Below are 251,996 nucleotides of genomic sequence, written 5' to 3'. Positions count from 1 at the left end.
TAGCCATGCCCTGAGTTACTTTAAACAACATTGTGAAATGGCTTTAAAAATGGCAGACATACATGAAATTATCTGAATGGGCTGTTCTTGAGTTCTTATCCATTTCAGTTTTACCTGGTAATTTCAGGGGCTTAGTCTTATCCCTGTGCTTGATTTTACTGCCTGTTAAGTCAATGGGCGTTTTGCAACTGACTTAAATTGTAGAAAAGATCTGACCCAATATTTGTATCAACACTTCCATTTCAAGCAATAATAAAATACTCTAGACATTGGATGAAATCCTGGCTCCCCTGAAGACGAATGGCAAACTCCCATTGACTTCCATAGGGACAAGATTTTACACCGTGTACATTACTTCCAAGTGGTCCTGCACTTTTTGCATTTTAGCCAACTGGCTTTAGGCACTGAGTGTTTGCTGAAACTCTATTCAAAGATGTGCAATAATCACCTAGGAATGCATTGTAATCAATTATTGCTTAATTACAATGCTGATACAGAGTAAACTAAACCTTGCAAGTTCAAAGGTAAGGCAGAACCATTCTGTCCTTGACTCATATCACTGAAAAGACAAAGGAGAGCAATCTGAACAAAGGTCAGAGGATCTGTACCTGCCTTAACTTTGAGATTTTTATCAGTCTGAATACAACATTAATATTTAATTTTTTTAATCTCCTCATTTTGTTCGGTTGAAAAGGGAACAATAATCCTTCACACAGAGTTGTTAAAGGCATATTATTTTCCTAAGGCATCAGAAGAATTCTATCAAATACATATTAAGGCATTTCTACTAATGTGCCCAGTGTATCACCACCAGTTCTTATGTAATTTCAATGCACATTATGGTACTACAAATTAAGGCTGTCAAGCGATAAAAAATATTAATCACAATTAAAAAAATTAATCGCGATTAATAGTGCGATTAATCACACTGTTAAACAATAATGGAATACCATTTATTTAAATATTTTTGGATATTTTCTATATTTTCAAATATATTGATTTCAATTAGAACAGGGAATACAAAGTGTACAGTGCTCAGTTTATATTTATTTTTATTACAAGTGTTTGCACTGTAAAAAGACAAAAGAAATAGTATTTTTCAGTTCACCTAATACAAATATTGTAATGCAATCTCTTTATCATGAAAGATGAACTTTCAAATATAGAAATATATTCAAAAATACTGCATTCAAAAATAAAACAATGTAAAATTTTAGAGCTTGCAAGACCACTCGGTCCTACTTCTTGTTCTGCCAATTGCTCAGACAAACAAGTTTGTTTACATTTGCAGGAGATAATGCTGCCCGCATCTTGTTTACAATGTCAGTTAGAAAGTTAGAACAGGTATTCTCATGGCACTGTTGTAGCCGGGATCACAAGATATTTATGTGCCAGATGTGCATGCTTCAACCACCATTCCAGGGGATATGCGTCCATGTTGATGATGGGTTTTGCTCAAAAACCATGCCAAGCATTGCGGACCAACGCATGTTCATTTTCATTATCTGAGTCAGATGCCACCAGCAGAAGGTTGATTTTCTTTTTCGGTGGTTTGGGTTATGTAATTTCCGCATCAGAGTGTTGCTCTTTTAAGACTTCTGAAAGCATGCTCCCTACCTCGTCTCTCTCAGATTTTGGAAGGCACTTCAGATTCTTAAATCTTGGGTTGAGTGCTGTAGCTATCTTTACAAATCTCACATTGGTACCTTCTTTGCATTTTGTCAAATCTGCAGTGAAAGTGTTCTTAAAACAAACAACAACATGTGCTGTGTCATCATCCGAGACTGCCATAACATGAAATATATGACAGAATGCGGTAAAACAGAGCAGGAGTTGTACAATTCTTCCCCAAGGAGTTCAGTCACAAATTTAATTAACCCATTATTTTTTTAACGAGCATCATAAGCAAGGAAGCATATCCTCTGGAATGGTGAATGAAGCATGAAGGGGCATACGACTATTTAGCATATCTGGCACATAAATACCTTGCAATGCCGGCTACAAAAGTGCCATGCAAATGCCTGTTCTTACTTTCTGGTGACATTGTAAATAAGAAGAGGGTAGCAGGAGTAGAGGGTGGGCCCACGTTCCCCCCAAACCTCCCAACTCCTGATCAGACACAGGAGGAGCTGACCTTGACTGTGGGTTCCACCAGAGGGGAAGGTCTCTGGGCTTCTTCCCCAACCCACATGGTGGATCAGCAGAGACTGCGGGAGGGATTGTTCTTCTTCCTTTTTCCCATGCTGGCCAGTGATGAGGTCAGCTGAGTGAACGGCAGGTTTGAGCCACTAGCAAAAGTGGCCAAACTGAGGGCTGCCGTGAATCTCTGAGGCAAGCAAATCCGCCAATAAGCGCAGGACCCACCAAGGTAGAGGAGGAACTTTGTCACAATATACACCTTGATTTCAATTACAACACAGAATACAAGATATATAGGAAAATGTAGAAAAACATCCAAAATATTTAATAAAGTTCAATTGGTAGTCTCTTGTTTAACAGTGGGATTAAAAGTGCAATTAATCACAATAAATTTTTTTGAGTTAATCGCATGAGTTAACTGCGATTAATCGACAGCCCTACTAAAAATACATAATTAAAAGACAGGCCTCTTGGCCTAAGATGGGTAGGCAGACACCAGAGGGGTGGGGCAGCCACAAGGACTATGGGGATCCGGGCCTACCCTATTCCACCAGGTTCCAGCCCAGGGTCCCGACAGGAGTCATTCACAGCTCTAGCTCGATAGTAAACGCGAAGCTGACAGAAGGACCTGAGCAGTCAGAGAAGTAATATTGCTTTGAAGGATCATAAACCATTCACTTTTCTTTTTTAGTCTGTAACTAAGCTGAGACTGTCTTAGCTCTTTCAGCTCTTGAGAAGTATAAATCTAGGTACATCAAGCAAACTGTTTCCTTTGCTTGAATTGCATTTTTTGTCTATTTTTGATAAATCTTGGTTTTGTTACAACTAATGTACAGATAATTCCATGCAGAAATCCTCAAAGATGAGAGACCCTCATAACCTTTAAGGAGACACGTTGAAAGGAAAAAAGTGTATCCTGAGCATATACCCCCTCTCAGGTCGGATCCAAACCCAGTGAGCAATATTGCCTGGAGGCTAAAGTGGGTGAACTCAGGAGGAAAACCCAAAAGATCAGGGCAAAGACTAGCGCTGATGGTGGGATTGGTCACAGAAGCTTTTAATGGACCCATCTAGTTGTACAGTTGCTTTAATTGAATCACCATGTGATTTTATTGTTATAATATTGTCCTTTCACCTGATCCCCACCATACTGGGTGTTGCCTTCACTCATCACATGGTGTGTAAAGTACACTCTGAACCTGCAGTCACATTTGCATAGACCTGGTGCTCACCCCGATCTGACTGAAGGATTGGTGCCTTAGATTGCAGGCTCTTTGAGGCAGGGACACGTATTTCTCTGTATAGTATCAGGCGTATTTTTGAGTGTGGTAAAATACAGCATAATAACAATCATTTTATTTGCTGTGTCTTCAGTTTCTAGAAGGAAGATGTTATTTGATGCTGTTGTCCAGCAAGTATTGAATTTGCAGTATGGATTATGAAACTTTTAAGTTCTCCCATACAAGGCTCTTGTGTTTGATACAAAATCTGAGTCCTATCCTTTTGGCTACAGAGGATGCATAGAGGTTAGGCTGCATGAGCATGTGGAGCTTGTCAGAGGATGATTCAGAAAGCCAAATGAAAAGCTCTGGCTACTGCCCCTTTTTACCACGCAAGCACCCATCCCCCATTATCTGCTGCAAACAGGAAGATAAATCTTCCCTCCCACATCATATATGGAAAATGCCCCAACACAGATGACATCATAATGACTGAAGAGCTAAACATGAGCTGTGTGAACACTTTCCCTCCCCTCCTCCTCCCCCACATCACTTCACCCCTACTAGGCTAGCTGATTACACTACTGCAGCTGATGTCCTAAAAGGAAAATACATAGGTTTTCTATATATGCCTGTCAGAGATATGCTAAAGGTTCCAGCCTCTGTCTCATAATGAGCACAAGTTTCCCTTATGTCAGTTTACTTTTGTATTTCATCCGTGACTGAGAGCCAGCCGATCTGTTAATTTTAATCAACCCCCGCACAATGGTGATCTTGCTTTCGCCAACCCACATACAGTTAGGTCACAAATGGTGGCACGAATCAGATGCAGAATTGATCTGTGCAAAGTGTTTTTTGTTTAGTTTGTTTTTTAAAGAAAAGACATTGAAAGGGCATCATTCACCAGTCAGTATGTATTATGAATCTACTGCTGGTCTTCCACTTTTCAGGGAAAATGCATAACGTGTATTTTGTGGGTCCAGCTGCTTGCCTCCTCTATGAAAAAAACTCGTCCCAGAGCCATTGCTTACCATGGTCCTGCCTTTACAGCACATGCCTCAAGGTTGTGTTTTTGTGTAACAGATGTTCTGTCATCCCATGTGTTCTGAATGAGTTCATGACCATTCTGTGGTACTACACTTTTTTTTTTTTGCCACAACCCCTTTGTCTGCCCTTCTTCCCCAGAGGAGGTAGACTCTTTAGGAACATAGGCATTGAGCAACATGATCACGTGTAAACAGGGCTGTAGTTTTCTATAAAAGGGACTTTTGGCAGAAGATTTGGCACTTGCAGCATTAGACAGGCTGCCCTACTAAATGTGTCTTTTCTTAGCACATATGTCCTATTAAAACTGGCATACCCCCTTGGGAGCTGGCACAATGCCATTTTAACACATGGCCATGAAGGTACACTATGCATAAGCTTCAAATGTGCTTGCTGAGAATAGGATCCTGAGTCAGGAATATTGCTGTGATCGTCTCAGCTTCCTTACCCGTAGATAAAAGCTTAAGCCAACATTTTCAATGTCCACTAATTTTGCGTGCCCAATTTTAGACACTTTTTGTCTAATTAACTGATGTTAAGGATCCCCAGATTCAAACTGCCTTGGAGGGACTGTTGGTGTTACTCCAATGGATGTGGGGAGGTATGCAGCAGCCTTGCTCATTGGCCCAGTGTTGGCATGGTTGGCATGGTCCCTTTCCAAACCCTCCACACTTCACCTATCTTGGCCAAAATACACAGGCTTTATGCAGGCAGAGTGGAGTTCATCTACAGAGGATACAATTAAAAATAGTTAAATGTAGCTAAATATAGTGAACTCGGGCTCTGTTGAATCAAAATTGGCCTTCAGTTGGGAAGGAAGCTGATTAGGTTGGAGAGGAGTGCAAAAATAAAGTCTCAAACATTTTGAGGATCTCTGCAGGGCAGCTCTGAATTTAGAACTCATGACAGCTGCCATGCTGGCAATCCTGGAGAAAAAGGCAAAACACACTGCTTTATCTATGTGCTTGTGACATACCCTGGGTATAATCTAGACTAGCGAGTAGGTGTGTCACTCCTGCCCTCTAACCTGGGGTGCTCTTTACACTGCTTTGCTGTTGTTGCCTCCACACCTAGACTGCTCACAAACAGTTTCTAGCTTGTAAGTCACTCCCAATTATGTCTGTGTGCACTTGTAGCTTGGCAGTCACACCCAGGCTTTTACCAGACTGAATTGTACAGCAGGGTGACCCCCACACACTCCCAGCCCCAAATCTCCCCCCACAAATGTATGTGCCCATCCCTTTCCTGGATAATACAAGCTCATATAAAGTCCGTCATTTTATTAATAGAAATGATATGCACAAATCCTGTTATCCCAAATGGAGGTTCCCAAACACTTCCGTTCAAGCACACTGGTTCAGATGAAACAAGTTTATTAATTACAAAGAGATAGATTTTAAGTGAACACAAGTAATGAGGCATAAGAGTCAGAAATGGTTACAAGAGAAATAAAGATAAAATGCAACTAATGTTCAACTTAACAAACTATGTTAAATTCAAAGCAAAGTTTTTCTCACCACATGCTCTCAATAGTGTTAGTGGCCAAACTTCTAGGCCAGGACCCCTTCTTCCATATAATGGCTGTCTTCCTTTGTTCCTGCTGGTGCAATGAATCAATGGACAGAGAGAGAGAAAGAGAGAAGAGGAGAGGTCCCTGGGCGTGTTTCCCCTGTCTTTTTTATAGTTGTCTCCCACCTTTGAGAAGCACCTTCAGGGATTATGGCTACAGGCAGACTGTGTGGATGGGAACCCCAGGCTGTGTCCTTGCTAAAATGTAGGTTTTCTGCCCATGCCCCTTTTCCTCCCAATGAATAGCCACTTAACAGATAATGGCCCATTGACCTGAGGCACTAGCTTGCCCTTTGTCTCTGAAGAACTGGCTTGGCCACTCCCCAGCCTTGGAATGTATTTTAGTAACACCATACAGTGGAATCTTATAACTTTACATACAATGTTGCCACACGTATTTTACCAGGATAATAATGACCAGCAAATTGTGAGTTTTGAAATAATACGTCACAAGGCACACTTTGTACAAGGATTACTACAGTAGTGTACACCGGTATATTCTGTCACAGTGCCCTTACCCTGTCCTAAGCAGACTTCTAGGAGAGGAAAGGTGGCTTTCTGTGCATGCTCATTCATTCCTTGGCCTCTACTGCCAGCAAGGATGCTTGCTGTGGTGGTGGTGAGGTCTGTACTGTGGATACCAGTCCTAGGTCAGGGTACACAGCTAGAGTGAAAGAGGAGTTCTGCTGATGTAAAGGGAGCTCTGCCAATTTATACTGGTTAAGAAACTGTCCCATAATCTCAGTCCTTAGCATATCTCAGGTCTCAAGAAGTTTGCTGTGGCATAGAAGCATGTCCATATAAATATCACTGTGTCATGGTTCTCCCATTACAAATGTTTTTTTCACCTCGGGCTGTGTTACATTTGCTCACAGAAGTTGCTGTGGGAGCAGTCACTACCCATTTTCACAGTTACACCACATATGCTAATATCTTCCATCTCACATTTGTTACTTACTATGTTCTAGTTGCCTGAAGTGTGCTAGGTGCTTCTCACAAGATAAAGAGAGGTGTGGACCTGCCCCATTCTAAGTTTGAGACATGATACAATAAGGGAGGGTTACCAAAAGCAAGGAGGAAATGGGATGGGGAAAAAAGAATGAGGGCTACAGCAGCACAATCACAGGATTACTCTGTTTAAACATGTGCATGTCTTTGCTGCTGCTAGTTTTCTTGTTTTGGTTTTTTAAAATAAGTAGTGAGGCAAAGAAGAGGTAAGTGAGAGAAGATTAATGGTTCAGTTATTGTATTAAGTCAGTATCACTCTCTCACTTATTTCCTTTAGTATTTAAAAGAGAAATAAATAGTTTTTAGAGGATGTTTCCCTTACAACATTTCCAGCAACAACATTCAAGTGCATGAGATTTGAACTCGCTGGAGTATTTTGCCTAACCTTGGCCATAGCAGCATAGTGAAGGTTGTATGATGATTCTTTGTTGCACAACTGGTTCAACAGATCATACCTCTCAACGGCTTTATAGAAGAAAGGACTCCCCTCATTGTAAAGCATCTCTGCCTCCATCCCACTCTCATCTTGTGGTTTCTTGTTTTCATTATTGTAAACTACTGGCATGAAAAATATGAAGCTGAAGTTGTGGGCAACATTATTTACAATAATGGTATGTCATTTAAATCTTTTTGAAGTATTATTTCTTGTGGTCTTTGTCCTTCATTGTGTCCTCTATGATTATTATCACCACAGTACAAAACTGTGGTAAGAAAAATATTACATAGTAGAATGGACAATAATACTCTGAGTTTCTCCACCCCCAAAGAGACCAGGGCTAGTGGATAATCAGCCAGGGGCCCTAACATCTTCAAGGCCTAAACACATTTGTAGTTTGTTGTACACCTTTCCTTTCATTCCTTTTATAAAATACAACCACTCTGAAAAAGAAAAAGATCCATAAAAATTAAAAGATGTCCACTCTATAATTGTAATAGTATGAAGGATAAAAATATTACTACTTTACTAAAAGGTAAGATCATAAAGCTGTAGTATAACTTCTGATGTATATAACTTGTTGAGATTCCCCTCTCCCCATCAAAAGCTGATAAAATCAGCTTTCACATTGTCTTCTTCATTCTGAAATCAATACCATTCAGCTGAAGTCCTAGATTTCAATGGCAGCCAGATTGAGCCCTGACTGCCAATTTATTCCTAATATCAGGAGGAATTGATGTTGAAAGGGAGCCATGAATTCACTCAAAAGGAAAAACGTGTTAGGCCATTTTCATCTTGTGCACATTGCAAGACTCAGACTTCTTTATGTGAAGTGCTGCTTGGTAATTATAGAGCATATGCATGCATATTTAATGCTTACGTGTTAATAAAAGGCAACAACATATGCTTTGTCAGTGAAACTACATGATTTGCATTGCAATGATGAAGACAGAGAAGAGTAGCAAACCCAGCTGTTATAATAGCAACAGAATGAGAGTTATGTTCAACAGCAACCATTGAGCAAAGGGTCTGGAGCTGAGAATAGGAGCTCTAAATGGTTTTTTAGCATCTCATCACCACCCTAACTACAACGCAAAGATAACATCGTACCACACAAACAACAAAGTGAATGTGCTGATATCATTATTAGGCTGGTTACGCAGGGACAGATTCTGATTCCCTGACTGTTGAGGGGAGCCCCACTGAAGTTAATGAGACTATTCACCAAGGACAGTGCTACCCAGCACAAAGGTATCGGAATCTAGTTCAAGGTGATTTCTAAAGTAGTCCTTGTCACTTTTACAATGGTCATCACAATGACAAATGTAACAATGCTATGAGACAGAGGATGACGAGAAATGTATGTTACTAACATTACTGAAAGGCCAGAGCTGATCTTTTTCTGAGCTGTGTATGATTGCCTGGGATGGAGAGTTCACCTCACACAAGTCCTGACCAGTTTAATGTTGGCCAGAAAGGGGCAATTAACCATATGCTGCACCTGGAGAGGAGCCGGGGGCTTTATAAGACCTAACTGCAGATGAAGCCCAACTGCGAGAGGAGCTGCAGATGAAGTCCAACTGGGAGAATTATAAAGCTGGGAAGTGATTTTTTTTTTTTGAAGCAGGAGAAAATTTTATTTACATAACACACTTACAAAAAATCACCAAAAAAGATAAAACAAAACTGCAACAAAACAAAAGCAAACGCAATGTATAACACAGCAGCCTTCAGGGGAGAGAAGTGTTCAGGCTTGCCTGGGCCTAGAGCGGAGGGGCTTCCTCGACACTCATGGTTTTCCACCCTCCTGAGATACCTGGTGGCCTAAAGCGGGGGGGCTTCCTCGAAGGCATCAAGGGAGTCGGTGGATCTCCACCCAGATACGTGAATGTACTGAGGATCGGAAAATGGCCCTACAGTCGCAGGAAGCTTCATTGGCCAACCTCCTCTCTCTGGTTTTATAGATGGCTGTTTTAGCTAGGGCTAGGAGGAGGTTAACCAGGAGATCCCGCGACTTTGTGGGGCCACGGATGGGGAGTGTGTAAATAAAAAGGTGAGGGGAAAAGTGCAGCCAAAAGTGTAATAAAATATTTGTGAGGAGCCGGAAAAGGGGCTGCAGCCTGGTACACTCTAAATATATGTGTGCCAGGGTTCCCCTCACGTTGCAAAAAGGGCAAGTATCTGGGATGGGGGTGAACCGCGTCAAAAACACGCCCGTGCTCACAGCTCCGTGAAGGAGCCGCCAACTGATGTCCCCGATGGGCCTCGGGACCAAGGTGGAATACAGGCTGGCCCACCGGGGCTGCTCACCCTCCAAAGGTGGCAGAAGGTCCCGCCACTTTGTATCCGGGCGGGACACCAGGGTGAGGGCGTGAAGGGTGTGAAGAGTGAGTGTGTATAGATGTTTCCTTGGCGTGGTTTGGAAGCTGACCGGCTGCAGTTCATGCAGCCGGCTCGCAGTGAAAGGGTGAGGGGTTTGTTGGGATCTACGGGGTAGGGGCCTAATTGAAAGGTCCAGCGGGCCTGGGGTAGAGGGTGGGCGGGGTGCGCCCTTGCGCAGGACTCGGTTGAGATAAGCCCGAGCAGCGGGCGTCAAAGCGGCCTTCACCTCCTGAAGTACGCGCCGGGGGGTACGAGGTCTGGAGAGCCCCATGCACTGAGCGAGCGTCAGGGGACCCAGCCAGTCTCCCTGGTCGTAGTCCAAGAGGTCTCCGACTCTCGTGACTTCCGCCAGGACCAAATTCTGGCGCACTGAGCGGGACTCCGCCACCTGCACACGGAGCTGGGGGTTGTGTAGCAGGGGCTCCGTGAGGAGATCTGCTCCCACGGTGGCCGCCTCTGACCTGGTCATTGAAAACAGTTTCCAGGTCCGGAGGAGGTCCTGGTAGAAGACCGGCAGCCCGGAGAGGTCTCGCGGAAATCCTCTGAGACAGAGATAAAAGAGCTGCCGGTCGCCGCAAAGTGATAGGAAGCAGCAGTGGCTGAAGGGGCCTGAAATCTGTCTCTACAGAGGAGGGGAGTTGGTGAGGGACAAGGAGAAAATCCAATGGAAGACTAAGCCCTGGGAACTTCCCCTGGACTAGAAAGTCTGGCAAGTGGCCAAGAGGAGTGAAGTAGCCATGAGGAGCAGAGGATGCTGTGGAAGTAAACCCAGTGATAGACCAGGAGGTAAGCAGGTGGGGTAGCAAGGAGCTCTGGGAAACAGCAACAGGCACTGAGACTGAACAGACCTGGAATGCTAGTCATAGGGTCCCTAGGCTAGAACTTGGAGTGGTGGGTGAGACTAGGTTCCCCTACCAGCCACTAGGAAGTGGCACAAGACCTAGAGTGGAACGGAAGGCTGTCTGAGGCAGCATCTGGACAGCTTGTTCGGTGGGACTTTGATACCCTAGAAGTGGAGGGGACCTGACTGAAAGACCAAGTCAGGAAGAGGGCGCATTGTGAGTTGCAAAGAGAGACTGACCACAGTGCAGGCAATGGGGCAGGCTCTGTCCACCTCCTCTGATGCCCCAGAAACATCTCAGACCCTGTCCAGTGAGTGGCAACTGTGTTTATATTCCCTTCACTAATACAGTCATGCGCAGGAAAGTATTTACCGTGTTTCTTGCCCTTTAGCCCTTTCGCACAGGGCCAGAGAGAAATAGAGGTCTCCCTTTCTTGAGATCTCAGCGCTTACTGGGCTCAGCTAGCCCAGGTTTTCTCTCTCGTTGCCTTCCTGTGTCTTCTTTCAAACCCCTCAGCTGATGGCTAATTGGTTAGTAAGCCCTCCCAGCCTGATCAGCTAATTAGCTACATATCCCCAATCAGCTTTCTCCAGAGGAAACTATTGGTGCCTCAGGATATGTCTACATGGCAATTAAAAAACCCACAGCACACAGTCTGACAGCCTGGGTCAACTGACTTGGGCTCATGGGGCTTGTGCTGCGGGGATAAAAATTACCATGTAAATGTTTGGGCTCGGGCTCGAGCCTGGACTCTCAGACCTTCCCCACTCAAGGGGTCTTAGAGCCTGGACTCCAGCCTGAACCCAACTGACTACATTGCAGTTTTGTAGCCCTGTGAGCCTGAGTCAGCTGGCCCAGGACAGCCGGGACCATGCTGAGAGTTATCGCAGTGTAGATGTACCCTAAGAGATCAGAGTGCTGATTCAACAGGGTAAAAGCTAATTCCCAGACCAACCAAGAAGGAGGCACACTTGCTGTGAGTGCAGCCCTTTATGATACCCTTGGCCAAAAGGGAATTCTGCACATTTGCTGGCACTTAACATTAAAAAGGTCATAGAGCAGTTTTTAAACTAAGGGCTGGGGGAAAGCCGACAGGTGCAGAGGAGCACATGGTTCAGACATCCCTTAGGGGAGGATCTATTAATAGAGAGTCTCTATGTCCTAGTGAGGATGAGAGGATGGAAAATGATAAAATATAGGTAGGGTCTGATCAGAAACAGTCAAATAAAAAAATGTCCAATTCAACTACATTGTGTGATGGCAGATAGCTAAAAGGAGACAAATTTTTAAAGTACTTATATACCAATGCTAGAAGTCTAAATAATAAAATGAGTGAACTAGAGTGCCTTGTCTTAAATGAGGATATTGACATAATAGGCATCACAGAAACATGGTGGAATGAGGGTAATCAATGGGATACACTAATACCAGGGTACAAAATATATTGGAAGGACAGAACAGGTCATGCTGGTGGGGGAGTGGCACTATATGTGAAAGAAAGCGTAGAATCAAATGAAGTAAAAATCATAAATGAATCAAACTGTACCCTAAAATCTCTATGGATAGAAATTCCATGCTCTAATAATGAGAATATAACAGAATTCCCGACCACCTGACCAGGATGGTGATAGTGACTGTGAAATGCTCAGGAAGATTAGAGAGGCTATTAAAATAAAAAACGCAATAATAATACTGGGGGATTTCAATTATCCTCATATTGACTGGGTACATGTCACCTGAGGATGGGATGCAGAAGTAAAGTTTCTTGACGTCTTAAATGACTGACTCTTGGAGCGGCTAGTTCTGGAACCCACCAGAGGAGAGGCAATTCTTGGTCCTAAGTGGAGCACAGGATCTGGTCCAAGAGGTGAATATAGCTGGACCACTTGGTGATAGTGGCAATAATATAATTAAACGTAATATTCCTGTGGCAGGAAAAACACCACAGTGGCCTAATACTGTAGCGTTTAATTTCAGAAAGGGGAACTATACAAAAATGAGGAGGTTAGTAAAACAGAAATTAAAGGTACAGCGCCAAACGTGAAATCTCTGCAAGTTGCATGGAAACTTTTTAAAGACACCATAATGGAGGCTCAACTTAAATGTATACCCCAAATTAAAAAACATAGTAAGAGAACCAAAAAAGATCCACCGTGGCTAAACAACAAAGTAAAAGAAGCAGGGAGAGGCAACAAGGTATCCTTTAAAAAATGAAAGTTAAATCCTTGTGAGGAAAATAGAAAGGAGCATAAACACTGGCAAATGAAGTGTAAAAATATAATTAGGAAGGCCAAAAAAGAATGTGAGGAACAGTTAGCCCAAGACTCAAAAAGTAATAAGCAATTTTTTTTAAAGTACATCAGAAGCAGGAAGCCTGCTAAACAACCAATGGCGCCACTGGACCATCGAGGTGCTAAAGGAGCACTCAAGGATGATAAGGCCATTGCAGAGAAACTAAATAAATTTTTTGCATCGGTCTTCACGGTTGAGGATATGCAGGAGATTCCCAAACTTGAGCCATTCTTTTTAGGTGACAGAGCTGAGGAACTGTCCCAGATTGAGGTATCATTATAGGAGGTTTTGGAACAAATTGACAAATTGAATAGCAATAAGTCACCAGGACCAGATGGTATTCACCCAAGAGTTCTGAAGGAATTCAATGTGAAATTGCAGAACTACTAATGGTAGTCTGTAACCTATCATTTAAATCAGCTTTTGTACCAAATGACTGGAGGATAGCTAATGTGACGCCAATTTTTAAAAAGGGCTCCAGAAGTGATCCCGGCAATTATAGACCTGTAAGCCTCACTTCAGTACCGGGCAAACTGGTTGAAACTATAATAACGAACAATATTGTCAGACAGGGATAGATAATAGGACAGAAAATATCATGTTGCCTCTCTGTAAATCCATGGTACGCCCACATCTTGAATACTGTGTGTAGATGTGGTCACCCCATCTCAAAAAAGATACATTGGAATTGGAAAAGGTTCAGAAAAGGGCAACAAAAATTATTAGGGGTATGGAACGGCTTCCGTATGAGGTGAGATTAATAAGATTGAGACTTTTCAGCTTGGAAAAGAGACAGCTAAGGGGAGATATGATTGAGGTCTATAAAATCATGACTGGTGTAGAGAAAGTAGATAAGGAAGTGGTGTTTACTGCTTCTCATAACACAAGAACGAGGGGTCACCAAATGAAATTAATAGGCCGCAGGTTTAAAACAAATAAAAGGAAGTATTTCTTCACACAATGCACAGTCAACCTGTGGAACTCCTTGCCAGAAGATGTTGTGAAGGCCAAGACTATAATGGGATTCAAAAAAGAACTAGATAAATTCATGGAGGATAGGGTCCATCAACGGCTATTAGCCAGGATAGGTAGGGATGGTGTCCCTAGCCTCTGTTTGCCAGAAGCTGGAGATGAGCGACAGGGGATGGATCACTTGATGATTACCTGTACTTTTCATTCCCTCTGGGGCACCTGGCACTGGCCACTGTCGGAAGACAGGATACTGGGCTAGATGGACCTTTGGTCTGACCCAGTAGGGCCATTCTTATGTTCACTTACACCCTACCATGTTAAAAAAATTATGTATGTAAACATGCAGCAAACACTGTTCTCTATTGTTCCAGTGCAGAGTGTGGAACATGTTGCTTTTCTCTTTATTAGAAAAACGGACAATGATGGGAAAAATCCTAGAAGTTAGAGCTTGGAAAGACTTATTAGATCATCTTCTCCTGGAATGTATCAACTTACGTCAGAGATGAAATACATTATTATTGCTTTTATTAATGCTTTTATTTTGTTTTGCAAGAGAATGAATGAAAGATGCCATCTGCTGCCACCCCCTCAAAGCACAGTAGGAATCCAAGAACTTTGCCACTTCTAGAATTAGAGAGAATCTAAGAGGGGATTTCTCTTGAATTCTCCTGCAGAACTACAACCACCACCAAGCAAAGGAGGTCATATTTCACACCTGAGATTTAATCAGTGACAATAGTAGCCTGCTTGATTCCTGGGTTGACCAGAGAGATCATTTATATCAGTGCTCCAAGGCCTGCACTGGCTTCCCATATGGTTCCAGTATTCTTATAGGTATTATAGTAAAGAAACCAATGCCCCTGTTTACTAGCCACTGTGCAAAGAGCTCACATTCCAACAGGATGCAACAGTGGACTGTGATCAACCATATGAAGGGAGAGAAGGAGGACGAAGGAAACAGTAACAAGGACATGTTTCACCTCAACTGGACAAGGCTCTATGCCTCAGTTTCTTTGTATGTAAAAGTGCGACAATGTTTGTGAAGCACATGAAGCTCCTCAAATGAACGGCTGAAGTGCAAAGTGCAAATGTTTTATCATATCTGTCACTGTTCAGAGCAACTGCACCTATATTCCCCCTCTGTGGTCTAAGGGCACTCAGTCAGGCTTCTGGCTTTCCTTCCTGACTGGGGTATTTCCAGGCTGCACTGTTCCTTGTCTACACTGTGAATTCCCCAGCAAGTGAGACTGCTTAAAAGGCTTACCTTGCCTTCTCCTCAGAAGCTATAAACAGGGTAATTGCTCACAGTTAAGGTACCACACAATCCTTTCAAAGCAAGCACATTTATTCTTTAAGGTAAAAGCATTACAGGGAACACATATTAAAAACAATACAAGAACCTATTGTTGTGCTAATAAGCTTACCAGAGATCACCTCAATATTTCCACAAGTGCTCTGGTTGGTATCAATCCCTCCAACACTTCCCAAGGACTGGGGCCCTCCCCTTGGGCAAAAGGTCCTGTCCATTTGCTGGATCAGAACAAAGGCTCTTAAACTTAGGCTCTTTATCCATTAGTCCTTTCTTCATCTGTTGGCCTCTGGTGAATCCATTTTGAACTAGTACATGCAATCTTCTCCAGGAAGTGGTAGCTCTCTGGACGTGTTACAATCTGAGTGAATTTGCCTAATCACCCTCCATTGTTAAAACTTTCTGGAGGGCTGTGTTCACTCTCCCCCGTGGAATTATGTACAATCCCTGGCCGACAATGATACATAAACTTAATACAAAGATATTGCAGGAAGTTGTCGTATCTGTCACAATACTGATCTTTAGAGTTCCTAACATTTGGCTTCTCACCTCAGAGAAGCCACCTTTCCCCCCTCTGTTCTGTCATAAAAAGATTGAGATCAACTGATGCACTCTTACTAATAATTCCTAGGTTTGTATGTGCAGTGCCTGGTAATAGGGAATTCTTTGGTCCAGGAAAGACTGAGTGCCTGACAAAGATCCCACACTGGCATAAACTAGGACTAAGTCTACTGAAGTCAATGGAACCAACACATTTATGCGTTATTTTAACTAAGGACTCACATAAGATCTGTTCTCCCTTGTATCCCAGCAGTGTGCGCTCCTAAAGGGGAAAAGAAAGAATTGGGGAGTCCATTAATTTGCTTTCCCATTAAAACAAAATTTTCCCTTTTTATAACTAGAGGTCAGGGGCTGAAACGAGGAGTGTGTGGGAAAGGTTCATTTTTAACTGATTTTTCATTTTGGTGAGCAAGAGCAAAACCAAAACCAAAAATCTAAGTTTAATCTGAGTTGAAAGAAATTTGTCAAACATCAATTTGAAATAACATCATTTCCAAAATTGACATTTCAAAAATGTTTGGCTTTTCATTCCCCCCCTGCCGCCCCAAATGTATTCACTGAATTCAATTCGAATGTCAGTTGGTTGAATTAACTCTGTTGTCACAATTTCATCAGGCAATGAATTAACCATCTATAAACACCATGAAATTACCTAGGCGTTACCTAGGGAGGTGGTAGAATCTCCTTCCTTAGAAGTTTTTAAGGTCAGGTTTGACAAAGTCCTGGCTGGGATGATTTAATTGGGGATTGGTCCTGCTTTGAGCAGGGGGTTGGACTAGATGACCTCCTGAGGTCCCTTCAACCCTGATATTCTATGATTCTATGATTCTATGAAATCGAATGAAGTTTAAAATAGATCCAAAAAGTTTTCCTCCTGCTTTTCCCGGTATTTGTCTAACCTAAACATGGAGCATGGAGGAGGAATTTAAATAGTGTTCAGCACAACTCATCATAAATGCAGTCTGTGTGACCGTAAGACTGTAAGAGTGACACCTGGGAGCATGCAAATAAGAATAGAGATGGGGTCAGAGCTGAGTGTAATACTCTGGGGACATAGCTTTATTATACACAAGAACTGCAACAGCAAGAAATGAAAGAAAATAATAAGTATTTCCCCTTGTGAAAGAAAAAGATATTCTGCTGGGTAGTTTAAATTAAGTATCGAAGAGGGCACAATGGCTAATTGCAATGGAAATATTGTGTGAATTTAATTCAAACGTCTTCTTGGAAAAATATCACAATGTATTAACAATATCTTAAAAAATGCCAGAATTATGGTCAGTACGGCTATGCATGTATTTCCTCAATTTGAAACTATCAGTTAGGCTACATGCCTCTTCCTTCTCACTAGTGGTTCCCTCTCAGTGTTTTCCTTATGATCACTAGCTCAGCTACTGATCTCCCTTGAGCTCTTAGTCTGATCTTCCTTAGTCTTTCCATATCAAAATATCTGTTGCGGTTAGCAAATTTTGCAGCATTGGGCCCTAAATTTGTTGCCTGCTGCTTATATTCTTCAGAATCTGGACACCACTAGACAATCATTCTCAGTGAAATGAGAGATTTCTTTCTTCAGAGATTGGAGGTTCAGACACAACAAGGCTTGTGAAAAGCAGTGCCAGTCTGTCTTCAAAACATAGATCCAATAGCTCCTATTATTCTGCCTAACAGTATTGCAATTTTCTTTTGTTTCCTTGTTCCAGATCTGCCAGAGAAAAATTCTGATTCTAAGGCATGCTAAATCTATTCACATAGCAAAACTAGGGTTTTAGTAGTTTGCTTGTTACTGCAGGAATCCACATGTTTTTGATGCTATATGCCTTTTGGCATAATTAAATTAAGCAACAATGAAACAAAACAATATATGGGGTTTGGTCTATTACTCACTTTTTTAAAAAGTTTAGGCTATAAGAGACATGCAGATTTTAATGCCCAAACCTGGCATCTTTCTAATCACCCTATCCATTTGGGAGCAGCAGTGGGGTGGTTAGTTAATTGTTACTCCTTCATCTGACATCAGTGGATGTCTGACACCAGTGGATGACTTGTCAACATTCTGAACACCTGCTGCTTGCAAAGCTCCTTTTCCAAGGGCCACAGATCAGAACCTCGCATAACAAAAACCTAAGAACAACACAGCATGTATTCCCAGGACTGAACATTTGCTCATACACTAAGAAAAAGAACTCAGAAGTGCAACAGCAACACTGGTGACATCTGCCAGAATATTATTTGCATAGTGCCAGTAGCATACATGGTTCTTTACAAAACAAATAAGACCAGGGCCATGCCCTGAAAACCTTACCATTTTAGATCAACAAAAACAAAGCAGTTCAGGTATGGGAGAATTTTATGAACAACACTGGGAAATCAAGGTTCAAGAGACTCATGCAGGATGTTTTGAAGAGGGCTTTGAAGGAGTCCAGGAAGGCATTTGGTATTCAAGAGGTAGATGAACAGCTGTTACAAAGATAAGAGGCAACAGAGAAAAGGAGCAAAGCAGAGAATGGGAGAAGGAGATGAAGGGAGCAGTAAGAGGAGGACTGGAAGGAATATAATGAGCAAGAGGGCGAGTAGGAGGAAGAGAAAGCTGAGATGTAGTGGGTGAGAGAGTATGGTGTGAAAGGCCGTGAGGGTGATGCCAACTGAGAGGCAGAAAATCGTGAGTCAAACACTGAATCATAAGAAGTTTGTGATCACAAAGGGTGCCCCAGCTACTTTTTAATTTATACCAAAACTTCTGCAAAGTAACACTCCCTGTCCTAAACACATTATATAAAAATCAATATTCATCATTGTGGGTTAAGCAATATGCAATGAGTCATTTAGCTGATGAGTATGTGAGTGTGACTGAGCAGTAATAAAAGTTCAAAATGTAATAAAGGGAAAAGAGCATGAATCAGCATAAAGGAGTACATTATAACAAAGAATACAAACATGGACACTTCTTTGAAAAGTCTCACCTGGGAGCAGGAGGAATTATGTGCCAGACAACACCATTTTTGGGAATCTGGTCAGCGTTACAAGGGATCTGATGGGAATTAACTGTTTCTGAACAATTTCTTCAAAACAATATTTTCTTGTTCATCCTTTTTGATGTCTGCCTACCAATGCAACCTTATTGCTGTGACTTTTTTCAGTGAGAGCAGCAGGTAGAACCAACCCTCTTGGGCCAACACATTAGATTTCAGGAATAAACTTACCAAATGAGAGGACCCTGAAATGAGATACTTTCATTCATATTTAGGCTCCTTTGAAAAATTAAGCCACTTATTTAAGTTTTGACCATAGATACAGGTCCCTAACTCTATCTATTCTCTCTTTTGATCTTACATACTTACATGGTACCCAGTATTGCAGTATCTGACCCCATAATCTCTCAAAAATTTGGTGCAGCAGCCTTATTCTACCTTGTACTGGGAAATCAGTGTAATCTTCCACCGCAATCAGACACAAATCTGTCAGTTAGGTACTTATTTACCCCATTACCATTGTATATCCTCACAAGACCCTGTGAGGTATGATCATCCCTATTTTACAGATGGGGAACTGAGGCATAAAAAGATTAAGTGACTTGAAAGTAAGCAACCTCAACATCTTTGAGAGCACAGAATGGAACCTGGGTTTCTCAAGTCCTAAGCTAGTGCCCTAACCACTGGACCACCCTTTCTCTCTGTAGCAGCAATTTACTATATGCATGTGTAAGCAGAGTCAGGATGAGCTCTACCCTGACATCTGGTGGCGAGTCATGGTGGGTTGTGGAAAAGAACTTCAGGGGCTGATCTCATTTGCATAGGCACACCCACCCTGCCTATATGGTCACTTTGGCTGCTGTAGGAGCCCCAGTTTCTCTGTTACTGGGGCAGGAATAAACTGTTATTATCCTGATTATGTGTATCAAGGACAGTGGAACTGTACTCGGCTTTTTGATATGATGGAGGGACTCACCATCAACTAAGCAGCGCTCGCTAGGCAAGGGTCATGGGTTCCAGAACCAGTGAATAGAGAGAGGCTGGGGATAGGTATAAATACTTGGTGGTATGGGTCCCTGGGTGATCTTACATGCTAATTGCACTTCCTCCTCTCTCCACTGTAGAATATCAGAGCTAATTTTGATTACAGGCTGCTGAGCTGAATTCACTTTGGGCTAATGGTGCACCAGTGCTGAGGCTCCCCTACTACAAGCTGAAATCACAAAAGAGCTAAACTTACTAAGAGCTGAAATCACTGAGTGTTGTGTTAAGTAGTGGGGGAGCCTGAAGATATATGGTGGAGCAGTTTGTGGGATGGTGAGTAGAGCGGCTGGTGGAGCAGAGCAGTTTGTTGGATGCCTGGAGCAGCTCGTGGGGGCGGCTGGCAGAGCGGAGCCCCATGGAGAGGTGGGGCAATCAGCTTTGGACCACGTAAGGTGCCCCTTAGCCCCCCTCCCATCTCCACCCAGGTTGGGAGGTAAAACTCTGCAGATAAACTTTTGAACTCTGGGGCTGCCCTGACCAGGGACAGAGACTTTTGGTTCGTTGAACTTTTGGGACTTTAGGTGATTTTGGGTTGCTGGACTCAAGAACCAAAGGGAAAGGACGTGCCTCAATTTGCTTGGGGTGGGTTTTTTGCTCATGGGCTGTGTTATGAATCCTGTTGGTGGTGTTTCCCCAACATAATGCCACATTGTTTCTCTCTGTTATTAAAAGGCTTTTTGCTACACTCAGACTCTGTGCTTGCGAGAGGGGAAGTATTGTCTCTTGGAGGCACCCAGCGGGGGTGGTATATATTTGTCCCAGGTCACTGGGTGGGGGCTCGAGCTGGTTTTGCATTGTGTTATTGGAATGGAACCCCTAGATACTGAACCCGGCCCTTGTTGCTGCCAACTCTGAATGGCCTGAATAAAGACCTCTTGCTATAGTCTTGTTCCATTTAGAAATAGAAATATGTTGCATGAAGGACTAAATACAGGGGCCATGGGTAGTTAGGGCCACTATACAACCCTATACACACTTGGCCTCACCCTGTTACACCCTCCAATGAGACCTGCAGAGCCACCTCTTCACAGCTTTTCAGGGAGCTAGGACTGATGAGGCCCTGCACTTTGTCAAATACCTATACCCAAATGATGAGGCCATCCACTTGTCTAATCTTCTATTCCACATAGTAGTTATAATCAGCTAGGATATTGCTGTCAGCTCCTGGAGCTGAACTTTCCAGCAGTTGCTTCTGTTTTTAATCTTCCAGAGCCCATTTCTGTGATCCTCAGGGGACAAAAGATTGTATTTATTATTTGGATTTAACAGTTGAGTTTGTATTTGGTTTGTGTTTCATCTTGCAGCAGTGCTTATGCAGTCCTTTAAGGGTAACTGTAATTTATGGCAAGATTTTAAAAATGGGAGCCTAAAATTAGGCTCCTAAATCTATAGTTGAATGTCCAAATAACCTGAATTTCAAAAGTCCTAAGCATCCAAAAGGTTAACCAGCATTTTGACAACCAGGCACTGATGGATTTAAGCCAGGGATTTAAGAGTCTAATTTTGGGTTCCTATCAGAGCTATAACTAGGCATTTTAGCGCCTGGGGTGAGCAAGCATATTTGTACCCCCTACTGTTTCTTTCCTGTATTTTTTCCGCCCCTTTGGCTCTGTGCTCTGGGAGGCTGCCCCCACTCATCCTCCCTGGGTTATGGCCCTGGTCCTTATTTTTAAAAGTCATAGACCATGTGTTTTAATTTCAGTATCAATATGCTCAAAGTCTGTAGGTCTTTTACATACGTGAAAACTTTCCATGGACTCATTCCAGCCTACATCATCGATCTTGTCTCTCTACTGCCATCCCCATTTTCTATTCCCATCTAACACTGGCCTGATATCTGTTCCTCACGCTAGCCATTATTGGTGCAAAAGTCTTCTCCATTGCAACTCGTGACATCTGGAACAGCCTTTCTTAATCATTTATCAGCTCTCAAACTCCATTCACATCTTTTCTTCCTTGCCTGTATCACTTAGCAAAATGCTATAGCCTTTGGCATGCAAGTCAGACTCAATCAGGGGTGGGCAAACTACAGCCCACAGGCTGTGTCCAGCCCATCAGACCTTTCAATCTGGCCCTCAAGCTCCTGCCGGGGAGCAGGTCAGGGGTTTGCCTCATACCATGTGTGCCATAGCTCCTGGAAGCAGCGGCATGTCCCCGCTCCGGCTCCTAAGTGTAGGGGCATCCAGGGGGCTCTGAACGCTGCCCCTGCCCCAAGCACCAGCTCTGCAGCTCCCATTGGCCGGGAACCACTGCCAATGGGAGCTGCAGGGGCGGTGCCTGTGGACGGGCACAGAGCTGCCTGGCCATGCCTCCATGTAGGAGCTGGAGGGGGGACATGCTACTGCTTCTGGGAGCTGCTTGAGGTAAGCGCCACCGAGAGCTTACACCCCTGACCTCCACCCACACCTCAACCTCCTACCCAGCCCCCCTTCCTGTCCTCCGAACCTCTCAGTCCCAGCCCAGAGCACCCTCCTGCACCCCCTCATCCCCAGCCCTACCCCAGAGCCCGCACCCCAAACCCCTGCCCCAGCTTGAGCCCCGTCCCACAATCTGAATGCCTCAGATGCAGCCAGTACCCCCTCCCACAGCCCAATCCCCTGCCTTAGCCCGGAGCCCCCTCCCATATTTTGAACCCCTCAGCTCCATCTTTAGCCTGCAGCCCCCTCCTTCACCCCAAGCCCCTCATCCCTGGCCCCACCCCAGAGCCCACACCTCCAGCCGGAGCCCTCTCCCCTCCCACATCCCAACCCTCTGCCCCATTCCGGAGCCTCCTCCCGTACCCTGACCTCCTAATTTCTGGCCCCTCCCCAGAGCCCATGCCCCCAGCCAGAGCCCTCACCCCCTCCCGCATCCCAACCCCCAATTTCATGAGCATTCACGGCCCACCATACAATTTCCATACCAAGATGTGGCCCTCAGGCCAAAAAAGTTTGCCCACCCCTGGACTAAATGAGCATAATGGTCTCTTCTAGCCTTAAAACAAAAACTATGAACCTCTTAATTCCTCTTTCCCTCTGCCATTATTTATCTCTAAGCTATAGCTACACTAGAGAGCTAATACTCTCATGTAGGTGCTCTAAGCCAACAGAAGAGAGCTCTCCTGTTTACTTAATTAATCCACCTCCAACGAGCGGGGGCAGCAATGTCAGTGGGACAAGCGCTCCCACTGACATAGTCCTGTCCACACCGGCACTTAGGTGGTGTAATTTATGTTGCTCAGGGGCATGGGTGGCATGTATCATAGGCTGGGGGAGGCTATGCCTCCCCCAACAGCCTGGCATGGTCCCACCCAAGCTCCTCCCCAAGGCCCACTGCTTCCTCTTCCCTCTTAGCCCCAGCCAAGGCAGGCTACTCGTCTTCTAGGAAGCCGGCTGGGGCTGGGGCTGGGGCTAGGGTGGCCATCGCTGGCCTGCGGTTAGGACTTGGGGTGGCTGGGGCCACCCAGTGCTGAGGGGCCCCCGGGTGCTGGGGCTGTGCCGCCCAGTGCTCGGAGCAAGGGCTGCTGGCACTGGGACTTCCTGCCCTGTGCTTGGAGGGGGGTGTGCCCTGCACACCTGGTGCTCGGGGGCTGGGTGGGGATGCGCACACCACCCACCCGCCTGGTGCTCGGGGGCTGGGTGGGGATGCGCGCACCACCCACCTGCCTGGTGCTTGGGGGTGGCCATGCGCTGTTAGGATATAGATATTCAGGCCTGTCTGTAAAGGCCTAGACTCTAAGAATTTAGGTGTATTCTTACCACTTAGCTAGTTATAGAGGTTTAAAAGAAAGAATCAAAATCACTGTCTGCAGGTGTAAGAGCCTTCTCTTTCTGAGACAGTCTGAGGCCCTGTTCTTAGGCTAAGATCTCTGGCTAAGCAGCAGAGGCAGCCATAAGCTGGGAAGGGGAACGGTCACATCCTAACATTCCAAACTAGTCACATTGAAAGAAGGCAATCTGGAGCTGTTAGAAAGGTGATCTATCACCTCCAGAGAAAGGGAAGAGCCTAGAGGATGTAAAAGGAAGTTTAGTTTGACAGTTTTCTGTTCAGTAAGAACTCACTTATCAATAGACACAGCTGGGAAACCCTTATGTCTTTATAGATGTAGTTGTGAAATCCTCAATTCTGTATTGTTTTGTCATTATAGTTCCCACTTTGCTATTGTTTGTCTGTATAATCTCTGTCTGGTTCTGTGATTGTTTGTCTGCTGTATAATTAATTTTGCTGGGTGTAAACTAATTAAGGTGGTGGGATATAATTGGTTAAATAATCATGTTACAATATGTTAGGATTGGCTAGTTACATTTCAGTAAAATGATAGGTTAAAGTATAGCTAAACAGAACTCAAGTTTTACTATATAGTCTGCAGTCAATCAGGAAGTGGGGGTGGGAATGGGAATGGGGGTGGGGAAATTGGAATCATGTTTTGCTAAGAGCAGGAATGGGAACAGGGATACAGGTAAGGCTCTGTGGTGTCAGAGCTGGGAAGGGGGACACTAAGGAAGGAAACTGGAATCATGCTTGCTGGAAGTTCACCCCAATAAACATCAAATTGTTTGCACCTTTGGACTTCGGGTATTGTTGCTCTCTGTTCATGAGAGAAGGACCAGGGAAGTAAGTGGGTGAAGGAATAAGCCCCCTAACATGAGCCTCCTGCCCAGGGCTCAGGGAGTGGTGGGGGCCATGTGCCACCTGTCTGGTGCTCAAGGGGTGGGGAGAAGGAATGGGGGGCTCTGGACTCCAGTGGGGGAAGGGAGGCGGAAGGAGCAGAGCCTTAGGTGAGCAGGGTGGGCCCGGCTGGGGGCTAGTCTCCCCGAGCTGGCAGTTTACCCACTGTCCATACTTAGTGGGGTGGCTTATTCACACTGCTGAGTGACGTAAGTTAGACCGACATAAGTGGTAGTGTAAACATAGCCTAAGTTTACACTATCGAGTGTTTCAGGATACAGGTAGTAGATAAAATAAGGCTGTATTGTACTGCACTACTCCAGCATTCCTAAACTGCTGATGGCATACATGGCAGGGTGTGCTAGCCCTTTACAGAGCAGTCTGGAACTTACATCTGAAGCAAGCCTAGTGCAATAAAGTATTCCCCCTGCCTTGCCCTGGCTGTAAGTGCCGGACAATTCCTTAAAGGGAAAGTACACCATGACAGCATTTTACCTAGCCAATGATAGGATGAGTTTTAGACCATAAGCATAGTATATGATGGTACTACACCAGTTTATATTGTAAAATATTTTACAAACTTTACAACAACACCGCAAGCTACAAATATGTGAGACATTTATTGTTTTGTGGTTGAGAAATTTTATCCTGCACCATACCATCTTGTTTGCATTTCTCAGTTTTCCTCTTAGTATATTATCAATTATGGTATTGATGTACTCCAGGATTTTATTCCATACACATCTTCTTTTACAAGGTACCTCTTCAAAACTCCAGAGCCATGGAGGACTCAGCAATAATTAGAGACAGCCTCTGATTAAAGACTTTTGGGAACTGAAATTAGTTTTGCTCATTCATAAACATTCTGTGTTGGCCGCTTGATCCATGACCTGACAATGTGAAGTGTCACCTAAGAGCAACAGTGATCCTGGCAGCACAAGTGGCAGCAGCTGTTGCATTAGCTGTGTTCAGTGACAAAGCTCTTCTGCGATATGCTGGAAGCTAAAAATGTCTTGGTTCTTATACACTGGTGGATTCTCCCCACTCCAAGATTCTGGATCCTCTGTAGGGTACCTAATCATCTACAGCTGTAGCCAAATTATGGCTGGCTCTGCAGAGACACTAAAGGGTAAAAGATTTTTCCCTCCACATACAAAAGCATAAATGTCTGCTGCCTTTGACGCTTAGGGGAGTGAACCTTCTGCCTTTCTTAATGCAGCTCTGCCTGGTGGTTGTTTGTTAATATCTGCAGTCAAGCTATGGCTCATGCGGGTGAAAATTCAAGAGTAAATTTTTCAAATTTTGTGTACTGGTGCTATTGGTCCGATGAAGTTTCAATGAAGTCACACAAATGAGGGTCATTCTTGTCAGTTGCCAGCTTGTGCAGATCAAGGAGTGACTGGTTCACATTCTTTTCCAGGTGCAAGGCACACTCCATTGCTGTCAACCCATTCTCCTAATCATCACAATATGGTTTCTTGATTAAAATCAAGAGACTAGTAGAAAGGTGTTAACAGAGCCTACTGCAGTTTCCACTATGGTTATAGTGAGGCTCTGTATAGCAAGGATAACCCTTGACAAATACCATGTAGATTTACTAAATAAGAATGAATACGGAAATGAAGCAGTGATGTACAGAATCCCAACTACATGTCTGAAAGTTGGCAACATCTGAGAACAATACAGTTTCAGTTCACTGTTGAAAGGTCACTTGTTAAGCAACAAAATTTCTTTTCTCAAACTTGTTGAAATCCTTTACAAACAAAATTTTGGCTCGAAATACTCAGCCCCTGTATGGTGGTTGGTGCCAATGTTTGACAAAGGTATTTTGTCATTCTCCCAGTAGCCTGGGAATCAGCTTGTGTTGTTTCAAAATGAATGTACACAAACTAGAATAATACAAGAAAAAAACACCTTCAGTTGTGTCCACTGACTGCTATTCCCCATAAAGAAAATATAATACACAGAACTATCAGAAGTTTCCTCCTCAGGAGAATTTTCTTTGCATCTAGTCCCCGCTATTTCACATCTGAACCATTCTTTTTTTCCTCCATCTGCCACGGGACTAAAGCTGAGAACAAAGAACACACACTGAAATGATTCTATGTACACACATTTACATTCCTGTAGTTTTAAAACCAGAATCATGTATTAAAATCTACAATTTCCAGGTGCTACACAGCAATGTTGGTAATTATAAGGCTGAGTCTGTTGGTTAAAGCAAGACCCTCGGAATCAGAATTCCTGAGACCAACATCCAGCTCACAAAACACTCACTTTAGACCAGATTCTGCAACCTTTATTCACTTTGATTAGCACTTTTTCATGTGAATAAATCCATTTAAGTCAATAAGATTACATATTGAGTAAATACTCCTCAAGGTGAGTAACAGTTGCTGAACCCGGCCCAGCATGATTTAAATTACTTGTCTTTTCCTTTCTGTTCAATTGTCCCTTATATAACATAGGCAGACTAGTAATGCATTCCTTATAGGGTGTTCTGAGGCTTACAATGCATTCCTTAAAGCCCTAGTCTACACTAGGAGTTGAAGTCGAATTTAGCAGCGTTAAATCAATTTAACCCTGCACCCATCCACATGACGAAGCCCTTTTATCAACTTAAAGGGCTCTTAAAATCGATTTCCTTACTCCACCCCCGAGAAGGGGATTAGCGCTGAAATCAGCCTTTCCGGGTCAAATTTGGGGTACTGTGGGGGCAATTAGAAGGTATTGGCCTCCGGGAGTTATCCCAGAGTGCTCCATTGTGACAGCTCTGGACAGCACTCTCAACTCAGATGCACTGGCCAGGTAGACAAGGAAAGGCCCGCGAACTTTTGAATTTCATTTCCTGTTTGGCCAGCGTGGCAAGCTGCAGGTGAGTGCAGAGCTCATCAGCAGAGGTGACCATGATGGAGTCCCAGAATCACAAAAGAGCTCCAGCATGGACCGAACGGGAGGTACGGGATCTGATCGCTGTATGGGGAGAGGAATCCGTGCTATCAGAACTCCGTTTCAGTTTTTGAAATGCCAAAACATTTGTCAAAATCTCCCAGGGCATGAAGGACAGAGGCCATAACAGGGACTCGAAGCAGTGCCATGTGAAACTTAAGGAACTGAGGCAAGCCTACCAGAAAACCAGAGAGGCAAATGGCCGCCCCGGGTCAGAGCCCAAAACATGCCGCTTCTATGATGAGCTGCATGCCATTTTAGGGGATTCAGCCACCACTACCCCAGCCGTGTTGTTTGACTCCTTCAGTGGAGATGGAGGCAACACGGAAGCAGGTTTTGGGGACGAGGAAGATAGCTCACAGCAAGCAAGCGGAGAAATCGGTTTTTCCGACAGCCAGGAACTATTTCTCACCCTGGACCTGGAGCCAGTAACCCCCGAACCCTGGTGGATGCAATTAGACGGTATTGGCCTCCGGGAGTTATCCCAGAGTGCTCCATTGTGGCATTCAAACAACATCTGTTCTTTATCTCTCTGTTTTATCCTCAGGAGAGTGATATCATTCATGATCACCTGGTTGAAATAGGGTGCTTTTCTTAAGGGGCCATTCAGAGGTGGCCGTTCCTGCTGGGCTGTTTGCCTGTGGCTGAACAGAAATGTTCCCTGCTGTTAGCCATGAGGAGGGGTGAGGGGTTAGCCACATGGTGGGGGGAGGCAAAATGTGACCTTGTAATGAAAGCACATGTGCTACGTATGTAATGTTAACAGCAAGGTTTACCGGGAAAGAGAGTGTTCCCATTGTTCTATAAAATGTGTCTTTTTAAATACCACTGTCCCCTTTTTTTTCCTCCACCAGCTGCATGTGTTTCAAGGATCACAGGATCTTCTCCTTCCCAGAGGCTAGCGAAGATTAGAAGGCAAAAAAAACACACTCGTGATGAAATGTTCTCTGAGCTCATGCTGTCCTCTCACACTGACAGAGCACGGACAAATGCATGGAGGCAGACAATGTCAGAGTGCAGGAAAGCACAAAATGACCAGGAGGAGAGGTGGAGGGCTGAAGCCGAAAGGTGGTGGCAGCGTGATGAGAGGAGGCAGGATTCAATGTTGAGGCCGCTGGAGGATCAAACTAATATGCTCCAGCATATGGTTGAGCTGCAAGAAAGGCAGCAGGAACACAGACTGCCGCTACAGCCCCTGTGTAACCAACCACCCTCCTCCCCAAGTTCCATAGCCTCCTCACCCAGACACCCAAGAACACGGTGTGGGAGCCTCCAGACACCCAGCCACTCCACCCCAGAGGGTTGTCCAAGCAACAGAAGGCTGGCATTCAATAAGTTTAAAAGTTTTAAACTTTTAAAATGCTGTGTGGCCTTGTCCTTTCCTCCTCCACCACCCCTCCCAGTGCTTCCCTCCTCCACCACCCTTCCTGGGCTACCTTGGCAGTTATTCCCCTATTTGTGTGATGAATTAATAAAGAATGCATGAATGTGAAGCAACAATGACTTTATTGCCTTTGCAAGCGGTGATTGAAGGGAGAAGGGGAAGGTGGTTAGCTTACAGGAAAGTAGAGTGAACCAAGGGGGTTCATCAAGGAGAAACAAACAGAATTTTCACACCGTAGCCTGGCCAGTCATGAAACTGGTTTTCAAAGCTTTTCTGATGCGCACTACACCCTCCTGTGCTCTTCTAACTGCCCTGGTGTCTGGCTGCGTGTAACCAGCAGCCAGGCGATTTGCCTCAACCTCCCACCCTGCAATAAACATCTCCCCCTTACTCTCACAGATATTGTGGAGCGCACAGCAAGCAGTAATAACAGTGGGAATATTGGTTTAGCTGAGGTCTAACCGAGTCAGTAAACTGCACCAGCACGCTTTTAAACATCCAAATGCACATTCTACCACCATTCTGCACTTGCGCAGCCGGTAGTTGAACAGCTCCTGACTACTGTCTAGGCTGCCTGTGTATGGCTTCATGAGCCATGGCATTAAGGGGTAGGCTGGGTCCCCAAGGATACATATAGGTATTTCAACGTCCCCAACGGTTATTTTCTGGTCATAAAGTCCCTTCCTGCAGCTTTTGAAACAGACCAGAGTTCCTGAAGATGCGAGCGTCATGTACCTTTCCCGGCCATCCCACGTTGGTGTTGGTGAAACGACCCTTGTGATCCACCAGAGCTTGCAGCACTATTGAAAAGTACCCCTTGTGGTTTATGTACTTGCCGGCTTGGTGCTCCGGTGCCAAGATAGGGATATGGGTTCCGTCTATGGCCCCACCACAGTTAGGGAATCCCATTGCAGCAAAGCCATCCACTATGACCTGCACATTTCCCAGGGTCACTACCCTTGATATTAGCAGATCTTTGATTGCGTTGACTACTTGCATCACAGCAGCCCCCACAGTAGATTTGCCCACTCCAAACTGATTCCCGACTGACCGGTAGCTGTCTGGTGTTGCAAGCTTCCACAGGGCTATTGCCACTCGCTTGTGAACTGTGAGGGCTACTCTCATCTTGGTATTCTTGCGCCTCAGGGCAGGGGAAAGCAAGTCACAAAGTTCCATGAAAGTGCCCTTATGCATGCGAAAGTTTCGCAGCCACTGGGAATCATCCCAGACCTGCAACACTATGTGGTCCCACCCATCTGTGCTTGTTTCCCGGGCCCAGAATCGGCATTCCACCGCATGAACCTGCCCCAATAGCACCATGATGCCCACATTGGCAGGGCCCATGCTTTGATAGAAGTCTGTGTCCATGTCCTCATCGCTCTCGTCACTGCGCTGACGTCGCCTACTCACCCGGTTTCGCTTTGCCAGGTTCTGGTGCTGCATATAATGCTGGATAATGCGCGTGGTGTTTAATGTGCTCCTAATTGCCAAAGTGATCTAAGCGGGCTCCATGCTTGCCGTGGTATGGTATCTGCACAGAAAAAAGGCGTGGAACAATTGTCTGCTGTTGCTCTGATGGAGGGAGGGGCGACTGACAACATGGCTTACAGGGCTGGCTTACAGGAAATTAAAATCAACAAAGGGGGTGGCTTTACATCAAGGAGAAACAAAAACAACTTTTACACAGAATGGCCCCCTCAAGGATTGAACTCAAAACCCTAGGTTTAGCAGGCCAATGCTCAACCCACTGAGCTATCCCTCCTCCTCGTATTTCAGGCAGGACTGAATCTCCATTAAACTTTTCAAGGTGCCCCTGACAGACCACACTGAAATGATTGTCAGCCGTTGATTTCACGGAGGGGGAGCAAATGAATACAAAACAAATCTGGTGTATTTCTTGTTTTGATCCACTCCATCTATCTTTTACATCTTTGGCTGGCAGCAGTCGGTGCAGTAGGAGTGCTAGCCATCCTCATCTCCTGCCTACTCGGCAGAAGACGGTACAATAGGACTGCTGGAAGGACTAAAGAGAATGACCTGGTCGAGTCACTCCTATTTTAGTCCCTGCGCCCATGTCTGCCCTTACTGAGGCGGCCAGGAGCACCTCAGACATGATGACGATGGTTATCAGGCTTATTGCACTGTTTGCTGCCACAAGGCAATGGGTTGCTGCTGTGTAGCAATGGAGTACCACGTCTGCCAGCACCCAGGAGATGTACTGTGACAGTGAGCTGAGTGGACTCCATGCTTGCCATGGTATGGCATCTGCACAGGTAACTCAGAAAAAAAGGCATGAAACGATTGTCTGCCGTTGCTTTCATGGAGGGAGGGAGGGCCTGACGACATGTACCCAGAACCACCTGCGACAATGTTTTTGCCCCATTAGGCACTGGGATCTCAACCCAGAATTCCAATGGGCGGTGGAGACTGTGGGAACTGTGGGATAGCTACCCACAGTGCAACGCTCCAGAAGGCGATGCTAGCCTCGGTACTGTGGAAGCACTCTGCCGAGTTAATGCACTTAATGCACTTAGAGCATTTTGTGTGGGGACACACACAATCAACTATATAAAAACGATTTCTAAAAAAACGACTTCTATAAATTTGAACTAATTTCATAGTGTAGACATACCCATAGGGTGTTCTGAGGCTTACTTAGTGTGACATTCCCCAGGATACTATCTGGACTGTTGGATACTTGTGGCCCTTCAATTCTCCAACCTGGGGTGCCTTTTACACTGTTTCGCTATGAGACCAACCACTCTTGGCTGGCTCTCACACAGTTTTCAGCAATCTAACCAGGAAGAAGACAACTAACAAAATCATCCAAAGCACAGGACTTTGTGGTGATGACGGACTTCAACTACCCAGAGATCTGTTGAGGAAAATAACACAGCAGGGCACAGATTATCCAACAACTTAGTGGAATGTATTGGAGACAAATTTTTAGTTCAGAAGGTGGAGAAAGCTACCAGGGGGAGGGAATTCTAGATTTAATTTTGACAAAATGGGGAGGAACTGGTTGAGAATTTGAAAATGGAAGGCAGCTCAGATGAAAGTGATCATGAAATGGTAGAGTTCATGATTCTAAGGAACGGCAGGAGGGAAAGCAGCACAATAAAGATAATGGATTTCAAGAAGGCAGACTTTAGCAAACTCAGGGAGTTGATAGGTAAGATCCCATGGGAAGCAAGTTTAAAGGGAAAACAGTTCAAGAGAGTGGCAGTTTTTCAAAGAGACATTATTAAGGGCACAGCAGCAAACCATCCCACTGTGTAGGAAAAATAGGCAGTATGGCAAGAGATCACCCTGGCTTAACCAAGAGGGCAAATATAGTGCCCATCTATAAAAAGGGAAATAAGAACAACCCAGGGAATTACAGTCCAATCAGCTTAACTTCAGTACCCAGAAAGATAATGGAGCGAATAATTAAGCAATCATTTTGCAGACACCTAGAAGATAATAAGGTGATAAGTAACAGTCAGCATGGATTTGTCAACAACAAATCATGTCAAACCAATCTAATAGCTTTCTTTGACAGGATAACAAGCCTTGTGCATAGGGGGGAAGCAGTAGATGTGGTATATCTTGACTTTAGTAAGGCTTTTAATACTGTCTCGCGCATCCTTCTCATAAACAAACTAGGGAAATAGAACCTACATGGAGCTAGGTTGAGTGTATAATTGGTTGGAAAACCATTCCCACAGATTTCAGAGTAACAGCCGTGTTAGTCTGTATTCGCAAAAAGAAAAGGAGTACTTGTGGCACTTTAGAGACTAACCAATTTATTTGAGCATAAGCTTTCGTGAGCTACAGCTCATTTCATCGGATGCATACTGTGGAAAGTGTAGAAGATCTTTTTATACACACAAAGCATGAAAAAATACCTCCCCCCACCCCACTCTCCTGCTGGTAATAGCTTATCTAAAGTGATCACTCTCCTTACAATGTGTATGATAATCAAGTTGGGCCATTTCCAACTTGATTATCATACACATTGTAAGGAGAGTGATCACTTTAGATAAGCTATTACCAGCAGGAGAGTGGGGTGGGGGGAGGTATTTTTTCATGCTTTGTGTGTATAAAAAGATCTTCTACACTTTCCACAGTATCTCATTCCCACAGAGTAATTATCAATGGTTCACACTCAAGCTGGAGGGGCATATCAAGTGGGGTCCTGCAGGGATCAGTTCTGGGTCCAGTTCTATTCAATATCTTCATCAATGATTTAGATAATGACATAGAGAGTACACTTATTAGGTTTGTGGATGATACCAAGCAGGAAGGAGTTGCAAGTGCTTTGGAGGATAGGATTAAAATTCAAAATGATCTGGACAACCTGGAGAAATGGTCTGAAGAAAATAGGATGAAATTCAACAAGGACAAATACCAAAGTACTGCACTTAGGAAAGAACAATCAGTTGCACACATACACAATGGGAAATGACTGCCTAGGAAGAAGTACTGCGGAAAGGGATCTGGGGGTCATAGTGGATCACAAGCTAAATATGAGTGAACAGTGTAACACATTTTCAAAAAAGCAAACTTCCGGGAAGTATTAGCAGGAGTGTTGTAAGCAAGATATGAGAAGTAATTCTTCTGCTCTACTCTGTGCAGATTAGACTTCAACTAGAGTACTGTGTCCAGTTCTGGGTGCTACATGTAGATAAATTGGAGAAAGTCCAGAGAAGAGCAACAAAAATGATTAAAGGTCTAAATAACATGACCTACGAGGGAAGATTGAAAAATTTGGGTTTATTTAGTCTGGAGAAGAGAAGACTGAGAGGGGACATGATAACCATTTTCAAGTACATAAAATACTCCTGGGGGAATTCTTCACCAAAATATTAAAAATTCTGCGCACAATATTTTAAAATTCTGCAAATTTTATTTGTCAAAATAACACTATATTATCATGCTAGTTTCAATTATTTTGGCAATTTATTTCAAAATACCTGTCAGCAAGTATGTCTATAACAATACAGACATGTGCACAAACATTTCCACAGGAGCAGAGAGTTAAAGAAACCCCTACGACAACTCAGTTCCTGTTTCTCTGCCCCTGCCCCCACAGAGCCCAGCCAGGGGGCCAGACACTCACACCCCCTCTTCCCCCAGCCATGGCCCTCCCAACTCAGACACTCACAACCCCTCCCCCAAGAGCCCAGCTGTGGGACTCTCCCCAGCCCAAAGACTCACACCCCTCACCCCCAAGTCCAACCATAGCCCCCCCATCCCAGACACTCATACCCCCTGCCCCCTAGAGGCCAGCTGTGGGGCCCCCCCAGCCCAGACACTCACACCCCTTTCTCTCCAGAGCCCAGGGATCCAGATTGAAAAACAGCCTGATGCTGGGTCCCAGGCTTGCATGGAGTTTGTTGTGTGCCACCTCCTCCTTCCTTCAGGGTGCGGTGGGAACTGCAGCTGCTGGGAACCCTCCAGTTCCCTCCCTCTCCCCCTCGGCCTTTTCTTCTATTTGCGAGCTGGGCTCTGCTGCATCCAGCAGCCCCTAGTGGTGGCTAGCAGCACTGCAGCCCATTTCTGTGGGGAAAAATAAATTATGTGCACAACATTAATTTCTGCAAAATTGTGCAGTGGCCCAGAATTACCCCAGGAGTAATACAAGGTTGTTACAAGAAGGAGGGAGAAAAATTGTTCTCCTTAACCTCTGAGGATAGGACAAGAAGCAATGGGCTTACATTGAAACAAGGGTGGTTTAGGTTGGACATTAGAAAAACTTCCTGTCAGGGTAGTTAAGCACTGGAATAAATTGCCCAGGGAGGTTGTGGAATCTCTGTCTCTAGAGGTTTTTAAGAACAGGTTAGACAAATGTAGGAATGGATAATACTTAGTCCTGCCATGAGTGCTGGGAACCCCTCCCCCAATTCACTGATGCTTCTTTTGTCTTTCAAATGTTGTTGATCCTGTGAGTAGAGATGAGGGGAGAGAGGTGATTCGAGGCCGCTATTCCTCATTTTTATATCCTTTTCCTCCACTTTGAGAATCATGAGGTTCAGGTGACAGCAATTCTGTTCCTTTGCCAAGACGTACATTTTTCACTTACACCCTTCTTCCTGCCAAAGAATGGGCATTTAATTAGGTGATAGTACATTTGATTATGCTGATGCCTGGCTGAGGTGTTGGCTAGCCTTTTGCCTTTGGGATACTGGTCTGAAGCTGTTTCCCCAGACTTGGAACATGCCTTAGATAGTAGAATTTCATAACTTTACATATAACGTTGCCACACATATTTTACCAGGACAATTATGTTCAGCAGATTATGAGTTTTTAAATGATGCCTCACAAGGCATACTTCGTACAAAATTTATCATAGACTAAAAGCGTGAACATAAGAATACAGACTGTCACATTAAGCACTTGGAGATACACAATATCTATCATCTGATGGAGTATCGTTATTGCAAACACAATACCTACTACCCAGAATGTCTCCTCACTATTAAGAAATTTAACTAATGCCCAACTTGGGAATGTCTACACTGTACCGCAGTGCAGACTACAAAGGTGTGAATAGTAGTGCATACCAAAATGCTGTGCTGTTACTCCCCTGTGTGGACAATGAGAGTGTGAACAAAAAGGTTCCTAATTCGTACTAATGGCATACTCTTCCAACAGTACTACATTAACGTAAAATAGGAACCTTTCAGCTCATGCCTGCAGTGTCCACATGGGGGAGTAACAGCTTACTCTTTGGTGCGCACTTCTGTTCAGACCTCTGTTGTCTGAACTGCAATGCAGCATAGACATAGGCTTAGTCATACTCTCCTCTTATTCACACCCACGCAGCTTCACTGAAGTTCTTTACTACAGTCTGCTTCTCACGGTCAAAAGGGGAGTGTTGGCTGTAGCCAGCAACCTTGAAATGCCTTGTGTGTACATCTGAGGGAGGAGAGGGATGATTTACTTTGAAATTTTATTTTTCAAGCAAAAGATGGCATGGAAAAACCACAGCCAACATTTCCTTCTACTACAGTATGGTACCTGTATTTTCCCTGTGAGATAAAGTGCTACTTAACTCTTGGAAGCTCTTTATTATTCCAATAGTGGATTTGCAATATAAAATAAATATTTGATAGAAATGATTTTGTAAAGTAAAAGGATTTTTTATTTTATCAGTAGTGATTAACATGTTACATGTGAGAGATGTAATACATTCTCACATTTACTTAATGGTGGAAAGACTATCTAATCCTTAATTTTGGTTCAGATTATTCACATAATGATACTGAAGTAAATCCATTGTGTTCTGCAGAGATTAGCATCTGACCCACTGAGACAATGGGCAGAAACAGTTTGACAAAGAATGAATAGCTGTAGATATGCTTCAGAAACCCAAGAGAGCATCAGGTATTTTGGTACCTACACATCTCCATAGCCAACATGCACAGCTATGTTTGCCATCATTCACTTCAAATCAGCACTGCTGGAGAAACAGTTATAGCATCAGCTCATTGCCTGACATGTTATTTTAGAAAGTAACATTATCCACGTAATTAACATATGGGAATGGTTATCAGTACACTCGGCATCAGAGCTCAGTGATGTATTTCATTCCCATTGCTTCTGCTGAGAAATGTGTAAAGCAGGGAGCAATTTCTATAATTGTGTAAAGCAGGGAGCAATGAGTATAATCATAAAGGGCTCCATCAATTAGCATTTACTTATTTTATGAAAAAAAAAACCCAGAGGATATCTTGACAAATCTCAAGGTAAAAGTCTCCAGGCATTTTATAGCATCTATTCGGGCTGCTCCTGAAATTTGTGCCCTTCTGCTGTCCAGTCTATAATACTTCCCAGTGGGAAAGTGATGGATGTGTCTAGAGTCCAAGAGCAATAGAAAAGTGTTTCAGGATTTTTAATGTAAGTAGTTGCTGGAAAAGTAGCACTTCTTTTTCTCCCTAGCTGACATTTATTGATAATTATAATCGACCATATTCAGATATTATAAATGGGATTATATGCCATAAAGAATGCAAAATTAGGGTTTCATTCCTATTCAGGAGGAAACTCAGGGTCTGAATGTCTGACCCTGGCTTCAGCTTCACACATACACAAATTTGTCAGCATGCACTAGTCATGCACTTAAATGTGCTGACCCATGTATATGGGTACATGCATAGCACTTTCAAATGGGGTTTGTGGGGGGAAAACACAATCACCTGTGCACAGGTAACTGTATGCCAAAGCATGTGATGGTGTCAATGCAGCAAAGCATTTATATAGGTGAGTGCATAAGAGACCCACTGAAAACCAGACACCTATTCAGTCTGTGGAAGCTGAAGTGTAATGTGCACCAGTCTTTTGTGAAGATGAAAAAAAATTGAGGTTTCATGATATTGTAAGCTACGCAGAAGGTAGGGAAAGCTTTGCACAGCTTTTATGGGCTTGGCCAGAGGCTCCCTTTGGTTTATGTGACAGAACAACTATTTAGGGTCCAGTACGATCCTAGTTTGAGGGTTGGTAGCAACAATGCAGAGCTGAATTCTCCAGTCAGTGACTGGGTTTGCTGCATGCATGTTTGTTCTGCACTTTACCAAAGTATGAAACACAGCATCTATTTCCTTCTACCACTGAGGGTGCAGGAAGCAGCAAAAGTTGAGCAGGGCCAGGAAATGATATAACTTGTCCATTTGTGAGAGATAAGGCCAAATATTAGCAGCACTGTAGCCCTACTAGGCCAATATATTCCTATTCTTGTGTAGAGCTGAGCACAGTTGTTTAGGCAAATGGTTTATTTGCTGAAAAATGCAGTTGTGCTCAAGCCCAAAACTATTCACAAATTCACAGAATAGTTTCAACTGAACTGAAAACCTCCCAAAGTGTTTTGGTAATGACAAAAATCACAGTTTGTTTTTACATTACCAAACATTTCCATTTTTCATGGGGAGTCACAAGATGGCCAAAGGAGAAGGTGCCCTGCTGTTAGCCCAGTGGTTAGAGAACTCTCCTGGGATGGGAGGTTCAATTTCCCCACCTACTGTGGAGGAGGGATTTGAACTTGGGTTTTACACACCCTAAGTTAGGTGCACACCTTACCTACTAGGCTGAAGATTCTCTCACTTTTTTCCTGGCTCAATGACTATTTATTATCATTCACTGTGGCAATGAATATTGGGCCAGGAAAAGAGTGAGTGTGAATGATTCTGTAGTCTGGTGGTTAGGGTGTAGGTGACCCAAGTTCAAATTCCTCCACCAATTACTATTTAAGTAATTTATTCAGAGTGGAACAGCTTCAAGAGAAGAGTGCAAGAACCCCTCCCCAGAATGTCTAGTAGCTTGGGCAATACAAGAGACCCAAGTTCAAATCCTCTCTCTTAAACCTCATCCCCCTTTGTTTTCTTTAAAAAGCCCAAAATGAAACAAACATTTCAGATCCGACTGAATGAAACATTTCATTCAACCTGACTCTAAATGTTTTCTGACTTTTCCATTTATCAAAAGTTGTGAAAATTTTCATTTTTGGTTTGACCAAAAACAAAATACTTTTTCAATTTCAGAATCATCAACAAACCAAGAACTCCATTAGTCACCCAGCTCTATTCTTGTGTCTGTCCCTCCAACCCCACAATACTAATCTTGATTAATCAGAACCACAAACTTACCACACATAACAGTGAAAGCCCCTTTGGGTTTTCAAAGTGAATACACTTCTCTGCTGCAGGAGAGATGGGATATTCCCCTCAATCTGAGAAGGAGAAGCTTTTCATGGTCTGCTAATCTGATATTTCTAGATAAAATTAAAATGTGGATGCTTATACTTGTGGGAATGGTTCTCCTGGCATGCCTGCACTTGTCCCTATCTGCTAGGCTTAGAAGGAGAGCCAGCAGAGCACAGCAAGTGACATTGTTTCTGCCAGATCATCCTGCTGACAATGCCAGAGTAGGGGCACATATTTCATTGTATGATCTGTTAATTCTCATGAGCCTTATATAAGCAGCAAGTGTCTTCCTCTTGTACTGAAAATAGGTGCTGTATTTAAATCTTATTAATTAGGGACAACAACGTATCTTTTTTAATCCATTTATTTCTTGAAGGGCTATGTCTTAAATGGACTAAGGTTTCACAAATTTGCATTTATCAGAGAAACCTTTATTGCTCTGCTAGTATATTTTAATTTTGAAGGCAAAGATGTGGTGTGAGATGTATCACCTTCTGACAGATTTACACACCAAAACTGGCTCTTGGCCATTTGGGCCCTCTGCCGAAAACCATTTCACTGTTCCTTTGGCATTGCTTGGACAAAGTCACCATTCATGACCTGTTCAGATCATATCTAGAATACTTATGAAACAGTTTATTGGAGTATAAATGAAGCAGTAGAGTGGAAACAGGATGATACAGGAATACTTGTTACAAGGAAAGGCTAAATTTGTTGAGTTAGTTCTCCTAAGACAAGGGCACATTCGTACATCCTAATAGACATGTACAAACTGAAGAGGTTTGATGCAGTGGACTGAGAAACCATTCTTATCTGGGAGATATTCAAAAGTTTAGAGGGCACAGTTTAAACATTAGGAAGTTAGCACTAAAATGGGAATCCAGGCAGAAGTATTTCTCTCTAATGGATGACCTAATCAACAACGGAAGGCCACTGAAGCAAACATTAAAACATAAAACCCTGTATAGGTACACCATTCATGTAACTAGTTTAAACATATAAAAGTTATTAAAACATATTAAAAAAAATTAAGGTCCACAGAGAAACTTTAACTCACTCTCATTTCCCATAAATTTAATAGGTATTCATCCCTGCCTATTCTGGCTAATAGCCATTGATGGACCTATCCTTCATGAACCTATCTAGTTCTTTTTTGAACCCTGTTATCGTCTTGGCCTTCACAACATCCTCTGGCAAAGAGTTCCACAGGTGGACTGTGTCTTGTATGAAGAAATACTTCCTTTTGTTTGTTTAAACCTGCTACCTATTAATTTCATTTGGTGACCCCTAGTTCTTGTGTTATGAGAAGGAGTAAATAACACTTCCTTATTTACTTTCTCCACACTAGTCATGATTTTATAGACCTCTGTCATATCCCCCCTTAGTCGTCTCTTTTCTAAGATGAAAAGTTCCAGTCTTATTAATCTCTCCTCATATGGAAGCTGTTCCATACTCCTAATAATTTTTGTTGCCCTTTTCTGTACTTAATGGAAATGTCTTCAGAGTGGTACTTACATCTTCTCTGCATCTTCATTATATCTTGGTTCTGCTTCCTCCTCTGATATTCTAGTATGGTGGTGGGCCAGCCTGTATTCAACTCTGGTCCCACAGCCCACCGAGGATATTAGTTGGTGGCTCCTTCATGGGGTTGTGAGCATGGGCACGTACTTGGTGTGGTTCAGCCCCCACCCCCCGCAACACCTGCCCTATCTGCAGTGTGAGGGAGACCCTGGCGCACATCTATCTTGAGTGTGCTAGGTTGCAGCCCCTCTTCCGGCTCCTCCACAACCTTCTCCTTAGGTTCTGGCTGCACATTTCCCTGCATCTCCTGATTTTTGCACATCCCATCCATGGCCCCATGAAGTTTCGAGACCTCCTCACCAACCTCCTCTTGGCACTGGCCAAGGTGGCCATCCACCATTCCAGGAAGAGGATGTTGGATGTGGAGGTGCTTTGCAACTGGGGGCCTATTTCTGCTCCTTCCTCAGATCACGTATCCGGGCAGAGTTCCTTTGGGCCATGTCCACTGTTTTCTCATTAGTTGTTCCCCGGAATTGCTTGGGATCTGGGTCTAGTAGCTCCTCTCCTTAGGCTGGAAGGACGAGCCTTTAGCTGTGGGCAGGCTTGCGCCCACCCATAACCAGATTTCAAACAGATGATCTTCTAATATGGACAAAGTTGGTAACAGGGTGGCCTTCCCCTAAGGGGGTTGGAGTAATTGCAATCAGGTGACATTCTGACACATCTGGGCCTCATAAAAGGGCTGAGAAAAGTTAGTTTGAGAGAGAAATGACAGGGAGTGAGTTGGGGTTCTGAGGAAGGAGTCTATGGAAACAACTAAGGCAGAAAGGTAGTCCATAGGGGCTGAGACTGTGTGAGGGTGCTCCAGGGAAGGAGCATCGGAGTCAGTGCTCTGTACCAGAGAGAGAGTGACTTAAAAGTAACCCAGAGGAGACTGGGACCAGAGGCTGTAGGGAGGGCTGAAGAGGAACCCAAACAAGGCACAAGAATCTTCTGTTGGTTTGGGTCTTTTGTTCCTCAGAAAGGGGTTGATCTCTGACAGTAACTGTGCCTGAGCCACAGGAATCCCTGGGAAAGACAGGATGCCTAGATGAGGGGAAATTGAGACAGGGAGTGCCTACAGTACCACAGGTGGCACGACAGGACTGACATGCCCTAAGGCACATCCATTCATAGCTATGATATGTAGAAAACACATGAAGTGCTCCTTCTATGACAATAGCAAGGCAGGCAACCATACACTTCCAGTGTCCATGACTTTTAATGGCAGCTTTGAAAGACAACTAGGAAGAACAAAATTAAAGTCTTTATGAGAGAGCACAGTGTGTATTGCCTCTATACAAGCTGCAGCAACTTTTAGAACAAAATGGCTGCTGTTCTACATTGCAGTTACGTTCTTAGAAATGTAAAGTATACTTGAGAGAGAGATGTTATTACTTCCTTGGTATGTATGTCAAAGTGCCTAATCCCAGCTCCATGGGCTGGTCCAGTAGCGCAATGGCCACAGCAATTGAGAGTCAGCAGTGCTATGACTACAAGAGGGTCTTAACTGAGAATGCCTCTTCATGAGTCACCTTGGCAGGGGCCCCTCAAGCAGCTGACTGCAGCACAGCAGGCACATCCTGCCTCAGTTTCACCTTCTGTAGTCCTCAGAGCCAACCGAGTTGCCCATCCTTCCTGCCACAGACCAGTCTCAGCCATCTCACCCACATCTCAGCTATCTCACCCACCCAGTAAAGAATAGATGTCCCTTTAAGTCAAATCAGAGCCCTGTTTTGGGGCATCACTTAATGTAAGTGCATATCCAGAGCAATAGCTCACAAATCCCAAACTAAAATAAGCTGAGAAGACAACAATTCACTAGTTACCCACCCCTCCTCTCCAGGTCACCTGCCTGAGAGGTGACAATCCCTGTTCATGTTTCCTGTGCCTGTATTCCAGGGCTTCCATCCTGCTGGCCAGTCTTAAAGCTTCTTATAAGTGTTTTGCCATAACCCTTACTTCAGGACTTCTGCAAGCAGCCTCCCTGGCCCAGGGTTCCCAAGCCTTCTTTGCCTGCGAGTCCTGCTGAGCACCTCCAGAATCACCTTCTTTTCTGGGGGGTTGGCCTGCCCTTTCCTGAGTCAGATCATCCCCTTTATCTAGGCGAACTCTCCCCCATTCTTTCTCTCTACTTGCTCTTTCACCTGCCTCCCTATAGCTACTCAGGCAAGCATCTGCTGGCAGACACTACAGCTGCTGCCTGGGTTGTCAGCTGCCAGATGCTTTCTATCAGGACCCATTGGGAGGTAACTAATTAGTCACAGGTGAATGGGCCTGTTCCCTCTTACAGTTACCAGTCACCCTGTGATAGTGGGAAAGAAAGGCTTTTTAAGAGGAGAAGATTGATCACTACTCAGAAGTGATGGTTATATGCAGTGTGAGTGAGGTAATGTTGCTCTGTGTGCTTTAACATTGCTTTCTTATTTTTCTGCATTCTTGGCCTTGAATAACATTTAGAGCCTGATTCTCTTCTCACCCAAGCGTGAGTCTGGAGTTATTCCCCAGAAATCAAAGGAGTTCTGTTAGAATTAGGCCCCACAGTAGCATTTGTGTAAGCATCCGCATTTCATTTCCTTGAGGGTAAGAGGTTCTTTGGTTTTTGTCATAAAAAAATACAGAAGAGCCAGGAAAAACAATCCTGGCACAGCAGCAGTTATGTAGCTGAGTTTCCTGCAGCTCCAGAAATCTTGGTAGGCACAGCTGTATAAGAAGTTATATATCTTTATATTTATTACAAATGTTTGCTGTATTTGTGCAAAACCCAGCTTTTAATCACCTGTACAAATTATTTTCTATTAAACTGATACTACAACTAGCCAATCGTATGTGAAGTCCAGCTGTTATTTTAATTATCAGTGTTAAAAAAGTAGGGTGTTTTTAAACAAAAGAAGGGAATATGCCATGTGTTTTTCCCTGATCTGTTTAGTTTAAAAGCAACTGAACAAAATTTCCTCCAACTGCCAGAAAAGAAAAAGGATAAGAATCAATTTTGGAGAAATTCTTCAGAGGGGTAACACTTATTTTTTTGGTGAATTAAAACAGTGGGAGGTGTGTGTGTGTGTGTGTGTGTGTGTAATGAAAGTTGCCTTTACAGTCTTGATTACAGCTTTCTCTCTTGTGAAAACTATAAACTTGGGAGCCCAGCTACATCTGTGCTAAACCCTGAAGTTCAAGGTCCTGAAATGGACAAGATGAGAATTTGAAGCAAGCCAAATTCTAAACATCACGTATCTTGCTGCATCCCTGGAGCTGGCCTCAAGGTTATGTTAAAGTAGATGGGAAGCAGAAATGGGGTGTGGATGGCTGTACACCTCAGAACCACTGAGGGCAACACAAATTTGCCAGTTGGCTGTATTTGTTCTACATGTTCCAGGCTTTTGATGACAAATGTGTGCAGAATGTGATGATGGCCTGGGATTCAAATAAGTCATAAACAGAGCAGCAGATGGTGTAACAGATGCAATGGGAGCAAAGGGAGCAGGTGTCTGGAATTGTAAGGAGAGAGCTGGTTTGCCCCATTTCTGACATCTGGAAAGGATGTCAGCACCTATCCATGCCAAGGACCAAACTCCCACCCACTTTGTGTATGTAAATGTCTTGCATTCTCCGATGCAGAAGAACAAAGTGGAGGTAAGTAAGAGAGAGATCTGATGCTCTGCTGAGGCAGTGTTTGAATTGGAAAAATAAAAGGACTGGTACAGTGCTCATAATGCACTAGGATCAATCTAGAAATCCCACACACAGAGATGCTTTCTTCTCAAATGTTAATGGCCTGAAGGTTCCCTCCCCTTTCATCTCTCCCTTTGCTCCAGAGACATATATGATGCTCTAATACTAACGCCATATCTACACTACCAATTTGTGTCAACAAAAGTGATGTAATAAAAATCACAATTTCATGTTCACACTCGCGCCCTCTGTCAGCAGATCGCATTCACAGTGGGGCACCATCATCGACAGTGTGAGCAATGCTCTGTGGGTACCTATCCCACAGTTCAGCTCGACACCTTCTGTTGCTAGCTGTTGTGGGAAGGCGGAGCAGATTGCAGCACATCTTGGGACAGGGCTAATGTCCCATAATGCATTGCTTTCTGTCCCAGAACTCCATGGGCTTCCAGCTTTCTTTCGCGGCATTTTTGCTACAGCCCTTCTTTGCTGTACACCCCGGTATCTTTGTGAGAAGGGTTGGATCCTGTCCTGCTCTCCTATACTCTGTTAACAGTTATGAAGATTTAGCGGATGGCAGTGCAGTCAATTGTGAAGTTCTTAACTGAGGAAGAGTCGCACGTGCCTGACATTCTGTGTGATATGGATAAGAGCAACTTTAGATTGCTTTTGGCTTTCACAGAGCAGGTGCATAGGGTAGATTGTCGCTTTTGGGCTTGGGAAACAAGCACTGAATGGTGGGATCATATCGTCATGCAGGTGTGGGATGACGAGCTACAGAACTTTTGAATGCGGAAAGCCACCTTCCTGGAACTATATGTGTAGCTTGCCCCAGACCTGCAACGCAAGGACACCAGAATGAGAGCTGTCCTCTCGGTAGAGAAGCGTGTGGCAATCGCTATGTGGAAGCTGGCAACTCCAGAGTGCTACCGGTTGGTCACGAATCAATTTGGAGTGAGAGAAGTCGACCGTTGGGGCTGCGTTAACGCAAGTGTGCAGAGCAATAAATTGCATCCTGCTACAAAGGACCGTGACTCTGGGAAATGTGCATGAAATAGTGGACAGCTTTGCACAATTGGATTTCCCTAACTGTGGAAGGGCAATAGATGGCACACACATTCCCATTTTGGCACCAGGCCACCTTGCAACGGAGTACGTCAATAGGAAGGGTAGTTCTCCATGGTGTTGCAGGTGCTTGTGGATCACTGTGGGCGTTTCACTGACATCAACATGGGGTGGTCTGGGAAGGTGCATGATGCATGCATCTTCAGGAACACCAGCATGTACAGAAAGCTTCAAGCAGGAACTTTCTTTCCTACCCAGAAGATTAGAGTGGGGGATGTTGAAATGCCCATAGTGATCCTGGGGGACCCTCTGTACCCCTTACAGCCGTGGCTCATGAAACCTTACACAGGACACCTGGACAGAAGTAAGGAGCGGTTCAGCAACAGGCTCAATAGGTGCCAGATGACAGTTGAATGTGCCTTTGGCAGATTAAAGGCACGCTGGCGATGTCTTTATGGCAGGTTAGACCTCACTGGGGTTAATAGTCCCATGGTCATAGCCACATGCTGTACATTGCACAGACTCTGTGAAGCTAAGGGTGAAAGGTTTGCTCAGGGGTGGAGTGCTGAGGCAAACCACTTGGCTGCTGATTTTGAGCAGCCAGATACCAGGGCTGTCAAAGGAGCCTAGAGGGGGGCTATTTGAATCAGGGAGACTTTGAGGCAGCACTTTGACAATGAGCACCAGTAACATATCTCTGTCAGAGGTGCTTCAATGTTACATTACATGTAGTTTTCCTAGGGGGCAATGGTGACAATGGGGACATTATATTCCAGTAAGGAAGTGATTAAACTGCCTGTTCATATATTGGTAGTGCCTGCTATCTCAATTTATAGGAAACAAATAAAGATAAATTACTGTTCAAAAACTTTGCTTTTATTAAACAAGAAACAACACACACACACAAAGGCACTTGGTGGGAAAGGAGGTACCAGGGAAGGACAGATTTTCAGAGCTGTGTGTAGGTCCAGCTATCATTTTGAAAGTTGTCCGAGGGGGGTGGAGTGAAGGGGAAACCGAGAAGTCCCAGAAAACAGAAAGGACAGTGGGGGTGGAGTTTAGGGGGGGCGGCATGGAAAAGAGTTCTGAATGTGCTGCAGTGGAGGTTGAGCACTGATCTGCTCAGTCTGCAGCATTATTAAGGACTTCAGCATCTATGTTTCTCCTCTATTACGTTAATCATCTGCTGAGTTGCATCCTGAACAAACGCGTGATTCTCTTTTCTGTCCTGTCGTTCAGCATCCCAGCACTCCTTGAGTTCCCTTTTTTCTGCACTGGAGCACTGCAGGACCTCCTAGAACATGTCTTCTTTGCTGCATCTTGGGCGCTTTCTTATCTTGTGGAGACACTTAGCTGGGGTGCATGGGGTGTTCTTGAAGGCCACATCTGGTGAAGCACAGGGGACAATGCACAGAAGTGGAATTGTTAAATTCACACACAGCATTGAAACATTTCAGTTAAATGCACCTTTTGCAATATTGCCATCACTTTCTCACTGACCCTAGCGAGGCACACATCTCTGCGAATACCCAAAGCGTGATGAGTGTTGGCGGTGGGGGAGGCACTTCACATGGAGAAAAGAGCACACACTCTTCAAGGGTCGTGGTGCAGCATTCTAGGGAAAAAATTCTAAAATTCTCCCACACTTTTCCACAGGTGGGGGTCATTCTAGGAGACATCTCACTGCTAAGGGTAAGTAGGGAAATGAGGGTACATCTACTCCATGCTTGTGGCTTCTCTGCTTCTTATGCTGCTTGCCTATGTGCCGCTTTGGTTCCTGCACAAATGATTGCCAAATGGCGCAGGAAAGTTTCCTGCAATGAGGGAAGGAACAAAGCAGTTCTGCCACGGAACCTTCAGCAGAGGATTATCAAGTACCTCCAGGAAACTTTCCTGGAGATCTCTCTGGAGGATTCCCGTGAGATCTCGGTGTGCATCAACACCCTGTTCCGCAGTACCGATTAGCTACATAGGGAAATGTCCAGCTCACAGAAACACAGACAGCCTCCCACATTTCTATGCCCTGACCCCACTTCCACACTACACAAGCCACAGCCACTTACCAGGAGTCTCATCTCCTGCTTCTTGCTTGCCGGAGAGCAACTGCTGAGACTGGCTAGACACCTCCAGAGTGCTGAACAACAGTTCCTGGCTGCCTGCCCCACTGGGCAACCCCGCCAGGAGCTGCACATCCTCATCTAACTCCACCTTTTCATCAATAACTTCCTCCTTTGGGTTAGGTCTTCTTTTCACTGCCTCCATGCCCTCCGAAGTATCCAAGGGGCTCTCAGCGATGGAGGTGGTGTTGCCACCGAGGATAGCCTCCAGCTCCTTATAGAACCGGCAAGTCTTAAGTGAAGCACCTGAGCGATGGTTTAACTCCCTCGCCTTATGGTACGCCCGCCTCAGCTCCTTTATCTTCGCTCTGCACTGCAGCGTGTCCTGATCATAGCACTTTTCGCACAAGCCTCGGGAAATCTTCCCATAGGTATCCCAATTCCTATAGCTCAAGTGCAGGTGGGACTACACAGCCTCTCCTCCCCATATATATAGCAGATCCAACAGCTCTGCAGTGGTCTAAGCGGGAGAGCATTTGCTGCGATAATCCTCCATAGTCACTGGTGAAGATGCAATGGGACTTCTCCATTCCAAGCCAGCAGGAAATGGAGTTTCAAAAATTCCTGGGGCTTCTAAGCAGGAAGGGTGGATGGTTGTTTACCTGGCTGCAGGGTAATGGAGCTCAAACTGCTGACCAGAGCGCTCAGGATGGGCATTGTGGGATAGCTCCTGGAGGCCAATTAAAGCGATGATATCAAGTGTGGTGTCTACACTAGCACTTTGTCAACAAAAATGTAGAGGAAAAAGACGTAAATCTCTCATGAGGGTGGATGTATTTTGTCACCAAAACTGGGCATTTTTCCTGACAAAAGTAGCCTTGCAGTGTGTACACACTCACTGTTTTGACTGACAAAGGGCAGTTTTGGTGACAAAACTTGGTAGTGTAGAGTAAGGCCCACGAGGATATGTGGATATTTTATTGCTCTTTTCCTCTCATCTTTGTCCTCTCCCCTATTTATAATGGATCCTTTCCTTTTTCTAATCTTCTGTGTAGTGTTTCCCTTTCCTCTTTTACTGTTTTCTTTCTCCATTTCTCACTACCACAACTTCTCTGAAATCTTGTACCTTTTTCCTTCCCTAGATCTTCACTTCTTTCTACTGCATTATGTTCCTCTCTCCTCCCCAATTTCTCTCTCCCACATCCTTCTCCAGTCCTTGTCCTTTCTTCCCCATCTCTCTTTACTGATATCCTTCTCCAGTTTCTCTCCTACTTCTGTTCCTTGGTTGCCTTCTCCACATACCCAGACCCTCTCTCCCGCACTGTAAAGGGCTCTGCTATTCCCTCTCAATCCCTCCTTCCTTCTCTGACCCCTTCAAAGTCTCTCTCCCCCTTATCTGTCTTTCCCTCTTCTGTGAGTCTCCCTCTCATTCCTCCTTCCTCCCACAGTCTGTCCTTTTCCTACTTCCTTACCCTCATCTTCTCTCCACCCATGCTTCTACAGCTTGCCAACTGGGAACACATCTTCAAGGTTTGAAAGCCGCAATGGTAGTTCATTGTGTGCTCAGTGTGGGCCTTAACACGTTATCCATACGATCCACCTCCCAAATGCTAGCACAAGGGGGTTAGCTTTTTATTAGACATTCCTGGGTGTACCTAAGCAGCAGTAGCTTTAAATAAAGGAAAAAATACATGCCTTTAAATTAGTATTAATCAATAGCTTCTAAGACACATGCTAACAGTTCTATGCCATCAAAACGGAAATTGTGGTAGTAAATACATCTCAGTTGCTTATCTGATGAGAGGGGCATATTTATAGTGTATAGTACTTTACAAGCCGTGTGTGTGTGTGTGTGTGTGTGTGGGCAGGCAGGCACAATCTGACTTTTTGGGGAGGGGATCCAAATAACAGTGCTTCTGGATAAGTGGCAACCATCATACAGACACAGATGTTTCCACATTAAAATTGCTGACCTTCTTTATGAGAACAGCACACAAGCATATTTTTCAGCTACCAGCAATCCAGCACTTTGACATTTCTGGCTTAGCTTTTGTATACTGTTTAATCAAATGATAAAATCATAAATCAGTCATTTTAAAAGGGGCTTAAAGAAATATGTATGAATGGACGTTGTTAGTTCATGCTTCTCTGCATGTTAATTTGAGGCCTGGAATTGTTCCAATTGATGCTTTGTCAAAAAAAAAATCATCGTAGGGTTGGGTTTTTTGTTTTATTTTTGTTGTTAACTCTGTCATTGAAACATTACATCTATGATTGTCTGTGCCTTGTATAACTCAAGCCCACTCTATTCATTCCAGCATCCTGAAATGAACATAAAAAGGAATGATCTTTGGAAGATACCACACTGTGATATTGTGGGTATAATTTCCAAGAATACCTCCAACCTATTTGAAAGGGTTGCCATGGCCAGGCTAGTAGTCTGAAAATCTGGCCCTTAATGCCTAGAATTATAATAGCTCAAAGGTCTTTAAGCACCTAAATATATGCTTAGGCACCTAGTGGGATTTTTAAAAGCACGTAAACAGGTGCCTAACCTACTCAGGCATTTTTGAAAATCTGGCCCTAAATTCATACAATATTCATGACCAGTTGAGGCCCACACTTTAGTAGATCTTAGTCATAGTCTCCATGCGAACAGATGGTATATGACATATCTTCTTCTGTAAAAAATTTATTTTCAAATGTAATATGGTTGAAAAAGATACATCAAGCAAAACTTTCAAAACGTTGCATGGGAAATGCACACACACATCCTATAATTGCTCAGCTTGTTTTATAGGCACAACACCCCCATAAAATTTTTAAAAAATCTTTCCCACAGTCTCAGGAATATGCAAGCTAGATGAACTGTGTGGTGTGCTCTCTCTTATGAAAAATCTCTTTTAGTTTCAGAATTTCAGTTATATCTACAGGGAACAGCTTTATAACTGCTTTAAAAGGTCTATATTTCAGTAGAGACTGGTACACAAAAGGGAAAAAACAAAATCATTTACTTGTGAAATTTAGCCAGCCACTTCAGTATTTCCTGTCTCACTGGTCTGTTTTATCAAAGACTGAATGGCTTTCCTGACTATAGCTAAATGGAAGCAAGCTTGCCATTATTATTTAAACTTTTTTCCTCTGACCATGTACTTTCTACTGGAGAATTACTAAGGAATAGAAAAATTACCAGCAGAAAGTACATCTATGCTAGTTCTTTTTGTGTGCATATATGTTAAAGAAGTTATGCACAAATGACTACACACATATACAAAAAAGAGCATGCAGACTGCAAATACAATCAAAAAGAGCTAAAAGATGAGAAAAGATACTGTGACAACATTGAGACAATCAATCACACAGCCATTTATAACAATACCTCCGTTTATCTATAGACATGGCTCTTGTAAATAAACTCACGCATGAAAATGTTACATAAAACTGCTCTTAAATAACTAATAAAAGCAGTAACTTCCCTTTCAACAAGATCTAATGTTAATATGGTAAAATGTGGAAGTTCGTAAGGGATGGATATATACTGTGGGACATAGAGAAGACACGTTTCATCACTAGACACCCAGGGCTAAATTGTGCTTTTAAGGTACAGCATATAGCAGCTGACATTGCATTCTCCTGCAGAGGCACCCGAAGACACTACGGGCTTGTCTACACGTACAGGGCTGCAGCAGTGCCTCCATAGTGCTTAGTGAAGATGCTGCCTATACCAATGGCAGAGCTTCCCACTGGTGCAGGTACTCCATATTCTCAAGAGGTGATAGCTATGTTGATGGGAGAGCCCCCCCCCATCGAAGTAGCACTATCTACACCAGGGGTTAGGTCAATATAACTACATCACTCAAGGGTGTTTTCCACACTGCAAAGAGATGTGGTTATACCAACATAAGTCTGTAGTATAGACCAGGACTAAAACTCTAATTTGATAGAGCAGAGGTTCCCCAGCTGTGGTCCATGGACCACTAGTCTGCAGAGCACTTGCTGGTACTCCATGAAGAGCTGTCTTGTGACATCATGTTAGCTCTCTTCCTTATTTCCAGCTTGTCAGCCACCCCTCATGTCATCTTTCAAGGGGTCTCTACTGCTCCCTGACTGGCTTTCTTTGGGTAGCTCCTGGTCAGGACAGTTCTTGCCCCCTGGCCTGTAATTATGCCTAGTGGTCTGCGTTGGTCTATTTGGGCTTTGTTCCTGGAGGCAGCTTGGTGCTGGGGTGTAGCCCCTTTGCTGTCCCAGGCCTTTCTGCCTTCCTTCAGTCTCTGAGCTCTCTCCTTTTTATAACAGGCCTTGTTTTCCTCATTGATTGCAGCTGAGTGTGACTGGCAGTTGTGATAATTGCATGGGGGTGTGGTTTGCCTGTAGGCAGGAGAGGCTGCCCTTCCCCTTCTGCCTTTGCTCAGTATGGGGTTTGTAGATCCCATTACACAGCAATTACATTGCCTTTAAAATATTATTTTCACATGTTTACAACTCTGGTAACAGGCTAAGTGATTGCTGGTGGGGTGGGGTGAGGTGGGAAGGGGAGTGGTCCCGGTGACAATCTCAATGGTTCTTTAAGAGCCTTTGGATGTAGACTTAACCATGCAAATTTACTGAGATTGATTTTAGCTAGGTATTCTTCTGACCTTATGCAATACTTGGCAGAATCCTCAGTAATATTTAACTCAATAAAATTACTTAGTAGTATTTACCCCACAGAATTGCTACGAGGATTAATTTAGTTAATGTTTGTACAGTGCCTTGAAGCTGTGAGCACTATTGCCAAATTAATAAATTTCTTTCTCCTTGGAGATTTTGTTGTTGTTGTAAAACTCATAAAAAGCTACTGCTCAAACTGTTCTGCAGTCTAATTCACACCATGTTTCTAGCAGGGCAGCAAGTCTGGAGCACAACTCTTAACAGCAGAATATACTCAATAGAACAACAACCCTAAAGAAACCCTTGCATCTGCAAGTTTGTAAATAATATCTGTTTACAAGAACACTCCCAACAGTGGCTGCAGCCTGCAGGGCAGAACTAGGATGATTCCCTCTGTAAGACATCTACAAAAAATAATACTTTGATTTTTTGGTAAACTGTCTTCATCAGAAAGCGATGCCATACCTGAAATGGAAATCTGATAGACACATTCCTGTGTGGCAACAATGCAAGTCACTAAATCAAAAACAAACATGGAAACACATGGTTAGGTCAAACCCTAAAAAGACAGTATGCTGCCTACTGGGAAGACACATGAAAAACACATAACGCTAGGTTGTTATAGAGCATACAGATACACAGATTGCTAGAGGACACAGAATCTATGAATTGTTATGGGTAAGGCTAAGATTTTGTCACGGTTATTTTTAGTAAAAGTCACAGACAGGTCATGAGCAATAAACAAAAATTATCGGAGCCCGGAAGCTGTCTGTGACTTTACTAAAAATAACCCAGGGGCAGGGCTGAGGGGGGAGGAATGGAGCCTCATGTGGGGGAAAGACAAGCCGAACCCCCCACCATGGCAGGGGGCACAGCCCTGGCTCCAGCGGCCACATTGGGGGTTGCAGCCATGGGGGCACACAGCCCCCCACTCCAGAGCTGGCCGCAGCTGTGGAACAGAGGTGTGCGGCCCCAGCTGCAGCCCCTGCCAAGCAGCAGCTGCAGCCCTGGGAAGCCACGAATGGGGCACATGGCCCCTGCTGCAGCCACCAGGCGGGGTCACGTAGAAGCCACGGGGTTGGGACGCAGTGGGGGCACAGCCACAGCATGTGCACACACCCTGCTCCAGAGTTGGCCACAGCTGCTGGACAGGAGCACACAGCCCTGCTGCAGGCTTCCCCCAGCCCAAAGCTGCAGGGCAGGGGCAGCAGTGTCCTGGTTCCAGCTATCCAGCCCCAGTTGCAGGGCAGGGGTACATAGTCCTGCCTCCAGCCCCAGCTTCAGCTGCTGACAGCTGAAGTGGAAGAAGTCATGGGAGATCTTGTAAAGTCACAGAATCCGTGACTGCCGTAACCTCCGTGACTACATTGTAGCCTTATTTATGGGTCAGAGAAGCATCACAGTAGTAAATACGAACTTACTACAGGGAAATGCACAGAACACAGGCAGACTTATCAAATGCAGACTCCTCAGTGTCACAGGCTATGTCTTCACTAGAAATGATGCAGCTGCACCACTGTAGCGCTTCAGTGTAGACACATACTGTAGCGATGGGAGGGGTTCTCCCATTGCTAGAGTTGATCCACCTCCCTGAGAGGTGGTAGCTAGGTCGATGAAAGAATTCTTCAATTCACATAGCGCCGTCTACACCAGGGGTTAGGTTGGCTTAACTGCATCACTCGGGGGGGTGGATTTTTCACAACACCCCCGCCCCCAAGCAATCTAGCTGGATCTACCTAACTTTTTAGTGTAGACCTGACCTAAGTCACTTTTTAAAACAGGTTTTATGCTCCTAAGTTACTTAGGCCCTTTTGAAAAGCTTTTGAAGTTTTGAGACATTGAAAGTTTTTACCCTTGTGATAACCACATTAAATAATTATACAATGGCACTTGGAAAAACAGAGGGAGCCTAATCATGACCCATCAGAATTTAGGAGTAAGGCATGAGCAGGTCTCATACCCCCACACATGGAGAATTCAGAAGACTACCACACCAGTGTGGCTTCTCAGTTATTCCAAGGTGTCTGACTTGTGGAGAGCCCCGGTCTTCTCCACCAGCCAAAGTGTAAGCAGAGTCAGGATGGGCTCCACCCTGACATCTGGTGGTGAGGTGTGGCAAGTAGTGGAAAAGAACTTCAGGGGCTGATCTCAATTTTCATAGGCACACCCACCCCGCCTAGAATGAGGCCATAACTGCCCAAGTGGTCACTTTGGCTGTTGTGGGATCCCCAGTGTCTTTGTTATTGGGGCGGGAAGAGTAAATTGTTATTACCCTGATTATGGGAACTGTGCTTGGAACTGTACTTGGCCTTTTGTTATGATGGAGGGACTCACCATCAACTGAGTAGCACTCGCTAGGCAAGGGACATGGGTTCCAAAACTCTGTGAAGGGAGAGAGACTTGAGACAGGTATTAGTACCTGGTGGCGTGGGCCCCTTTGTGAGGGCCTGAAGCACCAATTGCACCTCTGTCTCTCTCCACTGTGGAATGTCAGAGCTAATTTTGGGTCTATTAAGAGTCTTGCTACAGGTACTGTGCTGCATTCACTTTGGCCTTATGGTGCACCAGCACTAAGGCCCCCACTACTATGAGCTGAAATCACTGAGAGCTGAAATCACTGAGCACTGTGTCAAGTAGTGGGGAGCCGGAAGATCTAGAGTGCAGAATTGCTGTTCGTGGATAGGCTGGCAGAGCGGAGCTGTTCGTGAGACAGCGGTGTGTTTGTGAGACGGCGAGCTGAGCAGAGCCATTCGTGAGACAGCGAGCTGAGCAGAGCTGTTCGTGAGACAGCGAGCTGTGCAGAGCAGAGCCAGTCGTGGTGGAGCGGAGCCGTTCGTGAGACAGCGGTGTGTTCGTGAGACGGCGAGCTGTGCAGAGCGGAGCCGTTCGTGAGACAGCGAGCTGTGCAGAGCAGAGCCGGTCGTGGTGGAGCGGAGCCGTTCGTGAGACAGCGGTGTGTTTGTGAGACGGCGAGCTGAGCAGAGCTGTTCGTGAGACGGCGAGCTGTGCAGAGCGGAGCCGGTCGTGGTGGAGCAGAGCTGTTCGTGAGACAGCGTAGCAGAGCAGAGCCCTGTGGGGCAGTCAGCTTCAGGACACGTAAGGTGCCCCTTACCCCTTTCCCCCACACACAGGCACATTTTAGCCAGACTGGGGAGTAACACTATGCAGATGAACTTTTGAACTCTGGGGCTGGACTTTTTGGACTTTGGGTGGTTTGTGGATTGCTGGACTCAAGAGACGTTTGGGTGCTGGGACTCAAGAACCCGAGGGAAAGGGGCATGCCCCAATTTGCTTGGGGTGGGTTTTTTTTGCTCATGGGTTGTGTTATGAATCCTGTTGGTGGTGTCTCCCCAACATAATGCCACATTGTTTCTCTCTGTTATTAAAAGGCTTTTGCTACACTCAGACTCTGTGCTTGCGAGAGGGGAAGTATTGCCTCCTGAAGGCGCCCAGCGGGGGTGGTATATATTTGTCCCAGGTCACTGGGTGGGGGCTCGAGCCGGTTTGCATTGTGTTATTGGAATGGATCCCCTAGATATTGAACCCGGCCCTTGTTGCTGCCAACTCTGATGGGCAGAAGGGTTACAAAAGGAAGACCCTGCTCCTGGTTCTCTATCTTCCTTGCATATGGAATGTACAGACTACTACCTAACATTGTCACCTTGTGCACTGCAAGAGAACCAAATCTTGATCTCACTGAAGTCAACGGCAAACTCCCAAGTTCACATGGGGAACATGTGACAGAGCCAGGAATAGAACTGCTTTCACCTATTTCCCAGTTCATTGATCTAATCCTTAAACCATGCTTCCTCTCTTACTAATTCTATATATAGGAATGTATGTATATTCTGAATGTATCACTGAATATTGCAACTTTTCTGTTATTTCAAGTACCTTAAGAAGTTCTAAGGTTTGGTTTGATTAATCCCTGAAATGTCTGGATGTATTTCTGAAATGTATCCAAATCACCTGAAGTTTCCATTCTCCTTTCCCACCCTATCCTTCTGCTTCCTATATTAACATTAACATTTAAATGATGTTAATATTTTCATTACTTTTGATATTCATTATTTTAATCTCTATGGTCAAGATTTTCAAACGTGTCTAATGATTTTAGTTGCCTCCATTTTTGGGTGTCTGACTTCTTGAGACGTACATTAAAGGAGACTCATTTTTAGAAAGTCCTCAGCACCTACCATGGTGCTCAGCACCTACCACGTGCACAAGTCCATGGGGCTGGATGCGTTGCATCCGAGAGTGCTAAAGGAATAGGTGGATGTGATTGCAGAGCCATTGGCCATTATCTTTGAAAACTCATGGCGGTCGGGGGAAGTCCCAAATGACTGGAAAAAGGCTAATGTAGTGCCCATCTTTAAAAAAGGGAAGAAGGAGGATCCTGGGAACTACAGGCCAGTCAGCCTCACCTCAGTCCCTGGAAAAATCATGGAGCAGGTCCTCAAGGAATCAATTCTGAAGCACTTAGAAGAGAGGAAAGTGATCAGGAACAGTCAGCATGGATTCACCAAGGGCAAGTCATGCCTGACTAATCTAATTGCCTTCTGTGACGAGATAACTGGCTCTGTGGATGAAGGGAAAGCAGTGGACGTGTTGTTCCTTGACTTTAGCAAAGCTTTTGACACTGTCCCCATAGTATTCTTGCCAGCAAGTTAAAGAAGTATGGGCTGGATGAATGGACTATAAGGTGGATAGAAAGCTGGCTAGATTGTCGGGCTCAATGGGTAGTGATCAATGGCTCCATGTCTAGTTGGCAGCCGGTATCAAGTGGAGTGCCCCAAGGGTCGATCCTCAGGCCAGTTTTCTTCAATATCTTCATTAATGATCTGGAGGATGGTGTGGATTGCATGCTCAGCAAGTTTGCAGATGACACTAAACTGGGAGGAGAGGTAGATACTCTGGAGGGTAGGGATAGGATAGAGAGGGACCTAGACAAATTGGAGGATTGGGCCAAAAGAAATCTGATGAGGTTCAACAAGGACAAGTGCAGAGTCCTGCACTTAGGACGGAAGAATCCAATGCACCACTACAGATTAGGGACCGAATGGCTCGGCAGCAGTTCTGCAGAAAAGGACCTAGGGGTTACAGTGGACGAGAAGCTGGATATGAGTCAACAGTGTGCCCTTGTTGCCAAGAAGGCCAATGGCATTTTGGGATGTATAAGTAGGGGTACTGCCAGCAGATCAAGGGACGTGATCGTTCCCCTGTATTTGACACTGGTGAGGCCTCATCTGGAGTACTGTGTCCAGTTTTGGGCTCCACACTACAAGAAGGATGTGGAAAAATTGGAAAGAGTCCAGTGGAGGGCAACAAAAATGATTAGGGGACTGGAACACATGAGTTATGAGGAGAGGCTGAGGGAACTGGGGATGTTTAGTCTATGGAAGAGAAGAATGATAGAGTATTTGATAGCTGCTTTCAACTACCTGAAAGGGGGTTCCAAAGAGGATGACTCTAGACTGTTCTCAGTGGTAGCAGATGACAGAACAAGGAGTAATGGTCTCAAGTTGCAGTGGGGAAGATTTAGGTTGGATATTAGGAAAAACTTTTTCACTAGGAGGGTGGTGAAACACTAGAACGCGTTACCTAGGGAGGTGGTGGAATCTCCTTCCTTAGAAGATTTTAAGGTCAGGCTTGACAAAGCCCTGGCTGGGATGATTTAATTGGGGATCGGTCCTGCTTTGAGCAGGGGGTTGGACTAGATGACCTCCTGAGGTCCCTTCCAACCCTGATATTCTATAATTCTACCATCTGAAAAGTTAGCCTTCTCAAAGTTTCTCACATTGGGTGCCTAAAAATTGACACATCCAAAATTATTAGTCACTTTCCAAAATCTTACATGTGGCTATGTGCAATACTCACACAGGCCCAAATTCTGTCTTCTGTTATACCTGTATAACCCTATTAACTCAAGAAAGTATAACTGAAAGCAGAATTTGCCTCATAGCAAATATCAACTTTAGAATCTATAAACATGTCAATGCATTAATATTGTTTCTTCTGTCTAGTTTTGGCTTTTCAAGGTGAATTGCTCCCTCTACTGGCTAAGTGAAAAAATAACACAGTAGCCTGATATTTACATAAGGTTCTCCTTTATACAACATTAGACAATATTGTGAAGTTTTCTAGCACCATTTGTATTTCTCACTAATTAAGTTATACTGGTTTCTGAGATAGATTATTTTATAGTTATAATTTGCCATCCACTGATTTTTCATTTTTCTAAAACAACTTTATATGAAGGAAAGAAAATTATTTTACTGCACAATATACTGTACAGAAGCGTATAAATAAAACCTAGAAATAAAAGTGAGCACACACTCAAATAAAAGAAAGCATTTGTTCCATTGTGTAAAGAGCAAATAATATCTTCATTCTTATTCATTCCTTATCATCATTATTTTTAAGAGCCAACAATATACTAAGTGATTTACAATGCATAAATAGAGGCAGGGTCTCTCTAACAGGCACCTAAAAAGTTAGGCCCCAATTCTTCAGTTGGACCCCCAAAGGTATAGTTCTGCAACCCACGTGGAGCCCCATTAATCTCTGTGACTTTGAAGGGGTTCCACACAGCCTAAAAGACACAGGTTAGACAAGATGTACTGGGAGATTCCCCCAGTGAGATAACGTAGAACATTTTTCTTAGTGGGAGTGGTAATGACATTTTATTGACATTGGTTAGTATTTGTAAACCTGTGTCAGAAGACTATTTTCAAGAGGATGGAGCCTGGTGCACTGGGATAAAGAGGTTGTGTGAGGCAGAAGTGAGATAAGGAAAGAAAGCAAGTGGTGAGGGGGGAAGTGATGGGGGCAAGGAACCATGCGATCAGAAACAAGACCAACGACTAGGCAGCAGCCGCGTTGTGCAGCGACTTTAAGGCTTTGCGTAAGATACTGAGACTTAATTTGGAAGATGAAGGGGATCTAGCTGAACAAAGGATATGAATAGAGGAGCAACAATGTCCAAACAGCGGGAAAGCAAGATAATTTTGGCTGCTGCACTCTGGATGGGCTGGAGGGAGCAAGGTGGGAAACAGTGAGGTCAGAGAGGAAGTGGTTCAAGTAGGAGATAACTTGACCATGAACAATTGTTTTAGCTCTAGGGGCAGTGAGGAAGGGACAGGTTTTTTAGATGTTGTGGAGAAATAAATGGTGGGATTTGGTATCAGCCTGAATGTGTGGGGTGAAAGCAGGCCCTCTCAGAGGTCCAGAGAGGCCCGGGTCACCTCCAGCTTTTGAGGCCCCTAGCCATAATAAAAATAAAAAATCATGACAAATGAAAACAAAATAAGGCACCAAAAAAAGAGTGAGACGTAATCTGAATTTTTTTTATTTAACAAATGCTTTTCTAGCCTTTTTCTGTGCAAATGCACTAATTATTGAGGAACAATTTAGCTTCCATGCAATGTCACAGTTGATATTAAGTAAGGCGAGCCCATTCAAACGCTCTTGTCCCATAGTTGAACGGTGATAGTTCTTCACCTGCTTCAACATGTTGAAGATGCATTCACCTGAAACCACAGATACAGGCAAACTGACAAAAATACGCAATGCAACTGTGATATTAGGAAACACCCCAGAGAGTCCAAGTTCAAGTCTTTCTTGAAACAATTTCTTTGGCTTGCAATCCAATTTAAAGTTTGTGGAATATATTTGTTTGAGGAAGATGACCTCATCATTGAGAGCTTTTGAAATTTCTTTATTGTACTGTCGCTGAAATTGTTCAGCTGCAGAAAGTAGATCTTTATTACTCAGTCTGTTGAACTGCCAAAGAAACCCCAAAAGGGTACAAATTAGTCGCAGTGACAAATCAATGTTTAAGACCTGATTGAATAAAGTCAATGATGACAAGGAAGACATTGACCCTACAATGCTGCTCGGCATCAGATTCAGTAGGTAAGTTGCAATTGGTGGAGAACTCAGATGAAATACCAATATTCTGTGTTACTAATTTGGACTCAGTCAGGATTGCATCCCATTGTTCACGAATCTGCTGAATGTCATTGATAAGATTTTCAATGTTATCCCTCTCAACATCAAGTGTAGCATTGCATGCTTCAATTACCAGATTAGTTTGGTGGATCATTGTAAATAGCTTCATCCACAAAGATGACATCAGTCTATTCAGAAGCACATATCCAAATCTGACTGCATTCTGAAGTTCAGTTTGAGCCTGTGCAGTGAGATTGAGAGATTCAAGCTCATTTAAAGACTTTCTCACTGAATTCAAATGCTGCGCAACTGGTTGAACACCATCAATCCATGCAGACCATCTAGTTTTGGACATCTCATGCAGTGAAACAGGAAGATATTGATTCAGAATTTCCCACCTTTGTGGACTGCTACTGAAGAGATTGTACATTTGCTGAACAGTTCCAAAGTAAGTAATTGCCTCCTTGCATGATTCAGCACAGTCAACACCTACAAGGTTTAGTGTGTGGTTTCCACAGCTGGAGAAAATACAGTTTGAATTATGCTCAAGCAGAACTGCTTGTATACCTTTGTACTTTCCAACCATAGTAGATCCATTGTCATAGGCTTGACCAGTGCAGACTTGAAAATCTAACTTAAAACCTTCTACAATTGCTAATACTCGAGCAGCAATTTCTTTTCCAGTTTTTCTCATGAAATTATCAAAAAAACCCAAACCTTTCTTCAACTGAAAATTTTGAGCTGTCTACAAGCTTCACATATCGAATAACCATAGTAGTCTGTTTCTGGTGAGAACAATCTGGAGTGGCATCAACAATGATTGAAAAATACTAGGCATTTCGAATCTCATCAAGAATTGTTGTTTGTACGAATGACCCACATAGCTCAATAAACTCGTTTTGTATGCATATGGAGAGATAATGGACTTGCATGCGCTTTTGACTCGCTTGCGAGTCTCAAACACATTTAACATGCTCTGGTAAAAGTGGGTCATATTTGCTGAGGAGCTCAACTATGCCTAGAAAGTTTTCATTTGCACAATCACCAATATGTTGACTGGAACTAAAGAAAGCCAATCCCCGCTCAGAAAGAAAAAGGATGACATTCAGGATGCACTCAAGACATTTTTTCCAGTTATCAGTTTCTGTAGAGAGTTCAGTCAAGAGTAAATGCTCAACTGAACTTTCAGCTGATGCTGCCCTACTGACTGATTTCCATGCAACATAGTTTTCTTTATGTGACTTTGAACTCTCATGTGATGGTATTCGGTCTTTAAACTTCCTCCAAACTCTGTTGATACTTCATCCTGATTGATCAGAGAGAACTGATGCTGTGATAAATGAAGGGGTCGGGGGTAGCTCCCTGTTATGGACACCCACCCAGCCAGTTAGCTATATAATCCCTTTTAGTAACCGTTCTCTACTTGCTTTACCTGTAAAGGGTTAAAAGTATCACTGCTATGCATAGAGAAAAGGAAGTGAGTGGGCACCTGACCAAAAGAGCCAATGGGAAGACTAGAACTTTTTTAAATTGAGAAAAAACTTCCCCTTTGTCTGTCTGTTGTTGCTCTCGGGGAGAGGCAGACAGGGCTGCAACTATGCTGTAAGAAGCTTGGTGACAGGTATGAAAAATTATTAGTATTATACCTAGAAACTACTCATTTGAAACCCCAGATATGTAAGTAGATTAGGAAATGTCTAGGAAGACATGATCAGGTTTATCTCCTTTTATTTCTTTATGGCTTGTGGACTCCTCTGTGCTAACCCCAAATGCTCTTGTTTTGCTTGTAACCTTTAAGCTGGACTTCAAGAAAGTTATTCTTGATGCTTAATCCTTATAAGGGTTTTTTAAAAAAAATCTAGCAATAGCCTACATGTTGTTTAATTAGCTGGTGGCAACAGCTGATTTCCTTTGTTTTTCTTTCTCAGCTCTTTCCCGGAGGGGGGATGAAAGGGCTTAAGGGTACCCCACAGGAAGGAATTCCCAAGTGCCTTCCTGGGTTCTCAACGGAGTTTTGCAGTTGGGTGGTGGCAGCATCTACCCATCAAAGGTCAGAGAGAAGCTGTAACCTTGGGAGTTTAATACAAGCCTGGAGTGGCCAGTATTAATTTTTAGAATCCTTACAGGCCCCCACCTTCTGCATTCAAAGTGCCAGAGTGGGAAATCAGCCTTGACAGATGCATTTGCAACACTTCTGTTCAAAATGAAGCAGGGTGCACGGTTTTTGTTTTTCTGTACTCCAGCATAACCAGTCTCTTGTGCAGGTCTCACCATTTGGAAGAGTTTTTGTCAGCAGACGAGTAGGGAAAGCATGATTATCAGCATCTCGTAGAATATTATTGGGAATTTCAAAACAACTAATTTGAAGAAAAGATTGCATTTGGGCAGCATTGCTCTTGTCAATAATTCCAATGTCAGTCACAGTCAAACCTGTAGTACTTATGAATTGCTCTTGCTGCGTAAGGTCAACATCTTCCAGTTGCTGTTGAGTTTCTTGATTGTACACAGGGTCTTCTGCTGCATCTGTTACTGTTGGCACATCTCCTTCTTGACTACTGTCCTCATGTTCAAGTATTGGCACTGAAATATCACCTCTTGCAGTTGCGGAGTTTTCATTATCTGTAGCATTGTTTGCTGGGTAAGGTGTGTTTTCCAGTGGTTTGGGAAATTAAGTTATTGGCTTTGAGCTCTTAGCTGCTTCTTCACTCAGTTGTTTTCGCCATCTCTTGCTTGCACCACTTTCAAATCTCCTCTTCATAGTGATCTATCTGGTCAATATGTAGCCTATCCACACTTGAAATATTCTGCTGCACATAAGTAGCTTATCTACACTTGAAATCTTCTACTGTAAACATGTACACAAATGTTGAATGGTACACAAATGCTGAAAAGACTTAAAATGAAAGAATATAACTAAGAACACAAAATGAAACAGTCAGGTTATTATCCTTATCACTGAATCAAAACTCAAGCATGCAAAATATAATATAACAGGCGAAGTTGAAGACAAAGGAATGACATATATATATAGTAAACACAGACATGGATACAGACAGAGGGATAATGTCCAAAAATTTGAAACGTGTGTCCTCATGAAACTCACTGTACAAGATTGTCCTCACAAATTTTCACCTTGAATCTGGGCCTATAGACTATGAAAGCCCATGATGATGGCAAAGCTAGAGCTCAACCAACAAACCAGTCATCTTTTTTAGCTATGGTATGAAGATAATAATGAGGAATTCTCACACACAAATAATTCCTTAGTCAACTAGACGTAAAACTATAAAGACCCTAAAATATAACAATTCTCTACCTTTCAACACGCACTTGATCCAGCACCAGCCACTAGTAGTGGTTTGTTTATATAATCAGCTGATCTGAGAGGACACATTCATCACGGTCTAATCTTGTGCCATCAGGACAGATATATTTTTATTAATATTTATGAACATTTTAAATTATTTAATATGACAAAATCTATATCAGTTAACAAAAAATTATATCTTTTACCAAATCACATCTCTTATTTGCTTAAATTTGCAGCTCTAAGCTGAGAGATCATGTCACAATTTGGTCCGATAGGGATGCGCATAAAAACAAGTTGCGAAACTTATAAAATGCCAAAAAATTAACAAGTGTCTAAATTTGAGGCCCCCTTTGCGTTTGAGGCCAAGGCCAAATGGCCCTCCTGGTCCCCCTCTGATTGGCCCTGGGTAAAGAACAGTCAAAAACTACCTCATGAATGTGAGTATGGGTGACAGGCCAGGGTGGTATATTACCAACACCAATATAAAAGGGATAACCCCTCCTCTTCTTACTCAGAATCTCCACAGCTCAGAATCACTCCTTCAACATTGAACCCTCTCCCATCAGACAGTCCCAGGCCACAAATATACCATCAACCTCACCCCATTTACACACACAACCCTCCAAGCCCATATCCCATCCCAAGGCTCAGAACTATTCTCCGTCCGACCTGACACCCACCATACATCAGAAGTCCCCCCACCTACTTGTTATTTAGTCTGGAAAAGCAGGAGAAGAGATAACAGAGAGCACATTCAAATAGCTCTGTGGGGCTACCTGTCAGATACTTTTGTTCTGCATCATCCCTCTGCGGTCTACAGTCTATGTGCTACAGAGCCAAAGGTCCTCTGTTGGCAGCCAGGTGTATTGCAGCCTCCAGGGACTGGACTTCTCCCAGACCCACCAAATGTGCCCCAGTGGCAGCAGGTGGTTCTGCAATCTGAAGTAACACACTTAAACACAGTTGTGATATTACTGGTGGGACTTGGCCCCACTAACCCTTAATGAACAGCCACCACAGCCAGTGTGAAAGGGGATTTTTTAAAACATCTTTGTTAGCTGAAACCAGGCTACAGAGGGTTTCTTAGATGATGCTGTAGCCGCAAGGTGTGTTCCAGCTAGAAATGGGCTCAGACCAAACCTCCACATCTGAATGTCACCAAATCCTGGAGTAGGGAAGATCAGAATTCAGTTTCAGACTCAAATTTTGCAGCTCAAGCCCATCTCCAGCTACAGTTGTGTTAGGTTGTTTGGTTTCAAAAAAGTTACAAACCACAGTGTGCACAGGGCCTAATGGAAGGAATGTAAGTGCTGGCAGCAGTGTTTACATGGATGACACTACTCTCTGCACAAAGTTGTTTTGTGTCATTTCAAGTGTTAATTTTCCTTTTCTGTCTCTTTTTTAAATGAAACTAATATAGTTAATACCAGACTATTTAATTCAAAATGTAAACATCAGAAATGTAAATATCACTTTCTGAAGAAATATTTAAACAACACTCAACCAAGTCTCTGTACCAACGCACAAAATAAACCTGCCTCTTGGAACATCCTCCACTCCTTTGGTGTCATTCCAGTTTTTATGTTCTGCAGAGTGTGAGCACTGTGCTATGACAGATCTCTGTATACCTAGCTTAGCCACTATGGTTTGCTGTTCCCATAATTATTGTGTGCTTAGGCTAGTCTTGCTAGTCTTTTCAATAAAGTATGCAGTGCATGAATGAGATATCATAATAAGTGACCTCTTTCTTTCTGTAAGTTGTGAACTGCACTTCTCACAAACAGAGACAACTGTACAGCTTGAAGTAGAAACATCTCTTATGCTTTCTATCATGTAATGATAGAAAGATAAAATAGCAGCTATGGCAAATTATTCCAGGAACAAACATTTATTACGTTTATTATAAAACAATTTCATAGAGAAAGCAAGGAAGAGTATGTCATCTAACTGAAACTGTGAGGCATTCAGGTACTATAGGCAGAATGTAATTACCCTAACTGGAATTAGATTAGAACCTCGGGGCTAATGTGTTCTAATATCTGGACAAATCAGGTATGGAGGCCACACCCCTTTTTCAATATACAAAATAAATTATTTTTGAATCTTCATACCACAATTATTAAATCAATTTATGGCGGATGAAATTTCTCTCTCTCTAAAATGCAGGGGGCAGTTCTCTCCATATGCATGTGGAGCTCTCAAAAATATCAGTTGTAATCCTGAATGTGTATGGAGAAAAAGAATATATCCCTTAGAATAGAGAATGCACTACAAAGACAGAATCCCTCCTGAATTGCACTGCTTAAGAGCTGATTAACATTCAGAATCAAGGAAGTGCTAACACGTGTCTAGTTTAAAGCAGGGCGAGTCTAGTTTAAAGCTAGGTGTGGGAAAAGTGTGTAGCAGCAAAGGGATCCATATTTTGTAGGGTCCCATGCTATAAGAGCATTTATTCAGGGCTGTCTGTCCTGGAGACATTTCAGCTATGGAGATGCCATCCATGGGCAGAAAAATAGGGATGTCTGCTTCACTATTTGCCATATCAGTTGAGTGCTGCAAGCATTGCCAGTTGCAGCTAACCACAATCTCCTTTTCTGGTCCCACTAGTTAGGGCCGGATTTAGGGGCAGGTGACCCAGATGCCTGGGATGCTGAGCTTGGGGGGCACCAGGCTTGGGGTGCTGCTTTATGGCCAGTGATCCTAAACTCTGCTTAAACTTTATGGCCAATGATCATAAAATGGAAGGGGTGGGGCAACGAAGACGCTCCTCGCCTGGGGCGCCATTTGATCTAGGGTCGGCCCTGACACTAGTGATACTCAAAACTGTAATCTGGCTGCTTTCCAGTCCTGGTTTAGGAAGTCTTCTTGGGTCTCCACACATCTGCCTTTGAACAATGTCCCCCAAAACGTCAACTGATCCATTTTTCAAGAATTTTAAGATTGTGGCACAAAATATGACAAAAATCAGGACATATACAGTTATGTCTGACAATCTGTCCTTAACACTCACTACTGTAAAGAAGATAAAATTGTAGTGCACGATAAATTACAGAGTACTAGCCTTAGCACTCAATTTCCTGCCTTTTGATGGTTTTTTTGCACCTTCAGTTGCAAAGCTGAGACAATTACGAAAATGATATAGGCAGCTCTATAAACTGGGGCAGAGTTTTATCATAAAATTGTATGGATCTACCCTACAGTGAGTTATGAATCTTTAAATTCACATATTGGTCAAATGAGCAAAGTTCAAAGTGGTGAGGAATCAAACACATTACAATTGCCACTCCTGCCCCAGCTCCAAGAAGCAAACTGACCAAATCTCCTATTATGCTCAATCCACCAAAATGTGATCAAACCAACTTCAAGCCAGAGAAGGAAAAAAATCTCTGTAAAATTGTTGAATCTGAAAAATCACATTATAGCTAAAATCATATTTCTGCTGTGACTATATCACTCAGGAAGGTTCTTGCTCATAGCATCATCCATTGTGCCCTGTGATTCATCCTGAATCGTCATCAGAGTGGACATAAGCCATTTGCAAGACAAAAACTAAAGATGATTATTTAATCATTAAAGAGTTCAGATGGCAACCTTAGGTCTGAGTAAAAGTCTGAACATTGATAGCTGCATGGGACATTTGTGCATAGAAACAGTTGCATTTGCCTGGAGCCTTCTCCTTTTAGAATGGAACAGAATATTTATAATAAAGTATTATCAGTTGTGAGAAGAATTATGCTGTTAAGAAAGGAAGGATGGTTTTGTGTTTAAGAAGCTGGGCGGAGACTCAGGAGCTCTCGGTTCAATGACCAGCTCTGCCACAGTTTTCCTTTGTGCTCTTGTAAAAACCACTCAAATTTTTTGTGCCTCCATTCCCCATCTGTAAAATGGGGATATTAATTCTTAACCCTCAGAGAATATAGTAATTAATGTCTGTGAGGCACTAAGGACCACAAGGAGATTTAGGCATCTAACTGCCACTTTTGGTACATAAATCCAAAACACAAATCCTCCAAACCTCTGTTCAACTACTGCCTAACTTTGTAGGTGCCTAAAGCCCCAACTTAATTTCCACTGGTGAAGTCCCCATGGCACTAAAAATCTGCCACTGGGCATGTGCACAGTCACCTCTGTCTAGGCGCTCAGATGCCTAGCTCATACTTAAGCTCCAGTGGGATAGGTGTTGCCATGCCTATCTCACACATGGGGCTTGATCCAGTGGGTGTTCTCAGAAGCTGCTTACCAGATTAGGCTGAACACAAAACAGCACTGGAGAAATGACCATCCCCCTTCTAACCTTTAGTCCAGTGGTTAGACTATTCATGCAGGATCAATACCCCCTACCTGTTTGGTGTAGAGCAGGGATTTGAACCTGGGTCTTCCTCCTTGCAGAAGTGTGCCCTTATCCACTGGGTTGTGGGGCCACAGAATGTGCTCCACCTCTGCTGTTCACACTGTTCCACTGTGTCTGACTAATTAAATATACATTGAGCCAGAGAGTGAGTGAGTCTGTCTGAATGGGTAAGGTACTCATCTAAGGTGCAAGAACCCAAGTTCCAGTCATGCTACTTTTTGGACTGGGGGAGCCGAGCAGGCACTTAGGTACTTAGCTTCAGGAGAGGTTGCATGGCTGTGAATCCTGAGTGGAGAGGTCTCCCTCTGACCCAGACTTAGGCCTGGTCTACACTACAAAGTTAGGTTGACATATGCCAGATTAGGTCGAGTTAAGAATGTATGTGTCTACACTACCGAGTCCCTTCCGCCGACCTAAAGGGCTTGTAAAGTTGACTTCTGTACTACACCTCCACGAGAGGCGTATCGCTTCAGTCGACATCCATGCGTCAACATGGGGATAGTGTAGACACTGCTGTGTTATTCGAATGAATTGGCCTTCACAGTGCTCCACTGTGACAGCTCTGGAGAGCACTTTCAACTCCACTGCACTTCAGCCAGGTACACAGGAAACAGACTCCTCCCTGTTAAAGCCCCGGGAACTTCTGAATTTTCATTTCCTGTTTGATTGGCACAGAGAGCTCGTCATCACAGCTGACAACAGATGCTCAAGGCTGCAAACGCACTCCATCCTGGAGCACACAGGAGGTGGTGGATCTTATTGCTGTGTGGGGAGAAGAGTCTGTGCATGCAGAGCTCTGATCCAGCAGAAGAAACACTAACATCTATGCCAAATAGGCTTTTTGCAACCACTGCTCCGCTAGGAAGGCTGTTCCAGAACTTCGCTCCTCTGAAGGTTTGAAACCTTCATCTAATTTCAAGCCTAAATTTGTTGATGGCCAGTTTGTATCCATTTGTTCTTGTGTCCACATTGGCGCTTAATTTAAATAACTCCTCTCCCTCCCTGGTATTTATCCCTCTGATGTATTTATGAAGAGCAATCATATCTCCCCTCAGCCTTCTTTTGGTTAGGATAAACAAGCCAGGCTCTTTGAGTCTACTCTCATAAGATAGGTTTTTCTTTCCTTGGATCATCCTAGTAGCCCTTCTCTGCACCTGTTCCCGCTTGAATTCATCTTTCTTAAACATGGGAGACCAGAATTGCACATTGTACCTAGAGTATGTGCAACCTTTCCATTTCCTGCCAGTCCTGGGGAAATATCCCTTCCCTTTAGACATGTGTCTAAATGCACATTGGGAAAAGCCTTTGAAGGATGGCTATTAATCATCATTAAAAGGTCTTCATATCTGCAATAGTCCATCTGCCAGAGAAAGCAGCAAGTCCAAATGGTATTGTGTGTGCAGGTAATTGCTTTTCAAATATTTCCCACAAAGGTGGAGCCCTGGATCAGGAGCTAATTAAGATGAAACATTCTCAGGAGTTTAAGAAAACTATTTCTTGTATGTGAAGTCCATTTTCTCTGGTTTTAATTAATCTTGTTTTTATTAAGATTAATACTGTGTCGATAATTCTTGCAGCTGTCCCCAAAAAGAGGAGAAACCCATAATGTTTAAGGATAAGTGCTGAAGAGTCAAATTACTAGAATCTACTCCCCCACGCTCAGTGTTGGGCAAGGAACCTGAACAAAAGTGTCCATCCCAATAAAGCTTTTGTCTACATGGGGAAATTGACCAGCATAACTATTGTGGAATAAATTATTTTGCTATAGCTATTCCAGCCTAGCTCCCTAAGTGGTCGCTCTATTCACTTGTATTGTGGAACAGAGCGTCCACATGGGGGAGTTATTCTAGAATAAGGTAAATTAAACCAGAATAGCTAAAAGGTCAATTTCCCCCGTATTCAAGCCCTAAATTGTGTTGCCATTAGGCTGTAGTAGGTCAACACACAGGAAGAGGCCAAAGGACAAAGCAAGAGATGACCTTTTGATGGGGTATTGGTCACAGCCTGCATGACATGTGGCTCAAGTAGAGTAGAGAAAATATTAATACATAGTTTCTAGTAGGCTAAAATAGCCTGTCTTTTTCTTATGCCAAGCCAAAATAGGGTGAAGTAAACCAAGGAAGCTTTTTCACTCCTAGAATGGAATAACTCCTATTGTGTTTCTTCATGTGCATCTTGGAGTAATGATTGGTGTAATAAAGGTGTAATGTGCTGATCACACTGTTACTGGCTGGTATTTATTTTCTCGCATAGACCAGGGTTAAAAAAGACTAATATCCTTGCCACATGATGTGGGTCAGTACATATCCACTGACTCAAATGGCTCTAATACTGTTAGAATCAGTACTCCATTTGCCCATTTTTCAAATGGATTACGTGGGGTCTGTTTGAGGAGGAACAGTATACTTTTCACTGAATTTTATTTCTTTAACTACTTAATGGTTGGAAAATGAGTCTTTTGATGCATAAAATTTTCCACTGCATAAAAATGCATGCCCTCCAATGCTATTGGGAGAGAACCGCTTATCCTTGATAGCACAACAAACCGTTTATTGGCACAGATGCCAGTCCTGCTAATAGTAATATTTGCTCTTATGTAGTATTTAAACCTACAAAGCAATTTGCAAACATTTGCTAGTAAAGCTTCACAGCATCCCTAAGAGATAAGTTAAGTATTGTTACAAACTGATAAAGCAAGTTAGAGAGTTTAAGGCTCTGAGTTATAAATGAGTGAGGGAAGCAATTAGGGTGACCAGACAGCAAATGTTAAAAATCGGGACGGGGGTGGGGAGTAATAAGAGCCTATATAAGAAAAAGACTCAAAAATCAGGACTGTCCCTATAAAATCGGGACATCTGGTCACCCTAGAAGCAATTGCAGTATCAAACTGTGCATATGAATGTGAAACTACCTGGTTGCACAGTTACTGTGACAGTGTGTGCAAATAGGGTAACTATTTGCAAAATACAATTTACAAATGGCTTATAATGTGTGTTTGCACACATGCACATCTTTTGATACCCACATGCAGTTTCATGGCCTCACAGCTGGTCAGTTTCTATTGATGGAGAGAAACTGAAGTTATGCAGTCAGGAACAATGCAATCTGTTTATTTACAACATGTACATAAATCCTGTTAAATCGAGATAGACCAAATTGCACACAGCCAATTTCAGAAACCCTAGCTCAGTCACTACTGACAGCCACCAGAAAGAGCTGCCGTCCTCACTGTCCTTCCAGGTCTCAAACTATCTCTCAACAGAGACAGAACCATTCCCTCCTAGCTGAGCTATTTCCCTCAGTGAGAAAACTGAAGAGCAACAGAATATTCACCCTTAGAAAATTCATCACACTGCCCTCTGCTCACATATTATTGTTCAGCTAGTTCATTACAATATTGACCGCCAAGAATTAGACATCACAAATGTGAACTGAGATACAGTACAGGGTCTTAATGAGCCAGATTCTAAAGTCTTTTACACTGGCTTTATATTGATATAAAACCTTTGACTTCAATGTATTGCTCTGTTTGATAATTGGAGCTGGTCAATAAATGTTAATTTTTTTCAGAAAAAAATCAAAATTTTTTCTGCAGATTTAGAAAAAATAATTTTGGGGTTTTGGGGGAAATTTTGTTGTGAAAAAAGTTTTACCAAAATATTTCATGTATTTGTTTTTTTCAAAATAAAACATTCAGTGTCCATTTTAGGTTTTTCTTCCTTTCTCTCCCTTTTTCTTTTCCCTCCTTTCTTCCTTTATTTTCATTTTGCCACTGAAAAGAGGTGAAAATGAAAAAAGTGGTGAGAAATGGGGAAAAAAAGAAGAAGAAGCCTGAAATGGGTTTGTTTAGTTAAAATACAGAATATTTTTTTAAATCAATTTTTGGTGAAAATTGTCAGTTTTGAAAATGGGTCACTTTATCACTAAAAAAATGCTTAAAATTAAAAATGTCCACCAGCTCAACTGTTTATCTGAAATTGCTTAACTGATTTATTTTATTGATTAACTTATTGCATTATGGCTAATACTGGCTAATTAATTTCTCTGCCAGTCCACAACTCACTTGGCATTACTTCTCCACACCTCTTCTTTATTATTTAGGTATTTATTTATTTGTGGTAGCACCCACTGTACGCTCGGTGCTTTCTAAACACTTCTCGGTTTCTCCCTCTCTTCCTCTTTTCAACTTCACTTTACCACTTCCTTCTCCTCATCCCTTTTACCCTACTATATTTTCTGCTCTCATCATTCTGTCTCCTCCTCCATTCATCCTGTCCCTATTCCTGCACTCATGTTCACCCTCACAAATCTCTACACTCCACTACATCCTTTTCTGAATTCTTCTCCTTCTTTCTAATAACAACTCCAAGCCATGTCCTTTGATCACTGAAGAAGGTTAGTAGCTAACACCCAGACTCTAGCTGACAGATACTATATGATGACTCTCTAGCAGTCGAAACAACACAATGTTTCAGAAGGAAGTTAAGCAAATTTCGTTGAAACAACTATGAACCAACTTGGTTTAAAAAAATAATGAGTCATCAGAAACCACTGCAAACAAGCTATCAGATGATTTATCAAAACGTAATGTCAGGCAAATACTTTGACTTTTTGGGACAAAACAATGGAGCTATAAGTGCCTTTGATGCAAATGGTGCAGTAAAAGCGTGAATAAACCAGTAATGGTTTAGTATTTGTTTTATTTTATCATTGTGGTCTTTGTCTAGTTTTGATCTTGCTTTCACTTCAGTGTAAGAAGATATTGTAAGCTATCTGTTAAGCACTTTGGAACAGAGACTATATTTGTTTCTATACAGTATTGAACATACTGTAAACACAAATAATCATATAATAATAATAGTTAATACACATTCTTGGTATCCTATTTGTTATGTGTCTTAAGTAACATGTAAAATGTACACTTCCCATCATTTCGTGTGTTTGCATTACTGTGGATTTAGTTGTATTTTGTATTTTATCTGAAAATAAAAAAGTACAGTAATTATATCAGGGCTTGTCTACACTGGCACTTTACAGCACTGCAACTTTCTCGCTCAGGGGTATGAAAAAACACCCCCGTGAGCACTGCAAGTTTCAGCGCTATAAAGTGCCAGTGCACCAGCGCTGGCAGCTGTGCTCCCAGCGCTGGTAGCTATTCCCCTCGTGGAGGTGTTTTTTTTATAGCACTGGGAGAGCTCTCTCCCAGCACTATGCCGTGACGACACAGCCACATTAAAGCGCTGCCACGGCCAGCGCTTTAACGTTGCTAGTGAAGACATGCCCTCAGAGAGCGCTTATTGAGGGCCTCTAGAATCCTTAAAGGCTAAAGAAGTTGTTGGTATGTCCTAACCCAAGTGTTTTCCCAGAAGGGCTCTTACCTGAGTATTGCCTTGAAGATAGAGAAGGTGGGTGAGGTAATATCTTTCATTGGACCAATATCTGCTGGTGAAAGAGAGAAGCTTTTGAGCTCCAAGTGCTCTTCTTTAGGTCACCTTGAATGCATTTGAAACATTATTGCCTGATATGCTGACCTGCAGGTTAGACAATCTGGAAGGTTTCTTAGGCTGCCAAATTTAGGGTCAGGGACATCAGTGGCCAGGTTCTCAAAAGGTCTTAGTACCCAAGACCCTCCACTGAATTCTTATGAAAGTCTGTTGCTGTAACCTTACTCTCAGTACTTTTTTGTCTGTTTCATTTGATGAATCTCCATTCTATTTTCAAGATGTTTTATGTTTAATTTCAGAATTCATCTAAAAAGAAGAAAACCTGAAAATAGAGCAAAAGGGAGTTGCAAGTGAATAAACAAACTCTAACAACACATTCACAGTATTGCTAACCCCTCAGGGTAATGCCAGTGTAATTAAGCAATAGGCAGTACTGCCAACCCCAACTGTCCAAAAATCACGTCAGACCCCCCCCCAAAATCATGAGATTGGCTTAAACATAATACATTGTAGATTCTTTTTTTTGCCTTCCAGGTTATGAGCCTTTAGGGTGCCTGTGGTTTATTTACAAGCTTTTCTTCACAACTATGAGAGCTAGAAACTTTTTCATAATGAAATTTGAATCCCATATAATTACATGACTCCAGGAGCTGGGGCTTCAAGCAAAGCACCAAATATGGCCAGGCTCACAATAAAATTGTGAGTTGGCAACACTATATTCAGGTTTCAGAGTAACAGCTGTGTTAGTCTGTATTCGCAAAAAGAAAAGGAGTACTTGTGGCACCTTAGAGACTAACCAATTTATTTGAGCATAAGCTTTCGTGAGCTTCCAGCAATTGCTGGAAATGGCCCACCTTGATTATCATACACATTGTAAGGAGAGTGGTCACTTTAGATAAGCTATTACCAGCAGGAGAGTGGGGTGGGAGGAGGTATTTTTTCATGCTTTGTGTGTATATAAAAAGATCTTCTACACTTTCCACAGTATGCATCCGATGAAGTGAGCTGTAGCTCACGAAAGCTTATGCTCAAATAAATTGGTTAGTCTCTAAGGTGCCACAAGTACTCCTTTTCTTTTTACTATATTCAGGATCACACTTGAGCTCCATCTGGGGTTGCAAAAGACGCTTTGTTTCTGCCTTTTTTAACATCTCCAAAATGTATAAATAAACGGGTTAAAACTGTTTATTAGCCCAGTAAAGACCAGGATTTCAAAGTGAGTAGCAGAAGAAATCAAACTGTACTTGTATCCTTTTTTTTTTTTTTTTTTTGCTTCTCCATGACATGTAAAGAAGGCCTTATTGTTTATGTAGTTATTTTTTGTGCTTCCTTTGCAGTATCCACTCATTTCTCATCTACGATGGAGGACTCTGGCAACCAGAGCATCAGAACCGGTGGGATTGTGACATCATCACAAGCAATGAGAAAGTGCCATCTAATCGTGAAGGAAGCGAATTTTGTACAGATTGCTTAAAACTCTTTGGGTATCATTTTAATAGCTATTTGATATCTATCTAGATATCTGAGGTATTTATATGGCTCCCATCATACCACTATCTGAGAATCTAAAAATATTTCATGTGTTTATCCTCACTAATACCCCTTTGATGTAGGGAAGTTCTATTATTTCTGAGTCTTCAAGAAAAAGCAGGGAAGACCAGGCTTGATATTGCAGATATTTCTAAGGCAAAAAACCAAAACACACACAGAGATTGATTTTTTCCAAAGGTATTTTGTCTTTCCAGGGCTTCTGAATCCATTATAAAGAAGCAAAACACCCACAATTCTTTCTGTTTCTCCTTTGCATGCCACCTTTAACATTCAAATTTCTGACACCAGTGACAGTAGTGATCTATGTGACAACATAAACCAGGGCACAACTGTATTGTATTTTTGCCCCAGCCTACACTCTGCTTTTTTTTCCAAATAATTTTTAAATATGAGGCTTTGAAAAGGAACTACTACAATTTCCCTGTTTTATGGGATTAGGTCTAACGTCAAACAGATGTGGCCCTTAGCACAAGTTTCACTGTACTGTATCTCAAAACTGAACGAGCTTAAAAAACAAAACAAACAAAAACCCTTGCTTCTTTCCCCACAGATAATTAGATGCCAATGTACACAAACAGATGTGAAAGAGAGCCCGGGGTTTAGTTCCCCTTCTTTCAAAGGGAAACAAAATAAAAAGACAACTCCCACCCCCAGGAAAGTCCCGAATTAGGCAACGGATACAGATAGAGGGACTGGGGTTGAGATGAGTAATTGCCTCAGATGATTCTGGCATTGTTCAGATTTATTTTTAAGCAGGGCCCAAGGCAAGGCTGAGTACCACAGACAACAACAACAACAACAACGCCAACGCCAACCCCTGCAAACCCTCAGGGAGAGAGGGGAGGCCTGGGCACAGGAGGAGCGGGGATGTTCTGCCGGGGCTGCGGGTGTCTCTCTCCTGGGGGAGCGCGCTCTTGAGTGTAACCAGAGCTCAGGCCGCTCCCCTGCGGCGGGGATGGGGAAGGGGGGAAGTCTCCCGCTCCGGTGGCCGCTGTTATTACCTGGGAGTCACGTGGGCACTTCCCTGGCTAGGGGAAGGGCTACGTTAGGGCTTCAGGGGATCTGCGGCAGAGGTGGGTCGTCCCCCCCGAGAATGGGATGAGCCCACATGAGCAAACACCCCCACCTCACCCCACCCGGCTCTAACCTTCCTGCCTGCGGCCAGACACCTTGCGAAGAGTTGAGGAACTCGTTTGGCAAGTCCTGAGCCGGCTTGGGAAGGGAGCGGAGCGGAGCGCCATTGGAGGGCTGGGAGAGCCCGAGCCAACCCCAGGCGGCTGGCGCGCCTCTGCCCGGGCAGCGGGGCGAGCATGCAGGTGTAGGGCGGGAAAGCGCAGCCGAGAGCGGCCGGAGGAGCCGGCGGAGCCGCCGGAGCCCACGTTACAGCGAGAGGTGAGGGGCCGCGGAGGCAGGGCGCTGCTCTCTGGCTGTGTGCGGCTCTCGCACCTGAGCCGGGGTGGGGGGGAGCCCTGGCTGGTGGTTTGGGGAAGGTGCGGCGGCGTGTGTCCCCCCCGGGCTGCGGGGCTTGAGGACGATGAGTGTGGGTTGGCGGCTTGTGCGGGGCAGGTCCCCCTAGAGGGGCGGGACGGTTACATGGGGCCGCTGCCCAACAAGCCCAAACCGGCTGTGTCCTTACGCCGCCCCGCTTGGCAATGAGTGCCTGGCCCTGCAGGCTCCTGCCGCCCCAGCGCGGCTCTCAGCCGCTGGAGCCCAGCCCCTGCGCTGGGCAGTTCCCTCGGAAGGCTGGCTGCTGACCATGGTTAAGTGACTCTAACTTTCACGGACTCCTGATCCTCCCCTTTCCTTCTGCCGGGCTCGCTTCACAGGCGCTGGAACGAGGGGTGCTGCCGCCCGCACCCGCTGGCTTGAAGTGGCTCCCCTTGTACACAGGGCTCGGTTCCGTGGCTCTCAGCACCCCCCACTATGGCAATTGCCCCAGCGCTATTCCTGTGGGCTTGCTCAGGCCTGAGAAAGCCAGGGCACAAGCTCCGTGGAAAGGATGGAGGCTCCCCTGCCAAGCGCTGGGGGAAGGAGTGGCTCTGCCTGAACCCAAACTAAAGTTCAGAGCCGCACAGCCGATCGCCAGAGAAGGCCAAACAGGTTTTTGTAGCTCCTCCACAGAAATCCAAACAGGTCACAGCTAGATTCAGGGTGCAAGTGCTGTCACCCTTCAGCGTTTGCCTCTACAGACTTGTGTGCTAGTTACCTCAATCTCAGAGCTTTCTGTAGTTGACATACAGGATAGGAGCCTGGAGGCGCTTCATAAACTAAACTAGATATTTAACGTTAACTATTAACATAGCTTACATAGTGTAAAGCTAAAATATCTAATTTTTCCTGGGCATTCACTAGTCTCTTAATAGTGCGCTCTCAGCACTGCGTGCACCTGCCAGTTCTGATTCACTTTCAGAATGATCACTTTTTAAGGTAAACATTAACTCGGTGGAGAAGCGCCTTGCACTGATCTGTTGCTGAAGCTGGTGGAGGAAATAAAAAAGGCAAACCTACTGGTGTTTGTTTTCAAATGTCTTTTCAATCCCCGTCTGTTAGCACAATAAAGAAATGCACGTCATTCTCGTCCCTGGACTGGGTGGACAAAGGCAAATTATGGTGCACCTGCTTTGACTCCAGAATATGCTGTTTCTGTATCACTGTATATGCTGCAGTATAGTTTTTTTTTTTTTTAAAGACTCTCTACTTCTTGTGCTCATTGGTAAAGTTTCCTTTTCCTTTAATGTGAAAATGATTGCCTGATTCCATTGTGACTGTAACAATTTCAATCTGCACAACTTTCTATAAAGCTCAACAATATAACAAAGGAAGAAAAACTCTACAGTATATTAATTCCTTAGTCAACTAAGAGATGGTTTTCTTCCTTTTTATTCTCTTAAGGAAATGAGATATATTGGAATAACAATGTTTAAACTTTAATATGTTGGTCAAATGTAAAGGTTATATAATTGCTTACACATTGCATGAATTTCAGGCTGTCACATCCTCTAATAAAATGACTATAGCACATTATCACAGAAAAATAGTTTTGGGGGAGGAGGACATTTTTTGTTTGAATCCCTTTGGTTAGATTTATGTGACTTTTTCGTGAATCACAAGTATAGAGTATTTCACCTATAGTTGTAAGCAGTTTTTGTTGGTGGTGTTTTTTTTGTTTTGATTTGAGTGCAAAGGGTGTAATTTGGTGCTGTACAGACCTAGGCAGGTAATCCCGAACTGAAGGACTTTACATTCCCTAGAAGTAAGAAATGGAAGTTCAAACTCTCATGACAAAAGCAACTCCTCACTATATTTTAGGGAATGATTAGTAATTGGTTGGTGCATCTGACTTGTGGTGATGATAGGGTGACGAAGAGCAGTGAGCTCTGATAATCCTGGCTGGATCAGGCTGTGTGACCTTGGGCAAGGCCCTTAAATTTTGTTTGTTTTCCACATCTATAAAATGGTGGTAATTTATTTTGCAGGAGTGAGATTGACTAATTAATAACTATGTTTACATAGTCTTCTACAAAAGTGAAGCTGGTGCTTATTAAGGAACATTTATAATCATGTAATAAAACTTGCTAAGATTATCATCTGTGAGGTTTGTCACTATTTGGAACACCTAATGTAATAGCGAACCAAAGAAAATTAGTGTTAATTCTTCTGGGTTTTTGGTTTATTGTCTCTGTGGTTCATATTTCTTACTACTCCATGTCTGTTACCTATTAAAATTTAAAATAATGTTCCCAAAACATTAGCTTTTTTCCTCTAAAAGTTCTAATAGAATTGCTTAATTGAATGAGTTAGTTATCAAAACAATATCCTAACTTTTTTTTTTTTTTTTTAAAGAATATGCTAGAGATATTTAGGAAGTGAAGTACCTCAGATGCTACAGTTATGAGGACTGTGTAAGTAGCTGTGTAGATATAGTACCAGGAACTTCTGGGTACTGGAGGCTCTCAGATTTGTGATCACCTTTTTCTGTTGTAAATATATTGTATAAAAGATGAGAGAACAGTGAGCCAAGTACAAACCAAGTGGACTACTAGCTAACCAGTTCCTAAAATAAATCCTGCACATGCTCTTATTAAAGCCTGGAAATCTAACTCTTGGTATGAGCTTATGAGTGTCAAATTGTATGGTATCAAATCATGGTTGGTGGCTGATTTGTTTTTAAATAATAACTCAAGCTCACGGTGAACATCATGATTTGTCACTGTCTGCTTTATTTCAAACTCTGAAGATTCCAAATATGAATTCCCTTGCCAGTAAAAGATTGAATACTTTTGTAGCATTGGAGTAATTTATGCTTCATAGTCCTAAACGTATGTCCCAAAGATTTTTCTTTTCTTTTTTCTTTTAACTAGTGCTAAACATTCAGGTGGCCTTACATAGTAGCTTGATTTGTTCTCTTTGCTGCTTCTCTCTTGTGAGACTTCCTGAGAGTATTCTGGTCCCTAGTCTTGCAATTTGTAACACTAAATTGAATGAGCCACTTGCCTGCCTCTTCTATTCAAATTAGCCTGAACTCATTTGCTTTTTTTTTTCTTTTTCTTTTTTTTAAACTGTAGTTATGTAGGCCTTATTTTGACAGTATGTTAGTTCTGTTAGGCTTGATTATGCAGTCTGCCATAGGTTTAAATTCTACTTTTGGAAATTGGAATCATAAGGGTTTCCAATCTTTATCCATGGCTGTTTTCTTTAACCAACATCTATTATGATCATTTAAATTCTGACACCCTCCATAACACAGACCTAAGAAACTTGCCCAGTAAAATCTGTATACCTGTGAGGTAGGAAAGTACAATTATGTCCATTTTGTAGGGGAAGTGAGGCACAGAGAGGCTAAGTGACTTGCCCACAGTCACACAATCAGGTAATGGTGAAGTAGGGAAATAAACCTGGCTCTCCCAAGTGCTCTAATCACTGAACCATCTTTCCTGTCCAACATCCCCAGAGAATTTAAGATTATCTGAAGCATTTTTTAATTCTGTGCATTTTGCTAAACAAATCCACTTAGTGGCAGGAATACAAGCTCACAGGCTATTTTACCTCTAAAACATTAAATAAATTAAATAACTGATTCCAATGTAGGACCCTGGGGAACTATATTAACAGACAGATGCTGACTGTACCTGTTTTAAGAGCGTATCTCCACTTAAAATGCTACAGAGGTACAGCTGCGCCACTGTAAAGCTTCAGTGTAGACGCTACCTATGCTGACGGGATTGATTCTCCTGTCAACGTAGGTAATCCATCTCCCCACGAGGATGTAGTTAGGTTGGAAGAATTTCTTCTGAATTCATCTACACAGGGACCTAAGAAGTATAGTTAAGTCAACGTAGGGATGTGGATTTTTCACACCTCTGAGCAACATCGCTAGCCTGACCTAATTTTCTAGTATAGGCCAGGGCTAAGGGAGCCCCTGACATCTAGTAAACATCTTTAATTTTCCTTCTGTCACAAATATATTTAAGTGCATTTCCATATGTGCTGATAGGTCATCCTTTTCTCTTCATGTGTGTCTGTTAATAGCCTTGAAATTTTAGCACTTATAAGCTGCTCACTGTAACTTTCCCATTGCTCAACAAATGTTTAATTCTTGCCAAGACTTTGCCCCTTATTCTGTTATTTATTATCCTTAATTTTTAGGAAGGATCTCACTAAAAGTCTTGAAAAGACAAATTATCTCCTTGGGTCCACCTTTAACTACTGTCCTAAAGCATTTTTTAGGGAGGGAAGGAAACCTCTTAACAGGTTAGTATGGGATACACATTTATTTTACAGAAGTCATGCAATTAAATTGCCCTACCAAGTTAGTCTAGTGCAGCTGTTGAAAGCTGTCTTTATACTTTCAAGCATTTTCCATTGTAGTGAGGTAAGAGAGGAACTGGTTTGTAATTCCTATGGCATCGTTTTAAAAAAAGTCGCATTAGGAGCTTTCTAATTATCAGCAACTAGTGTTTTGAGGATACTATATATTGTCAGGCTCTCTATTCCACACTTCTTTTTTTTTATTTTTTTTTTTTAAGAAACTCCCTATGTAAATATATGCTGTCTGCTTCTGGTAATGTACTGCGCCTGAATTTCTAAAATTGCTTCATACTTTCATTAGACCACAGTCCATCAAGGCCATGCCCTACTCTCTTTAATTTTACCTCTTGGAATTTAAATTTCTAAATTTCTCCTATATCTCTGGCATGAACTAATGCATGATTGTTCTAAGGATGATGAAATCTCCCATAGTGCTCCTAGCTAGTTGCAGTGAAAAAGATTGCTTCCTTAATACTTCAGGCTACACCCTTAAGCGTGATTTGATCACTCTTATTTTACAGTAGCATGCCTATCCCTAAGCGTCATTACTAGCAATACAATTATCCAGCCTTGCTTAAAAATTCAGCTATGCCATTTGGCATAATGGCCTGTGGTAATGAATTCCATACTTCTGCTGACTTCACTGCACTGTGTGACAGATTCCTGCTGAGCCATATTCTGCCCCCCGTTACTTCAACCCCTGTAATATCAGTGGAGTTGCATGAATGAAACTGAGCCCAAAATTTGGCTTGTACAAAGTTTATCTAATTGTGCAATCCAATTCCTTAAAGCTTTTCTCACTGTCATATACCAAAACAACCTTGATGAATACAAGAGAACATTGTATAGTCCATGGTTAACAATACCATCATTCTTATCAACTCTCAGACTAGTACAGTTATTGACACATTTGCTGAGTGTCATATCAAACAGCATAAAAAGTACATTATAATGTTGAAATGACCTCAGACTCTAACTACTCCATAAGCTTAATTGCTCACATGTGGATCTCTGGTTTCACAAATGTATCTGTAGAGTCTAATGCTTTTAAGATCCAGAGATCCAAGGTTCAATGCCCCCTCTCCATGATCTACCCAAAGGCCCTACCAAATTCACGGTCAATTTTGGTCAATTTCACGGTCACAGGATTTTAGACATTATAAATTTCACAGTTGCAGATACTTCCATCTGAAATTTCAAGGTGTTGTAACCATGAGGGTCCCAACCCAAAAGGAGGTCATGGGGTGTCTCAAGGCTAGGGGCTTGTGGTGTTGCCATCCTTACTTTCTGTGCTGTTAGAGGTGGTGCTGCCTTGAGAGCTGTGTGGCTGGAAAGCAGCAGCTGCTGGCCAGACACCCAGCTCTGAATGCAGCACTGCTGCCGGCAGCAGCACAGAAGTGAGAGTGGTATGGTATGGAAGGGGGTCCTCACTTTTGGGGGCGGGGGGCAGGGCCAGCCTTATGGGTGGGTGACTGCCCAGAGTGCCGGGGTGGGTGACTACCCTTGGTCACTCCCCCCCACAAGCCAGCCCAAGGCCCGTTTAACTTCTGAGCGCTGGGGAACTAGACAGGGCTGAGGGCACCCTGGTAGAGGGCTCCTACTATATGCCGGGCTCCAGCTGCTGGTCCTGGTTAGGCTGGTGAGGAATGGGACATCCTCTTCCCCTGCAGGGGCCACTCCCAGGGCTGGGTCAGACCCACCTCCAGGAACCTTCTCCAGCTGCAGGAAGCTCCATGGCTGCTGGCTGGGAGCCCCGCTCTGAAGGCAGCGCCACTGCCAGCAGCAGTGCAGAAATCAGGGTGTCCTGGTATTGTCACCTTTACTTCTGTGCTGCTGTCTTCAGAGCGGGGTGGCTGGCCAACAGCCACCACTCTCCAGCTGCCCTGCTCTGAAGGCAGTGCAGAAGTAAAGATGGTAATATCACAACCCCCCTACAATAGCCTTGTGACTGCACCACAACTCCCTTTTGGGTTGGGACCCCCATTTTGAGAAACGCTCATCTCCCCTGTGAAATCTGTATAGTACAGGGTAAAAGTACACAGAATGCCAGAATTCATGGGGGACACCAGATTTCATGGTCCATGATGCATTTTTCACATTTGGTAGTGCCCTACCCATAGGCAAACATATCCCACATATTTCAGGACTAGTGTTAGTGTATTCCTACTATTTTTGCTACTTATTTCTCTCCCTGAAGATATGTTTTGATTTGAAATAATACTTAGCAATTATGTAGTGCTTTTTAGGTGTAGATGTCAAAGCCCTTTACAAGGGGATCATTATCTCCATTTTACAGATGGGGAAACTGAGGCACTGAGCGGTTGAAGTCACTCACCTGGAGCTACTAAGCAGGTCATTGGCAGAGCTGGAAATAGAATCTAGGACAGTGGTTCTCAACCTATTTACCATTGTGGGCCATATCCAATACTACCTTTATGGCCCTGAGGATGTCACATTGGCCGCAGCTTTGTGATGGTTGGGCCACAGATTGAGAACCACTGATCTAGGACTTCCGACTCCTGGTCCAGTGCCCTGTGCACTACTAGATCATGTGGTCTCTAATAATAACAATGTAATATGCATTCATGACATACCAAAACTTAAAAAGTTACCCTTAATTGAAGAACTAAAGAAGGGAACAGCAAATGCTAATCTCTTGTATATTTTTCTATATTTAATGATACATCTAGAATAAGCATCCTCCCAAGTAGCCCATTTTGGGTTTTGAGGTATTTCTGGGAATATCTGAGGTACAAAACGTCTACAGTTACCAAGGAAATATTTTCAGTGTAGTCGCTGTTAACTTTGCTCTGGTGCAGGTGACTGTAAAGCCTGATTATAATAGCATAATGTGAGTTAAACATCCTGATCTTTTTTCAGCAGTGCAGCCTTAACTTTGAGCTGAAAGCCACATATCCCCTTGCTAATCATCTGGCCCACCCTGTCTGGTTTCACAAGTTGCTAGTCTTTTGGAGAAGAGAGCATTTACACATTTTATCTTTGTGACCATCTTCTTCTCTAAAGATATGCAGCTTCTGTAATAAAACATTGTTTTGCAATGGTAGAATGTCATTTTCATATACTGTAGCATACCCAAGATATTTAATGCAATTCAGTTATCTAAAAGCATGTGAGTTTTTGGAAGATGGAGTTGATAATATGTCACTTCTGTTATTGACTAAATGTCCCACTCGCTATAGGCTTGTTCTCAGCAATACAGTTCAATAAAACTTTGTCCACAACTTCCTTGAAGAGATTTCCCCTGTACCCGACCCCCAAAAATAATTGAAAATAATTTCACTATTAGGAAAAGCTTCCTGAATTCAGCTGATGTTTTCATAGAATCATAGAATATCAGGGTTGGAAGGGACCTCAGGAGGTCATCTAGTCCAACCCCCTGCTCAAAGCAGGACCAATCCCCAACTAAATCCTTTACTTAAGAGCCGGCCAACAGCTGAACAGATCTCTAATGAGATGCAAATAGAGCAAGCTACCTGTTCAGTCCTGTCTAGTGGTGCAACACATTAAGAGTAGAAATGCCTAACCTGAAGTGCAGTCTAGGCTCAGTGAGTGTCCTCTGTCATTTTTTTGTGTGAGCGTAGCAAATTGAAAATGGTGGTTGGCAAACTCTCACTTCATCACTCATTTTACTTTTGTGTGTTCGGCTTATAAACAGAGGCTTAGTTAATTCCAATCAGTATAAACTTGCTTGGGGTAAACTCTGACACAGTAGAGTTGTATGAGCATTGACGGAGACACACCCTGGAATGCAGCGCTCTGTGCGGAAGCTGGATATTACTTTTTTTTTTATAGAGAGATTATCTAAAAATTTGCCATTTAGCTAAGATGCTTACTCTTTTTTTGAGAAAGTTGTCCCTTAATCATGTTGAACATTTTTGGGTAGATTTATAAACCAGGCAACCTTCCCTACTTTAAACTTGCTGTGGTCTACAAAATATGTTATGGGCTTACAGCAGATCCATGAGATGTGTAGAAGGATGCACCTCCAGCTGCTTCTGAATTGTTAACCCCAAAAATTGTAAATCAGGCCCCCAAAATCATGATATCTCAAAAGTGGATTCACTTTCTTTGTTTTCTGTCTGAGCTGTCAGTGGTTTGTTTTCAAGCTTTTTCTCCGTTACCAGGAGGATTAGAAACTTTTTTTTTCTTTTTTTTAACAAGGAAAGCTCATCTAACCACACAAATCCAGGAGCTGGGTCTTTATTAAAACCTTAAAATATTTCAGGGCTTGCAGTAAAATAACAATTGGCAACACTGTCGCTTGTCTGAAAGGAGAATGGAGTGCAGTTTCAGAAGAATCTGCCCCACTGCTGTGAATTTCAGAGACTACTCTAGCTCTCCTGAGCTTGTGCTTCAATGGCTGCTGGGCAAAAGGGCATGTACACCTCCATTTACACTAGTTTGCCCTCTTAATGTATTTTTTTAATTATTATTTTAAATTGCAAAGCCCTTTCAACAAAAGCTGTATTTAAAAAAAAAAAATGTGGATGATATAGGCTGTGTAATCTGAGGAATGAATTTGAAACTGCTTTCCAATTGGAGGGCCTTGTCTTACCTGAAACAAGAATGGCTATAGATGGATCCTCTGTGGCCCATAAAAAGAAAAATCCTGATATTGAAACACTGCCCTAAAAATAAAAAACGGACAAAGGGGAATGGAAGAACTGGGTTCTTGCCTTTTATTGCTTTTGAAATAAAGAGCTTAAAGGATCATGGCTGTGGTGTGTCGTTCCCTCCCATTTTGTCTCTGATGCAATCCCCACAGCCTGTAACGAATGCTTTATCATCGTCGATAGTGCTGCATGAGTCTTGGGCTCTGTACACACAGCGTCTTAAGTTAATATAAGTTAAGTTTGCTCAGGGAGTGAATAAACCACCCCCGAGTGACGTAAGTTACACTACCTAAGTGCCGGGGTGGACAGTTCTATGTTGGTGCAGAACTTCTCCTGCCAACATAGCTACCGCCACTTGTCGGAGCTGGAGTAATTACGTTACTCTCGCCTGTAGGCTTAGAGCGTCCACACTAGCAGCGCTTCAGTGGCACATCTGCATCGATGTAGCTGCACCACTGTAAGCTCTATAGCGTAGCCCTAGTCTTAGTTGCAAGGACAGACCTCTGCGATATAGAGGACTGCGCACGGGCCTTACGCCTGGCCTACACTAGGAAATTAGGTCAGTATAACAGTCACTCAAGGGTGTGAAAAATCCACCCCCGGAATAACGCAGTTAAACCAACCTAACCCCCAGTGTAGACAGCGCTAGGTTGATGGGAGAATTCTCCTATCTTCTAGCTGCTGCCTCTTGTGGAGGTTAATTACCTACACCGATAGAGAAGCCTTCTCTTTTGCATAGGTAGCGTCTTCACTGAAGTGGTTCTGCAGTGTTTTAAGAGGAGCCCTTATAGTTAAGAAATTTGGAGTTGTAAATGTGGCTCTCCCATTGACTTGAGTTGCCAAAGACCACAAGGCATTTAACCCGTCTGCCTCAATTTACAGATGGAGGTGATATGTATTTCAAAGGAATATCATGATTTAATTTAAATGAGCTAATGTGTTGGAAACAATCAAAGAATGTTAATGTCAATTATTTATTGGCTTCTTAGAGGCTTCGCACAGTTGGGGATGGGGAAATTCAGTGTCAATCAACTATTACTTCTTCTAGGTTTGAGAGCCGAATGTGTGGTTGTTGATTTCTCGTATAAATAGAACAATTCCATTCTGCTTCCCTTTCATGCATCTGAACTTCAGTGTGAATGTGCCAGATATCAGAATTGCTATTTCTAGCAAAGGTGATTGAGCAGGTTATAGTTTATTTTTCATCCCTTTATAGCTTCCTCATCTTGGATTTTACCCCTGGTTATACCAATGCTGTGAACAGTTTAAGCCCCATCGCTATGCATGCTCTTACCAGAGATTTAAAACAACAACAAAAAACCCTGGTAAATGAATGCAATAAAAAAAATTTTAAAAATCTCTTGTATGGTTCTTTTCATCCAGAGATCTCAAAGCAAAATGAGGTAGACATCATAATTAGAACTGGGGGAAATTATTCCAAGTGAAACTTTTTTGATAAAAAAAATTGTAGGTTTGGTGACATCAAAACATTTTGAAAATTTGAGTTGATTTTGCTGAACTGTTTCAATTGAAGGAAAAAAATAAGATTGTAGCATTCCATCTCTTTGATTCAAATCTACTTTTGTTTTCGAAATTTCCTTTAATTTTAAAATAATTTTTTAAAAAAACATTAAAAACACTCAATCAAAATGAAACACTTCATTTCAGGCAAAAAAAAGTTTCTACTTAAAATAAGTTATTAAACTTTGATTTGCCAGCTGTTTTCTTTTGGGTCAGCCCAAAACTTTGGTTTGTTGGAAATAAAAAACAAAACAAAAAACCCGCAACTATTCAGGCAGCTCTAATAATTATTTCTGTTTTACAGGTGAGGAATGTGAAGTACAGCGGTAAAATGACTTGTCAGTGGCAATGCCAGGAATAATACCCAGGTGCTCTATTTCCTTGGCCACACTACGTTGAAGTTTACAATATTGCTGGTGGGTACCTCAAACCCTGCAACTTGGGACTCGTCTCAAGAAGGAGTTCTAAACTCTCCTTAGACTATTTCTGCAGCGTTTTTGTAGCTGTGTTGGTCCCACGATATGAGAGAGGGGAGGTAGGTGAGGCAAATCTTCTATTAGACCAATTTCTGTTGGTGTAAAATGCAAGCTTTTGAGCTATACGGAGCTCTTCTTCAGAGTGTCTTCCTTCTCCAGACCTAATTTCCTTCTCCAGCCCTGAAGAAGAGCTCTATGCAGCTCGGAAGCTTGAATCTTCCACCAACAGAAGTTGGCCCAATAAAAGATTTACCTCACCTACCTTGTCTTGCTTAAGTTTTTTGTGAATTATGTTAGGGCCCAATCTAACTCATTTAAGTCCGTGGCAAAGCAAAACTCCTATTTATCGATCCTAAAACAGGTTGGCGTTAAACTATTGGATCAATGTACCAAAACTCGATTAATGAAAATAACATTTACTTAAAAATAATGTTCCTGTTGCATGGGAATCCAGCTTACATTTATTAGCACACCTTAAACTATGTCTACACTGCTTGTCTGGACATGGGTACTGGACTGTGTGTGCTCTCCTATATACCCTAAACCCAGTGATGAGCTGCCAAAATCTTAACAACGGGTTCCCTCCTCACCCCACGAGGGGGTCGTGGCCCGTCCCCACCCCCCGGGACTCCTGCCCCATCCAACCCCCTGCGTTCCTTGATTTCCCCCCCCCACCCTGGGACCCTTGCCCATTCACCCCTCCTCCCCTGTCCCCTGACTGCCCCCAGAACCAGGCAGGAGGGTCTCGTGGGCCACCATAGTGGGTGCCCACCCTGCCCCGGCCCTAAGAGCCAGAGGGAGCTGCCGGGGGGCGAGGTGGGGAGTCCCAGCGGTACTTATCTGTGATGGCTCCCAGGAAGCATCAGGCAGGTCCCTCTTGCTCCTAGGGGCGGGGTAGCATAGCTAGGGTGGGAGCAGGGGGAGCGGCCACTCCCCCCACTGATCACATCAAAAGTGGTGCCTTAGGCACCGACTCTGTGGGTGCCATGGGGCTGTAGCACCCACGGGGAAAATTTAGTGGGTGCAGAGCACCCACCAGCAGCTCCCCACCCCGCGCCCAGCCCCAGCTCACTTCCGCTCTGCCTCCTCCCCTGAATGCACCGTCCCGCTCTGTTTCTCTGTGCCCCCCAGCTTCCCGTGAATCAGCTGTTCACGCGGGAAGCCGTGGAGAGCTGAGAAGCAAGTGGCGGCTTTGCGCTCAGGCCCAGGGAGGCGGAGGCGAGCTGGGGCGGGTAGTGGTTCCCCTGCATGCTGCCTGGGTTACCTGCTGCAGCGCAGGCGGCCCTCCTCACGCCCCGTCGCCCCAGCTCACCTCCGCTTCACCTCCTTGGGCCTGAGCGCGAAGCCACCACCTGCTTCTCAGCCCTCCCAGGCTTCCTGCGCAAACAGCAGATTCGCGGGAAGCCAGGGGGCGGAGAAGCAGAGCGGGGTGATGCGTTCAGGGAAGGAGGTGGAGTGGAGGTGAGCTGGGGCCAGGTGGGGAGCTGCCAGTGGGTGCTCCAGCCCCAGAGCACCCACGGAGTTGGAGTTGGCGCCTAAGGCGCCACTTTTGGCCAGTTCTAAAAGGGCTTCTAAATTTAACAACCGGTTCCAGCAAACCGGCGGGAACCGGCTCCAGACCCGGGGGAAAGGCTGCAGAAAATGTTCCGGGGTGTCTCCTGCTTGGGGTTTAGAGGCCAGACACATACTGGCCTTCAGGACAGTCTCTTGGGCTCATTGTTCCACTCCTGCAGTCACAGGGCTCCCCCAGGAGGGGTTTTGGGTATCGGTGCAGGGCATTGTGCCCGGAGTCCTGCAGCCTCCCTGCCTATCCTGGGGGGCAGGTCCTCTATCTCAGCAGCATGGTGAACTGCAAATACAAGAGGAGGACTTGTCAGCTCTTGGATACTGAGTGGCAGGTGCAACTCAAATCCATTCCATCACCACCACTCAAGGACACAACAGGGCATGGTCCTGGTCTCTTTGGGAAAACTCCCATTCCCCGAACCATGCATCCTGTTCCAAGAACTGGACCACTAATCCCTCCTGCCTTTGGAAAAAATGTTCCTCCCACTCCATAGCCCGTTCCCTCAAAGTCAAATTGCTCTTAGCTCCTCCTCTGTCTGCCCATACTGTTCCTGGGCTGCTGCTCCTGATTGGCTGCAGGTCCTGCCAATTCAATAACAAGAGTGACATATTTTCTCTCTCCTTGGAAAGTCGGTGAGAAATCCTCTGCCCCCATCCAGATAACATAACTGCTGTTGAAGGACATGTTTTTGATACTTTTCAGCATTTCAGGAATGCGATTGTTTCATTAAACTTTTTTCTTCAGATGACTTTTGCAGCCCCCAAGACAGAAACACCTACTGAAAATGGTAGCTAGCTCAGTGGTGTCAGAGCTATGTTTTTATTTTTGCCCCAATGCTGGCTATTCTTTTTTAACCAAATTGAAAAGTTCATTCTTAGTTTGAATCTGTTACTACATGTTTATAAAATGCGTCTGACCCATCTGCACTCTTTTATATTTTTTAAGTATATCTAGTTATATTTGGCTGCTTCCATGCAGAATCTCCTATTACAGTGGATAAAATGATTAATAAATCTTTAATGAAGGATAATATTTCATTAGGCCATCTGACTGGGACCACTGACAATAAGAAGTGAGAATAGGAAAACAATATCCTATCATGGAAGTGCTTTAACTTTGACTGTTCCTTTGTAAGGAAAAAATGGCTAGCAGGAACTGTAGAAGCACTAACTAAACACATTGCCTGTTTGATAATTATCAGGCTGTGAAATGTACGGCTGTGCAGTGTCCCAAAGTGACAACTCTTTGAGATTCTGTATTGCTCACTTACAGTGATTATCTGATTTGCTATCCGCAATAGTCAGCGGAAACTGGCAACTACTATTGTGGCTGCAGAAGTTTCACTTGACAAACTAAAAAATATTTTGCTCCCTTCCTGGTAATTGATTAGACTTCATTTGAAGATACATAGAATTATAGGATTTGAAGGGACCTCAAGAGGTCATTTAGTCCAATCCTCTGCACTCATGGCAGGACTAAGGGCTTGTCTACACTACCCGCCAGATTGGCAGGCAGTGGTTGATCCAGCGGTGGTCGATTTATCGCATCTAGTATAGACAGGATAAATCGATTGCTGAGCACTCTCCTGTCAACTCCAGTACTCCACCAGAATACGGAGCACAAGCAGAGTCGATGGGAGAGTGTCAGCTGTCGACTTACCGCAGTGAAGACACCGCGGTAAGTTGATCTAAGTACGTCAACTTCACCTACGCTATTCATGTAGCTGAAGCTGTGTAATTTAGATGGACCTCGTGTGGTAGTGTAGACAAGCCTTTAGTATGTGGTATTAAATCAGTGTTCTGAGTTGCATCTCATGACTGCTTCTTTACTCGTGGGGTAAAATTCATCCCCGATATAACTAACCCTAAATGATACATTATTCCCATGGATTTAAATTTTTTTCTCTAAATGCCATTAGGAATAGATGCTGGGTAGACACAAAGTCTCCATTTGAAATGCTGCCACGAAAAAAATCTTCCTTCCTTCTCAGTTGGACTGTGTCATCCCCTCTTTGAATCACTCATCCAGTTTTCCCCTTTTGTGCCACATTCATTCTCATCCTTCAGAGCCCCCTGGTTGCCCCATCCACTTTCCCAAAAATGGCAGCCTTCACACAGTGTCCATTTCTCCCACAAACATCTGTACCTTCTTCCATACTGTGCCCTAGCCCTGAAATGCTCTTCCTGAGTCAGTGATGACCTATACTGAAAATTTACATTGGCATAGCTGCGTCTCTCAGAGGACCCCTGAGCCATGTAGTGAAACCAACCTAACCCCCTAGTATAGACAGTAGATCGAGGAAAGAATTCTTCCATCTACCTAGCTACTGCCTCGTGGGAAGGTGGATTAACTACAGCAACAGGAGAATCCCTCCTATTGTGTCTACAAGCTACAGCAGCACAGCTGTAGCACATACCCTCTGCCAAAAACACCTCCTCTTCTGGATTATAAATACTTTGTACTAACAAGACATGGTCGATCAACATTTGCCCTATGCACTTTCTTCCTCACTCAGTCTGTCTGTGTTTTTAATCTGTATGAGCTTTCAGGACAGGACCTGTGCTGCTTTTTGTTTTGGAAAGTGTCTAGTGCAGTGGTTCCCAAACTTGTTCCACCGCTTGTGCAGAAGAAGCCCCTGCCGGGCCTGGCCAGTTTGTTTGCCTGCCGTGTCCGCAGGTTCGGCTGATCGCGGCTCCCAGTGGCTGCGGTTCGCTGCTCCAGGTCAATGGGAGCTGCTGGAAGCGGCGCAGGCCGAGGGATGTACTGGCTGCGACTTCCAGCAGCTCGCATTGGCCTGGAGCAGCGAACTGCGGCCACTGGGAGCCGCGATCGGCCAAACCTGCGGATGCGGCAGGCAAACAAACCAGCCTGGCCCATCAGGGGCTTTCCCTGCGCAAATGGCGGAACAAGTTTGGGAACCACTGGTCTAGTACATTGTGGGTGTAACCAAAATATGTAAGAGTCTTGATAAGGACTGGGCATGGTTTTCTTTCTCCAGTCATGCATGGATGATATTTGTATTAGGTAATGGAAGACCTATTATTTTCAGAAACTAGCAAATCCCTGAAACAAAACAGGATTTTGTAACAGTGAATGGCCACCGTGACAAACCAAAATATACTAGGATTCCAGATCTCTGCTCCATGCAAATTATTTTGTATAGAAATGATCTGTTAAGTTCCTTTTGACAAAAGAATATAAATATTATGTATGTGTTAAAAATCCCAGTAGAACATACATTTCTAGCTAAGACTACTCAATTTGCAACTGAGATTCTTCTTTGGTGGATGCTTGTAAAATATTTAAAACATTTTTCCAGTCACACACTTCGTGCATTTGTCAGAGCCAGACTTACAAGATGGTCACCACAGATGATATGGTTTGCTATATTTGTGTTTACTGAGAAGATGTGGTTGAAATCAGTTTCTGTTCCAACTAAACTCTGGAATATGAGGTATTCTTGTAACTATTTCCCTTTCTTGTTGCTAGTTTACAGTATTCAGCTTTCCACCAGTTCTGGGTGTAGCTATAGCTGCTGGAGATGTAGAACTTGGAAAAAGAACTAGATAAGTTCATGGAGGATAGGTCCATCAATGGCTATTAGCCAGGATGGGTAGGGATGGTGTCCCTAACCTCTGTTTGCCAGAAGCTGGGAATAGGCGACAGGGGATGGATCACTTGATGATTACCTGTTCCGTTCATTCCCTTTGGGGCACCTGGCATTGGCCACTGTCGGAAGACAGGATACTGGGCTAGATGGACCTATGGTCTACCCAGTATGGCCGTTCTTATGTTCTTAATTGTGCTGAAGAGGCATCTTTAGGGGGCTGTTGCAACTAATTGGTATTGAATAAGTAGGGGTTTTGTACTAAAAAATATGTTGTCTAGTGGCATGAGCCATTTACCAGCAGCCAGGGTTCCTGGGTTCTGTTCTTGGCTCTGTCCTTGAGCGAGAGGCAAGATTACTTAATCTCCTTTATATAAAATGTGTATAATACTTAAGCCTTACCCATTTGAGGCAGGTTAACTGTAAAGTGCTTTGAAATCCTTGAATTTTACTCTTATGTACATAAGTATAGCTGCTTTTGCTGTGTTGAGCTCATAAAACCATGCCCTGAATATAGGAGCATCACTGGATTTGAACAAAATCTTTACCATTCATCACTTTAACTTGACCGTGACTCAGAATCAGGATGCCTGATTGCAGTTTTGAACACATAACCTTTATTTTTGTAACAATCATACACTGCTTTTTCTACCACTTCCTTCTCCAACTTTTCTCAGAGTATTCTGATCTTCAAAGATTAAAACTGTGTGAGCAGAAAGTTATCACAGTTTAGTCTGACCCTCATCTCAATTGTTTCTGTTCCAAGTGACTTCACATATGACGTACCTTCATTTGCAGTACTTTTAAATATTTTATGCTTGCATTGAGTTCCTTAACATAAGACATGGACAAAAATATAATTGTCCTGGATGAAGTATAAGCTTTAACAATTTCAGCATATATGATAAAGGCCCCAAGAAATAATCTGGAAAGTCTGATCTCCCCTGGAAATTTATTGATGATTTTCTGGATATAAAGTGTAAGATAGAACTGTATGCAGTGGCCCTTACTCTGTTGGATAAAGTTTTCCATTATTCATAGTTTTCCCCATCCTAACATATTAACTAGGCAAATATTAACTCGAATCACTGATGTATCCCAAGAAGCCAAATATATTTTGTAATGTCATTGAAATGTTGAAGGATCTAGTTCTTTGTGTGTCACTGTTCTATGGGTTAGAGTCCACCACTGCAATTCAGGACAGATTTAGGTCCTTTGCCAGACTTTGCCACTGGCTTGCACTCTGACATTAAGCAAGGTCAGGCCAGGGCCACAGGCCAAATCACTTGCTATTAGGATAGATCAAAGTAATTGTTGAATGTAGAGGAGTGTTTGGTGTTTAAACTTCATGAAAACTAATGAGTCGTTACTTGCATTGTTTTCACTTATCTATTTATAATGTAACAGCAAACATTTACATTGTGTATACACTATAACTAAACTCCCATCAAAGAAATCTTATGAAATGCTAATGAAGGACTTAAGCATTTTAACAGAAAATGCTAATTTCAAAATAATTGGTCATTGTGTGTGATGATCGAGGTCATGGACTCCAAGTGCATTCCTCACTATCTGTCATCAGAGAAAAAGCCCACGTGGGTACAAACACTCTCAACTAGCTTTCTGTGTAAAGGAGCTATAAATATGGATTCAAAAAATGACTGTTTGGGAAGTGTGCCAGATGCAAAGTGGAGATCCCCAGAGATGTCCTCACCTGTTAATATATTTTGACTGCTTTAACCTCTCAATAACTCTAATTTCTTTTTCTTATCTAAAAAACCTGTAGTTAGTTTACTATAGAATTGGCTGCCAGCATTGTCTTTGATATAAGGTCTGGAGTACCAATTGATTTGGGGTAAGTGGCTAGTCCTTTTGGGACTGGGAGCAACCTGATGTGGTGTGATTTTTGGCTTATGTCACCATTATCACTAAATCCAGTTTGTCTGGGTGGCAAGATAGGCTGGAGAGCCTATGGGGACTGTCTGTGACTCCATGGTAAGACTGATATAGTGATCCAGGAGTTCACATTTGTTACTGACTTCGTGAAATCTAATTTTAGACTATCATCATTTTGGTGTGTCTGCCCTGTTTTCTGACAGTCTGACCTGAGATTGGCACACTCAGTTGTGAGTCACGTGACGCTTGGGTCCTTTGCCAGACTTTGCCACTGACTTGCACTTTGACATTAAGCAAGTCATTTAACTCCTCCCTGCCTCCATTTCTGCACTTGGAAAATGGACATGATAATGATCAGTCTGGTAAAGCATTTGAGATCTTTGAAGAGAAACAACTAAAATACTCCAATTCTTTTGAAACTGGACACATCTGATCAATTAACTTGTTTAAAGCTTCACTTCATTCAGAAATATGAGCTTTTGGTGGAATTACACAGAGGAGGGGAAGTAACTCTTTGAGCCCTGCTGGCTATGACATTTTAAGAGTCGATGTGATGGATATGGGAATATTTTTGGGTGATCTCACTGCATTACATTTATGAATCATTGTGGGCCAGGGACTGTATGTAATTCCATGGTGGAGGGTGACGACAGCTCCTCCAGGAACTATGAACAGTCAGTGTGGGGTGATTAGGCAAATTTTACTCAGGTTGTAACACCTCCCAGAGAGATACTACCACTTGGAGAGGCGCTCATATACTGGCTGAAAATGGATTCTCCAGAGACCAACAGACAAAGAAAGGACTCTTGGATAAATAGCCTAAGTTTAAAATGACAAATGGCCTTTGTTCTGGTCCAACAAATGGACAGAACCTTCTGTCCAGGTGGTTTGGGGAGAAGGGGACAATCCTTATGAAGCATTGGAAGTACTGATGCCTAGTAGAGATCTTGTTGAGTTGGGGGGGGGGGGGGGGTTGTCATCTCTGATAAGGTTATTAGCATGTGTGTAAGTTCTTTTATTGTTTTCTCTGTAATTCTTGTTACCACACAACTCTTTATAAGGTAACTTATAATTGCTGGCAATTACTCTGTTCCTATCTTCTGGAGAGATACAAAGCACAGACACTGACCTGTTTAGGCACTCTGGCTTGCTGGGAATATCACAGTGTAGGCAGGGAACTGTGCTGCATGGAAAAAACCCTGGTCTGGAGGCAGAGACACGTGGGGGTCTACCCAAGAGAGGTGATGGCTGAGGAGCTGTGAGCTTAGAACGGGTAACCTTGAGGGACCATGGAGGGGGAATACAAGTGCAGCTTCCCTGTACTATGATAGTAGGTGCTTGGAGTATTAAAATGGAATTAAAAAGCAAATTGAAATAAAGTATTTTAAATAATGGATTACTGCATGGGATTGGGAGCCGGAGTGTTCTGAGAAATCCCTTGCTATCTTCATTTACCAAAGGCTCCTACGCCAGTAACTTCAGAGCTATCCTGAGGTAGGACTGGGCAAGTCTCCCTCTGTATCCACTTAACCACTCTTACAGTAAATTTGACTTGCTTTTTTTTTCATTATGTACTTTTATGATTCTGATATTCAGTGTCACTGAATTTATTGGTACTAATTATTAAAGGGTGCTGCCATCTTAAATATTTCTTAGAACTCTTTCCCACAAAAAAAATCCAAACTATCATGAAACTGAAATCTATTTATATTTGCAGACTTTTACTACTATCTAATTTTTGGTCTAGATAGCTGGTCTTTTTCTTTAGAGTGCTGACCACTGGGACTTTTAAGTTTTGTTTGTGCTGGGCCTTTATCCCCCAAACAAATGACAAACTTTGCCAACGTGAGCAGGAAATACTCAAAATTCTGGACTTACCACCACCTACAATGACTGCTTTTTATGTCAAAAGATATATAGGAATCCAGGATGTATTTACTCTTCCATGCCCTATATGATTGACTGATTCCATGCATTATGAAGCAATGTCATAGGACTGTTAAAGTACATAGCTACTTTTACAGACACTGTGCATTGCCAAAGTACATTTTGGTTGTGCAGAGTTTTGGGCCAATTGCCATAGCATGAAACCCTAAATAAATACCCTGTAAGCCTATGTGCACAATACAAACTGGCTTTTAAAATCCACATTGCCTATATTTTTATAGCTGCCTTTATCTTCTGCTCTGTTGTTTTATAAAGTAGAAACTCAAATATCTTCTAACTGACACTGCTCCTATTGCAAAGAAATTAACCAGGTTGCCTTTGAGCAAAGTAGTACACAAACATAATTAATGTAAAATGGCATAAAGGTTAAGGACATTACCGATATTGTTTGACCAGCATAAGAGACAAAATACCAATTGTGATGTGGTTGTATATCCTCCAGCCTTCACTAGCAGTGTCTTACCCCATTCCTAGAATAATGGGGGAAAAGGGGAGCTGATCTTGGAATTGAGGGGAATCCCATCAGCACCACTTTCCCTATAGTTCTACGGGATAGAAGTTCAATTTGTGCCTTTCTCAAATAATTCTATTGATTTTAGAGGTATTTCCAGCAGCAACAAGTAGAGGTTTTCTTTTACATTTTCCTTTTCACTACTTAAATCTGAGAGAGAAATCCTTGGGATCTGCTTTCTGGAGCATAAAATTGCCTTGACGTGGGGATACAATTTGGGAATTTGACTCTTAACTTTGAGCTTGTTTCTTTGGCCCACATTGCCGCTTCTGTGCAAAAATACTTTCTTAAAGTCTAGCTATGGAAAACTTTTTTTCAAGATAGCATGAGTCTCTTGTGCTTGGGATGGCAAGGAAGTGCTTTAGTTTTTTGTGTGTGCCAATAGATCACTGAACCCTATGGAGTGCAAAGGCCCAACATCTGGAAAATATTTTTGCTGAATTCCTCACAGAAGAAAACTATTTAGAAGGAAAATCAAAAGCCATGGCTCCATGTACATAGCCCTCGTTCATGTACCTCAGTCAACTCTGAATGGTTGCAAGGCAGCATTTGACCTTAGATTTAGTACCGACTCTCCATTCTTTTTCTCACCAAGAGCTTGGTCTTGCAAGGTACAGAGTGACTCCTTGACTTCCCCCTGTTCAATAAAGTAAATAGGAGTTCAGAGCATCTTGCAGGAACAGGATCTGAGCTCACAACAGTGTCCCTGCAAGTTGAGGGTGGTCAGCACCTCACAGAAGGTCTTTGGTTTGGGCCCTTGGAGAAGTAGACTGGTAATATAATTAAAGCAATGTCTTCACTGTAACAAAAGGTGAGGTGCTTAAATTGTTAGCTGTCTCAGTGTAAAATCCTAGTGGAGAGAAGGTACAGTTCTACTTCGATGTAGCTAATGAAGTTATACCTCTAACATGGGGTTTACCATTGACTTGAACTAATTTCATAGCGATGTAAACTTACTGTACCTAGTCTCTACTAGGATTTTATACTGAGAAGCTAACTTGATGTAAACACCACCGTTTTTGTTGCAGTGAAGACATAGCTTTTGTCTGGGTACAGTATATTATCTGTAACACTACCATTTTAATCACCTGTTTTCCCCCCCCCCCAAGACACTATAGGTTAATACAACGTAATGCAACAGAGCTGCCATGTTGGCTGGGTCTGTGTGTGGCACATTCACAGCCATTCCCTAAAGGATGTGGCTCCTCCCAAAGTAGAAAGACTCCTGACTCAGGAAGTGACTTTCACTTTGCCCAGGCAGGAAGCATACACCTCTCGTAACTCTGAAAAGAAAGGGTTTTTTGGAGTCAGCAACAGGAGGGCAGCTGCCTTTGTCCCCTCTTATAGTAATAATTTTTCTGTTGTTACTGAATTCATGCCCATGTCATCATTCTGGGGAACTCTGCCTGTCTGTGCTAACCTACCAAGAAGAGAGACCACAAAGTCATGCAACTCAATAGCTGTATATTGTGGACCTAATACTCAGTTTTTAGATTAGCACTTAATACTGCTAATTCTCTCTCATGCAGGAAAGAATCATAAGCATACCTTTTCATACTAAATTAAAAATTCCTTTTCCATTTTATTTTTGATCAGATATTCCTACAAGTGTACTTAAAATCTGGCCTTGTGGATGAAAATCTGACTTAAAAAAAAAAATTGGGTTGTGGTGGAGTTGTAGTTCAGTCTCTTAAATGTGGGTCTAACTGAGCTACTAGAGTACTTACGGTAGCCATGATCATGAATAGGCTATTAGAATAGCTAAATAAATAAAACAGCTGGGTAGACAATTGTTGAACAGCCTCTGGGCTTGTCTACACTATAAAATTAGGTTGACTTAAGTTAGGTCGACTTAGAGCCACTGCAGTAATAAAATTGGCTGTTGGTGTCCATACACTGCCCTTCTTCTGTAAAGAGCCACTGCAGTAATAAAATTGGCTGTTGGTGTCCATACACTGCCCTTCTTCTGTTGGTGGTGCGTGTCCTCACCACAAGTGCTTGCACCAACTAAAGTGGGGCATTGTGGGGCACTGACAGCTGGAGTATGGGGTGCTAACAGTTGGAGCCCCCCACCATTCCAGGGCTGACAGCCACAGTTTTAACCCCTGCGCTAGCTGACAACCAGAGCCGGAGAGGAAATGTGAAATAACAGCTGTGAAACTGACAAGAATGACAGGGCCTGACAGCCAACAGGCAATGGAAGTAACACAGTATCTACACAGACGTTGCGGCGCCCGTACTACATCAACCTAAGTGCTATGCCTCTTGCAAAGGTGGAGTTATTAGGTCGACGTACTGGGTGACTTATATTGGCGGGAATACCATTCTAGTGTAGACACTTACATAGTTAGGCTGACATAAGCTGTCTTATGTAGATCTAACTCTGTAGTGTAGACCAGTCCTCAGTTTACTTCTTGCTTGGTGCTTAGGGTAAAATGTCTCTAGTTAGCAGGATGAGCAATGCAGTGTGGGTGATAGTGTGCCATGTAAATACTTTTTCCTTAGTTCTGGGAATAAAATGTAATTACTCTAATTACAACATGTATCTGTTAGGAAGCCCTTAAAAGAAACCTAGAGATTAAGTGAGACACTTTGTCACATACACAGATTTGGAATATAGATATATACGCAAGCTGCTCTGTTCGGAGCAGCTATTAGAGTGAAATATTTAATGTCTCTCTCGCTACTGGAGTGACAACTTCGTTAGTTCTGTACACCAATGTGTTACATTCTAGGCTTCCCCTTTATTAATGATTCATCAGAGGAAGCTCCGTGTAACCAACTTGAATGATTAATGTTTGATTAACCTGGACTCTCAATAACAGACTTAAAAGTGGCAATTCTTCAACAAAAAAATTTCAAAAACAGACTTCAGTGAGAAACTGTAGAACTGGAATTAATTTGCAAACTAGACACCATCAATTTAGGCCTGAATAAAGACTGGGAGTGGCTGGGTCACTACAAAAATTCATTTTCCCTTTGTTGATACACCTTCTTGTCAATCGTTGGGAATGGGCGATGTCCACCTTGATTGAATTGGCCTCGTTAGCACTGACCCCCCCACTTGGTAAGGCAACTCCCATCTTTTCATGTGCTGTAATATATATACTGCTTACTGTATTTTTCACTCCATGCATCTGATGAAGTGGGTTTTAGCCCAAGAAAGCTTATGCCCAAATACATTTGTTAGTCTCTAAGGTGCCAAAAGGACTCCTCATTGTTTTTTGTTTGATTCTTAGGTATGTCTTCTCTATTACTGACCAGAATTAAAGGTGATCTGCAAAGGAATAGTAACTGGGCTTATGCCTTTTTTACTCTGAAATGCAAAGAGGCCTGGTGGTACGGTGTGTGTGGGGTGGGGTGGGGTGGGGGGCTATTGTTGAAAACCAAACTCTTTGAAAGAACAAATCTCCCTGGCCACCTGTATATATAATGAAGAAACAAATGGCGCACATGCCTGTTTTTATGGGTTTTTTTTGGTAGATTGCTTAAACAGTTCACATAGTCTTTTTCTATTCGTATTCAGTCCTCTTGTACAACTGTCAAAAGCTGTTCCACAACCTAAATGTTGGAATGTAATTACAAACATCTTAATGTGGGCTGAAATAACAATCTGGTTTTAACTGGAACAAGATTTCTCCATTTATTGTGTTGCAATATTGCATCCTCAGTGGGAAGGAAATAAATACCACTGACCTGGTCAATGTTTGTTTCTTGGAAAGAGTGCTACTGTCTTAATGCATAATGGAACATCTCTGCCTGTCAATGTGAAGTATGTTGACTAGTGAATGTGGTGGTGTTCTTAATAACACGCTTCCAGTTATTGTTCAACTTTCCTCGTAAAATACTTTAACTAGGGTTTATCTATCGTGTTACTTTCCTGTTATAGTGGAAATACACATTTTCTTTATTTTGCAATACAAAAAGTGAACTCCTTAGACTTTGAACATAGTTAGGGTAATTAGCTAAGTAGCCAATCAGTATTCAACAGTCAGATGCTGCTGCTCTTGAGACTTCAGCTTTTAACTTGGTCAGAACTACAAGGATTCATCATTACCTTAGATTTCATCTTGTCCAAACGACAAAGAAAATAACTCTCCATTGTTGAGTATCCTGAGATGGAAAAGTCACTTATCTGCCATGCTGGTTTTTCATATAGAAGTAATTCCAGTTGTGACCTATTTGTAATTTTTCTAAAAAGCTTAATAAACCTCAGATGCTCACTATTATTTGTTCACTTTTAATAATCAAAAAACCAAACCAAAACTTAAAAAAAAAACCTCAACAACAACCCAGAACACCTTTGTCTTGTTCTTACATACTTCAACTCCACTTGCATTCAAGAGCTGTTACTGGAATATTCCAGAAATGTCTTTGCTTGAGCAGGCTTATTTATTGAAATAAGTTTAATGCAGATGAGTTTCTTATGCTGTACAGTGACGATAACTTGTCACTTAACAAATATTGAGGTTCTGTATTATAGTAGCACCTAGAAATCCCAGCAAGGTTCAGGGACCCAGCAAATACATTAACCACTGTGTAAGATGGTCCCTCTCCAGAATAACACTGTAGAGTCCAAGGCAGACTAGATTTGGGAAAGGGGGATGCAATGTACAGGTACTGTGAACAGAGTGATTGTTGGTAAATGTCCTGTTAATTGCAGGTTTTCTTTTTTTTTTTTTTTTCGGGGTGGCTTGTACATAATAAAGCGCCCCAAAACTTCTTATTAATTAAATGAAACTTGTAATGAGAAAATATATATAAAGACCTTGTCAGTGTTCTGAACTGATTTGTATTTTTGTTAGGAAATCCATGATTGTGATTCTTTAAGTTAAACCTATGACAATTTCTATTAAGGCTGAACCCTTTGCTTCTGACCCACGTTTCCCATGTTTTGCAGGAGGGGGAAGAGGGGACGTCCCATGTGTATTTTTCTTCCTGGGGGCGAACATTTGTGTGTAGTGTTTGATGTTAAAAAAGATGAATATTCCATAAACAGGTATCTTGCATCTGCTGCACACATCTTAAATGGGATAGGGGAGCTTCTGTGTGTCCATGCTTACCTGGCTTGTTTGCCTCCTCATAATACAGTGACTCTAGTTGAGTTTTTATTTAATTTCTGTGCTCCTGTCGTACAAACGCTGTAACTAAAGTTGCATGTATTAGTATTCCCATGGACTTCAACAAGATTACTGCATGTAAATAAAGTTCAGTGCATCTGCCTACAACTATCCTTTTGTTCAGTCAACAAGATGTGTGAATGAACCTAAGGGGATTGAATCTCTTGCTATACTGTCAACTTAGGTCTTGTCACAGTAGAAAGTTCTGCTGCTTTAATTATACCAATATAGTTAAAGGACAGCCCCCTAGCATGGACAGTGTTATATTGATATGACTTACTCTGCTTCCTGAAGCAGAATCAACACTAGTGAAGGCACCTTTATATGGGTATAACTGCATCATAAGAATGACCGTACTGGTCACACCAATGGTCCAGTATCCTGTCTTCTGACTGTGGCTAATGCCAGTTGCTTCAGAGTGAATGAACAGTACAGGGCAATCATCAAGTGATCTGTCCCCCGTTGTCCACTCCCAGCATTTGGCAGCCAGAGACTTAGGGACACTCAGAGCATGGGGTTGTGTCCCTGACCATCTTGGCTAATGGCCATTGATAGTCCTATCCTCCATTAATTTATCTAGTTCTTTTTGGAATCCGGTTATAGTTTCGGCCTTCACAACATCCGCTGGCAATGAGTTCCACAGGTTGACTATGCATTGTGTGAAGAAGTACCTCCTTTTGTTTGTTTTTAAACTTGCTGCCTATTAATTTCATAGGGTGACCCCTGGTTCTTGTGTTATGTGAAGGGGTAAATAACACTTCCTTATTTACTTTCTCCACACCATTCATGATTTTATAGATCTCTATTGTATCCCCCCTCAGTTGTCTCTTTTCTAAAATGAACAATCCCAGTCTTTTTAATCTCTCCTTATGTGGCAGCTGTTCCATACTCTTAATCATTTTTGTTAACATTGTAGGTACCTTTTCCATTTCTAATGTATCTTTTTTTTGAGATACATGTTTGTTGACCCTCTCAAAGAATTCTAATAGATTGGCGAGGCATGATTTCCCTTTACAAAAGCCATGTTGACTGTTTCCCCCAACAAATCGTATTAATCTGTGTCTGATAATTCTGTTCTTTCCAATTTCAACCAAGTTTCAACCAATTTGTCTGGACTGAAGTTAGGCTTACCAACCTATAATTGTAAGGATCACCTCTGGAGCCCTTTTTTTTAAAAATTGGCATCACATTAGCTATCCCCTAGTCATCCAGTACAGAAGCTGAGTTAAGTGATAGGTTACATACCACAGTTAGTAGTTCTGCAATTTCACATTTGGGTGAAAGAAAATTTAATTTACCAATTTGTTCCCAAACCACCTCTATTGACACCTTTAATCTGGAACAGTTACTCAGATTTGTCACTTAAAAAGAACAGTTCAGGTGTAGGAATCTCCCTCGCATCCTCTGCAGTGAAGATCAATATAAAGAATTAACTTAGCTTCTCTGCAATGGCCTTGTCTTCCCAGCATCTTGTCTTTAGCATCTTGATCGTCCAGTGGCCCTACTGATTGTTTGTTTGATAGGGTTTCTGATGTACTTAAATTTTTTACTATTCGTTTTTGAATCATTTGCTAGTTGCTTTTCAAATTATTTTTTGGCCTACCGAATTACACTTTTATACTTGACTTGCCAGAGCTTATGAGCCTTTCTATTTTCCTCAGTAGGATTTGATTTCCAATTTTTAAAGGATTCCTTTTTGCCTGTAAGCGCTTTTTACTCTGTTTAGCCAAGGTCGCATTTTTGGGGTCCTCTTACTATTCTTTTTTTAATTTGGGGTATACATTTAATTTGAACCTCCATTATGGTGTGTTTAAAAAGTTTCCATGCTGCTTGCAGACATTTCACTCTTGTGACTGTTCCTTTAATTTCCATTTAACTTCCTCATTTTTGTGTAGGTCCCCTTTCTGAAGTTAAATGTTACTATGGTGGGCTTTTTTGATATTACCAACTCCCCACAAGGGTGTTAAGTTTAATTTATTATGGCTGCTATTACCAAGCGGTTCAGCTATATTTACCTCTTGGACCAGATCCTGAGCTCCACTTAGGACTAAATCAAGAATTGCCTCTCACCTTGGGGGTTTCAGGATTAGCTGCTCCAAGAAGCAGTCATTAATGGTGTCTAGAAACTTTATTTCTGCATCCTGTCCTGAGGTGACATGTACCCAGTCAATATGGGGATAGCTGAAATTCCCCATTATTACTGATTTTTTTTCTATTTTTATAGCATCTCTAATCTCCCTCAGCATTTCACAGTCACTGTCACCATCACCATCCTTATCAGACGGTTGGTAGTATATTCTTATTGCTATACTCTTACTATTCAAGCACAGTATTTCTATCCATAGAGATTGTAGGGTACTGTTTGATTCATTTTAAGATTTTTACTCTATTTGATTCTATGCTTTCTTTCACATATATATTGCCACTCCCCCACCAACATGACTTATTCTGTCATTCCTATATATTTTGTACCCTGGTATTTAGTGTTCCATTGACTTTTGTCATCATTTCACCAAGTTTCTGTGATGCCTATTCTATCAGTATCCTCATTTAATACCAGGAACTCAAGTTCACCCATCTTAGTATGTAGACTTACACATTTTTTCACTTTTTAGTTGTCTGCTCTTGTGTGATCTAATTGAATAGAACTCTTCATTTGATTCTTTCCCTTTGGCTCCTATCTATACTTTATCAACTTCTATTCTGTCTTCTCTAAGAAGTAGAGAATCCCCGTTAATAAATCCTCCCCTATGGGAGGTCTCTGTCTGAACCATGTGCTCTTCCACACCCCAGCCTTAGTATAAAAACTCCCCTATAACCTTTTTAATTTTATATGCCAGCAATCTGGTTCTGTTTTGGTTTAGGTGGAGCCCATTCTTCCTGTATGAGCTCCTCCTTTCCCCAAAGGTTTCCCAAGATCCTAATAAATCTAAAACCCTCCTCCCTATACCATCATCTCATCCACGCATTGAGACTCTGCAGTTTTGCCTCTCTAACTAGCACTGTGTGTGGAACTAGAAGCATTTCAGAGAAGGCTACCATGCAGGTCCTGGACTTTACTCTCTTACCTATCAGCCGAAATTTGGGTTCCAAGACCTCTCTTATACCTCATCCTCTGTACCTTGACCACCGTCTCCTCCCCAGCATTGCACATAAGTCTGTCTAATGTTTGATGTTTAAAGAGATCTGCAACCTTTGCATCCGGCAGGCGGTTCTCTCAGTCCTCACAAGCCCAGTTATCTGTATTTCTAATGATCAAATCCACTGTTACTATTAACTATTAACAGACCATAAACTCACTCCAAGAGTCACATAGTCACTCATCCTTTACCTGGAGAACTCCCTTGCAAAATTCCCCTGTTTGCTGCTCCTGTTTTCTAAAGTTTACACTAGTGTAACAGGATTGGTCTTAAAAATAAATAAATAAATAAAAATAACACCCCTAACAGACAGTTGTAGCAGTATAACTTCCTAATGCAGACTAGCCCACAGTCTGGTCTGAACCAGGAGCAGGCAGTCAGCCATCAACTGCTGGCAAATCTGGATGCATTGCTAGCCCAATGCTTTATCTGGCAAATATCTGTCCATAATCTGACACACTGTCCTTCTAATATATGTATTCCACTGTACCTGAAATGGGGTTGAAGATTAGGTCAATGCACAACTACACATCAATCTGTTGGCACTTATATCTGCACCAGGATGGGTTCCAGGTTTACGTGGCAATTTTTGAAGGTCTCCAGCTATAAACTGAGAGTGGATGGGAATATGGTGCCAGAGTCAAAGCTGGTGTGAAGACTTCAACTGTGAAGTTCTTGAGTTTTATCTTTCCTTTTTTGAAGCTATAATTCTGTTAACATTGTGGGTTTTGTTTTGTGATTTATTTTAAAAGGGATGGAAACTCTCATTAAGAATTAAGGTTGAAACTTTTCTGACTGGGAATGTATGCCCAGATTATGGGGTTGCAGGGACCACGTAAATACCTAAAATATAAAGGTTTCAGAGTAGCAGCTGTGTTAGTTTGTATTCGCAAAAAGAAAAGGAGTACTTGTGGCACCTTAGAGACTAACAAATTTATTTGAGCATAAGCTTTCGTGACAGCTCACTTCATCGGATGCTGGTGAAGGGGAGAGGTTAACAGTTTTATCACCCAGTTAGACATTAACTCTGCCCTTCCTTGTGCTAAATAACTGATTCTGTTGTTTCTACATTTGCAGCAAGTGGGACAACTCTGTAGGTCATTCCAGTGCAAATGGAAAGAGGGATGGGAGATGGCAAGATAATGTCTATATGAAAGTAGGAGAAAGTATTTATGGAGCACTGGCAATGTAGTAGGAATTGAGCAAAAATAATGTTACCAATTCACACATCCAGTGCTGCATTTTCTGGGTTTGGATTAAGATGAGCATGGTCAATTTTCATATGAAGCTAGCAATCTTTAAATTATCTCAGAATAGTTTGTTATATTTTACCATCAAGTTAACCATTAACTGATTGATTGATATATCTTGATTACTTGTTGACCCTTGTAATTGGGCTGTAGATTTAAGTGGTTTCTCTTGTCATGAAGACAAGCCCAATGGGGGAAGAAAATTGATCACAAGAGTTTTTAGTCTCTATTTAAATCCATGGAAAATACCTGTTCAGGGGACAAAGTATTTGAAGCAGCAGTAAAGCATTAAATCAAGTCCCCCTTTCTTTCTTTTTTTGGTTAAAGAAAATCTCAGTTGTGTCAATACACTATGTGGTTTTGATCTTTGATGTGTCCTGAAAAGTACAAACACGCCCACCTCTCTGGGGCAGTAACCCTTCCAGGGCCATCTCTGTCAGTATCCTCTCCTTATGGTCTCTTAGCTAGTAAACTGCGACACTTAGGCTTTGTCTACACTCCATCAGCAAAACTTTTGTCGTTTAGGGTGTTTTAAAAACAACAAAACAAAACAAAACAAAAACACACAGAGCCCCAAACGTACCGACGAGAAAAGTGCCGGTGTGAACAGCTGCCGCCAAAGATGCTGCTGCTCGTGGGGGTGGAAGCTTTTTGTGGGCAGGAGAACTCTCTCCTGCCACTGCCGATGAACATCGGCTACATCGCGTGCCTTTTAGCAGCATGGCTGTAGCGGCGCAGCCATGTTGCTAAAAGCCTCATAGTGTAGCCATAGCCTTAGTCTGCTCTGCATAGCCTTGCTATAAACTTGTCTCTGTAGGCAGCATGACACCCCCACCCCCCAATATGTACTACTTTCCAAAGGGCTCCTGAAGCTGAGTTGCAGTAGAAGGCTCATCCCACTAATGAAAATATGATGAGGCTACCCTGAAGAGTTGTTACCTATGTCCAATGCAGAGATTTTTCTCACTTATTTGGGGATAGGGATGTTTGGGGTTATAAATTTTTAAAAAAGTGCCAGACAACTTTTAAGTGCTTAACTTTGCAGTTTTACCCCTCTTTTAATCTGTAATTTTAAGTGTAACCTTATTTCAGTCCCCCTTGTGCATATGACCTATGAGACCGTTTTTCTCATCAACTTATTGCATGCTATTTTTTCCACAGGACTCCTGCCTTGTTTAGTGAATGAGGATTCAATAGTTCTTTGTATCCTTCTCATTCAGCATGTGGCCCCAGGACTCCCTTACAGCACAACATTCAAACACATAGGGTAGGGCTACGCTTAAAAAGCTGCAGCTGTGATGCTTTAGTGAAGACGCTACTACACCAGTGGGAGAGTGTCTCTCATTGGCACGGTTAGCTACTGCCTCTCATTAGCCCTGTGGGAGTTGTGCACAGAATTTTTGATTTTTTGGCACAGAATATTTTAAAATTCTGCATTTTTTTGTCAAAATAACCCTATATAATCACGCCAGTTTCAATTATTTTGGTAATTTATTTCAAAATAACTGTAAACAAGTATGATTTAGTTGGGGATTGGTCCTGCTTTGAGCAGGGGGTTGGACTAGATGACCTCCTGAGGTCCCTTCCAACCCTGATATTCTATGTCTATAACAATACAGACACAAACAAATTTCTGCAGTAGAGAGTTAAAGAAACCCCTACAACAACCCAGTTCCTGCTTCTCTGCCCTCCCCGCCCCTGAGCCCAGCTGCCAGGCCCCCCCTTGCCCAGACACCTGCCGCCCCCCACACCTCATAGCACAGGGATCCAGAGGGAGAAACAGCCTGATGCTGGGTCCCAGGCTTGCACAGAGTTTCCTGCACTCCACACCTCCTTCCCTCAGGGCTTGCGGGGAACTGCAGCTACTGGTATCCCTCTAGTTCTCTCCCTTTCCTCCTGCCAGTGTCTTCTATGAGCAAGATGGGCTCTGCCAGGTCCAGCAGCCCCAAGTGGCAGCCAATAGTACTGCAGCCCATTTCTGTGGGGGGAAAGGAAATTTTGCACAAACAACATTAATATTCACAAAATTCTGCATTGCGCTGTGGTGCAGAATTCTCCCAGGAGTATCTCGTGGAGGTGGATTATGTTGATGGGAGAAGCTCTCCCATTGACATAGTGCTTTCTACACCTGTGGTTAGGCTGGTACAACTGCGTTGCCCAGGGTGTGGATTTTTCACACCCCTGTGTGATTATACCATTGTAAATTTGTGGCATAGACCTGGCCTGAATAGAAAATTAACTTCTTCCTGAGTTTCAGAGTAACAGCCGTGTTAGTCTGTATTCACAAAAAGAAAAGGAGGACTTGTGGCACCTTAGAGACTAACCAATTTATTTGAGCATGAGCTTTCGTGAGCTACAGCTCACTTCATCGGATGCATACTGTGGAAATTGCAGAAGACATTATTATATACACAGACACCATGAACCAATACCTCCTCCCACCCCACTCTCCTGCTGGTAATAGCTTATCTAAAGTGATCATCAAGATGGGCCATTTCCAGCACAAATCCAGGTTTTCTCACCCTCCGCCCCCCCACAGACAAACTCACTCTCTTGCTGGTAATAGCCCATCCAAAGTGACCACTCTCTTCACAATGTGTATGATAATCAAGGTGGGCCATTTCCTGCAGAAATCCAGGTTCTCTCACCCCCTCACCCCCCTCCAAAAGCCACACACACAAACTCACTCTCCTGCTGGTAATAGCCTATCCAAAGTGACCACTCTCCCCACAATGTGCATGACAATCAAGGTGGGCCACTTCCAGCATAAATCCAAGTTTAACCAGAAGGCCGGGGGGGGGTAGGAAAAAACAAGGGGAAATAGGCTACCTTGCATAATGACTTAGCCACTCCCAGTCTCTATTTAAGCCTAAATTAATAGTATCCAATTTGCAAATGAATTCCAATTCAGCAGTTTCTCGCTGGACTCTGGATTTGAAGTTTTTTTGTTGTAAGATAGCGACCTTCATGTCTCTGATTGCGTGACCAGAGAGATTGAAGTGTTCTCCGACTGGCTTATGAATGTTATAATTCTTGACATCTGATTTGTGTCCATTTATTCTTTTACGTAGAGACTGTCCAGTTTGACCAATGTACATGGCAGAGGGGCATTGCTGGCACATGATGGCATATATCACATTGGTGGATGTGCAGGTGAACGAGCCTCTGATAGTGTGGCTGATGTTATTAGGCCCTGTGATGGTGTCCCCTGAATAGATATGTGGGCACAGTTGGCAACGGGCTTTGTTGCAAGGATAGGTTCCTGGGTTAGTGGTTCTGTTGTGTGGTATGTGGTTGTTGGTGAGTATTCGCTTCAGGTTGGGGGGCTGTCTGTAGGCAAGGACTAGCCTGTCTCCCAAGATTTGTGAGAGAGTTGGGTCATCCTTCAGGATAGGTTGTAGATCCTTAATAATGCGTTGGAGGGGTTTTAGTTGGGGGCTGAAGGTGACGGCTAGTGGCGTTCTGTTATTTTCTTTGTTAGGCCTGTCCAGTAGTAGGTGACTTCTGGGAACTCTTCTGGCTCTATCAATCTGTTTCTTCACTTCCGCAGGTGGGTATTGTAGTTGTAAGAATGCTTGATAGAGATCTTGTAGGTGTTTGTCTCTGTCTGAGGGGTTGGAGCAAATGCGGTTGTATCGCAGAGCTTGGCTGTAGATGATGGATTGTGTGGTGTGGTCAGGGTGAAAGCTGGAGGCATGTAGGTAGGAATAGCGGTCAGTAGGTTTCCGGTATAGGGTGGTGTCTATGTGACCATTGTTTATTAGCACTGTAGTGTCCAGGAAGTGGATCTCTTGTGTGGACTGGACCAGGCTGAGGTTGATGGTGGGATGGAAATTGTTAAAATCATGGTGGAATTCCTCAAGGGCTTCTTTTCCATGGGTCCAGATGATGAAGATGTCATCAATATAGCGCAAGTAGAGTAGGGGCGTTGGGGGACGAGAGCTGAGGAAGCGTTGTTCTAAATCAGCCATAAAAATGTTGGCATACTGTGGGGCCATGCGGGTACCCATAGCAGTGCCGCTGATCTGAAGGTATACATTGTCCCCAAATGTAAAATAGTTATGGGTAAGGACAAAGTCACAAAGTTCAGCCACCAGGTTAGCCGTGACATTATCGGGGATAGTGTTCTTGATGGCTTGTAGTCCATCTTTGTGTGGAATGTTGGTGTAGAGGGCTTCTACATCCATAGTGGCCAGGATGGTGTTATCAGGAAGTCAGTGGTGTCTCGAAGGTAGCTGGGAGTGCTGGTAGTGTAGGGCCTGAGGAGGGAGTCTACATAGCCAGACAATCCTGCTGTCAGGGTGCCAATGCCTGAGATGATGGGGCGCCCAGGATTTCCAGGTTTATGGATCTTGGGTAGTAGATAGAATATCCCAGGTCGGGGTTCCAGGGGTGTGTCTGTGCGGATTTGATCTTGTGCTTTTTCAGGAAGTTTCTTGAGCAAATGCTGTAGTTGCTTTTGGTAACTCTCAGTGGGATCATAGGGTAATGGCTTGTAGAAAGTGGTGTTAGAGAGCTGCCGAGCAGCCTCTTGTTCATATTCCGACCTATTCATGATGACAACAGCACCTCCTTTGTCAGCCTTTTTGATTATGATGTCAGAGTTGTTTCTGAGGCTGTGGATGGCATTGTGTTCCGCACGGCTGAGGTTATGGGGCAAGTGATGCTGCTTTTCCACAATTTCCTTGCAACAAAGCCCGTTGCCAACTGTGCCCACATATCTATTCAGGGGACACCATCACAGGGCCTAATAACATCAGCCACACTATCAGAGGCTCGTTCATTATGCCACACATCAGAGGCTAAGTCATTATGCAAGGTAGCCTATTTTCCCTTGTTTTTTCCTACCCCCCCCCCCCCCCCGGCCTTCTGGTTAAACTTGGATTTATGCTGGAAGTGGCCCACCTTGATTGTCATGCACATTGTGGGGAGAGTGGTCAGTTTGGATGAGCTATTGCCAGCAGGAGAGTGAGTTTGTGTGTGTGGGGGGGGGGGGGGGGGAAGGTGAGAAAACCTGGATTTGTGCTGGAAATGACCCACCTTGATTTTCATGCACGTTGTAAGGAGAGAGTGGTCACTTTTGATAGGCTATTACCAGTAGGAGAGTGAGTTTGTGTGTGTGGCTTTTGTGTCAGACTCCCCCTCCAAATTTAAAATGATAATTTTTGAATCCTTTCTATTTGCCATCTGTTTTTTTTAACTTTTGGGGGGTACAGTTGGGTAACATTTTCAAGTTTTTCTCCCCAACTCTGATGGCTAGAAACTTTTCAAATGAAAGCTGAGATTCTTGCATGCTTACGTTAATTTGGGAGCTGGGAATTGAAGTAAAAACACCAGATATGACTTGCCATAAGATAAAATTGCAATAAATTCACAAAAGCCTTGGCAATATAGATATGTAAAATAGAAGATCTTGCATGTCAGAGATCTTCTATGAAAGCCCTGGGTTTGCTTTACTAAAACAATGGAACTTTTTATTTCTCCAAACACTTTTTGTATTTATTCAAATGTCAGGAGTTGATATCAACAACGACTAAAGGTTTTATATTATGTTGACACACATTGTATAGTAAGATAATGCTCCGAGTAAACTGAGCTCTACCAAAATGATTTTAGAATTGCGTGTAATCACTATGCTAATACACTGATGAAAGAGAGAATAGGTCTCAAATTTCAATAAATTGTTACTTTATAAGATTCATTCCCAGGATAAAATTCAAGATGTAGACAGGTTTCAGAGTGGTAGTCGTGTTAGTCTGTATCAGCAAAAACAATGAGGAGTCCTTGTGACACCTTAGAGACTAACACATTTATTTGGGCATAAGCTTTCGTGGAGTAAGATGTATACAGTTGCTTCTAGAAAATTTAAGGAGAAGTTGAACACTTTGGAATACCCCTTTGTATAAGAGTGTGTCACTCCAAGTTCTCGCACATATTCATGAGCTTTTCTTTTTGTGTCCTGTTGGTAAAACTAAAGGCATGTGTGTTAGGGAGCGCAGAGTAACTGGCACAGTGTAGCTATGTTAATTGATTTTTAAACTGTTTAAATTATTTAGCTAGGGTTGTGACCCTCTTGGGTGTATTGTTGTTAGTTCTTTGATTAGCATACAATGTGCTTGATATTTATATAATGCAAATTAACATGCAATAACTGGTTTTCATTGAAAGCCTTGATTATTTTTTTTTACTCCCGTCTTCACTGTCCCTGTAAATGAATATCTGTAATACTACTGCATTAGAGACTGCCAACAGTTACTTCTTTCTTCAATCTTTTATCTTAACTAGAAAATGAAACCAATATATGTTTTTTTCCATGTACATTTTGTTGCTGTCTTCTGAATACTTTTTTCTTTTTTTAAAGACTTTCAAAACTAAGCCTTGTTCCCATGGAGCCCTAGCAAGTGCAGAATACAGTGGGAAAAATATTCTAAATGTCCAATCAAACAATCCAAAACATCCTTGTTTACTTTGGTGATGCATTTAGAGTATGACTATTCAATACACAATAATGAACTGGATTTAGACTGAGATTATTCTCACTAAATAGCAGTGCCTGATGATGGTACCAGCTCTGCCTCTCCCAAGGCAGCAAAATGTATATTTAACTTTTGGTATGAGTACCTGACTTCTTGTAGGGATCAACTTTTGTCAGTATTGTATTGAGCACCAGAACCACAGGGAGTCAGCCTGTAGTGAGGAGGTCTGGTTCCCCACCGCCCTGGAGAGTGATGAGCCTTTCTGGACGCCAAAGTGGGCGGAGCCAGTGAGCCCTGCATCCGCCCCTCTGAGGTCAAGGTGCAGGACAGGAAGTATAAAAGCCCGATCCCAGAGCTCAGTTAAAAGACAGCCACCAGAGAGGCCAGACGCCTGTGATGGAGCTTCCAGCTGGGAGGCCACGGCAAGCGGCGGCCGACCTGAGGACTGGCCAGACCAGCCAATGCCTGATGCTAGCCGGAGCCCAGAGACGCTGCCAAACTTGCCGCTCACCAGTTACCCCGAGGACCTGCCAAGCTACCTGTGCGCCAGTTACCCCAAGGAGCCCATGGTGTGTGACCCCTTGGAGGATGCAGCCGGACCCAGGTATCTCTAGAGGGGGAGGTAGGAAGTAGCCCGGGGGCAGCCGACCCTAGTCAGGCTGCAACACTGCCAGAGTCAATGTCAGTGTGTTGCGGCCAGGAACCCCACTGACACAGCAGCGGGTTTTCTGCCAATGCTAGGGCCCCGGGCTGGGACGCAGTGGAGTGGGTGGGCCTGCATCCCCCCTGCCACCCATCTCACGGGTGGTAGTCTCCCCCTCTCCCAGGCCGCTCGGAGCCAAGAACTCTTTGCTCAGCCCCTGCCTGAGGGCCTGAGCTACTAACTGTTGGCTCTGCAGCCAGGCTAATTCCCCGACACACCTGACAGAAGTAGCGAGGCGGTCTGGTTCCCCACCGCCCCGGAGAGAGTGACGAGCCCAGGCCGAACTCACTTACGCAGCCTGTTTGAGTATTCAGCTTTCTTATTTTTTGATTCTCATAATGAAACAGTAATGTGTGTTAATAGAAACAGAGATCTATACAGTGGAGAATGGGAATTTTTGGTAATATTTTTATGAATATGAGTGACTCAATTTACCCACCCATTTTGTATTGTTACCGAACTGAGGCCATGTCTATACTACAGACCTATATCAGTATAACTATGTTGCTCAGGGGTGTGAAACATTGTTCAGGGGTGTGGATTTATTTATACCAGTCTAACCTTCTGTGTAGACCGCACTGTGTTGATGGGAGAGCTTCTCCCGCTGACATAGCTACCACCTCTCACGGTGGTAGATTAATTACACCGATGGGAGACTTGGTGCAGCTGTGTCACTGTAGTACTGTACATGAAGACAAGCCCTTACTGTGAAGGGTGAGGGGAAGTGAGGCATAGCTGGATGTCGGACAGTGTCTGTCTGGGATGGATCCTAATGTGCCATCGAAAACTGAATGGAGTCAACACATATGGATGTTAGACACAAAGACTGAACATTAACTCCTAATGACTGGCAGCCAGTAGGAAGCTATTTCCTTCAACTCTCTGCAGGGAAGCACAGTGGAAAGTCCTGAGCAAATAAAAGGGATGAGGTGTGAAGAGTCTTGGGGGTATGTCTACATTACAGAGACTATGATGACATAGCATCAGTACTCTCAAGTGTCTTTGTTTTTTTTGTTTTGTTTTGTTTGCTGGTAGTTTGTGCATGGAAAAATAAAGATGAAACATTTTCTGTCTAAATTATTTTAATCTTGGTTTGAAGAAAACCATGAAACAACTCTTTATGCCAGCATATTGTGTGTGGCTTTGCCTATTGGAGCAACACTGCCTATTTCTGCAGGCAGCTGTGTTCTTAGTGATTTAAAAGTACAGTTTACAGAAAACAAGCATATTTTATAGAGCTGAATTATGACACACATTAGGAAATATATGTCCAAATGCAGACAATACTTCCTATCTGAAAAAGGAATTGTAGAATTTCCTGTAATTGCATTAATATTTTGGAGGTGGGGAAGAAGAAAGGTGAATAATAACAGTATGTCTTAGAGTCACCTAACAATTAATAAGCTTCAGACAGATTTGACAGTATGGCTGACTTCAAAATATTGTAGGTTACTTAGAATCATAGAATTGTAGGACTGGAAGGGACCTTGAGAAGTCATCTAATCCAGTCCCCTGCACTTGTGGCAGGACTAAATATTATCTAGACCATCCCTGACAGATGTTTGTCTAACCTGCTCTTAAAAGTCTCCAGAGATGGATTTCAGAGTAGCAGCCATGTTAGTCTGTATTCGCAAAAAGAAAAGGAGTACTAGTGGCACCTTAGAGACTAACCAATTTATTTGAGCATAAGCTTTCGTGAGCTACAGCTCACTTCATCGGATGCAATGATCTAGAGATGGAGATTCCACAATCTCCCTAGGCAATTTATTCCAGTGCTTAATCACCCTGACAGTTTGGACATTAGGAAAAACTTCCTACCTAAACCAGGATATCTGGTTGCAGTCTAAGGCTATGTCTACACTGCACTTTCGTCATTAAAACTTTTATTGCTCAGGGGTTTGAAAAAACACCTCCCCTGAACAACAAAAGTTTTGACGAAAAGTGCTGGTGTGGACAGTGCTTTGTCGGCGGGGGATGCTCTCCTGCCGATTTAAGCTATTGCCCCTCGTTCGGGTGGCTTTATTTTGTCACTGTGAGAGCTCTCCCTTGGCGACAATGAGCAGCTATGCCGTGCACCTTACAACAGCACAGCTGTAGCAGCACAGCTGCGCTGTTGTGAGATGCGCAGTGTAGACAGCTTAAGAAGACTGCAATTTCAAGACTTTTTTTTTAAAATGGAGGAATTGAGACAACACTACTTGATGCTAGTAAAAGGATATCTTCTAAAATATAAACCCTTCCTGATTTAAAACCTAATCCCAAACCGAGGAGGAGTTTCTTCTGTTCAAAAGGGACTTTGAGTTGAGTTTTTTTTTTCACTGTCTTTGGCAAGTTTTGCAAACTCTCTAGATTAGACATTTGACAAGAAGAATGACTTCGGGTACTAGCTCAGCCAAGAAGTTGTTGGAGTGGATAAATGCTATATTATCTTTCATGCTATTCTGATTTGGATAGGCGAAACCAGAAACGCAATCTCTGTACTCCTTTTCTGTAAAGGATATAACATCTTACTTGCCAAAAGCATAAATTTAACTTTTCCATAAGAACTTCACCAAGTTCTTTTTATTGACTTTTGAGAGGTGCAATGCCTAATGCTAATACCCAGTCTTGATTCAGTACTGCCAAGCTAGCTTGTCTTGAGGAATGGAAACTTTTTATTTATAGACTGTGATGTAAGGATTGCCAGGACTTGAACCCAGGCTTGAAGACCTACAAGGCAACCAACATCCTCACACTGCCACCCAGCAGCAGTTGTACCCTGGCTGCTCCCTGTGAGCCACAATCCACAGGAAGTTCTGTTTTGAGTGGTCTGATTGACAGTGATCCTATATTGATTCCTTGGTCCTATATAAGCCCATGGGGCATACCAGGAAGCATCCAGGTAACAGTGTGGATGTCTAGGTAGCTGCCATGACTGATCTGTTTCTGAACTCCATGCATTGACCGCGGCACTGACTTGGATTCCAACTCCCAATCAACCTCTGGGACTGTCTTTGTTCTGTTTGTACAGCACTTAATACCAAGGAGTCCTGGTCCATGACTATATGGGTTGTGGGTGCTACTGCAATCCAAATAACATAGGGGGAGTTTATAGAGACCCTACCCGCAGACATTCCACTTTCCCTGAGGGTGCTCCACCCCAGGTCCTGCCCCCACCTCTTCCCACCTTTGTTCCACCCCCTCCCTGAGTGCCTCGCCCTCCCTTCTCTCCCTTCCCCTGCACAGCCCCTCCTGCATGCCGCTAAACAGCTGATCTGTGGTAGGCAGAAGGTGCTGGGAGGGAGGGGGAGATGCTGATTGGTGGGGTTGCTGGCAGGCAGGATGGCTGAGGTGTGAGGGGGAGCAGCTGATCAGTGGGGCTGCTGGTAGGTGCTGAGCACACTGTTTTTTTTTCTTCTTCTCTTAGAAAAGGTCTCCGTTTGTTTGTTGGTTGCAGGACTATGACACTGGGCGGGGGAATATGTGCAACTGTAACAACTCTTCATTGTGCATCATTAGCAGGGTTTGAACCTTGAGTCTTCAGCACAGAGTACGGCTACTGAAGCTCCATTAACTGGCAGCAGAAAGCTATTATCCGGGGAGAAATGCTGCGGGGATGAATGAACCCATAGGTTCATATGCTGGGTTCTGGGAGAGGTTGGAGGAGCCCAGCCTAAACTGGCTCTCACCCCCACTTCTCCATGAGTTGGAATGTGATGGCCTTGGATGGGGGAAAGGGCCACTGGACCAGGGTGTGATTCGGAGGATCCCATTTCTTCTTCCCTCACCTCTCTGGGAGGGAGCTGGGGAGATCCAGTTTGTGGTGCCTCCAGAGAGGGACATAGGCTGCTGGGGCCACATGCCAAAGTCTGGGGTGCTGGAGGTATTCAAGTCTGACTCTCTTCCTTCCTGCTACAGCTGCTCTAGCAGTTCCTGAATATCCCCAAGTAGCGGAGGTGGTGGCACGAGCCCTGCTGAGGAAGTTGGTGGTGGTGGTGGTGTTTTGGCAGTTTGCCAAGGTTTGTCTTGCGAAATGCAAGTTAAGAGAAGGGAAATTGTGATTTTAACAGTTTGTCTTTCTCAGCAAAAAGCTAGTCAGAATTCCATGGGGCAAAGAAAAGCCACTTTTATAGCCTGATGGTTTGTCTTTACACTTTTTTGTTTTAAAACAAACAAAAAAAAACCCTAAGAAATTATCTATGTTAATTTCTACGATATTTAGATTGCAAAGTCAAGCACTTGAAAATTTGGGAAAGCCAGATTCATGATCGCCTATGTACTCTGAATTCTGGCTCCTTTTGTGACCATCACGGGCACTGAATGGGGGTAAAAAGGTATGTGAACATGTAATTCTACCACAGGGCAGAATTAAGGTTGCCTGGGGGACTGTAAATTTGGCACTTTTCTAAGGGAAATAAAATGTTTGTTTTCATGCAGTTTCTTACATAATTTTACTTAAGCTATAAAGAAATACCACTGTTCTCCCCCTCTCAGTCCGGGTTAGAGCAATCCATTTGCTTTGGGCTATCCCAAAACGATAGTGTGTGCTGCTCTGCATTGGAAAGTTAACAACTTATATATTTTCTCTATATACATTCTTTCAGTGTGTGTTCCCAGTTCAGAAAAATGGAAACACTGCCTGAATTAGAGCTATATGAATTGCAGCTACAGACTTCAGCACAATTTATTCTGTTCTAGCTGTTTTGGTGGAATGGGAAAACAATTACTGGCACAAGTTCTCTGGATTGTATGCAATGTACTCCTTTATATAAATAGTCATAAAATCTGAATGGACTTGATTAGCAGTTAATATGTGGCTAAATAGTATGTTTTTAAAAGCATTTCTTCAAGGGCTTTTCATACTTCTGCCTTGCTGGAAACACCACCTCAAATACAACAACATTGAAAAGCTTAGTAAAGAAAGACTGCTGCTGCTGATGTGATGTTCTTAAACAGCGGAAATATGGCTCCCTCTGTTTTGTTTGGATCCTGTGAGGGAGCTGATCTATATCATTGTCGTCATCACCTTTGCTGAGGCTCTGTCCTTTCCTTCCAGGCCTGGCACAGTGGAACCAGTTCATTTTCAAATTTTGCCCCGTTTCACTTTGTGGATTCAAATAGCAGTTTCCACAGCTCCCTCTAGTGGCAGTATCTTCTTACGTACAACACTCACCCCTCCACACACACTTTTAATTCACCCCCCGAGTGCTGCAAGTTTCAGCATTGTAAAGTGCCAATGTAGACAGTGCACCAGCGCTGGTAGCCGCACTCCCAGTGCTGATAGCTATTCCCCTCGTGGAGGTGGGTTTTTTTTATAGTGCTGGGGTGCCGCAACTACACAGCCATGTTAAAGCACTGCCCCGGCAGTGCTTTAACGTTGCTAGTGAAATCATGCCCACAGATACTGCAAGATGGGTGTATAATACTGTTAGCTAGCCTTTGTGGAAAAGGCGGCTTCTTTATTTTAGAAGGGTTTAACTCTAGGTTCAGGAAAACCAGTACAGCCATAGCAGAGGGCCAGGCTACACAAGTTGTGCTGTAATTCTGGTGTTTGATAGGCTGAGTTCAAACTGTGCTTAAACCTATTGACACTGAACTTTACTTTTAAGAAATATATTTTCTGGCTTGGTGACATAAGGGAATTTTTAAGAAGCATTAACTTTATTTTGAAAGAGTCCATTTTTATGCTTATTCTAATTCTGATGTGTTATGTCATACCTGAGGCACGATGCCTGACAAGGTTCTCCATACATGGGCCAATAGCCAAGAATGTAATCCCTTCATGTGACACATCTTCCCAGGTGTCTCCCAAAAAAATCTTACAACTATACTTACTGACCTATAGTAGTTCTGTCATTTCTATTAGGTAGCTTAGTTTAATTTCTTTCCCCTTGGAGACCATGCTCACTTAAAAACGCATGATTTATCTGAAAAATATGCCTACCCACTTTTTTTTGTTTTGTGGTAGCTCCTAGAGACATCAATCAGTGCCTTGTTATGTTTGTTCATCACTTAGCACAAAAAGATGGTTCCTGCCCATTTACAATCTGAGGCTAGAGATAACAGGTAGATGTAAGAAGACAGATAGAGTCACTACTAAGTACCAATGAAACAATTAATACTCAAGATTTCTTAACTTTAAATGACACGAGCACAAATAGTTTTCAATCTTTTTCAGTTTACTTTATGTATAGTAAGTTCATTGTTGCTTCCTGTGTTGTCAGTTTGTCTGATTCCACTTTTTGGACTCTGGATCTTCCGCACCGTGACATAGGAGGTATGTGGTGCATCTGCAATTATATGGGGTTCTAAAACTATAGAATGTGGCAGAGGGATTTGAAAGCGGGTGTAGCACAGAGATGGCTATTTTTAGTTTCCCTTAGACTGGCTAGAATACAATTTGATAGATAAAGGGATGTGGTCTCTGAGAAAAGGTACCTGGGCTTACCTCTTTCTATTAGACAGGACACTTACATCTCATTGTTTTGTGAAAAATTAGGCCATGCTTCTAATTTCATCCCCTGTAATTCAGTTTATTACAACATATGGCAGTAATGAATATGTGGTGGTTCTGTTTGTAGAAAGGGATCATTATTCAATATAAAATCATTCTCTTGAGGTTCACAATAGCTAAACTGGTCATGTACCAGGCATAAAAGAATTACCATCTGTTCAAATGGGTCCTTGATGACTTGACGGGCTGCAGCATGGTAAAATTTTTAGCTTTGTGTGATTGTCTGTGAGTATAGTGTAGCAGGGCTGTTTCTGTATTTAAACGAATGCCAGTTAAGTATTAACAGACTTCTGAAGTAAGAGTGGAAATCTTCATCAGTGCTGACAGCCCTGTTTGGGCAGTTTTTTTGAAGGCTTTCCCTTCTTGCATATACATGACTATGGCTTGACTTTTGCGGCACTTATAATTTGGCTCGGATTTGTGAGGGTGATGAATGGAAGACAGAGTTCCAGTTTCAGCATGGCCAGTTTGAGTATCTGGTGATGTCTTTGGTCTTTCAAACACCCCAAACACTTTTCAACATTTCGTTAATAATATTTTTCGGGACATTTTAGATCGAATACCTCAACAACGTTCTTATTTTCAGAAAACCAGCTCCTCCATGACCAACACTTTCGCCTAGTACTGGAACTTCCCTGTGAGCATTGGCTATATTGCAAATCTAGAAAAATTTGAATGGAATCCATGGAATTTCTAGGTTATAGAGACTTGCCCCAATGACATCAGTGTGGATCCTAGAAAAAAGTATCTCTGATCACAAATTGGGTAACCCTAAGAAATGTGCATCAAGTACAAAGTTTCCTTGGATTTCCAAATTTTTTTACCAAGATTTTCTTAAGGATTTTGCTGGACTGGTGTCCCAAAGACTGGACTGCTCTTGAAGAATGCTCCATTTGCCTGGACATGGGAAGTTTGGTCAATCTTTGATCACTTAAAGGAGGCATTTACGTCAGCGCCTAGATTTGGTGAAATCTTTATAGTTGAGGTGGAAGTATCCAATATGCCAGTTGGAGCTGTATTATCACAATGACATGGACCCTGGAACTTATGCCATCCATGTGCATTCTACTCCTTTAAGCTCAAAGAACAGAGTTACAAGATCTGTGATAAAGTACTAATCTCTATTAAAGCTGCCTTTGAAGAATGGCACCACCATCTTGAGGGTGCCCAACTTCCAGTCCAGATATCTACAGATCATAAAAATTTGGGATATCTGCATGCTGAAAAGACCCTGAACCAGTGTCAAATCTGTTGGTCTTTATTCTTCTGCAGATTTAACTCTGTTTTCATGTACTGTTGGGGCACCCAGAATGGCAAGCCAGATGCATTCTCTTTTAAGAGGGAATAGCTAGGAGAGAAAGCTCAAGCTCAAAAATATTCTACAATCCTCAAATCTTGTAATTTTGCCAATGCCCTAGTACATAGGATTTGTTGCCCCACCTCCAATCCTCCTTATTTGATGACCAATTTGTGGTGGAAGGCATGTTGACTCAGAATGTTGCCAGTGACCAACCTCCTAACCTGTCTTCCTGATTAAATATGGGTTCCTTTATTTTAAAGGCTGCATCTGTTTTCCACAGGGACACCCAAGCTTGGAGTACGTAAACTTTATGGTGGTTCTCTTCTGGTGGTCACTCTAAACCATGGATACTAGTTTCTCTAAATATCTGGGGGTCAAAGATGCAGACCTTCATTTTCTATATTAACTCCTCCAGTGTTTTCTCTTGAACAGAGGCCCCCTGCATGAAACATATTTGGGAATCATACCTTTATGAACCCCATCCCAATCCTGGTCATTCATCTCCATGAATTTTTATCATTGATCTATCCAAACTGGATCAATCCAAATTGGGACTAAAATGGTCCACTTTTATCTTGAATCCCAGGATCTCCACATTTTTTTTTTTTTAAACTCATGTTTAAACTCCCCGGGCTAGCATCATCAACTGGTGCACACAATTCATTTCCCATTTGTGGCTAGGACTTCTTAAATTGCTGAATGTTAAGCTACATCCTGCCTCTGCCCACCATCCTCATACCGATGGGCAGACATAAGAACATAACATAAGAACACCCATACTGGTTCAGACCAATAGTCCAATCTAGTCCAGTATCTTGTCTGACTGTGGCAAGTGCCAGATGCTTCAGAGGCAATGAACAGAACAGGGTAATGTCGAGGAATCCATCCCCTGCTGTTCAGTCCCAACTTCTGGCAGTTGGAGGTTTAGGGACACTTGAAGCATTGGGTTGCATCCCTGACCATCTTGGCCAATAGCCATTGATGGACCTATCCTCCATGAACTTATCTCATTCTTTTGAACCCAGTTACATTTCTGGCCTTCATGACCTCCCATGGCCATGAGCTCCATGGGTTTCCTGAGCATTGTGAAGAAGTACTTCCTTTTCTTTGTTTTAAACCTATTGCCTATTTAATTTCATTGTGCTTCTTGTGCTATGTGATCATATGTGTAATGTGTATTATGTGACCAAATGGATTAATCAAACCCTTGAATAATACTTTCATTGTTTCATCAGTTATCACCAGGATGACTGGGTCTATGGATTGCATCTGCAGTTCTATCCATCCTTACAAAAGGTGTCTCATGTCCCCACAGCCATCCACCTAATCCATCATTTTCTACCACATCCAAGAGGAACTGAGAAAACATCTCAATACTGCCAAAAATAGCGACAAGTATTATGTGGACCGACACCATTGGGAAGTCCCTTGTCTCATTGACTGGGTATGGTTATCATAGAATCTGACCTCCACTTCACCCTCACGTAAAGTAGATCATCATTACTTGGGTTCATGTAAAATTATCTAGCAAATCAACCCCATCTTGGTCAAACAGCTTCCTGTTCACCTCCATTGGATCTCGTCTTCAATGTTTTGCTGTTTAAAACCAGGTACTCACAATCCCTTTCCTGGATAAGTCAAGCCTCAGCCAGTCATCATCCACGGGCATGAAGAATTTCTTTACAATGGATCCTGGATTCTCAGCTAGTCAAGAGCAAACTGTGAGGTACCTTGTGACTTGGGAAATTTATAGGCCAGCTGACCAGTCGTGGGACTCCCACCAGTCACATCCACACATGTGATAAGATTAGGGAATTTCACCAAGCCTACCCTGCCAAGTCCAGACCTGAGAAACCTGGAAGGCATCCTTGAAGGGAGAGTAAATATAAGGAGCTCATGCAGCCTGTGCAGGGCTTGTAATCAATTTAGTATAGCATGTCCCCCACTGGTCATTGTGCACCAGAGGCTGCTTACGCTGGCTATACAAGAACTCAGTGAGTGCCCTTCATTGTCTGCTCAACGCAACAGTTGTCTGGCTCCTCACCCACTAGGTTCTGCGTTGTGTTCTCAGAATACACACCTGATGTTGCTTCAGCTGAACCTGAATCTGTTGCGAGTGTTACCTTGTTCCATGGCAATGGGTAACTATATTGGTGAACTTATTACATTTAGTAAAGAAAATAAATTTTTTGTGTTCTCAATGGTAGTTTAGTAACATTAAGGCTGCTCCCACTTTTTGTTCTTTTATTTTAAGACAAAAGTAGCTCACTGATTTGGTTCAAAGAAGCCCATTTAGGTTTTGAATTATAGGCCAGCTATGGTATATTGGCACAGAGAGATTCTATTAGCTTATTAGTCACAGTTAAGCTAGCTTTTGAAAATTGATATAAAGCAAACATCTAATGTTTCAGCATTCAAGTGCAGTATGATGGGAGTAGGGTTACATTTTACAAATGTAGGCCCTGGAATAGAGAAAAAATAAAGTAATGGTGATATGTCATCCATTTGGCCTTCAGATTGCCATGTTTTCTGACTGTCCCAAAGGGATGTGTGGCCAAAGCCCTTGATCTTTTTTGCTAAAATTCCTGGAGGAAAAGAAGCATAAAATGAATTATCTACAATAGTGATCCTCAAATCTTCTGTTTAGCAAATTGGGGGAAGTTCCGTGATGACACTTTAAAATGGCTCACTCCACAACACAGGAAAACTTCTATTCAGTTTTTGGTAGGGAGATCTGTAGTTTTAAATAATTACAAATCTGAGGCAGTAATTAGTTCTCTCTCTAACTGAAGTTGTACTGAAAGAAATGATAGGTTTCAGAGTGGTAGCCATGTTAGTCTGTATCAGCGAAAAGAACGAGGAGTACTGTGGCACCTTAAAGACTAACACGCCACACGATCCATTGTCTACAGCCAAGCTCTAAGATACAACCACAGTTTCTCCAACCTCTCAGACAGAGACAAACACCTACAAAATCTCTATCAAGCATTCTTACAACTACAATACCCACCTGCTGAAGTGAAGAAACAGATTGACAGAGCCAGAAGGGTACCCAGAAGTTACCTACTACAGGACAGGGCCAACAAAGAAAGTAACAGCCACTAGCTGTCACCTTCAGCCCTCTCCAGTACATCATCAAGGATCTACAGCCTATCCTGAAGGACGATCCCTCACTCTCGCAGATCTTGGGAGACAGGCCAGTCCTTGCTTACAGACAGCACCCCAACCTGAAGCAAAAACACTAACCCAGGAACCTATCCTTGCAACAAAACCCATTGCCAACTCTGTCCGCATATCTATTCAGGGGACACCATCATAGGGCCTAATCACATCAGACACACTATCAGAGGCTCGTTCACCTGCACATCTACCAATGTGATATATGCCATCATGTGCCAGCAATGCCCCTCTGCCATGTACGTTGGCCTCAACTGGACAGTTTCTACACAAAAGAATAAATGGACACAAATCAGACGTCAAGAATTATAACATTCAAAAACCAGTTGGAGAACACTTCAATTTCCCTGGTCTCTCGATTACAGACCTAAAAGTCGCAATATTACAACAACAAAACTTCAAAAACAGACTCCAACGAGAGACTGCTGAATTGGAATTAATTTGCAAACTGGACACCATTAAATTAGGCTTGAATAAAGACTGGGAGTAGATGGGTCATTACACAAAGTAAAACTATTTCCCCATGCTTACTCCCCCAACCCTGCTGTTACTCTCACCTTCTTGTCAACTGTTAGAAATGGGCCATCCTGATTATCACTACAAAAGGTTTTTTTTTCCTCCTACTGATAATAGCTCACCCTAATTGATCACCCTCGTTATAGTGTGTGTGTGTGTGTGTAGCAACACTTTTTTTCATGTTCTCTGTCAGTGTGTCTATCTTATCTATCTTCCTACTGTATTTTCCACTGCATGCATCCGATGAAGTGGGTTTTAGCCCACGAAAGCTTATGCTCAAATAAATGTGTTAGTCTCTAAGGTGCCACAAGTACGCCTCGTTCTTTTTGTTGAAAGAAATGACTATCAGTTGCCCATTCTCCCTGACCTGGCGGGTAGAAGTAGTAATCTGATGTTACCTGTCTGTTTTCTCTGGCATCCTCCATCTACCAAGAGACAGCATGTGTTTAAAGAGAGTTCTAATTTGGTTTAAACACTGTTTATATTTACATGTCTTCCTTAGCAAACGTATACACATAAGTTACGCATACATGGCCCTGATCCTGAAACCATAAGTATGCGGGTGGGATGGTAGAGCCCTATTGAAGATAGTGGGGATTGGTGAAGGTGCAACAGTCTGCTTGTATGATGCCAGTTGCAGGATTAGGGCCCATATTTAAAGCAATGTTCTGTAATTAGGCTAGCATTGATAAGTCCAAAGTGTGCAAAATACTGAATAAAGTATGGCTATTACAGATGGAAATAGATTCACAGACGATGAGCCCGGGAAAATCCACGCCCCGAGCAATGCAGTTATACCGACCAAACTCCCGGGGTAGACAATGCCATGTTGACAGGAGGGCTTTTGCCATCGACATAGCTATGGCCTCTCAGGGAGGTGGATTAACTTGCTGACAGGAGAAGCTCACTGCAGCACTGTAAGCAAGGCAAGCCCTAAGGCCAGAAGGGATCATCGTGATCATCTACTCTGACTTCCTGTAAACACAGGCTGTAGGATGGGGGCGGGCAAACTTTTTGGCCTGAAGGCCTCATCGGGTTTCTGAAATTGTATGAAGGGCCGGTTAGGGGAGGCTATGCCCCATCCACCCCCCACCCCCCCGCCGCTCCTGTCCCCTGACAGCCCCTGGAACCCCCACCCCTAACTGACCCCTGCCTCATCCAACCACCCCTTCTTCCTGACCGCCCCCGGACCCCTTGCCCCTGACTGCCCCCCCGGAACCCCTGCCCCCATTCAACCACCCTGTTCCCAGCCCTCAGATTGCCCCGACCCCTATCCATGCCCCTGACCACACCCCCGAACTCCCCTGCCCTCTATCCAACCCCCACCCCTGCTCCCTGCCCCCTTACCGCTGCCTGGAACACCGGTGGCTGGCGGCGTGGCTGCACCAGGACAGGCAGCCGCGCAGCACAGAGCACCGGGTCAGGCTGGGCTCTGCAGCCCCGCCACCCAGAGCATTGTGCTGCGTGGCTGCAGGGGAGGGGCCGGGGGCAAGCCTCCTGGGCCAGGAGCTCAGGGGCCGGCCAGGACAGTCCTGCGGGCCGGATGTGGTCTGTGGGCCATAGTTTGCCCACCTCTGCTGTAGGACTTCCTTGAATTAATTCCTGTTTGAACTAGAGCATATCTGTTAGAAAAAATTCCAATCTTGATTTAAAATTGACCTGTGAAGGAGGATTTTCCACAAACCTTGACAAATTGTTCTAATGGTTAATTATGCTCACTTTAAAAAAAAAAAAAAAAAAAAAAAAAAAGTACTTTATTTCTGGTCTGAATTTGTCTAGCTTCAACTTTTCCAGCATTACATTTTGTTATACCTTTGCTAGATTGAAGAGCCCTATATTATCGAATATTTATTCCTCATGTAGGAAAACTCATAATGGTCTCAAGTTGCAGTGGGGGAGGTTTAGGTTGGATATTAGGAAAAACTTTTTCACTAGGAGGGTGGTGAAACACTGGAATGCGTTACCTAGGGAGGTGGTGGAATCTCCTTCCTTAGAAGTTTTTAAGGTCAGGCTTGACAAAGCCCTGGCTGGGATGGTTTGATTGGGGATTGGTCCTGCTTTGAGCAGGGGGTTGGACTAGATGACCTCCTGAGGTCCCTTCCAACCCTGATATTCTATGATTCTATGATATAAACTATAATCAAGTCACATCTTAATCTTCTTTTTGTTAAAATGAATATGTTGACCTTAATCTTTCATCATGAGGCATGTTTAACTATCTTTCAAGCATTCTAGAGACTTTTCTCTCTACCTTATCCATTATCAACATTTCTTGAATTCAGACATCAGAACTGGCCATAGTATTCCAATGCCAGTCACCAATGCCAAACACAGAGGTGACGTAACTTCCTTACTCCAACTTATTTCCTTGTTTATATATCTAAAGATTGCATTTGCCCTTTTGGCCACAGTGTTGCTCTTGGAGCTCATGTACAGCTAATTCTCCATCATGATACCCAAGTTCTTGGAGACTCACTGCTTCAGGATAATTCCCCCTCCTATAAGTGTGGCCTTCATTCTTTGTTCCTACATGTGTGACTTAACATTTCGGCTGTATTGAAATACATATTGGTTGCACCCAGCTCACCAAGTGATACAGATTGTTGTGTATCCGTGATGTGTCCTCTTTATTATTTACTACTTACCTAATCTGTGTCATCTGTAAACTTTATCATTGATTTTGGGGGGTTTTCTGGGTCACTGATAAAAATGATGTAGCATAGGGCCAAAAACCAATCCCTGTAGGACCCACTAGAAACATACCTGCTCAAAGATGGTTGCTGCTTACAATTACATTATGGGACCAATCAGTTTGCTGGCTTTTAACCCATTTAATATGTGCCATGTTAATTTTGTATCATTCTAGTTTTTTAATCAAAATGTCATATGGTATCAAATCAAATGCCTTACAAACCACTAAGTATACTACACGAACACAGTTATATTTAGCAGCCAATTAACCCCCTTTTAATCTTTAAGTCCTATATCAGTTGTTCCATTATTTTGGTAAGATGTGACTTGCTTACTGACAGGCCTATAAGTATTCTGTTCCTCCCATTTACCTTTTAAAAATATTGGTATAACAGTAGCTTTCTTCTGGAACTTCCCCTGAGTTCCAAGACTTTTTGAAAATCAACATGAACAGTCGAGAGCTCCTTGGTCAGCTTGTGTGTGTGTTAACTCTTGGGTACAGATTATGCTGATCTTGATTTTTAAAATTTCCAACTTTAGGAGGTGCTGTTTAACATCCTCTTGAGTTGTTTTTGGAATAGAAAGTGTTTCATCATGACATAAGACTGCATCATCTGGCTTTTTCCTAAATACAAAAGAAAAATATGTATTGAACACCTTTTCCTCTTTCTGCGTTTTTATTGACTGTTACCATTTCCATTCCATAGGCCAATATCATTATTAAGATTCTTTTTATTCCTAATATACGTAACTCTGCTGGCTGTAGATTTTGCCAAGTGTACTTTTGCTTCCCTTATCAATTTTCTGCAATTCCTAGTTTCTGATTTATATTCATTTCTGTCAACTTCCCCTTTCTTTTGTTTATGTGGTGGGGTTTTTTGCTGTTTGTTTTTAAATTGCTGCTTTTACTTCCTCTCTAAGCCAGATTGTTTTTTTTTTTTAACCAGTGTGACCTTCCTTCTCAGGTGTGGCTTTCTGGGCATCCAGTAAAATATCGTACAGTTCCTAATTATCATTCATGTTTTTCTGTTCATATTCTTTCTGCCAAATGTCATGGCTTATAATTGTGAAATGCTTCATGGGTAGGTTTCCAAACTTGTCTACAGTGTGATTTGTAATCTGTTAGCTGGGCAAATCTGGACAGGCAAACAAACTATTAAACATGTTTGTTTAAAATGGTTCCATTTGTCCTGTTTAGTTGCCAATGGGCACACAGAGTCTTTAACATCTTAACCATGACTTGGAAGAATAGTATTAAATTTATATTTCATGTTTTGAAGATGAAGTTTAACCCCAGATTGTATAATTCAATGAAGGCACTTCTGTACCATTTAAGTATATTTTTAAAACTTCTACTTTTTAAAAATGACCTAATGTTTTGAAACATGCATCTTGGGGGGCTTACTCCAAAAATAGAAAATGATCCTTCACAAGATGCTGAAAATACTCCAAAATTAACAATTTTCAGCTCTTTAAAAATACTTTGGTAGAAGAGACTGACGATTCCTCTTAGAAGTCTTGCTCATATCCAGGATTGTGAAAATTCAGAGAAGGCCAGATCTTTGAACATTTTAAAAGGAATTGTTTCTCAAAAGCCATAATCTGCAAAAACTTTTCTTCTGAAAATAGAGACCACAAATCTGTGTTTATATTTTGACTCTTGGGAGTTGGAATTTAAAATTTTAAAGGGTCTTTCAGGAAGAGGTGAAGGCTAGCTATGCTTTTATCTTATGAGAGTATGTAGGTACAATAACGTGTTCAATGCTGAGGATTTTTTTAAGCAGACTTGTGTGTAGTATAAGCCTTCAATGTAAATAATTTATATTTGTAATCAGTTCTAAGTACATTACTTTTATTACTTCATCAGAATACTACATTTTACAGTGCAATAATATGAATGTCTTTACTATGTTTTTTTATTGCAATAGTCATGATGTCCAAATATCCTGTAGAAGTAGTTAAACACTTCACATTTGGTTTTTTACATGAAAAATAAAGGTTCATTTAATCTTATTGAAAGAAATTACTTGTGTGTGAGCTTCTCCCACTGACCTCCTAATGGATGCAACTGGAACTGATTCAGTCCCTATACCAGTCACTGCTAATGAAGGTTCTCTTCTAGCTCAAGTGGTAAGAGCCTGTGCTTCTGAACCAGAAGGATCTGAATTCTATCTGTAGTGTCTCTCCTTTTTGAGAGGACATGGGCTCCAGTATAGTAACAGCTGTAAAGACCTATGTGGTCCTGAAGTTAGTAATACTATTGTAATAGTTGCTAGAATTTATGGGTATATCAAGGAATTAGTATGTCAGTTACAATAATCATTACATCAGTCTGCTTAAAATTTCAGAAAGATAATCTAGAGGTGCTAAAGGTCTTGGATTAGAAATCCTGTTCCATGGCTCCAAACTATCTTTGAAATTGGAGTCTGAACTCAGTTGAAAGAGTTCTTAGCAGAGCTGCTTTCAATCCTGATTTTAAGAAGAGACAGATTAGAATGCTTTCTATGCTTTTGTTACATTAACTGTCAATTGGTTGCCTTTATCAAGTGTTTGCAGACTGCTGGCAGAATGTATTCAGACAGGGATTCAGAGACAACCTTTGATGAGGACTCTCAGCCGAATGATGAGGTAATGCCCTACAGTGATGATGAAACAGAAGATGAATTGGAGAGTCCGTCTGCAGTTGAACTAGAGCAAAACCGAATCAACAGAGAGGCTGAGGAGAGCAGAGAACCAGTTAAGAAAGGTAATAGTATGAGAAATTGTATCGAACTAACTATTGAATATAAAGGTTCAGAGGATTGTTCAGTGTACCAGATATGCATAGATTGCTGAATTTGTTCCGTTTATTTTCAAATTTAAGAATATACTCAATACTTGCTCCCTGGGTAGATCTACATAGATTAATAGAAAATGCAGTTAACCAGTGGAAACTAGAAAATTAATTCACATTTATCTACAAAATCACATCCCACTACAGCTATTTGGGCCCAGTAAAGTGGCTTCACACTATGATCTGAGGTCATCAAATAGGAGCTTGATGAGATCCAGTCTATTTATTCCGAAATGTTCACAAACTGATGGACTGTTACTCCTGAACCTTTCACGTGACTTCAGATTTATTGCTAGCCTTCCACTGGTGTTTTTTTTTTATTTAATTTTGTTTCTGGGTTAGCAGCAGATAGGTCAATTCCACAAACTGTTGTGGGTGGTGCTGACATCTGGTGCTCTAAGGAGAGGGATTGTTCTTTGGATAGTACCTGACACATTTTGGGTGCCCTCACGGTTTGAAATAATAAATGTAATACACAAGTACCTGGAAGATTGACATAAAAATTGTCAAGATGAATGGCTAGAGTCTGTTTGTCTTTTACTGTTGGCTTTGAGATCTGCCTCTAGAGAATAAACAGAATAATTTTTTCACTAAGTAGGTTGCTTCTGAAACATTTCTACTCATTAAAGACTTAATTTACATGTAATGGAAGCAAAGAAAGCATGTAGATCTGGTGTTAATATCTACCAGTGTAAATGAGAGATGCACATGCTTTAAGTTTCAAGAGCTAAACAGTTTTCTAAATGACTTTTAACAAGTTGTCACTGCCAGCTGGAGACTTAAACTAAAAATAACAGTTCAAATATATTTTTCATCTTGAAGTAGTCTTCTTGATGGATTTTATGCTTCTCTTCATGGCCTCTAGAGACTAAATCATGAATCAGCACTGTTGTCCCACTTTTGCTAGTAGAATGTGTTCTAGCAGCAGTTTCTGATTCTGACATCTGAGTGTCAGGATATGGAAGGTATTTCTAGCAGCACTGGAAATTAGACTTGGCTGGCTATCTTTAGTTTGTCATTCAGCAATGACATGGTCAGCAATGTTGGTATCTAATTCAAGCATTTAATAATTAAACTTCAAAGCTAACGTAATTTCATGATCATAGAATCATAGAATATCAAGGCTGGAAGGGAACTCAGGAGGTCATCTAGTCCAACCCCCTACTCAAAGCAGGACCAATCCCCAACTAAGTCATCCCAGCCAGGGCTTTGTCAAGCCCGATCTTAAAAACTTCTAAGGAAGGAGATTCCACCACCTCCCTAGGGTAACCCATTCCAGTGCTTCAGCATGCTCCTAGTGAAAAAGTTTTTCCTAATGTCCAACCTAAACCTCCCCCGCTGCAACTTGAGACCATTACTCCTTGTTCTGTCATCTGGTACCACTGAGAACAGTCTAGATCCATCCCCTTTGAAACCCCCTTTCAGGTTGTTGAAAGCAGCTATCAAATCCCTCCTCATTCTTCTCTTCTGCAGACTAAATAATCCCAGTTCTCTCAGCCTCTCCTCATAAATCATGTGCTCCAGTCCCCTAATCATTTTTGTTGCCCTCCGCTGGACTCTCCAATTTTTTTACATCCTTCTTGTAGTGTGGGGCCCCAAACTGGACACAGTACTCCAGATGAGGCCTCACCAGTGTCGAATAGAGGGGAATAATCATGTCCCTCAATCTGCTGGCAATGCTCCTACTTATACATCCCAAAATGCCGTCAGCCTTCTTGGCAACAAGGGCACACTGTTGACTCATATCCAGCTTCTCGTCCACTGTAACCCCTACGTCCTGTTCTGCAGAACTGCTGCCTAGCCACTCGGTCCCTAGTCTGTAACCGTGAGTGGGGATTCTTCCGTCCTAAGTGCAGGATTCTGCACTTGTCCTTGTTGAACCTCATCAGATTTCTTTTGGCCCAATCCTCCAATTTGTCTAGGTCCCTCTGTATCCTATCCCTACCCTCCAGCGTATCTACCACTCCTCCAAGTTTAGTGTCATCTGCAAACTTGCTGAGGGTGCAATCCACGCCATCCTCCAGATCGTTAATGAAGATATTGAACAAAACCAGTCCCAGGACCGACTCTTGGGGCACTCCGCTTGATACCATCTGCCAACTAGACATGAAGCCAATGAACACTACCCATTGAGCCCAACGATCTAGCCAGCTTTCTATCCACCTTATAGTTCATTCATCCAGCCCATACTTCTTTAACTTGCTGGCAAGAATACTGTGGGAGACTGTATCAAAAGCTTTGCTAAAGTTAAGGAATAACATGTCCACTGCTTTCCCCTCATCTACAGAGCCAGTTATCTCATCATAGAAGGCAATTAGGTTAGTCAGGCATGACTTGCCCTTGGTGAATCCATGCTGACTGTTCTTGATCACTTTCCTCTCCTCTAAGTGCTTCAGAATTGATTTCTTGACGACCTGCTCCATGATCAATGGGGGAAGTTCATACTTCTTCCATTTGGCTGCAGATGTTTCAGTCTGGTTGCAGATTCAACAAGACGAAAGTGCATTTGTTTACATGACAGCGATATTTACAGCCATGTTGGCTAGACTTTCTATGCTCATCTTCGTTTCCTTTGCTCTGGTTAATAAAGTCAACTCTCTCTGCTTAATTTGCAGAATCTGTGGAATGTACCAAACTAGGTTAGTCTAGAGGTTATCTATTGTCAGGTAGTGCTACAGAAAACTCATCCTTGTTGCTTTTTCTCAATAGAGAGGATTTTCATTTAGTTTTCTTAGAAGTTGAATCCTTAATTAACAGCTTTTCTCTTCCTCAATGAAGAGTGTAAAATAAGAAGCCTTCCAAGTACTCTGAATAATAAGTCTTTCCTCTCAACCAGGTTTCACTCACTTATTACTTAATTCAGAATTCTGCTCATTGTCCAGTCACCCATAGTCCTCCTTCATTAGCATCAGTCAAGGTTACCACTAGAGTCAACACTTGTCAGTGGACCTTCTTACGACAAGTGTGTTCATAAACACATATTGCTGTTCAGGACAGCACTTTAATCATGTGAGGGGACAAGCCTGTCGTAATCAGGTCTGCTTGCACTTTTTTTTTTTTTTTTGCAGCTGGTTTGGCTGATCAGTAATACAATCTATTTTAGAACCTCAGTTTTCTTACAGTAGTGTTTATTGTGATCATGTAGTCCAACCTCCTGTGTAATAAAGGCCACGGAACTGCCCCAAAGTAATTCCTAGAGCAGATCTCTTAGAAGAATCATCCAATCTTTTGCTGAATGGCCAAAACATAAGGTGCCCATTTATTGCTGGTGCTCTTGTTATAATTCTGTCTCAATGATAGTAGTTTGAGAAAAAAGGATTAAGAGAACAGACTGGAAGCTAGTATATCTATCCTGCAGTTATTGCCAATCTTTTCTCTATTTGAAACAGGTCAGTCAGGTTGCACTTGGCTGACTATTGACTAGGAAGCTGCTTTAAAAAAGCATATATTCCCCACCCTGTGGGGCAGACGTGCAGGAGTTCCCTGATAGTGTGGGACAGGGTTCAGTTAGGTTACTGTACCATGCCTCTGCTTATGGGATTCCCAGAGCTACTGGGTATAGTTCAGCACCCGTGTTGCTCCACACTCACGCACGTATAGCATGAAGAATAATCCAAGCAAGAAGGATTGTTGATCAGAGATGCCGTTATCTTGTCTGTGGGACTGTGTGTAGAGGGAGACTGATGCAGGTGCAGAATCTAGAAAAATGGTTTAATACTGTGTTCAGAACTGGCTTGGCCTCACTCACACTGGGCAGGCAAATTGTTTGTTTGAAAATCAGTTTAAAACTTGTTAGACAAGTTGAGCAAAGTTTAGGCAGGGCCTAAATGACTGGATTTTTAGGTGCCGGGAGCAAGGTAGGTAGTGGTACCAACAATATGGGCCTGAGGGCAGGAGTGGAAACTGGAGGATAGTGGAGGAAAAGGGTTAGACAGTGAATAGAGAGAACGTGAAGGCCTAGAATGTACTGAGTGTGTGAGAACTGGACTGGACGTATAAGGGGTGGAGTGAGGCAGTTGAGCAAGGGGAAGGGACAAAATGACACAATGGGGCAAGGAGTGGACAGGTTAGACTGCAAAAGCAGCATGGAGGGAAGATAAGGAACATCTGTGTGAGGTACTTGTGGTGCACGTAACCCAGACAATCCCCTTCTCACAGGAACTGCTTGACCAGTTCTAAATTCACATCTCCATGCCAGAGACAAGGTGGGTGAGGTAGTATTTTATTGGACTAACTTCTTTTGGTGAAAGAGACAAGCTTTTGAGCTACACAGAGCTCTTCTTCAGGTCTGGGCATCTCAGGCATACCGGAGTGTCCAGGCCTAAAAAAATGTGGATTGCAAAACCTTGGCATAGCATAATGCCACTCTGGGATGTAAAAGGCTCCTTGGACTTTTTTTTTTTTTTTCTTTTTGACACAGAGTTTCTGCTGGACACAAAGCAACTCAATAGCAGGAAAAATATTTCTTCATTGTTGAACCTGCACTTTATTGCTGTAAAACTCTTGGTTGTTATGTTAGCAATTCCGCAAAAGTTAGAACTAGCTGAAAGTCAGAGACTTAAAGATGAACTGCATAGGATTTTTAATGAAACTGGGATTGGGCCCTTCTCTAAGATCTAGACAGGTGGTCAGAAAGGGGTGGACATTTAAATTCTGCTTGTTTTTTATCTTAGAAATATTGGGGATGTCAAGTCTGGCTTTGCTTAGTATTGTTGGAGGATTTCTTAGGAGGTCCCAGAGGTGCATTGTGAGCTTTTTCACATTGATTAAAAGGGCAAGATTGCTCAGTCTCTGAGACACCCTCTTTTTGTTCTTTAGGCATTGGAGTTAGATGGGTGTAACAAAAGCAAAACAAAATAGTCTGATGAAAAATCTTTTTCCTCGGTTGTTTAGTTTCCAACGTCTTGTAACATAATGTCCCCAATTTTCTGCTTATCACACGTTTTTTCTCCCAGAGTAGGTTAGATTTCAGTTGCTTATATAGACAAACAAACAGAATGCTTTTTTACAAAATCCTTTGAAGACTTCTTTACCAACAATACAGAAATGAAAAAGGGTTCAGAGGCCCAACTTGATTTTTTCCATTGCATGTTGCCTTAAAAGATACCGAGGGGGTAAACCTTAAATTTGTAGACTTGTTTCCCCATCGTTGGAGCAGTCGAGTATTATGATTCATTTTGACGTGTGTGACACTCCTTCTTCTTTTTTTTTTTTTTTCTTTTTCTTTTTTCTTTCCTTCCCAGATTGTAGCTGGCAAGTTAAGGCAAATGATCGAAACTTCCACGAACAGCCCCAGTTTAAGAAAACAACATTTCTATGCTTCAAGAAAAGCAAATATGCCGTAAGCCGTCGTCCTTTATATATAATGACTGATGTAGCTTCCTTGTTAGTTCGTGATTAAAACGTTCCAATAATTAAACAGTGTACACGTACTAGTATGCCTCTCCAATCTACAAAGGTGGGTAAGTACCATGAACGGATTAACTGGGGCACAGAATGACTTGACTAAGGGCTTGTCCACATGGTGATTTGGTGTGTGGCAACTCAGACTTTTTGAATCTACATCAAAGTGCATGATGGACCTTTTAGTGCACCATAGCGGGGTCCATCCTGTCAGTTCGTGCATTGCTAGCTTGTGTGATATAGCCTGGCTTGCCATGCACTAAGTTGCTGTACACGCTTGTGAGTCAAAAGCCGTTTAGAACCCAGACTTCCTGAATCCCAGAGCTGCATCCTATTCACTGGACTATGGCTTTCACTAACATTTGAATCAAATAATGTTTAAGTATTTTATTTTCAATACTTTACTAAGGGCAGCCTTTAGGCAGACAGTATCCTGGTCAAGCCAGAATTTGGTGCATCTTCAAAATAAATGATTATCTATTTCCAAATGCTTAAGTACAATGGAGTCGTCTTGTTGTTGGCTTAGGTAACCCACTCTAAATCAAACCATGTTATGGATGTATTAATAACTTTCTTAAATTATGTTTAAAACATTTTTAAAAACAGTAGGATTATTTTAAAATAAACAGTAAAGTAGTAGTGCTTGTGTGCAGTTCTGGTCTTAAATGACAAATAGTGATATCATGGAATTTCACATTGGCCTACCTTGATTACTTTCAGGGCAATAACTTGTTTATTTTACAAATAAAATGGTTTTTCTAATTGCCACCCCTGCAAGCTCTGCCAGTATCTGAAAGTCAGTTTGGGTTATTTCTGTCTTATGCATGAACATCAGTAATAAAGATTCTGCAATTGGAACCTTTCTTACCTATTCTACAGAAATAACGAGGAGTCTGGTGGCACACTAAAGACTAACAGATTTATTTGTGCATAAGCTTTTGTGGGTTAAAAAACACACTTGTTCAGATGCATGGATTGAAAATTACAGATACAGGCATAAATATATATTGGCACATGAAGAGAAGGGCGTTACCTTACAAGTGGAGAAACAATGCTGAAGGCCAATTCAGTCAGGGTGGATGTGGTCCGCTCCCGATAATTGATGAGGAGGTGTCAATATCAAAAGAGGGAACATTGCTTTTGTAGTGAGCCAGCCACTTCCAGTCCCTATTCAAGCCCAAATTGATGGTGTTAAGTTTTCAAATGAATTGTAGGTCTGCAGTTTCTCTTTGAATATGTTTTTGAAGGTTTTTTGTTGAAGAATGGCTACTTTTAAATCTGTTGAATGCCCAGGGAGATTGAAGTGTTCTCCTACTGGCTTTTCTATGTTACCATTCCTGATGTCTGATTTGTGTCCATTTATCCTTTTATGTAGAGACTGTCCAGTTTGGCCAATGTACGCGGTCGAGGGGCATTGCTGGCACATGGCATATATCACATTAGTCGATGTGCAGGTGAAGGAGCCCCGATGGGTCCCAACTACACCAGCCACACCATCTGGGGCTCATTCACCTGCACATCGACTAATGTGATATATGCCATCATGTGCCACGTAAAAGGCAGTCAGCTGTAAAAGCAGTCAGCTGTAATTTGAATACCCAGAAGACAGATGTGTTGAGTAAAAGGTGCCATTCTTCATTATCACTCTTTTGATCATAACATAGCAGAGTCTAGTTAATCATTTTAGTTACATTTCAAGTTAAAGATGAGTATTTGTTACAAGTGTTGGGTTTGTAAGTCAGTACAGTTCCCTATTCTCGGAACATGGGTAATATTGACATTGGCAGTACAAGCTTCCCCATCCTGCTTTGCGCTATGTAACTCAGTCCTGCTCAACAGGGACAGTCTTTATGGCTGAGTAAGTAATTCAGAGTCCGTTTCCATTCAGCTGTAGCTTCTCAGGCCAGGTCTAAACTATAAATTTTTGCCGACACAGCTATGTTGATCAAGGTTTTGAAGAGATGTGATTCCTGACCCGATATACCTGTGCTAGTAAAAGCCCTAGTGTAGATGCTGTTATAGTGGGCGAAACTGTGCTTTATATATTAGGATTGATGTAGATTTCTTAGCAGGAGGAACATTATGTTTACTCTTGGAACATTTTAAACTGCTTTTATAATTTTTTGGAGGGGGAGGATGGGGCTGGGATTGGAACAAACTATATTGGCAAACGTGTAATTTTATTGCATTAACATTAGGAAAGCTTTGTTGTTCTAGGTATTCCAGTATAAAAACCTGCGCTTTTACTAGTACAGCTTGCGCATTTTTCACGTGTACATCTGGCCTCAGTTAAAACTGCCGACAAGGATATCCATTGTTCTTGTGGTCATGGAAAGAGACCAAATAATTTAGACTTGCTAGATTCTAGTAGGATATCTATCTGGTTCTAGTCCTTTCATGCTCTTCTTTTAGGACTGTAATTAGACCATTGCACAGTCATCAGACAGGAATGACTTTTCAGTTATCACTACTGACCTGGGTTCAGTTTGAAGGAGTTGCCTTGAGATAAAAACTCAGTATCCTATTTCCAATCCCTTGATTTTACATATTGCTCCAGATAATCCTTTTAAGGCATTGTCAGTTGAAAGCTAAAGCAACAAAAGGCAGCTTAGAAATAACACTAAAGCCAACAGTCCTTTTGGTTGACTTGACTAGTGATCCTTGTTAAACTGGTTTGCATGATACACTTAACTTACATGGCCATTTGTAGAGAGGGATACCATAAAGTAAAACATTTTACATGAAATGCAAATTGGACTGGAAAAGTATCCATGATATATTGCTATTTAGAATGACTTGTTTTAATTTTTTTTCTCAACAGGGGAATGCAATTAAGACCTACAAATACAATGCAATTACCTTTTTACCATTGAATTTGCTAGAACAATTTAAAAGAGTGGCCAACTTCTATTTCCTGGTTCTTCTTATTTTACAGGTAAAAATTGATTACATAATACAGACAATTATGATAAAGATAATATAAGTTCAGTTACTCAGTAATGCAGCTGAATATTACTGCTTTTTGTGACGTTGCTATCATGAAACTAAAGTGGACTTCATAAACAACTCCAGACTAATGGCTTTTAAAATTCAGCAAGTTTAATACGAACTTGGAGCAATGCACTTTATTTGTACGTTAATCATTTTAGCTTGATATTTAGATTTCTGCCTTGTGTACCCTGCTTAGAATACAACTAGTTACTTAGACTGTAAGCAATTTGGGGTATGGACCATCCTTTTTGTTTTAAGTTTGTACAGTACCTAGCACAATGTGGTTCTAGTCCATGACTGGAGCTCATAGGTTATGTCTTCACTGCCAGGGGGGGGAAAAAAAGTGTATTCTTAATTCATATAGCTAACTCGGGTTAAAATAGTTGTGAAGGCATGGCAACATAAAGCCAGTGTTCACTCCTAGGATCCCATATAGACTATATCGAACTGCTAACACAAGTTAAGAGTTGCCATGCCTTCACTTCTGTTTTAATCTGAATTAGCTAACCTGATTTAAGAACACACCTTTTAAAGAGCTTAATATGCTCAAATCAGGGAATTGCATAACTTATGTTCATCATTGAGTGATGGTCCCTATTGTAGTCCACTGAGGGTTTATGCATGTGCACGGGGTGTCCAGAGCCAGAGAATTTTGGTTGGTCCACTCATGAGCCCTGACTCACCTCGTGGTTTTGTCTGAGATGACAAAGGGCAGGACAGATGGACTGTGTCTCCAGTTCCTTCTCGTCGCCGCATGGTCTGGATCGGAACGATCCGTGTCTACTTGCGAGTGACACACTTTCACAAACAAAGTTGTATATAGTCAGTGTTTTAGAGTTTTACTGTTTTTATTGCTTTTAGATAGTCTGTAGTAGTTTTAGAGTAGAATAGGTTGTTTGGAGAGCTTATTTTTTCTCCATACTCCTCCCCCCATACCCATGCACGGGTAATGGACTTTGCTGAAGACCCCAGGCTTTAACATGGGTGCCTCCTGCCTATATTCCTTCTCGGTCAGTGACGAACATCAGCGCTGTCTCTACTGTTTGGGAGAGAACCACACTGCATCCAGATGCAATATCTGCCAGTCCTCCTTCAGCCATACCCTAGAAGGTCAGGCTCCCTGTCTCCAGAGCAACTCATGAAAGTTGCCATGAGGCCTCATTCGGATCCAGGCTGGGGAACCTCCCACCCCGTACATCTGCCTGAGACAGCCAGGAGTGCCTCTCCGGCTATAGACCCCAAGTCTGGCACCAGCAGTATCACTGCTATGGACCCTGTGCCGGGGGCAGTTGAGAGGCAAGGAAGCATAGCCATAAGCATGGTAGTAAGACTTCCTCTAAGACCAAGAATGGGGACATTCCATCTACTAGCTCCCATCATAGAGAGGGAACATGTGCCAAGCTTCATAAACCATGAGAAAAGGCCTCACAAGAGGATGGAGCCGCTGGTACCAGGGGCAGAACTGCCGACACCAACAGCATCGATGCCCCTATAAGACAAGAGACTTTTCCATAATGGAGAAGTCCACCGCTCCGATGCCAGTACCAAGTACGGAGAAGGTGCCCTTCACTTTTGGGAGATTAGGGAGAGTGCCAGAACCCCAGGATGTGTTTGTTCTGGGGGATCCAACATCCCCACACCTGTCCACACCCTCCACCTCTAGTGATATTGTGTCTCCCCTTCAGGATATGCTGCATTTGGCACACCACACAAGTCCCATTCTGGCGATCTACATACTTCCCCTGTTTCCAACAGTATCGCCTATGGAAAACATCTCCTAATTCTTATCTTCAGATGAGTCGGATAATGGGCAGGGTCAGTCCATACCATACCACCACGAGGACTAATACAGGAAGCCATCTATACCATGGCAGTATCTTCCGCTGCAGCCGCCACAGAGCCATTGGTTTCCCACACCGTGGGGTCCACCACAACACTCACTGGATCCATCATGCTGTCCCAGTTGGGAACCTTGGCCCCATTACCCTCTTTCAGAGCCCAGTAGTCAGCAAGGGAGACTTCACCAATTTTCCCATTTCATGCACCTTCCAGCAGATATTTGACACTGGTGATGGAGGAAGAGTCACTCAGCCCAGTTCTGATAGTACCGATGGACAGGAAAGATTTCTGTCTTCCTCTCTGGATGTGGCAGTGGCTTGAGCATCCCCTTCACCCCCAGATAACTTCCACCAGTTTCAGGATCTCCTATGGAGGATGGCAGGGGAGCTTTACATCCCTCTGGAGAAGGTGCAGGATACCCAACGTCAGCTCCTGGACATCTTTCACTCGTCGGCATCAGATCTGCACCACCTGGTGCTCTGCCCAATCTCCCAAGAGTTAAGGGAACCCTCTCTGTACTCAGTACTGGCATTGGAGCAGTGGACTTCTCCACAGTGGAAAGGTCTCGTCTTATGGGCACTTTTCTTCCCGAAGGGTAGAGTTGTGTTGCCTATCAATGAAGCTATACTTGAGCCAGCTGGGACATTTTAGCACATTCTGACCATGTGTACACCTACTCCCAAAGGGAACTGAGAAGCATTATGTGCCTGCTAAAGGGCCTGAGTTTCTGTTCTCACCCTCCCATCTCCCAATTCTCATGGTCCAGGTGGTGACAAAGCATTCCAGGCAACATCTCCCACGCTTCAGTCTGTCAGATAAGGTGGGAAAGAGATTGGACCTGTTGGGCCAGAAGGTGTTTTTGTCAGAGGGCCTTCAGTTCAGGAACTACTAGGTATTGCTCACCAAGTACGATTTCCTGAACTACTGTAAACTGGATGAATTTGCTGAAAAGATACCACAGCAAGAGGAGGCCTCTTTTAAGGCTATCCTAGAAGAAAGTAAACTGGTGGCAAGGACAACTCTTCAGTTAGCAATGGATGCAGCAGATATCTACTCGAGGCCCATGGCCACAGGTATAGTTATGTGCAAGGAATTGTGGCTCTGCTCCTCTGGTTTCCCCAGGGAGGTACAAAATGCCATCAAAGACCTCCTTTTCAATGAATCCCATCTTTTTAACCAAAAAACCAATGATTCCCTGCACACTCTCAAGGATTCCAGAGCTACTCTGCGTTCCTTGGGCATCTACACATCTGCACCAAAGCGTCAATTCCACTGCCCACCTGCCCCTACACAATGTTACAGGACCACCCAGTTCTTTCTCCAGACACCCTATGAACCACTGAGAAAATGTTAGAAAACTCACAGATTGTGCCCTCTGGGACCACCTTCACAGTCTTTCACCTTCCAGAGGCAATCGTCAGAGAAGAATGATTTCTGAAGACCACTAGAGAGCTGCCGACCACATTGCCTGATGCTTTTTTGAATCCCGTCACTGCTTTCATGGGCCATCTAGCGCTTCTTTTTTACACCTTGGAGTGCAATAACAATGGACAGATGGGTGCTAAGTGTCCTCTAACATGGCTATGTGATTGAGTTCATTGTGCTACCTCATCCACAGCCTCCCCACCTCTGATCCCTCCTTATGACAGCATCCTCACCCAAAAGGTGCGCTCCTTACTACAGAGAGCAGCAACAGCATGTGTCCCTACTGAATATCAAGGAACGGGCTTCTATTCCACTTACTTCCTGATACCAAAGAAAAAGGGTGGGTGGAGGCCTATCCTGGACCTTCATCTCCTCAATCAGTTCATCTGAAAGCCGAAGTTTTGTATGGTCGCACTAGCAGCGATCATCCCCTCATTGGAAAAAGGCATGTAATTTACAGCTCTCAATATGCAGGAAGCCTACTTACATGTAGACATTCATCCATCCCACAGATGATTTTCTGAGGTTTATGGTCAACATTTCCAATACAGAGTTCTTCCCTTTGGACTCTCCACAGCTCCCAGAGTTTTCACCAAGGTTTTCTCCATGGTAGCAGCCCACATCAGCTATTAAGGGCTCCTAGAATTCCAGTATCTCAACGACTGGCTCCTGGCAGCACAGTCCAGATGAGAAGCTCAGGCCTCAACCTCTGTTGTTGGGCCTTCCTTCTTCCCTGAGGGTCAGTATCCATATCGAAAAGTCAACTTGAAACCCTACACAATGCCTAGACTTCATAGGGGCCACCATCAACTCAGTTATGGCTCGAGCCTACCTACCACGTGACAGGTGCCAGACTCTGCAAGAGCTCATAACTCATGTAGTCAACAATCCTTCAGTCACAGCCAGGACTTGCCTCTCCATCCGGGGTCACGTGGTCTTGGGCACATACATCACCGCCTTTGCTCAACTTTACTGGCTGCCTCCAGATGTGGCTCCAGAAAGTTTACTTGCCTGCTCATCGCACCATGGATCTCAGGCAAACAGTTTCCCCCAAGGTAATCTCCTCCCTCCACTAATGGAGGGAACCTTCTCAGGTCTGCATAGGGCTTTCCTTCCTACCCCCATTCCTGGACAGGATGATTATCAATGATACCTCCCTTCTAGGCTGGGGAATACATATGGCACACAGGGAACATGGACCTCTTGGGTTTCCAGAATTCACATCAACATTCTGGAGTTTTAAGTTGTAACAAAGGCATGCCAGGCCTTTCTCCCGCTCATCTGTTCCCATCGTATTTTCATGATGTCTGACAATACCATGACTGTGTGCTACATCAACAAATGGATGCGCCAGGTTGGTGGCTCTGTGCTTAGAAGCAGTCACCCTTTGGAACTGGTGCACAGATCACCTTATCTGCAGCCTATCTCCCAGGGCACTGAATGTGATTGCGGACTTGCTCAGCAGATAGTTTGTGATTGACCACGAGTGGGTACTTCATGACACCGTACCATGGGACAGCTTCAACAAATGGGGAACTCTGACCAGAGACCTTTTCATGTCCTCAATGAACAGAAAACACTGTGCATCTTGCTCCAGAGGGGGTCTGGGACATCACTCTTCAGGCGATGCCCTCTTCCTCCCCTGATCAGACCAATTCAATTATGCCTTCTCTCCTTTCCCGCTCTATCACAGATGCTTCACAAGATCAGACAGGACAAAGTGACAGTCATCCTGATGGCCTCTTACTAGCCAAGACAGTTTTTGTTTTCCCAGCCTTCATATGTCTGCCCATCCCCCAGTTTTCCTCCCTGCTGTCCCTGATCTCCTGATGCAGCACAATGGCCGCATCAGCCATCCTAATTCAAATTCAAAGGTGCTCCATCTCAAAGCCTGGTCTTTGGATAGGCATTTTCTCTAGAGTGGCCATGTTCATCAGACGTGCAAAACATCCTTTCTAGCAGCAGGAAGGACTCCATGAAACGTGGTTACTGAGCCAAGTGGACACGCTTTGCTTCCTGGATGGAATACAAAGGACTTTCCCAGAAGCAGGGGGGATCCCCTCCTCCTTGACTGCCTACTGTCCTTGAAGGCATTGGGTCTCGCCCACAGCTTCCTCAAAGTCCACCAAGCAGCAATTAGCACCCCCTCCCCATGCTGTGGAATGACCTTCCATCTTTACCTACCTGTTTACTGTTTGGTTTTTGGAAGGGCCTCATTAGAACCTTCCTACCTGTACAACCCATCGCTCCTCAATGGGATCTTAACTTGGTCCTATCTGTGCTAATGAAACTACGCTTTGAACTGCTGCGATAGTGTTCAATGTCCTTCCTTTCCATGAAATGTGCCTTCCTGGTTAGTGTCACATCAGTGAGGGTTGGTGAATTTGGCCCCATGATACCAGGCCCTCCTTTCATGACTTTCCATAAAGATAAAGTATCCCTGTGTCTGCATCTCAAATTTTTGCCAAAGGTCATCCCCCAATTTCATGTTAATCAATCCATTCACTTACTTGTTTTCTTCATGAAGCTACACGCCTTGGAAGAGGAACAGCGACTCCGCTCCCTGATGTCCACTGGGCATTGGCCTTCTACCTGAAAAGGATGAAACTGATCAGGAAATCCCCCAGCTGTTTGTAGCAATAGCTGAAAGAGTTAAGGGGCAGGCAATCTTCACACAACGAATCTCTAAGTGGATTTTGAGCTGCATTACACTCTTCTATCTGGCCTCCAGCCACCCTCAAGGGTGTGGGCCCCTTCAACGAGAACCCAGGCCTCCCTCCATGACGTATTGCTTCGGTATATCTGTAAAGGGGCCAGGTGGAGTTCAGTTCTCACCTTTGCTGAGCATTATGCCTTAATGCAGGACCCACTGACGGATGCCTTCTCTGTTGCAGCTGTCCTCCACTCATCTATCCCATCTGCATCCTTGTACCCTTCTCCAATTTAAGGACTGCTTGGTAGTCACCCTCAGTGGAATATAATAGGGATCATCACTGGAGGAGGAGGAGGAGGAGGTTACTTACCTGTAACTGGAGGTTCTTTGAGATGTGTGGTCCCTATCTGTATTCTGCTCCCCACCCTCCTTCCCCTCTGCTGCAGATCTGTTGATTTGCAGTGGAGAAGGAACTGGAGACACAGTTGGTCCACCACGCCCTTTATCACCTTGGACAAAGCTGTGAAGTGAGTCAGGGAGCATGTGCGGAGCCATGGATGCTACTTTTAAATTCTCCATCTCTGGATGCATGGTGCACATGCATAAGCCCTCCGTGGAACACAGATAGGGACCACACATCTTAAAGAACTTGAGTTATAGGTAAGTAACTTCCTCTTCCAGAACTGGCATACGAGACTGCCAGTTCTGAGAATTTTTAATAAATCTGTCCTGTATGGGGGTTGTACCATATGACTGGAGAATGCTACTATCATCCCTGTATTTAAGAAATGGGGGGGGGGGGGGGGGAAGTGATCAGGGCAATTACAGACCTGTTAATCTGGTCTCCGTAATATGCAAGGCTTTAGAACAAATTGTGAAGGAAAAAATAATTAAATTAATAGAAGTAAATAATAAAGGGGATGTAATGCAATGTGGGTTTACCAAAAGTAGATCGTTCCAGAATAACCTTTTCTGAAGAAAAAACTTTTCCTTTTTTCCTCCCTTTTTTTCTTTTAAGATAAGGGAAGTGCAGTAGCTCTAATATCCTTGGACTTCAGTAAAAGCATATGGCATGATATCACGTGGGAAATTGTTAGTTAAATATGAGAAGATGGGGATTAGCACAAGAGTTGTAAGGTAGATAAGGAACAGGCTAAAGAGGAGAAGGTAACAGATTGTGCTGAAAGGTGAACTATCGGATTGGAGGAAGGTTACTAGTGGAATTCTTCAGATATCTGTCTTGGGACCAATCTTAGGATATATTTTTGTTAATGACCTTGTCACAAAAAATAGGAGGGTGCTAATGAAGTTTGCTGATACAGAGGTGGGAGGCATCACCAATACACAGGAGGATCAGAATATTATATAGGAAGATCTGGATGACCTTGAAGACTGGAGTGGATGAAATTCAATAGTTCAAAGGGCAAGGTCTAGTAAGTATTTCTGCTGCAAGCTGGAGACTCATCATTTGGAAGTGACAAAGGGGGAGAGAGAGAGACCTAGGTGTGTGGTTCAGTCACAGGATGACTATGAGCCACCAGTGTGATGTGGCTGTGAAAAAGGCACATACAATCCTAGGATGTATTAGGTGAGGCATTTCCAGTAGAAATAGAAAAGTATTAATTCTGTTGTACAAGGCACTGGTAAGACCTTACTTGGAACACCGTGTACAATTCTGGTCTCTCATTTTCAAGAAAGATTAATTTAAACTGAAACGGGCAAAGAAGAGCTGTTTGGATGATCATGGGGAATTGAGAGCTTCTCTTATGAGATGAGACTGGAAGAGCTTGGCTTGTGTAGTCTAGGAAAAAAAGAAGGGTGAGAAGATGTATATGATTGCTCTGTAAAGACATTGGGGGGTAAACACCAGGGAGAGTGAAGAACTATTTAAGCTAAAGGGCAAGGTGTTGGCACAAAAGCAAATGGGTGTAAACTGGCCATGAACCAGTTCAGGATGGAAATCAGAAAAAGGTTTCTAACCATCACATGGGATAATGTTCTGGAACAGCCTTCAAGTAGGAGTTGTGGTTGCAAACAACTTAATTGGTTTTAAGAGATCTGGGCACATTGTATGACAGGGTTGCATGTGATATAGAGGGAAGGGATCAACATCCCTCGAGCTCACTTCTGGTTTGTCTTATATTCCTAAAAGCTCTTGCTTCAGGGCTTCAGCTGGCGACCTGCAGGGGTCAGGAAGGGATCTCTTTCCCCAGATTGTATTCTGAGGCTTTTTGGTCTCCTTCATCTGAAGCTGGAGATGGGACACTGGGTGCAGTGGGCCAGGGCTCTGAGATGGCCCCGAGCATTCTCTCTCTCAGGTGCTTGGCTGGCTGGTGGATCTTGCTCACATGCTCAGAGTCTAACGGGTAACCATATGTGGAGTTGGGAAGGAATTCTTCCCTGGGTCAGATTGGCCATGACTTTGGGTGCTCTTCTCCTTCCTCTGCAGCATGTGGGTGCAGGTCACTTGCCAGGATTATCTGACTCACATAATCATTTCCATGCCATTTCAGGGGCCACAGGCAGGGGTGCATCTCAGTCTCTCATATTCTCTGCCTGTGGCACATAATAGTGTAGTTTCCAGTGGGCTGTAATGCTTCGGTCTAATTTCTGTTGTTGGGTTTAGTGTGTAGGTGCTGGGTGGTGCTGGAGGCCTGTGATGTACAGGAAGTCAGACTAGATGATCTGTTGGACCCTTTTGCCACTAAAGTGACTCACCAAGTTGTTCACTGATCTTTGTTCACATTCACAGACAATTCCTCAGATAACGACTTTATCATGGTATACAACGCTACTGCCTTTGCTCTTGGTGCTTGGGATAACTGCAATCAAAGACCTAGTGGATGACATCGTAAGAAATGTTTTCTTAATGTTAAAATTGATAAATTATTTAAATATGTAAGAGTGAACATACTCCTTTTTCCTGTCCCCTTAAGGCTCGCCATAGAATGGATAATGAAATTAATAACCGGACATGTGATGTTATGAGGGATGGAAGGTATTGTAAAGTTTTGCTTTAACTTTGAAAGTAATGTTTTTACTAGTTACTGATTACTTCTGCAGAACTTAAATTGTAGATTATATTGTACATTTAGATTGCAGTTCTCCACTGTTTAGCCACTTGTATGTGTAACTGCTATTAACAATTAAAGTTAATTGTCTACATCCAATCCCTTGTAGTTTGAAAGAACAGTCTCATAAAAACGAAAAAACCCCAGCACTGAGTCTGTGTCAAGCGTGAGTTTTGGGGAAAGAGGCGGAAATATTCAGGTGTGTTAAATGATGAAGCTTGCCTGCATTGCAGTTCTTAAGAATTTCAATCATCAGGAACTGATTGAATAAGGAATGTTTCTCTCCTGAGATATAAGGCTCTTCTACTCTGACAGTGTGGAAGTCTGCTAGGGAAGATGCCATACACTTCAAGATGATGTATAATTTATGTGTATCCTATCCAAAATGAATCCTACTAATCTTAAAAAATATTTGACACTTAGGTTCAAAACTGCAAAATGGAAAGATATGCAAGTTGGAGATGTCATTCGTCTGAAGAAAAATGCCTTTGTTCCTGTAAGTGAATGCCTCATTTTTTTTTTAAATAAATTCTTTATTTGTATGGAGTTTGTCTCTGGTGCAATGTTGTTTGGCTTTCATTTATTTACTGTACTGTTTTGACTAGGCTGATATTCTGCTGCTGTCCAGCTCGGAACCTAACAGCCTTTGTTATGTAGAGACAGCTGAACTAGATGGGTAAGGCTCTCTTTACGGGATTTCTTACATGTCATTTCTGGTTTAATGGTGAAAGGGCAGAAGTGTGTGTTGCAGAGATATTATTCCAAAGTAGTGAAATTCTTTAAATTCACTACTTTCAGGGGAAGGGTACCCTGGTGATTAGACCTGGCAAATTTTAAAGTAATTAATTTGTGGGAGTTTTGTTGTTGTTGTTTCATAAATATTTTAATTTGTACTCTCTCTAAAATGAATGGCTTTTATGAAGTCCAGGTGACCTGGACTCTGCATAATATGGATCTCTCGTGCGATATGCTAGAGTAAATTTTTTCATCTGGCAGTGATTTAGCCACACAACTTCTATTGATCTTGAGGGCCAAATGTTTATTCCCTACATTACAACTCTATAAAATCATGTATAGAGTCCGTTTGGATTACAAGACATTGCAGTCAGAGTGTGTTTTGCTCTTTTTCACTAGAGCTCTTAATTTTGTCAGTTGTTTAATTTTAGGTTCTGCTTTATTTACAACAGCTTTCTCAAGCTTAACTACTGCATCAGGAAAGCAGTGGCTTTAAGCATTTATATCCATCCCACTAACTTTACCATTTGGCATCGTATTAACGTCCCATCCCATCCCCCACCCGACCCCCAACAACAGCAGTTAAAAGCTGAGCAGCCATAGGCAAACACTGTGGAAAATTACAGCTGCACTGATCTTGCGAAATGTACTGGAAAAAGAGACATTCAGGGAACCTCTAAAAATGGAAATTTACAAATCACTCGTTGCTGCTTTTAATATGAGTCTAAAGATAATCTCTTGAACCCTTGTAAAATGAATGAGGTAGGGGAAGAAACAGTGTGTAAAAAGCTTTTTTTACACAGTGCCTTTCCACTTTTTTCCTTTTGGCGATGAAATATGATTAATACAGGGTTATAATAAACTAAAACCAATTTTTCTGAATTTATTTTGTAATATCAAGACATAATAGTACATGCACAGATGTAACCTAATCCACTTATTTGGAAACAGCACTTTGTGCTGACAGTGCCTCTGAGGTGAGAAATCACAAAGCAACAAGGCACATCCTGGTGTTTGTTGTGGCTGAAGTGAATATTGCACCATTTGAGACTCTCCTTGTTTGAACTCTGAGGTGTTTGTTCTGTCTTTAAATTATTCCACTGAGAAATGTAAATAAGAGTTGAAGATCTTGCCAGAGCTTTCCCACTTTGGGTCTATTTTTCTACAAGTAGTGTATAACTGGGTTATTTTTACTGTATTGCTGCCCCGGGGTACCCAGGGTTGTGAGGCATGTGACTATTATATGCCTTTATCATAAAGCAGTTTTGTCTGCGCCTGCCTTGGATCAGCTCCCTGGAACCACCAGCCCCTGGCAGCAGCAGATATTGCTTTTTCCGCCTGGGTAACGACAGGCACCCACCAGCCCTGAATACACGGAGCTTTGCCTGCAGCATCCCCAGCCCCTTATCCACTAAACACCCACAGGATTACCAGGCCTGCTATTTCCAAGGAAACAGTATACACTAGCTTGTCAGATTCAACTCGGGACCAGCACTTTGCCCCAAACCACAGCACTTACATTTATTCTTGTTTTCCCAATGAATATATCTATTATTTAATAAAGATTGAAGTGATAGTGAGTAAGAATACTGGAAACAAATGGGTACATATAAAAAAATCTTAATGTGCTTTCTAGAGACTACACTTAACTAACAATTTACTTTCTTGTCCAAATAAGTTTATCTCACCCAGTGTTTTCAGCTAAGCCTGGTTGAGACCCCTCTTTCATGAAACAAAATCACTGTCCTTTTACTTCCTCAGTGAACGGTACCCAGGGAACTCCCCTGTTCCCCCAGATACACTCAAGCAAACCTTTGATGTACACCTCCAGATAGGGTTTCCTCCTACCTGCTGCTTTTCTCTTCCTGTTAGTTTCTTTCTGAAGTCCTCATGATCCTTCCTTTGCATTCCATTCAGAGTAATCATAGGAGACCCTTTGTGAACAAGACCATTCTCAATTTATTTATAAACCTACAGATAAACATCTAATGTCTGACAGAAAACCTATTTTTCACCTTTGCTGATGACCAGCACCTTGATACAGACATTAAGAATATATTTTGAGTATATATACTCACTCCTTACATAGTACCTGTACATACATTTCACAATGCTATTATGACCAGAGCAACACCAGCTTTCATTTGAGACCTCGAGTGACATTCTTTGGTGAACTAGAAAGTACATATCAGACTCGGAAGAGACCTATAATCCCTCTGCACCCCCTTGCCAGTTGGCACTGCGAGGTTCTTGGCTCACATTTCCTTATTTACAGTGAACGTAAGTCAATCAGTATTTCCATTATGGACAGAAATGAGCGAGCTTTCTTGTTAGAATTACTTGTGCAATTTGTGGGAATTTCAAATGCACTCGTAATGTTTGCAAATGTGCTATTTTCCCATTTTCTCAAAGTGGGTGTGCACAGATAATAGCTGCATATGTATGTGTGTGTGTTTGTGTTACTTCAAATTTTCCTCCTTTTTCCAGATTTTAGTAACATCCTTTTTTTTTCTTTTAGTGAAACTAACTTAAAGTTCAAAATGTCACTTGAGATAACAGACAGATATCTCCAAGAAGAAAGTGCAATGGCAGAATTTGATGGTTTGTGCAAACACTTTATTCTCATTACAGTTGCTCAAATGTAGCTTGAATAACTTACAGTTAAACAAAATGTAGAGCTCAGACTGGGCTGTTGGTAATATGTATGTGGTTCTATTTTTATGCCAGCGTGCAGTACAAGTAACTGGTTTGACTGAAAATTGTATTTTGCTCAGCAATACAATCTGAAAGACTAGATTTTGTATCATGGACATTCTGGGGTATGTTGATGAGTGGAGAGAAAGGAGATCCTAAACTAGCATTTCCATTCCTATGTTTTCTGTGAAAAAACAAATGTTATATATTGGGAACCTGTAGAGTAGTTTCTATTCCTCTTAATATTAAACATAATTTTAACTGTGCAAACACAAAGTGCATTTTATTTTTAAAATTTCACATTCCCTCCTGTTGGGACCTGAGATAGAACTGTATTTCTTTACTAAAATTCTCTAGCAATCCTATACTTTATACTTCAAAGAAAAAAAAATTCAAACAAATTTACAGCAAATATGGATAAAAAAATTCTAAAAATTCTCACAATCTGGATAAAGTTCAGATTGCAATATTCAATCAGTCATATTTTTTGTTCACTTACATTTGTAGAAACAGAAATTTTTGTGTTCATAAACATATCAGAATCCAAAATTTCAAGATGAGCTGAATTTCATTTTCAGATGGAAGCAGAAATACCACATGACATGAAGTGACCAATCATAACTTACACAATAGTAATAAAAGTAACAAAGTCCACAAGACCGACAATAAATTAAAATACATGAATTGTAGTTGTAGCCATGTCGGTCCCAAGATATTAGAGAGACGAGGTGAATGAGGTAACACAGTCTTTGGACCAACTTGTATTGGTGAGAGAGACAAGCTTTCAAGCCACACAGAGCACTTCTTCAGGTCTGGGAAAGGTACTCCCACTGTCACCGCAAAATGCAACGTGGAACAGCTGGTTTAGCATAAGTAATCATCACATATTGCAATGGACCATTCAAGGTAGAGTGGTCCATTAACACTTCTGCAGACCTAGGACAAAAAGATATATACCCCAAACACATTGCCAAACTCATCCTTTCCATCCTCACCCATAACAATTTTACATTCAACAACAACACTTTGCTCAAACCATGGGAACAGCGATGGGTACCAAGATGGCTCCCCAGTATGCCAACCTCTTGATGGGCCAACTTACAGTATGTGCTAACTACTTATGCTAAACAATCTGTTCCACATTGCATTTTGCTGTGATGCTGGGAGTACCTGGGAGAAGAGCTGTGTGTGGCTCAAAAGCTTGGTCTGATCTACGCTACAGACTTACATCAGTATAACTATGTCACTCAGGGGTGTAAAAAATCCACACCCCATAACGACATAGTTATACCGACCTAACCCCCAGTGTAGACAGTGCTATGTCAGCGAGAGAGCTTCTCCTATCAACATAGATACAGCCTCTCAGGGAGGTGAATTAACTGTGCTGACAGGAGAGCTCTCTCCTGTTGGTGTAGAGCATCTTCACTGAAGCGCTACAGTGGCAGCTGTGCTGATGCAGTGTGTTAAGTGTAGACCTGCCCCTTGTTTCTCTCACCAACAGAAGTTGATCCTATCAAAGTTATCACCTCACCTACCTTGACTCTATAATAAGCTACAATGTCTAATTAAAAGCTTTAGGCCAAAAGGTGACCAAAAAAACCTTCGGAGATCTCAACATTGTTCATGTAGCTTGCAAACAAGGGAAAAAGGCCAAAAGATTCAAATTTGGAAGAATATCTTTACCACATGCGTGTTATCAGCATGGCAATGTAATTTTCTTGTTGGGTCCTTGCCACTTAAGTCTCAAAAGCAAAATAGCATCAAATACTGAATAATAGCCTCAGTCTGGAGTGTAAGCGATCCAGTAAGAGAGAAACCTACATTCCTCTCCCATGTTGACCACCTTCACTGGAAATACTAAAGTAAAGATATTGGCTGAAAGTCTGCTTAACTGAGGGCTGAATACAATATGCCACTTGTAGCAGGAAAATAGTTCTGCTGTGTACTGTGTATTTGTAATTTGCAGATGAACTTAAAGTAAAATACCAATGGATTCACCATATTCAACATTTTTGGCAATATTGCGTTGAATATCTGCACTCAAATTTTCAAACAAATGTTTCATTCAGAACCTTTGCTTTTAAATGCTGTGCTTTTTGTAACAGAATCCAGTGCTGTTCCTGTAAAAGGACTAAAGTAAAATCCTGTATAGTATTTCATAACATATCAATTGGTATTGATCATTACATTTATTTAATTTTAATATTTTTATTAGGTTTTATTGAATGCGAAGAACCCAATAATCGACTAGATAAGTTTACAGGAACATTATTCTGGAGAAGCAGGACTTATCCACTGGATGCTGATAAAATTTTGTTGCGTGGCTGTAAAATCAGGAATACAGACTTCTGCCATGGAGTGGTCATATTTGCAGGTATTTTATATAACAAATAGAAGTATATGAAATAAGTACAGCAGGGTCACTGGGTAAAAGCTGCGTCCCATAGCTGTCCAGCATAGGCACTTCCATTAACTTCAACTGAAGCTCTTGTGTGAAGGATAGATCCGTGAACACCCCACGTTTAAAAGGTGCAAAATCTTCAATTCCAGTTGTTTCCTGTATCAGAGTCCTGACTTGACAGCACTCGGCACTCTACAGGATCAGACCCTATGTCTGCAAACTTACAAGATCTAGTACACTTTTTTATGAAATGATATCCACGCTTGATGTCTCTTTTTATTTTTATTAATTTTGTTTGTTTGGTTTTTTTTAGGAGGAGACACAAAAATAATGAAAAACAGCGGAAAGACCAGATTTAAAAGGACTAAAATTGACTCTCTCATGAACTACATGGTTTACACGGTAACAGACTTTGATTGGGTTTTTTTACTCTGTTATATTTTTGGAGTTCATACTGTATAGTTGTGAATGTTGTCCTGTTGTGCCTAGTTTCAGTTATCATTATCCATAGCATGTCGCACTATCAGGTATGTTCAGGCCCAAATTTAGGCACTAACCTGGCAAGTTTCACATGGGTGGATCCCACTTTGTGGTTATACACTCAATGAAGTCAGTGGGCTTTGTGTCAGTGATAGACCTGCCTTTCTGGAACAGCAAGTAAGGTTGAGGCCTTATTATAAAGGAAAACAATTACAAAGTGAGTAAACAAACTTTAATTGAATGTTGTTCTTAAAAAATGTTCATTTTTTATTTTAAAATTAATTTAAATATTTCACCTGCAATGTTATAAACTTGGGCTAAGTTAGACTTGAACTAAAACCAAAAAAAAATTGGCCCCCAGGCACTTCAATGCTGCTAGTTTAGTTTCCAAACTGAATTAAAGTGCAACAATCAAGCTATCTGCATATAGTAAAATGTGAAAATTAGACCCTAAAAACTTCTTCAATTCAAACACAGGTCAATTTCGGGAAAAATCTGTCCTAGGTAAGGACGTAGTGTCTTTGTAATTATTAAGATCTTGACAAATGTCCTTTTTTTAAAACGGAATTTTCAAGGGAAAGGTTGCCGTAGTAGATCTTTTTCCTTTTATTGAATAACTACTAAGAATATGTCTCATGAGAATCTTCATAGAGGTCAAGGTTGGGAATCCAGCCTAGCAAATAAGGCCATTGATTTACAAAGAACACTCTTGGCACTTTATGTTCTAGATCTTTGTTGTATTGATCCTCCTGTCAGCTGGCCTTGCAATTGGACACACTTATTGGGAGCAGCAGATTGGCAATACTTCTTGGTACCTCTATGATGGTGAAGACTACAGCCCTCCGTACCGTGGCTTCCTTAATTTTTGGGGCTACATCATTGTTCTTAACACCATGGTTCCCATTTCCCTCTATGTGAGGTAACTAAATCTCTTTAAAAACAAAGTTGAAAATGTGGTGGGTCTGGAGTAAAATTAACTGTATTTCCATTTGATGAGGTTTCCTCCAATCCCCCTGTTCCCAAAAAGATGATGATTGTTCTTTTCCTCTTATTGGTATTTTCAAAGGAAGGTGAGCCATACTGTGTGTCACTAGGGTGTACAAATCTTGACTGAAAGATGCAAAATTAATGTTAAAAACACTTGGCCTCTTTAATAAATTAAATATTGTGTGGTGGTAAATTTCAAACATAAACAAATCGCTTCTTCAATATTCAAACAACGTACAGCGATAGGCCAGATCCTGAAAGAATTTACTTCTGTGTGTAGCTAATTCTGTACAGTCCTTTTAACAAACTGTATGGAAGAAGCTGCTTACAGGATTAGGTCCTGTGTTGAATTTTTTCATATGTTCTACATTCAGCTTTTTTAAGACCGAGAACTGGCTCACACTTCATGTTTTACTGAAAAGTACTTTGAGTTTTGTCTGTCAGTCTAGTATTCAGTTAGCCCCCAAGATGATGTCTATTTTGTATTTAAATTTTACTACTGAATATAGTTTTTTTTTCTCCAGTGGTGGTAATATGGGATCACCTTTGACATGGTCCATTTGGGGTCTCTTATCTGACTCGTACTGGGCTGTTAAACTGAGCTGTGCACTTTGAATTGATTGTTTTGAGTAGCTTGTATCCTGGGTGAGTTTTTGGAAATAAACTAGCTCCTTTATGACAGGTTTCAGAGTAGCAGCCGTGTTAGTCTGTATTCGCAAAAAGAAGAGGAGTACTTGTGGCACCTTAGAGACTAAAATTTGTTAGTCTCTAAGGTGCCCCAAGTACTCCTTTTCTTTTAGCTCCTTTATATAATTTTTAAATATTAACACATCTGATAACATGGGTTTATTTGCTCTATTGGTGTCCTTGAAAATTCATTCAGAACTCGATAGATTTATATAATGTCTTTGCATTTTAATGTATAGCAACCTGTTAATGGTATGATCTTGCTGTTGTGTTTTACTCAATTAGTGTTGAAGTGATTCGTTTGGGCCAAAGCTATTTTATAAACTGGGATCTGCAAATGTATTACTCTGAGAAGGATACACCTGCTAAGGCCCGAACCACCACTCTGAATGAACAGCTTGGACAAATCCACTACATCTTCTCGGATAAGACAGGAACGCTTACACAGAACATCATGACATTCAAAAAATGCTGCATAAATGGACAAACATATGGTAAGTACATAAGAACACAAGAACAGCCATACTGGGTCAGACCAAAGGTCCATCTAGCCCAGTATCCTTTCTTCCGACAGTGGCCAATGCCAGATGCCCCAGAGGGAATGAACACAACAGGTAATGATCAAGTGATCCATCACTTGTCACCCATTCCCAGCTTCTGGCAAACAGAGGCTAGGGACACCATCCCTGCAAGTCTGGGTCATTGCTAACTATTATGCCTCTCTACTGACAACTGTTTTTCAATCTTAACTGTTGCATGCCCACTATATTAAGTACTTATTTGTTAATGCACTTCAGTGACACAAGTGTGTTCCGCTGTGAGAATTCTGACATTCTCAACCCCCAAAATATAAAGGGTATGGTACCTTTTTGCTTCTACAAGGACAGAGATCCAGCTGGTTCTGAGGGATGAACATGAGATTGCCCCTTCCAAAACATTTTCTCCCTTATTCCACTCTCCACACTCCCAGCTTGCGTGTAGTAGACAGAAGGGCAGGGATGGGGGGAGATGGCTATGGGAATTGGGTACTTTGCACACTAACCCCACTGAACACTTTGTGGCTATGTTAATGATGATCCAATCAGCATTAACTCACCCACTCTGGACTCTAGAATTCTCCATTTCGGGGGAGCTAATTGGTGGGCAGAGGGGTGAGCAGTACAATTTCTGAAGGAGCTTTACAGAGGGAGCAGAAAAAGGGACCACGCACCATTATGCTGGTTCCCAGTCTCAATGAGTGTGGTCTGTGCCTGTCTAGTTAAGCTGGTTGGAACACTTTTGGCTAATAGCATATTTTGACAGAATGATAGTTTTGTAAAAGCTGAAATATTTCGTGGCAATGTATCTGTTTTGATTTAAGTTTTTCGTCAAGAATGGAGAAGAAGAGAGAGAGACTCTTTAACCTGGTGGCTATGGCAGTGGCCTGGGATGTGGGAGACCCAGATTCAAGATCCTACTCTGCCTGGTTCAGAGTGATCTGAGATGAAAACTCTGCCTGATTCGGTTCCTGTGAGGAACAAAAACATATTTAAAAGTTGTCATGAAATGCAATTGTCATCCTCTGGCCAGCTCTGGTCCATGGGATATGCTGGTTTTACTTCTTGCTTCACCTGCAGGGTGCAGTTGTGCCAGTTTTGGTTAAACTTTCCTGACTAAATGATTGCTGCTAAAGTTATTCAGAATTGGGGCTGGGGGGTTGCTGTTACTGTTTTTTTTAGCCATTTTTAAAAGAGCCATAGCATAAAAATTTTTTATAGCTGGTATTTAAGTCAATGCTGAGTAGAAATGATTGGAAATTTTGCCAAAGGAAAATTCTGTCTGTCAGAAAATGCTGATTTGTCAAAAGCAATATGTTTCACTGAAATATGTTGCCTTTCACAAATTCATTTAGAACCAAATTTTGAGGAAAAGATGTTTCAATAAAGTCAAAAGTTCCTTTTTTTTTTTTTTTAACCTTTTTGTAACAGCATGTTTGATCTTTCATTTTGAAACTACTTTTGGTTTAATTTATTATATATTCTAAAATGAAAAGTTAAAATTTGAACAAAATGTTTTAATCAACCCCAAACTAATTTTGTTTTGTTTTGGGGACTTTTTGGGGATTTTAATTCACAGGAAATTTCCTTTTTAAAAAAATGTTATTATGTAACAAAAAATCAGGTTTCCACAAGCTTTAATGCTGGCTGTGTTTTTGAAGCTGTACTCCCATTTAAAGTTATTTGTAGTTTTACCATTGACTTCAGTGGAAACAGAGTTAAGCCAACACAGAGCACTTTTGAGAATTCCACCCTATATACTATAAAATGATGGGTGCCAATATAAAAACCAGATACACTGAAATGCCCTTTAATTTGTATTCTGTCTACTTTGAGCAATAGACATTGAAATTGTCAGATACCCACCTTTAAGATTTCAGAACAATATTGTTTCCATTACAGGAGAATCCAGGGATGGGTCTGGACAACTTCAAAACCATGAAGAGGTAAGTGAGTTGACTTGTTTCACTAGGAATGTGTTGAAGACATTGGGGCTTTGAGATAGGAGTGTTGAGGTTTATGATTTTATTTATCTTCTAATGTAGGGGATTTTTGCCCCCCAGGTAATGTGAGAGGCTTTTATCTAGGCATGAAGTAATTGCATTCACCTCAAATTCTGTTCATTTTTTCCTAATCCAGCAAGTTGATTTTAGCTGGAACATGTATGCTGATGGGAAACTCACGTTTTGTGATCATTATCTGATAGAACAAATTAGAAGTGGAAAGGAGACTGAAGTTCGACAATTCTTTTTTCTGCTTGCAATTTGCCACACGGTAATGGTGGATGCTTCTGATGGTGAGTATTCTGCTTGTGTAAAATGCGCACATGGTAGATTCAATTTTAACATCATTCACACAAGTGAGATAGAACACCTGGCTATTATATAAATTCTAGGCTAGTGCTTGCGCTAAAGATGCCCATCTCTACGTTGCCAAGAGGTCTCATATTTAACTTTTGAATTCTCACAATTTTGACATAAATATATATTAAATACCTGCTTCAATAAACATTTTCTGAATCTAAATTTTACAAATACAAAATACAGAGGACTAGTATTTTCGCAGTATTACACTTCACTTTATGGAAACCTGTATTTGGTGTACAGAGTTTCAAAAGCATTAACACCAAATAAACGGTAAAATAAACACACAGGTATAAGCACAGATTTTACATACACATATGTAATTTCACAAACCTGAAGTTTATCTTCAGTGGGACAACTCGGTGTATAAACAGCTAAGTATTTGTTTATGTGCTGGCATGATTGGAACTATAGATGCTTTTCTCCTTCAGTAAATGTGCTTTTTCCCTCACAATGGTTCTAATATATGCACAAATATATACAGTGCCCTAGAGGACTAAGTTGAATAAAGAGGAATGTTGAACTTTAAAATCTGAAGAATGAATAAAGGTTAAGGGTGCAGATGGGTGGCTGTGGGGAGAAGTGGTAAACTGTGGAAGCAAGGATAAAAGTCTGAGTCCAAACATACTCTGTATGCAAAAGGAGGGGACAAAGTGCTGAATTTTCCAGCCACTCTGTTGTCCTGGTCTTATATGAATTCAACAACTAGATTAAGATCAAGAAGGATGTGGATAAATTGCAGAGGGTTCACAGAAGAGCCAGGAGAATGGTTAAAAGGTAAACAAACATACTTATAAAGCGAGAGATTCAAGCAGCTTTATCTGTTTAGCATAACAAAGAGAAGGATTAAAGGGTGACTTTATTACAGTCTATAAATACTTGTGTGGAGACATGAGGAACAAATATTTGATGATGGATTTTTCAGTCTAGCAAAAAAAATTTTAACATGCTCCAATCACTGGAAGCTGAAGCTATACACATTCAGACTGGTAATAAGACATCAATTTTTAAATGAGAGCAATTAACCATAAGAGCAGTTTACCAAAGATCATGTTTCATTTCTCCATCACTGGCAATTTTAAAATCAAGATTGAATGTTTTTCTAAAAGTTTTGCACTAGGAATTAATTTGGGGAAGTTCTATGGCCTGTGTTATATAGGAGATCAGATTAGATGATCACAATGGTCCCTTCTGGCCTTGGAATCCGTGACTTTATTCACTGTAACTTTGTGCCTGTTTTTCTTGGTCTTCTGTAATTAAAGTTAATTTTTTCCAATGGTTAATGTGACCACAGCTTTCTGTCTTGAGGCTGTTTATCTTCCAAAATGCTGCAATGAAATAAATGAGAAATTAAGATTCTTCAAATAAAAATCACTTGTATGTAACCAAGTTATGTTATCTCCATTTTACTGATGGAGAAGCTGAGGAAGGAGAGGTTCAATGACTTGCCTATTTGAAAGGAGTCCAGGACAGGAATTAAATGAGCTCCCAGATTCTGTCACTCTTTTTTTTTTTTTTTTTTTTAATTAAATCCACAATAAAAATGTGTCTTGAGTTATACAGAGAAATCAAAAGTGTAGAATATTAAACACGCCATATGGCCCTTTATTGCTACAAAGCATGGGGTGTTAAAGTCCCAACTGTCTTTGAGGCTAATGAGGGGCTTCGGGATAATGGAAGGACGACAAATGGAAATGAGGATATGGAGGTAGATATTACCACATCCGAGGTAGAAGCCAAACTTGAACAGCTTAATGGGACTATATTGGGGGGCCCAGATAATCTTCATCCAAGAATATTACCGTTATTCAAGGCACTGGTGAGACCTCATCTGGAATATTGTGTGCAGTTCTGGTCCCCCATGTTTAAGAAGGATGAATTCAAACTGGAACAGGTACAGAGAAGGGCTACTAGGATGATCTGAGGAATGGAAAACCTGTCTTATGAAAGGAGACTCAAAGAGCTTGGCTTGTTTAGCCTAGCCAAAAGAAGCCTGAGAGGAGATATGATTGCTCTCTCTAAATATATCAGAGGGATAAATACCATGGAGGGAGAAGAATTATGTAAGCTCAGTACCAAAGTGGACACAAGAACAAATGGATATAAACTGGCCATCGGGAAGCTTAGACTTGAAATTAGATGAAGGTTTCTAACCATCAGAGGAGTGAAGTTCTGGAACAGCCTTCCAAGGGAAGCTTCAAGACTAAGCTTGATAAGTTTATGGAAGGGATGATATGATGGGATAGCCTAATTTTGGCAATTAATTGATCTTCAACTATTAGCGGTAGATATGCCCAGTGGCCTGTGATGGGATGTTAGATAAAGTGGGATCTGAGTTACTACAGAGAATTCTTTCCTGGGTGTCTGGCTGGTGGGTCTTGCCCACATGTTCAGGGTTTAGCTGATCGCCATACATGGGGTCGGGAAGGAATTTTCCTCCAGGGCAGATTGGAAGAGGCCCTGGAGGTTTTTCTCCTTCCTCTGCAGCATGGGGCAGGGTCACTTGCTGGAGGATTCTCTGCACCTTGAAGTCTTTAAACCACGATTTGAGGACTTCAGTAGCTCAGACATAGGTTAGGGGTTTGTTACAGGAGTGGATGGGTGAGATTCTGTGGCCTGCGTTGTGCAGGAGGTCAGACTAGACCATCGTAATGGTCTCTTCTGACCTTAAAGTCTATGATTCTGTGATTCTATAAATGCAGCACACTAGACGAGGGCATCAGTTACTAAAATATACTATGGCTTTCTTCCCTTGTCACTCTTTTAATATAGGTCAGCTCAACTATCAAGCAGCCTCCCCAGATGAAGGAGCCTTGGTAACAGCAGCCAGAAACTTTGGATTTGTTTTTCTTTCACGAACACAGAATACCATTACTATAAGTGAGATGGGGATTGAAAGAACTTACGATGTTCTTGCTATCTTGGATTTCAACAGTGATAGAAAACGAATGTCTGTTATTGGTAAGCTGATCTTGAAAAAGCTTTATTTTTAGAGACCCCCTAAAGAAAAACTCTCTAAACCAGTAGAATGGAGGTAGAACACTGTGCTGTTATGGTTGTCTTTGGCAAAATGGCTGGTTATATGGTGGTGGCTAATCTGTATTCCCAGCTGCTAAATTGCTTTAAATGAAACTGAAATACACAAAGGCTTTTTTAACCTTACTCTAATTGGAATGGATATGAGCAACATATCTTGAAGAACAACAGTTACAAGAGGGGAGTAACCGTTTTGTTTGCATGCTGAAGTGTTATCTCACTTAAAAGTAATGAACAGTTTTTTAGTTTTGATCTTAATTTCTTCTATAGCACATGAAGTATAAATTCACTAAAACAATTTCAGTAGTGGGCTATCAGACAATATAAAATTCAGGTTTAGTTTAGTTTATTGCGAGTGCAGGCACACTGTAACATATCTTCACTGTAGTCTCTCTCTCTCCTGTCCTTGTGAGCAAATTGTGTTTTGATGTTTTTAAAAAATGCTCTCAAAACACAGTTCTTACAAATTTCAATACCTTGTTCATTCACAGCAGCAGGGCTGGAGGAGGAAATGATGTTTGTGAACCAAAATTAAGCTGTTGAGCCACATCAAAGAGCTTATACCAGTATAAGAGAGAAACTTGATTTAGTAATTCTAACTCTAGGCATACCAGCCTTGAATGTCTCTTCCTGTTTAAAGAAGTTGTGTGTTGGTTGACCTGTTGTTTAACCTTCTCTGATGGAATATTTCAGATTCTCTAATTTTAAAAAAGATCTTCCTGATGACATAATAGCGAGACAGACACAAAAGTCCGATCAGTAATTTATCCTTTATTACATCTGCTCTTTGGGTTTTTTTGTTTTGTTTTTTTCCCCTTCTCTGATTTAGTAAGAGAACCAGGTGGAAACATTAGACTTTACTGTAAAGGAGCTGATACAGTAATTTATGAACGTTTGCATCCAGTGAATCGTCAGAGACAGATTACACAGGAAGCACTAGATGTAAGTTTTGCTTTTTAAAATTTCATTTTTAACATGGGTAAAACTAAGCTGCCTACAACTGCATTGAATTGACTTATTTCTATTTTGCTAAACAATTCTGAAAAATATAGCTCCATAGTACTATTAGATCAAAGTTTTCAAAAAAGCTGAATAGCAGCCAAAATAACTTACCTTGCTGCTACTAGATGTTCCGATGTTTGAAATCATAACGTGATTTCCCCCCCCCCCTTTTTTCCCCCTTTTTTTCTTTTTAATGGAATTGTATCTTAAATGTTTGCATTGTACATATGGAAATTAGCTTTTCATTATTTGAGAAACTTGTATGTCACTTCGGACTTTTCCGCTCCATTCTATTTTTTACTTGTACTTTGCAGCATGTTTTCTAGACCTACCTAGATTGACTGATAAATTGCACTAGGTACTATTACTGGATTGATTGTTTTTCATTTTTTCCAAATGATTATAGAATCTTCTGTTTAACACCAGAAGTGAAGGATTAGAATTCTTTCAGGCTGCAGCTCTTTGGATATTCTGCAATGTCCAACTTTCACCATACAGTCTGAGTACAGTAGCAACCAGTGACTGAGTTCTTTCAGATTGACTAGTCAGAGTATGTCTTCTCAACTTCAATTTTAAGCCAATATTGAAATCTGTGCAGCTTATTTCTCTTCTTTTTCCACAGATTTTTGCAAATGAGACCTTGAGGACATTATGCCTCTGCTACAAGGACATTAGTCATGATGAATATGAAACATGGAATAAAAAGTTCATGGAAGCTAGTGTAGCTGCAAGTAACCGTGATGAAGCCCTGGATAATGTATATGAAGAAATAGAAAAAAACCTTATTGTAAGTTGTAATATTTTAAATTATAAATGTATTTTTATTCTTGTCCAATTAGTAGCAGACCATTGTGGAAACTGAATAGCCGTTTTTGATTAGCACATTTGTGAGTGCAATTTTAATTAAGATTTTGTGAGACTACCAAAACTCTCTTCTTGAGAGCTTCAGGGAATGAAGGAAGATGGATTTCTTTGGTTTAGCTTTCACTGGACATTTTTCCTCCATTCCAAAAAGGCGGCTAGTATCTCTGTAGCACTAGCTCAGAAATAAGTTGTATTAAAAAAAGTTCAGGTTTTAAAATTTGGGAGATAAACAGCTATCTGCTATGTTGGTAACTACATGACAAATAATTTGCAAAAGGGGAACCTTGCTATAGCTGTTCAAAGGTTATTTCATCCTTAAAGCTCTGAAATACTTCTAGTATTAAATTTACCTCCACTCTGTGTGATGCAACTGGTTAATATGCTATGGGGTAATTTGCCTTCATTTGAAGGATTTAGTATTGCTTAATGTGCCTGACACAGGGGGTGAGACTAGATGAACCAAACAGTCTGATCAAGATACGTCACTCAGATAACTCTAATTGGGTATATTCCAGACCAATTCATGAGAAGCAAGAGTATAAATTGCAAATTAAAAAAACAAAAGTTCTCATCACAGTCATTGTGAAGATTTTTTTTTTTTTTTTTTTTAAAGAAACCCAATACCCTGGGCCAAATCAGGCTCTATTGCATTGGCAAATGCTATTGACTTTACAAGAGTTTCTCTGGGGTAATTAGAGAGTAGAAATTTGCCATCTGAAGTATACTGAGGAAAAGTGTTATTGTTAAAATGATTTGGTCAACTGTGAATTCAAGGATAATCATACTGTTAACTGCTGATTTCCCATTTGAGCCTGCAATGTGTGTTGGATTGCTTTTCTAAAAATTGACTACAGATCAGAGTGTTGGAATACCATCTCAGTCATGCAGCCCAGTTTGCAACAGTATTGTTGTGGGAATCTTTTACAGTAAATTTTTCTGAATTTAAGAAGTCTCGGATGAAGCCTCTTTGGAACTCTTTGCTGCAAACAAACTGCACAATTATGACTATAAATGGGATCCACTTACTGAGTAAACTTCATGCTGGCGGTTTGTTTTAGTCCACACCACCTATTATGCTCTATTTAGTAATATCAACCACCTGTTACTCACTCCTTATCTGCTACCTTTACCACCTTGTTAGTGGTATTGGATAGTGCAAGACTTCATGGTGTTCACTGTCCCTCTTAAAAGCACTTCTGTTACCTTAGGCTCTTGACATTCCCTCTTTTACTTTGTGAGTTCAGTAAAACATTATTTAAACATAGTGGGAAACATGTCTTTAAAACGTAAAATTCAGTGTCTGAAGTGGAGAATTTATTATATGGTTGTAACTGTTGTAAACAAATCTTATCTGTAACTGGGAAGAAATACAATACACAGATGAAAATGTTTCCTGTGGTGTCCTACATAATAACTATCAAAGTCATCTAGTTCTGTAATGGTGGTGTTTTATTATTATCATAGTACCTAGGAGCCCCAGTCATGGACCAGGACCCCATTGTGCTAGGTGCTGTACAAACAGACAACAAAAAGATGGTTCCTGCCCCAATGAGCCTACAATCTAAGTATAAGACAAGAGACAACAATACATTCTTCCGTATCTAAGTAGCTTCATTTTATACTACAAACTAAACCTGTTTTCTCTCTGGATTTTTCTCTTATTAAATGCTTGTGTTTCCAATAACTTCCAGCTCTTGGGTGCTACAGCTATTGAAGACAAACTACAGGATGGTGTTCCAGAAACAATTTCCAAACTTGCAAAGGCGGACATTAAAATCTGGGTGCTTACTGGTGACAAAAAAGGTATATTTACATTACTATAATGATAGCAGAAACATGAGATCTTATGGTTGGCAGCTGAAGCTAGACATATTCATACTAGAAATAAAACTCAAATTCTTAACAGGGTAACTAATCACTGGAACAACTTCATAGGGATGTGGTGGATTCTTTGTCACTTGAAGTCTTTAAATCAAGACTGGATATATTTCTAAAAGATATGTAATAGCTCAGACGGAAGTTCCGCTTAATGCTGAGTTTACTGGGTGAGATTGTATGGCCTGTATTGCGCAGGAGGTCAGACGTGATGACCATTTTGGCCTTAACCTATGAATTATTTTTAGAGAAAAATCTTTGCTATATATCCAAATGAGAAACTAATGTATGACAATTGGCTACCAACCAATTAACTTGCCCAATCACAAGGGTAACTGAATGGAAAATAATGTTGATGACAGACATGACTTTAACAGAAGCTATTTCCATTAACAACTCCTGTTTCTATGGTTCTAAAACCTGCCTGATTCATGCAAGTGAATTTTGTCTTTTAAGTTGCTGGGACAAAAAGGAAACTTTCTTCTTAAAGGTGGTTTGCAAAAGAGAATAAACCTTTAAGTGACTTGCCCACCATCACACAGGAACTTGGTGGTAGAGGCAGGGATAGAATCCAATTCTCCAGGGTTCACCTGCTTTAACCATGGAACCATCCTTACTCTTCCTGCAGTCTCTGCCTCATTCACTACGCACCTTCCAAACTTCTGCAACAATGAAGCAGGGGTTCTTCAGTTGAGTTTCCTTAACTACATAACCCTAACTCATCCCCAGAGCAAGTCCATCCTCAGTTCAGAGTTTCTGTGGACACAGTAGTAGGTGATCATGTTATGAGACTATCCTAATGCATACGCACAAGGAGGCTGATACACGGGCATTTCCTAACTTCTGACTACTTCATTTTGAACGTTGATGTTCATAAGGGTGGTTTTGGGTGGGTGGGTGTAATATCCTAGATTATTAAAAAGGCAAACAAAAAACCAAATTCCATCATGTAGTATCATATTGACACTCACGTGAGTCATCACTAAGGTTGGAACCAAGTTTAGATCCACTGCACAGCACGTAGACCCCTGCTACTTGAGTTATAACGGAGTAAATGAGGATAATAGTAGGTTCTCCTTAAGCTTGGAAGGATCAGATTTTTACCAGGAAATGTCAGTTGCATTATACAAACCAATGAAAAAATATTTCCATTGATGATGATCGAAATTTACAGATAAGCAAAGTAAGAAAAACGCTTCTTGAGAATTTAGAACATGATTTAATATTAAAATTTAGACATATTGATGTTGGCAGTTTGTGTTTTAATAGTTATAAAACTAATATAAAATGCTTAAAACCCATGATTTTGCGTAACTGAACAATTAAATAGATAAAAATTAAAAAAAGCTTACAAATAAAAATCAAGGTTAGCCATTGAAATTATTTTTAAAAAAATTAAAAAAGAAACATTCTGTCAAGCCTAGTTATCCTGTTTGTGGATGAGAGGAATGAGATGCATCCTTTGTCCCATCCCCTCAGACCTGTCCCTATCCTTTCTTTCCCCCCCACTCCTGGCTCCTTGTTCGACTCCCATTCTCCTTGACATCCCAGTCTCCACTCCTTAGGCGTCTTGTGCCACTTTTCTTGCCTACCAGTCCCAGTCTCTGGACTCACTGTCAGAGTCCCAGTGTCTCCCCCTCTCCACAAGCAGTCCCAGTCTCACCAGTCTCCTTGTTCCAATCTTTGCCTTTCTCTCCCCCCGTCCACCTTTTGTCCCCTCTGCATTCAACTTAGGCTGCTTCCTATGCTATGGTGCCTTGGTGCCAGCAGGGGCATCACTGAGAGCACAGGAGACACAGGCTCCCTGCTCTCAAGTCCTAGTGCATGTCTCCACCCCAGCTTGGAGCAGCCACTAAAGCAGTGGTCACCAACCGGTCGATCATGATCGACTGGTTGATCCTAGAGGAATCTCCCAGTCGATTGCGATCTCCGGTGGTGCAGTGTGGCTGCCGCTAAGGCAGGCTTCCTGCCTACCCTTGCCCAATGCTGCTACTGGAAGCGCCCAGCGCAGCACCGTGGCCCCAGGGGTGGGGGGGCAGGGGTCTCCCTCCAGGTGCTGCTCCTGCCTGCAAGCATTGCTCCCGCAGCTCCCATTGGCCAGGAGACCTGCACGGGCAGTGTTTGCACAGAGGGGCTGCACGTGGAGCCCCATACCTCCCACCACCTCCCCCAGGGGCTGCAGCAGCACGTTGGCCCCTTCCAGGAGTGGTGGGGGGCTGGGGTAGGCAGGGAGCCAGCCTTAGCAGCAGCTACACTGCACCACAAACCAGGAGCTGCCGGAGGCAAGTGCTGCCCGGCGGGAGGCCGCACCCCAGCCCTGAGCCCCTCCCAGAGCCAGGACCCCACACCCCTTCTTGTACCCCAACCCCCAGCCCTGAGTCCCCTCTTGGAGCCAGCACCCCATATCCCCTCTTGCACCGCAAACCCCCTTCTGCATCCCAATCCCCAACCCTGACCCCCTCCCAGGGCCTGCATCCTGTACCCCTTCCTGCACCCCAACACTCTATCCCAGCCCTGACCCCCCCCCCCAGGGCCTGCACCCCATACCACCTCCTGCACCCCAACCCCCTGCCCCAGCCCTGGCCGCCCTCCCAGAGCCAGCACCCTATATCCCCTCCTGCACCCCAACACTCTCTGCCCTAGCCTGGAGCCCCCTGCTGCAACCCAAACTCCCTGCTGGAGGTTGCACCCCTCACCCCCTCCTGCACCCCAACCCCCTGCCCCAGGCTCAGCCCAGGGCCCCCTCTCACACTGCGAACCCCTCGACCCCAGTCAGAGGTGAAAGTGAGCCAGTCCGGTCCAGTATGGCATACCAGCAAGAGCCAGTACGCCGTGCCGGACCAGACCAGCTTCCCCAGCGGTAATTTAAAGGGCCCAATGCTCCTCCCACTGTGGGGAGCCCTGGGTCCTTTAAATCATCTCTGGAGCTCCGGCAGCAGGGCTTGGGCGGTGCTTTAGAGGGCCCAGGGCTCCCTGCAGTGGCAGGAGCACCGGGCCCTTTAAAGCACTGCTGGAGCCCAGCTGCCAGAGCCAGGCTCAGGCGGGGATTTAAAGGGCCCGGTGCTCCGGCCACTGCGGGCAGCCCCTGCCTGAGTCCCGCTGCCAGAGCTCCAGGCCCTTTAAAGCGCCGTCAGAGTCCTGCTACCGCTATGGGTCCTTTAAATCCCCACTTGAGCCCAGCTGCCAGAGCCCCGGGGCTCTGGCTGGGCTCCAGCAAGGATTTAAAATGCCTGGAGCTCTGAGGCGGCCGGAGCCCCGGGCCCTTTAATTCACCCCTGAGCCCTGGGGCTCACAGCTGCCTCTGCAGCAGAGTGATTTAAAGGCCCCAGGGCTCCCAGCCAGAGCCCCGGGGCCTTTAAATCGCCTCTTCCAGTTGAGGCCACGCCACTTCCTGTTGAGGCCACGCCCCCACTCAGGACGGAAAATTCTTTAAATTACTTTCACCCCTGGCCCGAGCCAGCAGCCTGCACCCCCTTCCAAACCCCAACCCAGTGAAAGAGAGTGAGGGTGGGGGACAGCAAGCGACAGAGACGGGCGGGATGGAGTAAGTGGGGCTGAGCTTTGGGGCAGGGGCAGGGCCTTGGGGTATCGGCGGGGTAGATCCTGGTTTGTCCTTAGATTCAAAAAGTGATCTTGGGCATAAAAAAGTTGGAGACCACTGCACTAAAGAAGGCCCTATATAGCCCTAAGCTGTAGCATGCTTAGTCAGTCTGTGGGGATGGTGCATGCACAGTTCTGTCACTCATAGGAGCTGTGGGAGGAGGAAGCCTATTCAGTTAGGATGGAATCTTTAGAGATTTTAGCTGTTAAAATTAAACTGTGGCAAGTATCTGAGCATGTGCAAACTGACTTTTTCAATGAGTCTGTTTTGGACAGATATTCACAGGGATGGCAAAAGGCATATCCCTTATGCAAAAGGCCACTCCATGCTACATTTGGGGGTGCTAGAACTTTTTTTTTTTTTAAACTCTCAAGAATATAACATTGACCACACACTCTATTATTTTCCCCTAGCCCTGTCGTCTGAAACAGGTGGCCTGCTCAGGTTTAAAAAAACAAAACAAAAAAACAACAACAAAAAAGGGCAGGCTGACGCAGACAACCAGTGTGGAAAATTTCCAACCAAACACTTCCACAAAGTTAAAAGCAACTAAAAACAAGGTCTTATAATGGGAAATGTCAGGCCGTCTTAATAGGTGGTGCTAGCAGTGCAGTCTTTAATAACTGCTTTATTAATGTTGTTTAGTTTAATTTAAAGGTGCAATGAATTTGATGACATAATCTTTGAGATACTATTGTATTTTTAAGGTCGCAAGTAAAGAAAAATATAACCTACAAATACAATGATCTTCAGTGATCTTGCTCTTGTTTACCTAATTATTGTAGCATATTTAATAATACCAACCACTGTACTGAGACCCTTGAAATATCTAACCATACTGTGACTTTTCCATTAGATATAATTGCACTTTCTTCTTCTTAGTTTAAGTTAAACCATTATTCAACATTTTTGTATTTATGTACCTACTTCAGTGTTTAATGAGGAGCCTGCCAGTTTGCTTGTTCTGTTTGTGTTTTTCTCATTTGAAATTTTATCTTAAAATTTCTTTGAAAAGTAAGAGTTTCTTGAGACAGGATGGAGTCTTTGTACATAGATTGGTCAATTATCCTACATATGGCTAATTAAGTCAGTTGAAAGGTAGCACTGTATTGAGGTTTACTGACCGCAAACTTGCTGTGCTGAAACTTGAATCTTCAAGTCATTTTAAAAGCCCCAGAGTACTATTAATCACTATCTACAATAATTAAGGCTACTTTTTAGTCGTGGGTATTTTTAGTAAAAGTCACGGCCAGGTCATGGGCAGTAAACAGAAATTCATGGCCCGTGACGTCCATGACTTTTACTAAAAATACCCGTGAATAAAACTTGGGACGGGGAGGACTGCCCGGGGGCCCCATAGGTGCTGGGGAAGGGCAGCCCAGGTGTTTGGGGGGGGGGCGGGCGGGCAGCGGCGCACAGCCCAGGACCCCTACTGGTGCTGCGGGGCGGGATTGTCAGGGCCAGCAGGCTCCCTTCCAGGTTCCGCTTCTCCCTCCCCGCCAGCAGCAGCAGTTTGGGTGTGGGAGGGCGCAGGGGACTGGGTCATGGGATGGGGTGAGATGAGCTCTGGGCAGCGCTTGCGTAGGGGGGCTCCCCAGAAGGCAATATCCCTCTGACTCAGCTGCTAGGTGGAGGCGTGGCCAGGCAGCTCTGCACACTGCCCCCGCCCAGAGCGCTGGCTTCGCAGCTCCCGTGGGCTGGGAACCACAGCCCATGGGAGCTGCAGGGGTGGTGCTTGCAGGTGCAGGGGCTGCCTGAGCTACCCTTGAGCCAGGCACACTGGCTGCTGCAGAAGTCATGGAAAATCACAGAATACGTGATCTCCGTGACAAACTCGCAGGCTTAATAATGATTCATTAAAGAATCGAACTAACGTGTGACTTTGTTTGTTACAGAAACTGCTGAAAACATTGGATTTTCTTGTGAACTTTTAACAGATGAAACTACGATCTGCTATGGAGAGGATATCAGGTAAGTTACAAGCATACAACATTTCTTTGTGTAGGAGTTTAAAATCTCAAATTTCAAAATATTCTAAGTAACCACACTGTTCCTGTGGCTTTCTTTCTTTATCTGGCTGTCTCCTTTGATTCCTTCTACAGTGGTGCTTACAGTGCCTTAGCAGTGTAACTGAGACGCAGGCTGTGTCTACTCTACGAGCTGGAGGTGTGATTCCCCTGCTTGTGTATGCATAATTGTGCTTGCTCCTAGCAAGCCAGTGTGAGTGCAAATAGCAGTATACCCACGGTAGCATGGGTAGCAGCGGTGGAGGCATGGCTGAGCCATGCAGAATACACACCCTTATCAAGCTAGTGCAAGTATGTGTACATCAGCAAGGAGAATCACGCTCCTAGTTTGTAGCACGAATGTAGCCACAGTAGTGGCCAATATTCAGTTATGCTGTGGTGTGTGGATTTTTTTTTTTTTAACTATTTTGCATTTCAGTTTACCAAGGCAACCTGCTCATTGTTAGGTTCACGGCCATGAAATTCACTGCCATGAAAAATGTGTCACAGACCGTGAAATCTGGTCTTGTGTGCTTTTACCCTATACCAGGGATCTCAAAGTCAAATGACCACGAGGGCCACATGAGGACTAGTACATTGGCCTGAAGGCCACATCAATGACACCCCTCCTCCTGCCCCGCTGCCCCCGCCCCACTCCACCCCTTCCATGAGGCCCCACCCCGCCCCACCTCTTCCCACCCCTTCCCTGCCCCCATTCCAACCCCTTCCCCAAAGTCCCCACCCCAACTCCGCCCCCTCCCTGCCCCTATTCCAACCCGTTCCCCAAATCCCTGCCCCTGCCCCTCCTCTTCTCCGCCTCCTCCCCATAACATGCGGCTCCCCGCTTCTCCCCCATCCCTCCTGGAAAGTGCTAAGTGCTACCAAACAGTTGTTTGGCGGCGGGAAGCGCCTGGAGGTAGGTAGAGGAGCGGGGACGCGGTGCGCTGGTGGGGGGGGTGGGTGAAGGGAGCTTGGCAGCAGGAAATAACTCGTGGGGGCGGGAAGGGCATGGGGAGCTTGGCGGGTCACAGCAAATAACTCCGTGGGCCGCATGCAGCCCACAGGCCGTGTGTTTGAGACCCCTGCCCAATACTATACAGATTTCACGGGGGAGACCAGTGTTCCTCAAACTGGGGATCCTGACCCAGAAGAGGGTTGTGGGGGAGGTCACAAGGTTATTTTAGGGGGGTCACGGTATTGCCACCCCTTACTTCTCGGTTGCTTTCAGAGCTGGGTGGCCGGAGGGCAGTGGCTGTTGGTCAGGCGCCCAGCTCTGAAGGCAGCACCCGCGATCAGCAGTGCAGAATTAAGTGTGGCAATACCATACCATGCCATCGTTACTTACGCACTGCTGCTGGCAGCAGCTTTGCCTTCAGAGCTGAGCTCCCAGCCATCAGCTACTGCTCTCTGGCCACCCAGCTCTCATGGCAGCGCTGCCTCCAGCAGCAGCGCAGAAGTAATGTGTGGAAGAAAAATGCAGTCTTCACTCTTAGGTTGTTTGCAACAAGTCAGAGACAATTTATTCTCAAGCAATTGCAAGGGGGAGAGTGTGCACGGGATTCCCCCTTCCACCAGATAAACAATTAAGGCAAGCATTTATACCTTTTGTTGCATACAATAATGATCAACAGCCATGTCTTGTTTAGACATATTCCTTCCTGATATCTTACTTTTCTCAGCAGCTCCTGCTACAGTCTGTGTTCCATTCTTATCTAACACAAGGTCAAAACAGCATCTCTTACAGTTTTCCCATTCACTTCCCACTCGTCCACGCCCTGCCTTAAAGTCTCGCATTATTAGAGTAAGAGTTAGCCTGACTCCTGCTCAATTCCTAAGAACACTTAAGATGTCTGCATCCAAATCCCCTTTATCCCTTTTTTTACTTCCACAAATGGTAGCAGTATCACAGCCCCAGTACAATAACCTTGTGACCCCACCCACAAATCCATTTTGGGTCAGGACCCCTACAATTACAACACCGGGAAATTTCAGATTTAAATAGCTGAAATCATGAAATTTACAATTTTTAAAATCCTATGACCATGAAATTGACGAAAATGGACTGTGAATTGGGTAGGGCCCTACTCACTGTGGATCAGGCAGAAACATGCCTTTTAAAAACAGTGGTGGTAATAAGCCAACCATTGTTGGCTTTATAAACTTGATTCTATCACAATAACTAAATAACTCACTTCAGCACCTTGCGTAAGTACTTCCCTAAGTTAGGAGAACTGAGGCTTGTGTAGCACCTTTCACCCAGAAAGTTCCTAACATACTTCACAGACTGTAGAAGCTATCTATAGTTAAGACATGTAATATATCTTTATCCACCACCATAATACAGTAACCTCTAGTATGAAAATATAGCAACTGTTTCACAGAAATAGCAACGCAACACAACATTTTACAGCAGAAATTGAAGATTTCTTCCCCTAAACAAATTTACAAGAATGGGGAAACTTAAGATATCAAGTTATAATCACCAAGTTGGAATTTGTCCAGAATACCACAACTAACACTCTTACTTTTATAAAAAGTGCCATGCAATTTTTAATAACCATAAGAGACCAGGATTTTCCCTTTTCATTTAATTTGAAAGATATTATCAGTATCAGGGCAATGCAGATTACCCTTTGTGTTAGGGCTTTGGAGCAATAGTGACTCAGAATGCCACCCACTGAGTTGTTAACCACTTCTTCGAGATGAGTGTCCCTGTGGGTGCTCCACTTCACGTCAAGGTTCATCCCAGCGCCTTCGATCAGAGATTTCTACAGCAGTACCCCTACGGGCTGCACACGCGCTGTGCCTGCCTCTCGAGCTGTCAGTGTTTAATAGCGCGTGACCAGCCCGGGCTCCTCAGTTCCTTCTCTACCGTCCCCGGCTAGAGACGGAGTTCAGCAGTGCTCTTTCAGATTAGCTAGTTAGTTTGTTTCTCAGTTTAGTTAGATAGTTTGTAGTCATTAGAGTTACTATTTAGGTAAGTTACATTAACTGTTACGTTTATTTCTCAAAAAAAACCCAAAACCAAAACAACGCAACCTCCGCGGTTATGGACATGCGTGGCTCCCCAGGCTTCAAGAGATGCGCCTCCTGTAATGATGCCATCCCCACTTCAGATGGGTGTTCACAGTGTGTACACTGTTTGGGGGAGTCTCATGTACCCCAAAAATGCGTCCACTGTATCGAATTGAAAGCGCAGACCCGCAAGGGCAGGGAGCTCAGACTTAAAATGCTGCTCCTGGAAAACTCTCTCGGACCTGCATCTGACCCTGGCCAGCAAACCTCTGAAACACCCTCCAGTGGCAAAGCCAAAGCAAAAAAAACGGCCAGCTTCCTTCTCCCCCTCAGGAGCCATTCCTTGGGGAAGAAGTTAAAACTGGCTCTCCTGTCTCCGGTAACTGCCGCTCCGCGGCTCTGTACCTTTCACTCGGCAGGCATCGCAGGCATCGACCGTGGGTCGGCTGCCCCACTACATGGTGCTAAGGCTCAGGGCTTTCAGTTGTCCGCCTCTTTCAGCTCTCCCTCAGCCACCTCTGTCATTATGGTGCTGAGAGCTGCCACTGTGCCGAGAATACAAGCGGCGGCTGCGGCACCGTCCTTTGATCATGTAGCGCCGCTTTTGCAGCCGCCGCTCTTGGCACCGAGCCTCCTGCAGTCTCCAGCCTCCCTTACAGTGCCGGCCTCAGGGGCACCTACTCTGCTGAGCCAGGTTCCACCTCCGGGACACCCTTCGATGCACCAGCAGATGCCCCAGCAGACTCTGCCTCCACCAGCTACACCAGCACCAACTCCTGGTCAGTCAGCTCCACCGCAGTTTTTACAGCCAGAGGAATTAAGGGTGTCCCGTGCTCCTGAGTCTCCTCTTCTCAGCACCAGTCTATCACGAGACCTTTAGCACCCTACTATCAGTACTCCCCTACCACTTCAAGCCCCTCCAATGAAGTGTGGGAGGAAGAGGAATACGATGAACAGATGTTTTCCTCTCAATACTCTCCCCAGATTCAGTTACCTACAACTGGGAGACGCATTACAGCATGATCTCAATATCCTCATGGCTATCCACACTGGTATGGCTATCCCTGGATAGACTATGCTCACACCGGGGGCAGTGGCCACACTGGGGTCCATGGACCAACACCAAACCACACTCAGGTGTTCCACGGGCTGTCAGACCTTCCCCACTGCTGGCTCACACTGACACCCAGATAAGACCTGAAGTGGCCGCCACCCTACAGAGGACACTGTCCCACACACCACCTCTACGGCGATAATACCACAAGACGCCATGGTACCCCCACCACCTCCCACTACTGATGAGCTCGCTCATTTTCAAGAGTTGTTTCAGAGAGTAGCGGAAGAGCTCAAGATTACCCTGGAGGAGGTACCTGAAACACACCACGAGCTTACAGACGTCCTGCAAGCTACGACCTCCTCCAAAATAGCCCTACCAATTAATGGGGCCATTATGGAACCTGCAAAAACTATTTGGCAGACCCCAGTCACAATAACACCCACTAGCAAGGGACTGGACTTAAATATTTTGTCCCATCTAAGGGTTCTGAGTTTCTATTTACGCACCCATCATCTAATTCGCTAGTGGTCGATGCAGCCAATCAGAAAAACAAATACCAACACTTCCAATCCACTCCATCGGACAAAGATAACAGGAGACTGGACTCCTTCGGCCGCAAAGTGTATTCTTCTTCCACTTTGTAATTTAGATTGGTGAACTATGCGGTGCTCTTAGCAAAATATGACCACAAAAATTATGCTACGGTAATGCAATTTATTGATGATGTGTCGAAGGATAAATTACAACAGTTTAAAGCAGTGGTGTCCAAGGGCCAATTGATCTTCTGGGCAGCTCTTCAAGCCACCCTCGATGCTGTGGATGCAGCGGCCAGATCCACAGCCATGGCCATCGTCATGCAGCAGGCCTCATGGTTTGCTTCTTCCTCCTTTTCGAAGGAGATTCAGAATACGGTTGAAGATCTCCCCTTCAGTGGAGATAAGCTCTTCGCCTCTATGACCAATGAAGTCCTTCACTCCATGAAGGACTCACGTGCCACACTCCGATCCTTAGGCATCCAAACACCTGCCTCAAAGAAGAGACAATATAGATATCAGCTATACCAACAATCGTGTTACCATACCCTTGTGCAACATCCACCTTTAAGACAATATGATACACAACAACGACATAGGCTCAGGAACCAACGACGTCTCCCTCCGCAAACAACAGCAACCCACCCTCCTAACCCAAATAAACAAATCTGAAGTCTTGATTGAGGGTATAGAAAACCTCGCACCATCTCCAGCGCCAACTCCAACCAACCATTTCTTTGGACGCTGTTTGCGTCCGTTCCTGGCCAACTGGAAAACCATCACTATAGACAGATGGGTCCTGGAAATTATCAGATTGGGTTATGCCATCCCCTTCCTCTCCTTACCTCCTACCCACCCTTCCATCCCGTCCCTCTTCAGGGACCCCTCTCACGAACAATTGCTCTGTCAGGAGGTACAACACCTCATACGTCTCGGAGTAATAGAGGAGGTACCCCCTCAACACAGAGGGAAAGGGTTTTACTCCCACTACTTCTTGACAGAAAAGAAAAACAGCGGTTGGCGCCCTATCCTCGATCTTCGACATTTGAACAAGTTCGTCAAGAAACAGAAATTCCGGATGGTTACTCTCCCAATGATGATTCCGACACTGGAGCAAGGAGATTGGTTTCCTCGATCTCCAAGACGCATATTTCCATGTGTCTATCCACCCTGCCCATCGACGTTTTCTCAGGTTTGCTCTGGGAGCGCAACACTACCAATACAGAGTCTTTCCATTTGGCCTCTCCACCACACCGCGTGTCTTCTCCAAGGTGCTAGCAGTTGTAATGGCACATCTCAGGAAAAAAAGGGATCCTCATATTTCCTTACCTGGACAATTGTTTCCTCAAGTCTCCCACACAGTTAGAAGTGAACCACGCAACTCTTGCAACCCTTCACTGCTTCCGCACCTTGGGCCTGCAAATAAACAAAAATAAATCTACCTTACAATCTACCCAACAAATCGACTTCATCGGCACCCACCTCGATTCCACCACTGGTCTTGCATCTCTTCCCCAGGACAGATTCCAGACAATGGGCAACCTTATTACCCAGATACGTGCCAGCCCACAGACTACAGTCCGAGACTCCCTACAGCTATTAGGATATGTGGCCACTTGCACATTTGTGGTCGCAAATGCTCACCTGTACATGCGATGCCTTTAGGGTTGGCTAGCCATGGTATACAATCCAAACAAGCCAAAAAGAAAAGGAGTACTGGTGGCACCTTAGAGACTAACCAATTTATTTGAGCATAAGCTTTCGTGAGCTACAGCTCACTTCATCGGATGCATTCAGTGGAAAATACAGTGAGGAGATTTATATACGCACAGAACATGAAAAAATTGGTGTTATCATATACACTGTAAGGAGAGTGATCACTTAAGATGACCTATTACCAGCAGGAGAGCCGGGGGGGGGGGGGGTGAGGGGGGAAGAAAACCTTTTGTAGTGATAATCAAGGTGGGCCATTTCCAGCAGTTAACAGGAATGTCTGAGGAACAGTGCGGGGGCGGGGGGAGGGGGAATAAACATGGGGCAATAGTTTTACTTTGTGTAATGACACATCCACTCCCAGTCTCTATTCAAGCCTAAGTTAATTGTATCCAGTTTGCAAATTAATTCCAATTCAGCAGTCTCTCGTTGGAGTCTGTTTTTGAAGTCTCTTTGTTGTAATATTGCGACCTTTAGGTCTGAGATCGAATGACCAGAGAGATTGAAGTGTTCTCTGACTGGTTTATGAATGTTATAATTCTTGACATCTGATTTGTGCCCATTTATTCTTTTACATAGAGACTGTCCAGTTTGACCAATGTACATGGCAAAGGGGCATTGCTGGCACATGATGGCATATATCACATTGGTAGATGTGCACGTGAACGAGCCTCTGATAGTGTGTCTGATGTGATTAGGCCCTATGATGGTGTCCCCTGAATAGATATGTGGACACAGTTGGCAACGGGCTTTGTTGCAAGGTTAGGTTCCTGGGTTAGTGGTTCGGTTGTGTGGTGTGTGGTTGCTGGTGAGCATTTGCTTCAGGTTGGGGGGCTGTCTATAGGCAACGACTGGCCTGTCTCCCAAGATTTGTGAGGGTGATGGGTCGTCCCTCAGGATAGGTTGTAGATCCTTGACGATGCATTGGAGAGGTTTTAGTTGGGGGCTGACGGTGATGGCTAGTGGCGTTCTGTTATTATCTTTGTTGCGCCTGTCCTGTAGTAGGTGACTTCTGGGTACTCTTCTGGCTCTGTCAAATTTGCATAGGCTAAACAAGTTACTAACTATGCCCCAGAAAGTCAAGGACTCAATTCTGTGGTGGACCTCTCCCATCAACCTCTGCATCGGGATTCCCTTCTGACAAGATCCCCCTTCAATTACCATCACCACAGATGCATCCCTCACAGAATGGGGAGCACACATGGGCCACCACACCACTCAGGGTCTCTGGGACAATTCAGAAACCCAGCTTCACGTAAATTTGCTAGAGCTCAGGGCCGTATGCAATGCCTGCCTCCATTTCCTTCCAATCATCCAAAACCGCTGAAGTCGAATCATGACCCACAACATCATGTGCATGTTTTATGTTAACAGACTGGGAGGAGCTTGGTCACACTCCCTCTGCACAGAGGTGGTAAAACTTTGGAACTGGTGCCTTCAACACAACATCCATATCTCCTCCTCATACTTGCCAGGTTCTCAGAATACCACCACAGACGAGCTCAGCCGATCGTTCCCCATAAAGCACGAGTGGGAACTCAGCAACACCATTCCTTCCAACATCTTCCAGACCTGGGATTATCCCCAACTGGATCTATTTGCACAGCAACAAACAAAAAATGCCTGACATTCTGCTCCAGAGCAGGCCTGGGGAAACACTCACAGGGAGATGCCTTTATGCTCCCATGGACCGAAACTCTTATGTATGCATTCCCACCAATGCCTCTATTGCACAGAGTAATTCAGAAGATATGAACAGACAGAGCCAACATCATTCTCATAGCCCCAGCATGGCCCAGACAACCATGGTACTCCTTCCTCCTGCGCATGTCAGTCAAGCCACCCATTCCTCTTCCCCCACTCAGCAACCTCCTATCACAATGCCAGGGACAACTATTTCACCCTGACGTACATCATCTCCACCTAAGGGCCTGGCTGATCAATGGTTCTCTAATGCGGAGTTAACATATTTGGACCAAGTGCTCACTGTCTTGCTACACAATAGAACACACAACACGCATACTACCTACCTGCAAAATGGAAATGGTTCACATCTTGGTGCGCTGACAAACTTACCTCTCCAGTTTCTGCTTCACTCCCACTGATACTGGATTACCTGTTACACCTTAAAACATCTGGCCTCTCTATGAGCTCACTCAAGGTCCACCTCAAGGTCCACCACACGGCAGTCACCGCCTTCCACCAATGTTATGGTCTTTGCCCATCCAGTCACCAAAAGTTTCCTGAAGGGTATCCAGACGTTATACCCAGACGTGAAACCACCTGCTGCACCTTGGGATTTACACCTAGTCCTCAAAGCCCTGAAGGATAAACCCTTTTGAACCGATGGCTAACTGCTCCATTCTCCACCTATCCATGAAGACCGCCTTCCTCATAGCAATCACATCTGCCAGACGAGTAGGAGAAATGGGGGTGCTTATGGCAGACCCTCCGTATACTACATTCTTCCGCGAAAAGGTCATATGCCTCATGCATCCAAAGTTCTTACCCAAGATACACTCTTCCTTTCACCTCAATGAGCCTGTACACCTCCCAACATTTTCCCCCAAACCTCACGCTAATGCCTTTGAAACAGCAATGCACACTCTTGATGTTCACAGAGCATTATCCTTTTACCTGGATAGAACAAAACTGCTTAGAAAACCCCCCAGACTTTTTGTCTCTACTACTCAGCGCTCACAGGGAAATGCTATCTCTACACAGAGACTTTCCGACTGGATTGCTGACTGCATACGCCTTTGTTACCAACTCAGGCAAATACACCCTCCTACATCGATTAGGACACACTCTACCAGAGCTGTCTCCACCTCCACAGCCTTTCTCCGCAATGTCCCACTGTCTGACATATGCAAGGCAGCTACATGGGTATCGAACATTACCTTCACCAATCACTACGCTCTCATCCACACTGCAGCGTCCGACACCAGAATGGGTAGAGCTGTCTTGTCAACAGCCTCCTTGTCTCATCTGAAGTCCCAAGCATCCTAAGGGATACTGCTTTTCAGTCACCTGAAGTGGAGCACCCACAGGGACATCTCTCTCTCTCTCTCTCTCGGAGGAGGTTATTCACCCTGTGCAGTAACTGACGTTCTTTGAGATGAGTGTCCCTGTGGGTGCTCCACTACCCGCCCTCCTCCCCTCTACTTGGTAATTTGTAACGCACTCCGTTGTAGAGAAGGAACTGAGGAGCCTGGGCTGTGCACATGCTATTAAACACTGGCAGCTCGAGAGGCAGGCACAGTGCATGCGCAGCCCTTAGGGGTACTGCTGTAGAAATCTCTGATCGAAGGCGCTGGGACGCATCTTGACCTGAAGTGGAGCACACACAGGGACGCTCATCTCGAAGAACGTCTGTTACTGCACAGGGTGAGTAATCTCCTCTTACAGCATATGCTGTATGCCTTTCTTGTAGATGGCCCATCCAAGTACTGACCAGTTCACACTTAGCTTGGTTTGAAGTTTACCTTTAGGTTTCCCATAGATAGGCCCACTACAGTAGTAACTGTAAAAATCATAGGCAGTATTTGTAGTTTTTAGATGACCTACATTAAAACTCTGCATTCATTTTCCAGTGCTCTTCTTCAAACGAGGTTGGAAAACCAGAATAACAAAGCTGGATCAGATATAAACTCCTCTCAAAGAACGAATGAGCCATTCTTTCAATCTGGTAGAAATCGTGCTTTAATAATCACTGGTTCCTGGCTGGTACGTATAAAGCAGACTTTTCCCTTACTTCAATTTGGGGAATTTTCTGGGATACATAACAGGTCAAAGGCTAATAGTGCTGTAAATTGGAATCTTATGTTCCTTATCGTTAACTACTCCTTCATTCACTTGATTTCTACCCTGAAGCACCAGATGAAAGATATTTAACCTCTCTGCCTCAGTTTCCTCCATCTATAAAATGCCAAACTATAAAACTAGTCTTTGAAAATGTAATAGATAAAGCAATAAAATATCTCTCATAATCTGTCAACTTTAACCATCAAAGCAAAAAAGAATCTTCTGTAAAAAGAACAATCTAATGTTAGAATTATTCGTAATCAAGGGACTCTGAAAGTCTAGTGCTAAAGAAGAACCAGAAAGATGCAAAATTAGATCTTTCAAGCCCCAACGTGCTCTGAACAGACAGCAGTCATTACTTCATGGTTGAAATACAGGAGGTCCCCGGTATATGTCTCCCCCTTATCTGTTGTTTCGCATATCTGTTACTCATCAATAGGGGAACTTGTTCCGATTCACATCGGGCCCGATCCACATATCTGTCATTTGCAGTACTATACTACAGGTTTCAAACAAGGTATATGCTGGAGCACCGGAGCGGAGCAAGCCACTGTGTCTCGATGCAGCTCCCCGTCTGGAGCTCTGGAGCCGGGCAAGCCCCTGCACCCCAACCCCACTCCCCGGCAGGAGCGCCAGGAGGAGCGGGACAAGCCCCCATCCCTGCTTCCCGGCAGGAGCTCCGGGCAGAGTGGGGAAGCCCCTGACACCAATCCCTGGAAGGAGCGCCAGGCTCCCCTGTCGGGCGGAGTAGGGCAAGTCCCCACTCCTGCTCCCCTGTTGGACATAGCAGGACAAGCCCCCATGCCCCGATCTCATTCCCTGGCAGGAGTCCCAGGCAGAGCGGGTCAAGCCCCGCGCATCAGGGTGGTGGTGGTGCGGAGCGTGTGGAGGTACAGAGGGCACACATTTTTATGGGGACCCCCCCATTTTTCTGGGAGCCCCTGGCCAGAGCATCTATTATTTGTTTCTCTCTCTCCCCCTCCCCCCAAGGGCGCTGGAGGGGGGGAGAAGCTGCCAGATCGCTCCTATCCCTCCGCCCCCCATCATTACTTGCCCACCCTGGCGCCCACCCAAGTGTCCCCTCCTGCCTACGCCACTGCTGACATACTTAGATTTGTCATTTCAGTATTCATGGCCCTTTTCAAGAACACAACCCCGACGTATACTGGGGACCCACTGTAGAGGGTATGTTTGAGAGCAAAAGTGTGAACAAAGTGTCAGAAATAAAAGGAAGCTCATATGGTACCTTGTACTGTGGTCTAATGTTTTAAGAGTTCAGAAAACACTGAAGGACTTTCAGTAAAGAAGTGATCTGGTTGGCAATCCAAGTATTGGTGAGAAGCCTATTGGCAGAATTCTATATAAACCAGAGTGGGAGGAGATAGATGAGCAAATAACAAATCTAAAACTAGTCAGCTTAGAAGTGACTATTAATCCATGTATAAATCTGTGTCTCAACTGGATAACATAAATCAAAACCCAAAGGTTATACCTGAAATGATGAGCTTCACTGTCTTGCTAATATTAGGCTTCAGAGGGAGCTCAGAATTTTTAGTAACTTCACCAGTGCAAATCACTGCATTTGATGATGACAGCTTGGTGTTCCGGGTGATCACATTTTCCATTTTCCATTTCCCCCCCCCGCCCCACGCAAAAAAAAAACTTTATACCCCAGAAACTAATATTATTCTTCAAAATGAATTAGCTGAAAATAGAGAGAGGATTTTTTCCATTAGTTTCTGCAAGAAGTATTACAATATAAGAAGTTGTACCAAAACCTACCACATTCACTGTCCCCTTTTTCTTCAGAGACGTTTTATTCGGGTGGTATTACAAAAGTGCACATAATGTAGCTGAGAGTCAAGGTATTTCAGACTTTAAAAATGTTATGAGAGCAGTCCTTAGAACACTCTATCTTTAAATAGCGAAGAAAGGACAATAATTACTTTCTCTTTGATTATCCAGAATGAAATACTTTTAGAGAAGAAGAAGAAGAAGAAGAAACTTCTAAAACTGAAATTTCCCAGAACAGCGGAAGAGAGAGAGAAGCAAAGTCAGAGTAAAAGGAGAGCTGATGTTAACAAAGAACAGCAACAAAGAAACTTTGTAGACTTGGCATGCGAGTGCAGTGCTGTGATCTGCTGCCGCGTAACTCCCAAACAGAAGGCCATGGTGGTGGAGCTGGTGAAGAAATATAAGAAAGCTATAACTTTGGCTATTGGGGATGGTGCCAATGATGTAAACATGATCAAAAGTAAGTCATCTATAAAACTTCACTGGCTATTTGTTTTTTGTTTTTGCTTTTGAAGGTCTTGCATCACTTTATTAGAAAGTGCTATTTTCCCCAAGTTCAGGCAGTCTTTTTAATAATTGAAGTAGCTGTTTAGATACATAAAGAATAATTTGGGTCCAGAGAAATTTACAGTAGAGAATGGGAATTGTTAAATGATTGTATAAGCTGGAGTGTTACTGTGCATCTTTATTTGTTGAATAATATATCTTGTTTTAATAAAACCTTGCTTATTCAATGTGGTGTTCTTTCTTTTTGCTTTTTATTTAATGTAGCTGCTCATATTGGTGTTGGAATTAGTGGACAAGAAGGCATGCAAGCAGTCATGTCGAGTGACTATTCTTTTGGACAATTCAGATACCTGCAAAGATTACTATTAGTTCATGGCCGATGGTCCTATATAAGGATGTGCAAGTTCCTACGATATTTCTTCTACAAAAACTTTGCATTTACACTAGTACACTTCTGGTACTCATTCTTCAATGGCTATTCTGCCCAGGTAAGAGAAGTGCTTTTCTAACATGAACTAGATAAACTTACTTTTTGCCAAAACAAAATAATGGAGACCAACTTATTAAGTGATGACGTAATTTAAGTGAACAGCATTAAAGGAAGCAGCCTTTGCAGGTTCATGTTAGAGCCTTTCGTATCACTGTGGTGGAATTCATACTTACTCTATTACTCATGCCTTGGAAAGATGTTAACCTCCAGCTATAGTGCTATTGGTATCTTAATCTTCGCTAATTTAACTTTTTTCTGATCAATGTAGTTTATCATGTGTGCAGAAAAAAATAAGGATATAGTAAATAATAAGAATTCCATGTACACTTGGCTGTTACAACATAAAGCTGGAAATCAATAGCATGACTGAACCATGAACATTGTTTCTCTCCCACCACGTCGTCTGGTAATCTCAGTCTCTCAGTTTAGTTATTTGTGAAATACCCCATCCCCTCTACCCTCTTCAAAAGGCCCGGAAGGGTCAACTAGCTGCAGCACAACTTGGGCTTTGCAAGTTTTATCTAATAAGATATTTTTGTCCCAGACTTTAGAGAATTTTGGTTCTATTTTTCTAAACAATAAATAGCTTGGGAATGCATGTTAGTAGCCAGAACTGTTGAAAAAGGTATAACTGTGGAAAAAACGGTTACTCACCTTTGTAACTGTTGTTCTGCGAGATGTGTTGCTCATATCCATTTCAGTTAGGTGTGCGCGCACACCGCGTGCACAGCCATTAGAAAGATTTTCCCCTAGCAGCATCCGTCAGGTCAGCTGTGGAGTCCCCTAGAGTGGCATCTCCATGGTGCTCAACATATGACCCTGCTGACCCAGTGCTCCCTCAGTTCCTTCCTGCCGGTTACTCCAACAGAGGGGAAGGGGGGCAGGTTTGGAATAGATATGAGCAACACATTTCGAAGAACAACAGTTACAAAGGTGAGTATCTGTTTTTTCTCCTTCGAGTGCTTGCTCATATCGATTCCAATTAGGTGACTCCCAAGCTTTACCTAGGCGGTGGGGTCAGAGTTAAGGAATGTTGATTGTAGCACTGCTCTACTGAAAGCCATGCCAGATGATGGTGTAGTGCAAGGCAAAGGTATGCACCGAGGACCAAGTCACTGCCCTGCATACTGGACCAGGAATGCCGCTGATGAGGGTTGGGCCCTAGTGGAGTGCGCGGTAAGAGCTAGGGTCGGCACCCTGGCCTGCTCATAGCAAGTGTGGATGAAGGACGTGATCCAGGAGGATATTCTTTGAGAGGAGACCGGGAGGCTTTTCATCCAGTCCACCACCGCAACGAATAGCTGGGTCGATTTCCTGAATGGCTTAGTGCGCTCTATGTAGGAAACTAGGGCTCTGTGGACATCGAGGGAATGCCGCATGAGGTTTCGGGTAAAAGACAGGCAGGAAAATGTCCTGGCTGGTGTGAAAGGCCAACACCACCTTGGGGAGAAAGGCTGGGTGTAGTCTGCATTGAACCTTATCCCTGTGGAAGACCGTGTAAGGCGGTTCCGAGGTGAGGGCCTTCAGCTCGGAGACACATCTTGCTGACGTAATGGTGACCAGGAAAGCTGTCTTCCAGGAAAGATACAGGAGGGAGCATGTGGCCAGCGGTTCGAAGAGGGGCCCCATGAGCCTTGAAAGGATCAGGTTAAGGTCCCATGTAGGGATAGGCTGCCAGATCTGAGGATAGAGACAGTCTTGAGAAAGCGACCAACCATTAGGTTGGCAAAGACAGAGTGGCCAGACGCGCCTGGGTGGAAGGCTGAGATGGCAGCAAGGTGAATCTTCATGGAGGATGCCACCAGGCCTTGTTGTTTCAGGTGCAAGAGGTACTCCAAAATGAGGGGCACCAGCGCTTGGAGCAGGAGGTGTGCGGCTCTGGTCACACCAATATGAAAACCTTTTCCACTTTGCCAGGTGCGTGGCTTCCTGCTGCCCAGCAGGACCTTTCTTACTGGGTCCAAACACAGAAGCTCCGTGGGGTTCAGCCATGCAGCTTCCAAGCCGTGAGGTGGAGGGACCATAGGTCAGGATGACAGAGGCGACTGAGGTCCTGAGTTAGCAGGTCGGGGAGAAGAGGTAACATGACTGGATCATCTACCGACAACTCTAGCAGCATGGTGTACCAGTGCTGGCAAGGCCACACTGGAGCTACCAGAATCACTCTCACCCCGTCACTGCGGATCTTGAGCAGGACCTTGTGCACAAGAGGGAACAGAGGAAAGGCATAGAGCAGGCGACCAGACCAAGGAAGCAGGAATGCATCCGTGAGGGAGCCTGGGCTGCAACCCTGGAAGGAACAGAATGCTGGCACTTCCTGTTGCTGTGGGTGGCGAACAGGTCGACCTGGGGGAACCCCCACCTTTGGAAGATGGGGTGGACTATATCTAGTCAGAGAGACCACTTCTGTGAGTGGAAGGACCTGCTGAGGCGGTCCGCCAGCATGTTCTGGATCCTAGGAAGAAAGGATGTGACCAGGTGAATGGAGCGGGCTATGCAGAATTCCCACAGCTGAATGGCTTCCTGGCAGAGAGGGGATGAAAGGGCCCCCCCTTGCTTGTTGATGTAGAACATGGCCATGGTGTTGTCTGTGAAAACCACCACACAGCAACCTTGCAGTTGTGCCTGAAAGGTTTGGCAAGCAAGGCGTACTGCCATCAGCTCCCTGATGTTGATATGGAGGGAGAGCTCGGCCCGAGACCACAGGCCCTTAGTCTGAAGGTTCCCCAGATGTGCTCCCCACCCCGTAGCTGACGCATCCATGACCAGGGACAAGGAAGGATGGGGGCTGTGGAAGGGGATTCCCCCTGCACACCACTCGGGGGTCGAACCACCAGTGGACAGAGGTGAGGACCCGCTCCAAGACACTCATCACCCAATTCAGGCTGTTACACCCTGGGCTGTAGACTGAGGTGAGCCACACTTGTAACGGCTGGAACCGGATCCTGGAGTGCCGGGTCACGTATGTACAGGAAGCCATGTGGCCGAGGAGACTCGGGCATCCCCTTGCTGTTGAAGTTGGGAATCACTGAAGGCCTTGAATGATGCCCGTGATAGCTTGGAAATGGGAGTTTGGTAGGAGGGCCTGTGCCTGAACGGAGTCCAGCACTGCCCCGATGAATTTGATCCTCTGGGTCAGTTCTAGGGTCGACTTCGCTACGTTGAGGAGGGGACCCAGCCGTTCAAATGTAAACCTGACGAGGGGAGGTTGGGCTGCACCTGCTCTCTGGTGCGGCCCCGAAGCAACCAGCTGTGAAGGTAGGGATACACTTGCACCCACCGTCAACAGAGGAAGGCAGCCACGACTGACATACACTTGGTGAACACTCGGGGGGCTGTGGAAAGATCGAATGGGAGGGCCATAAACTGGTAATATTCGTGGTTGACCACAAAGCGCAGGAAACGCCTGTGTGCTGGATGAATCGCTATGTGGAAGTACGTATCCTTCATGTTGAGGGCGGCATACGAGTCTCCCGGATCCAGTGAAGGGATAATGGTGCCCAGGGAGACCATGCGGAACTTCAGCTTTACCATGAATGTGTTGAGCCCGCGCAGGTCCAGAATGGGCTGGAAGCCCCCTTTGGCCTTGGAGATTAGCAAATATCGGGAGTAGAACCCTTTGCCCCTTAGTTCCCCTGGAACCTCCTCTTCCATCCCCAAGGCGAGGAGCACCTGAACCTCCTGAATAAGGAGCTGCTCGTGAGAGGGGTCCCTGAAGAGGGATGGGGAAGGGTGATCGGGGGAGTGGGTAGGAGCAGAACTGGAGTGAGTATCTCACCTCCACCATGCGAAGGACCCAGCGGTTCGAGCCCCAGCAGCCGCAAAAAGCACTCCTACCCCCCTCGGACGAGGCAGGACTTTTACATGCGGTGGGGGCAGAATGGCAGGAGAGAGCCTTCCAATCCCCCATTTGGGCAAGGCCAGGGCCTGACCAAACCATTGTCGGGTTCGAAGCAGGCCTTTTGAAGTTACACCCGAGGACAGCGTACCAGACTTACCCCTGGATCCTTCCCCACCCTTTTTATCAGCATTGCTACTTAGACATATATATGCCTGGGGACAGTGAGGTAAAATTTAAGTAATTTTCCATCCTGAGTTGTCACCTAAAATAAGTAAAATTTCTTTTGAATTTTGCATAAATCATACAATCGAAAGCACAAATAGAAGACTATTATTTGCACTAATTTATGTTCTTCTTCCAGAGATGTCCCTGTGGGTGCTCCACTCTAGGTGTTGGTGTGTCCCTGCACCTTCGTGCAGAGATTTTTACAGCAGTACTCGCACTGGTCACGCACACGCAGAGCCTGCCCCCCCCCCCCCCCCGCTCTGAGTGTACATATGCGTGACCCGTCTCCTCAGTTCCTTCTCTACCATCCCCGGCCTGAGACGGAGCTCAGCAGATTCGTTACAGACTTTCTCTCCCTTTGTTACAATTACATTTCTAGTTAGTTAGTTTGTTACCAGTAGTTACTTAGTTACCATTTTCTATCTTTTTCTCTTAAAAAAAACAAAAAACAAAAAAAAACCCCTGTTTCTTTGTTCCTGTCAGCGGCAGCTGCTTCCAACATGCCTGGTTCTCCAGGCTTTAAGCGCTGCTCTACCTGCAAGGATGCCATCCCTCTGTCAGATGGCTATGCAAAGTGCATAACATTTTTGGGGGAGTCCCACATCCCCCAAAAAGTGCCCATTGCAGCAAACTTAAATCTAGGGCATGGAAGGACAGGGAGCTGAAACTAAAACTGCTCCTCCTTCAAAAATACTTAGGGTCAGCTTCAGACCCGGGCACTGACTCTGGCTCCGCTGCACGCCACAGCCCCCGCCGCAAAGAGAGACAAGAAAACTTTTTTTTTAAAGGGGGGGGCACCTTCTCTCACCCGCAAAGGAAAGTTCGCGGGAGAAAACTTCCTCAGGCAGGTCTACAACCTCCCTCCCGGCGCTTCCCCGGCTCAGCACTTCTGACACGCCAGGCTCCTCCGGCGCCAGGTGAAACCTGCCTGCAGCTGCGGCAACACCACAAAACTCCGGTTCAAGGCTTCAGGCTTCCAGTTGCCTGCCTCTCATATGGCACTGTTCGGCACCACGACGGAAGCAGTGCCGACACATGCTGACATGCCTGACACCCCCGCAGGCTGTTGTTGCTTTCCCAGCACCGGCACCGACACCCGCTGAGCTGGCCGGCAGTGAAACAACGCTTGGGACACCGGTGAAGAGAAATTTTTCTTCACAGCAGATTCCTCTTGCGCAGCCCTCACCTCACAGAGGAGCTCCAGCACTGCAATTTACAGAGTGAATTTACAGACCTGCTGGTATCACCTATCCTGCAGTCACCTCTACTCAATGCCTACCTCTCTCCAAATGCTCAGTCAGGGTCCAGACAGCCTTCCTCCAGTGCTGAGGAAGCTGGACTGCAGGGGGAATTTTCACCATATCAAATCTCCCATCCTCAGACCCCAATCAATAGAGGTAATAGAAAAATTATCTCATCCTACTCTCAGGCTCCTGCCCCGTGGTGTGTAAATTCCTGGATAGCACCACCTATGCCCTTCCCCACCACAGTGGCAATATTGGGCCCCATGGGCATCTTATCCTCGAGACCACACTCGCTATGTTACCTCTACCAGCCACAACACCTGTCCGGCACTGCCAGCTGACGAACCTGCCACTGACGTAAGACACCAGGCAGCACCATCACAACTGCAGGATCAGTCACAACCTGCCTCAAACCCAGTAGACCCAGTTGTTACGCCTGATGAAGCCTTACTTCCTCCTCCCCCCCACAACTTCGGATGATTTCTCAAAATTTAAAGACCTTTTGAAAAGAGTTGCCAGTGAGTTAAGAATTAACTTGGAGGAGGTTCCTTAACAGCAGCATGAGTTAACGGACATCCTGTAGCCCTCTTCTTCTTCTAGGATTGCCTTACCGATCAACACAGCCCTTTTGGAACCTGCTAAGGCCATCTGGCAGACCCCTGCTGCAAGCCTACCTACCTGTAAATGAGCGGACCGCAAGTACTTCATCCCTTCCAAGCGCTCTGAATTCCTTTTCACTCATCCAGCACCAAACTCGCTGTGAGTAGATGCAGTCAACCAAAAGACAAAACACCAATTTCCCCACTCCACCCCATCCGACAAGGTCAGTAAGCGATTAGATCTGCTTGGACGTAGAGTATATGCATCTTCCACATTACAATTTCGCATTGCTAATTATACTGCCGTTCTGGCAAAAATATGACCACAAAAATTACAACAAATTCATGGACTTTATTGATGACATTCTGGAAGAAAAGAAACAACAATTCACAGCTCTAGTTTCCAAGGGACAAATCATCTCATGTACCACTCTTCAAGCAGCCCTCGATGCAGCCAACACTGCAGCAAGATACACTGCTCCAGCAGTGGTCATGCGCCAAGGTTCCTGGCTATCCTCCTCTTCCTTTCCTCGAGAGGTCCAGAATACCATTGAAGATCTTCCCTTCGACGGCAACAAACCCTACCAGCATCCACACTACCTTGCATATACCCAGCAATTCCATAGATTACATGAGCAACAACAACGCTAGAGACCCAGATACCAGCATCACCGTCCCAATTCCTCGGTGTCTCAACCCCCTCCGACTAATAAGCAGATTTGAAGCCTTGGTTGAGGGTTTAGAAAACAATGTTCCCACTTCAGCGCTTACACCACATGTCCCTATTTTTGGACACCGTCTGTGACCATTCTCCCATCAAAGGCAGAACGTTACCACCGACAAGTGGGTTATAGAGGTAGTCACAACTGGCTATTCGATACCTTTCCTATCCTTGCTTCCTACCCACTCCCCCACCCTCCCCGTGCCTCTTCAGGGACCCCTCTCACGAGCAACTGCTCATCCAAGAAGTACAACCTCTCCTTCTATTGGGAGCAGTGGAACTTGTGCCTGAACGACACAGAGGGAAGGGGTTTTATTCTCATTATTTCTTAACAGAAAAGAAAACCAGGGGATGGCAACCGATCTTCGACCTCAGGTGGCTTAAGAAATTTATCAAAAAGCAAAAGTTCAGAATGGTTACCCACACCACCATAATCCCAGCGCTGGAGCAGGGCGACTGGTTTTCAGCCCTCGACCTACAGGATGCCTATTTTCATGTGACTATACATCCGGCCCACAGATGTTTCCTTTGTTTTACAACTCGACACTTTTCAGTACAGGGTGCTACCCTTCGGCCTATCCACCGCCCTCCGTGTTTTTTCCAAGATCCTAGCCATAGTCGCTGCCTACCTCAGGAAACAAGGAGTCATAATTTTTCCTTACCTTGACGATTGTCTCCTCAAAACTTCAATGTTCGACGAAGAGCTTTGATTCACGCAGCTCACTGTCGATTGTTTTCCTATCCCTCGGCTTACAAATAAAAACAAATCCACATTATCTCCTACCCAGCACCTGGAGTTCATAGGAGCATACCTTGATTCCCGGACGGGAATAGCATCGCTCCCACCCGATCGCTTCAACACCATAAAATTATTGGCAACGAAACTCCACAATGGTCTTCAGGTCACTGCTCGAGACTGTCTACAACTACTAGGTCACATGGCCTCGTGCACTTTCATGGTCCAAAACACACGACTATACATGAGGTGCTTCCAAGCTCAGTTGGTCATGGTTTACAGACCGAATATGCATGCTCTAAACAAGCCTCTATCCATATCTTTCAGAGTCAAAGACTCTCTCCTGTGGTGGACAGTTCCCTCCAACCTCTGGTCTGGAGTCCCCTTTCTTCAGGATGCTCCATCCCTCATAATGACTAGTGATGCATCCCTCACAGGTGGGGTGTACACATGTCCCACCACAGAGCCCAGGGGCTATTGTCTTCAACCGAATCCTCCCTGCACATAAACATCCTAGAACTTTGAGCCATATGCAATGCCTGCCATCATTTCCTCCCATTAATCCAGAACCAACATGTACGGATAATGACAGACAACATCGTCTGCATGTTCTGTGTAAACAGGCAGGGAGCGGCTTGCTCTCACTTGCTTTGCACAGAAGCCATGAAGCTCTGGAATTGGTGCCTTGCGAACAACATTCGGATATCAGCTGCCTATCTTCCCGGAGCTATGAATACCACAGCAAACGAATTAAGCAGACACTTTCCCTGGGATCACGAATGGGAGATAAATGAGACGATCATCCACAACATATTCCGCATATGGGGCTACCCAACCATAGACCTTTTCGCAACTGTGAAGAACACAAAATGTTCTGAATTTTGCTCCAGAGCAGGACTGGGCAAACATTCCTAGGGAGATGCATTCATGTTCCCATGGCACCAGGACTTGCTATATGCTTTTCCTCCGATACCAGTTCTCCACAGAGTTCTAACAAAGATACAGATAGATCGTACCACAGTAATTTTGATTGCCCCGTCATGGCCCAGACAACAGTGGTTTCCGTTCCTCACCAAAATATCAATCCGCCCACCAATCCCGTTGCCCCAACTCCGAACCTCCTATCGCAGCGACACGGACGATTTCTTCACCCCAACCTGTTCATGCTTCACCTCAAAGCTTGGTTCCTACATGGTTCTCCCAGAATGAACTAGCATGCTCTGAGCAGGTTCAATGAGTGCTCCTACACAGCAGAACACAATCTACTCGCATCACCTACCTCCGTAAGTGGAAGCGATTCACACACTGATGCTCACCTAAACAACTTCTTCCAACTTCTGCACCTCTTCCGATCATACTTGACTACCTATTAGACCTCAAGCAATCGGGCCTATCTTTCAGCTCCATCAAAGTCCACTTAGCTGCTATTACAACTTTACATGACAAGATCGACTATACCTCTATTTTTGATCATCCAGTCACCAAGTGTTTTCTCAAAGGACTCCAATCCCATATCCGGACATTAAACCTCCTACTCCTTCGTGGGGCCTTCACTTAGTATTATCCTGCCTGACTCAACAACCTTTCGAGCCCCTACCAACTTGCTCCCTCTTACACCTCTCTATGAAAACAGCATTCCTGGTGGCAGTCTCCTCCGCCAGACGGGCAGGAGAAATAGCAGCTCCCATGGTAGACCCACCGTATACACTATTTTTTAAGGACAAGGTTACCTTCCGATTACACCCCAAATTCCTTCCAAAGGTGCAGCCATCATTCCAAATCAATGAGCTGATACACCTACCAACTTTCTTTCCTAAACCACATGCAAACTCTTTTGAATCCACCATGCATACGTTAGATGAATGCAGGGCTTTATCCTTCTATTTGGATAGAACCAAGCCCTTTAGGAACTCTTCTAGACTCTTTGTCTCCATCATGGAGCATTCCAAAGGGTCACCTATTTCTACCCAGAGACTTTCAAACTGGATTTCTGAGTGTATCAGACTGTGCTCATCAGATAAAGAAAGTGACGCCTCCAGCCAGCATCAGAATTCACTCCACTAGATCTGTGGCTACCTCTGTGGCCTTTCTATGCAAAGTTCCCCTGGCTGACATCTGTAAAGTGGCCACTTGGTCTTCTGAACACACATTTGTTAAACACTATGCCCTTACTCAAGGACCTCTCTCTGATACATGATTAAGCAGAGTTGTATTATCTACTGCATTCCTACCAAAATCTGAAGTCCCTACCTCCTTGAGATACACTGCTTTTCAGTCACCTAGAGTGGAGCGCCCACAGGGACATCTCTCTCTCTCTCAAAGAGGAGGTTACTCACCCTGTGCAGTAACTGACATTCTTCGAGATGAGTGTCCCTGTGGGTGCTACACTACCAACCCTCCTCCCCTCTACTTCGGAGCCTCCATTGTAGAGAAGGAACTGAGGAGACCAGTCACACACGCGTACTATTAAGGTACACTCAGAGCGGGTGGGCAGGCTCTGCGCATGCATGGCCGGTGTGAGTACTGCTGTAAAAATCTCTGAGCGAAGGTGAAGGGACGCACCAACACCTGGAGTGGAGCACCCACGGGGACGCTCATCTCGAAGAAAGTCAGTTACTGCACAGGGTGAGTAACCTCCTCTTTAACTAATCTGTATATATTAAGACAAGGTCCCTACCCCAGAAAGCTTACAAAGGAAGACCACAGTCCACAAGCTGTTCTTCCCAAGTGGACCAACTTGTAGAATCAGGGATTTAGTCAGGCAAGTAGTTCCAGGAGGTCAGTACTGCTATTTGCATGAGTGAGGGTCTGCAGGATCTGGCCCTTAATAGGTATCGTACTGATGTAGGAGGAAAGGGAGTACAACAGTCACTGAGTACAGCAGTCTTCTTATGAGCACATTTATTTTTCAATTATGTTAACCTTCCCAAACACTTTCTGCTAAGTATCTATATCCTGTCAAGCCATGGTAAACTCTCACAACAGTAAGCTCATGTGTGTGTGGGGGAAACTTAGCAACAACACTCTCTCTCATTCTTATTTCTGTGTGCATATGTATATGCATTCTTTTTACTGTTGGGATCTTAGTTTAGGGAGCTCATGCACAGCTGCTGGTGATTTCCTTCAGGAAGTCAATCTTCTATGAAGTCATATTCATAGAAGCCACTTGCAAACTAAAAAAATGGAGACTGTGACTTCTGTGGGAAATAAGATGGAGAGGAAATGACTGTAAGCAAGAAAATTAACTTAATGTGGGGAAGAAATAGGGAGCAGTAGGAGAATTCCCCCAATCAAATATCTGTTTTTCTTGGAGTTATTGTCACCATGGGTGCGCTCCATGGTAAGACGTGCACGCACTCCTGAACTCTTGATCAGAGATTTAGTCAGCAGTGCTGTGATAAATGAAGTGGGGTGGGTAGCTCCCTTTTATGGACACTCAGCCAGCCAGTTAGCTGTAAAAATCCCTTTTGGTGTCTGTTTTCTGCTTGCTTTACCTATAAAGGGTTAACAAGCCCACAGGTAAAAGAAAAGGAGTGGGCACCTGACCAAAAGAGCCAATGGGAGACTAGAACTTTTTTAAAAGAAATCATTGGACAGGGAATGTTTAAATAGACGTGATCAGGTTTATTTCTTTATTTTGGCTTGTGGATCTCCTCTGTGCTAAACCCCAGGTGCTTTTGTTTGCTTGTAACTTTTAAGCTGGGCTCCAAGAAAGCTATTCTTGGTACTTAATTTTTGGAATTGCTCTTTTAAAATCTAGCAAAAGCCTCAGTTCCAAATGTATTTTGTTCCTTTTTGTTTCTAATAAAATTTACCTTTTTTAAGAACAGAATTGGATTTTTCGTGTCCTAAGAGGTTTGTGAATGTTTGATTAGCTGGTAGCAACAGCTAATTTCCTTTGTTTTCTTTCTCAGCTCTTTCCCAGAGGGGGGATTCAGCCTTGAAAAGTGCATACGAGTCTGTGCCTGTACTCTGTACATCCTCATGCCAGTGCTATTGCTCCAGTTTCTTCTCAACCACCCTTGGTTCGAGATGGGGCATTGTAGTGTCCACTGCTAGTTTTCAGCTGCCTCAGTATTTTATTTTATTCCTTTTTGTTGATTTATTTTTATTTTACTTTTTTTATTTACTTTAGCAGAGGTTTTGGGAGTGTTCCCTCTATTCTTTCTTGGGGCAGCCAGGCCCTTCTGCCCTTAGCCATTGTTGTCTGTGGCTTCCCTCCTTGAGTTATGCTAAAGAACCCAGGTTTCAAACCCTTCCAGACCTACCACAAGTGCCCCCCCCCCCCCCAGCAATGTGGATTCCAGCTGCCCCTGACACTCTCGGAGCCAGCAAGGTCTGTACCAGGTTTTAAAGCAGATCTCACAAGCTGAGGGAAGACTGATGGGAGCGCTCCTTGAGGCCTGTGGGTCAGACAACAGAGTCGCAATGTACTGTACAAATGATCCTGGGGGATCAAGATCCCAATCCTTATGTGCAGAATCACTGAGACTGTGGAAATGGTGCATTATCCCACTGCATAGGTATCTCAATGATCTACCTGCTGGGTCTATTAAATACAGTAGCAGACTCCCTGAGCAGGCACTTCCACCAGAACAATGAGTGGGAACTCAGCAACTTTGTCTTTCAAAGCATTTGCCAGGCTTGAGGCCTCCTGGAGGTGGATCTGTTTGCAACACCATTCATCATGAAGTGCTGATGATTCTGCTATAGTGCATGTGCGTGGGGCCACAACCCCATGGGGGCTGCTCTCCTAGTCCCTTTGCCTTGCACGCTCTTGTATGCCTATCCTCCAACACCACTGATCCTCAAGGCTCCAAGCAAACTGAAGCAAGACCTGATAGTACAATCCTGGCCAAGGCAAGTGTGGTTCACAGATATGCTTTGCCTGTCTCTGTGAACCCCTATTTGCCTTTCTTTCTCAATGGAACTCCTCACACAGGACTCCAGCACCATAACCCACCGAAGTCTCTCATCCCTGCATCTTGAGGCCTAACTCCTTGATGGTTCTTGGGAATAAAATTGGTCTCCTCTCCTGAAGTTCACTGTGTACTCCTGAAGAGCAGGAAACCAGCCACAAAGAAAACTTATCTGCAGAAGTGGAGGTGCTTCCAAGTCTGGAGTGCCCATCGATTTTTATATTTGCTTCTGAATCTCTCCTTATAGACATTCTTGATTACCTGTGGATTTAAAAGACACATGGGTTGTCACTGATCTCCATTAGGCTTCACCTAGCTGTGAAAGGTTTATTTTGGCCTTTTCTAGCCCTCCCATAGCTAGGTTTTTTTTTAAGGACTTTTTCCAATCTGTCTTCTCACATCAAGGACCGACCAACCCCCTCAGATCTTCATCTGGTTCTCAGTGCCTTAAAAACCCCACTGATTGAATCCATGGGTAGCTGTTCAGGCCTTTACCTGTCTTCAAAACTTTGTTCCTAGCCATAACCTCGTCAAAAAGGGTAGGGAGGTAGGGTCATTCAGGGCACTATCTTTTATTGTGACAAGGTGACCTTACACTCTCATCCTTGTTTCCTGTCTAAGGTCTCTTCAGAATTCCGTGTCAATCAGGACATTCACTTACTACAATGGCTATTAGCCAAGATAATAAAGGAAGGCAACTCCATGCTCCAGGTGTCCCTAAACCACTGATTGCTAGAAGCTGGGATTGGATGACAGGGAATGGATCACTTGATAAATTGCCCCGTTCTGTTTGTTCTCTCTGAAGCAGCTGGCACCAGCCACTGTCAGAAGAAAGGATACTGGGCTAGCTGAACCGTTGGTCTTACTCAGTGTGGCCATTCTTATGTTCTACTAGTATTTTACCCAGGTCTCATTCTTCAAAGGATACCCTGGAAGTAAGAAGGACCCTTGACTTATAACTTGACAGAATAAGATCTCTCAGGGCTTCCCCCCCTCCTGCCCCCACTGGCTCTTTACTTCCTTTGCCAAGGGAATAAAAGGCAGTCGATTTCTAATCAGAGACTATCAAAATGGGTTTCTGGATGCATTCTAGCTTGTTATGAAGCTGCTGCTGGAGTGCATCTCTGACTTAGAGTGACTGCCCAATCCACTGGATAGCCCTTCTTAAGGACCTACTCATTGTGGATATTTGCAGGGCAGCAACCTGGTCTTCCATTCATAGGTTCCCCAGGTACTTGCTATCCTACCTGCTTTCAGAGCAGATTCAGTCTTTGGTGACACTGTCCTCAGAACTGTGTTGGATCCGCCTTCTCAGCACCTGCCTCCACACTGAGTTACTGCTTGGGAGTCTCCAACAATGGAGCACCTATATGGACAATAATTCAGAGGAGAGGTTACTTATCTGTTCAGTAACTTGAGTTCTTTGAGATGTTTTGTCTCTATGGGTGCTCTGCTGCAGAGTCTTCTGGGCTTCGTAGTTGAGAAGGAATTGGAGCAACAGCAGGACTGCTCTCTCTCTCTCTATGCCCTTGCACCAGAGCCCAAGGAAGTATAGTGTGCTGGCATGGACCTGTGGAAACTGCTGACTAAAATCTCCTATCAAGAGTGTACTGGTGTGCACATGTCATATGGTAGGGCACCCATAGGGACAAAACATCTTGAAGAACTCAAGTTACTGTACAGGGTAAGTAACCTCTCCGTTTTCATTCAGATGTTCTGAGGAATAGAAATAAACTCTGTAAAAAAAACCTAATAAAATAATTTTTTTTGAGGTTTTTATCTGGAGCTGGTCAAAAATTTTCTCACTAACATTTTTCCACAGAAAATATTAGTGGGAATGTGTCTATGTTGACAAAAGGTGTTGTTTTTTAAAATCAAAACAAAGGGCAAAACATTTTGACCCCATCCAAACACTTTGTTCTGATTTCCCCCGCCCCCCAATTTTATATTAAATGTAAGGCTTAACTTGAAACCAAATGTTTTGACTGGCCCCAAATGAAGCTTGTTCAGAGACTTCTTTTCACAGGGAATTTCTAAACTTGGACTCTTTGTTCTGATTCAGAACAACAATAACAAAAAATTTACAAATGTCAGAATTTCCTACAGAATTGAAACAGAGTTTCCACCAGCTTTAATTACATCCGTGAGGTATTAGTTCTTAATTTGATCACTGCTAGTATAGCACACTTTTATGGTCAAAAACTTCTGCAACTGTTGGAAGTTTCTACTTTGAGTTAAGTGGAAGTTGAATGTAGATAGCTAGGGAACAAATTCTGTCCTTTTAATGGTCACCTGTATAGAATATCAGGGTTGGAAGGGACCTCAGGAGGTCATTTAGTCCAACCCCTGCTCAAAGCAGGACCAATCCCCAATTTTTTTCATTTTATTTTTTTGCCCCAGATCCCTAAATGGCCCCCTTGAGGATTGAACTCACAACCCTAGGTTTAGCAGGCCAATGCTCAAACCCCTGAGCTATCCCTCCCCAATATAGTATGCTGCTTTAGTAAAAAGGGTGTGCATTTTAACACACATGCTCAAAGAACTATTTCAAGACCTGGTGGGTTAATGCACATTAACTTTAAACCCACAAAACCTGGTGATTCAATCAGTTTTCTTACTATTCTTGTTTAGATTAGATTGCTTCTGAATTAACTTTTTAAATGAAAATGATGTAACTAAATATAAAGTAATATCTAATTAATAAATTTATATTTATTTTCTATTGCAGACAGCTTATGAAGATTGGTTTATCACGCTTTACAATGTGTTGTATTCCAGTCTTCCAGTTCTTCTGGTTGGCTTGCTTGACCAGGTATACTACTATGCTATTAAGAAAAATTATCCAAATGAATTTTAGAAGCAATTGTTAAAGAAAAAGATCAGAGTAAACATAATTGAAGTGACTTTTACTTCTAATCTGTGCCATTTTTAGGTTGCTAGATATCCTATTTATTAGAGGACAATAAGGTGTGACCTGCTAGAGTAGACAAAGCTACTCAACTTCAGATACGTTAAGTGTTGAACTGATCTGCTCAAATGTTTGTAGGTCTTAGCAGACAGCTTTTCTCCATGAAGCTAATAGAAAATGTTGTAGGCTTCTTTTCATTAATAACTAGAAATACCAGAGCATAACAATTGCTGTGACTTTTTGTTCAGGCACTCGCTAGAGGGCAGTTCCCATTAATCCCATAAGTGTAGATTGGAATTGGATGGTGATAGCTTTCTTCACAATGGCCTGATTCAGCAAAGCACTTCAGCACATAATTCCAACTGACTTCAACAGAACTGAAGTACATGGTTAAAGTTAACCATATATTTAAGTGCTTTGCTGAATCAGGGCCAATATGTATGTATAGTACTGTCGAATGGCAATAATGGGGTTGATTATGAAGTATACTTGCATTATTTATCTTCGATTATAGTGTCAGAAGGTATTTCTATTTTTAAAACCATTTTCAATGGGAATAAATTTGGCAAAAAAAATTTATGCTGAAAACTTCAATATTTTATTTTTAATCTGAGTGGGTCTTAGATTTTACTTTGGATTTACTTGATTTTCCAAATTGGACTTGCCTATAGATTTTGCATGCATAGAAATGCAATGCATTTTTATGGTGGGGGGGAGGTTTAGAAGAAAAGAAATTTCAATAAATTCACGCAGTATGTATGCGTTAGAGATTTAAAAAAGAAAAAGGCCAGGAAGTTGAGTTGCATTTCCCACAAAAATGCTCGCACTACCTTTTTGCATGTATATATTATAATAGACTCTTCCCATTACGCTGGGCATTGTGCACACTATTATGGAAATATTTAGAAATAGGTGTGACTGGAAGATATAGAAATGGTACGTCGTTTGAATGATGAAGGAAAAACGTACCATATTCTTAGATATTCATATTGAATAAATACAAAGTCTAGGTCATGGTAGCCTGTTATTCCTTTCATTTCTGTACCAACACACTGCTGTTCTAGAGTCTCCCTGTCCATTTTCTAACTCTTTAAAAATATAGCTTGCATTCATATATGCAAATATGAATTCAAGTTATGTATTTTTTTAAGCTTCTGATTTTTATCACTTTTGGGGTTAATACAGAGGCAATCTGTTGGCTTGTCTTGCTTAGCGCCTCTCTCCTCCCACCCTAAAGATACATGTTGATGGGGGAAGATGTATACTGTGCTTCAGGTTCTATGGCTCCGATTTATTTCTAACTGCAGTAACTTTCCTTTTATTAAGGATGTGAGTGACAAACTTAGTCTTCGGTTCCCTGGTTTGTATATATCTGGACAGAAAGACTTGCTTTTTAACTACAAGAAATTCTTTGTAAGCTTAATACATGGAATTATAACATCACTGATTATTTTCTTCATACCGTACGGCGCATATCTTCAAACCATGGGGCAAGATGGAGAGGCACCTTCAGACTACCAATCGTTTGCTGTCACTGCAGCCTCTTCTCTCATAGTTACAGTCAATTTTCAGGCAAGTACATTTATCTTCATGATCTCCCCTGCTGCTCTGAAAGTGCATCTTTGTGAGAATAAACAATTATCATTCAGTTTAAATCTTTTTGCATATTGATATACTTTTGCCTGCTTACTATCATCTTCCCCTTTGGTATATTCACAGAATATTCTATATTGTATTAGAACTATATAATGAATAGTGTGACCCAAGTGTCTGCAGAACAGATAGTTTTCAGAATATTCAAATACATGCTTCTGACTTCTACATCATAAATTCATTGTGAGTTATCTGATTTACTTTCAGATGGGTTTGGATACCTCTTACTGGACTTTCGTTAATGCTTTCTCAATATTTGGGAGTATTGCACTTTACTTTGGTATCATGTTTGACCTTCACAGTGCTGGAATACATGTTCTCTTCCCATCTAGCTTTCAGTTTACAGGTCAGTATTTTGTTTTGTTTCACTATTCATGTGTTCTACCTCAAATGGTTAGGTAACTAGAGTAAACACAGTACCAAAATGTCAGCTTATCAGATATCATTTGATGCCCAGCACGAGTAAGTAGAGGTGAATGTTAACTCACTTTAGAAAAACATTGCCTAGTTTATGGGGTCAACGTGTGTGTCTTAATCAAAATTGTTTTGTTGAAGTAGCTAACTCTTGAGGTATTTGTAGTTCCAAATTATGTAGTCAGTGGAATCATTCCTCCTTAATTATTTTATCTTAAGAAATAAAGAGCCGTTAAATCTTGGTACCTGTGTTGTGCAGTGTAGGGTGTTGCATACAAAGGAGCAAAGTAAAAAGTGATCAGCGCAGAGTAAAGGGAAACCTGTAATCCTATGTTGAAGGCTGCTGTGTGGCTGCCAAGTTACTTCTGCACATCTGTGGGAGTAAGTCTCAAAGGTGAATGCTAATTTGCCTACTCACGCAATTGTATCACATCTCATGACCTTTGATGTTTCCTATAACTTCAGCTATAATTTAAAAAAGAAAGTATTATTCTCAAGCAAATTTTTCTAATCTTACTTGGCTGTGAAAAAGCTTGAAAATATAACCCGACTGCACCCTAAAGGATCGAAAACTAGAAGGCAAATAAAAAGAACTCCAAACTTGTTTATAAAAAGGTCTCATGATTTTGGGGGGCCTGGCTCCAAATTTGTAAATGGTTTGGGTTGGTAATATTTAAGGGCCTTATATGTCGACTGAACATGCTTGAGATTATCTTTTTTTTTGCCCATTGTCCTTCACCCTCCCAGCCTTTTTAATTTGTGATCTGGGTAAGTGAGTGGATGTGCAATGAGCTTTAGACTCATCTTCCCAAAGTCAAGTGCCTAAACTTACTTGAAACCATATCACATTTATGCATAACAAATTTCTTGCTGCATACTGCTCAGGGATGTAGTCACGTATGAAACCAAATTACTTTCAGTTCAATATCAAAATCCATCTGAGAAAAATCCTCAGTTGCGTCCTGTACAACATATTCATGCTCTTCAGCCTCTGCTTTTTAATAGTACTTCAGATTTTAGCATTTGTTCTACCCGGTTGCTTAAATTAAATGTTACGATTTAAGTGCTACAGTGCTTCCATATTAAATTAGCACTTACATTCTACACTCTGTGTGCGTGGGGTGTGTGTGTGTGTATATATATATATATATATATATAATATTACAGTGATCCTAGAGATTTCTCTTAATCAGTTTTTGCCCATTAAAAGCAATCAAAAAACCACATATGCCAGCAAAATACTTGTTCTCACCCTAACTTATCCCTTAAAGAGTTTTATAAGTTAATACAGTGAAAAGGAAATAAAAATGTTGTTGTAAATTTGTGGCACGCTTCTGGCTCTCTCCTTACCTCAAACTTTTTCTTACTAGTGGCTTATTTTAGATTTTGATACAGTTGTATTCAAACACACTTGGAATACTTCAATTATACATTTCAGGACAGGAAACATGAATGTAATTTGTTGTGCTATATAAATTTAATTGAAAACAGATACAGACTAACTTTCACTCTTATTTCTCCCAGGGACTGCTCCAAATGCTTTAAGACAGCCATATCTCTGGTTGACAATACTTTTGTCAGTTGCAGTTTGTTTGCTTCCTGTTGTCGCAGTGCGATTTTTGTCAATGACAATTTGGCCTTCAGCAAGTGATAAAGTAAGTAGAAAAAATTGGTTAATTTGAACTGTATTTAGTTATATAAGTCAATAATATTCTTAATGTTCAGAAAATAAGATAACTGGTAGTGGCCTTTTGCCAAGAGCTGGGAATGGGCGACTTGATGATTATCTGTTCTGTTCATTGCCTCTGGGGCACCTGACATTGCCACTGTCGGAAGACAGGATACTGGGCTGGATGGACCTTTGATCTGACCCAGTATGGCCGTTCTTATGTTCTGTAAGGAGAATGTCATTAGGACTGTGCATCTGGCTTCCTCAAGAGCCTGATACACCCTAAAATGGCAATTTAGGGTTTCTCTGAAGGCCTAACCAAACTGGCAGTTTGGGAACCTTGCTAGAGACTGGTGGTCTGTTGCTTTGCCGCCCCAATGGAGCAGGGAGTGTCAGTGCTTTGAGATGGTCTTCTCAATACTCTCCCACTGAGCCTTCTCCCAGTCTGCTTCTACCTCTTTGTCTGATCTGCTGTTTTCCTCCGTACGTGCTGGCCCATGTGTATCTCCTTCTGCCACCTCTAACTCACCTGCTGACATTTCTCTCTTTTTCCCTTCTTTAACTTCTTATTCTCTCTTTCCTCCACTCTTTGTTCTGTGGGGCAGAAGAGTGAAGATCATCTTCTCTCCCAAACAGTTTGCCCCTTTCTCCATATCTCTCAATGGTGGGGAGTGACTGATGGTTAGAAAGGTCCGGGCCCTTCACATTTACCATAGAGCAGCAGGGAGCTTAATATATGTGAGAAGTTCTTGGTCAGGGAGTTCTCTAGATGCTGCTTAAAGAATGGCTCTTTGTGTCTGACCTCACACTATACAGTGTCAGAAGTGACTGAATCCTTGTTACTAGTGAAAGAGTAAAAGAAAGAAAAGAGACCCCCCCCCCCCCCCGCAGACTGACAGTGTGGTGAGTTAGTAGGGAAAGTGGAAGATCAGACAACAGACCTGCGCCAAGAAAGTCTGCACCAAGAAGGAGATAAAGCCCTGTCACAGCAGTGGAGTCCATAGTGCAAATGGCTCTGTTTGAGAGGCTTGATTTTGGCATCTCAGCTGGCTCTGCTCAAGCCAAAGAGTTGAGCAATTCTAGATGGCTTCGGGTTTAACTGATAAAGCACAAAAATATCTGGTACATGCTTTGATATTTGCAGTGGGTGATGCTGCTGAAGACATCCATGTACCTCATCCCCTCACTGATGAGGAAAAGAGAGACTACACAAAAGTGAAAGACGCTTTTGACGGCCATTTCATAGACAGACAGAATATTACATATGAAAGGGCCAAATTTAATAGGAGGTTCCACGAGCAAAGAGAAACAGCTGTGATTTTTATTATTGTATTTCATAGGCATGCTGAACATTGCAAATACAAAGCATTAAAAGAATAACTAATAAGAGACAGGATAGTTGTTGGCATAAAATACTTCAATTTATCAGCATAGCTTCAGTAGACCCAAATGTCACACTAGCAAAAGTGAGAATACAACAAACCATAAAGAAACAGCAATATAACTTATATGCTAGCAGCATATGGGAGACTGCATCAGACAATACTGATACAGTAAAGAGGAAAGACATACATTAGAAAATAAGAACAGGGCACAACTAGAGAATGGGAGACCAAAGAACCTTAATAGGAGGGAAATTTGGAAAAGCTGTGGAAGATGCAGCAAGACACCATGCCACAGCTGTCAACAATGTCCAGCCAAAGAGACAATGTAGGAGATGCCAGAATATGGGACTTCCTGCAATAGCATGCAAATCACCAGGAGTAGTGGACACAATCCAAGAGGGAGTATTACCAGACAAGCCCTTACTTTGGGGGGCTATATTCTCAGTAGAATAGAGAACTCCTTGGTACACAAGCATGAATCAAAATAGATGAAACCTTTAATTTAAAACTGGTACTGGAGCAGCAGTCACTGCAATTCAATAAATAAATAAATAAATAAAAATCATAAGCAATCCCGGAATGGAGATCTGCAAAGATCAAATAAGATTCTACATGGAGCTAGTAACAATACATTGGATGTTTGTGGCCAGTTCCTTGGGAGCCTGGAGAAAGAACAGAAAAGTCTTCCACAAATAATATATGTAATACAAGGATTGACAACTCCCACAGTTGGGTTGCCAGCAATACAAAGACTTCACCTAAGAGAGAAACTGGAATGCACCAATGGCAAAAAGCAAGTGCGGGGGATGAGCACAACAACCCATATGCTGGCCCAGTCTGAGTAGGAAAATTCAGACCTCAGCAGAGGGTTGCAAAGTTTGTAACAAGGAAGAACAATCGCTGGAAACATTACTGTCTACAAAGTTACCTGACAGACCTCTGCAGCAGGTAGCAACAAACTTTTTTTTTTTTTTCTGGAAAGGTCATATGTACGTTATTGTAGTCTGTTACTTCTCCAGATATATTGACTTGATTGTACTTACACAGACTTCCTCAGCACAGGTCATACAGAAACTGAAGTCAATATTTGCAAGACATAGAGTTCATGAAGTCCTCATAGCTGATAATTGGCCTCAGTTTACTTCTGAAACATTCCTCGCATTTGCACAGGATTTGGATTTTGAACATTGTAATAGTAGTCCACATTACACCCTGAGCAACGGGGAGGTGGAGAGAGCATTTCAGATTTTAAAAAGACTTCTGCAAAAATCAGTGGATCCATATAAATCACCACTGGCATGTCAGTCAGCACCCCTCGCATCTGGACTGTTTCCAGTAGAATGTCTAATGGGAAGATATCTACCTGTGGCTCCGATACAGCTTAAACTGAAGTGGACACACCTGAAGGAATTTAGAAAATGGGTGCTGAAATACAAATTTGGCAGAAACAATACTTCTATATCAGAGGGGGTAGCTGGGTTAGTCTGTATTCACAAAAACAATGAGGAGTCTGGTGGCACCTTAAAGAATAACAGATTTATTTGGGCATAAGCTTTTGTGGGTAAAAAACCCACTTCAGATGCATGGAGTGAAAATTACAGATACAGGCATAAATATATATTGGCACATGAAGAGAAGGGAGTTACCTTACAAGTGGAGAACCAGTGCCCAAGGCTAATTTAGTCAGGCAGGATCAACTATCTGAACTGAGACCGGGGAACAAAGTGTGGCTCAAAGGCTCCCAGAACTACTCTGAACTTGGCAGAAACTCCCAGATGTTACCTAATGGCAACTCCAGAAGGACTTCTCCAGCGGTATCAGGTTCATTTTCAGTATTTCCCAACACAGTACTGAGAGGATTTGGGACCTGCAGGTACTCTGTCAGGAAGTGAACCCCTCCACAGGGAAACTCAACAGAAATGAGAACACTGTCTGGAAGACTGGTCAGATCCCCTCAAATACTATGTGGATGCAATTCATAAGGGGACATACTAGTGCAAATAGTTTTAAGGAATTTGAAGTTTATTTTTAATTGTGTGTGTATATATGCCAGAGGTGGCCAAACCGCGGATCACGAGCAGCATGCGGCTCTTTTACAATTAAAGTGTGGCTCATGGAGTACCCCATACAGCCCCCCCTCCATTCGCCACCTACCAGACTGGGAGGGAGCTCGGGGCTTCTGCCCGGTGGTGGGGCTAGGGGCTTCTGCCCAGCAGAGATGGGGGTGTTGGGACTTCAGCCCTATAGGGCGCACCTGCCAGGGATTGGGGCGTCAGCAGGAGAGGGGCTGAATCCCCAGCATGCATGTCCCGTGGGGCTGAAGCCCTCAGACCCACCTCCCCACAGGGCAGAAAAGCCTCTAGCCCCACCACCCTGCTTCAAGGCAGAAGCCCCACTCTGACTGGCAAGCCATGGCTCTCGGACTTCTGAAGATTGTCGTATGTGGCTCAGAGGGTCAGTAAGTATGGCCACCCCTGGTATATATATTGGTTGATAAATTAAGTTTTAATCTTTTATTAGAAAGAAAAGAGGATGTGACGTAGCTATAGAGTTCCCGGTCCTCAACAGTTACCAGAGAGGACCAGGATGTGTTGCAGTGGGGAGCTTAATAAACGTGGGAACTTCTTGGTCAGGGTGCTTTCTAGTTGCTGCTTAAAGCATGACTCTTTGTATCTGTCCTCACGCTAAAGTGATGATATCCATATCTGATCTAAGGAAGCTTATTCTGTCACCCCCATCACCTCAAGAGCCAGAAGAATGAGGTGCAGGCAGTTTCCAGGCAAACTAAATACGTTCTGGTAATTGGGCTGGGTGGGAGTGATGGAATGCACGCGTGTGTTGTGTGCGTGAGGGGGTGGGGTGTTTGAGAATCTTCATTCTTAATATTGGATTGTCTGCAGAATTGTTTATATATGCTTTTATTTAATCGTGATCTTAAGTATTTTAGTGCTGAGTCCATCCATAGGTCCAAAACTTTCTAAATAATCCTTATCTGAATACCAGTTGCCTGACAGTCTGCCTTGGCAAGACACATGTCTGGCCACAACTGTTAAAACAGGTTTTCATATATTTATCTTCCCTATACTTCAGTTTGCAATCTGAACATATAGCAGTGGCTAATGTAAACCCTCCCAGGCTCACTTTGGATAAAAAAAACCTGCCATTTTTGGCTTCAGACTATATTATAGTTTTATTTGTATTTACCACTATAAGTTTGTGGCAAGAGGCAGCAGTGGTTTCCTTTTGGGTTTGTGTGTGTGTTTGTTTTTACCTAGAACTGGCAAGAAAGCCCCTTGTGGGATAAGAGTTGTGATTATTAAAATCCTATTGTCTTTTAGATTTTATTTTTAAAGTTATTGCCATCTGTAAACAAGAAAATAAGCTTAGATACAAAAGTCAAATTTTTCATTTTGTTTACTACACAACATGCCCACTCTAGCTTGGAATGCCTTAAGAAGTTAATAAAAATGCAAAATAAAGTAATTTAAAAATCAATTTTTTTTAAACATATGCTTCTGGTTTTAACTCAGGTAAATTTTAACAAGAAACTCTTTTATAAAACTTGTAACACTTTTTAAAGTTACCATCACATTGTTCCCAAGACATTAAGTACAAATGAGCATCTGTTTTCCCTCTAAATTAACCTGTTACACCCTTTCCTTTCATAAAGATTCAGAAGAACCGTAAGAAATACAAGACTGAAGAACAGTGGAAGCGAAGGCAGAGCACTTTTCGTCGAGGGATATCAAGCCGTCGTTCTGCTTATGCTTTCTCACATCAACGGGGATATGCTGATCTTATTGCTTCTGGGCGTAGCATACGTAAAAAACGAGCACCTTTAGATGCGGTGCTACACCACAAGGTGGCCGAAGGTAGACAAGTTGGTGAAACCAGCTGATGATTGTCTAAGATTTAAGTTCTAGAAGACAGGCTTTTTAGCAAATGATTGCACAAAGAATGTTTATTTTTTATGGAAGACTCGAGATTTTTTAAAAAACGAGATGACATGAGATTATGAAGACTTCAAAATTTTCTTACAAAACTGCTTGGTTTGGGACTATTGAAAAATAGAAAAAACCAAGAAGTATGTGTTGTTTTTGTTTTAAGTAAATCCTAATCCTTGTGCAAGTATAATGTGAAACTGAAGGATATATAAAATTCTAGGGTCTAAAAACCCAGAGTTTTAATTTTTTAAGTGACGCTTGGAAATGCTAAATTTTATCCCTTTTTTTAATTATAATCATGAAATAAAATTGCAGCACACATTTCTTACCTTACTTTAAAGATGAACAGCTGAGAAGCAATCAAACTGTATGTGCCACTTTGTTAAACAATTCTATTTATACAATGGTAAAGGTGAATTAGATAACTAATATTTTTCTTCCTTTAGGGGAGCCATGCAGTCTGACCTTTCATACAGCTAAACTAGGCTCCATGGTGGTATGTTGTAGTCACTCACTTACTTGGAACAGATTAACACATTTTAGTGAAAATACAATCACAGTTGTAGGTATGGTTACAGTCCATTCCTGTTTACTAAATGGTTCACAGTCTTTTTTTTTTTTTTTACTCTTACGGTTCTATCACTGACTTGGGTTATTCTTTCAATAACTTCTCTGTGTCTCAGGAGGAGAGTGTTCTGGAAAACAGTGAAGACCTCAGGATTTTTTGAAACACTTTCTCTGAAATATTTTTGTGTCTACCTACTTGTATAGTATTTTATGATGTTATTTGGTTATTGGAAAACTGCCTTTTGAATTGGCAGATTTGATTTGTTCATTTCAGTTGAGTTGCATAATGCAACAATTTATAAGAACAGATAAGGAAGAACAGGCCACTTTTAAGTTGAACATACTTCAGTTGGTAATTGTTGAACAGTGTCCTCTAATTGGGGAGGGAAGGGAGGAGAAAGTCTCTCCTTTTTTTTTTTTTTTTTTTTTGGTACATATTACATGCATAGACGCGCACATACACTCTCACATAGTTTCCTCAACTTTAGGATGTATAAATGTTTCACCTTTTTTTTTATATATAATACTGACTTACACCGGCATTAATAACTGTTCCAATGTTTTTTAATAGGGCATAAACACAATGTGTACAGTTAATCTTTTAGATCTAGGCAAAGAAATGTACATTTCATAATTTTAATGGAGCAAATGCAAGAAAGTTTACAGTTTTTCTTTTAATAGGGGATGGGAGCAGTATAGTTAATGTTAAAGAAAAGGAAGTGTATAATTTCAATTTCTCTCATTGAGAGATGTGGGAATGGTCAACAATACAAGTGTCAGTCTTCTAAATTGGGTGCAATATTAATTTTAACATACAAATTGATTTGGATGTATTCCATTTACATATAATTGAGGGTTAATATGTAACATATTTTGTTTATGGATAACAAATGTTTTCATAAAATATCTTAAATTTTAATCTTTTGACCAATGTGGAAAACAAAGTGGTTTTTACCATTTTTTATGTTCTATTTGAATGATTATTAAACAATTCTGTGTAAATAAGGTTGATGCTACTTGTAAATCAGTCTGAATTATTGGATTGAGGAGTTGCTTGTGTAATAATATACAAACAAAATATTTGTTAACGATTGGGAGAAAACATCTGAGATATTTCTTGGCCTATCAAAGGTTGAAAGTCAAACAGCTAGCCACCTAGAGCAGGGCTTCTCAGACTTTTGTACTGGTGACCCCTTTCACACAGCAAGCCTCTGAGTGTGACCCCCCCCTTATACATTAAAAACACTTTTTTATATATTTAACACCATTATAAATGCTGGAGGCAAAGCGGAGTTTGGGGTGGAGGCTGACAGCTCGCGACCCCCCCATGTAATAACCTCGGGGCCCCATGAGGGGTCCCAACCCCCAGTTGAGAACCCCTGCCCTAGAGCAAGAATGCCTCTTAAGAGAAGATAGCACTTATGAAAAGAGTGGAAAGATGTTATATTTTGGGCTGGGCAATTGGTAGTACTGAACTGAAGAGGAGAACATTTTAAAAAGATTATATTTATTTCAGAGTGCAGTTTACACTTTGACTTATGTATCTCTGCTACATTTCAGTCTTCATCTGAATTCTTTAAGCCAGCGGTTCTCAAGCGGGGGTCCACGAGGCCCCGCCACTGAAACGCAGTGCCCTGAGCCCCAGTGCCGCCCTGTCCCCACACACCCCTGTCAGGCTGAAGTGGGCAGTGGTGCAGAGCTTCAGCCTGGCACCCTGTCCCACCCCTGCAGGACAGAAGCTGAGAGCAGCGCAGGGCTGAAACCCTGAGCTCCCCGTCCCTCCCCTGCCCTGAAGCCAGGGCTGAAACCCCGACATGGGCAGAAACTTTGAGTCCATGGGCAGAGTTGAGTGGGCACAAGAGTGTTGCCCCCCGCAAACTGCAGTGCCTTACCAAGAGCAGGGCAGTCCGTGGGGCAGCTCCACGCCCCCCCCCCACCTCCTCTCCCGCAGCTCCTGCCCTCTGGCCAGGTCCTAGGCGGGAAGCTGGAGCCAGGCAGTACAGGGACAGCTGCTCCTCTGACAGGTGGTGCCACCAGGGAGCAGGCAGCCATGGCATTCCCCCATCTGCCTTTAGTGCCTGGGGTTGTGCCTGCTTCTCAGCTTCCAGCCTCCTTTGACTGCTCATGCAGCTGGTCAGAGCTGCCCAGGCAGCTCTGGGCCCAGCAGAGCCCTCAGGGAGCAGCCACTGGCACACAGCCCCGAACAGGTAGGTGGTGGCCTGCTGAGGTGAGTCGGGGGTGGAGGTGGCACTCCCTCCCTGGACCCTGCTGTGCATAGCTGGCCAAAGCCCTGCTGGCCCTTGCCCCTCCCCCCCAATAGAAGTCTAACTATGCCTATGCCCAAGGGTTCCCACCCCTGGCCTGGAGCCCCGAGTCCTCCCCCCAGGCTCTGGCCTGGAGTTGTTCTAGCATGTTGAGGGGGGCACTTAGAAAAACGTTGAGAACCCCTGATTTAAGCCATACTGGCTTGGGCTGTGATTTTGTCTGATCTCACACACTTATACCAGTGTCAGCCTGCAGAGAGACCTCCATGGAAACACAAGCTTTTGCAGGAAGTGGTGCTAATTTCATCTGATGGAATTCTTCTTTCAAGTCATTGAACACATGACTTAATACGGTACTAAGAGACCACTTCTGCTGGAATTACTGCCTTTCAGATGAGGCTTAGTCCCTGTTCATTTAAAAAACCCATGGTACTGACAAGTAACAATTTGGTCAAGTATACTCTGCCTACCTGAATTCTCCTGGAAGCTTCAGTTGGGTACAGTATTCACAGCATGCCCTGAGAGGTTGTGTACAGTTGCCATGTACTGTGTGATGCCTCTTGTAAACTATCTTTGAGAGAGCTGCAATGCAGTGGTGGGTTTATGGATACCGGTGTCATACAGTTGGACAAGTCCTCTGGGATTGTGTAGAAGTCAATACTGTCTTGATGACAGCCTGATATACCAGTGGCCTGATGGGACTCCATAAACTGCTATCCTCTGCCAGTTATTCAGTGGCCCCCTGAACCTGACTTTATTCTCACAGGTCACCATAGTATGTAAATTGTCTGTGACAGATGACATGGGAAGGCAGATGAGCAGAGTGCTGACGACAGTCTTGTGCTGAATCAGATTAGCAATGATACTAGAATCTTTAAAATCTCTTATGGCTGTGCTGAAGATTGTCTTTCTTCACCACCACCTTGCCTAGCTGAACTATTTAAGATGGTTAACAGCTTGAAATTAGAACTGTTTGCATCCATCGCTGCTTAACTATTGTCCACTGTGATGTTCCCCTCTGGTGTTATCCAGACCCTTGATCTGCTAGGTCACTCTAATCCTTGACTCTGGGAGCCAGCGTTACCCTGCTCTGCTGTGAGAACCCCCACTCCTGGGCTGTTCACGCACAGCCTCTGGCATGTAAGCTGCTCCTTGGATTGTGCAACTGAATGATACTAGCCAATATCTCCAGTCCCAGACACAACCCTAGGAACCGCAGTCTTGCAGTGTCAGTTATGCCTGTTGGACTGCAAGCTTTAGTAGGGCCAGGATTTCACCAAATGTTTAATAGTGATGTGGGTAAAAAATTGGCATGAGCGAAGACTTATTCTAGGGCAGAGTTCTTCTCACTTCTGGTAGAGCCTGTTTCCCCATCTACCACAGAACTGTGCTGCGTGGTGTATTTAGGCACACATTTTCCAAACTGGTCTGAACCTGTCTAGCAGAATTTAGAGGTTAGATTGACAGGTAAAATGTGTATGTATTCTTCATGAGCAGTTTCTCTTATAAATTTTGCTAGCAAGCATTTACTTGTATTTGTTGTAAGTCAGCTGTTTGATCTGGTGATTCATTATTACTTCGATTCATTAGTGTGACTAATTATGCTATGACAGCCATAATATCTTTTGTCAGAGGGGGGAGGGCCAATAAATGCCAAGATTTGCCTGCCTTGTCTTCTCACCTCCCCCCCCAGTAAACTATCTTTATGAACAAGAAGAGTCACACACTACTACCCGTAGAGTATGTACCACTTATGGCACATTATTAATTTGCAGTAGTACCTACTGTATGCACAGCACTTTCCAGACACTTAAGGACATTCCCAGTTCTGAGGCGCTCACAACCAAATGAGAGGTCACACATTTATAGGGGTGACTGTAAAAGGAATCTAATGCATGGGGTTGAAGCTTTCTGCTAAAGACAGAGTTGACAAGGTCAAGCACCATATTGCAGGGATGAAAAGACTCTAGTGAAGCTATTTTAAATGACTGTTCAAAAGACAAAAATATTGTTACATTGGAGTGGTCTCTTATGTCAGGAGGTTGCTTAACAAAGATGATAGCACAGATTTCATGGCACATCTGTCTGATGGAATTTCATCACGATAACTTCCTTGTTCTGAAGTCTCTAAATTTATGGGCATGCTTTAGTGCAACATACCCATCAACATGCAAAGTCTTGGTGGATTTTAATCTTGGGCAGAAATATCTTGTAATGTTGTTGAAGTGTTTCCTTCAGAAGGAGCTTGTTCAGTCAATTTATTACCTGTAAACCTAAACCGGGGTATCTTTGCTGAGACAAAGGCAGAAAGCATGCCAAGGAATGTTCATTAGGATGATCTTGTGTAAAAAAAAAAAAAAAGGGGGGGGGGGCAAAAAACCCTTTTTTAAAAAAAATAAATAGCTTAGACAAAACTCACTCAGCTGAGGCATCTAAGTATAGAAATGGAGTACTAGTGGCACCTTAGAGACTAACCAATTCATTTGAGCATAAGCTTTCGTAAGCTACAGCTCACTTCATCGGATGCATTCAGTGGAAAATACAGTGAGGAGATTTATATACACACAGAACATGAAAAAATGGGTGTTATCATACACACTGTAAGGAGAGTCACCTACTACAGGACAGGCCCAACAAAGATAATAACAGAACGCCACTAGCCATCACCTTCAGCCCCCAACTAAAACCTCTCCAACGCATCATCAAGGATCTACAACCTATCCTGAAGGACGACCCATCACTCTCACAAATCTTGGGAGACAGGCCAGTCCTTGCCTACAGACAGCCCCCCAACCTGAAGCAAATATTCACCAGCAACCACACACACCACACAACAGAACCACTAACCCAGGAACCTATCCTTGTAACAAAGCCCGTTGCAAACTGTGCCCACATATCTATTCAGGGGACACCATTATAGGGCCTAATCACATCAGCCACACTATCAGAGGCTCATTCACCTGCACATCTACCAATGTGATATATGCCATCATGTGCCAGCAATGCCCCTCTGCCATGTACATTGGTCAAACTGGACAGTCTCTACGTAAAAGAATAAATGGACACAAATCAGATGTCAAGAATTATAACATTCATAAACCAGTCGGAGAACACTTCAATCTCTCTGGTCACTTGATCTCAGACCTAAAGGTCGCAATATTAAAACAAAAAGACTTCAAAAACAGACTCCAACGAGAGACTGCTGAATTGGAATTAATTTGCAAACTGGATACAATTAACTTAGGCTTGAATAGAGACTGGGAATGAATGTGTCATTACACAAAGTAAAACTATTTCCCCATGTTTATTCCCTCCTCCCCCCCTGCCCATTTTAGTAATGTAACTGAATTACAGGCAGAATTCAGATTACAGGAGGATGCTTTAAAACCAGTACCCACATTTGGACATTCTATTCTATTCTTCCCTTAAACCTGCATCTTAATAGCCAGGAACAGGGAATTCGGGAGTTAACTAGCCCCTGCTGGTGGAAATAAGTGTACAAAGTGGACTGATAATTACCAAAGCTTTTAATGATAATGTAATTGTGGTCATTTTAATTCTACATTGTCAAGTTTATTAGTGGTACAAAATGTTGCAAAATTGTAGACATATTTTAAAAATGCTTAATGTAGTAAATCCCACATAATCAGGTTTTAAGGTGGAGAATGTAGGATAAGTATTCAATTAAAGAAAGTTAGCTTAAGTTTAGTTAAGGAAATATATGTGTTGTAAAGAAAAGCCTGACTAGCAAGTAAAAGGAAGGCCTTGAAAATAATAAATGATGAGGACAGAAAGAATAAAGTAGGAAGGATATCTGATTCAAAGAATAACTAACAAAATAAGGGGAAGTTTTTAAAAAAGCCTCTGATCAATAGCAGTGACTGCAGAGGAAGATTTCAGAGTAGCAGCCGTGTTAGTCTGTATTCACAAAAAGAAGAGTACTTGTGGCACCTTAGAGACTAACATTTATTTGATCATAAGCTTTGTGAGCTTATCCAATGAAGTGAGCTGTAGCTCATGAAAGCTTATGTTCCAGTAAATTTGTTAGTCTCTAAGGTGCCACAAATCCTCCTTTTCTTTTTGCAGAGGAAGAGAATCTGTCTTAAAATGAGCTAACACAGCCCTTCTCCAGCCCACACACCAGTGTTAAAGCCTATGTGAGCCCAAGTACAATGGGAAAACTATTGAACAGCAACTGCATACAGCAGGGGTGGCCAATCTGTGGCTCCGGAGCTACATGCGGCTCTTCAGAAGTTAATATGTGGCTCCTTGTGTAGGCACCGACTCCAGGGCTGGAGCTACAGGAACCAATTTTCCAATGTACAAAGGGGGTGCTCACTGCTCAACCCCTGGCTCTGCCACAGGCCCTGCCCCCACTCCCCTCCCTCCTCTCAGCCTGCCATGCCCTCACTCCTCCCCGCCCTGCCCCGATGCCACAAAACAGCTGATTGGGAGGTGCGGGGAGGTGCTGATTGGTGGGGCTGCAGGTGGCCAGGAGGCGCTGGGAGCAGGGGGGCGCTGATGGGGGGCTGCTGACATATTACTGTGGCTCTTTGGCAATGTACATTGGTAAATTCTGGGCTCCCTCTCAGGCTCAGGTTGGCCACCCCGGCATACGGTATCATTTGGCTGATGCATTTTTTAAAAAATTATGGTTAAATTAGTGTTTGGTAATTTCTCATATCAATTTTAAAATATTAAAGATTCCAACAAATAGTATCTAGGTTCCCCGCCCCACAAGGCAAAAAGAGCCCAGATCAAGGCAGCAGTTTCACAATGATTATTCCTCTAAGGACTGTATTTAGTAAGTACAGTTTTGCAAGCTATGTGTACTAAATTTTTTTAAAAAAGCAAAAAACATATGTTTAGAACTGCCACAAAAATTAGGCTAAAATGTCAGTTAATTTTTAATTTATTTTTTTTAAAATTAAGGTGGTAAAAAAGCTTTTGCACAAAGTAACACTACAAAATATGAAGAAAATTGAACAGTTGGGAGGGAGTTGTAAAAATATTTTTAAAAAATGGTAAAGAGAATGCTTGGTTTAATAACAAAACATAGTTATGGCAGTATAACTCAGTATAACAAGAAGGATGTGGATAAACTGGAGAGAGTCCAGCGAAGGGCAACAAAAATGATTAGGGACACATGACTTATGAGGAGAGGCTGAGGGAACTGGGATTGTTTAGTCTGCAGAAGAGAAGAATGAGGGGGGATTTGATAGCTGCTTTCAACTACCTGAGAGGTGGTTCCAGAGAGGATGGCTCTAGACTATTCTCAGTGGTAGAAGAGGACAGGACAAGGAGTAATGGTCTCAAGTTGCAGTGGGGGAGGTTTAGGTTGGATATTAGGAAAAAATTTTTCACTAAGAGGGTGGTGAAACACTGGAATGCGTTACCTAGGGAGGTGGTAGAATCTCCTTCCTTGGAAGTTTTTAAGGTCAGGCTTGACAAAGCCCTGGCTGGGATGATTTAATTGGGGATCGGTCCTGCTTTGAGCAGGGGGTTGGACTAGATGACCTCCTGAGGTCCCTTCCAACCCTGATATTCTATGATTCTATGAGTGCAGTCCTGCCCAGTGAAACCTTTAGTAGTAAAACAACTTATGCAAAGAAAAGCTCAGATGGTGACAACTACCACCACTATATGCCTTTTTTTTTTTCCTCCTCTGAAAAGGCTTTACAGCCATTCTGAAGGAAATGGGCTCTTGCCAGAAAATGTGTCTGTAAATAATAAATTATGCTAATTGCTGCAGGCAGCGTGACAATCTGGTTTAAAAATTATTAAACTAGAAACAATTTAATCAAAATCTCTAAAAGACATGTATTTCTATATGGTGTAACTACTTCCAAAACTTGTAAAAATATAACCATGATAAAATTTAAAAAAATGAAGAGCAATTATATAGTTTTAATATTTTTAGTAATATTTATTTTATATTAAAATGAAATAGAATTTTTCATGGGATTTTAATGGTTGGAGGTTTTGTTATGATTTTGAATGGCCATTGCACTATTTAAAGTAGTTTTATTATTTGCAATTAATAATTTGTTAAAAGAAAACAGAATTTGGATGGCACTTTTGAATAGCATTTCAGTGACTGAGGTTCACTTATATTTACTTATTTTTTATAGAATGCATACTTTTGTATAATTTAATTTTTACTTTTTACATTATATTATTACACTAGGTGCTGTACAAACAGAACAAAGAGACAGTCTCATTATTTATCCCCCTTTTCCCTGCTCCAAAGACATACTTATGCTCATAAGTTATTTTCTATTGTACGAAATTACAGATTGAGTTCCCAGTAATAACTTCCATCTAGAAATTATGCATATTAGGAAATCATTCTTTTCAGATTCTCATTCCTGAAGAATAAGCTCAAGACAGGTGGATACTCAAACAAGGGACGGGTGGGGCAGACGGGTTAGATTTCAATTTTACTTTAGCTCACAAGCCCCCTTGCACAAATAACATGTTGGGGTTTTCTTTGCTAGAGAAATAACTTGTGTTTAGCTGATTATTTTCTCTAGAATGACTCTCAATACACATCTGCCTAAAGACAAAACTTCCTCAATTATGTCTTGGGTTGTGCTAGGTACCTTTTGGCTGACCTTAATGCTAACCTTGATTCAGGCTGAATTGTGTCAGCTCCTTGTGTTACTGCCCACGGGCATGGAGTTCACCACCCATGGCCCATAGTGGCTGGAAGCACAGACAGGTGAGCTCTGAACTGCTTTCCTGGTGACCAACTGCTCTGGGCAGGTGATCAGTGAACTAATTCCTGGTTCATCCATACTAGACCTATAAATAGTTGATCCATCTATAACAAATCTAGAACTAAACTCAACAAACATATGGAGGGAGTCCTCTGAGTGGGCTGACAGCTAATCAGCAGCCACTGTGAAGCAGCCACTATTTGTTTGCGTTTTGGACAGAGACAGCAGCACTGCAGGACCTCAGCTCCCCTGGGAGAAACTAAAAGGTGTACAAGACAATTTCAGAGGGAATTGTGAAGTTAGGTACTCACCAAACCAGTGACCAATGCTTGGAGAAAATGAAGGGTCTGGAGAGGGGGCTAACAAAGGCCAAAGGCTATAATCACTACTTAAGTGTCCATCTCCTCACAGAATGGATGAAAGACTGTTCCATCACAATAGCTAATAGACACTGCCATGGTGATATTACTGAGGGACAGGTTGTTGCATCTGAGAACCATGGGGCCCAGGCCAGTGCCTCTAAGATCAGAATCTGCAATATACTAGGGGTTGAAAAATGTTATCACTTTCTGAGTCTCATCTTCAACTGGTTAGTTTGTGGTCAGTAGTGTCTAATGTTGTATTCTCTTTTGTATCCCAATTGCTGGAACTATTGATCCTTCTGTTATATATAGGGCCTTACCAAATTCACAGCCATGAAAAACACATCACAGACCATGAAATCAGGTCTTTTGTGGTCTTTTCCCCTATACTATACAGATTTTATGCAGGAGACCAATGTTTCTCTAATTGGGAGCCTGACCCAAAAGGGAGTTGCAGGGGTTCATAGTATTGCCACAGTTACTTCTGCTCTGCCTTCAGAGATGGGCAGCCGGAGAGCAGAGGCTGTTGGCCGGGTGCTCAGCTCTGAAGGCAGTGCCCTGCCAGCAGCAGCGCAGAAGTAAGGGTAGCAGTACACTAGGGTAGGGCCCTAGTTATATATAACAAATTGTATATTTTAGTGGTACTATAGAATGGGTGACACAGCTTAGCAAGAAACTTATTTAAGTCACTCTAAATCCATTCAGAAACTGGTGAAGAATGCAGGATCCTGCTTTATTAAATAGAATGCATAGCTGTGAGCACACCTCAAAATGGCTCCATGATGTGCACCAGTTTGGTTTTTTTTAAAATATATTCTAAGTTCCCTAGTAGTGGGAATTCACTTGTGTTTGATCCTGTAAACACTTAGTATTTAAAATCCCTCCTGCTGCCCTGAATATCTGAATCCATCACTACTATTCACTATCTGAATAAGGAGGGTGGAATTTGGTACATTATAGTGTGCATCTCTGACCAAATGTGTAAACTCTAGTCAGGGGTGGGAAACGTTTTGTGTTGTACTACTTTATCATTTTGAGATGCTAAATGTAATAAGAACAGTGTTAATATACTCTACCCTAAAAGGACTTCTACTTTCTCTGCTGCAGCATATACCTCAGTTCGTAATAAGTTTTCAGTACCATACAAGTGGCCAGCAATGCAGTCCTTCAGTTGCTCTGCAGTGCAGCTTCTGCTTTACATGCACAAGCATGGGATGATGGGCTTCTTATGCAGCATGACTGTAATAAACATTTCATGGCAAAAATGAGAAGATACAGCTCAGAATAAAATTAAAAGCCACAAACAGGGTTGCATTAGTAAGATTAAAACAAAATATGGTAGGAAGCAGGAAAGTAACAGCAGAGGTGAATGTACAGGGGCTTCTATGATTAGTTAAAGGTCTGTCAACCTCTCTGGAACCAAGCTGCTTTTTATTATTTCCTCATTGTGACGATGTGATGCAGCAGGGAGGGGGGAGTGTTGACCTGGGAATGTGCCCTGGGGAGGGGAGACCTGAGAGCCTGTCACCTGAGCCAGGAGGGGGAGGGGGAGGTGACACCTCTGCCCAGGAATGTGGACGGAGGCTGCAGCAGGGAACCTGCTGGGTGGGTTTAGTTTCAGTTTGGGGCTGGGTGGAGGAACACAGGGAACCCCAGGGCTGGGGTCTAAGCTCCCTGCTCCCCAAGAAGGACTTGACTGAGGGGTCCTGGGTGTACCCACAAGCTCTGTTTTGGACTGTGTTCCTGTTGTCCAATAAACCTTCTGTTTTACTGGCTGGCTGAGAGTCTCAGTGAATCCCAGGAAGAGGGGTGCAGGGCCTGGACTCCCCCACACTCCGTGACACTCATTTAAGCTGTTTTGTCATGTGCAATTATTTATTACGGGTGGGATGTAACCCTGTTCAGCATCTGTGTTTGTAAAACAACCCCGCACTCAGTGCTATCCATAACCCTTAGGGCAGGAGATGGGTCTGGGCCACTTTACGAGTCACCCAGCTCCTCTCCGCCGCACTTTCAGCAGCGGTGGCTGTGACTCTCCCCCCACAAGCCCGGCTGGTGGGGACTGGGCCCGGGCCTGCTCCCCGCAGGCGCCGATCCGCTCCGGCCCAGCGCCTGGCACAAGGGGCGTTCCGAGGCTTCGCATTCCGCGCGCCCCGGGCCCCGCCAGCCCGGCTGAGACCCCCGCCCGCCTGGGCTGCCCAGCGCTCCCAGCCGTGTCCGGTTCTGCACTCAGCCAGATTTCCAGCAGCTGAAGCACCGCGCCTCCCGGAACCCAACCGGTCCCTCCACCGCGGAAACCGGGCCCCTGGCTCAGCCGCAAGGAGGAGCCTCTCTCCCGACCCCGGGGACAAGCGCAGGGCCGCAGCCCTGGCTCCAACTCCGCAGCCGCAGCGAGCGACCAATCCCGCCGCGGCGCACCCGGGCCCTACCGGGGCCGGCCCCGCCACCGGGCCAATGAGCTCCCCGCGCCGGGGCGGGGCTGCGGCGAGGCGAGGCGAGGCCCGGCCGCAGACTGATGCAATCCCGTCGCCGGAGCGCTGGGGAACCGCCTGCTGCACCAGCCGCTGCCGGGCCGGGCGCGTGGGGAGTCTCCGCTGCCGCCATGTCCGTGCTGCTCATCCAGGAGGCGGGCGAGCTGGCCCTCGGTGAGTCCCCGGCCCGGCCTGGCTCTGGGGCCCGCCCTAGTGCCCGGCCCGGCTGAGCAGCTCCGCGCCGCGAAGGACACGTTGCTCTCGAGTCGGTGTTCCTGGTAGGCGCGCTCTGGTCCCTCGCCTGGGGAGGTGCTTGGCCTGCCCAGGCCCCTCGTCAAAAAGGGCAAATCCCCTCGTGGGTCAGGCAGTGGCGAAAACACGGCCACCAAAGAGTAGGAGTGAAGGGTCGCTTTTCATCGTGGAGAGAGGTCAGGAGCGGGGTTCCCCCGGCCAGGGACCGGTGCTACCTAGTCCACGTATTCGTTAGCGATCTGGGGGGGAAAGGGATAACGGGTGAGGTGGCAGTTTGCAGATGATGTAAAATTAATCGAGATAAGTCCAAAGTCTTTAAAACAAAGACAAGGAAGTATTTCTTCACATAATGCACAGTCAACATGATGAACTCGTTGCCAGGGGATGGTGTGAAGGCCAAAAGTGTAAATCTGGTTTTGGTTTTGGGTTTTATTTTGAAAGAGAAGTTTATGGAGGATGAGTACATCAATAGCTATTAGCCAAGATGGGCACGGATGTAACCCCGTACTCCGGGTGTCCCTAAACCTCTGACTGCCAGAAGCTGGGCTTGGATGGCAGGGGATGGATCACTCAAAACTGTTGACTTCCTCTGTAGCATCTGGCACTGTCAGCTGTTAGAAGACAGGATAATGTGTTAGATGGACCATTGGACTGACCTAGTGTGGCAGTTCTTATGAGAAAAGGAGTACTTGTGGCACCTTAGAGACTAACCAATTTATTTGAGCATGAGCTTTCGTGAGCTACAGCTCACTTCATGAGGTGGCTGAAAGGTCCCTTCACAGCCTGCGGCTGGGCAAGAGGCACTGCTGTTGGAGGCTTGTGTATGCTAAAGAAGTAGGCACTGACCAGTGCTGGGTTGAGAGAGCTGCACCCATTTCCTAGTGTGTCTTCCCACTAGCTCCATCAGCGTCCTGATGCAGGAAAGGAGCTGTGCTAGACACCATCAGAAAGGCAGTATGTGATGTGTAAGGGATTAAATCAATTCCAATAGGCAGCATGGACAGTCTTTTTCCTTGGCTGCCATAAGGCAGTTCAGTGCTGGTTTGGTTTTTTTTAATTTGATCAATTACTTCCCCTATGGAAGTATGAGTCACTGTTGTATCATTGCAACCAAAAAGTTCGTCCTCCAAACATGCTCAGTTAATTTTTTACAACGTTTTAAGACACACTGTATGCCAAATGCTTTATTGTAATAAAAACTAAACATTCATCCCCTTTAAAACAAACAAAAAGGGGACTTCGATTTGAGTGACATGCTGGTTATCTTATGCTAAAACTTCCGTGGAATTTCTCAATGTTATAGATGACAATTTCTTAACTCAAAGCGAACCTGGGGGGATTCTATATTAGACCTTGTGTTAGGGACTTATTCCTTCACCCGCTTACTTCCCTGTTCCTTCTCGCATGAACAGAGAGCAACAATACCCGAAGTCCAGAAGGTGGAAACAATTTTGATGTTTATTGGGGTGAACTTCCAGCAAGCATGATTCCAGTTTCCTTCCTTAGTGTCCCCCTTCCCAGCTCTGACGCCACAGAGCCTTACCTGTGTCCCTGTTCCCATTCCCCCTTTAGCAAAACATGATTCCAATTTCCCCCCCACTTACTGAGTGACTGCAGTCTACATTGTAAAACTTGAGTTCTGCTTAGCTATACTTTAACCAGTCATTTTCCTGAAATTTAACGAGCCAATCCTAACATACTGTAACATGATTATTTAACCAATTATATCCCACACCTTAATTAGTTTACACCCAGCAAAATTAATTATACAGCAGACAAAGAAACAATCACAGAACCAGACAGAGATTATACTGACAAACAATAGGGAAAATGGAGACTACAGTGATAGAACAACACAGAAACGAGGATTTCACATCCCAGCTATTGATAAGTGAGTTCTTGCCAGACAGGATGCTATCAAACTAAGTTTCCTTTTACATTTTCTAGGCACTTCCCTTTCTCTGGAGGCGATAGGCCATTATCAGGACAGGATTGTATTCCTAACAGCCCAATAGCACCTTATTTCAATGTGACTAGTTTGGAATGTGAGGATGTGACCGGTCGCTTCCCAGCTTATGGCTGCCTCTGCTGCTTAGCCAGAGGCCTTAGCCTAAGAACAAGGCCTCAGACTGTCACAGTAAGAGAAGGCCCTTACACCGGCAGACAATGATTTTGATTCTTTCTTTTATACCTCTATAACTAGCTAAGTGATAAGAATACACCTAAATTCTTAGAGTCTAGGCCTTTGCAGACAGGCATGAATATCTATATCCTAACACCTTGTTCTAATAGATAAAGAGGAACTGATCACAGAACTAAAAGTTAATGGTAGCTTAGGTACAAGTGATTGTGACTTGATCACATTTATAATGTGCAAGCAGAATAAAGTCTAGACAAGTAATATATATACTTGGTGCTTTCATAGGGCCAATTTCACAAAGCTGAAAGCAATTATGAGTCAAATCAGCTGGGAGGAATAATTTAATTGAAAAATGTGAATGATAATTGGGAATCATTTCAGAACACTTTCGTAGATGCCCTAAAAAGCCACAATTCCACAGCTGAGGAAGAAGGCTGTGTTGATTAAAAAAACAACCTGGTTCAGAGTGGAAGAGAAGGCAGCTGTAAAATAAATAAATAAGATAAAATAAAATGGAATAAAGGGGAAGTTAATAGTAATGACTATAAATCAGCAGTTAGGAATTGTAGACAATTGATAAGGGAAGCCAGGGGACACAAGGAGAAATTTAAAGGAGTTTTTAAAATATATTATGAACAAAAAGAATCCTGACAACTGTATTGGTCCATTGCTAGCTGGAATTCTCAAAATAACACAGAAGAGACAGAAATGTTAAATATTTGTTTTTTATTTGAACTTAAGAATTGCCATACTAGGTCATACCAAAGGCCATCTAGCCCAGTATCCTGTCTTCCAACAGTGACCAATGCCAGGTGCCCAAGAGGGAATGAACAGAACAAGTAATCATCAAATGATGCATCCCTTGTCGCCCCTTCTCAGCTTCCGGCAAACAGAGGCTAGAGGCACCATCTCTGCCCATCTAGTTCTTTTTTGAACCTTGTTATAATCTTGGCCTTCAAAACATCCTCTGGCAAAGAGTTCCACAGGTTGACTATGTGTTGGATGCAGAAATACTTCCTTTTGTTTGTTTTAAACCTGCTGCCCATTAATTTAATTTGGTGACCCCTAGTTCTTGTGTTACGAGAAGGAGTAAATAACACTTCCTTATTTACTTTCTCCACACCAGTCATGATTTTATGAACCTCTATCATATCCCCCCTTAGTCATCTCTTTTCTGAGCTGAGAAGTCTCAATCTTATTAATCTCTCTCTGTGTTAAGTTGCTTGTAGGCTTAACTACATATGTGCTGGTTACTCTGCAAAGACACCACTATTGAGTTAATAAGAACATAGGAATTGCCATGCTGGATCAGATCTAAGATCTGTCTGGCCTAGTATCCTGTCTCTGACAGTGGTCTGCATCAGAAGCTTCAGAGGAAGGTGTAAGAAACCTCAATAGGAGGATGGGGATACAAGTCTATATCTACACTACAGAGTAAGCTGGGGGTTTGAACTACAGCGCAAGCCTTGACCCCCCTTCATCTACACACAAATTGCACTAACCCTTGGCTTGGTCTCAGGACCCCACAGGTGTGGAGGGTCCGAGCCTGAGTCAAGCCAGGACCCAGGGTTCAAGCCCTGTTGCTTTGCAGTGTAGATGCTGTTCCAAAAGTATTCTACAGGCTGACTTTTTGTCCTCTGTCAGTGGTTTGGCGGACAGTCAAGTTTTCCCACACTGCATCACACACAAAGGGCCGTTGCTGCCACGTTTTGGGAGGGTGCTAGGAAGTCTGAAGATGTGGGTAGTGGGACTCAGGCCTGCCTAATGCAGTGAAGACTCTGGAGCGCCAGCTAGGAACCAGGGTTCACCAGTTCCTAACCTGGGGTCACAAATGAGTGTTGGCACTCAAGCTCTAGGTTAACAAACCCAGGGTCTGGGAACTTACATTGCAGTGTAGACATGCCCTAACAGTTAGAGATTCTCGTGAGACCTGAAGCATGAGGCTTAATGTCTCTCCAAAAACATGTCTTCATTAATTATGGTGATGCTGAATATTCTTGATAGCCATATAAATATCCAGTCCCTTTTAAAATCTTGCCAAGTTTTGTGCTCGCTTTAAAATACCTGTATATGCTGCTCCTATATTACAGGAGAGATGTACGTTTCTGAACGTGAGGGCTGCGATTCTACCGGCGATGGAACAGAGAAGAAGCCTTTCAAAACAGCTCTGAAGGTATCGGCAGAAAACACACAGTCTATTTCAAGTCATGTTGTTTCAATTCAGGACAAACAGCCAATTATTTAGGGAAATACTGTAAACTAGTGGTGGACCAGATTTGATCTGAATGGCTTTTTAAGCAGCTGTTCTCTTTAAACGTAAATCATATATATCTTAACATCTGGTCATCATTGATGTGTTTTGTAAACGTAGGATGTCCACCATATTATCTCATTGACAGTCTGGCTTCAGTATTCTTATGATAAAACTGACTTTGCACTTTTTTTTCCCTTTAAGGCTTTGATGACAGCAGGAAAGGAACCATTTCCTACTATTTATGTGGACTCGCAAAAAGAAAATGAGGTGATGTAATTTAAATGGATATTTCTAATTAAATGAGGTATTAAGGTTCCTATTTTTCAAGACACAAATAACTTTTCTCTTCCCCTCCTCCCCATATCTCACCGGATTCATCTAGAGATGGGATGCTATTTCTAAGTCACAAATGAAGAATGTCAAAAAAACATGGCACAGAGAACAAATGAAGAATGAAGCTAGGGAGAAGAAAGAGGTGAGTTATGAATACTGCCAAGTCAACTCATTTAGAAATTAAAAATAAAAAATTCCATCTTAGTTCCCCTGAAAATGGCGTATGCTAATCCTGAGTGTGCTGTTATAGTGGTGGATGAAGGCTGTAGCAGGCAAAGTGATCAGTAGTGCACTAGTCAGAATTACAACCTTTAAGCCCACTGCTTGTGTGTCCAGATCGTTTAATTTCGCCAGAGAAGGGCAGAGAAAGTTAAATGTAATTGGCCCTATTCTGTCCTTGGATATATGGTTTGACTCCCATTGATTTTAATGTATATGTTAGTTACTTGTTTTGACTTCATCAGGACAAGCAAATGGTCTGCGTCAGGGCTGGGATGAGTTTCTATAAATTTTGGATGTGAATGTGGATGTCTCTAAACTCCTCCAACCTTCTCTAAACCAGGTTAAGAGCACTTCTAGGAGGTGTTTCATGTCCTGGGGATTGCACCCATGTATCTTAGGGCAGATTTTTGACATATTGTAGCAGTGCTGAGATTGTATGTAAGCATTCATCTTTAGAGATGTACATTACAGTTCCATACTGCTGTCCGTGGAGAGTGATACTAGAATAAATAACCTGATTGTAGTTATTGTTAACACCAATACATGACCAATACGTCATTTATGGAAAAACTTCTTATAATTAGGCAGAAGACATTTTGCGACGAGAGAAGAACCTGGAGGAAGCTAAGAAAATTACCATCAAGAATGATCCCAGTCTTCCAGAGCCTAAATGCGTGAGTGAAATCTAATGGATAAGAAGCCCCTGTAACAATCTCTTACTTATATTTATAAACAGCATGATTCTGAGGTATGCTCCGCATCATCACCAGCTGTTGAAGACTACGATACTGATCTTTCCTTGAGATTTTATTCTCTCTGGTCATTAGCATATCCTCATATGTTTCATCTCCCTCATGCACCTCACAGTTCACTGAGCCTGCTTGACTTTAATTTTGGATTCTCCCAGTACATATGCACCAAAGGAAAAGAGCCAGGCTGTACTTCTGTTTGAAACAGCCTAATAAGTTTTTGTTGGTTTTTTTAATTGCTAAAAAGACCCTTGTTTAAAATCTGCCCCCAACAGAAGAGCTTTTGCCATGATGGAGGAAATATTGCTGATTTGAAAAACATACATACTGAATTAATATCCAATATGTATAGGCCCAAGTTCTACTTAATTACGTTCGTACAGCGACACTGAAGTCAGTGAGGTTTGGCAAGTCTAAATTGGAGAGGAATTGGGAAGCAAAACATAAACATCCTGCCAGATCACAATCTTGAAGACACTTCTTACAGCATGGGTGAAAGAATTTTGCTTTGAGATTTCCACTCCAACATAAGCAAACAGTGTTCACAGTTGTACTAAAGTCAGTCTCTTGTCTTTCCCTGACCAATGCACTGTCGCAATTCCAAGTTGCAGATGGCTGGGGCTTTAAAATCTGTTAACCGATAACTAGATAAGTCTCTGAAGAGCAACACCAGCCTGCCAGTTGGAGAGTCAGCCTGACCACATGAGTGCCTCAACAGTGACTTTGCAATGGGATTCAATCAGTACCAAAATAAAGTGCATCAGAAAGTGCCAGTTACCTAAAATTCTAATTCATTATCCTCTCTCTCTCTCATTTTGACTTCTAACTGAACTCCTATTTTACTGAGTAGTTTTAAAAATTAGTGCAGAAAAGGCTCTTCAGACCTCCCGGTGAAGGAAAGCTGTATGTTCAAGGTCTTTTGCACAGATTGATGTGGCAATTTGGTATATATTCAAGTATAACTAATATCTGAGAGGCGAACTTTTACATGTGCTGACTGTTGTATTCAAATAAGATGTAAAACCAAATTCCTGATCACTTGTGGTCATTAAAGTTCCCACGTTGCTATCTGACAAAGTAGGACTGTTAAGCAGAATGTAATAACCTAACATGAAATTTGGTTAGGACATCAGAGGTGCTTGAACGCAAACCTTTCTATTTTTAACTTGGTAGGATATTCTTCCCTTGGTGCCCTAAACTGTCTAGTATTGATGGGTGCTGTTCAATCCCTGTTGTGTTCTACCACGGATGTCTCTGCATTTCAATGGTTAGAAGAAGCTGTTTCTGGGGGCATATCCCGTATGCCCATGAAGCTGTGGAAATGAAAGGCACTGTCTAAATGTCAGTTTGTTATGATTTATCTCTGTGGTTCATTGATTTTAATTCATGCTTTACAGGTGAAGATTCGTGCTCTAGAGGCACACAGAGGCCAACGAGTGAAGGTTTTTGGCTGGGTCCACCGGTTACGTAGACAAGGTAAACAGTCCTTAATGTAGATAAGGTAAATAGCTACACCTTAAAAGTAATTGAGTCAATGCAAAGAGGAGGAACAAGTAGTAGTAATCCAAGGTGTAGAATATAATAGGCCACATTCTGGCTCACCTTGCTCATGCTAGAAAAGCTGGGAGGTGTGTGAAAAATGAACAGCTTCTGTAGCACCTGGTAAAGCTGTCCATCCTAATCCTGGATCCACTAATGCTTCATAGATGTCCTCTGTCAGGTATCCTAGAAGGACTGAACTTGATGTGACCTGGGGATTGGGCTGTGATGCTGGCTGTCCTGCCTTAACAGCAATTCCTATTGCATGGCATGCTGTGCAATCTGTTTCTTCCCAGAAGGAAAAACTTGAACAAGAGGGCTTTCTTTACTTGTGGATGGGAGGGACTACATTTTCCACACAATAGCTGTAATTTGGGCCTTTATATTCAGCACCTGTATATAGCACCTCTGTATGGCCAGTCCAAAGGGCCTGGCCCTGAGAACATCCAACACTCCTTGTCAAATTATTGGGAGTAAAATCCTGACCCTATTGATATCAATGGGAGTTTTGCCATTAACTTCAGTGGAGCCAGGATTTTGGCCTGGCGGATTTGGATGTCTAACACCTCCTAGGATTAGGCTCTACATATGACTTCATCTTTCATTATCTTTTGGTGTAAAAAACACAGTTGTGTGGAAAGGGTTTTATCATCCAACAAATGGTTTAATGTGTAGTTCTGGTATTTATTAGTGATCATGAGCAACTCTTAACAGACAAACCCTGAAAACAAACTGCCTTGGTAACGTTTGCTGGGTGTGGGCCTGCTGAACTGAATAAAGTAATAGTTTTGTCTGACGAGTCTGGGTTTTTGTTTTTGTTAACTAGGAAAAAATTTGATGTTCCTCGTGTTAAGGGATGGCACAGGATTTCTGCAGTGTGTCCTGTCAGATGAACTGGTGAGTTGCAGGGTTTTATTCTCTTCTGCAGTGCAAAAGAGAAACTATCAATACCGAGTGTTGTTTCTTTTATATGCCCCACTTGAAAGCTTGACTTAAACTTTTCATAAAGGTTTAATGAATTAAACCATAATATGGTTAAGGGGTCTCTCTTTCTCACTCATACCACTGGAGTTTTCTTTTTCACAGAATGAGTTAACGATGGGATTATGAACCTTCTTTCTTTATCTCTGGACCCTTGTAGAGTTTGTACTCTAGCTGTAAATTAAAATATCTTTGTCTGTCTCTTTTTCTATAGTGCCAGTGTTACAATGGAGTGATCCTCTCTACAGAGAGCAGTGTGGCGGTGTATGGTACATTAAACCTTGTTCCTGAAGGCAAGCAGGTGAGGGAGTTAGTTGCGGATGTGAGTTTGCTTTTTCCCCACCACTCCCCACCCACCCATCACTCAGTCAGATGGTACAATATGGCCCTTTTTGGGAGGGGCAGGGAAGGTGGAGGGAGCAGGGGGAAAGAACTTCTTAATTGATTTCAATGGGGATTGCTGCATGATATGGCTGAGAGTGAGTGAGTGTGTTTGTGTGTGTGTGTGTGTGTGTGCGCATGGATTTGTGCTTGCGTTCATTCTAACTGGGTAATATTTCTATTTTATCTTTTAGCTGAAATTGCATTTCCTTAGGGTACTAGTATGGTAGAGTATTGTCTTTAAATATAGACATGGCTTTAGTTTTCCTAAAAAGCAAGATGAATTTTTTTTTTTTAAATTGTTTTAATGGTAATGTGGTGCTTCTCAACTCTACTCTCTAGCCGAGATTTGTGCCTGTAGGCTCCCTTCTATGCAGGATAACCTGTGGGAGCATGGAGACTTTAATTTGGCCTTTTAAAAAAAAAAATTTGAGGGGGACACACAACCACGTAGCCTGAAAACTGGCCTTTAACTGTGTTTGTGTTCTTTAACTGTGGTTGTGTTCTTGGCTATAAATTTCAGCATCATTTATAACTGCTGGAAATGTATAAAAATACAATAAGGTTGTAGACCAAAAACCATAACAGTGTTTATACTTTAGTGCCTTATAATTGATCATGTAAATTTGAGATTGGAACGATTCCATTAACACTTATGAATTCTTTCACATCTGAAGCTAGGGCCAGTTCTACAATAAGTAACTTCATAAAGGATACCCATAAAAGGAGTTCAAACTGAAGCTAGGGCTGGGAAATTTTCCAGGAGTTCATATGGGGAGAGAAACTGGATGAGGATGATTCAAAGTTTCAGGATATCCTAAAATATTGTAATGTATAGTAAATATAACTCCCATAAAATGAATTAATAGTAGGACATTTGTTTTCAAATATCTTCTCAGTTGCACTTAGTCTAATTAATTCAGTTATAAAATGTCTTCTGCAGAATAAATATAAATCCATATTGTAAACCAATGTTTGAATATAGTTTCCTGATGTTTGTTGGATTTGCTGGAGGGGAAATTCAGAGAATAAAAAACAAAAGAGAGAAGGCTATTCTGATAGTGCTCTAAGTAGCTATTAAAGAGCCAACTTTGAAGAATCATGAGGTTAGCTCACGAAAGCTCATGCTCAAATAAATTGGTGAAGTGAGCTGTAGCTCACGAAAGCTCATGCTCAAATAAATCGGTTAGTCTCTAAGGTGCCACAAGTACTCCTTTTCTTTTTGCGAACTTTGAAGATTAGGCTGTTCAACTAACCACTAATGTTAAGAAAGAATGGGACAAATTCTGCCTAATTTACACTCCCAGCAAGCCCATTGATACTCAGTTTTCTGGATTCTGCCCTCTGATTCACTGAGTTCCCATAACTATGGCACAGTCTACAGTGAGACTTTCAATTATGTTGTGGGCCCTTCCTGGAGAATAGTTATGTATGGGTTTTGTTAGAAAGGTGTTAATTTATTCAGAAATTTCATCATACAGTGAAAATGTATTTATTTCTGCACAAACACTTGTGTACATTTTATTGAGTCTAGAAAGTTTGGAAAAGAGTGAAAAAGGAAATAGGGCCAAACAAGTCACAATCTGGACTGTCTAATCTCTGTTTCACTGAGTTTAGGAGCCATGTTTGAATACAGTTCAGCAAACCTATTTCCAAAATGCACTTGCCAGCCAGTGTCTGAACATGGCCCAACAGTGTTAGACTTGTGTTTTTAAAAACCTGGGCTACAACATGCTGACTGACAGTATCCACACTGGTGGCAAAAGAGAGTTAGAAACCTATTAGCTGGAACCGTGTGTTTAAAACAGGTTGTAATCCTCCCTATCACTCTGAGATGACAGACTGCATCCATAAGAGAACTTGTCTAAAGAACCCAACCCCAATTGTATTGAAGCTTATAGCTGCTGGTATCAAGTTAAAATTATATTATCAGGTCAGAAATAACTTATTTTAAAAGCACAATAATATCCTTCCCTTTGTTAGTAATAATACCTGAGGATATTAAACTCTAACTTCTAACTATTTTTTGTGCTTTTTGTTTACTATTTATATTCATTAGCTCATTATTACATTATTGTCTCTGTCATTTTGGACAGAGAAAGCCAGATAGAATCAGAAAATGAAATTTTTGTCTTAGCAAATGGTATGTTTGGGATTATGACACTATAGCATACGCTACTTAAACTCCAAAATGGACAATTTGTTTCCTTTTTCAGCAGTTAGCTAAAATTAGTAATGGGAGGGTTTTCTGCTTTCATATGGGCGTGAAATTCAGCGCAGTGTAGAAAGCTCAGAAAAGCCCCCACGTCCCATTCAAGCCCTGGGATGAAATTCCTCCATAGTCTATATATGGTGGTCCTTCCACCATCATATGAGCAACTCCCATTGACTTTAGTGAGAGTTACATGTATCCTTCAGCAGGAGGAGACGGGACAAAAATATACAAAGGTCAGAATGCCTTAGATTCCTATCAAGGGTTAACTTGTACACTGCCTCCCAAATGTGGGTATTTTCATGGGAGTGGGGAGAGGAGGGATTTTTCACTGTTTTCACAAGAGTAGCAGTCATTTGGGAACATTGACAAGATACCTCAGACCATGCAAGTTCTGATGATGAAAATCTTTTACACTGAGTAACTTTTTATTAATCAGCAGTAGCACATAATGCCACTGTAGTTAAATCAGTGGATCCCAACCCAGTCTTGGGTTGCAAATCATTTGTCTAAAGGTGGCATTGTTGAATTACAAAAAATGGCTATTTAAAATCATTGCCTTTCTCAGTAGGCCTTGAACATCTAGGGCCAAAACAGAGCTCTTAGCAACAGAGTAAGTTAGACTATCAAGTTACCATTTTTAGGTGACAGTACCAAACTTCTAATGTGTATGTTGTTTCTTGTAAAACCCATAGGCTCCAGGAGGCCATGAGTTGAGTTGTGACTATTGGGAGCTGATTGGTCTGGCTCCAGCTGGAGGGGCTGATAACCTGATCAATGAGGAATCGGATGTTGATGTGCAGCTTAACAACAGGTATATGATGATCCGAGGAGAGAATATGTCCAAAATCTTCAAGGTGCGCTCCATGGTCATACAGTGCTTCAGGGATCACTTCTTTGACAATGGATATTACGAAGTAAGTATAGCTTTCTTTCCTTCTTCAGAGCCTCAGTGTAGCTTCTAGATATACTGTATAGACTTTGATATTGAAGTGAATTACACAAAAATTACTTGTCAATTAGGAGACCACTTTCTGACTGGTTTTATAGACGTAACTCTTAACTTAGTAACGAGGTTTTGTTTAACAGATCACTCCACCGACACTAGTCCAAACACAGGTTGAAGGAGGCTCCACGCTATTCAAACTGGATTATTTTGGCGAAGAGGCATACTTGACACAGTCATCCCAGCTGTACCTGGAGACCTGCATCCCCGCATTAGGAGACACGTTTTGTATCGCCCAGTCGTACAGAGCTGAGCAGTCCAGGACGCGCAGACACCTGGCAGAGTATGGGAATAATTGTAGTATAAGTATGCATGTGTTTAGAGAGCAAGGGAGCAGCAGTCAGTCAGGAACAATAGGACTCTGCGAAAAGGAAGGTAGAGCATTATGTTAATATGCAAGGGGCTGACCAAAGCTACTTTGGAAATGTCCTATTCCCAAGATCAGTGGGTGGGAGGCAGAGCATTAGAGGAGACTTTCACTCCTCTTCTCCAATTTGTCCAGGTGGAGAATGTCTTTTATTGAGCTTCTGTTGTTGGAATATGCTGTGGATGCCATTGTGTAACTTGTGAAGGGAATAAGGTTATAAGTAGGGCTGTCAAGCAATTAAAAAAATAATCACAATTGCACTGTTTAAATGATGATAGAATACCACTTATTTAAATATTTGTGGATGTTTTCTACATTTACAAATATATTGATTTCAGTTACAACACAGAATACAAAGTGTATAGTGCTCAGTTTATATTTATTTTTGATTACAGATATTTACACTGTAAAAAACAAAAGATAGTATTTTTCAATTTCCTCATTGCAAGTACTGTAGTGCAATCTTTTATCATGAAAGTTGAATTTACAAATGTAGAATTGTGTGTAAAAAAAAAAAAAAAAAAAAAAAAAAAAAAAAAAACCCAAAAACAAAAACCCTGCATTCAAAAAGAAAACAATGTAAAACTGTAGTGCCTACAAGTCCACTCAGTCCTATTTCTTGTTCAGCCAATCACTCGACAAACAAGTTTGTTTACATTTGCAGGAGATAATACTGCCTGCTTCTTGTTTACATTGTCACCTGAAAGTGAGAACAGGTGTTCACATGACGCTGTTGTAGCCAGAGTCACAAGATATTTACATGCCTAATGCTCTAAAGATTTATATGTCCCTTCATGCCTCAACCACCATTCCAGAGGACATGCGTCCATGCCGATGACTGGTTCTGCTCGATAACAAGCTAAAGCAGTGCAGACTGATATAGGTTCATTTTCATCATCTGATCAGATGCCACCAGCATTGGGTTGATTTTCTTTTTTGGTGTTTTGCGTTCTGTAGTTTCCGCATCAGAGAGTTGTTCTTTAAGACTTCTGAAAGCATGCTCCACAGCTCGCCCTGCTCAGATTTTGGAAGGCACTTCAGCTTCTTACGCCTTGGGTCAAGTGCTGTAGCTGTCTTTAGAAATCTCACATTGGTACCTGCTTTGCATTTTGTCAAATCTGCAGTGAAAGTGTTCTTAAAATGAACATGTGCTGGGTCATCATCTGAGACTTCTGTAACATGAAATATATGGCAGAATGTGGGTAAAACAGAGCAGGGGACATACAATTCTCCCCAAAGGAGTTCAGTCATAAATTTTAATTAACACATCATTTTTAACGAGCATCATCAGCATGGAGGCATGTCCTCTGGAATGGTAACAAAAGCATGAAGGGGCATACGAGTGTTTAGCATATCTCGCATGCTAAGTTCCCTCTAAGCTGTGTGGCTGCGCATCTGCCTATTAAGCACCGTGCAGGCGCTCAGGGCTGCAGCGGAGAGATGTCTCTCCCCAAGCCCCAGACCTGCTGCAGTGCCCCTTCTCCAGCCCCAACCCAGCCCGTACCTGCCGCAGCTGGGGGACAGGCACTTGGCCCTGCCGCAGCTGGGGGAAAGGCGTGTCCCTGAAATCCAGGTGCTGCTGCAGGGAGAGAGAGATTGGGGGGGGGGTCCTCGCTCCCCACCGTAGCCCCACTGCACCCCAAACCCATCATCTCCAGCCCCACCCCAGAGCCTGCCCCAGCCCTGAGCCTCTCTTCCCTGGCCCCACCCCAGAGCCTTCACCCCCAGCCGGAGCCCTCACCCCCCGCACCCAATGCTCTGCTCCAGCCCTGAGCCTTCTCCCACATTCCAAACCTCTTGGCCCCTCCCTGCCACATGAGTTTTGTTATGTGCACCAATATGGAGGTGATCACACATCACCTCCATATTGGTGCACATAACAAAATTCATTCCGCATGTGGGTGGGAAAAACTACAGGGAACACTGTTGGCATGTAAATACCTTGCAATTCCAGCTACAAAAGTCTTATGCAAATGCCTATTCTCACTTTCTGGTGACATTGTAAATAAGAAGCGGGTAGTGTTATGTCCCGTAAATATGAACAAACTTGTTTCTTTGCAATTGGCTGAACAAGAAATAGGACTGAGTGGACTTGTAGGTTCTAAAGTTTTACATTGTTTTGGTTTTGAGTGCAGTTATGTGACAAAATCTACATTTGTAAGTTGCACTTTCATGATAAAGAGATTGCACTACAGTACTTTGTATGAGGTGAATTAAAAAATACTATTTTATCATTTTTAGAGTGCAAATATTTGTAATAAAAATAAATATAAACTGAGCACTGTACACTTTGTATTCTGTGTTGTAATTTAAATCAATATATTTGAAAATGTAGAAAAACATCCAAAATATTTAATAAATTTCAATTGGTATTCTGTTGCTTATCAGTGCAATTAAAACTCGATTTATCGTGATTAATTTTTTTGAGTTAATCACGAGAGTTAACTGTGATTAATCGACAGCCCCAGTTATAAGTTAAAAGTGTAGGGAGGGAGGGGGCAAAATGGCAATTGGGATGAAATCCTCCGTTCTCATAGGGAGATTGTCTTCATTACTTAAGTCCTCTTGCTTGTGCATGGCTGATGAAAGGGGGGGGAAGTGTCTTCATTCTCATGACTAATAGTGATGTGACCTTGTTCTTCAGATATACTCACATTGAAGCTGAATGTCCTTTTATGACCTTTGAAGACTTGTTGACCCGTCTGGAGAATTTGGTGTGTGATGTAGTGGATAGAGTTCTGAAATCGTCTGTATCAACCTTCCTATATGACCTAAATCCGGTACGTGGTGGTGTGGCAAGCAGTCCTGAATATTCACTTCTGTTTGGCAAGAAATATGACTTAATGTCCCTCAGAACCTCAGCCTAGCTTCCTTTTGGCAGCATATTTGCACAGGGGGTGAACAGAGCACAGTAGTGAGCTCTGATCATTTGTAAGACACTGAATGACATCAAAAGGAGTCCAGCCTCTGCAAGGCTGATACCTATATCATGCACGGATAGGGGTGGTGGTGGTTTATATCTTAAAGTCTCAAGATAAGCTGTTTGAATTCCAGAAGTGACTAGGAGCCCCATTCATGGATCAGGTAGCCTTTTATTTTGCTTAAAGTGAATTTGATGTTGTAATACCACCATGCATTCAGCTCTGGTTGCTACAGTTTCAAACTCATCAGAGTGAAATTGCATCTGGTGCTTTTCTCAAATTTGGAGACTCTAGAAACACACAAAGTCCAAGGATAATGACCACAGAGTACAAAGTCTTATCTGTACTACAAGTTTTATTAAGCAATAAGTTACAATTACCCATGCATATAGAAATCTGACAAAAACCTATGCAGTAATTATAACTGTAGTCACACTCACACCCTCAAAGATATTCTAGGGTCGAGCGGACCTCTCAATAGATGATCGTTGCTAGAGGGATGGTTCCTGCTGGGACTTCCTGTGGGCTCGTCCCTTGGGTCTTCCCACTTTTACCCAACAATGGAACCCTCTTTTATAGAGTAATTCTCACCACACCTAACACATATGCATGAAGGTGTCAAACTCTCTTTCCCTTATCTGTACTTCCACACCCCATAAATATGTCCTGTTTTTCATAGGTTGTTCTTAGTTCCTCTTATTCTCATTAGCATCTATGCATACCATGTACTCTGTGGTCAGGACAGTCATTGAAAGATGTTCCAGTCAGGTGTTTTGCGGTCTTGGACAATACATTGCTGTCTATTACAATCCATTTTTTCGTAATATCACCTCTTGGCACATCTTATTCAGTAACCTTGTGACCTTGTTGCCACAGGGTTATTCCCACTCACGTCAAGCGTTCTTAAGGCTATGGCCTAGTATGGCTAAGCTAAAATCTTATAGGTCTTAGCCTGTAGGCCTTGCTTTCCAGCCACGCTTTACTTATATACCTAATACACACTCGTCACTCCTAAATACTTATCTCTCCTATACTTCTTTATAATCCTACCATTTAAATCTATTAAATCTATAAATATTGATTATATATGAAATGGCATATAAATTGACCATAACATCACATAATACAGTGACAAATGGATGATAACCTGAACTAATTGGTTACAGCCAAAACCCCACTGTGCTAGGTACTGTACAAACAGAACAAAAAGATTGTTCTGCCCCAATCTAGATATCTGACGAGATACAGGTTGGAGACAGACAGACAGGAAGCATGAGGAAACGGACAATATTAGCTAGTTACTTGTGCGGTTTCTAAGCGGGGACACAGTGCTCAGTAAAGCTGGTTCATACTCCTCATCCTGTCTGCAATGACCCACCTTACTTCATTGTCTTCTTAATTTCCCTCCTACAGCCAGCCAGGCTCCTCTCAGTCACTAGCCAACTCATTCATGTTGTATAGAGACCAGAGCATCTCCAGTTTCCTTGGCTTGTTCTGATAAGCACTGCCTTCCTCCTACTTGTTTAGTGTCGGCTCAGGACCTGGGTTTGGGGGAGGTGAGATACAGCAAAGGCCAGAGAGTGTGGTCTTCCCTTAAAGAGGTGAATGTAGCAAGTCTGAACTTGCTGCAAGTTCAAGTTCTGACCAGCCCTGTATCCCAGCAGATGGAAACTTTCTCTTGGCATAGTGTCCAGTAGTGCTATCTGCAGTACACCTTGGAACTGGTGCTGATGTACCCAATGCATCCATGCACAGAGGGGGCCAATGGCCAGAGTGGTACTGCATCCTGGTTCCTGCAGAGAGCATTCTGTGGGTTCAGAAAGCTGCATGTGGAGAGGGATAGATGCTCTGTGTGCACACACTCACTCAGCACCCTAGACACCACCAGGTATTTACCTAAGTCTCCCATAGAGGCAACTGCATTGCATTAGTGCACACACCATCCAGGTAAGGTCCAAGAGCTGTAGAGGGAGCCTCATTGGCACAGCTCTTCTGGGTGGGAGGTGTAAGGAAGACTAGTGGAGGCGTGAATCAATTATTTTAAAAAATAATTAAACAATCCACTTTATTAAATCAATAACAACTAAAGTAAGTTTAAAGAAAGCAATTCCTCCATGGTTTGAGTTGTTTCAAACAATTAATGGAGTAATCATACATTTACTATGTAAAGAAAAGGAGTACGTGTGGCACCTTAGAGACTAACAAATTTATTTGAGCATAAGCTTTCGTGAGCTACAGCTCACTTCATCAGATGCATCCGATGAAGTGAGCTGTAGCTCACGAAAGCTTATGCTCAATAAATTTTAGTCTCTGAGGTGCCACAAGTACTCCTTTTCTTTTTGTGGATACAGACTAACACGGCTGCTACTCTGAAACCTGACCTTTTACTATATGTTAGCCCAGAATTGGTTTGTTGCCTCTCATATTCAGGCAATTTAAAGCATGGCTCTATTATCAACGGATTCTTTGTCAAATTTGCTCTGTCTCAAAGTTCTTTCTAAGCATCACAAACTCTTCCTTGGATCTGAAAGCCCAGCTGTATTTATTCTGGCTACAGCATCTTTTCTAGTTTGTTTCAGGGGAAGAATCTTTATTACTAATTTGTTTAAAGCATGAGCTAGAAAATAGTCTGGCTTGCTCTTTCTAAGCCCTACTGGGGTGGGGTAAGGTAAGCTTGTGTTGTTCACCAAAGTGAGCAGATAAGACTCTGAACACAGAGTCTTATCTATGCATCCGATGAAGTGAGCTGTAGCTCACGAAAGCTCATGCTCAAATAAACTGGTTAGTCTCTAAGGTGCCACAAGTACTCCTTTTCTTTTTTCTTTTTACAAATACAGACTAACACGGCTGTTGCTCTGAACTCTGAACACAGACAGGGAATAGATCTCCTGAGTAGGAAGGTGCTTGCTTTTTTTTTTTTTTTTTATTAAACCTGGCTACTTTCCTAACTCTAACTGCACTGCTAAAAGGAAATGACCTTTCAAACAACACTAATGTTTTCATGTGTCTAATCTTACATTGCAGAACTTCCAGCCCCCAAAACGCCCTTTCAAACGAATGAACTATACAGATGCCATTACATGGCTAAAGGAACACGATGTGAAGAAGGAAGATGGCACTTACTATGAATTCGGAGAAGTAAGACCCTTTTACCCTCTATTCTTTTGATATATTAAAAGAGATTGGAGCTCAACTCTGAAAGTTTACCATACTTGTGGTTTCTTTCTAAATTTTGTGACTGGATCATAATGCAATAAATGCAAACAGTGATTTTTATAAAGTACCTACTGACTTCTTTTTTTGGTATGGCCTGGTCTTCTAGCTGTCTAAAGAGTAATGTTGATCAGTGGAGCCAGGATTTCCTTAAGTCAGTGTCTTTGTCCTCCTGAATACTAGGTTTCAGAATCTATTCTCTGGTTTGAAGACATGTGGAGGGAATGTGGCCTTGAAGATGCTCTGAGCCTGAGGATCCATAGGGAAATCCACATGAGTCTTGGGTGGAGGAGGAAACCAAATGCAGACACATCCCCTCTGCATGGCATTCCCTCATGTGCTGTGCTAACATTTTCCTCCCATTGCTGTGTACTACACTCCTGGTAGTGCAGGATAAGTAGAAGGACCGGATGCCACTGGGTTGGAAGGGAGCCTGCCTTGTGGGTAAAAAAAAAATAAAATAAAATAAAAATGGCAAAAACACATTATTTAAGATCAAAATTTGGATTAAAACTTTTGGTCAAAAATCTTTTAGAAAATTGAGAAATTTGAATAAAATGTTTTGGTCAAAAAATTGTATTTAGGGTACACTGAGGAAGAAAAATTTAAAATGTAGGTTAAAAAATTGGATACATTGTATTTTGCTTTAAAAAAAAAAAAAAAAAAAGTGGTCAAATTTGTATTATTTCAGTCAAAAAACCAAGAAATTTGGATCAGGAAAATTTTGTTATTTTGGTCCCAAAAGCTTTTAATCAAAAAGTAGAGAACTTTTGGTGAAAAGGTCCAACCTCCTTCTTCTTGTTGTCTTTTTTAACTTCCAAACTGTATAGTACCTGTGCTTTTAGTTGTGGGGTATTTTTTCTCCCTCTGCCCGACTCCTCTCTGGATTTAGGGCCCTTTGCACCCTTTTCTGTGCACAGCAAGGGAAACAAAATTACACTTTTGTGACCTTGACATAGTCTAAATCCTCAGAGGGGCTGTGCGTCTGCAGCTCCTGGTGCAATCAGTGAAACCCCCAGGTGCTCCATCCCTTTTCAGCACCTGGCCCTGAGTTTCTAGTGTCTGGTTTATCTTTAAGTTTTGCCACACAATGTGGCATTCTTTATTCATTGCAAATAAGACTGAAGCTGCCTCTGGTTTGAATTGTCATGTCTTTGGTGCTGTCAGTGCCTGCCTTAACCTAGAATTGAGAGGGAAATCATGTTATATTTTAGATTTCTAATATAACTTCTACATGTATTTAAATCACAGGCAACAATGGAAGTGAACATTGACCCACACACATGGTTGTTACATTTGTCATTAATTGAAGAAGCATTGCTTGTATCTGTTGGAATTAGACTTAGACCTGGTCTACGCTACAGAGTTAGGTGAACATAAGGTAGTTTACGTCGACCTAATTATGTCGGTCTACGCTATGGCCTTGATTCCGCTGTAAGAGCCCTGCTACACCGACATAACTCCCCCTCCATGAAGGGCATCGGGCTTATGTCAGTTAGTTAGGGTGATGCGGTGTTGGAGCCGTGAAATTGATAAGAGAGACTGTTTTAGGCTTTCTGCTGTGAACCCCGTGCCTGGCACACAGCTTGGGCTGTCGCCCCAGGGCGAGTGGGGGGCTCCCTGTTCCCAGCCAGGCTAGTCCTCTTAAGTTGGTGGAAGCACTGCTGGTGAGGATGTGCACCACTGGCAGAAGGAGGGCAGTGTGGACATGAAACACTGCAGCTGTAAGTTGACCTAACATAGGTTGACTTAAGTTTGTAGTGTAGATGTGCCCTTAGTTTCTTTACATCCTGCACCACTTATTGCAATCAAAGGCAACCATTTAGAGAATGGTCATAAAAAGTGGAATTCCAGTCTGGATGAGTTTAAGCTGTGTCTTGATTTTGATGGAGTTGAGAACCCATGCTGGTGGTGATACATTTTTGTATAAAATAGATGAAATGCTACAAAAAAGGGATATTTCATTGTAGTTGCATTTTATGTTAGATCATGTGAAACATATGTTACCATAGATTTGACTGTATGATACTTAATGATTATTAAATAAAGTTACTTATAGCAAAGGCAGAAAATACTAGCAATCTAACGAGTATTAAACTGTGCCTGTTTTTATTATCAATAGTAAAACTGCTGAATTGATTTTTAAAAAAACCAACCAGTTCTGGAGTGTATATTGCTAGGTGTCCTTCAACATTCCTTAGTAACTTCAAAGTTAGGAGGGTTTTGATGTAGTGATACATATAATTGGTCTTTAACTGGTCATTCAAGATATTTATATATATATGCAATATATAGATCAAAGGAAGTGCTTAAACAGTTCTTAGCAGTGAGACCTAATGCCCATGGAATATGTAGCACACCTGGGTTTCAGGGCCAGATAAAACTAGCTTCTGTGTAACAGTAACTGATCATCAGAAAGAACTCCCCTTTCTTCTCAGTTTCAGTCTGGGGCTGGCTTAGTTTTTCCTAGTGTCTTAGCTGTTACCCTCTGATATGTAGTGAATGTTCTGATGCAAAATAATTTTTTCCTGATTTAACATCTTGGAGTTTGATTAAAATTGCTTCCCCCCCCCCCGCCCAAAGCCTTCCTCATGTCTGTGTTATACTGTGTTCTTTGTGCCTGGCATCTATAGGAGAAAAGCCTACCGCTGAACTCAAGCAGTGTCTGGCCATAAATGTTAATAAAATCTTGTTTAACCTCAGGATATCCCAGAAGCTCCTGAGAGACTGATGACAGACACCATTAATGAACCAATCTTGCTGTGTCGATTTCCTGCAGAGATAAAATCCTTCTACATGCAGCGTTGTCCTGAGGATTCCCGGCTTACTGAATCTGTCAGTTTGTATCACACAGTATCCTTAGTTTCTTTCTGGGATTGGGAGGGTGCTTGTGTGTGTGAATGCACAGAAAAATATAATAAATGACGGGGTGGGAGAGTCAAGTGGGATAGCTTTCAGTGAAATAATATTTTTGCATGTGTCTGTGCATGGCTTGTTTGCTTTAAAAAAAAAAAAAATATTGAAGTAACTGTATACCTGCCCTGAAAAGAATAAATGTCAGCAGTTGACTAGGGCTTTCGTTTCGTCTGATCTCACACACACACACACACACACACACACACACACACACACACACACACACACACACAATATATAAAGATAGTATTCAGTCTAATAGTGGGAGGAAAAGAACAGTCTTACGGTTAAAGCACAGGACCAGAAGTCAGGAGAGCTGAGTGCTATTCTTAGCTGTGTATGAGGAAAGATTAAAAAGACAGGGACTTGCTCAGCTTGGAAAAGAGATAACTAAGGGGGGATATGATAGAGGTCTATAAAATCATGAATGGTGGGGAGAAAGTGAATATGGGAGTGTTATTTATCCCTTCACATAACACAAGAACTAGGGGTTACCCGATGAAAATAATAGGCAGCAGGTTTAAAACAAAGAGAAGAAGGTGCTTCTTTACACAACGCACAGTCATCCTCTGGAATGGGTTGCCATGGGATGCTGTGGAGGCCAAAAGCATCACTGGGTTCAGAAAAGAATGAGAGAACTTCATGGACGATAGGTCCATCAATGGCTGTTTGCAAAGATGGTCAGGGACGCAACCCCATGCTCCACGTGTCCCTAAACCTCCAACTGTCAGAAGCTGGGGTAGGGTCACTGGGGATGGTCACTCAAAATTGTCACGTTTTGTTCATTCCCTCTGAAGCTTCTAGCACTGGCCACTGTCTGAGACAGGATAGTGCACTAGATGGACAGTTGATCTGGCCATTCTTATGTACTTGGATAAGTCAATCAGCCTCTCTGCTCAAATTCCCCTCCTGTAAAATGGGGCTAATAGGACTTGCCATCCTCCTTAGAGTGTGCCTGAGAAGTGCTATCATGCTAACCTTTTAAGCCTATGATTGTTTTGGGGTTGACTCCCCCCCTCCCCCCCATTTCAAGTAGCTTATATGTAATAGTTTGTGACCTCCTGTCTTGTCTGTTTTTAGGTTGATGTATTGATGCCCAGTGTTGGTGAGATAGTTGGTGGCTCAATGCGTATCTGGGACAGTGATGAGCTACTAGAGGGTTATAAGCGGGAAGGTATTGACCCAACACCTTACTACTGGTATACAGATCAGGTATGTGAATAGATTTTACTCCCTGCATGTCAAATACAGAGGGTGTGGTTTTTTCAGATCATGCTAAAATGATAGTAAAAATTAATCTGGACAGTTTATTTTAGAGGGATCAGGACTTCTCTACCTTTTGGCCACTTGACCCATTGCATCTTGCAACTGGTTGCTACCAGTGGCAAGGTAGTTTTTAGGCTACTGAAATTGCTTTTGCTTGCTGCAGTGCATATAGCCTCTATTAGAGCTCCCTGCTTAGAGGCTCCAGTGCAGCCTGGAAATAGCTGGGCATGTGAGTGCAATTCCCTTGGAAAGTCTTCTGCCCCTGCTTTGCCTGTTTGAAAGGCAGTAGTTCCCCTTGGCAGCTTCCAAGTATAAAATATTTTTGCTGTCAGTGGACAGAAGAGTAATTTAGTCTATTGGAAAATGAACAGTCCATCAGCAGAGGTTGCAGTGGGAGGGGAATGGGGTGGAGAAGGACGAAAGGGGGGGGGGGGGGGAGTGTAGTGTAAAGAGTTGTCTTTCACCTTCCTCTTTCCCACTCCTTTCTTTTCTGGATAATAAATATCAGGAATCAGACTCCCACTCATTCAATGGGATGAGCCCATTTTAGTTTCCCCATTTATCGTTCAGGATATGAGCCCCTGAGTGTGATATTTATCCCCGTGTAGATGAGTAACAACAGGCTGATGCATTTTTTAAAATATTTCCTCTTTGCATTTTGTTCCATAGCGTAAATATGGCACATGCCCTCATGGTGGGTACGGCTTGGGCTTAGAACGCTTCTTAACATGGATCCTGAACAGGCATCACATCCGTGATGTAAGTCTGTACCCACGCTTCGTCCAGCGCTGCAAACCTTAACCACTTCCTCAGGAGAAATTCAACAGAAAATCAAAGCAACTTCTAAAATCCTACATGTGAGGGGGGGAAAAACAGTGCACTATGTCATCCTACAGTCCGTCTAAAGGCAAGAGCTATTCCTCCTTGTTGCTTGAGCCCTAAAGAAGTAGTTTTACTAAAACAACTATCTAATGTAGCAGGTAAAATTCTGCTTATTTGGAAGGTAACATCACTTTTAAAAAAAATTTACAGAAAAATTGCTGTTGTGTCATTTTAAAAATCTGGTTGGGGCATTGCAGCTTTTAGCTCACAGCAAAGTTTTCATATTAGATTGACATTTGAAACATGCAGTGTACAGTACTTAGCATGCAACAATTATTTCTCCTGTGACTTTAACATTCAACCTGTATGTATCTTAAAACATTGGGGCATTTGATTTTCTTTTAAAAGAAACTGGGTTTATGTTCTATCTGCGGTTTGGGGGTTGTTTTGGTTACATTAAAAGGCAGATCATTTAAAGTTACAAATAATGTTGTGTATTAATATGAGAGTGTGCAGCAGAAGTTTATAAAGATGGAATTGTGTAAACTGTTAGAAATACGATCTTAGAACATTTGAGCCCAATCCTTCAAACAAAACTCACTGCAGTCAGTAGGAGTGTAGGATTGTGCGCATCATCCTCACACAAAAAGATCTGCTTTCTTTTGACAGAGTTCATTAATTTGGAAATGATGGCTTCAGTTTTGCAAGGTGCAGAGCACCCTCCGCTGCTTTTGATGTCTGCCAGAGATCAGTGGTCTACACCTTGCAGAACTGGGCCCTTTAACAGGATCAGCCATTGTACAGCCTACATGCTGAGATAGAACGAGGTGGATGTATTCTTAGAATGTTGTGTCTGGCTTCTCCTGTACAGCTACATGTTTGAGTTCCCTTAATCGGTTGGTCACTGTTTGACACACAGGAAGAAAACTGAATTTTAAAGACACTGATACAATTTAATAACTTTGAAACTGAAATAGTTTAATTTCAGCATTATATGATTATTTGGATTAGTGTCCTCTTTAAGAGTATTTTAATCTAAGGAGCATATTTTCATAGGTCAGTAATGTCTTGTCTCCCAGATGGCTCTATACTGACTAAAGTTTGGGTAATGGGCTCAGTGTACTGTTTCTGCTTCTCCTCTGTGGATTCCCTCAATGATTGTAATCAAATGTTACTTAATTATTAAGTGTTTTGAGCTGTCAGAATGCATTTTAATCATAAATTAGATAAATCTTACTGGAACAAATAGTAGGTGGATTATTTGAGACCTACTTGGATACCTGCCTTGGGACCTAGTCTGGACTTTTCATCTACACTGTATTTGTAAATTGTTAAACTTCACATTTCTGTAGCAAAACTTTGTTTTTCTTTTTAGAATTTTGCATGTTGCACACATAAATCAGTTCAATCTGCTAGTCAATAAATTTAGCATAACATTCAAAAATGTGTTCAGGGTAATAACTTTTGGACTGTCCCCTTTTTGTACTTGTTCTTTTTTTCTCAACATACTCCACCCTGTCAAAGGACATGTCTACATGAGAAGACTCAGGAAAGTTGAACTGAATTAACTACTGGTGTGAACTGAAAGCACATTAATTAAAGTGCATTAAACCTACTGCTCTCGCTCAGAAGTAAAACGGCATTATTGCTTTAGCTTAATCAAAAGTCTGCAGCTGGCCCAGGTCAGCTGACTCAGGCTCACAGCCCACCGGTTCCGGGGCTAAAAAATGGTTGTGTAGACATTTGAGCTTGGGTTGGAGCCTGAGCTCTGGGATCCTCGACCCTCACAGGCTCCCAGAGCTTGGGCTCCTGTCACAACAATTTTTAGCCCTGCAATCTGAGCCCTGCAAGCCTGAGTCAGCTGACCCGGGACAGCTGCAGCTAAGCTGCAGGGCCTTTATCCCCATGTAGATGTAGCCTTTGAAGGCATTTAAGGCTAAAGTGAACTAAGGTTACTTCTGAATGAGTATGTCCACACAGGCATTTAATGTGCTTTAACTACTGTACTTGAAATCCATACATTTTAACTGTTTGCCTTAACTTTGCCTAAGAGTCTCTTTGGAGACATGTCCAAAGAGAAGTGGGGTACTGCCTCAAATTTTTACGTGGGAAAATTCCACAGGGTGAACAATGTCATGTGTGCAAGGCATCATCTCTGCTGGGAGAGAAGAGTCCCTGATTGCAGCTTAGGTGCTCCAGGAATTAGACATCCCATGAAATTCCCACTGTTCCTGTTCAGGACCCATGCTGCCACTGAAAGCCAACTGCATCGTTTGAGTAGTGCCCCTTTTGAGGAGGGGGTTTAAAACCTACTGATGAGTTAATGTTGCTCCAAGAAATGAGGATTGCTCAGGTAGCTGATTAGGATGAAGTTTTTCTCTTCTCCAAATTCTCCTTTGACCTCACTTCTTCCACCTTATTATCCACTATTAACTTACACTCCTTTGTGGCCTATTCCTTTCCTCTGGACCTACCGCAGTCTGTATGGGAAAAATGCCAGACCTTACAAGACTCCCTCACTATACAATAACTACCATTAGTTTTGTTTCCTTCATCTATTCTTTTTCCTGGTTCTTCCTGCATTTTTTTTTGGTCTCCATGTTTGTCTACTTGAGATTACAAAACTCTCTTCAGAACAAGGTGGTGGGTTTTTTAATCTGTGTAAAAGTCCAGGCAAAGTTGTAATGCTATATAAATATTTAACAATAATAGACTTCCCAGGGTTTCAAGGTGTTTTATACTGAACTCATATAATCCAATGCAGGAGACATAAAAGAAAAAAATCAACATGAGTTGTCTCATTTTAGTATACCAGTAGCAACCTCCTGTCAAAGTCTCTGTGTTTGACTTTCTAAATTATACAAAAGTCAGATTATCTTTATTTTAACTAAAAACTGGAAAAATATAATCCCATTCCCTGTCTCTGTCTTCAAAGCTGTTGTTGAATTATCAGCAGATATGTCCCCTGGGGAATTTTAATTTATAAATGTCTCTGAACTAAGGTGCTCAAGGCACTGCTGCAATGTATAATATAAAGACAATCTGATATAACAGCTGCAGAGGATGGAAAGGCAGGAGAAGGCTCTACAGCAGAAGGCTGACAATCAGGATTCTATTAGAAAACAAATTACTCATAAGAAGGCCCATATTGGGTCAGACCAATGGTCCATCCAGCCCAGTATCCTGTCTTCCAACAGTAGTCAATGCCAGGTGCTTCAGATGGACTGAACAGAACAGGTAATCATCAAGTGATCCCTGTCTCCGATTCCCAGCTTCTGGTTGTCAGGGGAGGGCAAACGACAGGCTGGATCTGGCCCGACAGGGCTTTCAATCTGGCCCATGGGATGCCAGCCCCATGACGCAGTGGGGCTAAGGCAGGCTCCCTGGCCCCATGCCACTCCCAGAAGCGGCCTGCGGTCCAGGTGGGGGGCAGAGGGCTCTGTGCTCTGTCCTTGCCTGCAGGCATCGCCCCCCACAGATCCCATTGGCCAGGAAGGGGAACCACCACCCCACCCTCAGGAGCTGCTGCTAAGACATGCTGGCCACTTCCAGGAGTGGCGCAGGGCCAGGGCAGGCAGAGAGCTTGCTTTAGCCCTGCTGCATGTTGCTGGCACTACAGAGCCACTCGAGGTAAGTGGTCCCAGGCAGGAGCCTGCACCCCAAACCCCTCCACCCTAACACCCTGCCCTGAGCTCTCTGCACCCAACCCCTTGCCTTGAGCCCCTTCCTGCACACCGTACCCCCTCCCACACACATACTTCCTTCCACAACCCAACCCCCTGCCCCTGCATACAATTTCCCCACCTGGATGTGGCCCTTGGGCCAAAAGGCTTGTCTGCTCCTGGGCTAGGTACACCCAGAGCATGCTGTTGCATCCATGATTGTCTTAGCTAGTAGTCATTGATGGACTTATCCTCCATGGACTTATGTAGTTCTTTTTTGAACCTTGTTGTAGTTTTGGCTTTCACAGCATTCATTGCAATGAGTTCTACATGACTGTGAGTTGTGTAAAGGAACGCTTTTGTTAATGTCATTGGGTCACCCCTGGTCCTTGTGTTATGTGAAGGGGTAAATAACACATTGTTATTCCCTTTCTTCACATGGTTTGTGATTTTTATAAACCTCTATCCTATTCCCCCCCCCACCCCCCCTTAGTTATATCTTTTCCAAGCTGAAAAGTCCCAGTTGTCTTAATCTTACCTCATCTGGAAGCTTTTCTATACCCTTAATTATATTTATTGCCCTTTTCTGTACCTTTTCCAGTTCTAATATATTATTTCTGAGATGGGATGATCAGAACAGTGTACAGTATTCAAGCTGTGGGTGGAGCCTGGATATATGTAGTAGCATTGTGATATTTTCTGTTTTATACATCTCTTTCCTTCTTTATCCAGCTTTGTAGTGTTTAAAATCAGGACTGATGGACTAGCACTGTGGTGCTCAACCAGGGGTACACAGAGGTCTTTCAGGAGGCACGTCAGCTCTTCTAGATATTTGCCTAGTTTTACAACAGGCTATATAAAAAGCACTAGGGAAGTCAGTACAAACTAAAGTTTCAGAGACAATGGCTTTATACTGCTCTATATACTATACACTGAAATGTAAGTACAATATTTATATTCCAATTGATTTATTTTATGACATGGTGAAAAGTAAGCCATTTTTCCATAATAGTGTGCTGTGATATTGTGCATTTATGTCTGATTTTGTAAGCAAGTAGTTTAAGTGAGATGTAACTTGGGGGGTACACAAGACAAATCAGATGCCTGAAAGGGGTATAGTAGTCTGGAAAAGTTGAGAGCCCCTCTTTCAGCACAATCAGATTAAATGCACTTTATGTCAAGTGATGGAATAGATCTTTAAGATTATTGTTCATTAGGAGCAAACATGGCTACAAGCTTGGTAGAAATTTGTTACAATGCCTTGAAGACAATTGCTTCTCCTTTTCATAACTGTAGTCTTTACTGTCAGAAACTCAGTGATGCTAACACTGATGAGCTAAACTACTGTGCCAAGTATCTGAATGTATCATTAAACATGAGCTAAGAATCTAATTTATAATTTATGTGGGGGGGGGGGGAAGAGGGAGGTCTGAACATAGCTACTTTTATATATAGTTTAGTCTTGGTCTGCAGATTTCAAAGTGCTCAAGAATGTAAAACTCAGCACTGAGTGACAATTTGTAATGACATGTCTTTTTACATGAGACCATGGCCCAGCTCCACATAGGCATTGCAACTAACTTTTAGGCAGCAAGCCCCCCACTGGAATCTGTTGGGTTAAGCACTGTACAATGAATGTGGAGCGAAACACCTGAAAACAGAATCCAAAGGCCAGCGCCCTGAGTGGAGAGCCACCTAAGCTAGCCAACAGCAGATGCCAGGGAAAGGGGTGTGTCCTAAGCCCCTTCCCTCTGAGTTAGGCACCTATCTCTGCAATTAATAGCCAAGAACTCTCTCCCTACATCCAGCCCCTAAGCTTTTCTTCCAAGAACAGCAGTGGTGCACATCAACTTGGCACAAAACAGCCACAGGAGTGGACTCCCTTATAGCCTTTACCCAGTGGTTAAAGCACTCACCCAGGATATTCAATTCACCCCTCCCCCTTCTGCTTAAGAGAAGGGATTTGAACAGGTGTTTCCCACCCCTCTAGGGAGTGCCCTCTCACCCTTAGACTATGGGACATTCTGATGTGGGTCTCAATCTCTACTGTTCAAGCTATTTGACTGTTAAAATACAGTAGACTCTGCTTGTTAGCAAGCCCTCAGTTGCCAGCAAAAAGTTGCTATTATCCAGCAGTCCCTAATAAGTAGGGCTGTCAAGCAATTTTAAAGTTACACAATTTAAATAAATTGTGTGGTTAATTGTGCTGTTAATAATAGAATATCATTTAAATATTTTGATTTCTACATTTTCAAATATACCAATTTCAATTACAACACAGCATATAAAGTGTATACTGCTCACTTTATTATTAAATATTTGCATGGTAAGTGTTTTTCAATTCACTTAATTGAAGTACTGTAGTGCAATCTCTAAGTGTAGAATTATGTACAAAAGGTAACTGCATTCAAAAATAAAATGTAAAGCTTTAGAGCCTAGAAGTCCACTCAGTCCTACTTGTTCAGCCAATTGCTCAAACAAGCTTGTTTATATTTGCAGGAGATAATGCTGCCTGCTTCTTGTTTACAATGTCACCTGAAAGTGAGACCAGGCGTTCGCATGGCACTTTTGTAGCTGGCATTGCAAGATATTTAGGTGCCAGATATGCTGAACATTCATATGCCCCTTTATGCTTCAGCTACCAATCCAAAGGACATGCTTCCACGTGGATGACACTCTTAAAAAAATGTATTAATTAAATTTGACTAAACTCCTTTGGGGAGAATTGCATTTTCCCCTGCTCTGTTTTGCCTGCATTCTGCCATACATTTCATGTTCTAGCAGTCTCGGATGATGACCCAGCACATGTTTATTTTAAGAACACTTTCACTGCAGATTTGACAAAACAGAGGGTACCAATGTGAGATTTCTAAAAATAGCTACAGCACTCAACCTAAGGTTAAAGAATCTGAAAGCCTTCCAAAATCTCAGAGGGAAGAGGTGTGGAGCATGCTTTCAGAAATTTTCAAAGAGCATCACTGATACAGAAACTGCAGAACCAGAACTACCAAAAAAGAAAATCAGCCTTCTGCTGATGGCATCTGACTTAGATGATGAAAATGAACATGCATTGGTCTGTACTGCTTTGGATCATTATTGAGCAGAACCATCATTAGCATGGAAGCATGTCCTCTGGAATGATTGAAGCATGAAGGGACATATGAATCTTTAGTGCATCTGGCATGTAAATATCTTGCAACACTAGCTACAACAGTGCCATGCAAACACCTGTTCTCACTTTCAGGTGACATTGTAAATAAGAAGCGGGCAGCATTATCTCCTGTAAATGTAAACAAACTTGTTTGTCTGAGCAGGTCATAAATATAAAGGGAAGGGTAACAACCTTTATGTATACAGTAATATAAAATCCATCTTGGCCAGAGGTACAGAATCACTTACCTGTAAGGAATTAATCAGTTCCATTAACCTAGTTGGCTTACATCTGCATTGCAGGCCTTTGTGTGGTAGCCCCCTCTGATGTACAAACACTCCTTTACCCACTTGTCCAGTAGCTCTCAACCTTTCCAGACTACCATACCCCTTTCAGAGCTTTGATTTGTCTTGTGTATCCCCAAGTTTCACCTCACTTAAACTACTTGCTTACAAAATCAGACATAAAAATACAAGTGTCACAGCACACTATCACTGAAAAATTGCTTACTTTCTCATTTTTACCATAGCATTATAAAATAATGCAAGTGGACTATAAATATTGTACTTACATTTCAGTGTATAGTATATAGAGCAGTATAAACAAGTCATTGTCTCTATAAATTTTAGTTTGTACTGACTGCTAGTGCTTCACGTAGCCTGTTGTAAAACTAGGCAAATATGTAGAGGAGTTGATGTACTCCCAGAAGACCTCTGTGTACACCCTGGGGTACGCATACCCCTGGTTGAGAACCACGGTGCTGAAAGACAAGTAAATCTAAAAACAAATGAGGGCAAGAAATACATTTGTGTCTCCAAAAGAAAAGTTGGTAAAGTTCCCTGATTAGTTTTAAGATAGCTGATCTCTGTAGTTCTCCCAAATAAGGCAAGACAAGTGAATTGTTTTTAGAGCATCTATTAGATTAACTAAGCAGGGTCTGCTGTACTGATCTTCATTTTCTTTTTCAATTAATTTAAAACACCATGCTTTAAGAAATGAAGCTGTCAGGGAATTTTCACTCAGCCACACAAGTGTGGTATAGAATCCTTGCTGCAAAAATTTAGGTCTAGCTTGGTGCATGGCCTTATTATATATACTCTGGCAATGCCTAGTGGCCCCAGCTGAGATCACAGCTTCATTGTGCTACATGCTGTACATACACACAGTGAGAGCTAGTCATTGCCTGAAAACGTTTACACTAAATAGCCAAGACAGGAAAAGAGTGGAGGGGAAACAGGGGCACAGAAAGATTACACTTCAAATCAGTGGCAGAAGTAGAATCAGTGTATCCTGACATCTAATCTAGTGCCCTATCCACTAAACCATGCTGCCTCTGATTAGTATACTGTATGTGCAAACAATATTATGGCATGAATACAATGTAAAAGTATAACCAGGTCTGTAATGGTATGCGGAGGTGTTAGATCATAAATTTAGGCATGTGGGTTTCTGCTACCCCACAGAGGGACTTTGTTCCTCTGTGTGTGTGAAGGGAATCTCATCATAAATACTGTACCCAATAAACAGTGTGTATCCAGCTGTGCAGTCTCAATGCAAAGCTTCCCTACAGTGCCCTGTCAATGACAAATTTTATGCTTTGAAAAGAGTATTCTTTCTATCCTCTAGAGAAGATTTCAGTCTGCAGAGCACAGAAGTGCCAATCATGGCAAATAATGATTCAGATTT

The 251,996-nt window shown here is 42.9% G+C and overlaps 2 protein-coding genes across 2 annotated transcripts; both read left to right on the top strand.

Moving 5' to 3' along the window:
• The first annotated feature begins 75,223 nt into the window (after window positions 1-75,223).
• ATP8B1 (ATPase phospholipid transporting 8B1) lies at window positions 75,224-209,032 on the top strand. The gene is made up of 28 exons (XM_074952401.1): window positions 75,224-75,446; window positions 129,435-129,633; window positions 134,964-135,061; window positions 137,945-138,058; window positions 146,784-146,882; window positions 146,968-147,029; window positions 147,526-147,598; window positions 147,708-147,778; window positions 150,356-150,438; window positions 152,747-152,905; window positions 153,246-153,334; window positions 154,141-154,331; window positions 155,372-155,580; window positions 157,525-157,568; window positions 157,762-157,918; window positions 160,758-160,946; window positions 161,851-161,963; window positions 162,646-162,810; window positions 164,579-164,690; window positions 170,259-170,334; window positions 180,281-180,413; window positions 182,457-182,745; window positions 183,057-183,280; window positions 198,296-198,379; window positions 199,802-200,047; window positions 200,336-200,474; window positions 202,067-202,197; window positions 207,267-209,032. Exons 2-28 carry the CDS (start codon window positions 129,456-129,458, stop codon window positions 207,492-207,494), a joined length of 3,756 nt encoding a protein of 1,251 aa, XP_074808502.1. The 5' UTR covers window positions 75,224-75,446; window positions 129,435-129,455; the 3' UTR covers window positions 207,495-209,032.
• Window positions 209,033-219,914: 10,882 nt separating this feature from the next.
• On the top strand, window positions 219,915-244,909 carry NARS1 (asparaginyl-tRNA synthetase 1). Its single transcript, XM_074952400.1, has 15 exons — window positions 219,915-220,097; window positions 224,406-224,488; window positions 224,771-224,836; window positions 224,952-225,044; window positions 225,709-225,798; window positions 227,271-227,349; window positions 228,239-228,309; window positions 228,608-228,694; window positions 231,682-231,903; window positions 232,076-232,275; window positions 235,004-235,139; window positions 238,305-238,418; window positions 241,197-241,328; window positions 242,490-242,621; window positions 243,345-244,909. The coding sequence occupies exons 1-15, from the start codon at window positions 219,968-219,970 to the stop codon at window positions 243,474-243,476; spliced, it is 1,767 nt and encodes a 588-aa protein (XP_074808501.1). The 5' UTR covers window positions 219,915-219,967; the 3' UTR covers window positions 243,477-244,909.
• Window positions 244,910-251,996: the final 7,087 nt, after the last annotated feature.

This window comes from Natator depressus, chromosome 5 (genome assembly GCF_965152275.1).
Source record: "Natator depressus isolate rNatDep1 chromosome 5, rNatDep2.hap1, whole genome shotgun sequence".
NCBI classification, from domain to species: Eukaryota; Metazoa; Chordata; order Testudines; family Cheloniidae; genus Natator; species Natator depressus.
Note: the sequence above shows the minus strand (reverse complement) of the source record. Positions and strands in the feature narration are given on the sequence as shown.

What these genes read in the sequence shown, in the direction of transcription:
- ATP8B1 (XM_074952401.1), top strand. Translation starts at nt 129,456, where the DNA reads ATGTATTCAGACAGGGATTCAGAGACAACCTTTGATGAGGACTCTCAG. An exon ending in CATAAATGGACAAACATATG is followed by an intron (nt 155,581 to 157,524) that starts GTAAGTACATAA and finishes TTTCCATTACAG; the next exon opens with GAGAATCCAGGGATGGGTCT. An exon ending in TAATCACTGGTTCCTGGCTG is followed by an intron (nt 180,414 to 182,456) that starts GTACGTATAAAG and finishes TTGATTATCCAG; the next exon opens with AATGAAATACTTTTAGAGAA.
- NARS1 (XM_074952400.1), top strand. Translation starts at nt 219,968, where the DNA reads ATGCAATCCCGTCGCCGGAGCGCTGGGGAACCGCCTGCTGCACCAGCC. An exon ending in TTGACAATGGATATTACGAA is followed by an intron (nt 231,904 to 232,075) that starts GTAAGTATAGCT and finishes TTTGTTTAACAG; the next exon opens with ATCACTCCACCGACACTAGT. An exon ending in ATTCCCGGCTTACTGAATCT is followed by an intron (nt 241,329 to 242,489) that starts GTCAGTTTGTAT and finishes GTCTGTTTTTAG; the next exon opens with GTTGATGTATTGATGCCCAG.